The sequence below is a fragment of the Vipera ursinii genome (assembly GCF_947247035.1).
Source record: "Vipera ursinii genome assembly, chromosome: 3".
Taxonomy (NCBI): Eukaryota; Metazoa; Chordata; class Lepidosauria; order Squamata; family Viperidae; genus Vipera; species Vipera ursinii.
Genome location: NC_139516.1, coordinates 63,599,356 through 63,887,713, shown reverse-complemented (window position 1 = coordinate 63,887,713; position 288,358 = coordinate 63,599,356). Strand labels below are relative to the sequence as shown.

General features: G+C 40.6%; 7 protein-coding genes across 11 annotated transcripts in view; 5 read left to right on the top strand and 2 right to left on the bottom strand.

Moving 5' to 3' along the window:
- Nucleotides 1–17,357, top strand: part of DHCR24 (24-dehydrocholesterol reductase) — an 18,288-nt gene extending 931 nt beyond the window's left edge. Inside the window, exons 2-10 of one of the 2 annotated variants that reach the window (XR_014491988.1) lie at nt 8,695–8,850; nt 9,348–9,453; nt 9,662–9,780; nt 9,868–10,131; nt 10,966–11,109; nt 12,076–12,273; nt 15,162–15,340; nt 15,617–15,767; nt 16,020–16,206. Coding sequence is in view for 1 of the 2 variants with exons in the window: in XM_083358476.1 (XP_083214602.1) it covers nt 8,695–8,850; nt 9,348–9,453; nt 9,662–9,780; nt 9,868–10,131; nt 10,966–11,109; nt 12,076–12,273; nt 15,162–15,340; nt 16,020–16,173 (1,320 nt within the window). In the remaining variant the exon portion in view is untranslated. Of the gene's footprint in view, nt 1–8,694; nt 8,851–9,347; nt 9,454–9,661; nt 9,781–9,867; nt 10,132–10,965; nt 11,110–12,075; nt 12,274–15,161; nt 15,341–15,616; nt 15,768–16,019 lie in introns of both variants that reach the window. The other variant, XM_083358476.1, reaches the window with a different exon arrangement.
- Nucleotides 17,358–23,529: 6,172 nt separating this feature from the next.
- On the bottom strand, nt 23,530–47,428 carry CIMAP2 (ciliary microtubule associated protein 2; the record flags this gene model as incomplete). Its single annotated transcript, XM_083360231.1, has 10 exons — nt 23,530–23,801; nt 25,386–25,516; nt 30,364–30,492; nt 30,853–31,017; nt 34,180–34,323; nt 34,700–34,828; nt 39,819–39,941; nt 41,142–41,312; nt 43,251–43,338; nt 47,379–47,428. 10 exons carry the CDS (start codon nt 47,426–47,428, stop codon nt 23,747–23,749), a joined length of 1,185 nt encoding a protein of 394 aa, XP_083216357.1. The 3' UTR covers nt 23,530–23,746.
- A 2,061-nt stretch (nt 47,429–49,489) lies between these two features.
- Nucleotides 49,490–67,069, top strand: TTC22 (tetratricopeptide repeat domain 22). Its single transcript, XM_083357373.1, has 7 exons — nt 49,490–50,097; nt 57,220–57,275; nt 61,518–61,633; nt 63,134–63,252; nt 65,074–65,235; nt 65,929–66,081; nt 66,432–67,069. Exons 1-7 carry the CDS (start codon nt 49,540–49,542, stop codon nt 66,960–66,962), a joined length of 1,695 nt encoding a protein of 564 aa, XP_083213499.1. The 5' UTR covers nt 49,490–49,539; the 3' UTR covers nt 66,963–67,069.
- A 14,313-nt stretch (nt 67,070–81,382) lies between these two features.
- Nucleotides 81,383–86,286, top strand: PARS2 (prolyl-tRNA synthetase 2, mitochondrial). Its single transcript, XM_083359477.1, has 2 exons — nt 81,383–81,438; nt 84,787–86,286. Exons 1-2 carry the CDS (start codon nt 81,419–81,421, stop codon nt 86,240–86,242), a joined length of 1,476 nt encoding a protein of 491 aa, XP_083215603.1. The 5' UTR covers nt 81,383–81,418; the 3' UTR covers nt 86,243–86,286.
- Nucleotides 86,287–89,722: 3,436 nt separating this feature from the next.
- Nucleotides 89,723–97,968, top strand: TTC4 (tetratricopeptide repeat domain 4). Of its 3 annotated transcripts, none has more exons than XM_083357669.1 (10): nt 89,723–89,961; nt 91,110–91,227; nt 91,370–91,396; nt 91,995–92,072; nt 92,577–92,701; nt 92,801–92,887; nt 92,985–93,199; nt 94,769–94,850; nt 95,860–95,942; nt 97,615–97,968. In XM_083357669.1, the coding sequence occupies exons 1-10, from the start codon at nt 89,863–89,865 to the stop codon at nt 97,715–97,717; spliced, it is 1,017 nt and encodes a 338-aa protein (XP_083213795.1). In that variant the 5' UTR covers nt 89,723–89,862; the 3' UTR covers nt 97,718–97,968. The 3 variants fall into 3 exon arrangements, with proteins under 3 accessions (XP_083213795.1, XP_083213793.1, XP_083213794.1); XM_083357667.1 differs by having other exon boundaries at nt 89,727–89,961; nt 91,370–91,531; XM_083357668.1 differs by having other exon boundaries at nt 89,753–89,924; nt 91,370–91,531.
- A 14,525-nt stretch (nt 97,969–112,493) lies between these two features.
- FAM151A (family with sequence similarity 151 member A) lies at nt 112,494–127,439 on the top strand (the record flags this gene model as incomplete). The annotated part of the gene is made up of 7 exons (XM_083360230.1): nt 112,494–112,611; nt 119,644–119,790; nt 122,939–123,091; nt 123,179–123,338; nt 124,173–124,397; nt 124,959–125,098; nt 126,180–127,439. 7 exons carry the CDS (start codon nt 112,494–112,496, stop codon nt 126,257–126,259), a joined length of 1,023 nt encoding a protein of 340 aa, XP_083216356.1. The 3' UTR covers nt 126,260–127,439.
- A 13,821-nt stretch (nt 127,440–141,260) lies between these two features.
- On the bottom strand, nt 141,261–253,069 carry ACOT11 (acyl-CoA thioesterase 11). 2 transcript variants are annotated; one of them, XM_083359635.1, is made up of 16 exons: nt 253,011–253,069; nt 182,794–182,968; nt 177,360–177,429; nt 170,591–170,651; nt 168,359–168,460; nt 163,330–163,465; nt 160,429–160,585; nt 156,394–156,513; nt 155,730–155,874; nt 154,406–154,461; nt 148,285–148,351; nt 147,372–147,455; nt 145,069–145,202; nt 144,328–144,459; nt 143,631–143,757; nt 141,261–142,386 (listed from the first exon to the last, which is right to left on the bottom strand). In XM_083359635.1, exons 2-16 carry the CDS (start codon nt 182,921–182,923, stop codon nt 142,231–142,233), a joined length of 1,677 nt encoding a protein of 558 aa, XP_083215761.1. In that variant the 5' UTR covers nt 182,924–182,968; nt 253,011–253,069; the 3' UTR covers nt 141,261–142,230. The 2 variants fall into 2 exon arrangements, with proteins under 2 accessions (XP_083215761.1, XP_083215760.1); XM_083359634.1 differs by lacking the exon at nt 253,011–253,069 and adding an exon at nt 203,930–204,214.
- Between the last annotated feature and the right edge of the window lie 35,289 nt (nt 253,070–288,358).

The window sequence follows — 288,358 nt, the reverse complement described above, 5'->3', positions numbered from 1 at the left end:
CAACTCCCAGAATTCCTCAGCCAGCAAAGCTGGCTGAGGAATTCTGGGAGTTGAAGTCCACAAGTCATAAAAGGGCCAAGTTTGAAGACCCCTGCCTTTAAGATAGAGAGGGGAAAGACTGCAAGCGTGAGTAACCAGAGTTCCTCTCGCAGTTCCCAATTGCATTGTCTAGCTCAGGGGTCCCCAACCCCGGAACCGGGCCACGGCATGCCAGCAACCGGTCCGCACAAACAAGCAAAGCCCACCCACCCCCAAAAAATCTGTGGGATGCAGGCAGCACACAAAACCACCCACCTTCCGGGTCTGCGGGGAAAACCTCTCTCCACGAAACCTGGTGCCCAAAAGATTGGAGACCTCTGGTCTAACTCATTTGAACTGTTCAGCAAAACCAAAGCTGAGGGGAATTCCCTTCATTCTACCGTTTTCATTTATTTTCATTTTAACTGATCAAAGTTTTTAAAAAACAAACCTGTTAATAAGGAGGATAATCGATCTTTTGTTTGTTTGTTTGTTTGTTGTGCTTTTCTCCATTGGCAGCTCAACCGCAGTTTTACCTATGCAGTGCCTAAGTTGCCATCCTTGAAGCCAGTTCGCTTGTTTGTACTGTGTTATCTAAGCCAAATCTATTTCTTTCTTGACACTGGGTCAGCCTGGTAAATCACACAATGCAACCCTCCCCAGTTAATAACTTTTTTGGGGGGAAATGTAGTAGTTGGTTGAAATTGCAGGGAACAGATGGAATATGTTCACTTGGGGCTGATGTGGAGGATCAAGCAGTCTTTGAGGTTCATGCAACAGATGTCTAGTAAATGATGTCCTTCCAAAAACAACATTCACTTGTGCTTTAGGGCACTCATGAAGTTTCATGTTGCCTATGGCTGCCAGGCTAAGTATATCCATGAGGAAACAGGCAGGTGCTGATGAAATTGATGTACACAGTATTCCCCCTGCTTAGTTATGCCTGTAGTTATTATCTATAATGCCTTGATGAAGATAATAATTTCACATTTGCATTTATAGCAACATTCAGCCGTGCTTTGTCTATTCTGGGATTGGAGGGTTGAATTAGAATTAATTTAGTGTGGCAACTTCTCTTACAAGAGCAGCTGAAGAAACCTTTACCAATGGTCTCTTATGTTGTTTAATGCCTCTTTTTAAAAATTTGGGATGCCAAAGATGATCTAGAACAGACATGTCAAACTTGCGACGTCGCGACGTATCGGAACTTTTTCCCATTGCCGGCAATGGGATGGGCTTGGTTTCTCCGTTTGACACCCCTGATCTAGAATGTTCTGTATGCAGAACACAGACTCTGCCATCTATAGGGACGATGTGTTACTATTAGGCTATAAAATAAGAAAGCTTTTACAAGTTCAAGTCTATTCACAGACTAAAACTGTTATTACAATCTAATATTGAAAATGCCAACAAGTTTTGTTTTAGGGTTTCAGTTCCTTAAAAATTATTCACTGAGATTTATATCAGATATATGCAGGCAGTATAATTATATGCAATAGCTTTACCATGAACAAATATTAAGTAAATTACAAAGAATGACAATTTCCTAAAGCCAGGGGTAGGCAATCTTGGCTCTTTTATGACTCATGGACTTCAACTCCCAGAATTCCTGAGCATAGTTCAACTTCTAGGAGTTGAAGTCCAACCCCAGCCTTAGGCTTAAAAATGCAGTTTGCAGGCTTGCACGAAAGAGCAAATAAGTGTTGACATAATTACTTCAGAGTTGCCTTTCAAGTCATGTGCTGACATTTGGTACATTTTCTGGATTTCTAAAACAAACTCTCTGCATATTGTTGATATTCACCATATAGTGCTTTTGCTATGGTTAGTAAACTAAAACCAGATCAATTATTTTATCTATCAATGAATGAGCAAAGAAAACCAGCAGATTCCTCATACTAATATGACGTCGAGTTTAAAGCAGGGCTTTTCAACCTTTTCACCCATTGTACCACTTTTAAGATAAGGCAATGTCCGAGTACCACCAGTCGCCCAGCAAGGTGTCAAAACATGACCAAAAAAAAAAAAAGGAAAAAAATGATAAAGTACAGGTAGTCCTCGACTTACAACAATTCGCTTAGTGACTGTTCAAAGTTACGACAGCACTGAAATAAGTGACTTATGACCATTTTTCACACTTATAACCATTGCAGCATCCCCAGGGTCATGTGATTTACATTTGGATGCTTGGCAACCGATTCATATTTATGATGGTCTCATTGTTCCAGGGTCATGTGATCACCTTTTGCAACCTGACAAGCAAAGTTAGTGGGGAAACCAGATTCACTGAACCACCATGTTACTAATTTAATCTCCCTCTCTTTCTCTCCCTTTCTCTCTCCCCCTCTCTCTTTCTCCCTCTTTTTCTCTCCCTCCCTTTTTCTCCTCATATCTCTCCCTCTTTCTCTATTTCTCTCTCCATCTCTCTCTTTCTCTCTCTCCCTCCCTTTCTCTCGTCTCTCCCTCTTTTTCTCTCCCTTTTTCTCTCTCCTCTCTCCCTCTTTTTCCCTCTCCTTTCCCTCCCTCTCTCTCTCTCTCCCTCTCTCTCTCCCATTGTCCCTTCCTTTCTTCCTTCCCTCCCTCTTTGTCCTTTCCTCCTTCCCTCCCTCCCTCCCATTGTCATTTCCTTCCTTCCTAATCCGTTTTTACCAAGAAACCTGATGCCCACTTAACTCTTTATGAAGCACCCGAGGAAAGTTGGGGAAGATCTCTCAACGATACTCGGAGGTTGCCAGCTCATTTAATAAGCTTTATTCCAGCAACAGAAACACCTCACATTCGCTCACAGTCGATCCATGCGCGCCAACAATGCTGCTGTGGACTGCGGGGCAGGAAGGCGCCCTTCACACAGGAGGGATGGAAGACACGCCAAAGCACCCTTTCCCCCGCTGCCTTCTGCAGACGCGGCCAGAGTCCCGGGTGGGGGGAGATCCGGGGCTGAGGCGCAACTCACAACCAGTTGCTCTTGGGAGACGGAGGCACAAAGCCGGCCAGACAGGGCTCGGAGCGGTTGACCATCCCGGACCACTGCTGTACTTCCACCTTTCCCAGGGTGGTCCCTGCAGACAGAGCGCAGCGCAGCGCAGCCAAAGCTCGTCCTGGAGCCTCCTGCTGCTGGAAGCCTGCAGTGGCAACATAATGGGGCTTGCAAAAAGCGGGGCGGGCGGCGGCGGTTGCTCACGGCACTGGCCAAGGGCAAGCAGGGCAAGGCCGCTAACTTTTATTTATTTATTTATTTAGATTTCTATACCACCCTATTCCCGAAGGACTCAGGGCAGTTTACAGGGCAGCATAAAATACAATATAAAAGATAATATAAAATAAATTAAATTAATTAAGCCCAACAATTAAAACAATATTTAAAAAGCTAAAACCCCTTCAGTCCAGGCCTGATAGATCAAAAAGCCAGGTTTTCAGGTCCCGGCAAAATGAACGCAGATCGGGGCGGTCCAGAGTTCCACAGGTAAATCATTCCAAAGGGCAGGCGCGCCCACAGAGAACGCTCTTCCCCTGGGAATAACCCGCCGGCATTCCTTAACCGGCGGTATCCTGAGAAGGCCCTCCCTGTGGGAGCGCACGGGACGAAGGGAGCTTGATGCTGGCAGCAGGTGTTCCCTCAGATAACCCGGACCCAAGCCATCAAGGGCTTTATAGGTCATCACCAGCACCTTGAATCTCACCCGAAGGGCAACCGGAAGCCAATGCAGCTCGCGGAGTAGAGGTGTTACATGGGAGTATCGGGAAGCCCCCATCACAACTTGCGCGGCCGCATTCTGCACCAGTTGAAGCCTCCGAGTGGTCCTCAAGGGCAGCCCCATGTAGAGAGCGTTGCAGTAGTCTAAACGGGAGGTCATGAGCGCATGAGTGACTGCGTAGAGCATATCGGTCCAGATAGGGTCGCAACTGGCGCACCAGGTGAACCTGGGCAAAAGCCCCCCTTGTCATGGCTCCTATGTGGTCTTCTAAACTGAGCCGTGAATCCAGGAGGACGCCCAAGTTGTGAGCCCTATCAACAAGGTGTAACACCTCACCCCCCATAGTTAATGATGGACAAAACTGGTTCTCCCGAGATGCCAGTATGCACAGCCACTCAGTCTTGGCAGGATTGAGTCGGAGCCTGTTTCTCTCCATCCAGACCCGAACCGCCTCCAGGTAACGGGAGATCACGTCGAGGGCATCACTGAGTTGGTTCGGGGTGGAAAGAAAAAGTTGGGTATCATCAGCATACTGATGATACCCCACCCCGAAACCACGAATGATCTCACCCAGCGACTTCATATAGATGTTGAACAGGAGGGGAGAGAGGACCGACCCCTGAGGAACTCCACAAACGAGAGGCCTCGGGGTGGACCTCTGCCCTCCCGTCAACACCGACTGCGAACGGCCCAGGAGGTAGGAGGAGAACCACCGTAAAACAGTGCCCCCCACTCCCAACCCCCTGAGATGTCGCAGCAGGATACCATGGTCAATGGTATCAAAAGCCGCTGAGAGATCTAAGAGGACTAGGACAGGAGCAACCCCTGTCCCGAGCCCGCCAGAGATCATTCATCAGCGCGACCAATGCCGTCTCCGTGCTGTACCCGGGCCTGAAACCCGATTGGTACGGGTCCAGATAATCAGTTTCCTCCAGGAACAGAGGAAGCTGATGCGCTACCACACTCTCAACAACCTTCGCCAAAAAGCGGAGGTTGGAGACCGGACGATAGTTATTCAAAATGGCTGGATCCAGGGCAGGCTTCTTGAGAAGGGGTCTCACCACCGCCTCCTTCAAGGCGGCAGAAAGACACCCTCACTCAAAGAGGCAGATATCACTGCCTGGAACCAGCCTCATGTCTCCTCCCGAGCTGAATAAACCAGCCAGGAGGGGCACGGGTCCAATAAACAGGTGGTAGAGCTCAGCCTCCCCATAATCCTGTCCACCTCCTCGGGAGTCACAGGATCAAACTCAGTCCAGATAATACTACTCTCAAGACTGCTCGATTCCTCCCTGTCAGACTCTGCCCAGTCAGAGTCCAAACCGGTCCGAATCTGAGCAATTTTGTCTGCCAGATGCTGGCTGAACTCCTCGGCCCGTCCCTGTAAGGGCTCCTCCCTCACCTCCTGATTAAGGAGGGAACGAGTTACCCTAAACAGGGCGGCCGGGCAATTATCTGCGGACGCGATGAGGGCCGCGAAGTGATTAGACTTCGCCATCCTCATCGCCGCGAGATAAGACCTAATAAAAGATCTTAGTCGCAATCGGTCAGATTCAGATCGGCTGGATCTCCAACAGCTCTCCAGACTCCATCTCCAATGCTTCATCTCCCATAGCTCCACAGAAAACCATGGAGCCCAACGAGATCTGCGCCGGGTCAGGGGTCGCAAGGGTACAACACGGTCAAGTGCCTCGGTGGCAGCCCTCTCCCAAGCCTCCACCAAGGCATCGGCTGGGCTGTGAGTGAGGGAGATAGGTATAGACCCAAGCGCCGTCTGGAACTGTTCTGTATCCATCAGGCACCTGGGGCGGAACCACCTGGTCGGCTCCGCAGCCCAGCAGCGAGCGGTAGCGTATTGGAAGACCAGCCGTAGGAGGCGATGATCGGACCATGACAGGGGGACAATATTTGGCGAGCCCCCTCCCAGATCATCAAACCACTGCCCAGATAGGAAAACCAGGTCGAGAGTGTGACCCCCTCCATGGGTTGGACTCTGAATTATCTGGGTCAGGTCCATGGCCGTCATGGAGGCCATGAACTCCCGAGCTAACTGATCACCCGCCCAGGGATGGTAGGTTGATATCACCCAGAACCATAAGTCTGGGGAATTCAACCACCAGCCCTGAAAGGGTGTCGAGAAGCCCAGGCAGGGCCGTTGCAACACAGCTGGGCGCCAGGTATGTCAGCAACAAGCCGAACTGAACCCCAGAGCCACACCTCAGGAGGAGTGACTCACTCCCACCAATCTGTACAACAGTGGTCTCCCGCGAATATAAGGTCTCCCGTATAACCACCGCCACACCCCCGCCCCTACCCTGAGCCCGTGGCCAGTGTAGCACACAGAAACCTGGAGGGCAAAGATCAGTCAGAGGGACACCTCCCTCTGGGCCCAACCAGGTTTCCGTAATGCATGCCAGATCCGCACGTTCCTCCTCGATCAAATCTCGGACGAGGGGAGCTTTGTTCACCACGGATCTGGCATTGAAATACACCAGTCTAAGCTCAGGGACCCAATCTACCTCACCCCCGGATAAACGGGTAGCAACCGGAGGGTCGGAGCACTCTACCGCTTGAAAACAGCGGGGGCGTGATCCCAGATGTTGGTATGGCCCTCCGTGCAGCCTCCTGCTACCATTCCCAATCGTGGGGATAGGAAACCCCACCCCATATCTGGAAGAACCCGAACCCGCTATCAAGCCCCTGGCTCGGCAATCAACCGGGTGTGTGGGGAGGAATCCGTGCAGCAACCCGGCTACCTGGCCTGCCAGCCGCTCATTGCAGAATGCTCCCCAAAAGCATGACTTGCGAGTTCTGAACATACAAAATCAATTTAGGATGAACAGAACTATTCGGGTTGGGAGGCAGGGAAGAGATTTAAGGTCTAAAATCTGAAAATGGCATTTATTCTGCGATACTGAGTTTGAAGGTCTTTTATCTCTGATCATCTTTTCTGTTAGGAAAAAACACGTTTTGACGAAGGAGGATGGTTTGTTATATTTTTCCCCTTGATGTTTACAGGTGATACATTTGAATTGTGCTTATGTAAACACTCCCAATATATTTTGAAAATATATTGTAATCATGCAGTTAATTTTTTTTTAAAAAAAAATCTTAGATAAATTATAGTGAGTAACATTTCCCCCCCCCCCCGCCCACTCCCTGGAAAAAAAGAGATCTCTCTTAATAACTTGGCCACTACAGTTTTATTGGCTTTGCCTGGAAGGAGAAGAATTAGCAATGCTATATTGCAGATTTTTGTAATAAGAGAGCTTAGTGGGGCTGTGATGTTCAAATGTCATGTGTCTAAACAAGAAAAAAAACCAAGCATAATAAAACAAAGATCATATCATAATCTCTGTTCCTTGGATCTGTATCCTTCTTGAATTCTTTAAATTTGATGGGCGGACTAAGAACTCTGCCGACTTATTCTGCAAGTTCATCTTGAATAATGTGCTGATTTCATTTTATTGTGGGCCCTTCACATCAATGCTATATGCTGGGTCCTGCATATAACATGAAAAAATACCCTTATAATTTGTCTTGTGACATAGGTATGCCAGAGAGGGTGGGGGGATTGTGGCAATGAGCCACAAACATGACTTACCCTGAAATAGTGTGAGAGTAGTCACAGAAGCAGTCAAGAGTGATACATGCCATCCATTGGGGGGGGGTTGAGTTAAAGTGCAATACATGAAACTGTTGTATTGCCTTTGGAAGAGTCTATGGGATTTCTGTTCTTACAAATACATTTTTGTGGAAAGTTAAGCAAAGTGTATAAAAGTGATGGTGAAGACAAGAAGTCAGCAGTGGCCAAGTGGAACATGATAGGAACATCCAGTGCTCCACTTTAAAAAAAACAAAAAAAACCCCTGTCAATTGCATGACATAAAGTGCAACTGGAGAAAGGCAGGCAGGTGGAGGATGCTAAAATGAGCTGGAAATCCACACTGCTATCTTACTGCCCTGCTTTTCTGGGAAATAGGTTTGGGAGACTCGTGTAGCAACTGAAGATGGCATGGTGCTTTCTCTTGCTGTTCCTTCTTTGGACCATCTGAGAAGTACAGTCTGTACTTTCCAAGGTATTTTGACACTGTCCATCTTACATGGATTACTGACTATGTTCATTCCTAAAGAGTTATGATAGTTAGTTTCAGGGGCCATCTGCACGGCAAGTTTAAAAAAAAGGCAAAATTGTGAGGAAGACATTGCAATTAAACTTTTGGTGTGTTAGGCATCTATTAGAGAGCCTGTTGATAGTTCATTAACTAAAGAAGGAAATTATAGCTTATGATATGGTAAAGCTTTAACTTTAACCTTAGGAATATTTACCCAAATATCGTACAGAAACAAAACATTGATTTTTCAATTCTTATTTTTTTCCTCAGATACTCAATATGAGTGAAGCCCATCTATGCAAATGTGCGGTTATTTCTAATAACAAACAATTTATTATTCAGTTTAAGAGTAAGAGTCGCTGTTATTTAAAATGTATGATAATGTATGATAATTTGACAATATTGAAAGTTAATGTGGAACAAATTTATGACATAAGATTCTAGTGCTTTGGAGTCCCTTAGCTCTCATTCTGATCTTATTTTTAACTAATAAACAATGCAGTCCTGTTTAGCTAATAAACAATGCATGTTTAGTTGGCATTCACCAAATATGTTTCTCCTGAAAACTTTATATACTGTAAGGTTGCACTGAAGCTAAGTTTCTTACTTGCAAGCTATTTGCTAACAAATAAAATTGGGAGTAATTTTCTTAATAATACATGAGGTCGATGTCACTTTAATGTTAAGTGGCTGTAGGTCACATTGATTGATAGTGCCACCTCAAAACAGTGCAAAGTTTTAGAATGATTTGGAAGGATGGACAGCTTTGGCACCCCATAAGCTTGATGCCCAAGGCTAATATCTACTTGGCCTTAGCCTCAAGTTGGTCCTGTACAAAGAAGTGACTCTATCTTCTTTTTTCGTAGGTTCGAGAATGGAAAACAGAAGGCCAAAAAACATATATGTGCACAGGCCGTCCTGGCTGGCTTACAATGTCTCTTCGTATTGGGAAGTACAAGAAGACTCTCAAGAACATCACAATCAACTTGATGGATATTTTAGATGTAGACATTGAGCGACAGGTACCTTTGAGATTTTTCCAGATGAAATTGCTTTTAAATTGAGCTCAACAACTAGTCCATGTGGTTGTTGTGGGATTGTCACCACTTCCTTCCAGGATGTTTTTTTCAGCACTGCAATTAATTCCCCCTCTGGACTTCCTGTTGACCTCTGTTATCTAGCTTTATAATAATACTTCTTGAGATGCAACGATGAAACTGTACATGATCCTATTAAGTGTGGTACAATGCTAATTTTCATAAGGGCACTGCTATAGTCAATGGTTTTATTTCTATATCCTTCCTAAATATTCCAAGAATGTTATCTGCCTTTTTAAAATAACAGATATACACTGGATTAACATTTTTCATCAAGCTGACTACTATGATTTCAGGATCCTATTCCTGATCAATCACTTCCAGTTCAGATCCTATTAATGTATTGGTTGTTGTGCAAATGAAGGACCTGTTATGCAGTCTGATGGAATGTTATCTAAGCCATAAAATGTGTTCTGTTGTAGGTTGTCCGGGTGGAACCTTTGGTCTCAATGGGACAATTAACAGCTCACCTGAATCGCATGGGCTGGACTATTCCAGTGGTACCAGAACTTGATGATCTTACAGTAGGTGAGAAGCCTTGGAACATGGAACTCACGACTATCCCTTTTATTAAACTACTCAGTCATAATTTCACATATGAGAATGTTAAGCATAAGAAGTTCCAGGCCAGTATGATTTCCTGTTTTGCTTGTTGTAGGTTCTCTTGTTCTGAAGTACTGTTCTGTAAAGTTTAGCATGTATTTCAGCTCATTCTTGATCATGGTCTCTTGCATAGGTGGTTTGCTCATGGGGACTGGCATTGAATCTTCCTCTCATATCTATGGATTATTTCAGCATATCTGTGTGGCCTGTGAGCTTGTTCTTGCTGATGGCAGCCATGTGAGATGTAGCCCGGTAAGAAATTATATTTCCTTGCCATGATTTAAGAAGTTACAACAGTTCTATTTTGAGTTGCTGCTTAGCATGGTGTGCTTTTTGCAGGAGGAGAACTCTGATCTATTTTATGCAGTGCCTTGGTCTTGTGGCACATTAGGCTTTCTGGTTGCAGCAGAAATAAAAATGATCCCATCTAAAAACTATCTGAAATTACATTATGAACCTGTCAGAGGGCTGAAAAACATCTGCAAGAGATTTGCTGAAGAATCAGAAAAGAAAGAGAATCATTTTGTAGAGGGCATTGTGTATTCTTTGGAAGAGGCTGTCATAATGACTGGGGTTTTGACCGATGAAGCTGAGCAAGAAAAGGTAACCTAACTATTATCCTTGTTAAGTAAAAGGGGGCACAGGAGACAGAATGACAAAACTGTCATATGTTGAAAAAGCAAGTTGTTTCTTCTAAAAACTAGAGAGTCCACTTATACCGTCAGTGTATATTTCTATATTGTAAAGATTATTTCTCCCCCAAGAGCAGTGTTTCTCAAATTTGGCAACGTTAAGATGTGTGGACTTCAGTTCCCAGAATTCCCCAACCACTATGGTTAGCTAAGAAGTCCACACATCCAAGTTTGAAAAACATTGCCCTAAAATTCTTTTTTATTGTTCCATGCAGAATAATAATTCCAAAGACCCCTTAGGGCTGGGGTATTGCTCTATTGTTCTTAAACTGCCTGTGAAATAACTAGATCTAACTTCTCCAGCAAGTCTACATCTATGCTGACAGGGAGACAATAGAAGTGCCTGCCAGAAAAGTTGGAAAAGTCTAAGCTAAACAAATTAAAACGTTCTTAGCTCTCTGCGAATTAAAATTACAATCCCTGCTAAAGACAGTTGAATTACAATATGGGAGGAAAGGCTCAACCAAGGTTGCTTACAAGGAATAGAAGGGTGTCTGGTGTCTGCATTCTTTTGGGCAAGGTACATTTAATGTAACTGTATTGGCATCCATAATAATAATCATTTGTGGAAATTATATACTGCCAATATTAATCCTACAGAAAATGCATTGTATTTTTGGTGCTTTATTTCAATAGTAGTAGAAAGTTGCCTGGTTTTTAAATCAGATCTTCAATTAAACTATAACTTGGTAAGGCTAGATCATTCGGCAAAATTATATTTTTTATTCCTGTTCTTTACATTAAGGTCAATAGAATTGGGGCGTACTACAAGCCATGGTTTTTTAAGCATGTGGAAAATTATTTGAAAGCTAATAGCACAGGAACAGAATATATTCCAGCAAGAGATTATTATCATAGGCATACAAGGAGCATTTTCTGGGAGCTCCAGGTAAGGATCTACTTGTAATTTATTGTACTGTGAATACTTAAGACCAGTCAGCCTATGGATAGCTCCTATTTTAATTGTTAATTCACTCTTTATATCATGCCCATTTGAAGCTTTGAATATCTTTAGTGCCTAATACCCCTCTTTTTCCTCTTCCAAGAGAAAAGGCAAACCTAAATTAGGTGCCATGTGTAACATGTTAGATAGCTGTTTGGTCATTCAAGCCAGTAAATAGTTCACAGCCAAACGGACAACGGGGAAGAATTAGTGTCTGTGATAATGGATTTAATAGTCCTTTTGTAGATAAGGCCTATTATCTTTTCTTAGCATTCTGATTTCATCTAGACCAGGCATGTCAAACTCGTGACATCACATGACGTCGCACGACGTATTGTGACTTTCCCCATTGCTGGCAATGGGGTGGGTGCAGTTTCAGTATGATGCATCTGGCCCGTGGGATGCAGTATGATGCATCAGTTTGACATGCCTGATCTAGACCTATTAATCTAGACCTAATCTGGGGTATCCGTTCCTGAAGATTTTTAAAACAAATGTTGGTATCCTTTTAAAGGGTTGGTCCTTATACCACCCAATTAGCCATTAAAGCTTTTCCTTAAATCTTAATATTCCAATGTAGTATATCTTGACAAATATATAAATCGATAATTGACATTTCTAAGTTTACTCACCAGCATTAGCAGAGTAGCATATAGAAATTAAAAACAGAGGCATAAAACAATAAGCACAAATAGGGGGGAAAAGGGATGGTTTTCCAGATAGAACAAAAAGTGAATTAACAAGGGACTTAACATCTCACCCTGCTCAGTTCCTAAGGAAAGCGCTAGGCCTTCAACCCACATTTAGTCAATAGTGAATTTTTAAAAAATACTGAATAAAGTTGCTGGTATATGTAATTATACTAATTTTAAATCTTCCCTTTTCTTACTATTAGCATTGTTTCCCTTACAGGACATCATCCCATTTGGCAATCATCCAATTTTTCGCTATCTCTTTGGCTGGATGGTTCCTCCTAAAATCTCCCTTTTAAAATTGACTCAAGGCGAAACCATGAGAAAGCTCTATGAGCAGCACCACGTGATACAAGACATGATGATCCCCATGAAGAGCCTTGAACAATGTATTCAAACCTTCCACAGTGTCATTAAAGTAAGACCATCTTTCCTAAATCCAAAACAGATCATTGGAGCAGAAATAAGATTAGTTTCTTATTTAATACGTGAAGAACATTTCTCTAAAACCCAGAAATGTAAAACAAATAAGTAAGTAATGCTTAAGGTAACCCCATGTACCAATGGTAGGATTCAGAAAGGACACAAGGAGCTTCCACAAAACTAATGGAATACTGGACTTCCGGTGGCGACACGATGCCGAAGACAGCCGTTTTCGGGCTGCCCGCTCCGCAGCTGTGTTTTTCCATTGTAAACAGCGCCGATCAGCTGTTTAGATGGATTTGAAGCCCCCTCCTCGGGAGAAGAGGAGGGGGTGAGGCCCCAGGTATGGGTTGAGCTCTCTGGGGCCGCCTGAGCTGAGAGCTTGGGCGGCTGAAGGATGAGCCCCCCCGAAGCCTGGGTTGCTCCGAGCTGCGCAGCGCCTCTGCTCTGGGATTATTGGAGCAGAGCCAGGCGTTAGCAACCACCCCTGCCAAATGGAAATACTTTTGATTATCAAGAAGCAGGCAGAGCGGTACAGGAGGTCAAGGTGAAGTGGACTCTTTATTTTTACTCTCTAGCTCAATGGATTTTATAGCTTCAAAGTGAAAGTGAGTAATAAGTGAAAGTGGGGGAAGATGGCGGCTAAAACTTCTAAAGCTCTTCGGAATGTGGGGTCTTCCCTGGTGCAAGAGACCTCATTGCAAGCTTTGTTTCCTCCTGCATCTCCCCCGGCATTGACGCTTAAGGATTTACAAGACGCTCTTGGAAAGCATGTACAATTGATGTCTGATATGATGGATGAAAAGTTGAAAAAGCTGGAGGAGAAAATGGAGAAATTGGAGAAGAAGATAGAAGAGAAGCTGAGAGCAATGAGGGTGGACATTTTGTCTAAGGTTGAATCCGTAGCTGAATGTGTGCTACAGCTGGATATAAAAGTGGAGGATCTCAGTCAAAAGAACTCTATATTAGAAGCAAAGGTATTAGAAAATGAAAATATAAGGGATAAAATGGACGAAGAATTGAGCCTTGTTCAGTATAATCAGATGCAGTATGCTATTAGAATTAGGGGTTTAAAGGAGAATGGTAAAGAAGATTTAAAGCAGCTGATTTCTGAGGCTCTGGAAGGGGTACTGGGCCAGTCAGCATCTGAAATTAAGGGAAATATGGACAAAGTTTTTCGTGTAAATTCATGGATTGCAAGACAGAAGAAGTTACCCAGAGATGTGGTGGTCTATTTTACAAAGAGAGTAACGAGAGATGAAGTTATTCAAGCTGCTTATGATACTAATTTGGTAGTGGATGAGCAAGAAGTTTTGGTTTTAAAAGAGATCCCTCCGAAGATCCTAAGGAGAAGGAAAGATTTTGCATTTTTGGTACAGGAACTTAAGAAACGTGATATTAAGTTTAGATGGGAGATTCCAGTTGGATTGGTGGCGACGTATGAAGGTAAAAGACATCGTTTGGTTACTGTGGCTCAGGCACGTGATTGTTATAGTAATGTGTTAAAAGCAACCCCCCTATCATTTTTGGAAGCTGCAAAAGGATACGGTGGGGGAAAGCTTCAAGACGTTACAGATAGACAGACAGAGGACAATGGTGTTGGAGGGGATCAAGTCACAGTTTCATCGGTTGCTGCAGGAGGCCAGAAGATGACGCGTGCCGCCCTAAGAAGAGCGAGACGAGAGCAAGAGCAAGATCAGCAGAAAGTTATGGAATCTCCAAAGCGTGCTTACAGTGAAGATGTGAGAGAGGAGCGGTCTAAAGAAGTTTTGGGGGTCATGACAGAGGTGCTCCAAAAGTTTTGGGGCGTTAAGATTGCTGATTAATTTTTAGATTAGAATGTTAATGGAGTAAAATTATTATAGAGGAGAAAGAAGGTTTTTTTCCTTTTTTTCTTTTTGTTAATATTTTACACAATTTAAGATTGCTTGCTAGAAAAGTATATTAGGGTAATGGATTTAAAGTATGTGTTGAACTAAGAATGGGTATGTAAGCTCCTAATTAATAACAAGTTGTCTTAGAGATTGCCTAAATCTTTTTTTATATATATTCTTTGTATTTGAACTTTTATTTGAATTTAAGGATGATTTGGAACTGTGAGACATTTGGTGTGATACATGCAAGAACTATTTTTGATCGTAGTTTAGTTTGGTTGGAGATTATTAAGACTAACAGAGATAGGCGCTTTTGGCGTGTAACTGAGAAATTGTTTGGAAATTAGAGAAAGGTGGGAGAATGTAAATAGCAGGTGAAAGTTTTTTTGTTTTTTTCTTTTCTTTTTTCTTTTTCTTTTTTTTTTGAAATTAATATGAATAAGGACTGGGATTAAGAAAATTTATTTTGAGCAAAGCTTTTTTTCTGTTTTCCTCTTTTTTTTTCTCTACTTTATTTGTAATGTTAATATTGTTTGTATTCATTTTATATGAGCTAGAGAGAGATAGAATTTATAGTTTATTGTTGATAATATAAGGGTGTCTATGTTTGTTTTTTGATTTTATGCCCTGTATTTAGCTCTGGGAAGTCGGGGGGGGGGGAGGGAGTGGGGGGGAGGGATAGGGAGGGTTGGATGGGGGTGGGGGAGGGGGGATTAAAGTTAAAATGTATTGTAAAACTTTTTAAATAAAAAAAACTAATGGAATACTGTAGCAATAGTACTTAGATTTATATGCCTCTTCATTGTGCCTTACAGCCCTCTCTAAGCAGTTTACTGAGTCAGCATAGTGCCCCCAATAATCTGGTCCTCATTTTACCAAACTCAGAAAGATGGAAGGCTTCAACCTTGAGCCGGTGACGATCAAACTCCTGAGAGTGGGCAGAGTTATCCTGCAATACTGCAAGCTAACCATGGCTCCTAGTGCATCTTTTTCCTCTTCTTTTCCCTAGGTTTATCCTCTGTGGCTGTGTCCATTCATCTTGCCTCACAATCCTGGAATGGTTCATCCAAAAGGAGATGAAGAGGAGCTCTATGTAGATGTGGGAGCCTATGGAATGCCCCAGACAAAACACTTTGAAGCCATGGCGTCCACCAGACAATTAGAAAAGTTTGTAAGGAACGTTCACGGGTAAGGATTTAAACACAGGAAAAGAGTTATTTCTAATGGTACAAGAGCTCTCTAGCAATTGGATTCCTAATTACCTATAATTACACCCCATTCTTTTGCTATTCTGTACAGTGAGTAGTTCAATTTTGGCTCTGCAGCACACTTGCTGGGACACCCAACTAAATTGTTTGCTAGAACAAAATCAATTCTGACCATGGGGCTTGCCCTGTTTTGCAAGCAAAGATCATTGTCACCTTCTAATGCAACAACTCTTAAGATCTTTCTCGTTTCCTTTAGTTTTCAGATGTTACATGCAATCTGTGCACAGCAGGTCCAAATGAAGTCAGAGATGCTGAGACAAACTTGTAGATTTACTGGTATATAATAAATATTTAGCATCTATATTTACAGCAGACAAGATAAGTCAGGCACTTCACTATATCATAAGGTAAATTCTCAGGTAAATCAAAGAAGAGCAGCATACAGAGCACAGAAGCAAAAGTGGGGGGGAGGGAAACTCCCCCTTTACACCCAGCAACCAATCATAATGTAGATTGCCTCATGCAGGAGCCCATACTCTCCAGCCAATCAAGTACAACTGTGTTCTGGCCCATTATACAGTTTACTGTTCCAGCTGTTAAATTACATAACAGTCACCTTCTAATGCCACAACTCATAAGATCTTTCTCATTTCCTTTAGTTTCCAGATGTTATATGCAGACTGCTATATGACCCGTGAGGAATTCTGGGAAATGTTTGATGGCTCCCTCTATCACAAACTGAGACAAGAGCTTCAGTGTAACAAGGCTTTTCCTGAAGTATATGATAAAGTCTGCAAAGCTGCAAGACATTAAATCCAACTCGTCCATGAAGCAACTGGGAAAATTGGGGTCTAAATAAAAACTTATCTCTTCTCTTTTCCAAAACCCCCTTGTTTCTACTTCAGACACTCCATTCCAAATGTGAAATATAGAAGAAATACTTCTGCCTTCGTATGAAAAATATAACTGGTAGTATTTGTCTTAAAAAGGTGTATGCTTCTTTATCTTCTTTCTAGGAATTTCCATTTTTGACCACCGTGGTTTAATGATAGCTTAGGTATAGATTGATATATTTAGTAGAAGGAGGAAAAGCAAGTTCTTCAGAACTTTAAAATAGAAGAGTAACCTATTATAGATAAACAAGTGGGAGATGTATGCAAGGTCTGCTGTTACAGATGTACTATAGGCTCTTTCTGAGAGTTGTGCCAAATAAGCCTGCCTTTCTAATGTCACAGTTGCCTATATCAGATAAGTTTCTTTGCCTAGGGTTGAAAAGTCATAATTTGCAATAAAGTCATAATTATAACCTGTCTGAACACTTTGAATACTATGGATTGGAGACTATTTTTTGAATTAGTGCATGTTCTTCACGATTCCCTCTCTTTCTTGTTTTGTTGACATTTTTTCTTTGACAGTTTTCATCAACGTTTTATGTGCTGCAGGAAAAAAAGAGAGATTGTTACAGACATGTCCCCAGGAAGAAGACAATTTAAAAAGTATTTTAACTCTTTGTTTATAAATTACTGCTTTTCTTGCCTTCTCCCTGTGGTCTTCTAGTGATCTGTCTCTTGGATTATGGATGCTGGCTGAACAGTTTTATAATGTATTTCTCCAAAGTGCAAGTTTGTACTTCTGTTTTAATAGTAAAGAGGGCTGTCAGTAATCTGATATAAATAGCAAAGTTTTTATAGTAATTATTGCGTCTACCTATTTTATTCTTATTTTATTCATGAAATTCAATTGAGCCCCAAATTTTTGATGCTAAGCGAGACAGTTGTTAAGTAGCTTTTCCCCATTTTACAACCTTTGTTGGCTACAGTTGTGAATCACTGCACTTGTTAAATTAGTAACATGGTTGTAAAGTGACTTTGCTTCTCAGAAGGTCGCAAAAAGTGATCACATGACCCCGGGACATGGCAACCATCATAAATATGAACTAGTTGCCAAGCATCCAAAGTTTGATCACATGACCCTGGGGATGCTGCAATGGTCATGTGTGTGAAAAATGGTCATAAGTCACTTATTTCAGTGCTGTCGTAACTTTTAAGTCACTAAGCGAATTGTTGTAATTCGAGGACTACCTGTACTTTATCATTTTTTTCCTTTTTTTTTTTTTTTGGTCATGTTTTGACACCTTGCTGGGCGACTGGTGGTACTCGGACATTGCCTTATCCTAAAAGTGGTACAATGGGTGAAAAGGTTGAAACGCCCTGCTTTAAACTCGACGTCATATTAGTATGAGGAATCTGCTGGTTTTCTTTGCTCATTCATTGATAGATAAAATAATTGATCTGGTTTTAGTTTACTAACCATAGCAAAAGCACTATATGGTGAATATCACCAATATGCAGATAATTTGTTTTAGCAATCCAGAAAATGTACCAAATGTCAGCACATGACTTGAAAGGCAACTCTGAAGTAATTATGTCAACACTTATTTGCTCTTTCGTGCAAGCCTGCAAACTGCATTTTTAAGCCTAAGGCAGGGGTAGGCAACCTTGGACTTCAACTCCTAGAAGTTGAACTATGCTCAGGAATTCTGGGAGTTGAAGTCCATGAGTCATAAAAGAGCTGCAACAGTTGTAAGTGTGAAAAACAGTCACATTTTTTCATTGCCTTTGTAACTTTCAATGGTCATTAAATGAATTATTGAAAGTCGAGGACTACCTGTAAATGATGGTGGAGATTTATATGGTAGATGATTAACTATTAATAACATTATATAGAAGAAGTATTCCTCCTCACTCCTCTTTCCATTGTTACTGTTATCATAGGATTTGTCATGGTTTTCTTCTACTGAGATTGTTTAGTGCCTTAAATCACATGAGAAAAACCTGGATTGTTTTAGGCCGCCTTACTTTCAGGAATACGTTAGATGTGAGAAATGGTTTAGAAAACTACTTGGAAGGTGGATCTCTTTAACCTCTTCCTACCTAACACTTAACATTGCTTGTAAAGATAGCGTTGCTGCGAGCTTTCACCTTCAGATAAATACACACTACTGCTATATCAATTTTTATAATTATCTGGATGTTGTTGATAATCGAAACACTTGAAAGAATGCTGCTTGGAATATAATAATAGTATTCTGAGTTTTGTCCCATATTGCGGCCTGGACTTTGGAATACTTCCAACTCTTATTTCGTACTTGAGACAGTTTACACTCAAACTTTTTTGCATATCATTCCTTTGCTTTTTAAGTGGAGTGACAATGGATAAGCTAGAAAAGTATATCCTATGTGAATGTGTTCCTATAGTTTAATATTATAACAAATAGGTCATTGGCTAGCCGTAAGAACAGTTGATTAAACGACTTTAAAGGGTTTTTATTTCAGTTTTGTATATATTTTAATGTCACTATTAACCAAAATTGGATCCAAGGACCAAGATGCACAATTCTAGCAAAGAATTAATTATTTGTAGTTAACACTTTGATGTTATCTATAGTATCTTAACATCTGAACTGTCTATGGAGTTTTAAACAGTTGTTGATATTTAATGGAGAGATTGGTTCAGAGTGAACCAGTAAAAACATTGTAGACCAGAGGTCTCCAAGCCTGGCAACTTTAAGACGTGGACTTCCAACTCCCCGATTCATCAGCTATGCTGGCTGAGGAATTCTGGGAGTTGAAGTCCATAAGTCTTAAAGTTGCCAGGTTTGGAGGCTCCTGTTTTAGACTAGTCCAGAAATAGCTTGTGTCCCTGTTGAAATCTAAGCATCCTTTGAGAGAAAAACTTGCTTATACTTTTCTAGTGCCTTCTCAGGCATCTGAGAACCATTCCCATATGCTGGAACCAGTAAAACATCTGCATAACAACACCAGAGCATCAGGCATAAGTTGAATGCAGAAGCAAATCAGAAATGAGACTGGACTCAATATTTGTGTATAATTTTTGTAATGCATCTCAGGTTGTAAACAGTAAGATGAGTACAATGTACCTTGGTATTCATCATTAATTGGTTCTCGGAGGTGTGATGAGTACTATAAACCCTGAGTATCAAACAAATTTTAAGGAAGAATGTGAGTCACAAGGCAGCTGACACTGACAAGTTCTAGCTTGTGCGTTGAGTATCAAAGGATGAGTACTGGGGGAAAAAATTCACATCTAAAGGTATTGAGTATCAAATTTGAAAGCAGTTGAGTACCAAAGTACCACTGTATTTGCAAGTTTGATTTTTGTTGCAACAATCCTAGCACACTATTCCAATCTTGCAGATAAATATAACGGCATCGGTATACTTTGTTTTGCAGTTGTTAGTGATGTTGTATTGCTGCAGTTGGGCCGAACTTGTTCTTTCTTACAATTACAGCTTTGGTGTGCCTGAATAAAATTGTGCTGACAGCATTTTTCCTTTATTATACATCTAATGCCGGTATTATAAGTCATTTGGTGCAATGGGATTCATAGGTATGTCATAGATCTGCTGTCCTTGCTGCTAGTTAATGTTTAAATTAAAAACAGTTGATTTCTTATCCTTGGTAAAAAAATACCTATTGATTTAAGGTACAATCCTAGACAAAAATATGTAAGATTAGGATTGTCATCACTAATCATTTGTGCTGGTAGAAATACTAATTAGTGGACTTTCTCTGGCTATCACCATTTTACTCCATTATTTTCAAGTTTGGATTCTCAAAAAAATAATAATAATAAATACATTGAGAGTAGGAATGTTCCTAAGTGAGACAGTGGTTAAGTGAACTGACCCATTTTATCACCTTTCTTGCCAGAGTTGGTAAGTGAATCACTATAGTTGCTAAGTTACTATCACAGTTGTTAAGTGAATCTGGCTTTCCCATTGACTGCTCAGAAGCTCAGAAAAATGATAAATATGAATCAGTTGTCAAGTGTCTTAGATCACGTGACCACGGGGATGCTGCAACAGTCAATAAGTGAAAAACAGTTCTAAGTCACTTTTTTCAGTGCTGTTGTAACTTTGCTTATTAAACGAGCTGTTGTAAAGGACCATCTGTATTACTTAATCCTTTAAGTGTCTGTGTTAAATGACAAAGTATCGCTGATACGATTCAGTATTAAGTTCCAGAGCTGTGTTGTTCAATCTTAGCAACTTTAAGATGTGTGGACTTCAGTTCCCAGAATTCTGCAGCTAGCAAGCTCCAGAGAAAAACACGAGAACATAGGAGGGGTACATTCAAAAAGTACAAACGTTTATTGGGGATTAATGTTTCTAGTATAATTGTCTATGCTAATATAAACTCTCCTGAACCACTTTATAGTTATCACCCCTGTGACCATGAAAAACCCAGTTTCGCTTTGACTATTTGACAGTTTTCACCATGACTATTTGAGGAGGGTGTGTGTGCAATAGAATAAAGCAAAGGTACGGCAGCAGTAAAAACAACATGAATGTCTAGAGCACAGGCGTCAAACTCGTCGCGTCAAGTGACCTGTTGCGACATATCGCAAGTTTTTTCACATTGCCGGAACGGGTGGTCACGGCGTCCAGATGATGCAACCAGCCTATGGTCTAGACTAGAGGTTATAAGTGAGGAAACAGCTTGTGGCTGTTACTATTAGAACACAAGCATTTTTATGGCCTTAGATCAGCCAAAATATAACCCTATTCTTGCGGTCCCATCTTCAGCCAAGACATCCTCTCTGTCAGGAGAGGTTTCGATTTGTTTCTGATGTGTGCATTTGAGTATAGCACTGGCATTAGTTCACACCAGTCATTGCACAGATCGCTCAGATGAAGTCCTTGAATCTTTAATCCATGTTTATCATCCTTTGTCTTTTTTTCTCAAATGAGGATCATTCCAGGCAAAAACGAGAGCTAAATTCCATAAAGGTAACTGGGTTTTGGTTTTTTTGCCAATTATTCCTTGAGGCTCTGGGAGAGAACTTCAGCCAAGGTGGCACTCGTCAGCCTTGGAGCAGTGGGCTAATGCCTCCTTAAGTAACACCAGCTGCCTGCAATTAGTGCAGGTTCGCATCCCACCAGGCTCAAGGTTGACTCAGCCTTCCATCCTTCCGAGGTAGGTAAAATGAGGACCCAGATTGTTGGGGGCAATAAGCTGACTTTGTAATAATGCCGCTTGGGGGGGGAACCCTAATAAGCAGGCATATACATAGAATGAAGGCTATTGCTAAGCACATTGATTTGTGCTTTAAATTGTAAGCCGCCCTGAGTCTTCGGAGAAGGGCGGGATATAAATGGGATTTTTAAAAAAATCTGCTCAAACTCCAGTTGTGAACATCCATAGAAGGCTTTTATCTATTTACACATATGATTGAATGATTGATACACCACCGGGTTTCCCCCTGCCTATCGCCCGCCCAAAGCAAAACTGCCTTTGCTGCTCTTCAGCTAGGAGTCAAGCTCACTTTCTTAAACTTAACCGTTCGTAGATGTAGGAGCAAATCTGATCTCGGACTGGACCAGCCCTTGTGTGCCAAAGGAGCTAAGATTGCCTGCCTTCCCCATTTTAAAGTGGAGGTGGAGGAAACTAGCTTCTTTTTATGTAAATACGGTTTAAGTGCTGTTCATGATCACTGTTCAATGGGTATGAACTGATAAAAGTCAAGATACGGTACACCTTGCTATGATCCACCCACTGGGGTAGACATACTGCGTATAACATTAATATGTGCATTATTTTTAAATGGAAAAGTAATATGGGAGTGAAAAACTCCACTGGATGCAGCCCTTGAGTCGATCTTCTTTTCCTCCATAAATCCATTTTAATTTTTGAAAGCTACAGATTATTCTTGTTAGTTGCAAAGTCGTGTCCAACCCATCGCGACCCTATGGACGACGTTCCTCCAGGCCTTCCTGTCCTCTACCATCTTCTGGAGTCCATTTAAGCTCACTCCTACTGCTTCAGTGACTCCATCCAGCCACCTCATTCTCTGTCGTCCCCTTCTTCTCTTGCTCTCAATCTTTCCCAGCATTAGGCTCCAGTGAGTCCTTCCTTCTCATTAGGTGGCCAAAATATTTGAGTTTCAACTTCAGGATCTGGCCTTCTAAAGAGCAGTCAGGGTTGATCTCCTCTAGGAATGACTGGTTTGAATGCCTTGCAGTCCAAGGGACTCGCAGGAGTCTTCTCCAACACCATAGTTCAAAGGCCTCAATTCTTTGGCACTCAGCCTTTCTTATGGTCCAACTTTCACAGCCATACATTGCAACTGGGAACATGGCCTTGACTATATGCACTTTTGTTGGCAGGATGATGTCTCTGCTTTTTAGTATGCTGTCTAAATTTGCCATGGCTTTCCTCCCCAGGAGCAAGCGTCTTAATTTCTTGGCTGCAGTCCCCATCTGCGGTAATCTTGGAGCCCAGGAAAATAAAATCTGTCACTACCTCCATTTGTTCCCCATCTGTTTGCCAGGAATTGAGAGGGCCAGATGCCACAATCTTGGTTTTCTTAATGTTAAGTTTCAAGCCAACGTTTGCACTCTCCTTCTTCACCTGCATCAAGAGGCTCTTTAGTTCCTCCTCACTTTCTGCCATTAGAGTGGTATCTGCATATCTTAGGTTGTTGGTGTTTCTCCCGGCAATCTTAATTCCAACTTTTGATTCATCTAGCCCTGCCTTTCTCATGATGTGCTCTGTGTATAAGTTAAATAGGCAGGGCGGCAGTATACAGCCTTGCCGGACTCCTTTCCCAATTTTGAACCAATCATTGGTTCCGTGTCGAGTTCTCACTGTTGCTTCTTGACCCGCATATAGGTTTCTCAAGAGACAAATAAGATGGTCTGGTACTCCCATCTCTTTAAGAACTTGCCACAATTTGTTGTGATCTACACAATCAAAGGCTTTAGCATAGTCAATGAAGCAGAAATAGATGTTTTTCTGGAACTCCCTAGCTTTCTCCATGATCCAGCGTATGTTGGCAATTTGATCTCTAGTTCCTCTGCCTCTTCGAAAAGATTCTAATAAGACCCTATTGTTATAAATCAAAACATTGGACTGCAGTAGTTTCCTTACTGCATTACAAACTCTCTTCTACCAGAATCCAATTTTTTTAAAAAAAAACTGATACAACTGTGGACTGTGAGAATTAGGATCAGGGAAATTATAGCCCCCCCACCCTTTTAATTCAATAAAGGAAAACATTTTACAAGTGGCTGCTAAATGAATAGCAAGCATTTAAGTTTCTAGCCATTTTAATACAGTATTGACATAATTATGGCAGCAAACTGATTTTAGAAGAGAAACCTACAATTATAAAATTCTAACAAATACCTTGATTTTTTTTTTAAAAAAAAGGTGAAAGTGGGTACCCAAATTTCCAAGAGTGTATTGGATGAGAATAAGAAATTCCTCAGTGCATCTTTAGTTAGCCTGGCCAAACTAAAGCTATGTAGGCATGCAGCTCATACATGATTACTTAAGATTTTTTTCCCAGATGCAACAATTTCTTAGGTTGATTTTGGGTTGCTCCAGCGACCTTTATTAACAGGAGTGATCCTCTCCCTGTGGAAAAAAAAATCCAATAAATTTTTTACATGTTCAATCCTTTATCAAAGCCAAGGTTGAGATTGTATGTTCATCCAGATATCAGTGAATTAGCATCCCTAACAATTGGACATACTGATTAAAGACTGTTGGAAGCTCTAATTAAGGAACAACTGAAAAACCATGGGTTTCTCTTCCTCTGAAGAACTTAGAGCTGAAGGTAAGCATCCCAACAAACTTAATGACCTCTCCTAAGCTACTTAAGGGATTTACAGGTGAACAGAGCTATGAATTTGCTCAATATATAGGATGGCTAGACTTATCACAAAAAGAAGAAAGATTGGATGCAAGGCAACAGTAGAAAGAGAACTGTCACAACCATTCTCTTACATCTGCTTAGTTTTTCATATCTAATTTTTGAATTTTGATGATATAGGGATACTTAAAAACTCATACATTGTTCTTAATAATAGTAATAGAGTTAGAAGGGTCCTTGGAGGTCTTCTATTCCAACCTCCTGCTGAAGCCTATGACATTCTGGGCAAATGGCTGTCCAATCTCACCTTGAAACCCTCCTGTGATGGAGCACCCATACCATTCCACTGATTAATTGTTTCCACTGTCAAAAAATGTCTCCTTAGTTCTAGGTTAGATCTATCTTTAATGATCTTCCAAGTCAGTGTAGATGTCAACATTCAATTTTATCATTTTATCATTGGATGGGTGATTGTCTAAGGAATGGCTAAGAGTTTCCTATCCTGGAGCCATTTTTCATATTATCTTCGTAGAATCTAGCTCTACAGGTAATTCTGGATATGCTGTTTCTCGATTCTCAGCTAAACTTCTCTCTTGCATCCTTAAATTTTACAAGCATTAGGAGTTTACTGATTCATTCATTTAAAAATAGAGAACACAGCAGGATGCATGCAGTTTGCTACCATTTTATCTTTGTCTTCTGCACAACTCTGCCAACACTTAAGTACGTAAACGTACAATGGTGACACAACTGTTTTCTGCTTGTGTATGTGTACATATGCCAGTTTTGCAAATATGCAGAGTAAAGTGTATGAATAAACCTGCAAAAGGTAGTATTGATATAATCACAATTAACATAAAAGATCACATTAAGGTGTTGTGCTCTTTTCTTTACAGAACTATATTGATGACGAACGTGGGGAGAGATACAAAGATGCCGAAAATTGGAACACTGAAATTTCCAATTATGGCATGAATTTTAGAAACTGAGTTGAGTGAATTTAGAAGCAGAGCAAAATAGAGAGGGTAATGGTAATAAACTAAAAATATAATAACATCTTCACTCTAAACATTGTCCTGTTAAACCCTGTTGTTTTCTGTTTCATGAATCCAATTCCATCTGCAGGACAAGATTTTATGAGACCCTATGTACCAATGGGAATCAGGCTAAATATTCCAAACAAATGGATACATTTTATTTTAGAAAGTAAGTGTGAAATTAAACTACATACAGAACAACTAGATAAACAAGGTCAGGCATGCAAATTAAAAATCAAAATTCCAAGCCTGATGGAAGTTGGGGGATTTAAAAAAATGATTTGCCATTCTTAATTATGCTTCACTTACTGTAAACACTTGTCCTTTTCCAAGTTACTAAGATAACGTTGTGTTTCATTCATATAAAGGGAACGGTATCTCAACTTCTTTGGATATTTCTCATGCTTTGTGGTATCATAGCGGCCAACCCCGACAGGATTCTGTATAATAGAGAATTGGGGGTATAGTGAGTGCTTAAATCTTCCTGGTTGCCCACTTCAAAGTAATGCCATGGCAAATTGCTCCCATATTGATGTCAAAAAGCCCACATAGATTTCCCTGTAAAGTTGAAGGAGAAGGAGGAAGAATCCTAGGGGCTAGGTATGGAATTAAGCTATTTGGAGGATTATCTTGGAATGACCACCAAAGAAAGGAGGTGGCTAAGACAGCACTCAACAGCATAAAAGAAAGCTGAGGAAGCAACAAGACAAGATTTGAAAACAATAAAAAATTGTATCCTTCTTACCACACCATGATTTTCACAGGGTCATAAGTACTCCCTTACTCTATGAGGTCCTGAGCAGCTGAGCTCCACCAGAATAAAAATTTGCTTAGGATGAAGGATTTTGTGTCCTTCAGTACAAATTGCCTTTCATCTATTGCAGAGGTACTGCAGAAGTTGTTCACAATCATGTGTCATTCTTGCTATGTCTACAGCCATGCCATGTTGGGAGTGCAATTTGTACTGAATGTTCAGTTGGATGGTCTGTGTTGAAACTGATGACAGCTCTCCAACTGATGTCTGTAGTATGATAATATACCCTCATTTATTCCATTTATGCATTCTATTACCTTGACAATATACTGTATTTATAGATAAAATTACTAAAACCAAATTTGGTGGAACCTCTAACTGAATTCCCATGAATTGGTTACACAAATGGAAGAGGGAAGCAGTAATTCAATAAATAAATGAATACATGCTGTGTCTCAAATGCTCTTGATATCAGTATAAATCTTAACTTTGACCAATCCCTTAAACTTAAACAAAAGATTCTACATCTTATATCCATATCCTTGAAGAATATAGGATTACTGCCTGTTTGTTCTAATTTGTATAATAGAAGCTAGTTGGTTTTTGTGGAAAGAATGTTGGAAGAGACGTACTATTTTATCTGATCAAAATCTATATTTGATGACAATGATGATGGTGAAGATGATGATGTCCAGTCAGTTGAGTTCATCTCTTGGCAATTCGATGTGCCAGGTCTCTCCCCATCTCACAATCTTGCACTATTTCTTTGAGTATGTTCTGTTTTGTGTCAGCTTTGATGGTGTCCAGCCCCCATGTTCTTTGATGGCCTGGTTTTCTTTTACTGCTAAATCTTCCAAATATAATCGCTTTCTCCATTGAATTCACCCACATGACATGGCCAAAGTAAGTGAGACACAGTTTTGTGGTTTTGTCTTCTGGTAATATGTCTGATGTTATGTGCTCCACTACTTGCTTGTTAAGATAGGGCTCGCAACTTGGGTGCCCTCCTAGATTCACAGCTGTCCTTGGATGATCATATAGGAGCTGTGACTAGGGGGGCCTTCGCCCAGGTTCGCCTGGTGCGTCAGTTGTGGCCCTATCTAGACCGGGATGCCTTGCGCACAGTCACTCATGCACTCGTGACCTCCCGTTTGGACTACTGCAATGCTCTCTACATGGGGCTGCCCTTGAGGACTACTCGGAGGCTCCAGCTGGTGCAGAATGCAGCCGCGCGAGGTGGTGGCGGCTTCCCGATACTCCCATGTAACACCTCTACTCCGTGAGCTGCATTGGCTTCCGGTTGCCCTCCGGGTAAGATTCAAGGTGCTGGTTACGACCTATAAAGCCCTAAATGGCATGGGTCCGGGTTACTTACGGGAGCACCTGCTGCTGGCATCAACTTCCCTTTGTCCAGTGCGCTCCCACAGAGAGGGCCTCCTTAGGGTGCCGTCGGTCAAAAAGTGTCGACTGGCGGCCCCCAGGGGGAGGGCGTTCTCTGTGGGCGCGCCAGACCTTTGGAACCGTTTACCGGTGGAGCTCTGGACGGCTCCCAACCTTCGCTCCTTCTGACGTGACCAAGCCGGCCTGGTCTGATGGGTTTAGTGGTATTTTAATGCTTTGTATTAATTTATTGAATTGGGCCGTTGTATTTAATATTTTTTTAATTTTTATATATTTTATTTTATTGTATTGCCCTGTACACGGCCCTGAGTCCTTCGGGAGAAAGGTGGTATAAAAATAAAATTAAATAAATAAATAAATAAATAATCACTTTCGCTATCCAAGAAATATGCAGCGTAAGTCTATATTTACATTGAGAATATTGTATGGACACCTGCTGGCTCTTAAAGAGAACAGGGAGACTAAATGTGTAATTAAACAGAGGCCCCTTATAATCACCATATCTTGGCTTTATGTCAAAGAATGATAGATTTGATTATTCTGTCTCTGGAGAATAGAGCAGTTAAGCTACTATAGATCACCTATAGCAGACATGTCAAACTCGCGACATCACATGACGTTGCACGACGTATTGGAGCTTTTTCCCCATTGCCGGCAATGGGGTGGGTGCGGTTTTGATATGGCAGTTTGACACCCCTGAGCTATAGGCATTTCATCCAAGACCCACTTCACAATTACTTTAACCACATGTGTTTTAAGCACATCTGTTCAACACTGTTTACCCTGAACGCAGCAGTTCTTTAGTTTTTTTCTATCACAACTCAAGTGATAGAACTCAGCTTGTACATATATTATTGCCAGAGTAAGCTTTGCTATTTAGCTATACCTCTGAGGAGAAATCGTGGCACAAATTACATTATTTCCTGTAGCACACCATATATGCAGACAATGCACTAAATCAGAGGAAGCCTGTTGCAGCCGCTTAGCACATCTAGCCTGAATCTTTGTGTAGGCAGGCAGCAACTTTCTTAAGCCTTGTCCGGGGTTTTCATATGGAAACCAGAACTCTATTTTGCCAGCTCCACCTGCCTTGAACCTAAACCGCTGATGAACCCAGATCAGTGGGGAAGTGAGACTTTTTTTAAATGAAGCTTTTCCTAGCTACTTGAGTGCTTCTAACATCACCACAGTAACTCAGATGAATGCAAATGGTAAAAGAAAAAGCATAAACAAATATATCACTAGCATCACCCTTTGGCACACCAGAATTTTAAAAACATTGAACTGAAGGACAAAGCAAATATCACACTCTGAGGCTGCTAAGAAATTGTCTTAAATCCAATACAGAGGAAGGAGCAGTTGAACTACTGGAGACTAATTCTTTGGACTTCAGTTCCCATGAATAACAATTTCAGTATGGCCAATAGCACAACATTAAGGCAACTAAAATTAAAGTTATTCTGAAAGCTATAAAGTTGCCTGTCTCTGATTTAGGCTAAATATTACAAAGGGGTTGAGAGAAATAAATAAAAATTCATATATACTAGGAGAAAAGCAATTTAGTCATCATCTACTCATGTTGCCGTTGCCATAGGCCAGTTCAGTAAATACATACATTCCAATAACTGTGTGTGTGTGTGTTTGTGTATAAGCAAATAAAGAGTGCTTCAATACCATTTACTGTTGGCCTGAAATGCCCTGCAGGTTTTGCTTGAGAGAATGTGGCCTTCTGGGGAAGAGACAATATTCCTCCTGAGGCCTCTAGATGGCTTGGATTACATGATTCCCAGACACCACTGGGCCATGCTGGTAGGGGAGAAAAGCTATACTTCAAAATGTTTAGAAAGGAAGCAGATGGATGGATGGATAAATGATAGATGTGTGTGTGACAGAGAGAAAGCAATATGGTATAGATAGGATAGATAGGATAGATAGGATAGATGATAGATATAGATAGATAGATAGATAGATAGATAGATAGATAGATAGATAGATAGATAGATGATAGATAGACAGATAGATAGACAGATAGATAGACAGATAGACAGACAGATAGACGGACAGAAATGGAAGGCAATGTTCTTCCCTCCCACCCCTATCTCTTACGTATGACCTACAAAGTGAAATTAATGGCACTACGAACAGGCCCCAAGTTATTAGAGCACCTTGGAATGATCTCCTTCATTGAAGAAACTGATCCATATGTGGTTTTATCTCCTAAGAGATAGTGGCAGAACAAGCTTTATTAAAGCGTGGTTTTGAACCCAGTTTCTCTCCCAGGGACATCTGCAGAGAGGGTGGCATCTCAAAAGTCAAGATGATGGTTGTAACCATGTCTTGCAAGCCCCATCTCTTTTGCAATGCACGATAAACCCCGTTGTGACAGTCATCTGTCTTTGTCTTTCTAGTCCCTGCTCCCTTCCCTGCTGACTGGGTCTTACTGGCTGTCTTTTTCAGAAGGCAAATGGACTTCTTTGGGGGGGGGTTCCCTTTGAAAACGTTTCGCTTCTCATCCAAGAAGCTTCTTCTATTCTGAACTGAAAAGCTGAAGAAGCTTCTTGGATGAGAAGCGAAACGTTTTCAAAGGCAAAAAATACCCAAGAAAGGTCAGTTGCCTTTTGGAAAAAGCACCTTTGGGACAACTACAGGTAGTCCTTGACTTATGACCACAACTGAGCCCAAAATCTATGTTGCTAAGTAGGACATTTCTTAAGTGAGTTTTGCCCCATTTGACCACTTTTCTTGCCCCACTTGTAGTGAGCCACCGCATTTGTTAAGTTACTAACATGGTTGTTAAGTGAATCTGGCTTTCCCCATTGACTTTGCTTGTCAGAAGGTCACAAAAGGTGATCACGTGATTCCGGGAACTGCAAACGTCATAAATAGGAGTCAGTTGCCAAGGGTTTTAATTTTGAGCAGATTTACCATGGAGAGGTCCATAAGTGTAAAAAATGGGTCATGTCATTTTTTTCAGTACTGTTGTAACTTTGAACAGTCACTAAATGAACCGTTGTAAGTCGAGGACTACCTGTATGACCTGGATGATTGAGAAGCTCCATAGATACTGGGTGTCCTGGACACAGTATCAAGGCTGCAATGAGAAAAGGAGTTATAATCAAGTTTCTCCCTTACCGTATTTCCAAAACAGAGGCGGTATGCTCTTCGGTCAAATCTTTTTGCACCAATCCAGAACGGTGGTTGATTTTTATATTCTGTTCTCTTAGTGGGCTTTATGTCATAGGAGCCTGGTCCTGTTTGATACTGGGGAAAAAGAAACAGGCAATTATTTTCTGTTATTGACTGATCTTACTATATGTTCATCATCCTGATTAAACACTCATTACAGAAATACATCCCGGAGAAGATTTGCTTGCCAGTCCCCCCTCCCCCCCCCCCATTTTTCTTCTTTGCACAGCTGCCTAGGTAAATATAATTCTGGATGTCCTTTAATGTTTTTTGCTTAGAGAAACTATTTTGATACGTATGTTCTTTAAAATATGTAAAATATGTTCTTTAAAAAAAATAACCAATTGTACTTCATTCTGTTCCTATCTGCTTTGTTAATGTATTGGCAGAAGAAAATCAGTGCCAGCTTATTGCTGAAGAAGCAAAGTCACCTACTTGTTCACATGGAAACATGCCAATTTTGGACCAGAAGATCCGTTCAGTTGGGCAATCAGGATCCCGTGAAAATGTACTAAAAACACCGTGTTTCTTTTTCTCCTTTGTCTCCAGTTCATCCAGGAAGGATTTGATATTGCAACCAGACAACTCAGAGGTTTTTCTCTGCCGTGATTGAATAAGAACAAAATACTGCTTTAGAAGTGGAAAGTGGTAGAATGTACCATATAGATCACCCTAGTTTTACAACCACAATTGGGACCAGAATTTCCATTGCTAAACAAGGAGGTTGCTAAGTGAGTCACTTAGGATCTTATTTGCCATGGTTGTTAAACAAATCACAGTGGTCATTAAATGAATCATACAGTCATTAGATCAGTGGTGGCAAACCTTTTAGAGACCGAGTGCCCAAACTGCAACCCAAAACCTACTTATTTATTGCTGAGTGCCAGGTGGGCGCAGCCCACTGGGTGGGTGTGGCTGTGGTGGTCATGGAAGATTGGGTGGGTGTGGCCAAGGTGGGTGTGGTCACCTCAATGTTGCTCGTGGGGAGGGACACCTGTGGGGGGGTGGGCAGGGTTGGTGGAGCTCCAGGAGGTCTCTGGCAGGTGGGGCAGTAGGCAGGAGACTCATCCTGTGGGGTGAGGTGAGGCAGGGTGGGGGTGCTATTACCATGGGGCAAGGCAAGGGCTGGACCAGCTGCTGCCTGACACCATTGGCCCCCGCACACAGAGGCCAGCGAGCACATGGGGCCCAACGGTGTCCGTCAGTAGGCACAACCTGCTGGTCCCTTGACAGGCACACTCCGGGGCTCCACAGCCCATTGCCAGCAGTTTAAAGAAGCCGCCTCCAAGATGGATGGTCGGCCAACAGCTGAGGAGGTGATGCAGTGGGTCATGCCTGGGAAAAGGAGAGCATACGAGGCCAGGAGGGACGGGATCAGGGGGAGGGAAACCAGCAGTGCCGGGATGCATTCAGCCATGTGGGACCTCGGCAAATTAGCACATGGCTGGTTGCAGAGGGACAGTTGCTACCTCCAGGGCATGGTGCGGGTGCCCACAGAGAGGACTCTGCCGCCTCTGGCACCCATGCCATAGGTTCGCCACCACTACATTAGATGAACCCCACTTAAACTTTTGACTTTCCTTGTTGGAAGCCAGCTGGGAATAGTTATAAGTCGAGAACTACCAGTATATGTGTGCATACATACAGAAACCTGTGAACAATTAATCTAAGACAGAACTGCAGAAAATCAAAGAATTTATTTCAAATGAATGTATCTACTATGGGAAAATATAATAATCTGTAATCTGTAAGAAATCTGAATCCTGTAAGAAAATTCTCACTAGTCACAAATGATGAGGCTTCAATTATCCTGCTTTGGATATATTATGTAAAGACCTAACTCTCTACAGAAGGCTCTAATGCTGGAAAAAATTGAAGAAAAAAAAAGATGACCAGCAACAAGGTGGATGGATTCAGTTATGGTGGCAATGAGGGCACCTGAAGGACCAAATTAGGGATCGATCTCCATGGAGAAAATTTATCTGTGTGGTCATAAGAGTCGATTTCGACTTAATGGCACATAATCAAATACATTAATCTATGATATATAATAGCAGTTTTTGTAGAATCCATGGTTCCCGAGTTCAGATAACCTGTTTATAGGAGCAAAGCTTTTCATATATTTAGAATTATTTCAAATTAAGTTGGAATTAGGCCAATTGAACAAGTGCAAAATCAAGACAATTGACAACGTCTACCAAAGCCCACTGATGTAAACTAAGTATCAGAGATGAAAACACTGCTAGGTGTTTTGTTGTTGTTTTTTTGCTATCTGTTAATTTTCTGCCATCTAATGGCTTCATATAATCTACAGTGCTGTGTATTTTGTTCTCATTCTAGAATGTGAGAAATATTAATAACAGCTGTCCTATTATGGATCTATTTCCACTGCTGTCTACAGGATTTTCCCCATGACTCAGCTAATGTGCTTTACTACCCAGAAAAGGTTTTTTCAATTGCCATTTCTAATTTGTCAGTGGGAGAAGTCCTTGGTGCTCTCTGAGCTTGGTTGTTTTCTTACAAATGTTTCATTTCTCAAACTATTTAGAGTCTGATGAAAATAATGAAACACTGCAAGAAAATAGCCGAGCTCAGAGAGCACCAAGGAACCCTCATTTCAACTCTGAGCTAGAAATATTCTCCTTTATCAGTAATTTATTCTGTTTTGGTTGCAGCCAGAGGATGATATAGTCATTTCCTATGCCAGGAAGCCTGTTCCCCACCAGCTCTTAATATCACCAGCTCTCAGGAAAATGAATAACCTATCATAGAATTACCCCAAGCTCGGAAGCTGACTTGGACCAAATAGCTGAAAGACATGTGTGTGATCTGGTTAACTCCATGAGGAATTCAGCTTTTGCTTGTGCTTCTCTTGAATATGTATTTACTACTGCTCTGGAAGAGTGCTAAGCCTGTGATCGAATCAGTAAGTTTATTACAGTCAAAGACCAGAGACCAGAACAAATTAAACACTGAAGGAATGTCCAGTTAGTTGGGGTTTTTTTAAAGCAGCCTAGCTTGGTGCAAGCATGGTGGTAAGGATTTCACAAGTGGCTTCTTTTTTTGCCGCTTTACCACATTTGTCGGCTGTCGTTCAGGTTTTAGCACCCTGCTAGAGCAGTAATAACCCCATTATTCAACGTGCTGTTGTCTAATCTTTCTTTTTTTGAAAATGATCTTAAATTCAACACTGTCTTCCTGTCAGTGTGACATTTTCACTGAAATATTTAGTTTTCCAAGTCTAAACTTTCTTAAAGAACTGAATCTAGGAGTCACAGAATGCCAATCTAATACAGGATTGCAAAATGTAACGTGACTCTTATTATTTGCTCCTATTATAATATTACAGCATTCATCACCTTTTTTTTTTAGAAAATTCCCAACCAGAAAATTTCTTAATTCTATTATTCCTAAAGTCATAGAACCTGTCGGCTGGGGGAATTCTGACAGTAAAAGTCCACAAGTCTTTAAAGTTGGACAACCCTATCTTAGATTGTTTTTAAGGAAAGTGACTGGGAGAAAGAATTCACTCCTCTGTTGAAGTTGTCTCAGTCAAATGACAGCTTTCCCCAATTTGGGGTCTTCCCAAATGTTTTAACTACAGCTTCGATCATTCATAGCCAATGTGATGAATGGCTATAATGGCTATAATGAATCAAAGCTATAGTTCAAGAAATCTGATGATCATTCAGTTGGGGAAGTCTACATATTACTAACCAAACTATGGAGTACTCTTGCAAGCAAGAAAGGGAGAACACATACATCACCAGCAAAATGTCCAGAAACCATAGGCTTTGATCTGTCACCAGTGAAGGTTTCATAGGGACCTCGAATACTGATCACTCGTTTCAACATCTCATCCACGCCATTTTTGATATTGTAAGTACCAGGTCCCAAACCGCTTCCCTAAAGTCAAAGAGGAGAGAAAGATTCAGGAAGACACACGTGAAAACAGCTGCATAGTGTGGCACATTTAGGCTGGTGAATATTGATCCCTATCTAGCAGTAGTTGTGCTCTATCTGGAGGTCCAGGACTTGATTACATAGCTTCAGAGGATTTATGTTTGTTCCATTCGTGGACTGAAGTGAGATGACTTCAGGGGGATGTAGCCAAAAAAAAAATGTTGCCAGAGCATAGTTGAACCATAGAGAGCTGTAGAAGGGGAAAAGTTCATAGTCCATATCCAACAAGTAAATTGTTGAGCTGTTGTTTCTAGGGGAGCAATGGTGAAAACCCCTGCCAAACACAACAGGGAGGTGGGAAATGAGATGATATACTTGCCGTATGGATGAAAGTGGATTGTTTAGGTGTTTTACTGTCCATTATACCTATGTCAGTCACTGGGGTTTTTTCCCTTTCTTCTAGTTTGACATATGGATTTCCATAGGTACCAGGGCCAGGATAACATTCCTAAGAGTACCAGGAAATATGAGGGAGGGAGGGAGGGAGAGAGAGAGACAGAGACAGAGACAGAGAGGATAATAAATATCGCAAGAAAATAACAAATATCTTATCTGAACAATTCCCTAATTCCAGAATTCAGCTTAGGTGCTAAGGTCACAATTCCTTGCAAACAAGGACAGCTGTATTTGTTTACTGAGTGGTATACACAGATTTTGCCCTATATCCTTCAGGTCTTTTTTATATATATCCAAGGTTGATCATCATTATTTATTTTAATATAACCTAATGGGATGTATATGACATTAGCAGCTATTCTTTAGGTAGATTTCCCCACCACCACCATGCTGACGTCTATGTTAGAATGGTTGAAAGAGATTGATATATTTATTTTGGAGAAAGACTTTTCAAACAAATAAAGGTCAGGCATGCAGAAGCAGAAACAGGCTTGTTTTCTGGTGCTCTCCTGGACAGGACTTGTGGCTGAAAGATTACTGATTTACAAAAGATAATTTTTAACAGTTCAAAGAAACTTCCTAATAAAAATTGCTATTCATGCTGCAAGACAAGAACTCAGGAAATAGTTGTCTGAAATTCTTAATTCAAGGGCTATATGGTATTGCTGGAATTCTCAACAAAGGGTGTGCTAGATATCCACCAAAACTCTTTCTCATTGTATGTCTCTATGGCCTTTCGCACAATATAATAACTCCAAATGTTTCTTGGCTAACCCAGATTTGGGGGTATTACCTGAATTACTACCTCTTTTAGGTCTGTCTATATCCTTTGAACCCTTATGGCAGGGGAATACAAGCCACATTTCATTATATCAATAGCCCCTTTCTTATCGATCAAGCAGAAAGTGATAGCAAAGTTTGGGTTAAATTGCTACTATTGTAATACAACTACAACAACTACTACTTGGCAGAGGTTTTCTACACTGCCAGGTCTTGGAGGTGAATTCTGCGTTAAAGAAGGCTGTTTTTTTTTCTTGCCATTTTATAGCTTCAACAGTTTTTCTCAGAGGACTGTCTGAAAGAGGTTTGATAACTATCCAAGAGTTAAATCAGTTTTATAGTTACTCACCAGGGAAACATAGTTTAACCAAAAATATACCCAGGGCTATTTGATGTTAGGAGCATTCCTCACCAACCCCATTGCTAACTGAGCTGTGGTGTTTACAAAATATATTTATCCTGCTCTTTGTCTTCTTAAACATGCTGTATAAATAGAGACTTTGTCAGAATAGGAAATTTGCTTATTTCTTGGCTATCTGTTTGTTATGTTGCAATGACAAGCACATAAAGCCAAGCAATGGAGAAACTTATTAGCTTCATCCATTGGTGCTTAGATAAGCATCAGTCTGAAGATTATATATTAGATTTTCCTGCATAATAAACAGTTCAAGCCCTTTTAAGTAGAAAAAAGAATGCTAAATACTGATTTCCTTTCAGTAATGTATGCACTTCACATTCTGGGCTCATAAATATAGTATAATAAAATTAATATCACATGCATCAGTTTTGCCGCATTGATGACAGTGATGTGCAGAAGGATGGGATAGAAAGTAAAAGAAAACTCAAGATGGCAGCCATAACCTGAAATCAAAATCTTACCTCTTTTTGTGTGTGTTGCATATGCACCATATCAGGGGCAGCACTGAGATTGTGTGTCCATAGTTGCCATCTTGATTTTTTTGCCCCAGCCCTTGCCTGCAAGACTTTCCTGGTATTAAAGTATTTTTTTGGAATATATTAATGAGGCACAGCTTTCCTTAATTGTGTGCTGGATTATCATATTACAGCTAGTAATGCCAGACAAGGAAAGGCTAACCATAAATAAATATTAAAATCTTCCCTGGAAAACCATTAAAAAGTCAGATAACTATATCCTAGTAAAATGAAAGATAATGGTATTAAAGCAACATGCAAAATACTGCTGTTATACTTATATTAGATATCTGATTATTTTTCTAGAGAGTAGAATGGTAGTAATACAAAACTGATTTTCACCTACTAAGCCACCATGACTCACTCTTGCGTTGCAGTTACCGACCTCAATCAGTTAGTTACCATCAGTTGCCAACATTTCTCTGAGGAAGAAATGTAATTCCATTCCTGAATAAGCAAGTTGTTTACCTGGCATTAGCTTCTAAAAGCATCAAGAATAAAAGATGTATCTTTTCCTTCAAAGTTGTTCTTTCTTTTTCTTCAACACATGCTGAAGGATAGAGATTTGCCCGCAGAGATTTCACAAAAATGGTATGGATTTCAGATTATTTTGACAGAAATGGACAATCCGTAATCCAAATGCCAATCTTAGGTCTCCCTTATCAGGGTTACTTAATCTGAACAAATGAATTAGTCAAGGATCTGGCAAGCTTGTTTTAAACATAAAGCTGGCTGGGGAGCACCAAAGGCATCAGAGTCATGGCTTGATGTCAAGAGGAAAGGAAGACAAATGAAAAATACACACCAGGACATAACTATGTGTCTCATACATTTATGGCGATGTTAAGACACATATGCATAAGAGCAGGTTTTATATCAGGCTATCTTTACACAAGTGTTGCCAGTTTGCATCATTGCAGGATTATGCTGGATTGCATAACACTCTACACTGAAATGTAATTGGCTTATTTCTGGTACAGTATACCATGTAACAACAGCTAGATAATATACAGTACTTATAGACAACAACATGGAGAGTAGACTAAAACTTTTTATATTTTCAAGCCAGAATAACATGCATTATCCAACTGTAAACAAGATGAATAGATAACTACTGAATTAGGTTGGCACCTAAATGAACTCTGCGCTGAAATTATTTCTATGTAGGTGGAGTGGCAAGAAAGTGATTAAAAAATAATCCAAGATCGGACTTCCGGTCCTGCGTGGTAGCGACTGGTTGCAGGCTTGCAGACCCCCGTGGCTAACTTTTGTCCTGCCTGGAGACCTAATGGGTCCAAACCGCCCCAGAGAGGCAGAGAAGAAAGAAAGGTGCCCCGGCGACTCTGGAATGATGGTGGTCGTTCCGTTCATCTTGGGGAAAGCCTTCTAACCTGACAGGAGAAAGGCTGTATTTCACTGATCAGCCCAAGCTACTTGCAACCGGAGTCCAAAAGAACTAACCAGCACTATAGTAAACAGCTTGCTTGAAACTGGGTGAGGAATCTGATATTCCCTTTTCTATCCTACACTTAATTTCTTGGAAAAGATCCCCAAGAAACAAAATACCTCCGTAAGTGAAAGAGGGGGACTTCTGTCCCATCCATATACTAATGGAAATGGCGAATTAAAATTTATATATGGTAGTGAAATAAATTTATAAACCTGAAAGCTAAAATTTAACTTTGGACAAGTTTAAGATTGAATAGTTAAGAATCTCATTTTAAAGACCATTGTTCATATTGAAAACTAAATAGATGTTGATACCTAGTGGTGGATGAAGATTATGACAGCTAAGATTTCCATAGAGAACTTGCCAAACCTGGGAAAAGCTAATCTGTGTTTGTGACCTTCAAAGCTTTAACAATAAAGAACAACTGGGACAAAAAAACAACAACAATCTGGTCTGCAGACAATGAGAGAATTACAAACTTTAGGGGAAAAATATCTTTTTGGAACTCTTTGGATTACAAATATCCATTTAACTGGCCCTCCAAAGCTATTTGCAGATAAGAAGAAAAACTTCAACTTTTGGCCATCATAGATCAGAGGCATGTAGACAGAACACGCCAAGAAAACATAAATACCTCTCAGGAGGAGATATATAGTATACTGCGATTAATTTTCTAGAGCACCTGAAGGCAGGACAACTCATTCCTTAAGATTACAAAATAAATCTGAGGACAAAAAAACAGATTGGATAAAATGGATTGTAGACATGTTGAAAACATCAGAGAGAAAGGAAGTCATAAGAGAAGCAAAAAAGAAGAAAGAGAAAAAGATTTTCAAGAAACATGGAAAGGCAAAAGCCTCACATAAAAGATACTTTACTCGATTTACTTCTTATACCTACAGCAACAGTCATGAATATATGGAAAAACTTTTTGATTCAGCAAAACACATTGATCAAAAGAGATACTGGTCAAAGGAAAAAGATCAAATTCAGCTTCCAATACTCAACATCCATATTCTTACATTACAGTAACGCATCTGAATTCTGCTTCCTCTCTTTCTGTTGTACTGGAGAGTTCTGGCAAACTTTCCCAACGCATGGTCTTCTACGTTGTTGGATGTGGCTGGGTTTATATGGTTCGTACCTAGATGCATTTTAATCAACTATGTTGTGTGAACCCAGCTTGTTTTTGGTTCAGTCTGCAGTGTAAACTCAAAAACTAAGATTAATTGTGTAAAACCTGGTCCAAATGACATGAAGAAATATATCCCGTAAATATAGCCAGTAATCTGATGTTGAGATGTATAGAATCTCACTACTCCACAATGCTGATTTTATAGATGCAAAGTTCCCTTATGGAAATAAAATAATCTTCAACTGGCTTTAAAATAATTTATTTTTAGACCTGTGCCACAGCAAAAACCAATGAAAAAGATACATATTCAACAAATTATAATACCTTATAAACATGAATTTTGGGTTGTTTTGTTCTGTTTGGTTGGTTGATTTTCCTGGAAATTGCTGTTCTTCACTTATGATCCCAGATTCCCCCCCCCCCAATTATAATGAACTATTCTACATCTCATACCATCTCTCCATATTTTAATTAGCAATGTCCAGGACTATTTCTTTCTCAATGATTATGTTTCATAAAGAAACTGTAGTGCTGATTTATCCAACTAAGCATCATTCAAATGTACTGAACTACATACACCTTAATCAGATGGCTGTGCTAAGGGTAATAGAATATATGAATCATTCTATCCTAATAATGATGAGTGATAATTCAACAACCTAGAAGCCAGTCTAACTTTTAGTTTCTTTTTTTAAAATGTTCTTCAAATTATTAGTTCCAGCAAAGATAACAACTAAGTCATACCCTCATGCGGTCTTTAAATCTTACTGCTCCAGTATCACAAATTCCTCTAATACTGTGTGGACGTCTTTCCATGAGCTGCAGAAAATCTGTGTGATTATAAGTCCCAGGTCCCAGTTTTCTTTTCTTGGAGAAAAATAAACATGAGAATATAGTTGAGAAAATGGATGCATATCTCTTGAATTGCCCATTATCAACTGTTAGAAAGACTTGAGGGAGAGAGGACGAGAGAGATACACATATACATATTGCATTTAAATGTATTTTTGAACCCTAGCATTCTTGCACATAACTATTGTTTTCTCATTCCTAATAACAATAGGGAATTTTGGTTAGGGTGAGTGTTGAATCTTGTATCCTCTCCTCTATAATAACATGTTCCTCAATGCCCAAATGATCAACTGAAAAGTGAATGTGTTTGCCAGGGATCTGTGGATTAAAGAAATATTAGATTGTGTTTATGTGTTGTTGGGATTATATCCAACATGCAGAAATTGGAATGCCCACGAAATGAAAGTAAAGAAATATCAAAAACTGTCTCTAGCCAAGGATGCAGATCATGGATAATTTCATATAATGCAGAAGTTTATATAAATTAGAAGATTTTGAGCAAAGGTCTCAAAGATGTTGGAGGAAAGTAATAAAGTTATTCATAACACTTGTATGTCTCTGGGAATAATTGCACAGCATTGTGACAGTTACCTTCTGAGAGTCTTTAACTTAACATTTGCCATTGTTGAGTGGCCCACCTAAGAGAATACTGTTACAAAGAAATGGGATGGATGGACAGATGGATGGAATTCATTGTTTTGAATTCTAGTGTTGCTGTGAGGGACATTGCTGGGTGACAATGTGATAGTCCTAAAAGGGGAAGACTTGATGTAGTTCTAAAAAAAACCAAAACCTTGGAATTAAGTTCTATTAAAATGGATAGCCCCCTTCATGCTTCACCTGTCTGATAAATCAAGCTCTAGAGTTCCAAAGATATTTCTAGTTATATTCAAGTAAATGTACGAGAACCATACTATACTACAAGTCTACCGGGTCTGTTAGTTTTTACTAGCTGATAATAAAGGAATGAATTTTCAAGAATCCTTTTCTGTATCTAGTGGCCAATCGGACATTTGCAGACAGACCGGGTAGACTTAATATCAGTTAGCTGGAGCCTGAAAAATGAAGCATTTATGAGGAATTTACAAACTGGGGCCACAACAAACAATTTTGTTACCTTGCTCACTTTGACATTTTATTGTTTCAATGAATGCATGGATTGAACAAATGCATTCTCAGCATTCAGTGCCATAGACCTGAACAGTATCCACTCACCCGAGCTTTCTCCTGCTGGCATATTTCTTTAAATTTAAAATGTGGCATTTGAGTGAGTCTAGCCGCTTCCTGAGATTTTGCCCAGCTAGAACTTGATGCCCTCTTCTGTAAGGCAGTATTGCTGAAGCTTCCATTGTCAGTCACATAGGTGCCCGGTCCTAATTTTCGACACTAAAGGAAGTATGAAGTTAATATTGTTCTCTCATTCATAGATACAGCTTGAAAAATAGACTAACCGGAACTAGATCAGGTACAAAGTGCTATAAGTCAGCTTTCCACAACTGTGTGCCATCCAGATTTTGTTGACTACTGTTCCCATTAAGCTAGCCAGAATGGCTAGTATTCAAAGGTAATAGAAATCAGAGTTCATAACATCTATAATCGGTCTTGTATTGTCTTTGATACACTATTGCCTGGTTCAAACAAAGTGCTAAATCATGAGGTGGACTGTTCGTTTTTGGCTTAATGTGGTGTATGAATTCATAGCATCTGTTCAAATAAATAAATTACCTTGGGCAGTAAATGCAATAACTATTTATTTACCTATAAACAAGTTACCAAGGATAATAAATTACCCTTGATTTTAGCCAAAAGGTTGAGAAGCAATAGCTATTAAAAACCGTGATGATGTCAAAATGACAACATATGCATTATGATTCATTGCAGTAATGATACGAGTATGTAATTTACACTAGATGGAAATACATAAACGTATATGTATTATCTGTTCCTCCTCTGCAGGCCCCACCTATGTTGACTCTAACCCAGAGTTCCAGAAGGAAGCTAGGATTTTTAACCATAAAGGATACATTTCATATCACACTAAGAATAATGGGCAGAGGGAATAGCCTTGATGAATAGGAGGAAATGCTGAAACCAAAACAATTGTCTGATAAAAGAAATTTTAAGTCCCGATCAAAATTGCAACCAGAGAAATCATCTTAGGCAAGACCTCCATTATAGCTCCCAAAGATTAAAAAAAGGGAGAGGAGAAGCCTATTCAGACTTGCTACTTGTAGTTGTTAGCTGCAAAGTCGTGTCCGACCCATCGCGACCCCACGGACAACGTTCCTCCAGGCCTTCCTGTCCTCTACCATCTTCTGGAGTCCATTTAAGCTCACGCCTACTGCTTCAGACTTTCTACTACAACCTTGTAATAAAAGTATTATAAGTACCTGTATTTCCCTGGAAATAAGACTGGGTCTTATATTAATTTTTGCTCCAAAGGGGGTTATTTTCCAGTTAGGTCTCATTTTGGGGGAAATACGGTACCATATGCATCTGTCTGGCTGACAATCCTTTTTGGGTAGGGCTTATATTACAAACATCCTGAAAAAAAATCATGTTAAGGCTTATTTTCCGGTTGGGTCTTATTTTTGGGGAAAGAGGGTATGCGTTACTTTGGTTTCTAGTCTAGTCTAGTCTTTGAATGGCTGACATTAAGCAAAACCCAAGCATATTATAACCTAACCCAGGGGTAGGCAACCTCGGCACTTTTATGACTCATGGACTCCCAGAATTCCTGAGCCAGCTGAGAGTTGAAGTCCATGAGTCATAAAAGAGCTGAGGTTGCCTACCCCTGACCTAACCAGACATATGTCTCCAGTTGTTAGCTGGTACGTTCATTCTGCCTTCTCTGTGTAATTCTGTAAAACACCAGCCAAGGCATGGCTGCATCCGTTATATTCCAACATAGTGATCATGTTCCTACATTTTTGGAAATTCAAAATGGGGAAAAAAATGTATGCCAATGGAAGAAGCAGAAAGGCAAAATATTGTAGAGAAGACTTTCTGGGCTAGGGATGAAGTCTTTGCGCACAACACTATGCCAGGAAATTTTAAAAAGGACATCAGAATTCATGGCACTTTGGAGAGTAGTGATGCTGATTTTTATAGGTTTCCCACATCTTTTAGCCCAACATTTCTGTGAAACAGAAAGTCCCAAGAAATTATACAGGAAGTGGGTTCAAACTACTGTATATGTTTTAGGTTTCAAAAAGATCTTTTTGATTGTAAAAAAATGTATTTTCTTGTTCAACCTCATAAATAGGAAACTGTGAAAAATAGTTTTACTTTGTGGATGTGAGATACATTAAGAAATATACTCACCAATTCTGAACAGACGCTCTTACAGTATGGGGCCTGGAGGTAAGTACTGGGCTTCTTGCAATTAGGATAAATGGCTGATACGTCAAATCTAACCAAGAAAAAAACACATTCAGAACACACGGTCAGAAGAATAATGAATTAGCTCAGGCAATGACGAGTGAGACGACGGCTTCAGCTCAAAGGTTTATTGACTCAGCCCGGATGGGCAGAAAGGTACAAACAGCCTTTATATAGGCAACTGTCAAACAGATTAACAAATCAGGGACGGGTGTTTTCCCGCCGAGGGGTCATGCCCAATAGTCAGCTGGCAGCTTTTGACGTTTCCCCAGTGATAGTGCATGCGCCTCTGAGCTGGGGAATCCTGTCAGCTGGCTGCCATTTCAGCTGGGCACTCGGGTAAGCCTCGTCGGCATTTTGACAGCTAGCGGCTGTCAGTGGCTGAGGTGTCTGCGCGTGCGCAACTTTGACAGCTCGCGGCTGCTGCCGTTTTGACAGCTCGTGGTTGCTACTGCGCGTGCGCAGCTTTTGACAGCTGTCAGTGCGGCCACGTGGAGCGGCCTTTGACAGCTCGAGGTTGTTACCGCGCGTGCGCGTCTTCTCTATGACAGCTGTCAGTGCGGCCACGTGGAGCGGCCTATGACAGCTGCCATTCTTGTGTGGAATATATTACAAATAACATCCCAAAGATGAAAATATTTTTATTTTGCCTTTAGTAACATTTTAGCAAAAAAAAAAAAATAGCCAGTCACGGTGACAAAATAAAGAAGCAGGATGTAGTAAACTTCTAACTGGTCACTTGAGGTGAGTACAAAAGTTTTGTTATAGGAGGACACTCCAGAATTAGGATGGGATGAAGAACCTGTGTGCTGTTAATCATCCCAACCAGCATTGCCAATGGTTAGTGGTGCAACTTGTTGTCCAGGGGCTTCTGTACCTGACCCAGAACAATTTTAGAAGTCTACTATGTGTAAATTCTAATATTCCTATATGTGGCTGCTCATGAGGTGATTCTGATCTACAGAATTTGAACACTGGGCTTTATCTAATTACCTCTACTTGACAGAATTGAGTCCTCTCTTTTTTCCACATGCTTATTTCAAATCTGCTCTAGAGCAGCAAGAAACCTACACAGCAGATCTGAGAATGTATAGACATGGGGCCGCAGCAAGAAAGAGAGAAAGGAATACCATGACATTGCAGAAGTGGCAATTCTTTCACATTACATCAGATATCATTCCTAGTAATTTAGTAATTTACGTTAAAATCTATATTAAAATCCAAGAGTTCATACAGGAAGTTTCATCAGCATGAAACATGTGAGAAGCAATTGACCATCTGGCTTGTGGTGATGAGCTGTATAGGCAAAGACAAATAACGATATTGAGCTGAGGAAGACCACTTAATTAAGTCTGTAACATATTCTAGGCTGTGTGATTTTGAAAGCCAAGGAATAGGAAAACTATTTTAAATAAACAGCTTGAAAAAATATGACATTTTTTTCCATTTTGAGACACTGTATTTAAGCTGCTTTATCATCTTTCTGGTAAACCTTGAAAATCTAAGACCTAATGGGTGTCCTGTGCCTGATTGCCTAATTGGGAGTTTTGTTTGTTTGTTTTTGCATTTCCCCCCCATTTCTCTCATTTTCTTTCCCTGGAGAGGGGAAAGATTGCTCAAACAACCTATCTCCACAAGCTATCTCTTCCTAAGCAATTGTTCTTGCAACACAGCGCTTCCCTAAAAGGTGCTAACCACAGGTTAACAAGCTCAGCTCTGCAACCTTAATTAATTACAGTATAGTATAGAATAAAGAGAGATGGAAGGGACCTTGGAGGTCTTTTAGTCCAGCCCCCTGCTCAAGAGGGAGAACTTGTACCATTTCAGACAAATGGCTCTCCAGTCTCTTCTTAAAAACTTCCAGTGTTGGAGTATTCACCACTTCTGGAGGCAGGTTGTTCCACTGGTTAGTTATTCTCACTGTCAGGAAATTTCTCCTCAGTTCTAGGCTGGTATTCTCCTTGACTAGTTTCCACCCATTGCTTCTTGTCCTGCCTTCAGGTGCTTTGGAGAATAGGTTGGCTCCCTCTTCTTTGTGGTAACTCCCTAATTAATTAACTGAGCAGCCTTGAGCAAAAGTAAACAGCTTATATACCTTTGGCCTAGTACTTTACAATGACAAGAAAAATAAAGGCAAACAAAGTTGCATGATATTGAAATGTTTCTGATAAAGCAACCTAGTGACCTTGTTATTAGTTATCACTTCTTAGTAGGCCAGTGTGCTAGCTCTATTCCCTTTGAGATATGGTCAATGAATATAACAACTTGGCTTAACTGGGCCACAGGTTTTTATCGGTGTCCTCCCCCTGTCACCACTCAGGATCACATTTATGTGTGGAGGAGGGCATTTATAGGATTGGTAGTGAACGCAGCTCACGTGTGTGGGGTGTAATTTCCACACGTGGAACTCTGTGGGATTTCTCTGAGAAAATAAGAGTAACAATAACAACAAAAGTTCACTCAACAGAGCCAGTGTTCTCTCACTTGTGCTTTGCCTCTCAACCTGAGGTTCCAGGGGTAAAACAAACAGGTTTCATGGCCTTTGGGGAGGCAGCTCGCTTAAAGCCTTAATCACTTTCAGAATGTGGAAATTATACCTGAATGGCCTCTTACGAACCAAGGGCATACTGTGGTTTTCCAAGAGGTGCCAGGGAATGAACAAAGCAAAGAGATGCAGAGAGCACCATTGTTGTAAAATATGGAGCGATTCTGACCAAGCACTGATAAGACTCCATAGTCAGGCTTATGCCTTTGCTGACAAGAGCAATTAAATGTTGATATTTTTCTATTATCATCTCCAATACTTGAAGGGCTATCACAAAGAAGAAGTATTGTCCATAGTGCCCAGAAACTCTAAATGAAAACAGCATGTGATGCAATTATTACTATTTTATAGGATTAACATTATGATGTGTGTGTGTACTATGATGTGTGTGTGTGTATGTGTATACACACACACCCACACACACACACACACACCAATTCGGTCCTGAGCTTTCTTTTGACAATTGGGCCTGCAATACTAGGTGATGTCATCAATCCATCTTGTTTTATATCTCTTTCGTGGAAAATATGAAACAAATTTCAATTTTCAAGCAAATTAACAACAAAAACATTTAATGCATCCTCACATATTCTATTCTATTCTGTTCTATTCTGTTCTGTTCTGTTCTGTCTTGTCCCGTCCCGTCCCGTCCCGTCCCATCCCATCCCATCCCATCCCATCCCATCCCATCCTATCCTATCCTATCCCATTCCATTCCATTCCATTCCATTTCTCTCTTCCACTTTTGGAGAAAACTTGTGAAGAAACCTGTTGGATTGATGCTGCAGATGGTACTGGAGGAAATAGATTATCTGAGCCTGTTTTTGTTGAGCTTCAGATCCAGGTTCACCACAAAAGTGGCGTTAATCCCACTTATTGATTATTTCTGGTAGGACGGGGATAGGGGAATGCAACCTGGCACTAGTGATCTCTTTTCTTGGCCATTGATCACAGTATCCTTCTGACCTATTCCAAAAGCTAGGAAAGGCAAACACACTCTTTCATGTTTCTCTATTCTTCTACAGGTATGGTTCCAGTTAGTAGTGGTAGGGAAGAGTTTTTTGCCACAGTTGTTAAGTGAATCAATGCAGTTGTTAAGTTTTTAACACGGTTGTTAACTGAATCTGGCTTCCCCATTGACTTTGGTTGTCAGAAGGTCACAAAAGATAATCACATGACTCCGGGGCACTGCAACCATCATAAATAAGAGCCAGTTACCTAGCATCTGAATTTTGATCACATGACCATGGGGATGCTGCAACGGTTGTAACTGTGAAAACCAGTCATAAGTCCCTTTTTTCAGTGTCGTGTAACTTTGAATGGTCATTAAATGAATGGCTGTAAATTGAGGACTATCTGTACCAAATAAACAATTTTCTGCCTTGTGTGATAATTGGCAACTTCGCACCAGGGAAGAATAAATTCAACATTTGGCATGTGTGTGTGTGTGTGTGTGTGTGAAGAGACAGCGGGAGAGAGAGATCCACAAATGCACCTGCCCGGAATCCTGCTGAAGTTGTCCTTACCTAGCTTGTTGAGTCCCAAAAGGGGCACCTGTGAAGCCCTTCACTTCCATCTTCCATCTTCTGCTGCCCAGAAGAAAAGAAAAAGAAGGATCCCTCTCCTGATTGGCAGCTGTAAAATAAAAGGGCTCTGGAATTTTGTTGCCATGGCAACACTGGACGCTGGAGCTTCTGTTTCCATGGTCCTAACAGAGGTGTGTCTTCAGGGCAACCGGCTATGTTCACAAAGACTTGTCAGTGCTGTTGGCAGCTATTCCAGCTCAGTCTTGGACTATGCTTTGAAGAGATGGTTAGGTCCTGCCCAGCTGGCCTTTCATGGGAACTGTAAAGTAATAGTAAAGAAAGAGTAGCAGAAAAAATGGCATGGATATATTTAGGGAGGACACATACCACCATTGTTCCTTCTTTGATTTATATCACTCATGCTAATCCCCAGCCTTAGTCCACAACTCTCATAATTCTCAGCTAGTGTAGTTGGCCTTGATGCTAATGAACTGGTAGCTAAATTTTGTTGAGTTCGGAAAACCAGCTGAATGCACACTGCTTCCGGAAGTTCAGTTTAGTCCTCGGAGGCCCGGAGGAGGAGGCCTCCTAGAATGGCCCGCTGGAAGTGTGTGGATGCCACTTCCAGAAGTCCATTTTAGGCCTTGGAGGTCCAGGCCTACATCCAATAATAGAACCATTTGTTCAGGTATTTGAACCCCACCACTGGGCAAAGCTCACTTAGCAACTGTCTCACTTAGCAACAGAAATTTTGGGCTCAGTTGTGGCCATAAATCAAGGATTATCTGTATGATAACAGAGTTATTGTTTTCCCCGCCACTCCTTGCAACACAAATATCAAGGATTCTCCCACACAAAATGCAAAATCAGACAAAAACCTGGGAATTAATCAGTTTGGAAAAAACAATGAGCAAGAAATCATAACCTGCCCTATTGCATTATTCATCTTCAGTTATACACTGCTCAGTCCCAAAGCTGTGCTTTGATCACATAAGCAGTGAAAGTTGGCCCATAAAAAAGGCTGAGCGCCAAAGAATTGAGGCCTTTGAACTATGGTGCTGGAGAAGACTCCTACGAGTCCCTTGGACTGCAAGGTGATCAAACCGGTCAGTCCTAGAGGAGATCAACCCTGACTGCTCTTTAGAAGGCCAGATCCTGAAGCTAAAACTCAAATACTTTGGCCACCTAATGAGAAGGAAGGACTCACTGGAGAAGAGCCCAATGCTGGGAAAGGTTGAGGGCAATAGAAGAAGGGGACAACAGAGAATGAGGTGGCTGGATGGAGTCACTGAAGCAGTAGGCGTGAGCCTAAATGGACTCCAGAAGATGGTAGAGGACAGGAAGGCCTGGAGGAACATTGTCCATGGGGTCGCGATGGGTCGGACACGACTTCGCAACTAACAACAACAAGGCTGGAAAGCAACGCTGAGATCTTTCTCCATATTGTCTACTCATGGATTTCAATTCCCTGAATTCCTCAGCCAGCCATGCATTCTGGGAGTTGAAGTCCATATGTCTTAAAGTTGCCAGGTTTGGAGACCCCTGTTCTGGAACATAGATATAAACAAGTTGGAGATTTCAAGTCACATATGACTTCAGAGTTTCCAGTCCCTTGAATTTTTTTTCTAAATTATGAGCTGAAACACAAAAAAAATTAATTACATTATGTTAATGTTATTATTCATACATTAACAGTTGTATTCATTAATTTGATTTTAAATGTAAATGAAATCAAGTTTAGTTTTTGTCTGGCCTCACACTCTCTGTTTTGAAGTATGCTCCAGGCCAAGCGTGATTCTAGGCTCCAAACTCAATCATAATACATGGAGATCCTAGATAGGTGCTATGCAGAAAGATCTTTGTTTTGCTTTCAGCTGACTGATTCTGAAATGCATAATACATTAGTGTTATAGCTTGTAGCTTGAACTATTAATCTTTTTATATACAGCAAATGGCGAATATGAAGCAGTAAGTTGACTAAGGAAGAAGAGGCATTTAATCTGGCTCCTCCTTTTGCATGCATCATGTGAATCAGCAGTTAAACCAGAAATACTGGTAAAGAAAGAGGAGGAGAATTCAGAAAGGCAAACAAATTTGAAAGACGGAGAAAGGAAATCCTGGAAAAGCTGCTAACTGAAAACTCCTGGACTTCTGAGGGAAAATGGACGAAACCACCGTGGACATTGACACTCTTATTGATGAGATGGACTACATTCCCGGTCACTTTCATCTGGATATGAATTTAAATTTTGAAACTTCTGCACCAATCAGCTTCCAAGGGAGAGACCTGAAGTTGAAACGAGAGAGTCTGCTCTACGAGTTAGAGTTTGAAACTGGCTCACAGCAAAATGCCATTCAAAACCTCCTCGGGGTATTTTCCTTCTACCTGGAGGAAGTGGAGCAAGCCAAGGAGATTTTTCTGCACATCACTCAAGAACAGCCGGAGAATTTAAACGCTTGGGCCAACCTGGCCTACATTTATGACAGGTTGAACCAGGAGCAAAAGGAGGCTGAGTGCACTGAGAAGCTCTCCCACTTAATGGGTTTGGATTCAGAAGACAAACTGCAGGGAAATCACCAGGTCAGAGCAGCCCGTTGCCTGGCTGAACAGGGCTATGCTTATGCCTTTGACATCAGGCTAACAAACGAAGAGGAGAAGGTGGAGAAACTGACTGTAGGTCTCACTCTTTACAGCAAGGCTCTGGCCTATGGAAAGGAGGTAAATAAGTTATCATGCACCTTTGTGTCATTTGCATTTAGTGGGAGATTGGACTTCTATCACATACAGGTAGTCCTTGATTTAAATTTAGTGACTGTTCAGAGTTACAATGGCACTGAAAAAAAAAAGTGAATTACGACCATTTTTCACACTTATAACCGTTGCAGCATCCTCATGGTTTACATGATCAAAATTTGGACACTTGGCAATTCTCTCATATTTGTAACGGTTGCAATGTCCTGGGCTCGCTGTTTGTCACCTTCTAGCATGCAAAGTCAATGGGGAAGCCAGATTCACTTAACAACAGTCTTAATTTAACAACTGCAGTGATTCAATTAGCAAAACTGTGGCAAGAAAGGTTGTGAAATGGGGGAAAGCTCACTTAACAAATGTCTCACTTAGCAACTGAAAATTTGGGCTCAATTGTGGTTGTAAGTCGAGGACAGCCTGTATACTGAACAAAAAGTAGGCGCCAAACACTGGGAGCTAAGAGAAGGAGGAATTTTGCAGGAGACAAAGTGGATTCTTCAGCATTCTGTGTCCCAGATGACACGGTACCAGGAGAAAATTCCTAATAGCCTTCCTCAGTGTAATTTCTCCAAATATGTTGGGCTCCGTGAATATGTCCAGACACCATGAATATTGACCATGCTGGAAGAGACCAACACATGTGAAGGTCACCATGGTGGGGAAAAGGCTAGTCTTGTAAGATGATCTTTCACCAGCATCAAGACAATGCACTTATCTATTGCCCTCATTGGGTAAAAGTGTGAGTTATTAGACCAGGCATTACCTCTACAATTATGCTTACTACACTAAATAAAACATTTAGGAGGCTGAATCAGGCTTTTTCCATTATAAGCTGTACCTTTTCCATTTTTGAGCCAACATATTGTTCAGAACTGTTGTGATCACCAAGCTCCTCATCCTGCACGAAAAAGTGAAAATGGCAGTTGTTGTTGTTAGCTGCGAAGTCGTGTCCGACCCATCGCGACCCTATGGACAACATTCCTCCAGGCCTTCCTGTCCTCTACCATCTTCTGGAGTCCATTTAAGCTCATGCCTACTGCTAGCTGCGAAGTCGTGTCCGACCCATCGCGACCCTATGGACAATGTTCCTCCAGGCCTTCCTGTCCTCTACCATCTTCTGGAGTCCATTTAAGCTCACGCCTACTGCTTCAGTGACTCCATCCAGCCACCTCTGTCGTCCCCTTCTTTTATTGCCCTCGATCTTTCCCAGCATTAGGCTCTTCTCCAGTGAGTCCTTCCTTCTCATTAGGTGGCCAAAGTATTTGAGTTTTAGCTTCAGGATCTGGCCTTCTAAAGAGCAGTCAGGATTGATCTCCTCTAGGACTGACCAGTTTGATCGCCTTGCAGTCCAAGGGACTCGCAGGAGTCTTCTCCAGCACCATAGTTCAAAGGCCTCAATTCTTTGGCACTCAGCCTTTCTTATGGTCCAACTTTCACTGCCATACATTGCAACTGGGAAGACCATAGCCTTGACTATACGCACTTTTGTTGACAGGGTGATGTCTCTGCTTTTTAGTGTGCTGTCTAGATTTGCCATGGCTTTCCTCCCCAGGAGCAAGCGTCTTTTAATTTCTTGGCTACAGTCCCCATCTGCAGTGATCTTGGAGCCCAGGAAAATAAAATCTGTCACTATTTCCATTTCTTCCCCATCTATTTGCCAGGAATTGAGAGGGCCAGATGCCATGATCTTGGTTTTCTTAATGTTAAGTTTCAACCCAAGTTTTGCACTCTCCTTCTTCACCCGTAACAAGAGGCTCTTTAGTTCTTCTTCACTTTCTGCCATTAGAGTGGTATCATCTGCGTATCTTAGGTTGTTGATATTTCTTCCGGCAATCTTAATTCCAACTTTTGATTCATCTAGCCCTGCCTTTCTCATGATGTGCTCTGCATATAAGTTAAATAGGCAGGGCGACAGTATACAGCCTTGCCGGACTCCTTTCCCAATTTTGAACCAATCAGTGGTTCCGTGTCCAGTTCTCACTGTTGCTTCTTGACCCGCATATAGGTTTCTCAAGAGACAAATAAGATGGTCTGGTACTCCCATCTCTTTAAGAACTTGCCACAGTTTGTTATGATCCACACAATCAAAGGCTTTAGCATAGTCAATGAAGCAGAAGTAGATGTTTTTCTGGAACTCCCTAGCTTTCTCCATGATCCAGCGTATGTTGGCAATTTGATCTCTAGTTCCTCTGCCTCTTCGAAATCCTGCCTGTACTTCTGGTAGTTCTCGATCCACATACTGCTGAAGTCTAGCTTGTAGGATTTTAAGCATGACTTTACTGGCATGAGAAATGAGTGCAATGGTGCGATAGTTTGAACATTCTTTGGCACTGCCTTTCTTTGGAATTGGAATGTAAACTGATCTTTTCCAATCCTGTGGCCACTGTTGAGTTTTCCAAATTTGCTGGCAAATTGAGTGTAGCACTTTTACTGCACTGTCTTTTAAGATTTTGAATAGCTCAGCTGGAATACTGTCACCTCCACTAGCTTTGTTGTTGCTCAGCTTTTCTAAGGCCCACTTCACTTCACATTCTAGGATGTCTGGCTCGAGGTCAGTGACCACCTCATTGTGATTATCAGGGACGTTAAGCTCATTCTTGTATAGTTCTTCTGTGTAATTTTGCCACCTCTTCTTAATCTCTTCTGCCTCTGTTAGGTCCCTGCCAGAAAATGGCAGTGCCAATGGATAATAATGTGAAAAGGATTTTTTTGGTGGAATCTTAATTTTGTCTGTTCTTCTGTGTAAGGTATAGAGCAGACATGTCAAACACAAGGCCAGGGGGCCAGATCCGGCCCGCGAAGTGGTTTCATGTGGCCCGCAAAGCCATCCTGGAAACAGTGAGGGAATGCCCCCCCCCACTGCCTTGGCCCTGGCCCAGAGACCCTCCTCCTGCCAGAGACCCTCAGATCTGTCCCACTCCTGCCCAGGCCCCCATAGGCCCCCTTGATGCAAATGATGTAGAGCTGGCCATGGCCACCCAGTAGGCCATACGTACTCCAGCCATGGCCACCCAGTAGGCCACGCCCACCCTGGCCATACCCACCTGGCCCCCCTGAGGGCAACCGCAATGCTGATGCGGCCCTCAATGAAATTGAGTTTGACACCCCTGGTATAGAGCTATCCTGGTGGCTTAGCATATTATGAGAACCTAGCCATTGTGGCTTATAAAGTAGAGGTGACGGCTTGGTGTGTTCTGCACAGTCTGCAATAATTTAATCATGAAGTCATGGTTACATTATTTTGTAGGAAATTGCACAGAACAGTCTATTACCTACTAACGAGTAGAAGTTAGCAAAGAAAGGATACCATGCTTTAGCCGGCTTTTGATCATGAAGGAGTTAAACAGATTAAATAAATAAGTCCTAGCACTCTGTAACTAATTGCTTCATGGTTGGCTGAAGCATTTTAGAGGCACTTTTTTTTAGGACTATAAGAAATATACCCAAATAATCAAGGTAGGAAGGATTTAGGTTAATAGGTTAAAACATTTAAAGTTGAATGTCAAGGACATTTCTGAACAGACCTGGTCCATCCCAAACAGTATTAACTTTCAGTTTTATGATTAGGATCTTCATTATTGTGGTTAATTACACAGCCAGATGTTTAGACTGGGTTTGGCATTTTTATCCACCTGTCAAGTCCTTCCCAAGGACCTGGGATAGGCAGATGTTGTTTCTTATTTTGTTACTATTATTTCCCAGTTTATAGCTCCCAGCCACTACAGGCCACAACACAAGATAGGACGCTAAACTGGGACTATTTGTTTTAGCACAATATTTACACTAAAGGGATGGTCTATGTTTAATTTTATATCATTGTGCAGGATCCAAAGTTCTTAGTCACTGCAAAAAACAGACAGAATGGAATCAAAATGACCTTCATAAATATGTTTTAAAGTGGTTGCCTGATAGACATATAGAGTAAAAATATTGTTCTTTAACCAGGAGCTTTCTGTAATAGGAAAACTATTTTTTTATTTGCTGTATTTGTGATATTTTGAACTATCACCTATATAAAGAATTGTTAGTGAAGTAGGCCCACAATTTATAATCAATTACCAATTATTTATTAAAAATTATGCATATGCATAAACTGGCATAGTATCCAAGAAAATACAGTAATGTTTTCTCAGTGAAGATAGTTCATCTGACTGATTTCATTTAATTTGTTAGCTATATACAGTGCATTCAGAAAGTATTTAGATCCCCTCCACCTGATTCTACAGTGGTTGAAATTCATTTTTTCTCATTAATCTACACTCAGTACCCCATAATGACAAAGTGAAAACAGAATTTTAGAACTGTCTGTAAATTTATTAAAAAGAAAAAAAACTGAAATATCACATTGGCACAAATACTCAGACCCTTCACTCAGTACTTTGTTGAAGCACCTTTGGCAGCAATTACAGCCTGGAGTCTTTCTGTGTATGACGTGACAAGCTTTACACACCTGGATTGGGGGGATTTTCTGCCATTCTTCCTTGCAAATCCTCTCAAGCTCAGTCCGATTGGATGGTGACCATTGGTAGACAGACATTTTCAGGTCCCTCCAGAGATGTTCAATAGGGTTCAAGTCAGGGCTCTGGCTGGGCCACTCTAGGACATTCATAGAGTCATCCCTCAGCCATTCCTGTGTTGCTTTGGCTGTGTGGTTAGGATCATTTTTATGTTGGAAAGTAACCTTCAACCCAGTCTGAGGTCCTGAGCGCGGTGGAACAGATTTTCATTGAGGATATCCCTGTACTTTGCTCCATTCAGCTTTCCTTGACTAGTCTCCCAGTCCATGCTGCTGAAAAACACCCCCACAGCATGATGTCGCCACCACCATGCTTCACGTGTGGGATGATATTGGGCAGGTGATGAGCGATGCCTGGTTTCCTCCAGACATAACATTTAGAATTGAGGCCAAACAGTTCAATCTTGGTTTCATCAGACCAGAGAATCTTGTTGCTCACAGTCTGAGAGTCCTTCAGGTGCTTTTTTGCAAACTCCAAGCGGGCTTTCATATGTTTTGGACTGAGCAGAGGATTCCATCTAGCCACTCTGCCATAAAGCCCAGATCAGTGAAGGGTTAGAGTGACAGTTGTCGTTCTGGATCTCTGTCCCATCTCACACAAAGGATCTCTGGAGTTCAGTCAGAGTGACCATTGGGTTCCTGGTCACCTCTCTTACTAAGGCCCTTCTCCCCCATTTGCTCAGTTTGACCAGTCACCCAGCTCTTGGAAGAGTCCTAGTTGTACCAAACTTCTTCCATTTGAGAATTATGGAGGCCACTGTGATCTTAGGAACTTTCAGTGCAGCAGAAATTTTATTGTAGCCTTCCCCAGTGCCTTGTAATGATCCTGTCTCTGAACTCTGCAGGCAGTTTCTTTGACCTCATGGCTTTTGCTCTGTTACAGTATGCAGTATACAGTACAGGTATAGTATAGGGGGTACCTTGCTCAATAGTAGTAACTGTGAGAGGGATCTCGGAGTCCTAGTGGACAATCACTTCAATATGAGCCAGCAGTGTGCTGCACCTGCCAAAAAAACCAACACAGTGCTAGGCTGCATTAACAGGGGAATAGAATCAAGATCATCTGAAGTATAAATGCCACTTTACAATGCCTTGGTAAGGCCACACTTGGTATACTGCATCCAGTTTTGGTCACCACAATGTAAAAAAGATGTTGAGACTCTAGAAAGAGTACAGAGAAGAGCAACAAAGATGATTATGGGGCTGGAGATTAAAACATATAAGGAATAGCTGCTGGAATTGGGTATGTCTAGTTTAATGAAGAGAAGGACAAGGGGGGACATGATAGCAGTGTTCCAAAATCTCAGGGTCTGCCACAAAGAGGAGGGACTCAAGCTATTCTCCAAAGCGCCCAAAGGCAGGACAAGAAGCAATGGATGGAAACTAATCAAGGAGAGAAGCAACCTAGAACTAAGGAGAACAACAGTTCTGACAGTTAGAACAATTAACCAGTGGAACAACCTGCCTCCAGAAGCTGTGAATGCTCCAACACTGGACGTTTTTAAGAAGAGACTGGACAGCCATTTGTCCGAAATGGTATAGGGTTTCCTGCCTGAGCAGGGGGTTAGACTAGATGACCTCCAAGGTCCCTTCCAACTACTACTACTACTACTACTAATTATTATTATTATTATTATTATTATTATTATTATTGTTGTTGTTGTTGTTGTTGTTGTTGTTGTTGTTGTTATTGTTATTGTCAGTTGCATACAGCATTGAAGCCTTCTATAGAGAGGTGTGTACCTGTCATGTCCAATCAATTTAATTTACCACAGGTCAACTCCAATCAAGGTGTAGAAACATGTGAGCAATGATCAAAAGAAATGGGAGGCATCTGAGCTAAATTTCAAATGTTGCAAAGGGTCTGAACACTTATGCCAATGTGATATTTCAGTTTTTTCATTTTAATAAATTTACAGACAGTTCTAAAAGTCTGTTTTCACTTTGTCATTATGGGGTACTGAGTATAGATTAATGAGGGGAAAAAATGAATTTCAACAACTGTAGAATCAGGCTGCACCATAACAAAATTGACAAAAGTGAAGGGCGTCTGTATGCTTACTGAATGCACTGCATATGCATGAGAATATTCAGGCACAAGAGAGGTCTGATTTTGAATCCCCACGTATGGTATAATCTGTTCAGGTTTTGTTTCTGTTTTTTTTTCCTATTTCTAAATTATGTTTTAATTTTTATTATGTATAGTGCTTTTTTAAAATATTGCTCCTATAATTACATTCAATATATATTATAATACTTTTTTAATGTCAGTCTCCCCTCTCAGTGGATTTGCAGAACAGGATAAATAATTACTACTCAACCATTTTTATAGAGCTGACGAACTGATTAGGCTCTTCATTTATAGGATTCAGTTTATTATCTCAAATGAGGCGGGCTTTACGTTTTGTGTTGCATGGTTTGTGGATTGGAGCAAGAACAGGGCTGGCAACTACAATCTTTGATTTCAGGGAATAATGTCCTATGACTGCTATCCAGGGAATGCAATCACTCAGTCACCAGTGGCTAATCAGACTCTTTTTTTCCCCTCACCTTCCCACTCTTCCTCTCAATTTCAGATACCTTCAGAAGAGAAAAGGAGCTGGTATTTTGCCATGGCCACTCTGCACATCAGGTGAGACACAGGAAGGAGTCCAAAATGAAAAGTCACCATCACTTGATTCCTCAAAGAAAGGATATCAAAATAACAGAAGGAGAACATCTTGGGACAAAGTGGCAGAGATTTCTTGTTCCACTGAAGGCTGGAGCACAAGTCCTCGACTTACAACCATTTTTTTTAGTGACTGTTCAAAGTTACTAAAAAAAAGTTACTTGACTGTTTTTCACACTTAAAACTGTTGCACAGTCCCCAGGGTCATGTGATAAAAATTCGGGTGCTTGGCAACTGGCATGTATTTATGACAGTTGCAGTGTCCCTGGTCGTGTGATCACGTTTTGCAGCCTTCTGACAAGCAAAGGCAATGGGAAAGCCGTATTCACTTTACAACCACAAGTGCAATGATTCACTTAACAACTGTGGCTTAGAAAGGCTGTAAAATGGGGCCAAACTCACTTAACATCTGTCTTACTTAGCAACAGAAAGTTTGGGCTCAGTCGAAGACTACCTGTATTTTGAAATACGATTTTAAAAAAAAATCTTGCTCTTATTCCAACCAGCTCACAACAATGTTTACCCTTATTAATCTGCTGACAAGATCCCAATTAAGGTATCAAGATGATAAGAGAACTATGAACAGGTTTACAGAGCATTTTAAAATAATATAATGTTACAGCTAACTTAATTCATGTCAGTGGTATAGTATTAAATTAAGAGGAAAACATTATACTGTTTTCCTCATGCTGTTTTGCTGATCTAAAATTTACTTGCAAATATTTGCAAATTGCAGCACTGAAGAAATATAGTTCAGGAAAACCTTGGTATTTTTTTTTAAAAAAAACCCTTGCACTCTTCCACCCACACCATAGCACTAACGTGAAGCAGATTGCTCACAGGTTTTATTATTTTTAAAACCAGCAAGAGATATCTGAGCACTGTGAAATGATCAGCATTGTCTCCCACCCAGGCTTTCTGATTCTCACATAAAATAGACTCAAGACTGATCAGTTGATGAATCTGTGCCACGTCTTTCCTTCCTTGCAACTTCTTCTTGGTGACAATTTGGAATGTTTAATCAAAATAATAATAATAATAATAATAATAAATATAATAATAATAATAAATAATAATAATAATAATAATAAATATAATAATAATAATAATAATAATAATAAATATAATAATAATAATAATAATAATAATAATAATAATAATAATAATAATAAGAAGAAGAAGAAGAAGAAGAAGAAGAAGAAGTTGGAAGGGACCTTGGAGGTCATCTAGTCCAACCCCCTGCTCAGGCAGGAAACCCTATACCATTTCAGGCAAATGGCTGTCCAGTCTCTTCTTAAAAACCTCCAGTGTTGGAGCATTCACCACTTCTGGAGGCAGGTTGTTCCACTGGTTAATTGTTCTAACTGTCAGGAAGTTTCTCCTTAGTTCTAGGTTGCTTCTCTCCTTGACTAGTTTCCATCTGTTGCTTCTTGTCCTGCTTCTTGACATGTACAGGTAGTCCTCAACGTACAACCACAATTGAGCCCAAAATTTATGTTGCTGAGACATTTGTCAAGTGAGTTTTGCCCCACTTTACGACTTTTCTTGCCACATTTGTTCAGTGAATCACTGTAGTTGTTAAATTAGTAACACCGTTGTTAAGCAAATCTGGCTTCCCCATTGACTTTGCTTGTCAGGAGGTCACAAAAGGTAATCACATGACCCCAGGACACTGCAACCATCATAAATATGAGTCAGTTGTCAAGTGTCTGAATGTAAATTATATGATCATGGGATGCTGCAAGGGTCGTAAGTGTGAAAAATGGTCATAACTCACTTTTTTTTCCAGTGATGTTGTAACTTTGAACAGTCATTAAGTGAACTGTTGTAAATCAAGGACTACCTGTATCATAGCCCAACTAAAAAAACTGACAGGTAGCTGGCCATGCCGAAATTTTAACACACCCCGTGGATTGTTTGCTTTCTTCCAAATGGGCAAGGCAGAACAAGATTTTCAGTTTTAAAAAGAACAACTTCCTTGAAATGGAAGTTCCCTATACACAAAGGGGATACATTGAGATTTGTCAACTTGCCCGTTGTTGGCAAAATCGAGGAAGCAAGAATGGCGCAAATTTTAGGAAGCTATCTTTAATACCAGTCTGGGGTATATACAAAATGGTGAAAACTGTAACAGGAAATTCTCAACCTTATTTCTTATTTTATTGTTAACATTTATCGAGTCAGTTTTTGAATCCTCGCAACTGCATGAACGAATCTCTGAAGTTTGCTTGGCAAGGTTTTCCAGATGTGCCTTGCCATTGCCTGCTTCCCAAGCCAACTTTGTGCCTAAGGCGCGGGACTAGAACTCATGGTATCCTGGTTTTTTTGCCCGATGCCTTAACCATCACACCAAACTGGCTTCCTTTAACCTCAGTTATAATGAGTTACTTAAGGAAGAGCCTCTTTGAAACACTGTCATCCTATATCTGTCTCCTCTAGACTGAGTTCTTCTCCATTAAGCCCTTTATCTTTCATTTTCCCAGTTGTTTCCAAAACAATTGCTAGCCCCTAGTTAGGATAATGTTAGATCAGCAGGAACTCATCTCCTACTAAAAGTTGTAGGTCATTTACTAAATGAGTATGCTTCATCTAGTAAAGATCTTGCATGGAGCCTTGAGCACAAATGCCCCAGCCTGTATTCTGTTGTGCTCCTGGATCCAATATTACAGCTACTTTCCGACATGGTTCTGATATCTTGAGAATTCACCTTTGACAATTCCCAGAGTTGGTGAGAAATTGGCGTGCATCATACAGTGAATACAACTGGGAAAGCTGCATTATATTGCAGTTATACAAGACTCTGAAAAAGGGATCAGTGCCAAAATAGATGAGCTTAAACATGTCACATCACTTAAAAAGCAAAGGTCAAGATCAGATAATTTTGGAATGGGAACAGGGAGGAAAACAATAATATTGGTGAGGGGGGACTAGCTCTCTTTAGTGGCCCCAGGAATGGAATTTTATACCAGTGGAAAGGAAGGGGCCATTTCAATCATGAGAAAGAGGGAAAATCTTCATAAAAGTTACTCCCCCCCTTCCACCTGGCTAAGGTTTTTTCTTTTAACTGAATATAATTGCAAGTCTTGTATTTAATTTGACATTGAGATAAATATGTTAACACTTCTTGTAGACATACGTAGCTAATGAATAGAGGTAGTCCTTGATTTACAGCCACAACTGAGCCCAAAATTTCTGTGGTTAAGTGAGACATTTGTTAAGTGAGTTTTGCCCCATTTTACGACCTTTCTTTCCAGTTCTTAATAACTGTTGTTAAGTGAATCACTGCAGTTGATAAGTTAGTAACAAGGTTATTAAGTGAATCTGGCTTCCCCGTTGACTTTGCTTGTCAAAAGGTCGCAAGAGGGGATCACACGATCTTGGGACACAGCAACAGTCATAAGTATGAAACAGTTGCCAAGCATCCAAATTTTGATCACATGATCATGGGGGATGCTACAAAGGTGGTAACTGTGAAAAATGGTCATAAATCACTTTTTCAGTGTTGTTGTAACTTTGAATGGTCACTTAATGATCTGTTGTAAGTCGAGGACTACTTGTACACAGATGAAGTATGATATTAACTAAAATATATATGGGTAATTTGAACCCAGCACACTTCCAGTCAATCTCTATGTCCAGATCAGACCACACAACAGGCTTCCATGGCAAGTGATGAGCAATACTGATCTTAAACCAGGGGGTGAAAATAATGATTTGAATGAGGCAAGGTGGTAGTACATTAAGAACTTTGTCTGCAAGGATCCCTTATCTGATTATTTTATACCAACTTATGTCTCTGGAATAATTTGACAACCTCCCGCTATCAAATTTAAAGAATGAATCAAAAGATAACAGAAGTGGCTAATTCACAATGATACAACAAGTTTCCTCTGGACCACATCACCCTCTAGGACAGCGGTCTGCAAGTTTGACAACTTTTAAGACTTGCGGACTTCAGCTCCCAGAATTCCTCAGCCAGAATAGCTGAAGTCCGCAAGTCTTAAAGTTGTCAAGGTTGCAGACCCCTGCTCTAGGAGTATCGCATTTAAAAGTGGATAATGGAAAGAACAGAATTCAAAGAAGTATTTCCAACATTTGATTTTTAAAAAAATAATAATAATTGTATCAGAATTTTTTTTTAAGTGCATTGCCTGCATGCACACATCTGTATGTATGAATGATACTAGTTCCTCTTTTTTACTTCAGACTAGATGGAGTGTGGATGAACAAAGGTGAGGATGAAAAGAAGAGACTGACAGCTTTCAACAGAATTCTGGTTTTGCTTCAACAAGTACTGAAGTCATCTAATCTGCACTACAGAGGTTGGGGAAATGATTCATTAGCCCCCCAAAGGCTATAGCAAGGACCGAGCTGGGTCAGACCATTGGGATACCACTGCCAGAATGCATGTATTTGCTTGCACACACACATACACACCAAAAAAGTCTGTTAGCATCTTTTCCGATTAAGCATCTTTTCCGATTTTCATGATAAGGCATAAGCTTTTGTGCTGCATCTCACTTGATCAGATCCATCGTGTCTCAATTGATGTAGGTTTTTAAATTGGGATAGAGAAGGAAAACAAAGGAAAGAGAGGTTGATGGTTGCCATGGACCAATATGGCTCATTTCCTACAGCAACTCAAATGTACACACAAATATACGTACACAATTCCATTTTCTTATCAACTGATAATTGAGCTGGAAGGGACCTTGGAGGTCTTCTAGTCCAACCCTCTGCTCAAGCATTTCAGACAAGTGATTCTCTAGTCTCTTCTTAAAAACCTCCACTGATGAAGCACCCACAACTTCTGATGGCGAGCAGTTCCACTGGTTAATTGTTCTCACTGTTAGGAAGCTTCTCCTTAATTCATGTGCATTATCACAACGGTTACATCCCCCAGGCTGATTGCAATCAATTCTTCATACTCAGATGCTTTTGCCTCTATAATGTCCTGGAACCAAAAGAGCACTCTGCGCTCTTCTAGCAGTTTTGTTGCTGTACCTCTCACACATGTTAATCGGGGTCTTTTCATTTGGAAAAAACAGTCCAATCATCTGTTGCTTAGAATAATATATGCAGGCATACAGATTAATTTTTTTAAAAAAATGCAGAGCAATATAAACAGAATGATGAATGTGTAAGTACTGTATGTGGGCATTTACTTATTTCAATTATTTACATAATGTGAGCTACAACAAATGTAAGCTGATCTCTACTTTCCATCAGTTCACATGTTCAGAAGCAGTGAAGAAAAGAGGTATGCTCTAATGCAGGGGTGTCAAACTCACAACATCACGTGACGTGTTGTGACGTATCGTGACTTTTTTTCCTTTGTGGGCAATGGGGTGGGTGCAGTTTTGCCATGACGCATCAGGCCCACGGGCTGGCAGTTTGACACCCCTGCTCTATCTTCCAAGATACCTTTTCCATTTCACAGTCTAGCCCAGGGGTGTCAAACTGCTGGCCCGCAGGCCGGATGCATCATCCAGAAGCCACGCCCACCCCATTGCTGGCAATGGCAAAACAGTCCCAATACATCTCATGTCACATGATGTTGTGAGTTTGACATGTCTGGTCTAGCCTATAGGTCTGTGTTGCCCTGACGGTTGCCCATCCAGATATTAACCAGGACTAAACTGGCTTAGCTAGAATGCATCAGAATTTTCTGATGTGGAAAACCCTTTCTATACCTATACCTATACCATCCCAGAGGCTGTCTCCAATTAATAAGTAAAGATTTAAGTTTAATAAGGCACAAACTTCCTCTTTATTTCTGTATGGAATGATCTGCTCTGAAGTATTTCCTACTTTTTCTCTAGCTTTGGCTTGGTGCTATCTTGGGATGCTACTAGAAAGGAAATATTCTTTCTTAACTACTCCCCTGGGCATTGATGAGTGTGGTTATGCTGGAACTGATCCCCTGGATTGCTTTGGAAAGGTAGGCTGATACAATTAATCACTACAAAAAGACAAAGAAGGGAATGGTACCCAGGTGCCCAACATTTTTAATGACAATATTTCAATAGCAATAGCACTTAGACATATATACTGCTTCACATTCTTCTCTAAGTAATGTACAGAGACAGCATATTGCCCCCAACAATCTGGGTCCTCATTTTACCCAAATCGGAAGGATGGAAAGCTGAGTCAACCTTGAGCCTGTAAGGATCAAACTTCTGGCAGTGGGCAGAGTTAGCCTGCGATACTGCATTCTAACTACTGTGCCACCATGGCTTATAATATATTAGTTGCTTCGTTGTTTAATGTTCTTTCTACTGAATAACACATAACAAGCACTGTATCTTCCTTCACCATTTTACTCTCTTTTACAACTGATGGTGAGATTCAAAGTTGATTCCTTCCCTCAACACCGGTGAGGCTTATCCTTCCCTTCTCAATCCTAAATCAAGCACATCCACATCCCTAAACTACATTGCAGGGACAAGGGCAATGCATAGCAAGGAAACTTGTTGATTGATTAATTGGAAGCAGGTGCAAAAAATCCTGGTTGTGTAGGTAATCTACCTGAGCTGGGTACATCCTTCTCTATGCTAGCAACCTCAGCCTCCCAACATTGGATAGTATAAGCACAGCCATTTCCATGAGTGTCTCTAGAATGCTGAATAGGAAGTTCTACTTGATCACAATCCCATTCATGCAGTTTTCTTCAAGGGATGTAAGAGGAACAATACTTCAAATCTTATTTTAGAATATGAAGTTTTGAGCATTGATGTGGGGACAAGTTCAGTCCACACAGAAATGTGGGGGCAACACATACTACCCTCCCCCACTCCTTTTTTAAATATAGGATTGAGTACTTAGAACAAAGAGATGTGCCCAGAAACAATACTTCAGGGCTATAAGGAAAGGATGATTTTATTGGTTTCATCTTCTCCTTTGTATGCAAGCAAGAGAAGCAAAAAGCTTCTTCCAAGAGTCACAGTTACAAAGGAGGAAGAGGAGGGATATTGCTTATCTGCTTCTATTGTACTGTAATGCTAGTTCACTGATATGAGGAATATTCCTAAAGCTTTAAATATTAGCCAAGTGTAAATAATTGAACATGCCATTTTTTGTGTGGTGGCACAGTGGTTAGAACGCAGAATTGCAGGGTAATTCTACTGACTGCCAGGAGTTCGATTCTCACTCATTCGAGGTTGATTCAGACTCCCATCCTTCCGAGGTCAGTAAAATGAGGACCCAGATTGTTGGGGGCAACATGCTATAAACTGCTTAGGTAGGACTGTAAAGCACTGTGAAGTGGTATATAAGTCTAAGTACTATTGTTATTCTATTGCTTTGCTAAATCTTCAGTTCCTTCTAGGGAACTGGCCAAATATTTATTTTCAGCCACAAATTAAAGACGAGGGCATGTCCAAGGTGGGATCTTCTACTTTTAAAATATCTTGGCAGACAGCCTGGGGACTTTACAGTCTTGGACTACAATCCCTCTCACCCCAACCACCTGGCTGATTATTATGGAAGATGGAATCTAATCCAGCATCCAGGTGGGGGTGAAAAGGTGTGAAAATTCAACAACTTTCTTGGATGTTAAGTCAAAATGAGTAACCAGGCTTTTACAGTAACAAGAAGTATTAACATAGTAGAGAAATCCTTTCTTTTGTTCAATTGCCACTTAACACAAGTGGCCAAAGATCTCCAGCTGTTAACCTGTGTCCAAATTGTGAATGTAATTGATCGTAGTTTCCCTGTTCATGGCAACTGATGATTAATGGAGAAAAATGTATTTGCTTTTAAGGCAATAGAGGTTGCTAGAGATAATCCACCTGTTCTCAACCGTCTGTCAAAAATCTTCCATTTCCTTGGCAAGCTAGAGATGGCAATGGCCGTTTGCAACATGGCTCTGGATGTATTGCCTGATCCAGGACTTAACTGGCAGGCATATTGTATGCGTGCTAAGGTAGGTAGCTCACCCTTAAAAAATAACTCACTTAGCAAAACAATTGGGGATACTTTTGTATAGATGATTGAAGTTATCCATGCAGTCCTACCCAGTGAGAGCATTTCCAAAGGATCCAATGCCTTTTTTAAAAACAATAATAATAATAATAATCTTTTATTACATCAAACTAATTGGACATGATTGAACAGAATTTTTTAAAAAGCAGGTAAAAGGATATACATTAGACTGTATACACAACATTATATAACTTTGGCATTAAAAGGAGGTATAGCAGACAATTGGACCAACACATGGAAAGTCTGAAGTTCTCAGAATTCCTCACCTAGAGACCCTTATGTTTTCATCCCAAACTTCCTGCCTTGGTATAGTTGTTTGGTAGTGTACCACCTCTTGTTTTCCAGGGGAATGTTTTCGTTGGCATCTTTTTCCTGAGACCAGTATTTCTCAACAATGGCAAATTTAAGATGTGTGGACTTCAACTCCCAGAATTCCTTATGCTGCTGGAGAATTCTGGGAATTGAAGTCCAATCTTAAGGTTAAGAAGCACTGCTTTAGATAGATCACATCCCTCCATTCCCTTCTAGGAGGCTCAAAAGCAGAGAGAGTCACAATTTCTCTCAGCAGCTCCCAAACGTTTTAGCAGTGATAAAACCAAATCAAGTCAACTGAGCTCTATACATCTATGTTTAGATGCTGATTAAACTGTATTTACGGGATGTGGAACGTGTGAAGATAGGCTTGGCTGAAATGCCAGACCAGAGCAATCTTTTGGGGGCCAAAGTTGATCTTGAAAAAGTCGTCAAAGTCCAACCCTGCGTGAAAACTTACCTTGATCTCGGCCAGGTAAGTGAAATCGTCCACGCTGTCCAGATATTTTCACTGAGTTAACTATTTTAGGGGACTTCCAGATGGAGAACACTAAACTACTTTGGATACTAAACCAAAGGTTTTGGGTAGCTATTCCATTTTTTTTTCTCCTGACAAAAAGAGGCAGAAGGGTTGATGGAAAGAGTGGGGAGATGAACAGAGAGAAATTGTAGTTTTCATTTTGTAGTTTTCATTTTGTAGATTGTAGTTTTCCACATCCTGTGGACTTCTTGATTCTTTAGATTAAAAAAAAAAATGATGCTTTTTAAAAAAATTATGACCTTGGGTTCCCTCCCCCCCCCCCTTTTTTTTGAAAAAAATTCTAGGTATATTACTACCTGGGAGTTGATGCTATGCAGGAGCTTTTCCTTGTGGATGAAAAAGCCCTCAACAAAGCCCTTGTGCTCTTTGCTAAAGCCATGGAATTAGACCTGGGAAATGTCTTGCCTGAACTCCAGGTGCTGAAAGGGAAATGTCTTTGGATTAAAAACGAGACGCTGGAAGCCATGGAGTGCTTCAAGCAGGCCATAGAGCTGGACGATGTGGGTTCCACGCACAGAGAGAGCTTCCGGTGCTTAATGGAACTTCTGCTTACTCTCTTTGCTCAGAAGAGGATCAATATGGAGACGCTAATGAAAGAGGTAGAGCTGTGGGTGAAGAAGGCAGAAGAGAAATATGCAAACCAGCAAGTGCAACAGGAACTTCGACTAGTCTGTCGGCATCACACCAATGAGGTACTTGAACTTTCCAAGGCTATGTTGGCTCAAGGGAAGACCGAACTGGTGAAGCTGCTTTTTGAGACCATGAAATGTGATTTTCATCGACCCAGGCTCAGTGAACGTTCGTTCTCTTTCTGACCTGCGGCTTCAAGTATCTCTTCGTCTGTCTACTACCTAAGCAGTTACGGTGATCTTCAGAAATGGCTGTTCTTTCTCTGTGTGTCTTTTTTTAAAATAATAATAACAATAATAATAATACATTCAAAAATATGGGTTCATTGAATATTGCCCGTATAGAAGTGTTTGTGCATCTTACCTTCATTTGCATTGAAGCAAAATTAGTGTACAAGTTTTTAAAGCTCAGCAAATTCTTACAGGAGTCAGACAAGATGTCAGAGAAAAGAGGGGAAGTAACAAAGAAATTATGAAAAAATAAGTGAAATATTTAACCCAGGGAGTCTGTACTTTACACAGTGCTGATACTGTACAAAGCTTCCACCTTAGGACTGATTTTGAACTGCAGATCTTAGCATATGAAAATTGGTTCTTTAACAATAGCAATTCTTTAACAATTGCTCCGGGCTGAGCAGCGTTTCTGCTCCGTGCTTTTGGGAGCAGAACAAGGCGTTAGCAACCATCCCTGCCAGCAGGAAAGCATTTTGGAGTGTGAGGATGCAGGCAGAGCAATACAGGAGATCAAGGTGAAAGTGGACTTTTGTTCTTTAGCTCAAAGGACTTTGTAGACTCTGAAAGTGAAAGTGTGTAGCAAGTAATAGTGGGGGAAAATGGCAGCTAAATCTTCCAAAGTTCTCAGGAGCGCGGGGGCTTCCCTGGTGCAGCAATCTTCGTTGCAAGCTTTATTGCCCCCTGCACCTGCACCTACTCCTGCACTGACAGTCAAAGATTTGCAAGATGCTTTGGAAAAGCACTCACAGCAAATAGCTGAAATTATAGATGAAAAGCTGGATGAGAAGCTGACAGAAAAGTTAGTTGAAGTTATGGATGAAAAGCTGGATGAGAAGTTAACAGAAATAAGGGCGGACATCTTGCTTGCACTTCAAGGCATGGCTATATGTATTGAACGCTTGGACGAAAGAGTGGAAGATCTTAGTCAAAACAATTTCAGATTAGAAGCAAAAATGTCAGAGACTGAAAATGTGGTGGATAAAATTGACAGCGACTTGACCTTGGTCCAGTACCATGAGATGGAGTTTGCTATCAGGATCAGGGGCTTAAAAGAGAATGCTAAAGAAGATTTGAAGGAAATAGTCTCTGAGGCTTTGGAAGGGGTACTGGGACGGCCAGCAGCTGAAATTGTGGGAGACATAGATAAATTTTTTCGTGTTAATTCGTGGATTGCAAGACAAAGGAAGTTACCTAGAGATGTGGTTGTTTATTTTACAAAGAGAGCAATCAGGAATGAAGTCATCCAAGCTTCTTACAATACTAAGCTTGTAGCCGCTGAGCAAGAAGTCCTGGTTTTAAAAGAGATCCCTCCGAGAATTTTAAGAAGAAGAAAGGACTTTGCTTTTTTAGCACAAGAGCTCAGGAGACGTGATATCAAGTTTAGATGGGAAATACCAGTGGGTATGGTGGTGATGTATGAAGGCACGAGACATTGTCTTATTACAGTGACGCAGGCACATGATTTTTACAGTAATGTCTTAAAAGCAACCCCCTTACCACTTTTGGAATCTACAAAGAATGGCGAGGGAAAGCCTCAAGGTGCTGAAGGAACAATGCAGACAGATGAAAAAACTACAGGAGTGGATCAAATTACAGTTTCATCGGAAGATGCCAGGGACCAGAGGATGACGCGTGCTGCTTTGAGACGAATGAGACGAGAGCAAGAACAGGACCAGCAGAATGTCATGGAACCTCCAAAGCGTACCTATAGCGAAGCTGTGGGAGGGGCACGGCCTAAGAAAGTCAAAGGGATTCTGGAAGACACGCTCCAAAAGCTTCGGGTCGCTAAGGATGGTGACTAAGTTTTTAACTTGGAATGTCAATGGCTTAAATTCACCACAGAAGAGAAAGAAAATCTTTCAATATTTAAAACAATTTAAGACTGATGTTATTTGCTTACAAGAAACACATATTAGGGCTATGGACCAAAAGTACTTATTGAACTATAGACTGGGTACACAATTTATTGCCTCTGCAATGAATAAGAAGAATGGAGTGGTTATTTATGTTAAGAATACTATGACAGCGGAGTTAATAGAAGCAGATAAACAAGGAAGATATGTTATAATAGATTTGCTGATAGAAGGCAAAAAACGCTTTTGGTTGGACTCTACGCTCCTAATCAACAACAAACAGATTTTTATAGTTTATTACACAGCAACATCACTCAGTTGGATTATAAATCTTTTATTTTTATGGGAGACTGGAATGGTGTCTTGGATGTACAAATGGACAAGAGTAGTTCTTTTAGGAGTACTCCAAGTCATGCTAGATTGCCTAAATCCTTTTTTGAGATGAAGGATGATTTGGAGTTGTGAGACATCTGGAGAGAAAGAAATTTACAAGAAAAGGATTATACTTTTTTTTCTGATAGACATCAATCTTTTTCCAGGATTGACTTTATATTAACCACTAATGATTTTTTTCTAGGATTAAGAAGATAAAGATTTGTCCAAGAATTATGTCTGACCATAGTCCAGTATGGTTAGAGATCGATAAGGATAATAGAGATAGGTGCTCCTGGCATCTAAATGAGAACCTGTTTAGAAATCAGGAAAATGTGGAAGAATGTAAAAAACAGATGAAGGTTTTTTTGAAACTAATATGAATAAGGGTACTTCTATGGATATGGTTTGGGATGCTAGTAAGGCTTATATGAGAGGAGTGTTAATATATATGAATAATAAATACAGACATAATTTGGAACTTAGGAGGAAAGAATTAGAGAATGAAATTAGGGAAAAAGAAAAGGCCCTAATTTTGAATCCATCGGATGCGAAGATTAAAGAGGTTATTAACCTATTAAGGGGACAGTTTGATAAGTTGATGGCTGATCAGGTGGCAACTAACTTACGGTTTGCTAGACATAATACTTTTTGTAATGCCAATAAACCAGGTAGATGGTTAGCTTATATGTTAAGGAAGAAGCAAAGGGCTTCTAATATAGACAAAATAGAACATAAGGGTAAGGTTGTGTATCAACAGAACCTTATTACGGAAGCCTTTCTGGACTTTTATTCCAAATTATATGCTAAAGATAAGATTAATGAAGCAGATATTGATGTATATTTGAGGAATGCCAACATCCCGGTTCTTACACAAGAACAAAATGAAGAGATTAATCAACTGATAACAGAAGAAGAAATTCTTTTAGCAATTAAACAATTGAAGGTGGATAAAGCGCCAGGCACGGATGGACTGACTGCGGTGTACTACAAAAACCTACAATTCGAGATGATAAAGCCACTAAGGGAATTGTTTCAGACAATTCAAAGGGGAGGAAGGGTGCCTCCGTCTTGGAGAACTGCCTTTATTTTTTTGATTCCGAAGGAAGATCAGGACGTCACTCAAGTAAGAAATTATAGACCATTATCACTTTTGAATACGGACTACAAGATATTTGCTAAGGTTTTAGCTAACAGATTGATGAGGGTTCTGCAACAGATAATTCATGGGGACCAAACTGGGTTCAGTGGTAGACAAATGAAAAATAATGTGAGGCATATAGTAGACTTGTTGGAATTTTTGGAAAGGAACAACCAGATCCCTGCAGCGCTGATTTTTCTGGCCGCTGAAAAAGCCTTTGATCAACTGGATTGGCAATTCTTGATGAAAGTATTAGATAAAATGAATTTTGTGGATAAATTTTTACAACCAATTAGGGCATTATATCAAAAGCAAACAGCCCGTATAATAGTAAATAACAGTCTGAAGTATGCAATATTGAAAAGGGCACAAGGCAAGGGTGTCCATTATCACCTTTATTATTTGTTTTAACATTGGAGATATCATTGATTAAAATACGGAATTTGGAAAAAATTAACTGCTGCTGACTCAGGAATTGTGGGAGTTGGAGTCCATGAGTCATAAAAGAGCCGAGGTTGCCTACCCCTGGTATAGGGTTTTCTGCCTGGGCAGGGGGTTGGACTAGAAGACCTTCAAGGTTCTTTCTCTTCTCTTCTCTTCTCTTCTCTTCTCTTCTCTTCTCTTCTCTTCTCTTCTCTTCTCTTCTCTTCTATTCTATTCTATTCTATTCTATTCTATTCTATTTTTTTAGCACGTATGCCTCAAACTATCCAAGTGAAATCTTGTTTAGCTTCTGATAGAAATTAACGTCGGCTAGGTATTGCAGCCGCTGAGATGACAGATAACAAAAGTAGCCTAATAAGTTTCAGTCTCTTTCAGCGAGACCATCATAGCATATCAACTGTACAAATGGAAGATACTGTGAAATATTCATGTGTACAATGCTTTCGCCCAGGTTCGCCTGGTGCGCCAGTTGCGGCCCTATCTGGACCGGGATGCCCTGTGCACGGTCACTCATGCGCTCGTGACCTCTCGCCTTGACTACTGTAATGCTCTCTACATGGGGCTTCCCTTGAAGACCACTCGGAGGCTCCAACTGGTACAGAATGCGGCTGCGAGAGTTGTCTTGGGAGTTTCCCGGTACTCCCATGTTACACCTTTGCTCCGCGAGCTGCATTGGTTACCAGTTGTCTTCCGGGTGAGGTTCAAGGTCTTGGTTATGATCTTTAAGTCCCTACATGGCATGGGTCCGGGTTACCTCAGGGACCACCTGCTGCCGGCGTCAACTCCCCTCCGCCCTGTGCGTTCCCACAGAGAGGGCCTCCTCAGGGTGCCTCCGGTCAGGGAATGCCGACTGGCGGCCCCCAGGGGGAGAGCCTTCTCTGTGGGTGCCCCGGCTTTGTGGAACCAACTGCCGGTGGAGCTCCGGATGGCATCTGACCTCCGAACTTTCCGTCGTGGCCTGAAGACCCATTTATTTGAATTAACTGGTCTGGCCTGACGGGGGAGTTGGGTTTTAAATTGTTGTTTTAGAATAGTATTATTGTTTTTAACTGGGCACTGATTTAATCTTTGTTTTAACTTTTGTATTGTATTGTATTGTTATTTATATGCCCTGTGAACCGCCCTGAGTCCCTAGGGAGAAGGGCGGTATACAAATTAAATAAAACGTAAACGTAAACGTAAACAATTTGAATTTAAAGATCACTAAATATTTATGTTATTAAAATCAAGTCCCATTTCCATTCAACGGGTGAGTTGACTCTTTTACTAATTCATTCAACTTCAGTTCCGGATAACTCCCTGAATTACTCATTTGTTAGTTTATAGTAATCTTTTGTCAAAATAGTTCATAATTGGACATTTTACTTATCACTTCTCAGTCTTATTGGCTAGCATTAGAGGACTATTTGCTGACACTTATATGCCCCACCCATGCTAAGTTCTTCTAAATTTCTAGTCTACTGCAGTTTGACTCCTGAATATATTTTATTTATTTATTTATATTTATATTTCATATTTCTGAACTGCCCATCTCCCTCAAAGAGGCACGCAAAAAGTTAACATTTATAAATTAAAAAACTTGTAAACATATCCCAGGAGAATCAAAACTGAGTTAGAAGCCATTATAGCTGCAAATATAATTCAGATATCTGCATATGCAATTTGGGAAAGATTGCAGCTGTGTAGAAATCTTCAGGGTTTTACAGATTAGATCAGGGGTCTTCAAAGTTGGCCCTTTTATGACTTGTGGACTTCAACTCCCAGAATTCCTCAGCAGTGTGCCTGGCTGAAGAATTCTGGGAGTTGAAGTCCACAAGTCATAAAAGGGCGAAGTTTGAAGACCCCTGGATTAGATAGTATAATACTGCATTTGGTTAATTTTATGCAATGGCCCCTTGAAAGCAAAAGAAAATGCAACACAACTTTAGAGTGCATACCACAACTCAGGAAACGGTGCATTCATTCCCTCCCAGCTGTACACGTTCATAATAGCCAGCCAGACTTTCCCCAAATGTGGGGCTCCAAGAGCACCACCTGGAAAGAGAGTTGTCAGTGGGGGTGAGAGGGAAGCAGGGCCCACTCTAAGTAGAAGCAACACAAGAACCACAAACCTTCACAAATCTACAGATCTATATAACGCTGGCATATTCCTTGATTTGCTTTGATAATTGTGCAGCTGGTTACTATCCTATGAATAATAAACCTTGATTTAGATTTTGATTATTAGATTAGTTTAGATTAGACAATGCACCCTCTTTTAGAGACTTAAAAACAGTTACTCTTTATGCTAGAAGGAAGAGAAGGATTAATAAGCTTATAACGACCAGATTTAGCATTCAGCTGGCCATCTCTCTACACCCAAGAAAATTACCTTGCTCAACTTCATGATTTGGTTGGCCTGAAGCAAAAGGCATGTATACTCAGTGACTAACACATTGCCAAAAAAACACCACCCCAAAACCCCACAACCCTAGCCATCTCTTTCTATGGGGGGTGAACTATTACCCCCCGTAGATAGGGCTCGCAACTTGGGAGTCCTCCTAGATTCACGGCTCACCTTGGAAGATCACATAGTGGCTGTGACTAGGGGGGCTTTCGCCCAGGTTCGCCTGGTGCGCCAGTTGCGGCCCTATCTAGGCCGGGATGATTTATGCACGGTCACTCACGCGCTCGTGACCTCTCGTCTAGACTACTGCAACGCTCTCTACATGGGGCTGCCCTTGAGGACCACCCGGAGGCTCCAACTGGTACAGAATGCAGCTGCGAGAGTTGTGTTGGGAGTCTCCCGATACTCCCATGTTACACCTCTGCTCCGTGAGCTGCATTGGTTACCAGTTGTCTTCCGGGTGAGATTCAAGGTACTAGTAATGGTGTTTAAAGCCCTACATGGCAGGGGTCTGGAGTACCTTAGGGAACACCTGCTGCCGGCATCAACTTCCCTTCGCCCTGTGCGTTCCCACAGAGAGGGCCTCCTCAGGGTGCCACCGATCAGAGAATGTCGATTGGTGGCCCCCAGGGGGAGGTCCTTCTCTGTGGGCGCTCCGGAGCTATGGAATCAGCTTCCGGTTGAGCTCCGGATGGCGCCCGATCTTCGCTTCTTTCGCCGCGACCTCAAAACATACTTGTTCGAACAAGCCGGTCTGGCCTGATGGGGGATTGGTGGGGTATTTTATTGGGGTTTTAATATGTATTGATTGTTTTTTAGTGGGCATGTATTTAATCATTTTTTAACTTTTGTAATTCTGTATTTTTATTCTTGCCCTGTTCACCGCCCTGAGTCCTTCGGGAGAAGGGCGGTATAGAAATATTATTAAATTAAATTAAATTAAATTAAATTAATAGAGATAAAGGGGAAGCAAATATCTCAGGCTTCAGTCAGAATATAGGAACAGCAATCATGTTTAAAACTGCCATTATGATAAAAAGTAAAAATGCTTACATGTTCAAAGACATAAAAGTCACATAGATGGGAAGACTTTGACAACGCACGGGGAGGAATATTTCTGGATATTTCTGACTTGATTCTCACCTTTTTTATGGAGACAAATTCGAGCTCTCACTATATCTGGATGATCAGGTCCATATCCAAGAATTCACATAGCTATGTAGTTGAGGGCAGTGCCAAAGATGGTTGGTTGCTGCTCCCTCAGATGGCTACCACATAGAGATTTAAGGGGAAAAAGTTTTTTTTTAAAAAAAGGCAAATGTCCTAGATAGCTAAGTCTCCTATCCACAGGCCAATCTACAAATTATCTTCTTTGGTTACTTTCTATCATTCTGAGAGTACCTGCTAGTATTATTTGATTAATGAACTACAATTAATCTAGAATGTGGATGGAATTGGAAATAAAACTTTAGAATTTAAGATGCTTTTAAAACTTTTAACTGCTGTTTTATTTGACAGTGTAAAATAAAAGTTTTACCGCATAAACCTCCAGCGTGAAAACTACAAGGTCTCTCTCAGAATGTCTAAGTAGCCAATAAATATTTAATTTTTTTGAAAATAATACAGCATGCAAGTTTAAAAAATGCTGGTCCATTTGGAAAAGTTTTAAAACCTTAAAGCCTTTTAGAGTAGGTCAACGTTGAAGCAACCTCTAAGTATAAGAAAAACAAAGAACTAAAATGGAAAATTGTAGTGCTGAGGTAAGTATGTCAGTAAATAAGCAGAAGGGGGTATGGAAATTTGTGAGCTATTATTCCACAGCTAATGTTATGTTTAGGTTAATCTACCATTATCTTGATCTGGATTTTAAAACAAAACAAAATGAAATAATTCAAGAACTAATATGGGAAATTGTAGGTGCTGATGTAAGAAATAAGTACTTTGCACTGTATTGTAAGCGCTGCTGTAAGTATAAGCAAAGGAGCAGAAAAGGGTCTAGAAAGTTGTCAGCTAACCTTCTGCCATTATTTGGAATTTATCATAAATTATCTCAAAAAAAACAAAAAAACCCAAACTTTCATTTCACTTACAGACCCCAGCCGCCATCTGGAAGTTGTCTTGAATGTATATATCGTCGTATTTCTTTCTTTACCTCTTCTGGCAGGGAAATCTTAGCAACATAGCATGCAATTAAAAGACCTGTTTGATGAGAAAGAGCAGGGCTTTTTTTCTCATAGAAAAAAAGAGAAATTGCACACACATGTTGTCTGACATCTCTCTTGCTTGATGTCTGAAATCACCTGTTTTGAATGATCCAAAGATGTTTCTTTGCAGTGTGGTCAGGATTGTCAAGCAAGGTACTGGTGATTTCTAAAAGCTAAAATTGAGGTGATGTTTCTGAACCATCACAACTGCAAAGAAATATGGTGCAGAAACGCTGGAATAAACCTGGTATCCTTGGTGTGCAGGAAGAGGATGTTTAATGTCAGATGTAAGGAAACAAGAACAACACGATTTATTCAGAGTAGTCTCTTTACTGTTGTTTGCCCATAGAAAGAATCTTGCCAGACTAAAGCACAACCTCCATAACTGTCAGATATACCCAGTGAACAGTTAGGGAGGGTCTATTCCTGCATACCAAGGGTTCCAGACTAATTTGCCTCTTAGCTCCTCCTGAAAGACTCTCCTCCCTCCAGCAACTTTGCACCAGATTCCACTACAACAACCCCTAAAATAGTTAAATTCTTATCCATCAAAAAGAATTAAGGTTCACTTGAGCAGATCTGTGGTACCAGACCAGTCATAACAAGGGCACCAACAAGGCTCGGTTAAGGGTAAGCTAGAAATAGGAATGGGCGGAGTTGCAGTTGTGCGCTATCGTACTGTACAGGGAAACTGTAAACTTGTTTCTTTCACGGGGATTATCATTTTCTGGAATCCGCCATGATTTTCCTTCACTGATCATTCTGAATATGTACTTATCTGTTATTCCATTAAAATTCACATTGTAGGAAGTGTCCAAGGTCAAAAAAAATAATAATCTGAAAAAACCAGCCCCTCCCTCCCTTTTTGTAATGAAAACTAGGGAGGGTCACGTCTGAGACACTTTCTCATATGGGAAGAATTGCAATAATTGTAAAAAGAATTTTTCATTCAAAATTAAATGTATTCCTTGGAACCTACCTCCTTTTTAATCATTAACAAGACCCACCAGTAACCCAAACCTGAAAACCATGTTGCAAAAATAATCAGTCCATTACTACTGTAGTAGCTAATGACCAGGCCAAACTAATTAACCATCACAATTAATAACAAACAGGGAAAATCCTTTACATACATTTCCTTCAAAAGTTAATTAAAATATTTTTCCCACCAGAGTTGCATGTGCATCAAGTTAAACATCACCGGAGGCACATATATACTCATGCCCTACACCCCCTCACAAAGATCAGTTTCCCTATTAAAGTACCTGATCTTTTGTACCCCATTTTGTAGCGTCCTTCAAGTTTTGTTTCTATGCTTTCAAATAAACCTACCAGCCTCCTTTCCAACTGTGTGTCCATTATCATTCTTACAGAACCCAGCTTGAAACTGGACACTCAAATTATAGATAGTCCTCGACTTACAACAGTTCGTTTAGTGACCATTCAAAGTTACAACGGCACTGAAAAACGTGACTTATGACCGTTTTTCACATTTACATCTGTTGCAGCATCTCCAAGTTCACATAATCAAAATTCAGATGCCTGGCAACTGGTTCATATTTATGACAGTTCAGGGTCCTGGGATCATGTGACCTTCTGACACACAGAGTTAATGGGAAACCAGATTCACTTAGCAACTGTGGCAAGAAAGCTTGTAAAATGGGGCAAAACTCACTTAACAAATGTCCCACTTAGCAACAGAAATTTTGGCTCAGTTGTGGTTGTAAGCCAAGGACCTACCTGTACATTTCTGTCCCAGGGTCTGATTTCTGTTATCTCACCTTTGCCTTGGTTATGGCATTTTCACTGATACAATCCAGTCGAATTTCCATCTGAACTTATGGCATTACAAAGACTATCTCTTGACAGGGTATTTATTAATCTTATTTTTTTAAGAACAACATTTAAAGATTTCACAATTAAATGGAAAACAAATCCCAGAGCAGGAAAAAACCATTAGAATCTCCATATCATATGTTACATAAATCAATTTTCATGCCTTAGTAGGGGGTTGGACTAGATGACCTCCAAGGTCCCTTCCAACTTCTTCTTCTTCTTCTTCTTCTTCTTCTTCTTCTTCTTCTTCTTCTTCTTCTTCTTATTATTATTATTATTATTATTATTATTGTTATTGTTATTGTTATTATTATTATTATTATTATTATTATTATTATTATTATTATTATTATTATTATTATTATTTACAGAACTTTGAATGCAATTTAGAAAGCCCAAGTCTGAAGCTGAAAGCACCCATGACAAGCTATGTTAAACTCGAGGAGCCAAGCCCAGACCTGCCTTTATGCAGAATTGACTTGGGTGTGCATGTGTAAGGGGATAAGTGATAGAAAGAGTAGCAATCTGTATTTTCACGATACGTGGGCAGACTTAACAGTAGTTTCATCTAGAAAACTGTGAGCAACTAGACTACAAGGGAGATGGGCAGTTAAGAAGTTAGATAAATAAATAAATCCCAAAATGCTAGGAAATTCCTGGAAGTCTGGCACTCAGATAAATTGGCCATCAACAGGCACATACAGATAAAAGCATTTACACACTAGAAACAGTAAAGAAACAATAAAAAGAAACAAATAGAAGAAACAATAGAAAAAAGTTAAAAAGAAGCAATAAAAAAGCTAAAAGGGAAACAAAAAGATCAGAACACCACCTTTCCAGCAATCAACTGCCAGATAAGCAAGGATTAATATCAGGAGAAGATCAGACAAACAACATCCTAATTAAAAAAAACCTACCAAGGAGAAAAAAGCATGTCCACCAATACTGGCAGCACAAGTTACTGTATATAGAGAGTAAACCCCACTCCCTTCTGGCGCTGAAGATGTAGTAATGAAGTGTGTGCAACAAAACAACCAAGTTCCAAAAGCACCACAGACTCCACAGAGTAGCAGTCTCCTAAATTTTTCCTGCACCCCCAGCCATTTCTCTATGTCAGATGTCATGGATTTGCCCTCCACCAGGAAAGATTCCATGAGGATAATTTAAGATTACATATTTAAAGCAGACCATACATCACTCTTTCTCTCACCCAGCTTAGATGTGTATTCATTCCCCTATTTCAACGCACTTGCTTTTGTGACTGCAGGTAAGTTGAGATAATTCAACATATTCTTCTTTAATGTAACTTTTATAACAGTCTTCAGACAGACATCATACACCCTCTTTTACTAAGGGACCCTGGGAGAACAGACAATTTTTATACCCACTTTTAACTTTCAGATTCATAATAGAACCACCTACACAATAGCCAAATTTATTGTTGTATCAACACTTGACATCAAATATTACACAAAAATCTGTTCTCTTTCCTTTTCTTTTAACTGATTGATTTTATTTGGATTTTTCTATTGCTGACCTCTGAGGGTAAATAAAATAATTTAATTAGATGAGCATTTATGTTTTTAGACAAGATTCTCACAACTTGCAGTTATTACTTAAACTACAATTAGCAGGACTAACCATTGCTAAGACAAACACCTTTTACAAAGTACACCGGCTTACTGTTATATCAGAACTCTAATATTCAGTACAACCTTTGATAACTGAAGAATTATTAGAAGCACAGATTTTATTCCACTTACACTGTTTAAACAAAATTGCCTAGAGGAAAACAGCCTAAAACAGAAAAACAAGAAGGAAATATACCAGTCCCATATTACTTAACTTTATGGTATCCTATTGCTGCAGGCTTCTTTAACTTGAAAAAAAAATCTCTAAAATAGTTATCTAACCTTGTTGATCAGGTTGTAAAAAACTGAATATTATGCAAGTAATAGTAAAGCAGGATTTGCAGGAAAATTAATAACCCATAGGATAAATGTCAGTTATCTACGTAATAGTTCAAAATCAGAAAATTTAACTGAGAAAGTCCTTGATAACCAAAATTAGAGATAAAGACTCACTCAAGTTGTGCTTAGCATCTAGTAGCTGTCTAAATATCTCCACATGTTCACATGAAGATGGATGGATAGATATACAGACAATACAGTTTGCCATTGCCTACATCCAAGATGCTTTTTTTCTCTCTCCTTGGTCTAATGTATAGCTCTGAGATCTTCCAGTGGTCTTCCATTCTGCACCAATTGAAGTTTCTGGACACTCTTCAAGGGCAGCCCCATGTAAAGCACATTGCAATAGTCCAATATGGAGGTGACTAGGGCATAAGTGACTGTGAGCAGATCCTCCCAATCCAGCTCAACTGGCACCTAAGACAAAGCTGTGCAAAGGCCCTCCTAGACACAACTGCCACCTATTTGTTGAGCAGGAGTTGTGAATGCAGGAGGACCTCCACATTGCACACCAGATCTGTCTGATCTATCACCCTATCCAGCACCAAAGATGGCATAGTTCAGGGGTCAGCAACCTGAAACAGTGAAAGAGGCACTCGGAACCGGTTCCCTCACAAAAGGAAAAAGTGGGAGCTGCAAAAAATGTGTGCGCATGTGCGTACATGCGCGCATGCACAGAACAGGGTTTGACTGAAGAGTGGAGCCAAGGCGAGATATGCACCTACCCTGCATATTTGAATTGATTGGTTGAACTTTTTTAGTCCCACTTTTTTTTTGGGACTGCACGTGGCAGATGACTGGGAGCTGCAGGAGATGGCTGAAAGAGCCGCATGCGGCTCTGGAGCCACGGGTTGCAGACCTGTGGCATAGTTCTACAACCAATAGGTCCCAAAACCCAAAGCTATTCAGTGTTGCCAGAGTTCAGCTGAAGCCTAGTTTCCCCCATCCAGATCTGCAGACTGCAGATCCCAGGATAAAATATTCATCATCATCTGAGAAAGACAAACAAAACTTTTTTTTAAAGAGAGATTCCTTTTGTTTTTCTCTGTCAGCTCTGCTGTAGCTGGCATAAAATTTCCTGCCACAAGCAGGCATCTACCCAATAGCACAGCCCAACATGGATGTTACCACTTTACATCCTTCATGATGAAAGCAATAGCCAGGCAATAAAGCTAAGTCTATCAAAATAGCACTGCAGCACAGGACTTGTTCAGCATAACTGCTTTAATTCGTACCAGTTTTATTGCAAGATTGAAATAGTAAGAATGTAATGACAGGACCAGTCCTGATCTCTGTTGCCACCTGAAGGGAAGGGACATTGAAAATTTGAACATCATATGGGGAGAGAAGTTCTAAATCAAAATACTGAACGTGATTCCTTTCTCTTCAATCTGTTTTTTTCTTTTTAACTTTATTCAGCTCCAGAAGGAATGGGACAGAGGATACAGGGCGCAAGGAGCCTAGAAATGGATGGACAGTCTTGCAGTTAGACCTGCCCCATTTCTGATGTGATCTGACGGAATATTTTTTTCTTCCCACCAGCTGGAAAAGTAGGGAAGAGGAAAATCAGCAAAGCCAAAATAATCAGCTATTCTCTTTGCCCATTATGCATTATCCACATGTCATCTGGACGGCACCGTTACCCAGCGATCCAGTTCAGTCTCGATATAGGCTAGACTAGAGACTTACTGGCAACGTTAGTAAATTTCACGCTGCAATACTTTTCTGAGGATTCACAGATGAGTGCTAGCCCTTCAATAATTGTTGTTAAAATTAAAGAACATCAGAATTTGCCACCTAACAGGCATGAAAACGAAACACCTTATAACCCTGAAACATGGGCGCGGGTGTAACAGAATGTCGTGCTTATAGCCAGCGCTCTGACCACGCACATCGAGCATTTGTCTCTCAAGTAAAATTAAAAACCTGTCGACAAAATGCTACCAAAAAAATAGTTTTGCACTGACTCCTTGCATGTCACATAACGGAATTTGGGCCAGAAGCATTTGCCTTATCCCTCCAAGAGTTTTAGACGCGGGAGGAAATAACTCTCCCTTGCTAAGCTGCCCAGGCCCGGAAGCGTTCAGAAATAAAAAGGAAACTATGTCTGCGCACGCGCGTAGATGCAGGTCTTGCACAAGAGCTAGAAGGAAGGTCACACTCCGGATTGAATGGCATCGGTGAGTTTTTGCAAGGAGGAAAATGATTCTAGCGATGGCTCCGTAAGTGAACGCAAGAGAGAAGTGGGACGGAGGGTTCTCGGGCTGTTCGTGGCGAGTTTGCTCACGGAACTGTTGTTTTGTAGACACCGAGCCGTAGATCTGCAACTGGGGCAGCGGTGCAGTTTTAAATATGTTGGTTTTCCCTGCCCGTTGCGTGCAGTGCGTCCTATTTCCCAGAATTTCTCCCTTTGGACGCTTGTCGCTGATGGATCTTCACAAAAACGTCAGGAAGCATTTTATTTAACAAAGTACGCATTGGACTAGCCCCCTCTACATGTACTGCGCTCCCATACTTTTCCAGAAAACTGGAAGGCGCCGGCTTGGGAATGGCTGTAATAAAGCAGAGGTAGAAAATTTGCATTATTCCAGCTATAGCTGAACTAAAGTTCTCATTAGCCATCAGCACTGGCCATGCGGGCCATGAGTTACAATTGGTCAACAAGACTGTGCAGTGCTTCATATTCGATGCCCAAAAAAGTGCTTGGAATACATAGGAGCATGAATGTAATACCTGCCTGTGATTCTTTATTTTTATTTATTTATTTATTTATTTTAATTCCATTTATATCCCGCCCTTCTCCGAAGACTCAGGGCGGCTTACAAGCTTAGCAGTAGCCTTCATTCTATGTATATGCCTGCTTATTAGGGCTTTCACCCCCCCCCCCAAGCGGCATTATTACAAAGTCAGCTTAATTGCCCCCAACAATCTGGGTCCTCGTTTGTTTTTTTTAAAATTCCATTTATATCCCGCCCTTCTCCGAAGACTCAGGGCGGCTTACAAGCTTAGCAGTAGCCTTCATTCTATGTATATGCCTGCTTATTAGGGCTTTCACACACACCCCCAAGCGGCATTATTACAAAGTCAGTTTATTGCCCCCAACAATCTGGGTCCTCATTTTACCTACCTCGGAAGGATGGAAGGCTGAGTCAACCTTGAGCCTGGTGGGATGCGAACCTGCACTAATTGCAGGCAAGCTGCCCTGTCTTTTCCCTTGAATCCTGCCACAGCTGTGGGAAGATTGGGTTGTTCTGAGATAAAATGCAACTGCTTTAAAAAGTTACAGACAGGGATTACATCCATGTTGTCATTATTCCAAGCACTTTGGGGGCATTGAATTCCCTGTTCAGCAAATCTGTCTGTGTGTCTATATCTAAATGCCAATCTCACTCTGAAAAGTAACTTTGGATGGTATGGCTGAATGGAAAGCCTTTATTCTCCATTTGCATTTTATACAGATGATTGATTCATTATGTTCCATCAAGTCACTGTTGACCCTTAGTGACTACATAGACTAATGCTTTTCAACTTCAGCAACTTTAACATGTGTAGACATAGTGGATAGGGAATTTTTGGAGTTGAAGTGCACTTATTTTATATTTTCTGAGGTTGAAAGACACTAATGTAGACCTTCTCTAGGATATCTGTCACCAGTTGACTCTTCAGGTCTTCCAAAACTGTACCCATCATCATCATCATAAGTTGGAAGTCATCAAGTCCAACCCCCTGCTCAGGCAGGAAACCCTATACCATTTCAGGCAAATGGCTGTCCAGTCTCTTCTTAAAAACCTCCAGTGTTGGAGCATTCACCACTTCTGGAGGCAGGTTGTTCCACTGGTTAATTGTTCTAACTGTCAGGAAGTTTCTCCTTAGTTCTAGGTTGCTTCTCTCCTTGACTAGTTTCCATCCGTTGCTTCTTGTCCTGCTTTCAGGTGCATCACTGTAATCAAGTCCATCCACGTTGCTACTGGTTGCCCTCATCTTCTCTTTTCTTCTACCTTTTCCACCATTATGGCCTTCCAAATGGAGCTGGGTCTTTGCCCAAAATATGATAATCTTTGCCTTGAGTTAGAATTCTGAATTCTTGTACACAATTATCTCATCATTAATAATGCTTATTTGCTTCCTTTGTTGTCCTATAGGATAACACTGTAAAAAGAATAATGAGTGGTATTATATTTATATTTATATTTATTAGATTTTTATACCGCCCTTCTCCCGAAGGACTCAGGGCAGTGTAAATAACTCATTGTTTCTTTCTGCATCAAAATGATGCAAGATCTAATATTACAAGAAATTTGTGCAATGTAGCAACAATGTCTATACAAAGAGGTAAGGTAATGAAAACTCAGCCAACTTTTAGGTACATTGAATAGAGTAATGTTTAAATAGGAGTTAGGATGTTTAATATTAAATGTATTCTATTTATTTGAGTGCTTACTAAGGAAAGAGGTTTTTTTAGAAGAAATAAAAATAAAGCAATAGTGAAAGAGAAAGGAAAGGAGAAAAGGAACCAATATAGCGACCCAGAAATATACACAATGAATACACACATTTTGTCCAGCTCTAATGAAGGATTGTCGTATTTTATTATGCCCTTCAATGTATAATCAATGTTCTAGTTGCAAGTAAATATCAGTCCATTGAGTAATTTGGGTCATTAATGCTCTTTCCAATGTTGAAGGATACTTGGCAATGAGAAAGACCCACATAATCCATGTCTGTTGTCCAGCCATCAATTTTCATGTAATAGGTATGCAGTTTAAAAAATAGATATCCAAAAATATTCAAACTTTACTCAAAGTCAAATTGATGTATGTAATTTCTCGGCTCCTTTTGAAGTTATTTTTTTCTGCTTACTTCAGCAGCTACAAAGCGGTTGTTTCTTGCATTAGATTTCCTTGTAATTGTTACACAATTTACAACATCAAAATGTGTTTTAAGAGATTTCTGTCTGTGTAGCTCAATTGGAATTCAGGATGGATCCAGTTAAATTGCCAGCTACATTTTTTTAAAGACCAAACTACTATTTAGCTAAATACTGGTAAGCAGAAGTTGTTGTAACAAGTTTATATCATAAATACAAAAGGAAAATTCCACTCCTCTTTGCACACTTTCTCTCTTTCATGTCCCTGAAGCGATTTAGAAAAGAAAAACGTTTTAAGAATTTTTTTTGTTTAGCTAAGAAGTAGGTTAAGGACATACTTGGCTTTCTTTCCATTCTTCCTATTTAGACACCAATTGCTTGGGGATCTGGAGAAAATTAGCATTTATAAATATATTTAAATTTATGTGAGGATTTAAGATGTCTATTTTGTTTATCGTACATGTATTTAGAAGATGAGGGGACGCCTTTTAATGGCTCTTTGAGACAGTCTCTGCAAACAAGCTTTTCAAGTTTTTGTTTTCTAGAAATGCCTTATTTTCATACCGTTTTTCATCCAGAATAGTTCTTATTTATTTGTCAATCAATGCAGTGTGGATTGTTTTATCATACAAGCTACAGCACAGTGTAGCTTATAAGCTTAATTTTGTGAAATTAGTTTTTGTTATTTTCTCTTTTCCTGCAGATTTGGAACTGAAGCTTCCTCTATGAATGTTAAAATGGATCTTAAAATGGATCAGCTTTTTAAAACAGGAAAAATGGCACTGCCTTGTTTGGCAAATTGGGTTCTATGGTGTCAAAGACAGAGTTACAGGTCTTACTGCAATTTTCATAAAAAACAAAAGCTTTTTCCACAAATGAACCTGCGGGATGACACTGAAACATTCCAGGAGAGCAAATCCGGAGAACCAATGTGTAAAAGCCAAACACTGATGTTACAAACTGGGTTGATTTGTCCTGCCAACCCTGGATGCTATTACTATATGCCTTATACTGTCCGAGCGATGGAGAAGCTTATCAAAGTTTTAGACCAAGAAATGCAAGCCATAGGTGGCCAAAAGGTGAACATGCCCACGTTATGCTCAGGAAAGCTCTGGAAAGCCAGTGGAAGATGGGAACTGATGGGCAAAGAGCTTCTACGTGTGACAGACAGGCATAGTCAAGAATATTGTTTAGGGCCTACCCATGAAGAGGCCATCACAGACCTAGTAGCTTCTCAAGGCGTCTTGTCCTACAAACAACTTCCTCTTCTGTTGTATCAGGTGACACGGAAGTTTCGAGATGAGCCGAGACCTCGTTTTGGGTTACTCCGTGGCCGAGAGTTCTACATGAAGGATATGTATAGTTTTGATGTCTCAGAGGAGGCCGCTCTCCAGACCTATTCCCTGGTATGTAAGGCTTACAGCAACATATTCAGCCGGTTGGGGCTTCGGTTTCTGAAAGTCCAAGGAGCAACAGGAAGCATCGGAGGGACATTGTCTCATGAATTCCAGCTACCTTCTGAGGTCGGTGAGGACCGATTGGCGATGTGTACCAACTGTGACTTTTCAGCCAATCTAGAGATAGTAAAGTCAGATGAGATGTGTTGCCCTGTTTGCAAAGGAGGACTAGTTGAGAAGAAAGGGATTGAAGTGGGCCACACATTCTTCCTGGGAACTAAATATTCTTCTGTTTTTAAAACTACTGTCCAAACCGTTGACAATGTGCCCGTTCTAGCTGAAATGGGATGCTATGGGTTGGGTGTCACCCGCATCCTTGCGGCCTCCATTGAGTTGCTTTCAACAGAGAATGCCATTCGTTGGCCAAACCTCATAGCACCCTATCAAGTTTGCCTTATTCCTCCCAAAAGTGGCAGTAAGGCACACAAGACAACAGAACTTATAGAGGATTTACACAGGTGTGTTGCTGAAGCCATACCCCAACTTAAAGAAGAACTTGTGCTGGATGACCGGACTCAGTTCACCATTGGAAAAAGGTTAAAAGATGCTGACAAACGTGGCTACCCTTTTGTGATAATATGTGGGAAGAAGGCTTTGGATGACCCTCCTCTCTTTGAAGTTTGCAACCAAAACACGGGTGAAACCCTATTCCTTACCAAAGAGGCCACAATTGACTTGTTACGTAAAATCCAAATTCTCTGAAAACTAGATTGGGATGGTGGTGATTCTAAAATATTAAAACTTTGTCATATCAAAACATACAATAATTTGGGTATATTGGATTTTTTTGTTGTTGTTTTAATTCCTAGTTTGTAACCCAAGCATTACAGTGAAGCAGAATGATGATGCCTCTCTTTCTGTAGCTCTGTGTCTGTCACCCTTACTAGGCAGGCCAGATAGGAAACATGATCAGATAAGCTATTGTAAGGTTATATGAACAGAGTCCTGCAAGTCTGGGCACTTCTCCCCACATCTCCTTTACAGCCCCAAAATTAAGGGGGGGTCTCTTCTGAGCCTCTTGCCCCACCTACATTCTTACTATAACCTAAGCTGCTTTTTTATTTACTGATCATTTTATATTCCACCTTTATTATTTTTAGAAATAAGGCAGTGAACATATCCAATACACCTTCCTCCTCCTATTTTTCCCAAAACAACAACCCTGTGAGGTGAGAGTGAGTGGCCCAAAGACACCCAGCCAGCTTTCTTGGCCAAGGCAGGATTTGAACTCATGGTCTCCTGCTTTCTAGCTTGGTGCCCTAACCACTAGACCAGTGGTAGGCAACCTTGGCTCTTTTATGACTTGTGGACTTCAATACCCAGAAGTTGAAGTCCACAAGTCATAAAAGAGCCAAGGTTGCTTACTCCTGCGCTAGGCCAAACTGGCTCTCTCTTTGAAGCTAGGTGTACATTTCAGGTACAGAAACAGCAGGCCAACCTACAGAGATTCTTTTACCAGTTTTTTTTTTCTACAATGAGAGTGAACTCCATATAAAAAAGGGCTACCATAGCATTCCTAAGTACTTTTTTTTTTAAAAAAAAGCTACTCCCTTTCTTGAATAAGAGTAGATAACCTGTTTGTGTAGGCTACCACATTTTTATTTTTTATTTTTATTTTAATACCATTTATATCCCGCCCTTCTCCGAAGACTCAGGGCAGCTTACAATTTAAAGCACAAATCAATGTGCTTAGCAATAGCCTTCATTCTATGTATATGCCTGCTTATTAGGGCTTTCACACACACACACACCCCAAGCGGCATTATTACAAAGTCAGCTTATTGCCCCCAACAATCTGGGTCCTCATTTTACCTACCTCGGAAGGATGGAAGGCTGAGTCAACCTTGAGCCTGGTGGGAGGCGAACCCGCACTAATTGCAGGCAGCTGGTGTTACTTAAGGAGGCATTAGCCCACTGCTCCACCAAGGCTGTTCATTGCTTTGAGTTCCATTTTTATTTTGGGAATTTAAACCAGTGTTTCTCACCCTCAGCATCTTTTAAGAAATGTGGACCTCAACACCTTATGATAGTTGGGGAATGTGCACATTTCTTAAGATTGCTGAAGTCGAGAGATACTGATTTACAGGCACAAACCTGTTAAAGGAATGCTAGGCTACTATCTGTGGAGTGCAAGTCCCTAAAAGTCTTTTGTGGTTCAAATTGCATAACTGATCAAACTTTCTATGAGAGCTTTTGCCTTGTATCTTTTGATCATAAGGTTCTGCCCGCTTCAGAATCTATCATAGGCTGACTTCATCAGGCAACGGGCCTTATTTTAAGATATGGTAAATGACTTATGCTATTACTAGTTAAAATAAGGGTGGGGAAGAGCCTCCAAATATCTGGAACTGTCCATTCTTTTCTGTCCACTCTGATTTAGCTTTATTCCACTTTCTCCTCTTTTCTTCCTTCTCATACGACCTATGGACTTCAACCCCCAGAACTGACTAGCTCAGGAATTCTGGGAGTTGAAGTTCACAGGTTGTAAGGTTGCCATAGTTGCCCTACCCCTGTCATATAGAAAGCAGGAACTATTTGATCATTCCATAAATCCAGGCTAGCCATTTCTAGAAAATTAGCCTGGAGGCCAAGAGAAATTAGTCTGAAGTCTCTCTGTGGCACTAAGGCTATCTTTTACTAGAGCATTCCTATTCTAGAATGATGTCGAGATTCTCAGTCGTCCAGGTCATGGTTGTCTCAAAAGTGCATTTTCAAGAGATAACTGGACTTTCTTTGAAAGAAAGTCCAGTTGCCTCTTGAAAAAACATCCTTGTGGCAACCTATTCTAGAACTTGCCCATAAAGTTGCAGTCTTAAATATGCACCCTTCAAAATGCCACCAAACTCATTAGACCTGTTTTCCAAAACATACCCTTAGATGTACTCTGAGAGTAAGTTGCAGAGGCCCTTCAGTGCATTCATACTATATATTAAGTTCAGTTATCTTTGAGGTTGGGTCTTTTTGTGGCTCAGGCTGAGGTGCAAACCTAGACCGTTTCCGTGAGTTGATAATTCAATGTATTCTAGGAATTCAGATAATAAACTTAGTAATAGAGCCGAATGTGCTCTGCATATCCTGTACTTCTGTCTGGATAGGTGTTGCTGGAAAGAGAGAAAAATCTCCTTTGAGTTAAATTCAATGGCTGGTAACTATGGACATACCAGTGGTGTCTTCTGGGACATTGTTTGGCATTGTCATCTGTGATTTTTTAAATTTTAATTTCACCTACAGTCCTGGGGTTTTCTGCTAGTGGCCCATCCTAGGACTAGCCAAAGTGATCCTGCTTAGTTTTATGAAGTTAGCCAAGGTCAAGGCTGCCACCATGCTGTGGAGCAGAGTGAAAGCAGTCAACACTGGAAAAAAATCTCACAGCCTTTGAACAGACTCAGGATTTTAAACTTTCAAGGGTATGAACAGTGAGGCTGGCCAGAGTTGTAATCTACCACTGACTGCCGGCAGTTCTGCAGTTTGATTCTCACTGGCTCAAGGTTGATTCAGTCTTTCATTCTTCCGAGGTGGGTAAAATGAGGACCCAGATTGTTGGGGGCAATAAGCTGACTTTGTAATAATGCCATTTGGGGTGTGTGTGTGAAAGGCCTAATAAGCAGGCATATACATAGAATGAAGGCTACTGCTAAGCTTGTAAGCCGCCCTGAGTCTTCAGAGAAGGGTGGGATATAAATGGAATTAAAATAAAAATAAATAAAAAAAATAAAATGAGGACCCAGATTGTTGGAGGCAATATGCCCACTGTGTAAACTGCTTAGAGAGGATTGTAAAGCACTATGAAATGCTATTGCTAAATGGCAGTCATTGGGCTGATGGACAAATGTGAGCACACTTAAGGGGGGGGGAGCAGTTATAATTGTTTTCTCTAGCCAAGTTTTCTAACTAGAGCAGGGGGTAGGCAACCTCGGCTCTTTTATGACTCATGGACTTCAACTCCCAGAATTCCTGAGCCAGCTGGCTCAGGAATTCTGGGAGTTGAAGTCCATGAGTCATAAAAGAGCCGAGGTTGCCTACCCCTGAACTAGAGCAGGGATGAGCAAGCAGGGCAACTTTACGCCTCATGGACTACAACTCCCAGAATTCCTGAGCCGTCCTTGTACCGTCATCCCCGTACTGAGCCTCGGCACTAAGGATCCCGATAAGGATAATGGGAGTTGTAGTCCAGCGGCCCTGGTCAGCCGCAGACAGAAAAGGCGGGGAGTGAAACCGCGGTCTCGCATGACCATCTTCGCCGCGAGGCCCGCTCGCCTTTCTCGGCTGCGAGAGCCGCCTCCGGAAGGGCGGAGCGGCCGAGCGGGGCGACGCTTTCGCACATGGCGGAAAACGAAGAGGGGGATTGGGATGCCTTCCTCGACAAATTTCAGGGCCCGCAGCGGTACGAGGGGGCCCTCAATCCCACGACATGGGAGCAGGTGCGTCTGCGGAGCGGGGAGGCTCTGCTCTGCTCCGCGGAGGCGCGTTTGGGGTCTGGGTTGGAAGGAGCGGGAGAGGGTGAAGCAAAGCTGCAGGGTTGATCCAGGGACGAGATCGTCTCTCTTTCTTAGAGATTTGTATACAGTTCTTCCTCCAGAGGTCCCGAGGGAGCGTTTTGATTCTTCCGAACAGCCCTGTAAGGTGGGCTGAGAGAGGTGGAAGGGGATGACCCCGGTAAGGGTCACCAGACTGGATGCAGTTCTCCAGCGATTCTTCCTGGTAATGCAGATAATCCTTGACTTGCAACCATTTGTTTAGTGACTTTTCAAAGCTGCAGCTGCGGTTGCAAAAGTTGACTCCTGACTTAAACGAGGGTTGCAGCATCCCTGTGGTCAAGGAATCACAGTTCGGATGCTTGGCAACAGGCATGTATTTCTGAGGGTTGTCAATAAGGAAACCAGATTCGTGTAACAGCTGTGTTACTAACTAAATGGTTCACTTGACAACTGTGGCAAGAAAAGTTGTAACATGGGAGAAAATTCAACTGTCTTTCTTAGCAGTGGAAATGTTGGGCTCAGTTGTGGTCGTAAGTCAAGGACTACCTGTACTGCAAATTGAACCCCTGAACGGCCTGTGCGCTACTGTGCCAGTCAACAGGAAGCCTAGGTGGGGATTTAAATCCCTCTTTCCAAGGGTTACAACCTTTTGCATGCAGTGTCACACTAGACAGATCTGCTTCTTTTGATGGATTACTGATTATCTGCCCTCTAACCGGTGTTGACACTTAACAACTTTTGTTAGTGACAGTTGTTTTAGGAAAGGTTAAATGCTATATTTCTTAACAATAGCTACTAATTTAGAAAGTTGACAGCTGAAAACTTAAGGCTTCTTTAAAAAAATTAAGAGCACAATTAAATTTTCAGGCCAGGTGTAAAGAACGTATCCTCCAAATGTGCTTAATTGAAATTCACAGTATTGGCCCTGCTGACTAAATGAACTGCAACGTCTGGAGGCCCCCAAATTTTCAACATAAGCAGAATTTTCTTTCTTCTATATATTTCAAATATCAGATATATTTTCAAAATCAAAAGTTTTGAATTATTTTCTTCCATGCCTGCTATCTTGAATTACCTGTATGTGTTCATAGGAATTTGATCAGATTCCAATGTTCATGAAGAATCCTCCCTCTGAAATAAATCCAGAGCAAAATCCTGATCTGGCATGCCTTCAGTCTATCATTTTTGATGAAGAACAGAGTTCTGAAGGTACCCTTTTCTACTATGTATAATATTTTAATATTATACATGTTCTAATTTTTCTCTTTGGAACTGTATTGTTGGCTGAAACAATTCATATCAGACGCTTTCTAAAAAGGGTGATGTCTATTGTGTTTACTTTTCTCACCAGAGCAAGCTAAGACTTATAAGAATGAAGGTAATGATTATTTCAAAGAAAAGGATTATAAGAAGTCTGTGATATCTTATACAGAAGGACTGAAAAAGAAATGTAGTGACCTGGAACTGAATACTGTACTTCATACAAACAGAGCGGCAGCCCACTTTTATCTGGGTAATGTGATGCATTCAAAGTTATACCTAGAGTCTGTATTTTTTTTAAAAAAACAAAAGTATCTTTTGTAATGTTAACAGTGAAAATCAAAGCATCGGAAACTGCCCTGTACTACAAAATCAAAGCTACAGTTACAAAAAATATAATTCTCTCAATATTAACATTTGGGAGGACAAGTTACATCATATTTTGCTCTAATCCAGGCATGTCAAACTCACGACGTCACGTGATATCGCGCGACGTCTCGTGACTTTTTCCCCATTGCCGGCAATGGGGTGGGTCCAGTTTTGGGATGACGTGTCTGGCCCGTGGGCCGGCAGTTTCACATGCCTGCTTTAATCCATTCAGCATTCCAATATGGAATCAGTCTTATAGCAGAATGCTTCAATTTTTCCTAATGAAGATCTCATCATGGAGACTTTGCATAGGTGTAACTTTTAAATTCAGGTTATATTTTGTTTAGGCAACTATCGCTCAGCTCTAAATGATGCTGTTGCAGCAAGAAAACTGAAACCCAGCCACCTCAAAGCAATAATAAGGGGTAAGAAACTCCACTCTTGTTTTTATATCCAATTTTCTGTTATGGAATATGTAGGGATATTTATACTGAAGATTTTGTACCCATTATCAGTTTTTAATGAATATTAGCTTCCATGTTAAGGATGTTCTATTTATCAAAATAAAAGACACAAAGCAATACATTCGTGCGTATTGCAAGATGTTATTTTGTGGAGACTTAAAAACATTCCGATATTAATACTGTAGTTTTAAGGGTTGTTTGCATTTTTCATCAGCAAGAGATCAAATAAATAGAAGTAGCTGAAATGATCATCTCTGGTAGGTTAATGATGAAAAATAGTCCCTCTGGCTTGGATAAATTGTTCGGTCTTCAATCATTGAGTCTTTACATCCCATCATTTCTTTTTCTGGTACTTTTCTGCACTTTCGGTATTAAAAACCGCGACCAACATTACTGCATTGGCCTGCTGAAAGTATATTGTTTGCTATGGAATAAAAGTATAAAAAACATGTTGTACTTTTATAGGAGCACTGTGCCATGTGGAACTCAAGCATTTCTCTGAAGCTATGGCATGGTGTGAGGAGGGTCTGAAATTAGATCCACAGGAAAAAAAACTTCTGGAAATAAGAACAAAAGCAGACAGACTTAAGGTTAGAAAGGATTAAAAATAAAAACATGTAGTCCCTCCAAGTTTGGTGAAGCCTTGGCTGCCCTTACGCTATCGCTACATAGCTTTACTTGTCTTGCAGCGTACTGAAGAGCGAGATTTGAGAAAAGCAAAATTTCAGGAGAAGAAGGAACAATGTCAGAAAGAAGCCTTACTTAAAGCTATTAAGGTAGCTGCGAAAAGAAAGCAATACTTGAAATGTGAACTTATCAAGATGTGCTTTAGATCTATGCCTCAAGCTGGATTGTTTTACTTTTCTGATTTAGGACCGAAACATCAAATTATCTCCGGTGCCCTCAGCAGATGAGATGGCCATATCAAAAGACCTCAGGGAGATGTCTTTAGATGGATTCAGCTCTGAAAGCGGCACTGGGGCCAAAGTCTGCCTGGAAGACAGTGGCAGCCTGACCTGGCCAGTCTTCTTCCTGTACCCTGAGCATGGACAAACTGACTTCATTTCTGCTTTTCATGAAGAATCCAGGTTAATGTTTCTCAAAGCACAAAATAACATTTTAAATTGCAGGTCTAGTTTGTATGATTTATTCACAGTATTTTCCAGTCTAACACTTGAGTGGTTTATGCCAAGTGATGTATAGAGCAGTGCTTTTCAACCAGTGGTACGGGTACCACCTGTGGTACATTGGCACCTGGCAGGTGGTACGCGACCATCCTAGAAAAGTGGTAGCAGGGGAGAGGAATGAGCTGAAACAATGGCGGCACCACACAAGCCTGAGCTAGAGACGGCTGGAGCTGCATGGCTGTCAGGGCTCAGCGGAAGCGCCAGGATCAGGGCTTCTTCGGGGCTGTCAGGGCTGAGTGGAAGCTCCAGGATCAGTGCCAGGCTCCAGCTAGAGCTCGACGCTGATCCTGGTGCTTCTGCTGAAATTGGCAACTGATTCATATTTATGACAGTCAGTGTCCCAGGGTCATGTGAAGTGACCAAAGCCTGCTGCAACCACCCAGCAGACGGGGAATAAAAACCAAGCACCCCCTCACCCCACCCCCACTGCCAATCCTCAACAGAAATGCTCACAACAATGAAAACCTTGGGACAGGAGGAAGAGCGCTCTGGAGAGGCAGGCAGGTGTCTTGCTCAGCTGTGGCTTGGGGGGCACTTTTTCCAGTGCCATTGTAACTTTGAAAAGTCACTAAGTGAACTGTTGTAAGTCGAGGACTACCTGTACTTCATTTTTTGGGGGGGTCATCAAGTTTTTGACACCTTGCTAGGCAACTGGTGGTACTCGGATGTTGCCATATCCTAAAAGTGGTACAATGGGTGAAAAGGTTGAAAAGCCCTGGTATAGAGGAATGAGTTTATGCCTGCTGACTTGACCTGCTGTACATGTTGAAGTGGAATCGCAAATGTATCCTGTTCTACGTATTTCACCCACAATACTGTAGAAATAAGAGAGGTTCTGATGAGCAGAGCACCCCTGTCATTTTTGAGGAACTGTGCTGTTTTCTCTTGTTGAAAGAGAAAATGGAATGTTTTCTTGGATCATTTTCAGCCAGACTTTGTTTTGCTTGGTTGTTTTGTCTTTTTACAGTTGCACGTGGAGCAAGATAAAATCATGTCACTTGAGGCAATAGGAAGGGAAAAATTCTAGGGCTGGTTTAGTTTTTACCTTCCATTCTGGGGAATATCAGGGAAGCTCTTTCAATCCTGTAAGTCTCTCTTGTTCTACCCCAAGAATGTTTTTAAGGCCCTTTTCTATCAGATATTACCAAAACAGGAGCTTTTCCACCATACAGCATAAGCTAGCATGGTGAAACCTCATTTCCATGGTGAAGCAAGGGTTCTGCTATTTCTTTGATACATAAGACACTTTTGACTTTAGTAACACAGCCTTAAATCAAAGGCAATGAGATTCTGATCTTTTTTTGAATTAACAGAGTTGGGATATAATACTGAAGATTTTGGTCCCCATTATCAGCTTTTAATGAAACTACCTTGCTTTGAAATAACAAAGCAAAACACTGCTCAAGTTGAACTGGAGAACACTTTGGGTGGCTAAAACACTATTTTCATTTAATTCCTTTTGTGCTTCAGATTTTCTGACCATTTAATTGTCATGTTTGAAGAATCACCTGCCTGGGATACAGAAAGAAAATACGTTCCTAAAAAACTAGAGGTACAAAAGCACTGTCAGTACTTGAACTTCTTTTTTTAAAAAATGATATATTCTAATAATAGCCTTCTTTAAATATTAATTGGGTTAGGATTTTTTTATATTAATTTGCCATGGTGTTAGAATTGTTTCATGTATGTATGTATGTATGTATGTATGTATGTATGTATGTATGTATTTGGATTCCTTGCTTACTATTGTTTGAGCTTTTTGGAGAAGGGATATTTTAAATTCTCGATTTATATTGCATAATAGATCCTAAGGAGCAATTTTTTTAAAAAAGTGATAATATGGTATCTTAATTAAGTTTGCATATCTAGGCCAGTTTCATAATATGATCAGTTATTAAAGCTTAGACAAATCAATATGGTGGATAGAATCTTTCTAAAAGAATTCCTTCTTGCTTGTCATAAATATCTTTTATTTCCAAAAAAAAGATTAAGCTTAGAACGAATAACTTATTTTGAATCTGATGCATTTCATTAGTAAAAGTTCCAGGAAATAAAATGAGTGGGTAGAATTTTCAGCCCTCAGATGCATGATTTTTACAAATTTAAAGGGAGTCTGGACAACTTCATGGAAGAATGAACTATCAAAGACTCTTTTGATGGCTGTGTCTTACCTCCTAACTCATTGGTGGTCTATCTTCAATACCAGCTAATTAGGGACCAACAACAGTGAAAAGGATCTGTTACCCACTATCCCTGTTTCTGAGTTACCTCAAAACATCTCACTGATCACATGTAGCACAATGCTAGACCAGATAGTCCCTTGATCTTGTCCACTAACGTTTTTCTTCAGTTCATTATCTTTAGTAGTTCTCAAATTACTAAAAGCTCCAAACTCCTCACCTGCCTCTAACCAGAACAAAATATTTAAGTCTTCTGTTTCTCATCAGCTAATTAATTGCTTGTTAGTTTTTTTAAGTAAGTTCTGCCTCATCTGTATAATATGTTAATCATTTTGTTCATGTGTTAATTTTTTGGGGGGTTTCTCCTATTACAATGCACAGCTTTATTTTGAGGATGAAGGAAGAGGGGATATATACCAGATAAACCCAGAAACCACATTGTTAGAAGTGCTGCAGCACGAAAGGTGAGATGTTGAACTATGACCTGGGTGTTGGTGTTGTTGCTGCTATTCTTATTTATTTTTTAAAAAATGTATTGGCCACCCAACTCCAATGGGCTCTGGGCAACAAACAAAACTAGAAACAAACATAAAAACAGCTCAAAACGTGTTATTAACCCTGACTCTCAAAAGTGCAAGGTACTGGTATTGAATGAATAGGGTCATGACTTCAAAAAGAAAAATAATCAAAATTTATCCAGGTAAGAGACCTTGCTTACTTTTTTGATTACAGAAAAGACATTACCTCTATTTATTGGTGATTAGAATCTTCTTACGGACTTTTTGCATGAAATTTAAACTGAACTTGTGATTCACGGTTGTGTTGATTAGACAGGATAGGTTATGGAATGAAGAGAGATATCTGATGTAACTTTAAAGAGATAGGTTGAAACACATCTGTACTTGTAACTGTTTTGAAGAGTATCAGAAACCACTCCCTTGTATCCTTTTTATTTCTTTTCTATTTCTCTTTTTTCTTGTCTTCTTTCTATTTTTTTTTTCCCTTGTTTTATATTCATTTGTATTAGTTTTTATTTTAAAACTTTTAATAAAAATTATATACAAAAATATCACCCTACTGTTGAGAAGCATAGGATTATCAACAATACGTTATTTAAAAAAGAAGAAGAAGAAGAAGTGGTACAGAACGTAGCCTGTGTTGTCCACTTAGAGTAGACACTATGTACCAGCTCCAGTTAGCTAATGTATTTAATTGAAGTTTTCCAGACATAGTTTTAATATTTCCGAACATTGTTTTAATGGTTCCGTACCACAGCACTATAATGGCTGGCTGGTCTCCCAACAAGCCTTTAGTTGCAAAACAGTTGCATAAGTTAAAAAAAAAAAGATGGAGAGAATCCTATAGTTTTGCCTATGTATATTTCTGTAGGTAGATCTTGCCACACAAGGAATGGCGAGCAACCCCTTCCTTTCTCAGTTGCATTGTGATGTCTTAACACAACTCTGTAGTGAAGAAATTTAGCTAAAGGGCTGTACATGCAAATGCTTCCCTATGATCTTCATTTTTTACTGAAGATATTTATGCTGTATTTATGGATGACTGACATGCCAATGTGGCTGGCCAGGGGTGATCTCTTCACTCTTTACATCTCTACCTAAATGAAGCTGTTGAGGGCCCCCCCCCAGTTACACTGGACCACAACTCCCATCGTTCTGCCGACTGAGGGTTATAAGATATGCAAACCTATACTTCACCCACTAGATGACTTGTCTATAGAGAATCTCTGTAGGTGAAATAACTCTATATACTGGGATAGCCTATAGGTTTCCTTCAAAAATTGGAGTCCCTTGCTTATATCCTGAACTAGTTTTTCCCATGCTAAATCGCCTCAGAAGTGTTGTAATTAGTGTTGTAATTAAGTGTTGTAATTAACTCAAGCATGTATATTGGATGGAAATTTATGGGAGCTGAAATTCTACGTTATCTGGAGGCCATCTCCTTTTGGAAAAGTTGATCTAACCCATGGGATTGTAGTAGTAGCTACCAATTTTTGGAATTATAGAAACAGTCATGTAAAGCAAACATTTTCAAACACCAATCTAGATTATTCTTAAATATAGTTAAATATAATGGCAGCTAAGACCAGAACATGACTTTCTAAATAATATTTTTCAGGTACTTTGTAAAAGGAGGAACTCCTGCCTTTTTAGTCCTGGTGAATGATGCTCCTTTCTCCAAGAACTATTTATTTGGGAGGACAGTTCATCAGTTAAAGTGAATTGAGATGACCTCAGCAAGAAAGCAAAGATCAGCAGTGACTCTTTCTACCATTTATGCAACATCCTAGATTGGAATGTTTTGGAGTATATATTTTTCTGTAACAATTACGATGAAGAGAAGATACGGATATATCAGGCTACTATACTTTTAACTTTCCCTCTGTATTTGAATAACTAAGCTCCCTTAGTCCTCCCTCTCCTTTCAATAAATAAAAACAGTGAAACAAAATAAATATGGTGTTTAAACACACATGGTGTTTAAAGTGTCAGACTGTTTTGCATGAGAGAAGCAACTTTTAGGATATTAACTAACCTGTTAAAAATTCTCAGTATCCAAATTTCCATGTATAGATTTATGAAACCATTTGGCTTTGGGTGAGCATTTTTCATACTTACGTTCAGTAACAGCTTTTCACCTGTTACTATCTAGCAGATTCATGCTGATCAGCAAATAGTTCAAGAAATAGTTTCTTGGGACAATACATATCAAGGTACAATTTATCCAAGTCTGTCTTTTAAAAAGAAAACAAAAGAATGCAGAGCTGAGGAGTCTACAATTTTACTGGATTTTTGCTCCCCTAAGAATGAATGAATATACTGGGGGAAATACAAGTTTTTTTTAAAAAGATGGAGCATGATAATTTATATGTAGCCTGCCCCTTCTTGTGATTTTAGGTGACTCAGAAATAATAATAAAATTCAAAGGAACAAATTACATTTGTCCAAGAAATGTAAACTGTAAAGGTTAAAGAGTTTTTTTAAATCTCCTACTAAACTGCAAGGAGGAAGATAAGTCTCAGTTCTAATAATAATAATAATAATAATAATAATAATAATAATAATAATAATAATAATAATAATAATAATAATAATAATTTTATTTGTATACCACCCTTCTCCCGAAGGACTCAGGGCGGTGAACAGGGCAAACATATAAAAGTACAAAGATACAAAACTTAAAAAAGAATTAAACAAAATGCCCAAGCTAAAACAATAAGTAAATATATTTAAAACAACAATAAAATCCCAACCCATCCCCCGTCAGGCCAGGCCAGCTTGTTCGAACAAATAAGTCTTCAGATCGTGTCGGAAGGAGCGAAGGTCGGGCGCCATCTGGAGCTCAACCGGCAACCGATTCCATAAATCCGGGGTGCCCACAGAGAAGGATGCTAAACTGATGTTTGTGTGTGTGTATGTGTGGGGGGGGAAATTGTCTCCCTGTAAGCGTGGCTTTTTAACACACACACACACACCTCAACTGCAAGCAGTGCGAGAGAGAAAAATATATTAGAATTTGCATTTTCTAGAAAGCTAAAGGGAAAAACCGGCTGGGGCACTTTTCCTCAGAAAGAATCTAACCTGTAGGTATTGTGCTTTGGTGTACATAAACATTTGCAGAGCCCTTTAGTCTGCCTTCATCCTGGGAAACTCCTTCAGCTGTTCAGAGCCATCCGTAAGAAAGACAAAATATTTTACCTGATATATTCTGTGCAGTGAAGCAACGTTCTCCAGAATTCAAGTGACTGCTGGGGGAAAAACATGTTAATGGCAACATATTCTTTGAGGTACATGTTCTTTAAGAATCTACAAATCCCTTGCTGGGTGCTGAGCTGGAATTAAATTCAAATGAATTGGCTAATGGTGCCTAAGAAGGTTCAAGCACACAACTCCCAAGAGAAGCCCATTCTGAGCCAGCTGTGAACAGCCACTCCAATCTCTTCTCCCCAGTGAATTGATGCAAAGATGGTTACAGCCACTTGCCATATGCCACCATTAAGACAAGTTCAAGTTTTAGTGGTGCCAGGCAACATCTGGAGCGATTAACTTCAATGAAGATTTAACCACTGGTTGCAGTAGGATATGAATTATACTCTTACAATATGAATTGTACTCTTAGAACTTAACAAAATGAGAGGGGTTTTTCTTGCACTTAAATTTACAATAAATGGACAACTATTATATCTCCCCACTACCTCCTACCATCATCCAGTTCTTAGCCTTAAGTTAATTCTTGGACTAGAGAAAAGAGGATTACAGCTATCCATAATTCAAATAGCTACTACCCCATTTTATGTATCACCAACTTCCAACAAGCATCTAATGAACTGTGCAGCCCTTTGGCTTGTGGGGGTATTAATGTAGCACCAGACTCCTTAAAACAGCTGTGCCTTTTCCTGGGATAAGGGAAAATGTGACTTTCATGCAGGGGAATGGATGGGAAACGTGTAGTTCTTGAGATGCCATTGAACTATAATTCCCAGAATACCTCATTCTCACTCATCATGACTGACTGGAGCCCCTGGGAATGTCAATTCAGCAATATCTGGACTGTCATCGATTCTCTATCCCTTCCAAGGCAAATTGATCAAGTGGGATCAAATGCTCTGCTTTGACTTTTAATTTTGGAAATGATAAGCAGAAACCCTATCCCGCCAGGCATGTACAGGAATGAAACAAATATTCCAGAGCCGCACTGCAAACAACAGTAGCTTTTACAGTCTCTACTTCATCCACTTCCAAAAAGTTAAAAAAAAAGAATATTTACACAACACACAAACCCGCAGACAATCCAAACTTACCTTTTCCCTCTCTCTTTCTTTCTCTCTCCCTCTCTCCCTCTCTCTTTCTCTGGGTAAACACGCACATCACATGGTTAGAACTTACGTTTCCATTAAGGTTACCATACCTGGCCTGCAGATATTTGGACAATCATCAGCAAAAAATCATATCACTAATAAGTCTCCTATAACGTGGTTAGAAGATGCATGGATTTTTGCACCCCCAGACTTAGATCCTGTGTCACATGAACCCAGGAAACTGAATTAACAGGATGCTTTAACTATGGGTAAACCATCACACAAACACAGCTTTTTATAGTTTTTCTAATTGAAAATCTCATGTCCTTTCCACATCTGGCAATAATAATTTCAACCTATTGCAAAGGTGGATGATTTTTCAGTGGCCTGGGGCCCCTCAATTTTTCCGAACCCAGACTACAACTTCATGTATCTTCCGTTCAAATTGCTTCATTGGATTTCTGTTAGCTATCCTGATAAGAGTACAATTTATATCCTATTGCAACCAGTGGTTAAATGTTCATTGATGTTAATCACTCCACATGTTGCCTGGTGCCACTAAAACTTGATAGATAGCTCATTGGCTACACAAAGGGGCTTAGGGAGCAAGGTACCCACTACCTACCAGTTGCAGGAAAGAATAAGAGGGTGCAATTACAGCCCTTGCAAAAGGAAATGCTTCTGGTCATCAAAACCTATTGGGAAAATATTTCTACCAAGGATACTGTGATCCTTGGAGGTTTCAAAAGATGCAACATCCTGATCTGAAGAGAACAATTGGAATGCAGGCTGGAAGGCATCTTTCCAAGTTTTAACATCAAATTTCCCCCCCCCTGCACCACCCCCAGGGATATTTTGTCTTTACCCTGGAACATAAAGTAAGCTCTGATGCAATTTCATATCCACTTTCCTGTCAGTCCTGCTCAGGATTGTACTCTGAGAGATGAGCAAGAGAAGATAGACAGAGCCTCCCCAAGGATTTCTCAAATAATAAACACATCCTGTTTGACAATTAGGAGGACATGAACACTGCTGTGGTTTTTTTCTTTTTTTCTGGAAAAGTTAATTCAGAAGGACTGTAGTTCCTGTTCTGATAATAATAAAAAAGTGAAACATTCTAGTTTAATAAAAATGAACAGATAGAAATAAGACCATGCCCAAAACCATTAATCTTTTTTTTTTTACGACAAATGCTCAAAATGGGAATGGAGCCCAGCAGTGCAACCAAATAGGTTTAAAAATAAAGACTTCGGGGGCTGACAAGGAAGAAGTCCAGCTTCACAGCATTTCACCATTACCAGGAAGAAGAAAAAAGGTTGTACAGGTTGTCCTCGACTTACGACCACAATTGAGCCCAAAATGTTTGTTGTTGAGACATTTGTTAAGTGGATTTTGCCCCATTTTATGACCTTCCTTGCCACAATTGTTAAGTGAAACATTGCAGTAGTTAAATCAGTAAGGCAGTTGTTAAGAGAATCTGGCTTTCCCATTGACTTTGCTGGTCAGAAGGTCACAAAAAGTGATCACGTGACCTTGGGACACTGCAACCATCATAAATATGAACCAGTTGCCAAGCCTCTGAATTCTGATCACGTGATCCTGGGGATGCTGCAAAAGTTTCAACTTTGAAAAATGGTCCTAATTCACATTTTTCAGTGCCATTATAACTTTGAACAGTCACTAAATGAACTGTTGTAAGTCAAGGACTACCTGTACAGTACATTTAACATACGTGTATTTTTCAGGGCGTAACTCAAAAACTTACCAACTCAATACTGTACTGTAATTTGGAAAACCCTAAAAACACCAACAGTACAGTTGTAAAATTATAAAATTTAATGTCCAAATAAGGATAAGCTGCACTGTATTCACTAAGTGAGTACATTCAAAGAATATATTCAAGAAATACACATTCGACGCCAAATACTTACATACGTTAATCCAGTGCTTTTCAAACTCGGCAACTTGAAGATGTGTGAGCTTTAACTCTCAGAATCCCCTAACATGTTTGCAGGGGAAGCCTGAGAGTTGAGATCCACACATCTTAAAGTTGCCAAGTTTGAAAATTTATATCATTAGCTGTACAGTAGAAAAACAGAGAAAAACACACTGGGTCCCAATTACCCTGTCCATGCTGGGTGGAAAATGCAAGCTTTTCTCCAATGCATTGAAAAGTTTCTTGCTTGAGGAACAACTCCTATGCTAGCCTGCTTTAACTGATTGAAATAAAATCCTTTGGGATCTCATAAGCATCTCTCTTAAGCAGCCAGATTTCTTTAGAACAGGTACTTTTGGGCCAATGGAACTTACAGAGGCAAATATTAACCCGACTTTGGCCTATGAATTGAATGGGAAGCACACACATACACAAACACACACACACACACACACACACCAATCTACAGGAGAAAAGACCAGATATAAAGGTAAACAGTAACAGTAATACTGTACATAAGAATATTGGGGAGTTAACCTTCAGAAAGGCTACCAATCAAAATGATTATGCAGAGATTCCATCTTGCTCTTCTTCATACATTTGTTTCTGGTTAAAAAAAGATATGCTGCAAAAACTCAAGAGGGTTGCAAATGGATGAAGATACCTGGGCCATCTCTAAAATTCCATGAAAGGTGGAAACCGTGTATAGAAGCATCATTAAACCCATAAATGCTGAGTCTGTGCCCTGGTAAGTAGCTATGCTGTAGTAGTAGCACATTAGTATACTATGGCACACTGGCAAAGATTATATTGCGCAAATCCCCTTCAGCAGTAAATGGAAAGCTATAGGTTAACCATGTTTGGAGGGCTTTGTGGTTTTCTCCAGATCTGGCTGCAAAAATGTGAACAAGATGGCCACAGAGCATTTTTCTGTACAGGTAATCCTTGACTTACAACTATTTCTTTAGTGACCATTCAAAGTTACAGTGGCACTGAAAAAGTGACTTATGACTGTTTTTCACACTTACGACCATTACAGCAACCCCGTGGTCACATGATCAAAATTCAGATGCTTGGCAACTGGCTCATATTGATGGCGATTGCAGTGTCCCGAGGTCATGTGATCACCATTTACCACCTTCTGACAAGCAAAGTCAATGGGGAAGCCAGATTCACTTAAACACCCGGTCTGTGGACCGGTACTGGGCTGCGGAATGCCAGCAACTGGTCTGCACAAACAAGCAAAGTCTCATCCGTGGGATGCAGGCAGCACACAAACCCACACACTCTCCGGTCCATGGAAAAACCTCTCTCCACAGAACTGGTCCCTGGTGCCCAAAAGGTTGGGGACCTGTGACTTAAATAACTGTGTTACTGTGATTCATTTCACAACTGTGGCAATGAAAGACGTAAAATGGGTCAAAACTCAGTTAACCATTGTCCTTCTTAGCAACGGAAATTTTGGGTTTGGCTGTGATCATAAGTGAAGGACTACCTGTATGTTTGCAGCACAGTCATTCATAAGAGGCAGGTCACATGGTAAGGACCCTATCCAATAATGTTAATATTTCTCAGTTACTGGGAATGTTCATGTTTCAAATACGATTTGGAGGAAATGTTCCAACCTTATGTGGGGGGAAAAATCTTTCTTCTATTTGTCAAGGAAGCCCAATTGTTGTTTTTTTCATATGCTTTAATCAGGGGTCTTCAAACTTGGCAACTTTAAGACTTGTGGACTTCAACTCCCAGAATTCCTCAGCCAGCAAAGGGTTTGAAGACCCCTGCTTTAAATCATTGCAACTAGTTCAAGGGCAGGGTTCTTCGGAGAGCACAGAATCTAGAAACCTCTGCCTGGAGAACTTTATCGCAGACCTGTGGTTGTTTGAAGTCATTCTTTTCTGGAAATTAGGAAGAAATTCAACACAAGGTTTAACCTTTTGGCAGAACTCTTTGCTTCAGAGCTTGAGAAGAAAGTGGTTTTTTAAAGGATTTTTTGAAACAACAAAATGCAGTAGAACTGGTAGAGCTTGTCCCAATATGATAGCCAGAAGATGGCAGCATTAGGGAGCCTTTGAATGCTTGACAGTGCTGATGCATGGTACTCTAAGAAAATAAATTTAAACAAACCTGCTCAGGAGCTACCCCTGCAGCCAATCAATCACGGATCAAGCTTTTTTTTTTCCATCCCCATTCCGTTTGATTGGGTGAAATGATGTCATTCCTCACCAGATGCAGATACTGTACACTTCTGGTATAAATTAAGGGACTAGGTGACAGCACAGGAAAAAATGTGTTGCAGTTTGCACCTCCCTCCTTTAGCTTGTGTGCATTAGCAAAACTCACGATTCCTGGAACAACAGCAATATTAGAAGAGCAAAGAAGACTGCGTCAGTCAGGCAGAGAACTAATTATTGGACTGGTAATGGATATTAATATGGTCTCCAACAATAAGCTGCTATTTGTATTTAGACCCTAGTTCTATTGGCATGAAAATAATCAACTCGTTCTTTGTTCAAACGCCCTGCCTGATGATACCTACATTCACAAATTAGCTCTGATAGAGTAGAGCAGACATGTCAAACACAAGTCCCGGGGGCCAGATTTGGCCCACGAAGTGGTTTCATGTGGCCCACAAAGCCATCCTGGAAACAGTGAGGGAACTGCCCCCACTGCCTTGGCCCTGGCCCAGAGACCCTCCTTCTGCCAGAGACCCTCAGATCTGTCCCACTCCTGCCCAGGCCCCCATAGGCACCTTGATGCGAACGATGTAGAGCTGGCCATGCCCACCTAGTAGGCCATACGCACTCTAGCCACGCCCACCCAGTAGGCCACACCCACCCAGTAGGCCATGCCCACCTGGCCCCTTGAGGGCAACTGTAATGCTGATGCGGCCCTCAATGAAATTGAGTTTGACACCCCTGGAGTAGAGGGATGAAATGGAAGCAATGAAATCTATTTCATCTTCTTTGCTGGGAGATCCCATATCTTCCTGAAGGGTTATCAAGTAAAAGCTCTGTTTTTCAGGCTTATTTACTTTATTTTTTTTTTTATAAATAACTCAAGGTAGCGAACATGTTTCTCCAAAAATAAGACCTGGTCTTATTTTATTTATTTTTTTGTCTCCAAAAGAGGCAGTAAGTCTTACTTTCAGGGGATGTCTTATATTCCCCCCCCCAACATTTGCCTCACCTTTCCACAATGGCACTGACAGCCCTGTCCAGCAGGAACCTGCGTGGCCACTGGCCCACTTCTGTGGCTGCTCACAGCTGCTCATGGCAGGAGGCCAAGTAACCCACTGTGCTGTGCCGCCACCATGAGGTCAGGCAGGTGGGAGAGGGGGTGCAGCTGCCCAAAGCGCCCCATAGGCACCGAAACACTTTTCACCCGGATGGAGAAATGACGGAGACTGGAAGCTTCATCTGCTTTAAAATGGGGTGGTTGGAAACGGAACTGCCTCATTTGCAAGCAGACAAAAGTTCCAGTCTCCCTCTGGGTGAAAAGTGTGCGGTGCATCTGGATTGCCTGCCTCCCCCTTGCCCATGTCCTTTGCACTGCGCTGCTCCAAGGGACTGGTGGGCTGCGGCGGCTGCCGGACACTGTTGGGTCCCACAAGCTTGCCACTCTTTTTGCTGGCCATGCCCACCCCCAGGCTTATTTTTGGGGTAGGGCTTATAGTGTTGTTAGCTGCGAAGTCATGTCCGACCCATCGCAACCCCATGGACAATGTTCCTCCAGGCCTTCCTGTCCTCTACCATCTTCTGGATTCCATTTAGGCTCACGCCTACTGCTTCAGTGACTCCATCCAGCCACCTCTTTCTCTGTTGTCCCCTTCTTCTATTGCCCTCAATCTTTCCCAGCATTAGGCTCTTCTCCAGTGAGTCCTTCCTTCTCATTAGGTGGCCAAAGTATTTGAGTTTTAGCTTCAGGATCTGGCCTTCTAAAGAGCAGTCAGGGTTGATCTCCTCTAGGACTGACCGGTTTGATCACCTTGCAGTCCAAGGGACTCGCAGGAGTCTTCTCCAGCACCATAGTTCAAAGGCCTCAATTCTTTGGTGCTCAGCCTTTTTTATGGTCCAACTTTCACTGCCATACATTGCAACTGGGAAGACCATAGCCTTGACTATACGCACTTTTGTTGACAGGGTGATGTCTCTGCTTTTTAATGTGCTGTCTAGATTTGCCATGGCTTTCCTCCCAAGGAGCAAGCGTCTTTTAATTTCTTGGCTACAGTCCCCATCTGCAGTGATCTTGGAGCCCAGAAAAATAAAATCTGTCACTACCTCCATTTCTTCCCCATCTATTTGCCAGGAATTGAGAGGGCCGGATGCCATGATCTTGGTTTTCTTAATGTTAAGTTTCAGCCCAACTTTTGCACTCTCCTTCTTTACCCGCAACAAGAGGCTCTTTAGTTCTTCTTCTTCCATTAGAGTGGTATCATCTGCATATCTTAGGTTGTTGATATTTCTCCCGGCAATCTTAATTCCAACTTTTGATTCATCTAGCCCTGCCTTTCTCATGATGTGCTCTGTGTATAAGTTAAATAGGCAGGGCGGCAGTATACAGCCTTGCTGGACTCCTTTCCCAATTTTGAACCAATCATTGGTTCTGTGTCGAGTTCTCAATGTTGCTTCTTGACCCACATATAGGTTTCTCAAGAGACAAATAAGATGGTCTGGTACTCCCATCTCTTTAAGAACTTGCCACAATTTGTTGTGATCTACACAATCAAAGGCTTTAGCATAGTCAATGAAGCAGAAATAGATGTTTTTCTGGAACTCCCTAGCTTTCTCCATGATCCAGCGTATGTTGGCAATTTGATCTCTAGTTCCTCTGCCTCTTCAAAATCCTGCCTGTACTTCTGGTAGTTCTTGATCCACATACTGATGGAGTCTAGCTTGTAGGATTTTAAGCATAACTTTACTAGCATGTGAAATGAGTGCAATGGTGCGATAGTTTGAACATTCTTTGGCACTGCCTTTCTTTGGAATTGGAATGTAAACTGTTCTTGTCCAATCCTGTGGCCACTGTTGTGTTTTCCAAATTTGCTGGCAAATTGAATGTAGCACTTTTACTGCACTGTCTTTTAAGATTTTGAATAGCTCAGCTGGAATACTGTCACCTCCACTAGCTTTGTTGTTGCTCAGTTTTTCTAGGGCCCACTTCACTTCACATTCTAGGATGTCTGGCTCGAGGTCAGTGACCACCTCATTGTGGTTATCAGGGACGTTAAGCTCATTCTTGTATAATTCTTCTGTATAATTTTGCCACCTCTTCTTAATCTCTTCTGCCTCTGTTAGGTCCCTGCCATTTTGGTCCTTTATCATGCCCATTTTTGCATGAAACTCTCCCTTCATCTCTCCAATTTTCTTGAAGAGTTCTCTGGTCCTCCCTATTCTATTGTTTTCTTCTATTTCTTTGCACTGTTCATTTAAGAAGGCATTCTTATCTCTTCTAGCTATTCTCTGGAATTCTGCATTCAATTGGGCATATCTTTCTTTTTCTCCCTTGCGTTTCGCTTCCCTCCTGTCCTCATCTATTTGCAAAGCTTCCTCAGATAGACATTTTGCTTTCTTGCATTTCTTTTTCTTTGGGATGGTTTTAGTTGCTACCTCTTGTACAATGTTGTGAACCTCCGTACATAGTTCTTCAGGCACTCTGTCTATCAGATCTAATTCCTTAAATCTATTTGTCACCTCTACTGTGTAATCAACAGGGATATGATTTAATTCATACCAGAGTGGCCTAGTGCTTTCCCCTACTTTCTTCAGTTTAAGTCTAAACTTTACAACGAGAAGCTCATGGTCTGAGCCACAGTCAGCTCCTGGTCTTGTTTTTACTGACTGTATAGAGCTCCATCTTTGGCTGCAGAGCACATAGTCAATCTGATTTCTGTGTTGACCATCTGGTGATGTCCGTGTGTAGAGCCGTCTCTTGGGTTGTTGGAAAAGAGTGTTTGCTATGACCATCGTATACTCTTGACAAAATTCTATCAGCCTGTACATTTTGTACTCCAAGTCCAAACTTGCCTGTTATTCCGGTTATCCTTTGGATTCCTACTTTAGCATTCCAATCCCCCACGATGATAAGGACATCATTTTTTGGTGTTAGTTCTATGAGGTACTGTAGGGTTTCATAGAACCGGTCAATTTCATCCTCTTCAGCACTGGTGGTTGGGGCATAGACTTGGACTACTGTGATATGGAATGGTTTGCCTTGGATTCAAACTGAGATCATTCTGTCATTTTGGGGATTGTATCCCAGTATTGTTTTTCCTACTCTTTTATTGACTGTGAAGTCTACTCCATTTCTTCTGAGGGATTCTTGCCCACAGTAGTATACTTGATGGTCATCTGAATTAAATTCACCATTCCTGTCCATTTTAGTTCGCTGATTCCTAAGATGTCGATGTTCAGTCTTGTCATCTCTTGTTTGACCACATCCAGCTTTCCTTGATTCATGGATCTTACATTCCAGGTTTCGATGGAGAAAAAATCTTTACAGCATTGGACTTTCCTTTCACCACCAGCCACATCCACAGCTGAGCATCCTTTCGGCTTTGGCCCAGTCACTTCATTCTTTCTGGCGCTACTAGTACTAGCCCTCTGCTCTTCCCCAGTAGCATATTGGACGCCTTCCGACCTGAGGGGCTCATCTTCCAGCGTCATATCGTTTTGCCTTTTGGTACTGTCCATAGGGTTTGCATGGCAAAGATACTGGAGTGGGTTGCCATTTCCTTCTCCAGTGGATCACGTTTTGTCAGAACTCTCTGCTATGACCTGTCCGTCTTGGGTAGCCCTGCACGGCATAGCTCATAGCTTCATTGAATTACGCAAGCCCCTTCGCCAAGACAAGGCAGTAATCCATGAAGGGGAGGGCTTATATTAGGCCCACCCCAAAAAATCAGACTAGGGCTTATTTTTGGGGTGGGTCTTATTTTCAGGGAAATGTGGTAATATTCCTTCCTCCTCCTATTTTCCCCACAACAACTACACGGGGGGGGGGGGGGTTTGGGCTGAGATAGAGTGGTTGATCCAAAATCACCCAGCCGGCTTTCATGCCTAAGGCAGCACTAAAACTCAAGTCTCCTGGCACTTTAACCAAGACTAGACCAAACTAGCTCCTTCTGAATTGTTTCTCCTAACAAGACCTTCTGAATTTTAAGAGGGGAGCCAGGATTGGCATTTAATAGTCTTTTTCCCTGTTTTTTTTCCTCGTTGTGAGTCATACAGTATTTTTCATGTTACAGGCTTAAGAGAAGGGTTTGCTATGCTATACACTTGCTCTGGAATCCTCTGACTAAAGAAAGGATGATGATGATGATGATGATGATAGCCACATGGAAAAAAAATTATCTTAGGATAAAATTGTGTCCGGAAAAACAGTGCACTGTAAATTGAAAACAAATCTGGCCAACAGAAGTGTGGTCAGATCAATAATGATCTGGAGAACAGTGCAGAAACGTTCAGGAAGTACAAAATAAGAAACCTAATGAGAAATTAGAGATGGGCAAGCTGACCACACCAAGCATGTACTGAATCATATTCCATGGCTCTCTGTTCATTTTGGAGTCCAATTCAAGCGCAGATACCAGCATCTGATGCCTCTTTTATATTTCTACCCAAGTCTTGTGGTCATCAACAAAAACCCAACTTAAATGTTGAAGTGGGCCATGAGTGGGTCTTTTCAGTTCTGACTCAATGGCTGTGCTGTCGTCCAAAATTTGGTTCAGCCTGGCATAGAAGCCAATCAGAGCCAGACACGAGAGATGGACTTTTGCAAAACTTTTATTGAAGCGCTTCAGCAAAAGGGCCCCAGTCCAGTTTCACAAAGCTATTACCTTTTTTGGGAGTTCTATCTTGCTTTGAATGTACATGTCCATTTCTCTACGGAGTTGCACCTCGCCTGAGCTTATATGTCATTTTGCCCCAAAAGAGTTATATCTTGCTTAAGATTTCATCCCTACTTGGCCTTCTGCAGCTTGTGTTCTTGTTGCCAAATCTTGTAACTTCCTATCTATTTCTAAGTACGTGTTGTTACGTTTCCTTCATCTCTAACGGACACATTGCACAGTTGCATTCTTCTAAATTTTTATCCCTTCCTGAAATGGCGGTGTATGGCTTCTTAATGAGTGATCCGTCAATGCAAGGCATATTCATTCTCCAGACCTTTCATATCCTGACCTTGTGCTGCATGGGCTGTTTTAAGTCAGTTTACTGGTTTCAGCTGCTCTTTTATTCACAATTTTGCTATGTTTGGCATTATTTACTTTTGCAGCATAACACCGTGACAACAATTCCTAGACAGCGGCTAACACATTTTGGGGAGGGGACAATAAAATAACTACAGAATCTACTTCACAGAACATATTGCATATCCATAGCAGAGCAAAACCTGTTCCGATCTTCTCGGGATATAACTCTAGTGCTGTGGGTTTAATAATGGACCGTGTCAGTTTTCAGACCAGTTCAAAATAAATATCATAGAATTCAGCGCTCTCTGACTGAAAGAGAAGCAGCCAGGAACTTATGGAAGGGGAAATTGACGAAACTTTGTGATCCTTAAGAGTTGACACCAACTTGATGGCATATCGTCAATGCAGCAGATGAAATTTGTGGAATCCTTCAAGATGCTCCTTTTTTCTTGCAACCCCTCTTTGTGCCTGCAGCCTAATAGCTGGGCTACAGATTTAGCGCTCTTATAATAATGCTAAACCTGATTTCAAAAACGGCTAATAGGTCATAGGCATGGAGCACTTCTGTGCCAGCAAAGTAGCATAACTCATCCTTTATAGGGACATAACCACACACTAGATATTAAGAAAAGGGGTGTTTTCTTCTGCTGGCATGTGATGCTTGGTGGAAGGAATAATTCCAAAGGGACCCATCAGCTGCTTAACTAGTTCCATATTATATTTATAAAGATAGGCACCAGTCACTGGCCTCATTTCTGTGTCAGAATACGGACTAGCAGCAATAAGGGTAGCACAGTTGATGCTGGCATACTTTTCTGCCAACTCATCGACTGGAGGATAGCAATTTAATATTGTCACCTGGCTGTGCCCTAAAACACTTCCTTCTCCATGACGCTCTTGTATGATCGCAATCTGGATCAGCTTGAGCTGGTTGCCATGGTTCTAACTTGACAAAAATGAGAGCAGACTCAGGAGTTAGTCCTGTATATCAATTGTAAGCCCATTTTCACCTTGGGATATGCAAAGCCAGACAGATTCTTAAAGGCTTTATAGAGATTTGCAAGGGTTTGTCTCTAGTCTCCTGTATGTACAGTGGGATAAGTTCAGTCGTTATGAGATCTTCAACCTCTGCATCTCCCAGGATACATATAGCTGTAGATTAATATGTTTTTTAAAAAAAAATCTGGCAAGGATAAGAAAAATGAAGATGTGATCGTATCAGCGTGATTTCTAACCTGCTAATTTAAAACTGGCAAGATTTTCTTTCTGCAAGATGTTTTGAAAAGCTTTCTGAAAAAACTCTCAACCCTAACTTTCACACGCACAGCTCCAGTGCCACAAATATCTGACAGGAAAATCTTGTTTCCATTTGCAGTTGTTCGAAACATGGACTTTAAACTCAAAGCGCTGTTGTGCTGATCGACACGGAATGAAGGAGGGACACAAATTCCATCTATAATAGGCATAATCCGAGAGACTTCTTTGCTGAGTTCTTCATGAGCCACAAAGCAGACAAATTATTTTTGTTTGGAGTTTCCTTACGAGAACCTGTTCTGTGGTTACACCTTCATTTTTAATTCCAGCACGACAGCCTATATAACTATTAGGAAGCACATTCTGCAAGGAACGGAGTATCTGTTAAAAAGGCTTTTGCTTTGTTTTTTGGGTGACAGTACCAGATGATCAGAAGTTTTTCAGCCATGTTATAATTCTTCAAGGAAAAAAATAGAAAAACAGGTTACATAGTAAAGTAGTAGTAAAGTAGTAAATAGTAGGACAGTACAAGAAATTTGTTCAAGAGAAAGCTCTACCATTAGCATCGTTCAAAGAACTAAGAAAAAAGTGTAGATTTTAAAGAAGAGTTTTGATCAAGAAAATACTTGGATGTGTACCCTGTTCAATTTGTTTTGAATCCTGGTTTCATCCGCCAGGGCTTCTGGCTGGAATGAAATTCTTCAGAATTCGTTTCAACTTCCTTTGATCTTCTTGCCTTACACTGGAAAAGAAGGTGTCATTGTTGAAACACAGATGCCGGGAAACTTTTGCACATCAAAAATACGATGATTTCCAGGATGGGCTGTTCTTCTGGAAGAAAAGGAACAGTTGTTGCTTTGATCAGTGCTGGAGCAGTGATTTCTGGGTGCATAGCTCTCTTAGTGTGGCTCGCAGTCAGAAAACAATTTCTGGAAGGTACGAATGCCAAGCCAAACAAAAAGCTTTTGAATTGGGAGCCAGTGTTTTCCGCAAGGGGGCAATTGCAGGGTTAGGGTTTCATATTATTATTATTATTCATATATGGATTATATTGATAATTGACAGCTGTGCTAGAGTTTGGTTTATTTTAAACATAACCTGACTTTTACTTTAATTCTTTAGGTTCTTTACAGTATTACTGTGCACACAGTGTTTTTCGTTATTGCAAATTGCCAGAGTCAATGGTTGATTCAGCGGGTTATAAAAGGCATTTCAAAAAATTACATATTTTTTTTAACATGTCAGCCCTACAAAAACAATGTCAGGGAACCATTCCAAGTTTTTTCCTGACAAAATCTTGGCACATAAGAATCAGTTGTGACAATAAAGAGCAATGAAATACATACGTGTAAAAATTTTTACATTCTTAATTCTGTAACAAATTATATAGAGATATGGATACAGATAAAATAACTGTACAATGTTAACTTTGTGAAGATTTGTTTTCAAAGACTCAGTTGGGGTGTTGGGATTTCCCCCCCCCCCCATTTAATCTCTTAAGTGTTTCATTTATTTTTTCCTAATACTGGTATTAGAGATTTATGCTTTTATTTTGAATCCCACCATTTTTACTAACTGTTGAATTGTTTTAATTTGCATCTTGTTCAGAGCTTGTGTGTCAAGTCTCCTATTTCACAAAACATTTTGGTTAGCAGATGATTCTAAGAAAGGATTCTGTATGCTATGAATGCTTGCCCATTGTGTACTGGACTGAGCTATTGCTATAATGAAAGATAACATTTAACTCTAGATCTGTCATAAAATATTCCTATAAGGTATCGTTTAAAAGTATCTCCCATTGTGTGAAAGGTCTTATTTCAGTTTAACGGTAAAGTCTCATAGAGTCTTTCCTGGAGCTGAATTCATGAAGAAAATAACCTATAACTGTAGAAAGTGTCTGTTGGTAGGATATACAGACAGACTCAGATATCAACCATGGAGAATGATACACAATGAAAGTGATTCCAGATGGAGGGGTCCCCTCAGAAGATACATGAACAATTCCATCTTTTCCTCCTTAAAATATTTTATCTCGAAACCAAAATAAGGGGGGGTGGGGGAAACTGTAGGTAAAGATTGGAGGATTTCACATGAAGGGCATAACCATCTGGATCCAATAACATTTGGCAAATAAAGCAAATTGATTTCATGCAAACATCCTACTAACCTACAATGCTCCAGCTGAGTTCCTTCTTTTCTTTCTCAATCAGTTCAGTTTGCATTGCACTTTGGGCAACAAAGGCCCTGAATCTTTGCAGTCTGAGTACAGAAGAAACTAAACCTAAGTGTTATGAAGCTAACATTAGAATTCAAACATAGGTCCACTTAAGCCAGGTAATATTCCTGTTGTGTATGTAAATAGTTAGCAATAAGCCATAGAAGATATTGCAAACACTGTGCAGCTTTGCAAGGTTTAAAGCGGGAAAAGAAGGTGCAATCATTGGACGCCACAACCAAGGAGCGGGAAAACAGACAGTTTGTATTGGTTACAGTTCAAACGCTTTCTCTATAAAAGGGTTGCAACATTTGACATTTGACAGTTGACTTTGTGTATTCAATAAACTCGTTCAGTGTTAACCACTCTGAGTCCTCGTCAATTCGAACCAAACAACTGGCGACGAAGGTGGGATCGACAGAAGACCAGAGATTAGGAAGAATTGTCGTGAAGGCGGCAAAGTCTGAGCGAGTCACAGTCAACCGAGCGGCCGCGGCAGAATAGGAAAAAAATTCTCCGAATGGCGCAAATCGGGTCATTGAAGGAATTTGACCCTAACTTCCCCGAAGATTGGGAAGAATATATTGGTCAGGTCGAAGGATTCCTGTTAGTGAACGGAATCACCGACGACCGAAAAAAAGCGGCGGCATTTTTGACAATTTGCGGCACACCGGTCTACAGAGTCGCTGTCGGGCTGTGCCAGCCACAACCAGTCTCCAGCGTGCCCTATGCCGACCTCCTTGCAAAACTAAAGGTGCACTTTACTCCCCGAAGGTCCGAACTTTTTTGGCGGCGCATCTTCGAGAAGAGAAATCAGAGACCGGGGGAATCCATACAGAAATTCGTCGCTGCCGTTAGGGAAGCCGCAGTTCGTTGCAAATACGATAATTTAGAAATTAGGATTCGGGACAGAGTTGTGCTAGGCTTACGCGATGAACAATTACAAAACAGAATAATCGCCAAACCTACTGGCGATTTACAGGAAGTGCTCGACGAACTCCTAACGTATGAGTCTACCGGGTATCGCGACCCCCCCCGCAGTAGCATGGCGACAGCACCTGAAATTAACCAAGAGGGCTATGTGGACTGCGGGGAGGTGGATCAGCAGTGGGAGGAAGAGATCGCCGAAGTCTCCAGGCGATTTGGGAAGATGGCACCCAGACAACTTAGAAGCGAAGGGCCCGAACCCGGCCGCCGGCAACAACCCGCAACACCGCAGAGACCACCGACCGGGGCACAACGACCGTGGCGGGACACCGCAACCAGACCGCGCGACAACGACACCCAGAACCGATGCGGCAGCTGTGGCGGCAACCATCCCCGCGCTTCCTGCCGATTCCGCACCGCCAAGTGCAGGGCTTGTGGCAAGACCGGCCACATCCAGGCCATCTGCAGAAACCGCGTCCGGGACTCCCGTCTGAATGAAGTCGATGTGTGGCCAGAGGGTAAGGTAACCCCCAATGCTAGTGGCAAGGAGACCCCTAGATCCCGGGCGAAATTTTCAAACCCAGGGGAGGTGGCCCGAGTCAATCGGAAAAGGCAGGGAAGGGGGCACAATTTTCCGGACGGAAAATTAAAAATCACAGTCCTTCTGCAAGGGGTTCCTTGCAGAATGGAAATCGACTCTGGGGCTTCAGTGTCGATAATTTCCACTGAAACCCTGAAAAAAATTGAACAACTAAGTGGAAAAAGAATTCCACTTAGCCCAACAAATATTCAATTAATGGACTTCCAAAAAAGTCCAATAATCGTAAAGGGAAAGACCAGCCTTAGAGTTAATTTTAAGGGATTTAAGGGGGTCTTAGATGTGGTAGTTACGGAGGGGAATAGGACTAGCTTAATAGGGCTTAATTGGTTTCCTGCCCTGGGAATTTGGATAGGGGGAATAAATTCTGTGATTAAAAATAAGACCCTCGAATCCGTCTGCAAAGAATTTGCAGACGTATTCGATGGATCTCTAGGCAAGTACAAAGGGCCCCCCATTAATTTTAACCTAGACCCCTCAGTAAATCCAATCAGGCTAAAGGCCCGGAGGGTACCTTTTGCCTTAAAAGAAAAAATCGAGGCCGAGCTCGACCGGCTTGTAGGCCTCGGAGTTTTAGAACCCGTTGAGGGCGGTTTATGGGAGACGCCGATCGTCACACCCCTCAAACCCAATGGGGATGTGAGGATCTGCGCCGACTATAAAGCGACCCTCAACATTGGAATGAAAAAGCATGCTTACCCGGTCCCGACGGTGAAGCAGGTCCTCGCCACGATCCAGGACGCCGCCATCTTCGCCAAGCTCGACTTGGCGCATGCGTACTTACAGTTGACTGTTTCCAAAGAGGCTGCAGAGGCGCAAACAATTGTTACCCACAAGGGGGCGTTCCGAGTCCACAGACTGCAATTTGGGATTGCAGCTGCTCCAGGCATCTTCCAAGAAGTGATGGAGAGGACCTTAAAGGGCATACCTGGAGTATGCCCTTACTTTGATGATGTCCTAATAGCTGGAAAAGATGAAGGAATGTTAGTAGAGCGGCTGGAACAGGTACTGGGTAGATTTAGAAAGGCTGGATTAAAATTAAAAAAGGAAAAATGTAGCATAGGGGTTAAATCCACTGATTTTTTGGGGTTCAGGATTGACAAAAGCGGGGTCCACCCTACCCCTGAAAAAATTAAAGCAATAAAAGGGGCTCCTGAACCAAGGAACAAGGCTGAGCTACAGGCCTTCCTAGGCTTGGTAAATTTTTATCACACTTTTGTGCCACATAAGGCTGCCATTGCAGAACCACTGCACAGGCTTTTAGATAAGAAGACCCCTTGGCATTGGCAAGACAAGCACAAAGTGAGTTTCCAGACCTTAAAAGATATCCTTTCCAGTAGCTCAACTGTAACCCACTTTATAGAAAATAGACCAATCTACCTGGCGTGCGATGCTTCGCCTTATGGCGTCGGGGCAGTAATCAGCCATTTAGACACCCAGGGAATGCAAAGACCCATTGCTTACTACTCCCGCACACTAACCAAGGCAGAGCGGAACTATGCTCAAATTGACCGGGAAGCTTTAGCCATAGTGGCAGGAGTTAAAAAGTTCCACGACTACCTGTATGGCAGGAACTTTACAATCCTGACAGACCACAAACCCCTGCTGGGACTGTTTACCACAGATAAACAGACTCCCCAAATTATGTCTCCCAGGATGCTGAGATGGTCCATTTTCCTCTCAGCATATTCATTTTCCCTCCAATACCGACCAGGTAAGGACATGGGTCATGCAGACGCTCTTAGCAGATTGCCCCTTAGCACAACAGAGGAGGACCCTGCCCCAGTGGGACAAGTAATGTCCCTACAAGATATTCCTGATCTGCCCCTAACTGCTAAAGACATAGCGGAGGCAACCAATAAGGACCCCATCTTAAGGAGAGTAATGGCCTGGGTCATGAGCGGTTGGCCCAACGCCAACCCAGACGTAAAATACAGTCCATTTTTCCGAAGGAAGGATGAACTATCAGTTCATATGGGTTGCTTACTTTGGGGAACTCGTGTAGTAATCCCAGGAATCCACAAATCAGCTATTCTATTTGAATTGCATGAAGGACACCCTGGAATAGTAAGGATGAAGGCCTTAGCTAGGAGTCACTTGTGGTGGCCAGGATTGGACCAAGACATTGAGGAATGCGTTGCCAATTGCCATCTGTGCCAACGTTCCAGGCCTGAACAACAACACATCCGCACACATAAATGGGAGTTAGCTAGGAATCCTTGGTCCAGGATTCATATTGACTTCGCTGGACCTTTCCAGGGGTTAACGTTCCTTGTAGTGGTCGACAGCTACTCTAGATGGCTAGAAGTAGTACCGGTCAGTTCAGTAACGGCAGGCAGAACAATACAGGCATTAAGGGGCCTCTTTGCCACTCATGGGTTGCCGGATTTAATAGTGTCTGATAACGGGCCACAATTCACATCTATTGAATTTCAGGATTTCCTCAAGGCCAACTCGATTAAGCATAAGACTTCTGCACCCTTCCACCCCTCCACCAACGGATTGGCTGAAAGGAACGTGAGGACCACGAAGGACGCGCTTAAAAGAATTATTCGAGGTGACTGGCATCAGAGACTAGCTGAGTTCTTGTTGGCCCAACACACAACCCCTTGTTCGGCTACAGGGAAAAGTCCAGCTGAAATGAGGTGGGGAAGAAAAATCTTGACCAAGTTGGACAGACTACACCCCGACCGACTCCAACCAAACATTGAATTTGACATTCCTAACAGAACATTTGAAGTGGGGGACTTGATTTGGGCCAGGAACTACGCCCAAGGGGATAAGTGGATTCCTGGGGTGGTAACTGAAATCTTAGGTCCCTTATCATACATCATTGAGGGGGAAGGGAATAGGGTCTGTAAAAGACACATAGACCAGCTGAGGAAAAGATCTAGTGGGTGTGTGCCAGCTGAGGGGGACCAAAGCTCAGTTAGGGCAAACAGTACAGATAACATTAGGCCTGAAAGTGGTGTAGTGGTGGGGCAAGATGACATATTTCCAGATGCCCATCAACAACAATTCAGTCCAATTGATTGGGAAATACCCCTGCGAAGTAGGCCAGTGACAACTGAATCCCAAACACAACCTAATACACAAGGCAGTACATCTGAAGCCAGTAACCCTGAGCCCAGGTCCAGTAGTAACCAGCATAGTAACCAGCAGCCAAGCAGTCAACCAGGAAAAGGGGCCCCTAGCAGCCAAAGTAACAGATACCCTTCTAGAATACATAGGCCACCAAAATACCTAAAGGACTTTGTAAAGAAATGACACCAACTGGGGGGTAAGGGGTGTTGTGTATGTAAATAGTTAGCAATAAGCCATAGAAGATATTGCAAACACTGTGCAGCTTTGCAAGGTTTAAAGCGGGAAAAGAAGGTGCAATCATTGGACGCCACAACCAAGGAGCGGGAAAACAGACAGTTTGTATTGGTTACAGTTCAAACGCTTTCTCTATAAAAGGGTTGCAACATTTGACATTTGACAGTTGACTTTGTGTATTCAATAAACTCGTTCAGTGTTAACCACTCTGAGTCCTCGTCAATTCGAACCAAACAATTCCCATGGTTAGTCCAGCTTTGTAATTTCTTCATGCATTTGAAAGAAGACTATAAGACTAAATGTAGGCTTGTTTCCAGAAATATATCTTACATGGGAAGAAAAAGTGTATTCTTACCTGACTCAAGAGAATTAAATGTGTTCCTATAACAAAGATAAGAAACTTCAGTTAGTCCTCAACTTACAAGTGAGCCCAAAATTTCTGTTGCTAAGTGAGACAGTTGTTAAGTGAGTTTTGCCCCATCCTATGACCTTTCTTGCCACAGTTATTAAGTGAATCACTGCCGTTGTTAAGTTAGTGACAGTGGTTAAGTGAATCTGACTTTCCCTTTGACTTTACTTGTCAGAAGATCACATGACCCCAGAACACTGCAACTGTCATAAATATGAGTCAATTGCCAAGAGTCCAAATTTTGATCATGGGACCATGGGGATGCTGCAATGGTCATAAGTGTGGAAAATGGTCACTTTTTTCAGCATTGTTGTAACTTTGAATGGTCACTAAACGATAGGTTGCAAATCAAGGACTATCTGCATGTGTTAATAGATCCCAAATATTGATGATACCCCAGAGATGGTAGTATTCCTTAAATCTTCCTCATCTTGGTCTAGAGACATTAGTATGAATTGCACATATTTATTTCTTGTACAATGTCCTGATTGAATCTTTCAGACACAGAAGCAAGGCCATCCTTTTATTCAGGTGGAGATGTATTAGATTATTTGCTTAATCTGAAGAGAATAGACAAAAAAGATGGATTGTTGGTCACCTGGTATCATGCTGCAAATAGTAAGCATGACATGGAAGAGGCCTTAAAAGGTAAGTCCTGTGTTTTCTTTCTAGATTGGACATAGGTAGCAAAGAGCATCGTGATCAAAAGTAAATCCCACTTAACGAAATACATACTCTATGTATGTGTATAAATTTGCAGCCTAGATGTATTAGAGTAAGAATGAAATATCAGTCTTTATATTTTAGGACCAAAAGCATGCTGAACCTTGAATTTCTTTTAAAAACAAGGATCATAACACAATAAAGTCTCAGTGGGTTAGGACGCTGAGCTTGTCGATCAGAAGGTCAGCAGTTTGGCGGGTCGAATCCCGAGTGCTGCGTAACAGAGTGAGCGCCTGTTATTTGTCCCATCTTATGCCTACCTAGCAGTTCGAAAGCACGTAAAAAATGCAAGTAGAAAAATAGGGACCACTATGGTGGGAAGGTAACAGCGTTCCGTGCGCCTTTGGCGTCTAGTCATGCCGGCCACATGACCACGGAGACGTCCTCGGACAAGCGCTGGCTCTTCGGCTTTGAAACGGAGATGAGCACCGGCCCCTAGAGTTGGAAACAACTAGCACGCATGTGTGGGGGAACCTTTACCTTTACCTTTACAGAAAAATAAATCTTGTGACCAGAAAAAAAAAATCCCGTAAATTTTGTTCATTTTTTTTTCATTTTACCTTATAATTGGCCAAGTTTAGTTCATGGGTGTATTGGTTGTTTTCACTGCATTTAAAGTGATTGCTATACCAACAATGCTGCCAGAGTTGAGCAGACAAGATGCTGCAATTAGAAATTCTCTGTTTGCCCCCCAATTTCTATCTCTAGTTTTCTGTCTGTTTCCCAGTCACTCCACTGCATGTTCTTCTCCAAATACAATGATCTTTCCAGTCTTAATTCTACCCACCCAACATTTTCCTAGCAATTCCACTTTTCCCCATAGCCACCTACTCCAGTTCTTGTTTTTGTTTCCTTTATCCTTAACTACATTTTTCCCAGCCACTCCCAATGTAGCATTTCCCTTTGCCTAGCAAGCAACCTGACATTTGGTGTCTCCTCTCTTAATCTGTTCTTTGTTGGGTTCTAATGGAAGTGGTGAGGAGACCCTTATGTACACAGCAACTGGAATATATTCCAGGATGTAGTTAGTGTACTGTAGTGTTTAAGGTGCTAGGAGCTGGAAATCTAGGTTCTAGTCTTCTCTTAGATATACAAAACAGATAGGTGACCTTGAGTGATTTTTTTTTAGCCCTAATCAGTGTTGAGCTCTGTGCCAAGTGCCAAGCCATCAGATAAATAAACCTTATTACATCATTAAGTTTCATTGCAAGAATTGATGAGGACAGTGCAAAAATAAGTACCATAGACCCTCAACCACTGGGTTAAATGCTAAGAAAAACAATCGCAGCAACAACTTATTGTAAATCAAAGGGTAGAGTGAGCTGGCAGTCTTTCTTGTTCCACCCCTCCTTTAAGCAAGCTGTCCAATTTTGTTTCTCTCCTAAAAGTAAAGTGATACGTGGTCCGATTATTTCTGTGTAATAAATTTTTTTTGCAAAATTGTTCCAGGGATGGGAAGAAGAGTAGCAAACGATGTCACTTATACGTAAACATTTCCAACAGTTACAACACTTGTTGTAGAAGAGCACAATTAGGATTGAGAAGATTTTGCCAAACCTGTCTCACTGCTCTGCAGTTAGATTTGTCTTCATCCTTCCTGATTTACAGAGCTGTTGAATGTAGCTGAAACCACCACTTCTATACTGAATCTTTGCTTTTAAATTTATATTAATGAATCAAAATGAAGAAGCCCACACAAATTGTAAAGAGACATTGTACCGAAGCCTCTAAACCTTAGTATGAAAGAATAATAGCAAAATAGCTATAATTGCTTCCAACTGTAGTGGAAATAGATTATAAAAGAACTGAGAGTGCCTCCCTCACCATCAGGTAATCATCACAACTGGGTGAACAGGTTAGTAGCATTAAGTAAACAAGTTGTTGTAAGTGATTCTACTTCCTTCCTGAAAAACAAATACCTGTCAACCCTGCTAAGATTGGATGTTTTTGCATTGACAACAGATGGAAATGTAGTTTTTTTCCCTTTCGCTTTTAGAGTTAGATGATGCTGGGAGGGGGGGATGTGAATGAGAGTTCAGCTAGACATAACAACATTAAAACTTAGCCTGAGAACCAAGGTTATTGAACTCAGAGCTGATAAAGAATTGGCGGGTGGAGAGCTGGAGAGAAAGCCCGCACTTCAAGCTAATTGGGGAATGTGATTTATGACTGTTAATTGGAGGAGGGAATTGTACATTGATACTATGTGCCCAGGGGAGGGGAAATCAGTTTTTGGATTCGATTACGTAAGTGCCGATATTATGCTACTCAAATAAAAGATCCTTTAAGTTAAACAATGCCTCAAAGTTCTTTTGAAGAGTTTCATCTGTCGGAACCATGACAATACCCTTTCTTTTGCCTGTTTAAAAAAAGAATCCAAAACTTTGAAATCTAAGACCATGGCAGCCTTCTGTAACACAAATAAACTTTATTTAATAGGCAAAATGAATGCTTGAAATATTTTGTAAATTTATTTCAATGACAAACCATTTTTTTAACTTTTTGGTCTAATTTTAGTTTTAAAAATAAAGACAGAACATTTCTTTAAATAACCAAGAAGTGAATTATAAATTTTAAATTCAGCTAAACTTTAACACATGAATCACATCATTCTTTATGGTGAGGTACAAATATCTAGCATGTGAAACACTGCCTTTTACATGGATTAGTCTGAAACTTACCACCTTGTCATAGTTATTAGTTGGGGACATGATGGAAGAATGTGGTGAATTATTGGACAAAATAGTAACTTAAGTAAGCACAGAATTATCAGATGTCATCTATGAGAATTTTACTGAGATTTTTCTCCTCCTTTGAAAAAAAAATCTCAGAGCAAATGCTCTTTCAGGGAATCCCATAGAAGTTCTGAGCTGTATGTTAACAAAAATTACAGATGATTTTCTGAATAGCATTACTTTAATCTTTCTTCCCATTCTTTCCCAGCTCCTCAAATCTGAAATAAACCCTTGGTAATTTTTATGCATATGAGTTGCTCCGCTGGGCCTAGGGTGCTTCCATGACAGGCCTCCCACCATTTTCAATGTTCTCTCTTTCTCCTTCTCTCTGAGGACAGCTGATGTCATGGCGCTGGAATCTGATGTCACCCTTGAAGGATACAATACGCCCAATGAGACAGAGAAACCCATTATGGCTCACCCTCCTGACATCTACAGTGACCATACGCTTCAGGATTGGCTGGCAACAGTGCTCAGGTTATCTGATAAAGGTATAATAATTACAAAAGAGACGTCCATTGTAATGAATGGGGAAGAGAAATAAAGCTTTCTCAAGAATTTCTTGTTCTTCCCAATAGTGATCAAGCTGGATTTCAAAAACATCAAGACAGTGGGCCCATCTCTGGATATCTTAGTAAAAATATCTTCTGGGTTGAATATCGACCGACCTGTTTGGCTAAATGCAGATATACTGAAAGGCCCAAATGTTCCTATTGATATTGCAGTTAATGCAAGCCAGTAAGTAAAATGAACTTCTCTTACATTTATGTAAAAGTATATTTTACATACTTATTTCCAAGCCAAGACAAACTATTGGTTCATTGACCTCAATTCTGTCTATAGTAGCCTTTGTCAGTCTAGTGCCTTTTAGAATCTTTAGCTGGAGATAATAAGAGACATAATCCAAATATCTGGCACCATGTTTTTAAAAAAAGGATGGCTAATATAGCTTTGAATGGCAGTAACTTCTTCAGTATATCATTATATAACGGGATTGAAATTAGGATTCCTTATCCCTGAGCTATGACACCTCCTTTCCTGGCACAATATATTAAAGAAAATATTCTTTTATAGAAGGCATTTACTTTTATTGTTGTAGCCCTTAGTTAAGATAAGAAACAGAATATTGTGTTCACAGCTGATGAGTAACAAGATAACAAACCTAATCTATAATGAGGTTGTACTAAAGATCTGAGCAAATTAGCAGATTTGATTAGAAGTTTACATGTGCCAGCATGTACCAGACACTTGGCTGCCACAATCAGAAAGTCACATGAAATTCTCATAAAGCATATGCCAAGTCTGTCTTCCCCAAGTGAAGTTAAGTGTCCCTGCATACTGATAAGACTTTTCTCTAGTGCTTTCTAGATTTTGGCTAGGAAGATGTCAACTCAACTCCACACCTTGCCAAGAGAAAGTCACTTGGAGCCAAACTGAGTCTCTGGGTCTCAATTTCTATTTCAACGGACATATATCAAATTATATCTAGTTCAGTATGGAGATTTGTAATGGCTTTCTTCTTTTAATGTGTATGGAACTGTGACTATATGGTTGTTACTGATTGCTCCTTAGATTCCTGACTCTCATTCAGGAGAAGTTTCCAAACTGCACTCTTTCCCCAGGATGGACAACCCTCTATTTATCTCACTTTCCAAACAAGACCTATACGCAGAGTATGGTGGAAGAAATGCATTCTCTTGTGGGAAACCTGCCTCAGCAAGTCACCTTCCCTGTAAGAGCTGTCATGGTAAAACCAGCCTGGACTCATTTGAGTTGGCTTCTAAGTCAATCAAAAAGGTGAGAGGTTGACAGCACACCCCTATCTTGATGTAGTACTCAAACCAGCTTTCCTCATTCGTATATGTCATGGGTGTCAAACTCAATTGTGTCACATGATGTGTTGCAACATTTTTTGCCTTTGCGGTTCTGGGGTGGGCATGGCCTGCGCGTGATACATCTGGCCCATGGGCTGCCAGTTTGACATCGCTGATGTATGTGCTTTATGAGTAATGAAAGAACGGTTTCAAGAATTCTTAGTCAAGTGATCAGGCTGGCTGAGAGTTTTGGAACTGGTGATTCCATCACATCTGGTTTGATAGGTCTCATTCAGAATTGGTTTCTCCTGGATACTTGGAGAAGAATAAAGAATAAATAAGAATTGGCAGAACAAGTAATTATTGCTTTCTCATCTGCAAGACTGACTGTAGTTTGCTCAACAAATCATGATTAAACCATGAGAGAGAGAGAGAGAAGGAAAAGAGAGAGAGAGAGAGAGAGAGAGAGAGAACTATGTAAATTCTGTCTTTGATATGACAGTGTGAGAATCTCTGTCAAGGCCCAAATATCTTCTATTTCTAGATATAGTTTGACTTTGTGGCAAGGGAAGACTGATCCAGTTACAGTGGAAGATCTCCTGTTTATTCGAAACAACAGCAAACCTGAACAAATCTATTATGACCTTTATGAACCTATTTTGTCTCATTTCAAAAAATTGGCATGTGAGTATAACAATTGCACTTTTTCAAATAACAAGCTTCCATGTTTCCAACAAGATAAGAGCATCTTGTTAAACAGCACAAACTTATTTGCATTTCAGGTAATCAAACAGTATTGCTCATTTTCCTTTTTCCAGTCATTTGATAAAAAAAGGCTTGCAGTAATATATATGTACATATTTATTTATTTATTTATTTTATTGGATTTATATACCGCCCTTTCCTGAAGGACTCAGGGTGGTTTACAGGGTACTTAAAACACTGATACAAAAATTAAAAACAATTAAAAAGAATTAAATTTAACCCCTGGAAAAATATAAAAACCCCAATTAAAAACTCTCAGCCTGGGCCGGGGAGCTTGAAGAGCCAGGTCTTCAGGTCCCGGCGGAATGAACGAAGGTCGGGGGCAGTCCTAAGCTCCGCGGGCAGCTGGTTCCAGAGGGCAGGCGCACCCACAGAGAAGGCCCTCCCCCTGGGTGTTACCTGCCGGCACTCCAGGAATCAAATAAGAGAAGTGTTCCAAAATATTATTTTTTTTAACTTTAAGTAATAAGTGATGAAATCAGAATATTTGGGATGACTTCCATGGGCTAATGCAGACATGTCAAACACAAGGCCCGGGGGCCGGATCCGGCCCACAAAGTAGTTTCATGTGGCCCACAAAGCCATCCTGGAAACAGTGAGGGAACGGCCCCCACTGCCTTGGCCCTGGCCCAGAGACCCTCCTTCTGCCAGAGACCCTCAGATCTGTCCCACTCCTGCCCAGGCCCCCATAGGCATCCTTGATGCGAACGATGTAGAGCTGGCCACGCCCACCTATTAGGCCATACATACTCTAGCCATGCCCACCCAGTAGGCCACGCCCACCCAGGCCATACCCACCCGGCCCCCTGAGGGTAACCGCAATGCTGATGCGGCCCTCAATGAAATTGAGTTTGACACCCCTGGGCTAATGTTTCAATCACAGAACTGTACATCAGAGAAATCATACTTTAACAGGCATGGTTAATTTATTTTGATTTATTTTGGTGTGGTTGGTTTATTTTTCTTTCTTTTCTTTTTCTTTTTTACTATAACCCCAAAGTCTCTCAACCAGAGTCAAGTGCAAAAAGAGGATGGAGAAGCTCAATGAAAAATGTTGGGAAAAAGAACAGAGCCAATTAATGTACTGCCAATTTACAACACAGGGAATATTTGACAATTTAAAGTGGACTTTTCAGATTTGGGAAGATTCGGACTGTGAAGAGAAGTTTATTATATGGATTCAATTAACACATACCTCACAAATGGTACAAATAAATATGAAGCCTTGTGAAATAAAAGAAAACAGAATCACAGAAAGGAATGTGTCACTTTTTGCCTAATTATTCATTCTGGCTCTTGACATTTTCAATAGAGCCAAAAGGCAGGATGACAGAATTGTTGGAGTGAAAGTTTAAAAGGGAAAAAAAAGGAATTTATAAATTAAAGACATTTGCTGATGACTTGACTTGGACAACACCTTAAAAGGGATAGATGTATTAATGAAAAAATCTTGGAATTTGATGCATTGACTAGACTTAAAGTTAATAAAGAAAAAATAAAGAATATAAAGATGGAAGAGCAAAAAGAATTATCTGTAAAAGCTAGATTTTCGAAAAAAGAGAAGTATTTGGCTATTACTATTACTACCATGACTTTATTTCAAAATAATTATCTTAAAGTATGGAATGAAATTAAATAGGATTTATTAATGTGGGGAAAATGACAATTATCGCTGTTGGGAAGAACTTCTGCGGTAAAAATGAACGTGTTAGCTAGAACGTTATTCTTATGTCAAACAATACCTTCTTTTGAGAACTGATGTGCCATTTGAACAGTGCAAAAGACATATCCAGATTTAGAAGGCAGGAGAAAAAAACCCAAAGGTTAAATATAAGTTTCTCCAACATACAAAGGAAAAAGAACTAAATTACCTGATTTTAAATGGTATTTTCCTGCCTGCAGTTTGGTTTGGATGAAGAGGCTGTTAAGAAAAAAAAAGAGACTCTTAGATTTAGAAGATCATGGTCTGAGGTTTGAGTGGTATTATTACTTATGGTATGATAAAGTAAATGTAGTTTTTAAAAAATCATTATATTAGGGATATAATACTAGGAATATGGAATAGATACAAACCTGGGCTATTCCAGAAAATATCTTTGTTGGCCTCAACTCGAGAAGTGTTTTATAGATAAGAAACACCTGGCAAAGATAAATGGTTAACATATAAAGACTTCCTAGTACAGGAGAACAGGGAGCTTAAGTTGGAACCAAGAAAACAATTGACTGCACAAGAATTTAGTTTTCAATGGTTCTTACACGCAAATTAAGAGAAAGATTTAACACAGATAAAAAGACTACCAGTAATATGATGTGAAACAATGGAATTTGAAAATGAATTACCTACAAAGGATGAACATGTGATTGCTAAAATGTATGCACTTTCGTTGAGATTTGAAAAAGAAGAACAGCAAGTTAAAAGAACGTATGTTAAAAATGGGCCAAGAATTTTGGTGATAATATTCAGATGGATGAATGGGATAAAATGTGGTTAAAAGGCCTGAAGTTTACATTGTCTTACAACTTGGAACAACACTTTTAAAAAATGGTACTTTGTAGGTGTATGACATCAGAGAAATTGTCTAACATGCATAGAAGTACATCTAATTATTGTTGGAAATGTGAAAAACATAAGGGACATTTTTATCATACACGATGGACTTGTGAAAAAGCAAAAACTTGATGTCCCAAAGGGGGACATGAGGAAACTGGACTTTCTTGTTTTTCTTTGAAGACATTTTGCTTCTCATCCAAAAAGCTGCTTCAGCTCTGTCTGGATGGTGTCAGAGCTGAAGAAGCTTCTTGGATGAGAAGCGAAACGTCTTCAAGGAAAAACAAGGAAGTCCAATTGCAGAAATGGCTAAATTGATTTATTTTGACTAAGGAGGCAACTAGCACTACTTTTATAAAAATAATTGGAAAAACTTTATGGATTTTTCAGCTGAAGTTGAATAAAAACCTAGTGGTAATTTTGGGATTTATTGATTAAAAAGTATTAAAAAGATTTGTGTTTATAACTGCTGCAAAAAAGATCAGGAGTCACTTCTTTAAATGCCTTTTTCTTTCCTTCTCATTTTCCTTCACTTTTTCTATTACCCTTTCTTTTTTTCTTTTTCTACCTCATCTTTTATGTTTCTGCACTTTTTAAAATCTTTGTAAGATATTCTTTCAAGAAAAATATTTTTGCAGATGATTAGGTATTCATTCTAGAGGAACCTTTAGAGACGATTCCTAAACTGTTGGAAATGATAGAACAATTTGGAGAGATAGCAGGATTAAAGATAAATAGAGAAAAAACTAAAGTGATAGTTAAAATTTTTACAGATAAACAAAAAAAGCAATTATCAGAAAAAATAGAATTGCAAATAGTCAAAAAGGTCAAATATTTGGGAAAATATTTGACAGCAAAATGTTCAATAAAAGAAGATAATTACATTAAATTGTTAAACCAAATAAAGCTTGATTTGGAAAAATGGAAGAATTTTCCAATTTTCAACCAAACATACTATTTTTATTTCAAACGATACCTATAAAACTGGAGAAAAATTCTTTGAAGAATTAAACTCTCTAATTCCAAAATTTATCTGGCAAGGAAAGCAAGCTAGAATTAAACTGAAAATGTTACAAGAAGCCAAGGGAAATGGAGGCTTTGGCTTGCCAGATTGGGTTTTATATTATTAAGCATCAGTGTTAACATGGATAAAAGAATGGATAACTCTTAAAAATAAAAGATTGCTGTATCTGGAGGGACCTGCAACTTGGTTGGCATGCTTTTCTATGGTACGGGAAAAATAAAATACATAAATACTTCCAAAACCACTACATTAGAAATGGATTATTATTAACCTGGGAAAAAATAAAATGTAATTTTTTTAAAAAAGTCCAGGATGGCTTTTAACAATGGAAGCATTTATACATCCAAATCTAGTCAGTCTCAATAAAATATGGACATACAAAGATATTCTGAATTCTGAAGGGAACTTAAAATCCAGGCAAGAGATGGGAAATCAGGGCATCGATTTAATATGGTGGTCACATTTAGAAATGCAAGTCAGATATGATAAAGATATTAAACAGTATGGATTTTACAAAGAACACACTATGTTTGATCAGACATTATTAACTTCTGATGAAAAGTTAATCAAAAAATGTACAATTTCTTATTAAATTTCAAAATGGAAGATGAACAAGTAAAAGAGACAATGATAGTATGGGCAAAGAATTTTGGATATAATATAGACTTAGAAAAAATGTTAGAGAAACACATAGACCAGGAGTTTCAAACTGCTGGCCCGTGGGCCAGATGCGTCAGCCGGAAGCCGCGCCCACTCCATTGCTGGCAATGGCGAAACTGTCCCGATACGTTGTGTGACATCACGTAATGTCGTGAGTTTGACATCTCTGACATAGACTATAAACCTGATTTTTTTTAACTAGGTATAATGCCAGAAAAACTTGATAAGCAAAGTACATGTTTGATTCTACATGTGATAACAATATTTGCACAATATTGGAAGAATGAAGAAAGACTACCAGAAGAAAAAATAATCAAAAAAATATTAGACTGTGTGGAAATGGACAGATTTACTTTAAGGTTGAAAGAAAAAGAAGAAACAGAGTATTTTCAAACTTGGGACCTATTTTATCAATGGTTAGAGAAAAGATTTAGGGATTAGGAATTTAATTTGTATTAGTGAATAAGATACCAGAAAACACGTTTATGTTGAATAATTATTGAACTCTGTTAAAAATAATAATAACAAAACTTAAAAAAAAATTAAAAAGGGGGGGGAAACCTCTCAGGGAATGGGAAGTTGTAGAGATTTGTATTTTAGTTACCAAAGATTAGAAGACCATGCCACACTTTAAACCTGGTTAACAGAATTACACAAAGACCCGATGAAAGGTTGTACACTTTTAAGTAGCAGTTTTGCCATTTGGGTAGTATAGTGCAAATCTATCAGTAGACTGCACTTTATTTTCTGACTACAAGTTTTACATCAGCATCCTGCTGGTTTCCATTTGTTAAGTAGGATAACCCTACATGTAAAGAAGACATAAAGAACTTAAGCAGTGCTGGTGAACGTTTAAACTTTCCATTAAGAGTTCTTATGACTATGAGTAATTTTAGGAGAGTAGATTTGTTCACTCAGTCAACATCAGAACAGAAAGCCCATCTGTCTTTTGTTTAGAAACTCATTCATACCCCTACTGACTCGTAGAAACATCCAGATCTGTTTAAAATTATACAGGATGATGTAATCTGTTAGTTAAGAGCAACAGCCTAAAAACTCCATTTCAAGACATGACTTAGCTATGAGCTTATTATACAGCCATAAGCCAAAGAGTCATAAGATCAGTACTCATTCACAAGGTGGGGAAAATGCCAGCACTATTTCTGAGTCTCCCTAACGTCACCTATGCAAGCACTGCAATGGGTTTTATAAAAAGTGCTAACAGTGCATCTTGGAACTGGGCAGATGATTTTGGCCATGCCGATTCAGAGGTTCCAAGACTATTGAACCGAACTGCGTCAAGACTGAGTCATCCAACTGACTAGAGAGGTGGAAATGAAGTTCAAATTCTAAAACCTCAGAGACCATTTCTTGTTTTTGAGCTCTTGTAATATCAGAGCAAGTGAGCTAATGGCAAGCAAAGGGATTTGGGAGCATTCTGAAAGCTTGGGCATTCTCAAACACGAACTGGATGTTCAGAACCCACTCCTATCCAATTTGCCCTATGTTCAAGAAAATTTTGGAGATTCACAAGAAACCCATCCTGCAAGCAGTTGGGTTTTGTATTCATATATGTAAATATGAGTTGATACAGAAGGCAGCAGACCATCTGAGCTGCTTCACCCAATTGCATTGGTTGCTGGTAGGCTTCGCAGTATAGGGAGAAGTGCTGCTATTAATCTTTACAGTCATATGTGGCATGAGTCCAGGAAACTCTTTGAGGGAGATGGGCAATCAAGAAATGTGAAAAACAAACAAACAAACAAACACACACACACACACACACACACACACACACACTTCCTCTAAACAGACAAACACTATCTTGTTTGTGTAGCTTTGGATGGGATGTCATAGGTCTCCCATCTTTGAAGGTTTAAGAAAATGAAAAGTCAGAAACAGAATAGCCATAGCAATAGCACTTAGAGTTATATACCGCTCCACAGTGCTTTACAGCACTCTCTGAGCAGTTTAAAATGTCAGCATATTGATCCCAATGGCTCCCCATTTTACCGACCTCAGAAGGATGGAAGGCTGAGTCGCTCAGAATTGAACTCCTGACTGTGGGCAGAGTTTGTCTGCAATACTGCATTCTAACCACTATGCCACCTTAAAGGATGGTCCTAGTCCTCTGGAATAATTGTACTCACAAGATGGCCTTGCTTTCTTAGCATTGAGCAGCTTTTATGGCTTGAACTATCTGGAGCATAAAGTTATTTTAAAACTAAGTTTTATACTATGATTTATGTTTCTTAGACAGTAATGTGAGAGACAGAGCTTTGTTGTGATAGAAATGAATAAATAAAAATTTAAAATAATTACTAGATTTTAGTTAAATTTAATAAAAGCCAGCCAATTACCTGCACAAATTATCTATAATAAATTTTTATATCACTTTACAGCTCCAAAGATGTAGAAAAAAACAGAGAAAAGTGTCTGTTCTTGCACACAGCCCTAACAGTGGTAATTTTTCTTGTCTATTACCCAAATCTCAATGACTCTGTGGATGCTCCAGAATAATTAGCCACTTTATTAATTACCCAGTTCATTAATCAAATCACTCCATAAATTAGATGTAAAAATAAAATTCCATTGTTTTGAGGAAGACCATGATTCTTCCCCTTCTCTTCTACACACACAAACACATACACACAGAGTAGGGTTGTAAAACACTATCTCTAAAAGATGCTTTAAAGCACACAGGAGCATGAAGGTAACACCTCTTTGTAACACCTTCATCACATCATTTTTTCATACTTTCCATTAGAGTAACTCCACACCTCCCTGTGGCTGTCAGCAACATGATTCTTCTCACTGTATTTCAAAATGCTTACATATCTTCTTTCTTTACATCCACTTTGCATAAATTATCTTGGAGGATTAATTTACTTTGCAGTAGTTTTTCATACACTGCTTCTATTTCCATTTTAGTTTCTTTCACCTATTTCTTTTTCTTACCTACTCATTTCCCCCCCACAAAACTATCCTGGATTCTTTGGACTATCCGATTATAACTTCTCCCACATTCAGAACTTATTATATTTTTAAACCTTCACTGATTCTTTTACTACTTCATTATACAGTAGATAAGTCATCAATTCTGCCTTTTGATTAATTCCTTCTTCAGGTGCTTATATGAAAAGCGTGTACCTAGGCTTAAGCCATGTTTTAGAAATGGAAATTCAAATAGTGACCATTCACATTCGTCCATCTCCAAATAACTGAACTGTTTCTTCTGTACTTTCTCAACAAGTTCCCCTTCATTCTCCTAACAGAATGATGTTCCCCAGAGCATGTTAATTCAGGACGTTGCATTTTTCCAACGTTCATCCTTAGTTCTTCCATTAGGTTCTCCGTGCAGCAAAACACAACTTTTACCAATCTGTGGATTCCTATTTTAATACACGCTCCTAAGCTCCTAGATGATACAATTTCATACTTCTTACATACATTTAAGTCCTTGCTTTTAAAATTAAACCTTCACTTCTTTACAGGTATTCACTTTATAAGATTAGGCTGGCTTCATTCACATCTATAAGCTTTCTCCTTTCACTTAGTTTCAGACACTAGTACCCTTTTGTCAAGCCATTATTCCTCTTATATTTGAAATTGCAGTCTTCCGTATGCCATGGTCATTATGTTTTTATTTAATCCAGTAAGGCACAAAGCACAAAGCAACCCACTTCCCCCCCCCAACATGCTCATATTATTCTATGCAAGGTAGAATTTCTAACTTGGCAATTACTTGCAAGACAACATACCATTGTCCATTTCCCACTAATTAGGCAGAGCATGCCGTATACAAACACAGACTTGAGATGCACTGATTGATTATAGTAAGTTTTGAATCATTTTAATTTAAAGTCACCTTAGATCCCTTTCTCTGTTCTTGGCTGACTTAGAATTAATTATATAAAGAAAGAAAATTAGGAATAGGTTTAGCCATTTAGCTTCCTGATTTATATGGACACTAATCTTTGGTTTTTATCTCTTCACTGATACTTATTATAACTTAACCTGAATCTAGTCTTCAGTAGTTCTTCTCCACCAATTTATGCTTTCAGACTGAGTCTTTAAAATGCCAATCTGTTTCTTTGAAACTCTGAAGATAAAACCTTGATATATGGAATACATAGCATAGCAAAAAAAAAATGTTGGCAAAGGAGCCAGAATTCACTTTCAGTCCTCATCCATTCTGGCTGGATTCACAAACAGCACTAAACAGTAATTTAGCACAGGGGTCCCCAACCCCCGATCTGTGGCATGCCAGCAACTGGTCCGCACAAACAAGCAAAGCCCCATCCGTGGGATGCAGGCAGCACACAAAACCACACACTCTCCAGTCTGCAGAAAAACCTTTCTCCACAGAACTGGTCCCTGCTGCCCAAAAGGTTGGGGACCTCTGATTTAGCAAATCATAGTGGTAGGATTTGCACATAATGTTGAGCCTTAATACTAAGTAAAAACAACCTACATGGCGACCCTAGTTTAATACTAGAACTAAGTCAATAGGTTATACGAATACCATAGATCCAGCCCAATAGATCTTCCATTGGAATTTATTCTAGTAATAAGTATGTCTTTATCAAAATTATTAGCTAGCTTCATTGATATACCACTGTTAATGGGACCAGAATACAATAATATATGCATGAGTATAAGCCAGGGACGCGGTGGCTCAGTGGGTTAGGACGCTGAGCTTGTCGATCAGAAGGTCAGCAGTTTGGTGGGTCGAATCCTGAGTGCCGCGTAGCAGAGTGAGCGCCTGTTACTCGTCCCAGCTTCTGCCAACCTAGCAGTTCGAAAGCACGTAAAAAATGCAAGTAGAAAAATAGGGACCACTCTGGTGGGAAGGTAACAGCGTTCCGTGCGCCTTTGGCGTCTAGTCATGCCGGCCACATGACCACGGAGACGTCCTCGGACAAGCGCTGGCTCTTCGGCTTTGAAATGGAGATGAGCACTGGCCCCTAGAGTCAGAAACGACTAGCATGCATGTGCGGGGGAACCTTTACCTTTACCTTATAAGCCAGGGATGAAGAAACTGCCAGAGGCTGCTGGGAAAAGGTACAATACTGTGAGTTAAGGTGGGTGAGGAGCAAAGTAGCGAATCTCATAACTAAATATCAAAAATAGTGGTGGTACATTCAGGGCAAGTGCATCTGAGATTCATCTCAGCATGTCTGGCTTAGTTCAGTGCAACACTTGTTTTGCAGCTGTCTTTCGCAACACTCTTTTCAAACTGGGAAAATGTCCTATCTGTACACAAATCACTAGTCTACAAGGACAGATTACTTATCTAGGGTCTGTATCTGTGCTCTTAGGTAGAAATTAGGTGTTCAGCTCAGCCCTTCTACTCTACTGAGCCTCCGCGCTATCAGCCCCCTCTACCGCAAAGATCCTGCAGGAGAAGGGCAGTGTGGACAACCGTGGGATCTGGCAGGGTGCGAGCTGTGAACCATAAACCCAAAGCTTTCGCTGTGTCCCTGCATAACAGATACAGTGCCCTTGCTGACCTTAATAGGGACATTAAGGAAACAGGTCAAGGTAGTTGTAATAATAACTCAAATAAGCAGGGGACCATGGTCCGAGATGAACTTGTTTTTGACAGGGAGAAGTGCGAATCAGGTATTACACATCAGTCATGCAAGAAAAGAAAGGTACCCAAAAAGAGAAGCCACCTTCTGGTTAGTGATTCAATTATAAGGGATGTAAATTTAGGAAAGGATGCAGAGGTTTCAAAAAAGGTCAGGTGTCTTCCAGGGGTGCTACTGCCAGTAGGGAAGTGTATTTTCAAAATAGTCAACAATGCCAGCAATGACTGTGATGTGGATGCCATTGTACATCTTGGCACTAACGATCTGTCCCAAAAGGATGTACTCTGTGTGCAGAATGATTTCCAGAGCTTGAGGCAGGAACTCAGCAGAATAGGCTGTAGGCTCACTTTTTCAGAGGTCTTACCAGTGTATAAAGAGCTAAATGGAAAAGGCCAGCGTATAGCAGAATTTAATATGTGGCTAAAGGAGTGGTGTAAAGGAGGCGGCTATGGTTGTATTACTCACGATGTCTGTAGCTGGTCCAATGAAAAAATGTACAAAAGAGATGGTCTGCATCCATCCAAGAAAGGGACTGAGTTACTTGGCAATAAATTCACATCTTTTCTGGAGGAACATTTAAACTAAACAACAGGGACAGTGAGTTAATTGATACAGAACATCACTGTCCCCGGCAATCTAAGAAAATAGGGGAAGTCAGGTACCACACAAGTTATGTAGCAAGTAAACACAGGGTCAGTCATAAAGGACTCAAGTGTCTATACGCCAATGCAGAGTATGAACAGTAAGCAGGGTGAACTAGAAATTCAGGTAAATGAGGGCGGATATGATATTGTTGCCATTACGGAAACATGGTGGGACGAAACCCACAAATGGAACACACAGCTAGAGGGATTTAAATTATTTAAAAGAAACAGACTAAACAAAAGAGGAGGTGGAGTTGCTCTCTATATAAGAAATAACTTTATCTCCACAGAAGTAGAGAACAACAGTGATGAAAACTGTAAACTTGAATGCATTTGGGTCAATATAAAAGGTGAAAAAAATGACATTGCCGTAGGTGTATACTATAGGCCGCCCAACCAAGCAGAGGAAATAGATGAACTTTTTGCTAGTCAGCTAACTAAGGTATGTAGAAAGCACATCACAATAGTAACGGGGGACTTTAATTACCCTGATATCAACTAGGAGACAAACTCTGCACCAAGTGGAAGATCAAACAGATTCCTGACAAACCTAGCAAACAACTTTCTCTCCCAAAAAGTAGAGAAGGAAACTAGGGGATTAGCCATATTGGATTTAATTCTCACTAACAGAGATGAAATGATAGAAAGTGTCGAAGCCACACGAACCTTGGGGGGAAGTGATCATGCAATATTGGAATTTAAATTCTGGAAGCACATGCAATAGAACACAGCCAAACTAGAGTCTTGGACTTTAAAAGAGCTAATTTCAATAAACTTAGAGAGACCTTGGGAAGAATTCCATGGATGAGAATCCTAAAGGGGAAAACAACTCAAGAAGCTTGGGAAATTTTGAAAAGTGAGATAATAAAGGCCCAGTCTAGCACAATACCAACAAAGAAGAAAAATAACAGCTCTCAAAAGAAACCAGCATGGCTGCATAAAGAGCTCTCTGATAAATTGAAAGATAAAAAGGACAAGTATAAGAAGTGGAAAGAGGGGCACATAACTAAGGCAGAATATCAGCAAATAGCCCTTGCCTGCAAAGATGAAGTGAGGGAAGCTAAGGCTCAAAATGAACTAAGGCTTGCGACCAAAGTAAAAAATAACAAACAAAAGCTTCTTTCAACATATAAAAAACAAGAAAAAAGTTAAGGAAATGATTGGTCCATTAGTGGGGGAAAATGGCAAGAAGGTGACAAGCAACAGGGAGAAACTCGTTTTTTGCTCTGTCTTTACACAAAGGGAAAAAACAGTCCAACCTACCAAAACCAGTGCCATAAAAAACAGAATAGAAATGCAAGTTAAGTTAGGCAAAAAAATGGTAAGTGAGCACCTGTCCAGCCTAGACGAGTTCAAATCACCAGGACCAGATGGATTACACCCCAAAGTTCTCAAGGAACTGGCAGACATGATCTCAGAACCACTGAACTATATTTTTCAAAGATCCTGGAGCACTGGGGAACTACCAGAGGACTGGAAGAAAGCTGATGTAGTTTCCATCTTCAAAAAAGGGAAAAAAATAGATCCAGGAAACTACAGACCTATCAGCCAGACCTCAATACCTGGGAAGATTCTGGAAAAGATAATCAAACAACAATTCAGCGAACACCTTGATGTAAACAAAGTCATCACTAGTCATCACTAGTCAATAGTCATCACTTTGTTTACTTGATGTAAACAAAGTCAACATGGGTTTGTCAAAAACAGATCATGCCAGACAAATCTCATTTCATTCTTTGACCAAGTGACAAAATTAGTGGACCAGAGGAATGCTGTAGATATAATTTAATTGGACTTCAGTAAGGCATTTGATAAAGTAGATCACAACCTACTACTTGATAAGATAGAAAAATGTGGGTTAGATAGCATCACCACCAGATGGATTCATAGCTGGCTAACAGGCCGTACTCAGCGTGTGGTCCTCAACTGGTGCACCAGTTGCGGCCCTATTTGGACCGAGATGCCCTACGCACAGTCACTCATGCACTCGTGACCTCTCGGATAGACTACTGCAATGCTCTCTACATGGGGCTGCCCTTGAATAGCACTCGGAGGCTCCAGCTGGTGCAGAATGCGGCCGTGTGAGTTGTGATGGGGGTCTCCCGATACTCCCATGTAACACCTCTGCTCCGCGAGCTGCAGTGGCTTCCAGTTGTCTTCCAGGTGAGATTCAAGGTGCTGGTGATGACCTATAAAGCCCTAAATGGCATGGGTCCGGATTATTTATGGGAGTACCTTTTGCTAGCGTTAACTTCCCATCGTCCTGTGCGCTCCCACAGAGAGGGCCTCCTCAGGGTGCTGTCGGTCAGGGAATGTCGACTGGCGGCCCCCAGGGTGACAGCATTCTCTGTGGGCGCGCCTGCCTTCTGGAATCAGCTCCCTGTTGAGCTCTGGGTGGCTCCTGACCTTCGCTCTTTCCACCGCGACCTGAAGACTTGGCTATTTGAACTTGCCGGCCTGGACTGAGGGACTGGGATTTTAGATTTTAAATTTTAAATTTCACATTTTAGAACATGTTTTATTGTTTAGGGCTACTTGGTTTAATTTATTTTAATTTTGTATATTATGTGTTGTATATAGTGTTTTAATTTATTTTATTTTATTTATTTAATTTTATTTATATACTGCCCTTCTCCCGAAGGACTCAGGGCGGTGAACAGGGCAAATGTATAAAATACAAAAAATACAAAAGTTAAAAGGAATTAAACATAATGCCCAAGGTAAAAAACAATAAATACAAATATTAAGAACAATAAAATACCCAACCCACCCCCCATCAGGCCAAGCCGGCTTGTTCAAATAAATGCATTTTCAGATCGCGTCGGAAGGAGTGGAGGTCGGGCGCCATCCGGAGCTCAACCGGCAACCGATTCCATAGCTCCGGGGCACCCACAGAGAAGGACCTCCCCCTGAGGGCCACCAATCGACATTCTCTGATCGGTGACACCCTGAGGAGGCCCTCTCTGTGGGAACGCACAGGGTGGAGGGAAGTTGATGCCGGCAGCAGGTGTTCCCTAAGGTACTCCGGACCCATGCCATGTAGGGCCTTGAACACCATTACCAGTACCTTGAATCTCACTCGGAAGACAACTGGGAGCCAATGCAGCTCACGGAGTAGAGGTGTAACATGGGAGTATCGGGAGACTCCCAACACGACTCTCGCGGCTGCATTCTGTACCAGTTGGAGCCTCCGAGTGGTCCTCAAGGGCAGCCCCATGTAGAGAGCGTTGCAGTAGTCCAAACGAGAGGTCACCAGCACATGAGTGACCGTACACAGGGCATCCCGGTCTAGATAGGGCCGCAACTGGCGCACCAAGCGAACCTGGGCGAAGGCCCCCCTAGTCACGGCCACCATGTGATCTTCCAAAGTAAGCCATGAATCTAGGAGGACTCCCAAGTTGCGAGCCCTATCTACGGGGGGTAATAACTCACCCCCCATAGAAAGAGATGGAATATTCTGAATATCCCGGGATGCCGGTATGCACAGCCACTCAGTCTTGTCGGGGTTGAGTTGAAGTCTGTTCCTCCCCATCCAGACCTGAACTGCTTCCAGGCAATGGGACATCACGTCGAGGGCATCACTGGGGTGGTTTGGGGTCGAAATAAAAAGCTGGGTATCATCAGCATACTGATGATACCCAACTCCAAAACCACGAATGATCTTACCCAGCGGTTTCATATAGATGTTGAACAGGAGAGGCGAGAGGACCGACCCCTAAGGAACTCCACAAGCGAGAGGCCTCGGGGTCGACCTCTGCCCCCCTGCCAACACCGACTGCAAACGTCCCAGGAGATAGGAGGAGAACCACTGGAAAACTGTGCCTGTTAGGAGGAGAACCACTGGAAAATTGCCCTGTACACCGCCCCGAGTCCTTCGGGAGAGGGGCAGTATATAAATCCAAATAATAAATAAATAATAAATAAATGGAACTGCATCTACATGGAAGGAAGTGTGTAGTGGGGTGCCCCAGGGCTCTGTTCTGGGCCCAGTGCTCTTCAACATCTTCATCAACGATTTGGATGAGGGGATAGATGGGGAACTCATCAAATTTGCAGACAACACCAAGCTGGCAGGAATAGCCAATACTCCAGAAGATAGGCTTAAAATACAGGAGGATCTGGACAGACTTGAATACTGGGCGCTATCTAACAAAATGAAATTCAATGGTGAAAAAAGTAAGGTTCTACACTTAGACAGGAAAAATCAAATGCACAGGTATAGTATAGGTGGTTCCTTGCTCAATAGTAGTAACTGTGAGAGGGATCTTGGAATCCTGGTAGACAATCACTTCAACATGAGCCAGCAGTGTGCTGCAGTTGCCAAAAAAGCCAACACAGTGCTAGGCTGCATTAACAGAGGGATAGAATCAAGATCACGTGAAGTACTAATACCACTTTACAATGCCTTGGTAAGGCCACACCTGGAATACTGCATCCAGTTTTGGTTACCACGATGTAAAAAAGATGTTGAGACTCTAGAAAGGGTACAGAGTGTCACTGCGTTTTTTTCTGTTTGTCAGCTACATCTCACTCTGTTTTTCTTTCTCACTTTACTTTCTTCTTCTCTCTGTGCTGTCTGGAGAGCATGTAGTCAGTTAGGAGTCTTTGTTTCTTCTGATTAAAGCTTTTTACAGTAGAAATATGCTTCGGGTTTTCTTTATTTTACCTGATGTGCACCATGCATCAAATGAACCACGGTTCATCGCCCTCTGATAGGGAGGTTTTGATTTATCCCCCCTGACACAGAGAAGGGCAACAAAGATGATTGGGGGACTGGAGGCTAAAACATATAGGGAACGGTTGCTGGAATTGGGTATGTGCAGTTTAACGAAGAGAAGGGTGAGGGGTAACATGATAGCAGTGTTCCAATATCTCAGGGGCTGCCACAAAGGAGTCAAGCTATTCTCCAAAGTGCCTGAAGGCAGGACAAGAAGCAACGGATGGAAACTAGTCAAGGAGAAGCAACCTAGAACTAAGGAGAAACTTCCTGACAGTTAGAACAGGTAACCAGTAGAACAACCTGCCTCCAGAAGTGGTGAATGCTCCAACACTGGACGTTTTTAAGAGGAGACTGGACAGCCATTTGCCTGAAATGGTATAGGGTTTCCTGCCTGAGCAGGGGGTTGGACTAGATGACCTCCAAGGTCCCTTCCAACTACTTCTTCTCCTTCTCCTTCTCCTTCTCCTTCTCCTCCTCCTCCTCCTCCTCCTCCTTCTTCTTCTTCTTCTTCTTCTTCTTCTTCTTCTTCTTCTTCTTATTATTATTATTATTATTATTATTATTATTATTATTATTATTATTATTGTTATTGTTATCTTACATTCTTGAGAGGTTGTTGGACTTTGACAGGCTAGAAAGTCAAGATCCATTGTCCTTTTTGATTAATCTGTATTTATTCTAGTGTTTCTTAATCTGGGAACTTTAAGATGTGTGGACTTCAACTCCCAGAATTCCCTAGACAATTATGGTGGCTGAAGAATTCTGGGAGTTGTAGTCCATGCATCTTAAAGTTTCCAAGGTTGAGAAACACTGATTTATACTAAAAAAGAGAATTGAATAATTGCTATATTTTCCAGAACAAAAATAAGAGATAACAAGATTCTTCTTCCTTTCACATAACTTTTATTGTCATTAATTTCAACAACCTTCCACTGCCTTAGAAGCCTTTAAACAATTTGGGAAGCTTGGCATGGCAAAAATTTGTGCAAAACATTAGGGGAAAAGAACCATCTATCAAAACAGATAATGAGGTATTCTGTCATCAAAGAATAAAATTTCTTCCAAAATACCAAAAATAAAACCAGGAGGCATTTTCACACAGGAATAATTTCTTGGTGACAAAATAATCAAACCTTGATAAAACATATCAGCAATTTCCTAACAATCAGGAGAAACTATGCACAAGGAATGTTTAAAATTTTTTGTTTACATGTGACATGATTTCAGTAATTTGCTGTGTTTCTGCAATGTGCTTTGAAGTTTCATACATATTTAATGGTATGATAACCCACCACCATCCCCAATATTATGTTGTAGATTCTCCTGTTAAAAAAATCTTCCTATGACTTTTCACTCTTTCGAATCTTATTCCTTGATTAAAAGGCACTTTAAAATACATTTCACTTTTACAGCTTGCTTAAGCTGAATTTAATACAAAATTGCAATCTGTGCTTTAATTTCTAGTGTCCTAAACAAGGCAAAAATGGTGACAGAAGACCCTCACCAAAAAGTATCACATTTGAAGTTCTACTCTTCATCAGATTTTTCTGACCATCATAAATACAGGACTTCAACAGAAGCCAACACGGAGGCAGGTAAGGACTTGCAAAATCCTGGAAGAATCTTCCTATTTTGCTCACTTATACCCTGATTACTAAAGCTCTGATCATTAAGTTGACCTGGATAGAAAATTTTGATTTAGCTCAGAAGTCACCCTAAATGGGTTTTTCCCCTAAGACTGGCTATATAAATTGAGGTCGGTTTTCTATTCTCCTCTCTTCTTCACATACTCGATGGAGTGATTTCTAATTGTATTTACAACAAAGTTCATCATGGGACAGACGGAAAAATCTTTGTGCAACTAAAGATTCTGAAGCCCAACCGAGACATTGTCTTTGTTCTTCAGGAGGAATTGCTCGCAGTCTTGAAAAGTGCAATAGAAACTTGAAGACAGGCCAGCTACATTCGTTGTGATACAGGAGAGCAAACCAGATGTAGCCTGATGATAGTATGACACCTAGAAACAAACAGAGCTTATCAGCTGATTCTTTGGAACTCCTGGGACCATATAAAGTCTATCAATTTCCTCTTCCAGCATAAGCATCAAATGGAATGCCAGACCACTTATTTTCAGGCTTAAACACAAGAGCATACTTGGCTGTCTCTGTAAACTGCAAATGTACTGAAGTACATGAACTCAAGAGTGAGCCATTATATTGGCAATGTGGTGGTGATCAAGAAAACAACTCATGTAAGCATGTGTGAAACAGGGCTTGTAACCTACTTTAACTATATATCCTAAATGCATAAATTAACTCTTGCAGTTAAGGATTTCATAGTGGGTGTTAAGTCGTAATTAGGCTGAAATGTTTTTAACTGGATATAATATCAACATGAGACCAATCAATAAATCATGGCATGTTTAAGACAATAGCTTCTCCATCTCTTAACAGTGTCACTACAGCTTAGTAATAGTCATTATTGTTGGTCTAAAATATACTGCTCAAAAAAATAAAGGGAACAGAAAATAAGACATCCTACTATTAAATACAGTACATTGTGTTGTTTAAGTGTTCCGTTTATTTTTTTGAGCAGTATATTTGTAAAGCCTCATGTTGCTCATCTGTAACTTGGAATGATATATACCCATACCAAATGAAGGCTGATTTATTGACATTATATATTTTCTACATTAGCTTACAGAGAAAAACATTAGATAACAATGCATGTAGATAACAATCGATCCTAACAATGTCCACATTAAGAATTCATCCCACTAAGAGTGCTCAGAAAGTGTCATGGAATCTGAACAGAATATTTTCCTTACTAAAGAAATATGGAAGGACTACAATGTCTAGCCAATAGACATTGGATAGCAGAAGAATAAAAATAAAAATTGGAAGAGGTAAAACACAGGAATAGAAAGGAAATCCCGAAGTAGTTCATTATATAAGAGAGTTCACTTGGGAGTTGAACTGAAATTCTTACACCAGTTGCAATTCAGAACAAAGACATGAGTCCAGTTGGCCCAGAGCCTCCATCCACTCCTCACCAAAAATTTCACCTCCAGATACCTTACAACCCCCACTATAAATAAGAAAAAGTTATGATTTCCAGTTTGGAGGCTAACACTAACTGTAGTTGGTGTGAATTTGATGCTGTAGAGAGCCAGAATTGGACCAACTGGGACTGTGAAAGGGAGCTCTTTTGCAAGTATGAACAATTTCACAACTGTTGTCTGCTTCTAAGGCAAATGTTTACCTTGGTAAGTTCATCTGTTTCCTGCCAAAAACAGAAGCCAGAACATAAAGTCTCCCCACGGGTATACTCTGGCTGTACAGGGTGTGTTGGCAATGTGACTGATCTGAATGCTAAAACATAGGGATCCCTGAAAAAAAAAAGAAAAGAAAATGTGGTCAGAGCAAGCAAGGACTATCAATGCAACCTTATTCCACTTATCAAGTACTCTGGAACCTGACACTTAAAAAATGGTTTCTAGCAGATATTAAAACTTTAGCTTGGAAGTAGCGTAACTTCTATAGGTACGTGGGCACAAAACTTTTGATTTGGAGAATTCCTGGCAATTCAACTGAATCTCAGAATTGAATCAACTTTTCAAAAAAAATATTTGGCAATGTAGACTAAACTGTTGAGCAGAATAAAATGTGGATGGAATTTTGCACATGAGCGGCAGTCTTTGTTTTCCCACTCCTAAAAAAGTGAAAGGGACCACTCAAACCGCAATGTTCAGGAATCAAATTGCTTCTCCGTTGATTTTTAAAAATTCAAATCAAATTGGAGCTAATTCATAGACTTTGATATGTACAATACTGAAGCCAGATGCCCCCAGATGAATTTGGGACAATACCCCATTACAAATTCTGAAAGCTTTAGCCCAAATTCATTTAAAAGAATGCCATTAAAAACTGGACTTTTGAGGAATGCCTAGCTAACATACCCTGTGCTGCAAGGTTTTCTTTGCGATACCAGGACAACAAAGTCCAAAGGCTTGTTTTCCTCACTGACAGTATGACTAATTACATGATAAATCATGTCATCCTTGTCAACTTGCTGGACAAGTTCACAGCTCCTGCAAAAACAATGCAGACATATGAAATGTACATATTAACTCCAGGTACAATGTTTCTACTTTTTGTTCCTTTGAAGGCTGAAAAATATGGGTGTTTATTAAGCTGTAACCACCACCAGGAAGACAGCAATAATTTTTATTCTTGCCTCCTAATGACTAAAACCTACTAGTTTAACCCCAAAGTGGGGGGGGGAGAAAGTTGCCCATCTCTGTTTTAGAATTACTAGTGCAATAATCATCAACTTAAGACCTGCATTTTTGGACTGGCACAAAGCATTAAGTCAGAAATTAATTAAATGGCCTGTGTTCACACAACATGCCCTTTCACAACAAACCAATATTCCAGCTAAACAAACTTGACATGCTGTATAAATGCAACCAGTAGGTTTGTAATTGGCTTAATTTAGTATGTGGTATGAATACAGCTGGTACGAATCGGATGTAACTTCTGTTAGGATTCTGCCAAATGCAAAAAAAAAAAAAAAACCTAATAGAAATAACTGTAAGGCACTATCTGGGATTATGAGAAAGTCAAGATTTTTGCTGCTATTATAAGAAATGAAGTCATAATCTCTAATTTAAAAAAAAAAGATTTTCCAAAGTACTTACGCACAATGTCTGTCCCACTCGGGTCTGTTTCGTAGATCGGACAGCAACAAGAAGGCTTGCAGCACATTAAATCGTATGGTCATCTCAATTTGGACAGAGAGAAACTTGTCCTCTTCCAGAACGTACATCTTGAACTAAAAACGACCGAGTTCAACATGTTACCACAGAGTGTATTGTGAGTGTGAAAATATGCAATCATTGTTTTATTATCCATGAAATGGATAAAATAAAGTGACAAAAAGAAAAGCATCATCTGAATTCAATGAAGACCAGCATTACTTTTCAAATAATGCCCCCCTTCAAAAAATTCATCTCATCAGTATAAGATGCATTTGAGGAAGAACATTTGAGAATCATTACAATATCCTCAACAGCTACGTATTGTCACGATGATGATTTAAAATACTCAGCCTTAAAGCACTGCTGTCTGACCAGTTGCTGTCAGGGCACCTCCATAATATCACCTCCATCCACCACCATTTGTCCTTTTTTTCTCTGTCACTATTTAAATCGGGATATACACCTATAGGTATTTGAATCATTGCCTGAACACAGTCCTGAAGTGGAATGCAGTTAGAAATGTTAGCAACTACTGCTAGAAATGTGCAGGTGATATTTCTCCACCTTACTGAAAATTAATGATTTGTATTGTCAAAGGGCATCGCTTCTACTCAACATGAATTTGGTTTTTAAAAATAGAAAGAGGATTGGCTGTAGATACCCTGAGGCATCTTACACATGCAAGCACCACTCAGAGCCTTTTAGAGTCAAAGGTGTCCTTGTGTCTCTGGAAAGGAAAGTTCACCTGGGGCCTTTCCTTGCTGGTGATGACCTATAAAGCCCTAAATGGCTTGGGTCCGGGATATTTGAGGGAACACCTGCTGCCGGCATCAACTTCCCATCGTCCAGTGCGCTCCCACAGGGAGGGCCTTCTCAGGGTGCCACTGGTAAAAGACTGCCGGCGGATAACACCCAGGGGGAGGGCCTTCTCAGTGGGTGCGCCTGCCCTCTGGAACCAGCTGCCCGTGGAGCTTAGGACTGCCCCTGACCTTCGGTCATTCCGCCGGGACCTGAAGACCTGGCTCTTTGAGCTTTCCGGTCCAGGCTGAGAGTTTTTAATTGGGGTTTTATATTTTTCAGGGATCAAATTTAATTATTTTTTAACTGTTTTTAACTTTTGTATTGTGTTGACGTTTTTAAATACTTTGTAAACCGCCCTGAGTCCTACGGGAAAAGGGCGGTATATAAATTCAATAAACTTAAACTTGTAGCTGTGCTGATGTGCCATCCACCCAATCTGTCACTTGGCAAAGAAGTGTTATACAGCTAAGATGGGGAACAATCTCAAAGCAGTGGTCAAAGCACTTTAACTAAAAAAAAGTAAAGTTCTTCTATCTCCTCTTCTGCCATTCAGCAATCCCTACTACATGAAGTGGTATCCCCAACAATAAATGGGGATGACGATGATCTTACTGATGAAAATAATCCTACATTCTGATTGATCATTGGGAGAAACGAAAGCAAAGCTAATTGCTATATGTAGTAGTGGGATATGAGAATCAAAAATCAGCCTGAAATACCAAAACAATAAACAGAAAAACTACAATACTAGAATGTTTCATGATGTTACCCAGGGGATTCAGTAATGCTAACATTCTACTACTTTCAACTACTCAAAGATCACAGTATAGCAGTTAATTCAATTTAGCAATCAAAATTTTATTATCTCCCACAATGGTGGTGTCATCTGGGCAATGGCCAACTAGGGTGGGAGGGAGACCAGGAACCCACTGCTTTATAGGTGTTTTGATTTTAATTCCAATCAGGTTTTGCCAAATACAGTCAATAGCAAGAGTGGGCAGAAGTGGTGATCCAAACAATCTAGAGCAGGGCTACCCAACCCCCAGCATGCCAAAAACCGGGCCGTGCAAACAAGCAAAACCCCATCCACGGGATACAGGCAGCATGCGAAACCACGCCCCTTCCGGTCCATGAAAAAAAACTTTCTCCGTGGAACCAGTCCCTGGTGCCCAAAAGGTTGGGGGTCATTGATCTAGAGGGACCAGATTGCTTTTCCTTAAAAGGTGAATAACTTTTCTCAGCCTGATATCTTCAATCCCCAAAATACAATCAAAATGGAGAATTTGGGTGGCTGTAATTTCAAAGACACCTGAAAAACACCCAGTTGGGGAAAGGTGATCCATGATGATATTCTGTGCAGGGGAAGTGCTGCTTGGAGAGGCTTGATAACCTGGACACTTGGTCATAAACTGGGCCACTTGGGCTGGAGATGGGTTAGTTACCTTGTCTCTTTCAGATGCAAGGACCCAGTTGGCTTTAGCTACCAATGTCTTCAGTGCAGTAACGTTGTTATAACTCAGATAAACCTGCATCGGGCATATATTTTAAAAAAATACAATGAATTCCAAGTTTTCTGCTGGCTTTTTTTAAATATATTGAGCAATGCTATAACCTTCTCCAATGTCTTCCCCTCATCAGTGCTTTGACCTGTATGAAATCAGTGGACCATGGGAGTAACTGTGCAGCTTAATGAAAGCACTAAATACCTGTCAAGTGCTCTTAGAAATAAGATATGACTGCATTCTTTGGAACAGCAGCCTGGGAGTTTTGCGGTTCTAAAAATCCCAGAAAGCATCAGTGGAATTTGCCAGTGTTCTAAGTCTCTAAAAGCAAGGTGTAAAACTAAAGTTATCTCTACAATAATAAACCAGTGGGAAATAACTAAACTCTTTACTTCTGAAGGTTTGGTTTTTCAGACAAAGTTGTGCCTGAAGAGATGCTCCACTCAGTTTCATTCTGCATACCGTAATGCCGTTTCTGAGACAGCAGAAAAGACATTGATCTTGGCTGATAAATAACAATATCTATGCCAGATAACTGTTGAATGGAGCTCATTCTTCTGGACTTGAACATTTTATTGTCCGTAGTGCAAGACTTATCTTGAGACCACCTAAACAAACATGCTGTCTCAAGAGTGTTTTGAAGATGTCATCCCATCAGCTCCAAGTCCTATTTACTTCTGCACACACAAGAGGCTAAGCAACAAAATATCCATAAGAAGTTGAAGTTGAGGTTTCAAAGGGAGAAGAAGAGACCTTTGGATCATTGTAGTGTTTGAAAGGAATGGAATAGACACCCCGAGTCTAAAACTTTTTAAAAACAATTGGCAGGTCAGAGAAGCAGATGGAAACTGACCTTGTTACTCTGGTCCCAAGGCACAGATAAAGGTACTTCAGTATATTTACAGGACACAACATATTTTCTGTAGAAAGCAAATGTAACGTATTAATGAGTAGGACAAAACGTATTAAGAACAGTTTCTCTTACACATGGAAAACAGCAAACATGTTTTGAACATCACTTTCCCCAAAACAATATGTAAGAAACGACTTATCTCCTTTAGGGAACATAAGGCAAGTTAAGCAAGCCACACTGGTATACTGGTTAAAGAAACCAAGCTAGAAACTGGGAGACCATGAGTTCTAGTTTCACCTTAGGAACAAAGGTAACTGTGGGCCGGTCACTTTCTCTCAGCCCTAGGAAGGAGGCAACTGCAAACCACTTCTGAAAACCTTGCCAAGAAAACTATCTAGGTCAGACATGTCAAACACAAGGCCCGGGGGCCAGATCCGGCCCGTGAAGTGGTTTCATGTGGCCCGTGAAGCCATCCTGGAAACAGTGAGGGAACGGCCCCCACTGCCTTGGCCCTGGCCCAGAGACCCTCCTCCTGCCAGAGACCCTCAGATCTGTCCCACTCCTGCCCAGGCACCCATAGGCACCCTTGATGTGAACGACGTAGAGCTGGCCATACGCACTCTAGCCATGCCCACCCAGTAGGCCACGCCCACCCAGGCCATACCCACCCGGCCCCCTGAGGGCAACTGCAATGCTGATGTGGCCCTCAATGAAATTGAGTTTGACACCCCTGATCTAGGTAGTCTATAGGAGTCAAGACTGACTCAAAGAAACACAAACACATCCATCCACACACAGAGAGACAAGTTAAGACTTGTGGCAAAAGTTAAGACAAGTTAAGACCATGGCAAAAGACACCCACTTTTACCCTAACACAGAGCTCCAATGCAAAAGGGAAATATTGTATAATTAAATATACTCCTTCACTGTGATGGAATGTACACGGTCTATAAAGTTTTGGTAGATTCTTCAAAGCAGTTAGATATAGGCAGAGACCTAGGCAGAACCACGGATCACTCTGGTTTGGCCTTACTCTAGCCTACTGCCATAAATTCTACTGCTTTTTCTCATGAATTATCAAAAGAGCCACACTTGCACGAGGAATTATAGATTCCGTCATCTCTCCCCAGTCTATTGCATATTTTGGCACTAAGGATACATCACTCTTAGAATCCTGCCCAAGAAGCAATCTTGCAGTTTATACACTGGTTTCCAAAGAAAGCTGACACCAGTTTAAAGACACTCAACTCTGTCAGCTGGGAAAGCACTCCTGGAGATTTTCCAGCCTTCTGAGCAACTGTGCTCATAGATACATGCAAATATATGCATCAGCCAGAGGCCAGGTGCCAGACAAATCTGAGGCCAGGAGAAAAAGTTAAATTAGTAAACGATGACTATTGATTAAATACAGCGGCACCCATTTGTAGAATTCATGTCCACCTGTGTACACGTACACAAACTATTAGCTAACAGACAAAGGCGTAAGTACAAACATATTCATGGAGAGAAAGAGAAACTGGAAATCTAGGCTCAGAAAGCATAAACGCAGGAATGCTTATTTGATAGAAAGTTCCCTGGTATTTAATTACTCTTATGCTTAGTTAAGAATACACAGGCTGCTTCTATGCTGCAAATGGATCTATTTACCTCAGTTTACTTTATGTGCATTTGGGGAGGTGGGGTGCCAAACTGGCAAGAGATCTTTAGCATATCAAGCTGTGTTTTCTTTTTGTTTGCAGAAAGAAAATAAATAAATGCCTTTATACAGGTAGGCCTTGACTTACAACCACCATTGAGCCCAAAAGTTCTGTTGCTAAGTGAGACGTTTGTTCAATGGGTTTTGCCCCATTTCACAACTTTTCTTGACACATTCCTTAAGTGAACCACGGCGGTTGTTAAGTTACTAACGCGGTTGTTAAGTGAATCCGGCTTCCCCCATTGACTTTGCGTGTCAAAAGGACACAAAAGCGGATCACATGACATTGGGGCACAGCAATGGTCATAAGTAGGAACCCGTTACCAAGCGTCTGAATTTTGATCACACGATCACGGGGAGGCCGCAAAGATGGTAACGGTGAAAAACGGTCCTAAGTCCCTTTTTTTCAGCGCCATTGTAACTCTGAGCGGTCACTAAATGAACTGTTGTAAATTGAGGACTACCTGTATTGGGCTGCAAGCAAAAGGATGCTTGCTCTGCAACAAGTCCCACTTCTAGATGCTTAGAAGCCCTCTCAGCAGGTATGCTTGTCCTAGCAAACTTTTGAGGATCCTGGTTTTCTACAATCTTCACTACAGTAACTCTACTCCAAAGGTAAATTCTCTCTTGGAAACTCACACTTTCTGTGCATGGAGGATGGCAAGAGAAATGCAAAAGCTAAACTGCAAAGACAGCAGCTCCCGTCTTTCTTTTAGTCACTGACTGCACCTCACAATTTCCAATCTTCTTCCAAATATCCTCCTCTATTGCCAAATTCTCAGCAAATATAAGATAAGCCCCCCTCCCCCAAACACTTACAGATTTGAATGAAATGTTTCATTTTCCTTTCAGATAAATAAAAGTCTTCGCTTGGGGTTACCTCCAGGAAAGGTTTATGGCATACAAACGCTAATGAAAGTCCATTTTTGGAATTAGACGCAAAAGGAAACAGGCTGCCTGCTGTGTTGACTCAGTGCAAGGGCCCAGCAAAAACCTTGGACTCCAGGAACACAAAGTCACAACAGGCTCCTGTGAACTGCTCAACCATCAAGCCTTTACAATCTCATTCTCAGGGTCTTAGATAAAGAAGTGTGGATAAGGAGAAATCTGGCAGATAACAGGTATCTTATCACCTTCAAAAAGAGCAATGGTAAATAACCAAGTTCAACTTTGCAAAGCACATCAACTAGAATAGATACTTTTTAAACTAAAGATGTTAAGAAGACAGGAAGAGACAGGACAAAGTCCATAGGCAAGCTAAACAAAAAGATTGAGGTATGTGTGTAAGCTGCATGCATCCCTCCAGAGACACTGGTTCTTAAGAAATAATTATATATTACTTTCTGTTCCAATAGAGAAAGTGTTATTTATGAATAAGAAGATCTCAAAGTTATAGAAAATGCCTAGGTGTATGTGTTCCATAGCAGGTAGAGATATGGGTGACACAGTTCAGGCATTGATACACTACCACTCACACAGCAAACACACATTGTGTCGGTCACAAGGGCTATATATTTCATTTTTAAAGCACTATTGTCCTCTTTCCCACATTGTGACTATAGGAGAAAGACTAGGAGAGCCTTCTTAAAGATCATATATCTATGTCCATTTACTGAATGCTTCTTAAGGCTTCTTATGGTGATTTACTTTATCAGGGAAACCGCTTTGGGGAAATGAAGTTTACACACTTGAAAGTTGCCATGGTTGAGAAACCCTGCTCTAGAGTATGGTAGTTTGCCTCTGGAAAATGGGTTTTTGGGACTAGTCATTGAAGCCATAGAGTTGGCCAGTGTCCCCAAGGCTGTGATGTAACAGTGAAGACACTGAACTTAGGAGACCCAAGTTCTAGGTCACCCTCCATTATGGAAGCCCACCGAGTGACTTTGGGCCAGTCACCCTTTCTGTCCAGAATATTACGTGGATTATTTTTTTTCCTTGTGGAAGGAAAGGCGAGGAGGAAAACCTACGCATGTCCATTTATACTCCTGAAAGAAAGCAGAATTTACCTCCATAAACAATAAATAAATCTCAGGAGAACGCCCATGATATTATCACATGATTCCGTCTGTAAACCTTAGCAACTTCCAAAGACAGCAGATCCTCTGACTTCCTACATTTAAATTTTGCCTATCTAGACCTCTTGACTCCTCCTAACAAATACTGATTTCGGTCCAAGTGAAATATTAACAGCCTCCTTCCTTATCCAGACACTCCAGATATTCAGGCAAACAATTAAGATAAAGGAGGCTTTAGATTATTTTTTACGGTTCATCCTGCAGCAGTTTCCCCGGTAGGCTGAATACCTGGAATTCACAAGCTGGCGAGAGTGACAGGGACAAATAATTAAGCCAGAGAGATGTCAAAAGAGAGAGAATTCTCAAGCTGAGGAAGGCTGTGAACCCTTGACTTAGAGCATCCTGTTTAATATAGCAGTGCCTGTTACGTTCTCCCTGTGTAGATGTTCTCTAGCTCTTCCTAGCCGGCCTTTTCTCACTGCTCACACGAAGATGTCACTAATCAGGTATTAATGCCTCAAGAACAGTGGCCTCCAGGATAATGCAGGCCGTCTCCATCCATGTTCCCGTATAAATTATATATGAGAGATAACAAACAGAAAGGCTATAAATACACACTGAAAGCCTTGTGACATAACAAGAGGCAAATGGGAGGGGGCTGTAAGGTAACCATAAAGCAGAACTGGAAGCAGGCAGCAGTAAACAGCTTGGGAAGAGGAATCCGTTTCCTAAGTAATGTTGCAGCAGAATAAAAATCTAAAAGAGGGAGATGAGCAAAGAGGAGGAAAACATTGATCATCCGTGTTCTTTCTATCAGAATAATATAGGTTAGAGAAATTCCAATACATATATACTAAAATCTTTGCCCGCAATTCTCTTCCTGCTTTCCTGGTTGAGTGAGGTTTTTTCTTTTTTTCTACTGGAACATAGTGTAACTAATGCTCAATGTAGCTTCTTAGGTGTTTTACATATAAACATGTTTACGTGTCTGTTTAAAGAAAACATGTGTCTGGACCTTATTCCTGATAAAAAATATATTTGCACGGACACAAACTGTGATCACAAAAATGCCGGAGCAGCACAAAATCTGAAGCCTGCTTTGAGATGGGCAACAGAACTGGCCCCTTCCAAGGAAGTAAGGAAATCCTCAGTTTAGCAGATTATTGCAGGATAAGTGGTATGTTAAATCTAACAGTTTGCTTTTCCTGCTCACCATTCAAACGTTTGAAGCCACAGTAGCAGCAGGGAAGCCAACCCACCAACAAGTGGAAAAAGCCATATGCTAAGAAGACAGAGCTCTATTGCACAGAAGAAATAATACTAATACATAAAAAGTAAAGGTAATGGCTCCCCCACACATGCGTGCTAGTCGTTTCCGACTCTAGGGGCCGGTGCTCATCTCCGTTTCAAAGCCGAAGAGCCAGCGCTTGTCTGAGGACATCTCCGTGGTCATGTGGCCGGCGTGACTAGATGCCAAAGGCGCATGGAACGTTGTTACCTTCCCACCATAGTGGTCCCTATTTTTCTACTTGCATTTTTACGTGCTTTCGAACTGCTAGGTTGGCAGAAGCTGGGACGAGTAACAGGCGCTCACTCTGTTACACGGCAGTTGGGATTCGACCCGCCAAACTGCTGACCATCTGATCAACAAGCTCAGCGTCCTAACCCACTGAGCCACCGCGTCCCTAATACATACAAGAAAGCAAAACCTGTCTGGACTATTTTGGAAATAACAAACAAACACTGACTGCAGGCAGCATCCAAATGAAACATCCAACCAATGCACCCAAAGTCCACTAAATCGAAGTGTAAGCAGAAAAGCAAAAATCTCTTGTCTCCTGTGGAATACTCACAGAGCGAGGCTGCTACTCATTAAAGCAGCCCCAATTAGTTTCAGGAGTATGAGTGAGCCTGTAAAACAAAAAACTCCTGCCCTTGTTTTAAAGAATCCACTCAGATGACCCTTAAAGCAGCAACCCCTTTTTGTCAGGCTCCGCCGAAGTCTGAAAAAACAACAACACACAGTCTCCTTGAATGAAGAGCAGCCAGGTCCCGTTTGTACTAGGTCTCAAGCACTTCTTCCAAATCATTTGCACAGCTCTAACATTCAGCCTCCACTTCCCTGGATGAAGGTGTGTGTGTGTGTGTGTGTGTGTGTGTCTGTGTGTGTCTGTGTGTGTGTGTTACCCCACTGGCAAGTCTGAGTATGAAACCTATAGATAGGAAGATTTAGTTCTGCATAAACCATTTTGTCCTCCTAAATATGGTCATGATTCTATCCTACGAATGTGCAACAGGAAGAAAAAAAAAACCCATGCATGGAGTGATTAAAATTCTACACTCTCCCTTTCACTTAACAGCCTGTAGGGAAGGCAGAGTGCTTGAAAGAGTAAGAAAACGTTTCACCAACCTGTCTAGTCTAATTTTTTGCCTCGCGCTAGCTTCTTTAAACCGTCTTTCTCCATCCTGTTAAAGGGAAACAAAACAAACGGAATTACATTATGCACACTGCCTCTTCAGATCCCCCTTTTGCCTCTGTAATCAAGTCCCTCCACCTTACCGCTGGTTGTCTCTTCTTCCCTTTTCTCCTCTTTCACCTTTCCCAGCATTATGGATTTTGCAAGGAAGCTGGAACTATGCACAGTACGCCCTCTCACTTGACTCTTCGGTTTAATTAAAGCCTGACTATGTTCTTGTCTATTCAAAACCACAGCAAACAGTCAGGTGAGAGAATCTAGAGGGGCTTTGCGGATTTAAACCAAATTTAAAAACCATGATCAGTCCAGGCCCGCTTGTTGGCACGTCTTCAGGTCACGGCGGAAGGATTGAAGGTCAGGGGCCATCTGCAGCTCCGGAGGCAGTTCATTCCAGAGGGTTAGCATGCCCACAGAGAAGGCTCTCCCCCTGGGGGTCGCCAGCCGGCATTGCCTGGCCGACGGCACCCTGAGGAGGCCGACTCTGTGGGAGCGAATCGGGCAATGGGAGGTTGACAGTGGCAGCAGGTGGTCTCGCAAGTACCCCGGGCCTAAGCCATGTAGGGCTTTAAAGGTAATTACCAGCACCTTGAATCAAACCCAGAGTTATGTACAGGTAGTTCCAGACTTTTGACTACAATTCAGCCCAAAATTTCTTTCGCTAGGTGAGACATTTATTATGTGAGTTTTGCCCGACTTTACAACTTTAATTGCCACAGTTGTTAAGTGAAACACTGTGATTGTTAATTTAGTAACATGGTTGTTAAGTGAATCCGGCTTTCCCATCGACTCACTTGGCAGAAGGTTGCAAAAGTGATCACATGACCCCAGGATACTGCAACCATCATAAATATGATTCAGTTGCCAAACATCTGAATTGACCATGGGAATGCTAAAATGGTCTTAAGTGTGAAAAATGCTCATAAGTCACAATTTTTTCAGTGCTGTTATAATTTTGAACAGTCACTAAATGAACTGCTGTACGTTGAGGACTACCTGTGTTGAATAGTTTTCCTTTCTATCACATTAAAAGTCACAGTTCAATGACATCTTTTATTTTAAGAGAGTTCTGGGGCTCCACCCAAAACCTGGGGTACAGAATGTGAGGTTTCAAATGTGCATTCCTACTTTAAGCCACAACTTTCCTTTTTCTCCAGGTGCATCATGTTTTTTAAGGTGGTTCCCAAACCTTCAGTCATATACCATTCTGGGCTACCAGTGTAATGTCAAAGCCGTGCAACGTCATTTTCATTTCCTTACCCCTGGTTCTGGCTTCAGCAATGGAAGTGTACGTGGCTGACCATCTTTATTCAAGACTACAAAAATCATGAAAGCACTATTTATATGTCTTCGGCTGACTTCCATTTCATGTCGATAGGCCTCGACACACACCCCAACCTCCATGCTGTAATCAAGAACATTTTAAAATGTTGAGCAAACAAGTAAATGAATGCGCAAATCTGCTGAGATCACACTGGGTACGATATTATGACCAGTTGGAATGAATTCTAGCCCATTGTGATTAACTGTTTCTTTGAATTAATTGCAAAACACTTTCTAAAGAAGACACGGTATTATTATACCTTTTATGTGCTTATTTATGTGCTTCTCTTATTATTTATTTTAATGAAGTCAAGTCAGCAAATTTTAGAAGTTATCCATTAATGAAATAAAATGGCTTGTGGCTTTCCAGATATTGGCAAACTACAACGTTCTATATTGGGAGCTAATAAGAGAAAGTGGGCAGGGGGGGGAAATAAATGCCCCATTTCTTACAATCCTCTTTCAATCTTCCTCTTCATTGTTTTTTCATTCATTAGAGTAGATCGTGAAGTGGCTTAATTTATACAACTCCGTAAAATTTCTACTGACTTCCGGACCAAATCCACTTAGCTCTAGATAGAAGGATGGCAGGAAGACATACCTGTACTTAAATGCATTGTTAACAATGGCCTTGAACAGAAGGCGGTCCCCAATTTGAGATGGTCCCCTGAAATGGAACATTTCAATGGTCTTCAGGGTGGGATAGGCATTGCACAATCGGCTAGAAGAACAGAGAAAAACGGAAATCTAGTTTGATCACATAAAAAATACCATCCGTTACCTGTAATGCATGTGCCGCTGAACAAACTATCTAAATACAGTACTGTTTGGCAATCAGCAACAGATCAAATAGAAGTTATGAAATAACCCAAGTTCACTGTTCTACTACAAGTGTCAAACTATGCCCGAGCTGGATTTCCACTGGCCTGTTGACAGTGGAAAGGCTATTTGCCAGTTCAAGAGGACCTCCGGGTGCCCCAGCAATAAGAGAACATGGGTAAGCAGCAAAGGACAGACTGAATTTTCCCTTTTCCTTCTTTTCCACATAATGACCATACAAATTCCCAGAATTAATGGAGACACAGTGCCACCTAAAGGAAAACAGCTAGCTCGTCACTAATAAAAAATGAAAGACAATCTGGCAGCTTCAGAGCTTCAGGAAAAAAGGGAATAAAGAAGAATGCATGCTAAGAGGTAAGTAAGTCAGTGTGGAAGGGAGTGAATTTCTATAGTAGCTGGGCTGTGGTAGCTTCTATTTTCATTCACAAGAAGGACAAAATTTAGCTTTAGAAGTAGAAAAATCAGCATCTCTTGAGGGGGGGATGTTTCTTGCTATCCCAGTAAAATTCCAATGTATCTCTAGTTAGCAGGATCACACGTAAAAATATCTCTGCCTTGATCTGATAATAACTAAGGGAAATCTAATAGCCAAATCACAAAGGTGCATCAACATTATCCTTGGGAATTAACCTCTTGCCTTCATTGGCTTCAAAGAAATTGCAGAAATAGAAAAGAGCAGAACTGCAATTCCAGGTGCATGGTTAAGCGCCCAACAAAAGGATGGGAGGTGAAAACCAAACAAATACATTCAAGTTACACTATGGATTACTAGAGCATACTACTATTGTTACCTCCACAGTTAAATTAAATCAGGTGTAGGAAAATGCTGAACAATTCCGTCAGATCCACTGCCAGTAAACCTAAGGTAACTTTCAAATGTGACCTTAAATGTGGATTTATTTGAACGGTATAAGGAATTACATCTGCAAACCTTAGAAAGGAGTTAACACGTTTAAACTATGGATATCCAAAACATAAGAGTAGGTAGACAAATCAGTATAGCAGCTCATGCAACTGGACCATATCGTCCACTTTTCAAACTTGCACGGAGGCTGGTTTTGCCTTGCCTCCTACCTTTTTTCCAATGACTGGACAGTGAATTCCCTTCATGATTGCAGTTTTTATTGTTCAAATTACAGACAAATAAGCAGTTCCTCCCAATTCTTGTTTTTATCCAACTAGGAAAAAGAATCCCTATTACTACTGAAGCAAAAATAGAAGATGTATAGGATCAGGAAACCCAGTAACAACAACAACAACAACAACAACAACAACAATAATAATAATAATAATAATAATAATAATAATAATAAAACAACTGGCCAATCAAGAATTGATTTAGGTCCAATACTTTCCCCCCATTTTCATGCCTCCTAACAAATCTAGAAATTGAGAAAAATTATTCTGATACTACCTATTGATTTTAGAAAATCTTTACCATATTAAGTCAGGGTCCAAAAATACCATTTAATATCTCAACAATCAAGACTGTGGAAAGAATATCTCCAAGCAAAAGATATGTGTCACAGCCCTGATATCTGTCCCCAGATTTCTATCATGGCTTGTGGGCTGCTCTGGGATCAGAATAACCTAATCTCATCCAGATTATAGTTCCATCTGCCTTCTTAAACCCTGTGCAGATTCTCTCATTTCTGTTTACACATTCACTCAACTTGGTAGTCAGCAGGACATCAAACCTAGCAAACTGATACTATGCTTCCACAAAAATAAGACCCGGTCTTTTATTTATATATATAAATAAAACGGATTTTATTTATATATATAAATAAAACGTGTGTGTGTGTGTGTGTGTGTGTGTGTGTGTGTGTGTGTGTGTGTGTATGAGGGACGCAGTGGCTCAGTGGGTTAGGATGCTGAGCTTGTCGATCAGAGGGTTGGCAGTTTGGGGGGTCAGAGTGAGCGCCTGTTACTCGTCCCAGCTTCTGCCAACCTAGCAGTTCGAAAGCATGTAAAAAAAAAATGCAAGTAGAAAAATAGGGACCACTACGGTGGGAAGGTAACAGCGTTCCGTGCACCTTTGGCATCTAGTCATGCCGGCCACATGACCACAGAGACGTCCTCGGACAAGCGCTGGCTCTTCGGCTTTGAAACGGGGATGAGCACCGGCCCCTAGAGTTGGAAACGACTAGCACACAAGTGCGGGGAAACCTTTACCTTTACCTTTATATATACAGCGCGCACATAAGACGTGGCAAGAGCATGGGGGCCAAAGGAGTCCGTTGCACTCTGGAGCTGCACAGCCTGAGCAGCGCTTCTGAGTTGATAGTTGTGCAAGCAGCAGTCGGAGGCAGACTCACAGGGGGAGGCAGGCGATCCCAAAGCGACGTGCCTGTCTCCCCTTGTGCCTCTACCTCCGACTGCTGCTGGTGCCACTGCATGTCGGGATCGCCTGCCTATCCCCCTGCTCCTCTGCTTGGAGGGCCAGCCTGGTGATCTGGTGAGCCCTAGGTCTCACCTGTGCTGTGTGGGGTGCAGCTACTGTCAGACACTGTCAGCCCCCGCGTGCCTGTTGCCTCCTGTGCTGACCAAGGCCCCCCCCCCCCCGGGCTGATGACAATCTTAACTGGGGCTTTATTTTGGGCTTATATTAGGAACATGCTAAAAAAAATCAGGCTAGGGCTTATTTTCTGGTTGGGTCTTATTTTGGGGAAAACACAGTACAGATCCTTTATTATGTTTCCACATTGCTGTCATTGAGATAACTGCTATCAAACTTCAGTGGACTTCGATATGCAGTGTTTGTATCTAGGGTAAAAGGAACATTATGAACGTTAAAGGCAAAAACATTTAATTCCTATAGTTGCTCCCAATTTTCATAAAGCGGGAAGGAAGCCAGTAGTTGAGTAACCTCAGTATTGTTCTACGCCAGAAGAACCTAATACTCTCTTTTTGCTGAAAACATTAGTGACTCCAGTTGCCCCTCTCTGCTTTATACTAGAAAAACCTAGAGTGCATGTAGACGAGCATATTCTTGCAATTTTCCTACGGAAAGGTTTATTAATCTGAAAACAATGGCCACAACAATCTCTAGTACACTGCTGAGTTTTGCAGATAGTCTTCGCTTAACAACCAGTTGCTTAACGACTGTCCGGAGTTACATGGACCAAAAAAGGGTACTTACAACCCAGATTCAAACTTCTGATCATCCAAGCCACCTCACATTCACATGATCACATTTTGGGTACTTGATAGCCAGCCTACATTTGCAGCTGTTTGCACTGTACATGTCACTATGAATTTGCCTTTTCTAGCCAGAAAATCTCAAAAACTTCTGTTTTCTGGCAAAAAACCCTACCACTATTAACAATGGGTTCGCTTAAAGGCCATGGGATTTGTTTAACAACTGTGGTGTTCCATTTTATGACTGCTGTGTTTGCTTAATGACCGTAGCAAAAAAATAATGTAAAAGGGAGGTTGGTCATATGATGACCTGCTTAACAACCGGCATGTCTTATAATTCTAACTTCATGATAAATTATGGTTTCAAGTTGAAGATTACCTCTATATGTATTTGAGTTCCTCATATTAAAAATAACAAGTTCCAGAAAGCAATGTGTTCCATACTTCATGAATAATAATTCTGAAAATGTGCCATGTGAAAATGTCTTTATTACCAGCGTATGATGGAATGGGAACCCTCCAGTGAAAAAGAGCAGGCCTCACCGTAGATTCATCTTTTTAAATATATCTCAGTCCTAATTACTATAAAGCCAGAGTTAAGATTTTCAGCAATCACTATCATTCCATTTTCCCCTCAGCAGATGCAAGCACCCACCTTGCCGCTATTGTGGCCACGTTTTCCATCCACGCCATGATCTGCCCACCAAACGTGTTTCCCTGATGGTTGGCATGTGGGGGTAAAATGAGTTCCACGCTTTCCACTCTGGTCTTTTCAGCAGGTATGGTCACACTGCATTCTCTGTTCTCAGGATCTATTAGGGGAAAAAGATATCTTCCATCAGAGGTGTATCTGCACAGGAACAACCTTCTCAGGGTTAAACTACCAGGTAGGCACTTGAAATAACGTCCAGGTCTCTTCCTTCACCCTCCACCTCCATTTTGTGTAAGCTTTACCTGGCGGAGAGGAAGAAAAAAACTTCTATCGACCTGTTGTCATACATAGCAAGCGGTCAGTGGTATCTAAAGCTGCAGGATCCAATCTGGCTGGAGAGAAATTCCTTGAAGATGGGCTCAGCACAAGTCCGAAAGCTCGGACGACTAAACATTTGGTCCCGGTGACCGACCCACATTGGATCCTGCAGCATTACCCTGGGACACGTTTATTCCCCTTCATTCGTGAGTATCTAAAGCATCCAACTGAAGAGGTTGTGTACTTTCTACTCACTTAAGGATTCACTGAGCCATACAGTTGGACTAGTGATACCTACACTTTTGCACGTGACTGTATTTAAGCATATCTTCCTATTCCCAGGTTTAAGTTACAATCTGGATTCAACTTGTGGTGGAATTCCGAGGCTGCATGTTGCGTCAAGCTGCACATCCCTGAACTAAATGAAGCAAGCAAGAAGCAAGAAACTACCCACAATTTAAAAGGGAGCTATGACTATTGCTTCTTCTATACCAGGGGTAGGCAACCTTGGCTCTTTTATGACTCATGGACTTCAACTCCCAGAATTCAACTCCCAGCTGGCTCAGGAATTCTGGGAGTTGAAGTCCATGAGTCATAAAAGAGCCAAGGTTGCCTACCCCTGTTCTATACCATGCTTTTCAAGCAGCCTCTCTCTTGCATGTCAATAGCTACATCAATTTCTCTTTTGGGCAGTGGATGGGCTAGAAATCATGTCTGCTCCTTATTGATGTTTAGTGCTTTATGATTATACTCGGTCCATTAATTCCACCCCTTGCAACACAACAGGTGGAATTAATGGAACCAACAACCTCTTCTACTGAAGGGCTTCCTGAATTAAAGTTACTGGCAATGAAGATCAGCTCTGCAGCTCAGCTGATCCAAGGTACCTAGCAGGGCTTGTTGGCATCATTGCTCACTTTCCTGAAATAGCTTGTCAGCATCAGTGAACGGATTCCAGGCCAGAGAGGAACATCCCGTCCATTATAAGTGTGACCCTTTCTGGATTCAATAACTATAGGCCAGAGGTAGTTTTTTTAATAGCACTTTCCACTATGACAACCACATGGATGAGCTGTATGGAATCCTCAACTACCATGTTTACTAGGAGATGCCACCAGAAATACTCTTCCTTGATTGTAAACAAGAAGCGGCAAGGTCAAAGGATTATCTCTGCACTGCAGTTCAACCGTTTTCTTCTTTCTAGCAACCAACGTGCAATCATAGCTTCATGTAATTACTACCATAGGAAAACTCGGTGCACATCACGCACATATCAGAGTTTGAAAAAACAGGTGGCAGGGAGCTCCACTGACCTAACGAGCATGCATTTGGTAAAAATGCGTGTTTGGAAATGAAGTAGCTGCCCTTTCTTATAAACCCAAAGTGTCAAACGTCAAATGATGTTTCTTTATTTATTTAAGAAAAAAAAACCTGCCCCCAACTCATTCTCAGTGACTTCTTAAAAATCCCAATACAAAAACAGTAACCCACCACCCTTCTGATGAGAGCCATCAAATAAGCCAGTCGACAGGCTTCATATAACGCTGGGGTTCCCAGGACCCTTGGCTGAACTATACCTTCAGGACCTTGCAAAAGAGTGTCAAAATGAGGGGCAATTTTATCTCCGCAGGGGTGATGCTCCACGGGGAGGGAGCCACTATAGAGAAGGCCCTTCTTAGTCCTGTCAGATGGACCGCTTTAGGAGAGGGGACCTGTAGGATTCCCTGCCTTCCTGCTCTGGTGAAGCAGGTAAACCTGACAGGGAAAAGATGGTCCTTCAAATAACCTGGTCCCAAGCCACATGGTTTTGAAGGTGACAACCAGCACTTTGAATTGGACTTGGAGGCAAATGAGCAGTCAATGCAGCTCCTGCAGGAGAGGTGACGCACGTGCAAATTTAAGCTTGCCCAAAAACATGCAGACCACCCATTTTGAACCGATGAAAGCTTCTGGATAACTTTTCAAGGGCATCTAACAGCTATGCTGTTTTCAAAGGATGAGTGCCTTTGAGTCATTATTGGCTCCTGACAATCGCCTGGACTAATTCCTGCAATTTTCTTGGCAAGATTTTCAGAAGTGGCTTGCCACTGTCTGCTTCCTAGGGCTGAGAGAGAGAGAGAGAGAGATTGACTGGTCCAAAGTCACCCAGCCCAAGGCAGGACTAGAACTCTCGGTCTCCCAGTTTCTAGCCAATGCCTTGACCACTACACCAAACTGGCTGAATATAATGACCACCCGTACAAACAAGGAAGACTAGTTTAATATACTGAAATGAACTTGCATAAACACTGAATTCCCCATGCATCTTTGGGTGCTCCCAATGATCAGTGCATGCCATGTTTTCCAAATGTCCAACAAGGGTAAGCTCATCTTTCTGCATTTCGAATTGTTGAGTTCTATTTCCTGAACCAGAGCACACCTTGCCAATTCAAATATTGACCAGACTGACTCCCCACATAGGGATTTATTCATGAAGTGTTTTAAAAATGATAAGAGATAATGTAAAATGAAGTAAAACGAAACAAAGCCAAGCTAACCCATGCCGTGCAGCCAAAGCCCTAGAAAGAATGCTAGAATATACTCTACCAGCCTGCACAGGGCTCTTAGTAAGCAGATCTTTTATTGTATCCGTGTGCACCAGTCGCATACGGCGACGTTCGGCGGCAATGCTGTATTCAATTTTCTCCTCTTCTGTTTGAGGAGCCAGGGGTTTCAACTTTATCTAAGAGAAAGGGAAGAGAATACATTAACATTCCTCTTACTCTAGACCAGGGGTGTCAAACTTGCAACGTCACGTGACATATAGCAACGTATCGCGACTTTTTCTCCATTGTCGGCAATGGGGTGGGCGTGGTTTCAGCATGGCGCATTGGGCCTGCGGGCCGGCAGTTTGACACCCCTGCTCTAGACCATTTGCTTGTCTTAAGTATCACAGCCCAAATCTAACTCACACTCATGTAGGCAAATTTGAGCTGTGATACTTAAGACAGATTAGTTCAGCTTAGAACTTTCAAGCTTACACACACAGCCTCTCAATGTACTTCCAACATTCTTTGGTTGTTCCCCTGTATAGGTTCTGTACTTTGATTTCTCCCCACCTGCAAAAGCTTAATAAGGAGGTTGGGCTAGAAGACCTCCAAGGTCCCTTCCAGCTCTGTTATTCCTGTTTTTCTGTTAAGATTCAGGGAATTTTAGAACTGGGCAGTGATCAGTGATCTGGATTTAAAATGGAAGAGGTGACTTGGAGCATGCATGGATATGTATCTAACACTGGCCAGCAGTATCTACTTAAATCAATTGTGTCATTGTCTGGGATCAGACAGCTCCCACTGTATGAGCCCAGAAAAAAGCTACAGCTGACAGGTATTGTCTGAGCATTCACAATTGTTCCAAATGGAGATATTCAGCCTAGAAATAAGGAGAAATTTCCTGACTGTGAGAACAACTAATCAGCAGAATGACTTGCCTTCAGAAATTGTAGGTGCTCCAACAGTGGAGGTTTTTAAGAAGAGACTGGACAGCCTTTTGTCTGGGGTGCAATAGGGCCGTGGTGGCGAACCTATGGCACGTTTGCCACAGGTGGTAAGCAGAGTCCTCTCTGTGGGCACCCATGCCGTTGCCCCACTCTTAGGCCTTCAGCTGGGTTTTATAAAACCTTTTTGCTTTAGGCCGCCGCCGCCGTGTGCATACACACAAAAAAAGGTTCAATCAAGCAATCAATTTCAACTTCTCGTGGGGGAAAAAAAAGATCTCGCAAAGTTGGAACTGATTGATTGAACTTTTTAGTCCCACCCAGTCTGCCATTACCATCACGGCCACACCCACCCAATGGGCCATGACCAACCAGCACCCAATGATACATAAGTGGGTTTTGGGTTGCAGTTTGGGCACTCGGGTCTCTAAAAGGTTTGCCATCACTGCTATAGGGACTCCTGCTTGGGCAGGAAGTTTCACTAGAAGACCTGCAAGGTCCCTTCCAACTCTGTAATTCTCTATTCTATAAACCCCTTTTCTATTTTTGAATCGGGATCAGTGCATAATCCTAATAAATATTCTATTCTGTTGAATGGAGTAGAAGATTGGAAATAATTTTCAAGAATCACTTTTGTGAGATGAAGGGGTTTCTTAGCGGGTAAATACCTGGAAAAATTAAATCCTCTTCCTGTACAATTGCTTTTTGTTACAAAAAAGGACAGGCCTTATCCTGAGCACAATATTACAAACTTGCTGCTAACATAATATGTAGTTTGGCTTTGGTATGCCCAGATATGTTACTTAATGCAACTTCAAAAAGACTTATTGATTTGGCTGCATATGAAAGTACACATTAATAATGATGGGATGACAGAAACACATCCAAGCAATTTGTGGACAGAAAAATCTGCCCCTGTAGAAGAGATATGGCTTACTTAAATCTTGAGAGGTCCACTTTGTATGGCTCCCCATGGTCTGCCAGTGTGTTTTAAATTCACAAATCAAGTTTATAACAGTGATGATGCTTGAATTATAAAAAGGTCCTGGTTACAGAAACTATATATATAAGGCACCGTTTGTAAGTTATGCTAGGTGAAGTAAACTGAAGTATCTTTAGAATTAGGCCCACTTTATGATCACCTCATGGTATATCCATGTAGTTCCCTTGGTCAAATTTAAGAAAGTAAACTGCCACTTCCTTCTGCAATTCTTTCTGCTTCCAAGTGTAACCTTTGTGTGTAGTATTTCTAACGATCTTCTTCCAACTTTTAACTAGATTTATCCTCTCAAGATCAATTAAGGTACTTCCATCTAGCTGGGCAAAGATTTGGGTTCGGCTTGATTCCAGATGTTCATATAGCTTTGACTCAAAATTTGTAAATAGATAGCCATTGCTTTCTTTGGGATTTTTTTTTCAACTTCCTGGTCTAATCTGTAACTCTAAGGTTTGCTGATGGCCTCCACTGAAATAATAAACAGATCTAACTCAGCTTAGGGGTTTTTTTTTCCAGGATCCAAGACCTTCTTTATCTTGTAAATATCTTTCTGGAAACAAGGTGCCCAGAATCTTATGCTGTACTCCAGGTATAGTCTTACCAATGCCAAGTAGAAAGGAACAACTTCATATTTCTTTGATACTGTAATGCAGTGGTCTTCAAACTTGGCCTTTTTATGACTTGTGGACTGCAACTCCCAGAATTCCTCAGTCAGGATGCCTGGCTGAAGAATTCTGGGAGTTGAAGTCCACAAGTCATAAAAGGGCCAGGTTTGAAGACCCCTGCTCTAATGCATTTGATTCTCTACTTCACCCAGAATAATAATAATAATAATAATAATAATAATAATAATAATGATGATGATGATATGATGATGATGATGATGATCATGATCATGATGATGATGTTGATGTTGTTGTTGGAAGGGACCTTGGTGGTCATCTAGTCCAACCCCCTGCTCAGGCAGGAAACCCTGCCTATACCATTTCAGACAAATGGCTGTCCAGTCTCTTCTTAAAAACTTCCAGTGTTGGAACATTCACCGCTTCTGGAGGCAGGTTGTTCCACTGGTTAATTGTTCTAACTGTCAGGAAGTATCTCCTTAGTTCTAGGTTGCTTCTCTCGTTGATTAGTTTCCATCTGTTGCTTCTTGTCCTGCCTTCAGGTGCTTTGGAGAATAGCTTGAGTCCCTCTTCTTTGTGGCAGCCCCTATTATGTTAGCCCTTCTAGTAGCTGTCTCACAGTGCTTGTTCAATTTTCAATGACCACACCCAAATCCTTCTCAGATGCAATGTTCCCAAACCATGGATCCTCCTTCTTGCATGTGAATCCTACATTTTCTCTCCCTAAATATAACATCTTAATGGACAAACTGATCCTCTCAGTCTTCCAACCTATCCAGATTACACTTCAATCTTTTTTTGTCTTGGGCATTGGCCAATACTTCCAATTTTATAACATTCACAAATTTCCTAAGTACTGATAAAGGAGAATATTTGTAGCTCAGGGTTGAAATGAGCAGTTGTTGGTGCTCTCTGAGCTTGGTTGTTTTCTTGCAGACCTTTCATTAGCCAAACTAGGTAACATTATCAATGCTAAATTGCTGGTGCTAGTACTGATGAAGTTACCTAGTTTGGGCAATGAAACATCTGCAAGAAAACCACCAAGCTCAAAGAGCACCCAGCACCACTAAAATTTCGTAAGTTGTCTATCAGTCCTATCATTCAGAACAAAAATGTTGAATAATGCTGGCCCCAAGACAGACAGACCCCAGTGAAACTCTACTTGTCATTGCTCTCCAAGCTGATGTAGAGCAGGGGTCTTCAAAGTTGGCCCTTTTATGACTTGTGGACTTCAACTCCCAGAATTCCTCAGCCAGGCACGCTGGCTGAGGAATTCTGGGAGTTGAAGTCCACAAGTCATAAAAGAGACAAGTTTGAAGACCCCTGATGTAGAGTCATTCGTGCTGACTGTTTAGTTTGGCTCCAAGAGGGATTTTGCTTTGTTTTTACTTACTACAAAATGGGGGGGGGGGAATCAAAAGGAAAAAAGAAGCAATGCAACAACAGCAAATATATGTGCGCGCGCACACACAAACACACAGTCCTCACTTAGCTATACACTACACAGGAAAGAATTTCAAGATGTTATTTGTATATAGCTGTACTATTTTCAGTGTAACCTTATACATACTTATTTTCAAACAATTTTCATCATAGCCAGACTTCCTGCTTCATAAAGATGCAAGGAGTTGCAATCTTGGCATAGTTTACAAGTAATGTGCAATCAACTTTCATTTGATATCGCCCCATCAATCAAATTACACTGCCAATATGTTTCACTCTGCAGCAACCTATACATTCTGAAAATAAATGAGCAACAGCATCCTATTTCAGTATTGCAGAACTTTTTTCAGATATGTATAAACTAACAAAGCATCAAGCTCACCTCAGCTGATCTCAAAAAAGTCTGCAGGATTAATACTGATTAATAAATGGATGGGAGGCCACAGAGAGATATACTCGGCTGGAAAATGAAAAGGCATCTTGGGTCAAGTCAGGGGCAAAGCATTCTGGTATACAGCCAAGAGAACTGTAGGTCTGGGTCCACGGAGTCACTATAATCGAATCATAACTTGATTCGAGGATGTGTTTAATTTTTTTTTAACTTGATGAGCTTATAAACCACAGAGGAGTTAAAATATCTTGATGCTCCCTGCATTACCCAGCAGTGAATAAATCAGGGTTTTAAGAAGGCCCTGAAGACCTGGTTCTTCACTCAGGAACAGAGCCAGAAAGTCTGATGATTTTTTCCTGTCTGTTTGAGTTGTGCTCTCTGGTGCAATGTTTTGTGTTATCAGATTTTATCACTTTACCATTTTCCTTTGTCGATATTGTTAATTGTTTTAAACCTTGACAGCAACCCAGAGAAGTGGGCAGTTGTATGAACTGAGTGAATGAATAAATAAAATGAAAACAGATACTGTGAAACTCTGCCGAAAGAATAAAAACTAAGGTTATTTCTTGTAAATAAATGTTAAGGATCACAATGTAATCAACTTCTCCGTACTCGCTTCCAAAGAAGAGAGAGAGGAAGAGAAAGAAAGCGGTGAGAGAAATTAAGTACTTCTTTGGTTCCACGCCTACCTTAGCAGTTGGCTTGCCTTGAGCGACAAACGTTGCATATGCCTTGCACACACTCCATTGCTCACCTTTGCAGAGATCCTCACAGTTGACTTGCACCCCAACCTGAAAACCATTGCCAGGAGAAAAGGTGAAAACCCTCTGTGAGACAGGCTGATTCTTAAAAAGAAAAAGGCCCTGTATCTATTACCAATCAATCAATTAGGAAAGTATTACCGTTCCCTTCCTCCAAGGACTACTTTGTATCACCTGAAGGGATTGCACTGCTCACTATCTTTGTTTTGTTCCAGTGTTTAATCCAGTTTGGGCAATTCATACTTCTGAATATTTAGAAGACAACAGGCAGTGCAATAATTGTGTTCTATCTACTACCATTTTCTACGCCAATGAATTACCAAAATTCATTCCCTGAGGCAGCAAAACAAAACAAAACCTGACATCCCTTGGATCCAGCTGTTTCTTTTGCCTACAACGGAAGCCAAATTGCAAATAAAAGGAGTGGAAATGCCCCCCTTGAGCCTGCAGAGACACTTGTGTATTATTACAAAAAAGCAATCAAAATTAGAAGGAAAAACTAACATTAGGAGAGGGTTATGCGAGTTCTGTACATGGCGTAGCACAATCCTCGTCATTCAGGGAAGTGTTCTTCTGCTGCTTTACACATTTTCAATGAACATTCTCAAAGTTCTAGCCCGTACAGAGGATAACATCATGACTCAAAGACTGTATTCCATGGAGGACACTGAGCTTTTACAGAGAACATGAACGCATGTAAGAAGAAACATGCTGGCAGTTTTTCCAGCATGATTTTTCCACCGTGATTAGTGCATTAATAGTGTATACCTGACTGGCAGGGAATTGGGTAAGATGCTTATTGTGGTCATAAGTCAAGGACCACCTGTGTAAGCTGAAATCTCCTTCCAGTCTCCCGTGTTGAATGAGACTAAGAAAAGGCCCTGGAGGTTGAGCCAACATGTTCAGCCTTATGGCTCTTTGTGTTTGGGTGTCCTGTTCAACTTGAAAAGCACAAAGAGAAACAACTTCCTGCCAAAGTATGGACACTGTCCCTAAGAGCCTCAGATCTTCTCCCAGTCCATCTGAGCAAACAGGTTCTTGGTATTTGCTATGTTAGCGATTCTTAAATATTCCACAAAATAGTAACCTAGCGATTTTGTTGTTAAATTGCAGAACTTACAGAAGCAAATCCAAAAGCCCAAGTAGATGAGTTAGATACAGTTTTGATTAAATACAATGCTGCTGCGTGAATCTCAAGAACTGGCTGTGGAGTGAGAAATGCACAAACTGTATTTCAACTACATTGACGTTACACACCAAGCAAAACAATCTGGTCTGCTTTCTGGCAAAACCCTTTTTCCCCTGACAGGATCCTCGATATGGAATATATACACTTGTACCACTCTTTACAACTCTAAAGTTACCCATGAACCAGCTGGATACAGTGGAGTCTTAACTTTTTCTACAAATTTGTCCCAATGTTCTATTTCCTTCCCAACAAACATTTCCATGATCCTCTAAAATCAAATTGGCAATAGGATGATTATATTATTTTAGTTATTCCGCCCTTATTTGCCATTTTATTTACAACCGTTCTGAGGTGTACAAATCTGGATTTCTTTTTCATTCTCCCGTTTGTTAGTAGTGCTAGTTGTTAATGTTGTTAATGCTAGCATCTGGTTTCACATGGAGTTGGTTTTACAAGTGTTCTTATAGACTAACAAGTGTCTTAATCTTTTTGTCTTATATTGGGGAAGAGTAATTAATCAAATCAAATCAAGTCAATGACATGCAAGCAAACAAAGCTCATCCTTTGGACTGCAATGAGTTTCACTCTGAACCAAAGTATGGCTCAATCATCTGATAGAAGTGTCCTAGGAACAAGTGGAATTCAAATGTACTTTCATAAGAAAATGTAGACATAGTGTAGCCAGTATCTCATTTCTGCAAAAGAGAAACAAAAAGGCACTGAACACCAGCAGCTTAGTGCCATCACATCGATGAGTACCTTGGGGTTGCAAAAATGAGAGAGCACTTTCAGTTATCTATGTTTGGCTTGAAGTTGCAACCTCTGTATAATCAACTCTAAGTGGACAATTCAGAAGTATGTAGGGAAGAGTTTAGACAGTTTTGGGGGCAAAAGATGCAAACTATATCTGAAGCACAGCTTCCAAAAGTCAAAGCAAACAGTCACCCAAGACAGTGTCGAAGCATACATACCTCCATGCTAGAATTAAATGCTCGGTTCACTTTAGCTTTGATGTTGACAACCTGCCCTACGCTAGGAATGGGGGAGAAAAAAATGAAAAGTAAGATAAAATTCTCCAAAATTCCATTGATAGAAAACATATTGTAGTTCTAATATGAAATTGATCCAAGTGGGAGATACTATTTTACAAACATGTTGACAAGCTTCATTGTTAAAAAAAAGGCTGTGAATCTGAACACTTCTGTCTAAAACCCACACACTTAAATTAATTCTTGCAGACATCTAGACAGCAGGATTAAGATACTGTTCTGGACAAATATTATTTTATTTTTCCTTTCTCCCAAATGGAAGACTTTGGCAGCCAAGAGTTCCAAGGGCTTTTGGGTTCATTGGTTAGGATATAGAGATAAGATTTCACGTCACTAAATATACACTTACCGTATTTTCCGGTGTATAAGACGACTGGGCGTATAAGACGACCCCCTACAGTTCCTGTTAAATTATAGGGTTTGGGCTATACTCGCCGTATAAGACTACCCCTCTTCCAACGCACACCAAATAAAAATTAAAAAACATCAGATTTGATTTTAATATGGTAATTTTAATTCAAATGCTTATGACATGCAGGTGCTTAGTAGGAAAACTGTCACTTATAAACATAAGGCTGTTTGTCATCAAACATGTAAACATAAAACAGTGCAAGTGGATTAAACTATAATAATAATAATAATAATAATAATAATAATAATAATAATAATAATAATAAGAAGAAGAAGAAGAAGTAGTAGTAGTAGTAGTAGTAGTAGTAGTAGTAGTAGTTGTTGGAGGGGACCTTGGAGTTCATCTAGTCCAACCCCCTGCTAAGGCAGGAAACCCTATACCATTTCAGACAAATGGCTATCCAGTATCTTCTTAAAAACTTCCAGTGTTGGAGCATTCACCACTTCTGGAGGCAGGTTGTTCCACTGGTTAATTGTTCTAACTGTCAGGAAGTTTCTCCTTAGTTCTAGGTTGCTTCTCTCCTTGATTAGCTTCCATCCATTACTTCTTGTCCTGCTTTCAGGTGCTTTGGAGAATAGCTTGACTCCCTATTCTTTGTGGCAGCCCCTGATTCCAGCAACCATTCCCTATTTTCCTAATTCACTTTTTGACTTTTCCTAATTCACTCTAAGCTTTCCCTGCGCAGAGCCTTAAGTAACACAAGCTGCCTGCAATTAGTGCAAGTTCGCATCCCACCAGGCTCAAGGTTGACTCAGCTTTCCATCCTTCCAAGGTAGGTAAAATGAGGACCCAGATTGTTGGGGGCAATAAGCTGACTTTGTAATAATGCTGCTGGGGGGGGTGGGTGAAAGCCCTAATAAACAGGCATATACATAGAATGAAGGCTATTGCTAAGCACATTGATTTGTGCTTTAAATTGTAAGCCACCCTGAGTCTTCGGAGAAGGGCAGGATATAAATGGGATTTTAAAAAAAAAAGACCAAATGGGAGATCCGTTCCAGGTTTTCCAGCCAGCCCGCCTAGTTGCTGAGTCAAATGTGTCCTTAGAGCTAAGCCGCTGCTCTGGCTGCTGCCTTCCCCACCTGCCTTTCAAGTTGGGATATACTACAGCTGCTCTTCAACTTTAGAAGACGCCCAGAACCAAGCCTGTAAAAAATCACAGACTGCAGCTTCTTCTCCAATTGGTCCCGCTTTCCCTGCGCAGACTAAATGGGAGATCCGCTCCAGGTTTTCCAGCCAGCCGTCCCTAAATTTTCAGCACCCGGCGTATAAGACGACCCCTGACTTTTGAGAAGATTTTCATGGGTTAAAAAGTAGTCTTATACGCCGGAAACTACGGTAGCCATGTCTGATACTCAGTAAATAATAATAATAATTTAATTTTTATACCGCCCTTGTCCCGAAGGACTCATGATACAGAACATGCAGTCCCTTGGCTGTGTTCCTAGACCACGGGTTGGCAACCCCTTCTCCTGCGGCTCCCAGCCATTTGCAGAGAGAGAGACAGAGAAAGAGAGACAGAGAGAGACAGAGAAAGAGAGAGGTACTTGTGCTTCCCTTCTCTCTCTCTCTCTCTCTCTCTCTCTCTCTCTCTCTCTCTCTTGTGTGTGTGTGTGTGTGTGTGTGTGTAAAACTCATGCTGTTCTCCGAGAAGCTGACAAGCTTATTGGGCGGGGCTCCTGCCTTTGCTGCATCTCCACAGGAAGCAGCAGAAAGCAGGGCAGGAGAGCCAGCCCAATAAGAATGTGTGTCAGCTTGTCCAGAACAGTGTGAAGCCAGCTTGCCAGGTGAGCAGAAGTTCGGACAGAGGCAGAGAGAGGGAGGGATGGAGGAAGAGAGATAGGGAGGGAGGAAGGGAGGGAGGGAGGGAGGAAAAGAGAGGGAGGGGGAGAGAGAGAGAAAGAAAGGGAGGGAGGGAGGAAGAGAGAGGGAGGGGGAGAGAGAGAGAGAGAGAGAGGGAGGAAGGGGGGGGAGAGAGAGAACTCATGCACAGCAGCCTCTTTCTTTTTAATTAAACTCTTCAATCAAGTCCCCCTCCTTGCGTGCGTGTGCAGGTTTTGCGGCTCCCAGTGTTTTTTTTCCTCTGGGAAATGGGTCCAAGTGACTCCAAGTCCTAGACTCACAGATGTTCAGGTTTCATTCAACTCTCCTAACCAGTATTGGCTTTCCTTCAACTTTCAGTTGCCTAGTGTAGATTCAAATGGTGAAGACATCAGCACCTTCATGAAAAGGATTCTTCAAATGATATTTCATTCCAACACATTTTGTTACATGAGTTAAGGTGTTAAATGGGAATCGATGAGACCACAAAGATTCACTGGGTGACTTTGGGTCAATCATGCTTGAACCACCCACCACCCTGTACAATGATGGAATGAAGGGTAATAGGAGGAGGGCATGCTACCTTGAGCTACATTAAAAGATGGGATATAAATCGAGCCAATAAATACTAAAAATAAACCCTGAGTAAATCCATAACGTTCACTAAACTCACCACAACAATTAATACCGGAGAGTAAAGACTGCAAGCTATTTCTTGTTCCCTAATCATTGAAGAACATATAAAACCCATCTTGGCATGTTCTCAAGTGAAGATTAAGTACAGGCAATCCTCGACTTACAACCATTCATTCAGTGAGCATTTGAAAATACAAAAGCAAATGGGAAAAAAAAGACTTATGACAGATTTTCACATTTACAACTGTTGCAGCATCCCCATGGTCATGTAATCAAAATTTGGATGCTTGGCAAACTGACATGTATTGATGACGGTTGCAACGTCATGGGGTCATGCAATGCCATTTGTAACCTTCCCAGATAGCTTCCAACCAGCAAAGTCAGCAGCACAAGTCACTTAACAACTGCCTCACTTAGCAATGGAAATGTTGGGCTCAAAGATGATTGTAAGTTGAGGACTACCTGTACCGCTTTAAGGAGGAGGAAACATAAATGGAGCATATATGGAAGATACAAAAATGTTTTAGATAATAAAGCCGAACAGACGGTGAACTACTAATGAAACCAAAAGGACTATTCAAAACACTTAATGTATTATTTGATCCATAGGGCAGAATGAAAATTGAATTAATGGGATGTAGAGCAATGCACTATTATCGGTACTGGCCCTCACTGTGTAAGAGCTGTTTCAGGTTTTGCAGAACATCTTCCACTTTAATCGTAAATTCTTTAAAAACAGGATACACACTGAAAACAATCAACAATGAAGTATGATTTGTTGATTTAAAAAGACTAAACAAAAGTGAAGTGATCTAGATTATAATTCCCCTAGTAAGCGACTTTTTTCTGTGCTGATTGGGGTGTCTGAGAAACTTAGTCCAAAATGGCAGCCGAACAGCACCTCACCTATCCAGATTCTACCCAGAGTAAACTCAACAATTTGTTATTTCTTATGGCTTAATTTGCTGTGCAACCAAGCCAACTGTAGTTTGTATAAAGAAGCATGGTTAGCATGGGATGTTAATGCATTTATAGTTCACGTAAGTAGAACTTACTCCCAGAAAAATGCACACCCCCCAAAAAACCCCAATCATTATCTTTCCTCCTATGCTCCTTCTTAGGAAAATTATGATACATGCACACTTTTTAAAATATTTCTATAAAATACATCAAATTCAGAGTTAAGAGAAACTATTTATAGATTGTTTTTCAGAGGCCTAAGCAGTAGGACATAATAACTGAGTTATGTGTCCATCAATTGACATCAGGGAATGCACTGATATCACAAACAGGTAGAAAATGTAATACTCCATAATTGCACTTCAGCTCAGCAACGAACTTTGCATGATTCGATCATTAAAAAACATTCCAAAGAAGCTTGACTCTTCTCTAGAGTTTAGGTAAAAATGAACAACCATTGTAGGCCAACTGAGTCATCTTTTTGATGTTTTAGTTATACCCTAGAAAAAGGAAACCACTTTCATTTTAGAGCATCAGAAGGAAGAAGGAAGTCAAACACATCTATAAAATGAGCTCTTCATTTGGCGATTGCATGATTTCTAGGAGCTAAAAAAATAGGTGAATAAACAACCCCTAACTTTTCAACACTCGACTTAATGGAGCTTGTTCATTAGAGTCATAAGTCCAGATGGACATAAAATTGGTTATTCACTTGATCGACCCAATTTATGACCTTTTTTGTGATGGTTCGCTATGAGTTGGTTTTGCCAAAAACTGAAAATAAATGTTGGTTTTCGGAAAACCATCATAAAATGTGGTTACATGATTGTAAGATGCTTCAAACAGCCATAAATGTGGGCTAGTTCTGAGAGCCCAACATGTGGTCACATGAAGCACCTGGCCAATGGAATTGGATCATAAGTACTACCAGGAGGTCAATTCTAACCTCAAATGGTCACTAATTGACCATGAATTTCACAGACACCTACGTGCCCACAATTAGTCAGTTTCTTTTGGAGTCTAGACTCAAGGAACATCGACAAGGTGCAGAAAATGAGTAAGGACATTTAGCTATGCCAGAGCAGTAGTGGGTTAGGAGACCAGCAGCCTATTCTACTGTATAAATGTGTACTGCAAAGGTTCATACCAAACTTCATTCTTTCCATATGAGTACCAAGGAGAATCTATAAGCATCTGTCTGACATAAAAGTGGGAGGAGAAGAGAAAACCAAAAGTGTGAAAAAGAAGTCACATATCACAATTAAAAGATGCTCTCCATAAAACAGTTTCATTGGGATCCAAGGGATGTTAAAATTTCATCAAGGAATAACAGAATTCCATCCATAGTTCTGAGAACATTATTGGGGCTATGATCTGAAGGTTCCACACATCAGGTAATTTTACTGAGTGACCCCCTATCATCCATTATCCAGTGTCTCTTCCTTTAAAATTCTGCCCAACAATTAACTTTGTTGGTGTTTTACTTTCTTCTGCCGTACCTTGTTTTATTTTAGTGCCAGATCATGAATCAATAAGAATGCATTGATGGGAAGGAACTACATATTTTAAACTTGGAATAGTTTTTCCCCCAATTTACGCTATTCAAAAAAATATTTTCAAATATTTGATGCTTTTAATATTCATTTTCTGCTATGCAAACAGGGATTCGTGTGCACTATGCTTTACGGCTATCTATTTTTGGATGTTAAAGAGAGCTGCGGCATAGGGTAACAAATAAAAGGAAAGGAAAAGAAAGTATCAATTAAAAGAAATAATCCATTCCTACAAGAGTATTATGTTAGGCTGCTCTTAAAGATGTATTAGATTATTTCTGTAGGGGGGAAAAAGATGAGGAAGATATTTAAAATATGCAGAGAAAATGGTAGGAATGCCCATTTCAATTTTGCTTATGTTCAGCCATATATCTATTCAAATATCTCTACATCTTTTCATTGTTCACTGGTAAAGAACTGACTTTACAAATAGTCCTTGACTTACAACAATACATTTAATAACTGTTCAAAGTTACAACGGCACTGAAAAATGTAACTTATGATTGTTGCTGATACAAGCCCTGGGTTTTTCAAAAACACCAGTAAACACCAGCTTCCTCTGTACACCGCCCCGAGTCCCTCGGGAGAAGGGCGGTTTATAAAAACTAATAAATAAATAAATAAATAATTCCATGCTAGATAACTAAACAGCCTGACCCAAGAAGAAATAGCTTCCTATGTCTCCTTTATGCTGGAATAAATACAATTGCTTAATTGAAGGAAAAACATACTCTTGTTAAAATGCATAATTACTCTCAGTATCACCAAAACACACCGGAACTCCATATACGTGTGTTGTTTCCTTCTCAATGAGAAAAATACTAAAGCTGTATCCTCTGTTCCAAAATCATCCTTTTCTAGATATATGGTGCACGACAGCAAAGACAGCATGTTTTCAATGGCTGAAAACATTTTTCTGGAGAAATAACTTAAAACCTTTCCAAAATGGATTCCTGCAGTTCAAACAACCCTGTGGTTCTCCTGTTCTTGGGAGAAGCCTAAGATGGGAGATGCCTTTCAACATTAAGAAAAGCCAAAGACTATCATTGTTTGCACAGTATTCTCAGTTAAGAACATAAAATGCCCCCACAGTTGAAATCTTGTCCCACCCTCCTGCTTAACTAATAGCTCACGTGCCCATTTTTTCTTAATGTTATTCATTGGCTCCATGACTGAGAATTGGCAAAGTTATTCAGACTATGAAAAGCTAATTAATGTGATACAGATTTCTTCTAGTTTTGCAAAGCACTAGGAAACATCTATTCAAAAGCCAGTTGAACAGCAAACGGCAAGGAAGTGAAGCGGTTACCTAATTGTGTGCTCAAAATAGATATCATCCACTGAAGCTGTGACGCAGGGACAGCCTGCATGCCTCTCAGCTGAAAAGATAAACAAACCACATTAGTTATGTACATCATTGCACCAAAAAGAACCCTTTTTTCTTCACTGTAATTAGGCTTAGAATGGGGAAAAAAAATCTTAGCTGCTAGAGCACAATCTACCCCATGGTATACATTGTAAGAACTATGGGATCCAATACACAAGGCTTCTCCAGAAAAGAGGATTTATGGGACCAGGAAAAATTCCAGGCACATGAATACTTTGTTGCCCAGAAAGCTTACTGATGAAAGGCCACTGAATCTGAAAAGAGGGTTCAGCTTTTTTGCAATGCCAACTCCAGAAAATACATTGCTAGCTTTCCAACACTTCCTTTACTAAAAAGTTGCCCACCTCTTCTAAAACAGCGGTTATTTCTACAGTTTTATGGGCAGTTCTAACTTGCAAGCCCTAATTTCATTTCACGGGCAGTTGTCTAAGAATTGTACAGGAAACTGTATGAGAACAGCCTCTATCAACAGATGTGTTAGATCACATTTAAGGAGAGAACAGTCAAAAGCTATATAACTATTTTAACTGCCATGTTAAGGTTTAACTGAGGGACAATTTTAGTTAACGATGCTTATTTTACTTGGTGGGAGTAAAGAGGAGCTTCCCCATATACAACATACCCTGCTCTTCAGAAGATTGTTACATATGGCATAACAGTAGGAACCTAGCGTCACTACTTCTTTCTGACATAATCATTCACCTGACAAGATTCAGGAGCCAGGCCAAAGATGCAAACTTGCTTTTATTCTTTGTTGTAATCCAAATGCCAGTTGATAAGTTTCAGAATTCTTGTTGTTAAAAAGATTTTAGTGGCAAGTAAATGGCTTGAGATTTGTATCTTTGGTTATAGTCCATAGGCAGCTAATCGTATCAGCTGGATCAATCAATTCTAACCCTTTGGCGACAGGAGGTCTGCCCAGGCTCTGATTTAGAGATGGAAATTGGCGAAAGTATTTGGGTTATAGAAAACTGCAATTAATGGGAAAATGTAACAGAAAGCCTATTCCGACCAGATTTAATTTGAAAAAGGAAGTAATTAATAGCAACAACGATGAAAATGTTGGTTTAGATGAAATTGAAAGCAGAGAACATTCTCTCAGGATGCTTGGAGGCTTATAGTCTCAGTTATATACACTATTTGTGTGTGTTTAATCACTGCTTAGAGAAGGCCCCAAAATCAACATGATTAAATAATAATATGAAAGAAACTCAAGAGTCCAAAGCTGCTCAAATGTTTTCTTCCCAGAGGTTTCTCTGGATCCTTATCCTATACAACTTTCTTCTATTACATCATAGAAGACTGGTAATAACTATAAGGAAAGAAGGGGGGAAGGGGGGGCTTAAAAATAACTAGTAGGGCTTAACAGTTCCATTGTTGCCACTGACTATACTAATGTGCTGTAATAAAACATAAGATGATTTTATTTCATTGTTCATTTATTTCTCCCACCATTATTATTTTTTATAAATAACTCAAGGTTTGAACATTTCCAACATATCTTATTTATCCTATTTTTTCCTACAACAGCCTTGTGAGGTGGGTTGGGCTGAGGGAGAATGACTAGGCCCAAAGTCACCCAGCCAGCTTTTTCAACTCCCTAAATATTTGAACAATTTATATTTTAATAAATACACAGTAGCCTTTCAAAAGCTAGATTAAATATGTTGCCATCAAATACTGTATGATAGATTAAAAAAAAGATGCAATTTCTCAATGATTTTTGTCCCTGTAATGGTATTGATCCTGAAACAATAAAATACAATTATTTTACTGTATTGTGAATTTTACTAGAAAATATATCTGAACTATTGTTCTGGATAGAACATCCAAGTAATCGTATCAAAAATTGAAATAGATGTACTATTATATGATAATTTCATATAATTCCTTTAAAAATTGTGTGAAATTGATTAACTACCAATATTTTATTTATCTCCTTTTAAAAGGAACCTCTTTACAAGTTTTCAAATCCAGACAGCAATGAAGAAATTAAGTTATTCTTAACTTCTACCTCAGACACTCTGATAAAAAGTGTTTTTCTAAAATAATGTTACCATTTTTAAATATATAAACAAAAAGCTCTCGCTGAGGAACAAATTAGTATGGCTTTCTGGCCAGGGAATTTCTAAAACTGATATCAAATTGCCTAGCATGAAAATTATGAGAAATGAAGTATTTGCAGAAGGCTTTTTAACTGAAAAACCTTTGCAACCACTTTTATTCATCTCATTCTTAAGTGAACAGAAGTGAGACAGCTAAATAAATAGAAGGTATTTCAAATAGCTCTGTCTAAGCTGTTTGAACAGGCAAAACAAATGGCAATTATGATTTCCAACATATAGGAGTAACACACTGTACCTTGAAGAGTGATATAATAATCAAACAAAAAGCTAAGATCTTGTCATGGTCACTCACTGAATGAAAACCTTGGAGCAGATAGCAAAAGAAATAAAATGAGGGCTGACAGAGACCCAAGTTAAGTCTATCCTCAGATATGAACACTTGTTGGGTGACATTTAAGTACCGGTAGCCATTCTTTCTCCTCTCAGCAAATCTCCCAGGGCTGATGTTGGGGGAAACAACTAGATCAGGGGTGTCAAACTGCCGGCCCACGGGCCGGATGCTTCATGAAGAAACCGCGCCCAGCCCATTGCCGGCAATGGCAAAAAAGCTCCGATATGTCGCGTGACGTCACATGATGTCGTGAGTTTGACATGTCTGAACTAGATAGACAATATGAAGAATATTTTTGACATTTAAATTTGATATACCTTAATACTTTTCATTAACCAGTGGTGCATTGCATTTAAAAGATGTCTCACTAAAGTGTCAGTAGATTTTTTTTCATTGAGCAGGAGAAATGATTAAAAAATGACATTTATAATGATGATGCAGATAAAATAAATACATTTCTATTCAGGAAATCAAATGTCAGTAAATTCAGGGCAAAGAAAAGTTTTCAGCCAATCTCAATGTATACATGGTTGTATTTTGACAATAAAGGTTATGATCACTAGTTTAGGGCACTTTTTAAAAAAGTAATAAACAGCTTCAAGAAAGAAAAGTCTACTGCCCATCATTACCATGAACAGCTAAAGGAAGCCTCTCTTGTTAAAAACAATTTGCCTAGATATCAGGAAAGCCAAGTGTTGTAGCCTTCATATCCCTAGCTGCAAGGATGTCTCCAACCAATCTATGGTTAAAAAAATAGGGTAAATCCTATTATTTTCTTACAGATTAATCTGAAAGGGATCTTATGGCTAGACAAACTTGGTATGCAGCTTAAGTTGTGACATGATAATATTCAAACATTCGCAACCATAGGATTATTTAAAAAGTTGAACTGGACTAGCAGAACTTGAATTCATTGTTGTCAATCTCTGAATTAACTGCCTTAGAAATGAAGAAGCAGGAAACTTTTATGAAGCTAAAAGAGTCAACCAGAGGACCTTTGCAGGAAACCTGTGATCTTCCAGAGTTCATTCAATTATAGCTTTCCATAATTTCTGGGTATGCTGGTTAGTGGGAGTAGCTTAAAAGCAAAGGGTCCGCAAAAGCAAGTACTTGCATGCTACAATCAGTGACCACGTTTCTTCAGTTGTTTCTGTGCAGCCCACTAGATCTGGCAGGGGAGCATACTCTGGTTTCTGTCTATTAAGCAGTGTCACTTGGCAGGACCCAGGAAGTGGGCCTTCTCCGTTGAAGCGCTCACCCTTTTAAACAACATGCACCCTGAGCTTTGTTTAACCCCAGTTCTGCTACCATTTCGTAAGTTCTTGAAGACTGGATGTTTCTCCAGATATGGAGCCTGAACTTTGGGTGAGCCTGTCGTTGTGGTTTTCTTTGGTATGAGGTAGTGAGGTGGCTGAGCTGATTGGCTTGAGGCGTCACTGTGTTATTATTTGGTTTTTACTTCTGTTCCCCATCCAGAGTTACGATGGCAAAATGGGTGGCTATATAAAATTAAGAAAATAAATGTTCCCTCCAAGTATTTTGGACCACAAGCCCTTTCAGACCCTTCCAGTAAAGTCCAAGGATTATAGATAATGTTCCAATAATATTTGAAGGAAACCAGATTCCTATTTCTCCACCCACAAGGCTGTTTTCTGCTTCTAACCTGGTGACGGTCAGCAAGAAATTAACGGGAGGTCAAAGAACAGAGGTAGATGGGCCATATTCTTTACCCACTTCTTCCAAATCTTGTTATAGTTCCTATATTTATCGATCACCGCCCGTGGTCTAACTAGACCTTTCAATGTTAAACCCTAAGCTTGCTTTCAGAATAACAAAATAACAAAGTTGGAAGGGACCTTAGAGGTCTTCCAGTCCAACCCCCTGCTCATGCAGGAGACCCTACACCATGTCAGACGAATGGTTGTCCAACTCATTCCACTGATTAATTATTCTGTCAGGAAATTTCTCCTTACTTCTAGGTTGGTTCTCTCCTAGATTAGTTTCCATTCATTGCTTCTTGTCCTGCCCTCTGATGCTTTGGAGAATAGGTTGACCCCCTCTTCTCTGTGACAGCCCCTCAAATATAGGTAATCCTCGACTTACAACAATCAGTTTAGTGACTGTTGAAAGTTGCAAGGGCACTGAAAAAAGGGACTTGTGACCAGTTTTCACTTAGGAGCACTGCAGCATTCCTATGGCCATGTGATCAAAACTCAGATACTTGGCAACTGACTCATATTTATGACATTTGCAGTGTCCCGGGGCCATGTGACCACCTTCTGTAACCTTCTGACAAGCAAAAACCAGTGGGGAAGCCAGATGCGCTTAACAACCGTGTCGCTAACTTGACAACTGCAGTGATTCACTTAAGAAGTGTGGCAAGAAAGGTCGTAAAATGGGGGCAAAATTCACTTTGAACAAATGTCTCCTTTAGCAACACACCAAGGTTGGGCTCAGTTGTGGCCGTTAAGTCGAGAACTACCTGGTCTAGGGCGGCTGCTATCATATCACCCCCTAGTGCTTCTTCAAACGTGAACTCTTCCAATGCCCGAGTTATGATTTCTCCAATCCGGACTCGGGTGTCCCGACGATCGGGCACGCCCGTCCCTTGCAAAGCACGCCCGGAAAAGACCCACTCTGGCCGGCCGATGGACCACCACCACCCCGGCAGCACGAATCCCAAGTCAAGCCTGATCGGCAACGGCTCCCGCTTCCAAGAGGCTCCCCTGGCCTAATTCCCCCGGTCCACCTTAAGAGCCACGCGCGGCCGCGCCAGCCCACCCGCAGGCTCACACCCACCCCCCTCCCCGTTTTGGTTCAGCCCAGGGCGGGTTGCCAAGAAACGCGTCCCCGCCCCTCCGTCTGCCAGAGGCCGGGAGAGCAAATAGCGCGGCTTTACCCGAAAGACAGGCGGCCGTGTCGATCCACTTCAGCAGCTGCCCGATGCTGAGCTCCTGGCGGTAGTTGGTGTGGCAGGGCTGCACCATCTGACTCATTTGGACCTCGGTGGCGTTCCGGTAGCGCTCCATGGCGCGCTGCGGACGGTCCTCCTCCTGGGGAAGCGCCGAGTTCGCCTGAAGGGAGGGCGGCGCGAGGGAGGGGGGAGCAAGGCAGAGCCGGTTCGGGAGAAAAGAGAACAAAAGCGAGTCACTCCTGAGGAAAGATCAACCGCAACGCCAGACCGCTGGAAAAAAAAAACCCGCCCGCTCGCTCGCTCCCTCATTCGCGGATTCCCGGCGATCTCCGGATCCAAGGCGAGCCGCGAATAAAAGCGAGGCGGCGCGCTACACACACACACACACACACACCCCGCCTTGGCGAAGACCGGCTGCTCTTTCTCCTCGGATGAATCCCCTAGTCCAGGGGTAGGCAACCTCGGCTCTTTTATGACTCGTGGACTTCAACTCCCAGCTGGCTCAGGAATTCTGGGAGTTGAAGTCCACGAGTCATAAAAGAGCCGAGGTTGCCTACCCCTGCCCTAGTCGAACGAAAGTTTCAAGACTTCGGGACTTGCCTTCTCCCCAGTCTGGCCTTGGGACAATCATTCGGCCAAGCCCAGGAGAAGGGAGCCGGCAATTCTGGAAGTTTCTTTCTTTATTTTTATTTTAATTCCATTTATATCCCGCCCTTCTCCGAAGACTCAGGGCGGCTTACAAGCTTTAGCAGTAGCCTTCATTCTATGTATATGCCTGCTTATTAGGGCTTTCACACACACACACCCCAAGCGGCATTATTACAAAGTCAGCTTAATATGAGCCTTGGTGGAGCAGTGGGCTAATGCCTCCTACACCAGCTGCCTGCAATTTAGTGCAGGTTCGAGTCCCACCAGGCTCAAGGTTGACTCAGCCTTCCATCCTTCCGAGGTAGGTAAAATGAGGACCCAGATTGTTGGGGGGCAATTAAGCTGACTTTGTAATAATGCCGCTTGGGGTGTGTGTGAAAGCCCTAATAAGCAGGCATATACATAGAATGAAGGCTACTGCTAAGCTTGCTGACTCTTCGGAGAAGGGCGGGATATAAATGGAATTAAAATAAAAAATAAAATAAAAAAATAATTGCCCCCAACAATCTAGATCCTCATTTTACCTACCTCGGAAGGATGAAAGGCTGAGTCAACCTTGAGCCTGGTGGGATGCGAACCTGCACTAATTGCAGGCAGCTTGTGTTACTTAAGGAGGCATCAGCCCACTGCTCCACCAAAGCTCTTGGCTCACCAAGTTACATTCCGATCCCAAGAAATCGTCCACCATTAGGAGTGTGGGGGGACCCCCCCCTCCGCCCCCGCTTTATTTTTTTTCCATGGGGAAAACCCTCTCTCCTTTTTGGAGTTAATTAAAGACGGCAGGTAAAATTACCCGAAGGAAAGGTCTGCAGCCCTTTTGCATAAATGGCAAAAAAAAACACACACACACAAAACCCCACTCGCCCCGTACTGGATCCCCTGCCTGCCGGAGAGTGAATTTGCCGAGCTCAGCTTTCGCGGAAGTTGGGCTGGCTGCGTGCAAAGAACAGGGGGAAAAAGTGAGCAACCGAGGCTTTGCCATCCAAGGTTTTCCTCCCAGCCTCAAGAATTCCTCCGCGGAAGAGAAACCCTGGTGCGATACTAGCCAAGCGATTGATCCCGGGTTAATCCCGAGAGTTTTAGGAAGGCTACTCCTTATGCCCCTCCCACGACGAAACCCATTATTTTGATTATACAGTACTGGAAAAGTACGTCCACTTTTTCTAAGGTGGACTCTGGTGCTCTCCGAGCTTGGTTTTTTTTTTTTAATTTTTACAGACGTTTAGTTAGCCCAGGGGTCTTCAAACTTGGCCCTTTTATGACTTGTGGACTTCGACTCCCAGAATTCCTCAGCCAGCGTGCCTAGCTGAGGAATTCTGGGAGTTGAAGTCCACAAGTCATAAAAGGGCCAAGTTTGAAGACCCCTGAACTGTTAGCCAATTACATATGATCATTGCTGCGTGTTGATTACCTAGTTAGGTAATGAAATGTCTGCAAGAAAACCGTGATGCTCAAAGAGCACAAAGGACTCCACAGTTCAACCCTGAGCTACAAATGTTCTCTTCTACAGGTAGTCCTCGATTTACAACAGTTCAGTTAGTGACGGTTCAAAGTTACAGTGGCCCTGGGAAAAGTGACTTACTTATGACCATGTTTCACACACTTACGACCACTGCAGCATCCCCATAGTCACGTTATCAAAATTTGTACGCTGGGCAACTAGTTCATATTTATTGACCTTTGCTGCGTCCCAGTGTTACGGGATCACCTTTTGCAACCTTCTGATAAGCAAAATCAATGGGGAAGCCAGCTTCATTTAACAACCGGGTTACTAACTTAACTGCAGTGATTCGCTTAACATCTGTGGCAAGAAAAGTCATAAAATGGGGGCAAAATCCACCCAAATGTCTCCCTTAGCAACATAAATTTTGGGCTCAATTGTGATCGTATTGCTTTCTTTTCAAGTGCCTGCATTTTTATGCTGGGCGCTGACAAAGTTTTGTTAGATCCTAACAACGCCATCTAAGCAATACTGCATTGTTAAAAATGATCATACTCTCTTCCCCAAGAAATATATGTTGGTGGTGTTTGACTGATTCATACCATATCTAATGTTTCTTCATGGTCATAAGACCAATGTGGAAAACATGATGGATGAGAATGGGAAATTCTTCCTCCTCACTTTTTATTGGTTAATGATGTTTGATACAGACCATACAGTTTCAGGAGTATGAACAGTTCTCTCCCAGAAGACAGGTTTAGCAATAGCACAACAATATTAAGAGCTTTTCTCACACTCCAGGGCACAACACATTTTCTATTTTGTGTCACAGAAGTGTGCAACCTGTGGCCAACAGCCTTGAGAGTAAATTTCCAGAGTTGTTAACTGGTTGTAATGTAACAGGAATGGGCCAAATTAAGTACCTGACAATCCCTCAGGACACTTATCTTATATCTTTATCTTTATAGTAGTAGCAAGAGCGTACAAAACATAGGGTTATAAAGATATTCCCTGACCTTACATTCTCCAATACATTGCAAGGAATAAGTTGAAGAATACACATAATAAAGTAACAATCATGTCTTAAATGTATTTAATCTGGGGATATACAATTTTCTGATTTTACTATTCCAATCCATATTTTCAGGGTTTTTATAGGTCCCCAAAGTTTCATAAGCCCTGGGGCCTGCATATGTTGTGCCTGATGGCTAACACAGGCACGAGTAAAAGAGGGAAATGGCAAAGAGTATGGAAACCAATTTTTAAAATATGCAAAATATGCCTTCAAAACCTCTTTACAAAATGTGCCTCCATGTCCTAAAAGTGAAGTGAAGGAGCTGCAGTGCTTTGCTGTAAAACGAGTCCCCAAGCCCAGGTCCGTGGACCGGTACAGGTCCGCGGCATGACAGCAACCGGTTTGCACAAACAAGCAAAGCCCCATCCACAGGATGCAGGCAGGCACACAAAACCACACACTCTCCGGTCCATGGAAAAACCTCTCTACATGGATCTGGTCGCCGGTGCCCAACAGGTTGAGGACCTCTGCTCTAAAATACCTGCACAGTCTGGGGGGGTCTTAATAACCTGGAGAGGTTTCAGTTCTTGCAACAGCCAAATAAGGCCTAACAGTAACACAAGGTGACTTGATAAAGAAAGCTATGTTGCCTCCCTGGCGTAAATTGCATAGTTGGAATTAAACGTAGATTTCATTGGGGATAATTCTACATTTACGATTACTTAAATTTATACCTAAATTAAAAACTGATAGTCCTCAGCATACAACAGTAGAATAGTCTGTCCTTCACCAGTGGTTTGCTATAGGCGCAATTTTGCCCCAAACTGGAAGGGTTGGTTTTCATCAAAACCATTGTAAACTAACCCTGATCCTAACCCTAACCCTTGGTTGGAAAATGCAACACCTCCTTTTTCATAAAGGGCTCACAATCACATGGTCAAATTAGCTGTGACCATAGTTTGGCACTTCCAGAAAAAAACCTGAAGTTACAGGTCAAGCTATTCTGGCTTCTAATATCTATAGGTAGTTCTCGACTTACAAGAGTTCATTTAGTGACCATTCAACATTACAATGGCACTGAAAAAAGTGACCTACAACGGTTTTTCACACTTATGATTCATTTAACAATTTAACAAAGGTCATAAAATGGGGCAAAATTCACTTAACAATCGTCTCGCTTAGCAGCAGACATTTTGGTCTCAACTGTGGTCGTAAGTCAAGGACTACCTGTGTACTGACCAGGTACAGTAAGCACAAGCACTCCGATTCCCAAACTGGGCCAGATTAGTGTAGAGAATACTGTAAGAACACCAAGCAGCTAACAGATTGGTCTAGGTTGGAATCAGACCTAACGACATGGCTGGGATACCTGTTGTGTAATCCTGTTCAAGGGAGCAATAACAGTCTACAAGAATTGTGCTATCTAAAAGAAGAGATGTCACCTTTGCTCTAACTATTTCAAACTGAGATAGCTTTGAAACAGTCCCATTGTTTCTCAGAAAATTTGTTGACCAGGTGCGATATGACTAGAGTGCTTTTAGTACAGTTGTGAAAATGACTTAATTTGTTAAAAAAGGGGGGAAGTGAGAAAACTAAAGGGGCTTCATACACTACTCTTTGTTGCATTTGGATTCCTATAGTTCAGAAGCAACAAAGGTAGAGAAAAGAAGTATTTTCATGATTAAGGTGGCTTAATAAGTTACTTTTTCTCACTACCAGAGTTTGAAAAAAGGGTGTGTCTTTTGGCACAAACACTGGTTTCTGATATATATTAACAAATTAGGTGTGCCTATTAGACACCTTTGGCGTCTAGTCATGCCGGCCACATGACCACAGAGACGTCCTGGGACAAGCGCTGGCTCTTCGGCTTTGAAACGGAGATGAGCACCGGCCCCTAGAGTTGGAAACAACTAGCACGCATGTGCGGGGGAACCTTTACCTTTTTATTAGACTAAGCCAGGGGTCTTCAAACTTAGCCCTTTTATGACTTGTGGACTTCAACTCCCAGAATTCCTCAGCCAGGCATGCTGGCTGAGGAATTCTGGGAGTTGAAGTCCACAAGTCATAAAATGGCCAAGTTTGAAGACCCCTGGACTAAGCCCATAACATAGCTTATTTCATTTGGGCATAGCATATTGTATTAACTCATTAATCAGGAAACTAATTCAACATAAATGAATCCAACCAACTGCCCCCATTAAATGTTCCAGAATAACAATTTAAAATACTTGTTGCAGTATTCTGTGTATTCATTTGATACAATGAACAATACTAGGCTTTCTAAAAAAAATTAAAAGTAGATTTTAAAAAACAAACTTGGGTCCCATGCCCCTTAAACAAAAATAATCCCATTGAAACAGACAAGGTTTCATATAGGTTAGAACATGAAAAGCAAGCAATTATTTGCTTAGTTGAAAACACAAAAGCTGGGATTTGCAGAGAGGTTTCGGTCCTCAACAACCACTGATATTCAGTGACCCTCATAAGCCATAGACACACAAAAAAGGGCTGTTCTGGCTTAAGTGTAATTCCAAGGCATGGCCTAACTCATAGCATTTTCTATATGACCTTGATTTTTAGACGTATTCTACAAAATGTGAATGAGCGCCATCAAATTAGGACCAGAAATATGCTGTTTTAGAAATACCCTTATTTTTCACTTTGGTTTTGCCTATCTGAATAAAATGCTGGATCTGAAATAAATGCTCCTTTAATATTTCTTTTCTAGACATCACATGAAGGTGAGCTTTTAAAGATGGCTAATGGTTTTTGAAAGAACTATTACAGTTTATTGGGAGTTGAGGTACACTAACAATAAAATCTTTAGTCAATTCTAAGCCTAGGTTTAGAGGACTCATCATCTCCAACTCTAGTTTTAAATATTTGAATAAATAATCTGGATATCTACCTATTGATGATCATAATGGTGGCGTATAAATTTAATAAATAATAATAAACGGTTATTATAAATCATGCATTATTTCTGTGTTGCTACTGAAGTGCCTTGAGGAGTCCCTCTGATTGAAAAAAATGCAATGGGTCCAAGACATCTGAGATGATACCTTAAAAATGTTTATTAAAACTATATGCAAAACTCCTTTCAGAGATAACGAGCAAAGGAGTAGGAATGACTCATTTACTGTTCAGAATAGATCAGACTGCTTGTCTAAAATCTTATTTCTTCTCTCCTTCTGTATAAATCACCATACCCTTTGAACAACTAATAAGAAATTATTTTTTTAAAGGACAATTTCCTCCCCAAAATTAAGACAAACTCTTGTCAGAAATAAGGCTCCATAAAATCAACAGGATTCAGTCTTATAAAACTGCAGCCACAATGGTTTAAAATTTGGCCACTAATCTCTTAGCAAACAGCCCTGTGAAAATGATGTCACTTAACCACAGAGGATATGAGCTGTCATTTAAAATATTTTGGGTTCAAACACCATGGAAATGTCTACTTCCCAAGACGGTAATGAGTTACGTTACAATACAAAAACTTCACCTCCTCCTAGGCCAGTTATTAACCCATAGAGAAATTAACAGCTTACCTATTTTCACCTTTTATTCCATGATATCACATCCATGAGATGCTTAATCTTAAAAATCACACTATTCTGGCGCACTGAAATCGTCACAAGTGTTCTACCCTCTGACAACCAGGAGGAGCCTTTAGAAGAACATCAAGAGAGTGTCAAGGATTTTCTGTCTTCTTTGAAAGGACATCTATCCTCCCGCTCTCTTTAACAACCCACAAAGGTCCCGTGCCGTCAACTGCAGCATCAGGAGTGAAGCACTGTAAACCTGCTGCCTGGGGTTTTGCCACACAGATTCCCATAAGAGCAGTGAATCAGAGCAAGTTTCTGCTGTGCTCAGTTCAAATGAAAGGCGTAGCTAAGCGTCCCTGCAATCACAAATTGTGATCATCAAAGGCATTGTTGTTTCTACAATGAAAAACCTGGGAGAGCCTTTTAAAATACAAGAGAGATCAGGAACAATGCTGAAATCTGAAGCCCATCGTTCTGCTTCCAAATGATTCAGAATCAGACATTTTCCTCAACTTGCTTTCCTCAGGCTGTGCTTTTTGAAAAGGGACAGAGAATGCCAGAGGCAAAAAATGTTAGCAACACATTGAAAGAAAGAGAGTCCGTGTTTATTTTCTGATCAGGCTCTCCTGAGTCCAAATGTCTCCTGGTTTCTTGCTAAATTCAATTTACCTCTGGAAAAACAGGAGTCTTTCAACCAGTGAGCAGGTAGTCCTTGACTTATGACCGTAATTGAGCCAGGAATTATGGTCATGGCAGTCATTAAATGGGTCACCTCACGAGCATGCCCAAATTTACAGTATGTCATTTTTTTGCAGTGGTGTTAAGCCGAACATGACAGTCATTAAACAAACCCATTATAGCCAATGGGATTTTTTTTTTGCTGGAAACCAGAAATAAATACTATTTTCTGGCAGAAAAAAAATAATGGCAGAAATCACATGATCACTGGAGAGTGCAAACAGCCATGAATGTGAGCCAGTTGCCAAGCATCCAAAATGCAATCATTTGTCCATGGGAATTGGGGGGTGAGATTGACTGTCAGAATTTCAAAATTGGGTCTTAACTTAAGTAGCTCTGGGCAGGTCCATCGTAACTTCAAATGATGGCTAAGTAACTGGTCATAAGTAACAAAGCAACTAAGCAAGATGGCAAAGGTAGAGATAGGGGAGAAACTTGAGAAATTGTCTGGAAAGCAATGCTATCCCAACTTAGATAGTCAACCACCACCCAACACTATTGTAGGAAACACAATTGGAGACAACAACAAAATGCAATTATAAAGTCAACTGTAATGGCATTCCACAAACAGCAGCATGTATGTCTTTCATTCTGCTACAGATCCAATCCAACAGTTGTGGATGACAGAGTAATCATAGCACTTAGCACTTAGACTTATATCCTGCTTCGTATGGCTTTAAAGCATATTGCCTCAAGCAATCTGGATCCTCAATTTACCGACCTCGGAAGGATGGAAGGCTGAGTCAACCTTGGGCCCCAGGTCGAACTCCAGGCTATGGGCAGAGTTAGACTGCAATACTGCATTCTAACCACTGCGCCACTTGCATTCTTCATCTACTTTTTTCTAAGATTTTGGCAGTCCACAGCCTCCTGCGTTCTAGCCTGGTGCCTTAACTATTAGGCTATTTTTTATCTAACATCCATCTCCCTGCTCCCTATTTAACCTCTGACCATTATGCTGTGATCAGTTTCATGCTGATCCTCTTTCTGCATCTCAGCAATACCAGGATACAGCATGTGTATTGAAATGATTCATTTGTAAGGATTTCCTAGATCAAAGATGGGCAGCATAAGTGCCCAGAGGCATCAATGTAATATGATATCTGCAAAAGACCTTCCATAGAGAATTTAATATAGATGTTTTAAAAAGTTGTAGATTTCAGGAAACCTTGTATGAAAAGAGGCCTTCAAACTGAGATCACATGGAAGCTTGGCAATCTCATGTAGGACAGCTATAAGACACCTGCAAGACACCTCAGGATCTCATGAGATCCAGCAACCTTGCAGAATCTCCGCCATTTTTAAAAAGTCTCTCTTAAGATTTTACGGGCCGAAAAAGCCACTGAGCACTTTAAGCACTTTAGCCAAGAATCCTCGATGAGTTTTGCCTAAATGGCAAAGCCTGCACATCCAAAGAGGCAACCTCAATGACTTTTTAAATTACTTCCTTGAAATGTTGTTATTATTTTTATTCTTACTGATTAATCTTCAATTTGATTCACAGTCTGGGACGGGTAAAAACTGAAGAGTTCAAGTCCTAACCATGGACCTAAGAGCTGTTATGGTAACATCTGACTATATGGGCAGTTCCGAGTAAAGTGGTGTGTGTTTTTTTTTTGCAAAGTCAGAATATTCAGGTCTAATAGGTTCAAAATTTCAATGTATTTAAGCAACCCTTTGGGTATTGCTCCAAGGGCTCCTATTACTATTGGTGCAACCATTGATTTCTTCTTACACAATCACTTTATTGATGTATGTTCAACTACATTAAGGAAGAACACATACAGATAAACTACTAATGGATAAAATGTTCATTATGGACCAGAATTTTATCAAAGTTCAGCCAATATCTTTTCTTGGACAGGGTCGTAGGAAGAGATATTTTTTGAGAGTCAGACTTACCAGATGACACGATTACATCTGAACCTTGGGGTTCCCTGTGCTGATATTCTGGAGTCAAAATACCAAAGAAGTAGGTAATTCCATATTGCAGTTACCAAAATGATTCCTAAAAATTCATTTTGGGGTCCGTGTAGGGAAGGGTATTTGAGTGACAAATAGATAGACTGGTTTGACAGGTCTTACGCAGCCCCTGGAAACCAGTTCCAAAAGAGAAATGCCCACCTACCAATAAAAAAAAACGAAAGAGAGACACAATGCTAATTTTCCTATCCAGGAATGAATTCTAACAGAGGTTTTGATCAGTGCTTGGAAGAGAGGCTTTTGTTTACTTGCCCTTCAGGAAAGGAAAGCTAATAATACTAATAAATGACTATTCAATGCACGAACAATGAGGCAGAGGAAAAGTGACAAGCTGTTAACTAGACAAGCTGTATAATTAAGGTGAAGCTGGTGGTGGAGGCTGATTTCCCCCCCCCCCTTTCAGAAAAGAAGAGATTTGAGCTACAGGAAAATGTCTCTCTTCTAACAATGAGGCTATAAAATGAAGAACATTTACTGTAATGAAGACAAACTTGACATCACCTTTGTTGTCATATTGAATTGCCCGTCTCAATGTATTCAACTACATAAAAAAGGAATTAAGGGACAGGTTCTAATTGCTTCAGCCTCCTACAAGAGATTTCTTTTTCTTCAGTTCTAACTGTGATTATGTCGGACAAGATCTCTGCCATTAATCAGTTATCTTCTCTTGAAGTTAACAAATCCTTCTTGGAGAATGGTTCTGGAGTTAACATGGGGCCGGAGGGGACAGGGGCGGGGGAGGGGGGTGATTAGAAGGGATGCTAAACCTATTGAAATTTGGTCTAGCCGAGCAGGAGTCAATCAGCTTTTTTCTTTCCATTTCCACCCCCCCCCCAAAAAAAAAGTCACTTCATGTATGTCTCTGCAGAGAAGACATTAACAACCAGCCTACAGAATGCTGGAGAAGAAACTGCAGGGGAGAACTTGGTCCTAGTACTAGGAATCAGATATCTGAATGGATCTTTTTTTCCATCACTTGGTTTCAATCACAGGACAACAGACTCCCCATGTGCCGGAATGCAATTTAATATTCATGGTGCAGGGTTCATAAGGAGTCGCAGCACGTCTGTGTCACCAGACAGGCCGGATATTTATGTATGGTCCTCTAAGTCATGAGGAGGAATGGGCTTCTGTGCTCATGGCTACTTTCAATTCTTCCCTGCTTAGGGGAGAGACACCATGCAGATGCTGGCATTTGGAGAGAAGAAAATGAAAGAAAATAAATGAGAATATGAAGAGCAATGCTGGGAAAAAAACAACTCACACTATCCAAAAATCCCAGAGGTCCAATCCAGACACACAGCTTGAAGAAAAGGGTAAAGGACTATAATGATATATGAAAAATAGACGGATGTGCACATTACTGTTACCTGTGAATATCAGATTACAGCAAGCACCTATATGTTGTGGCTCCTAATATAGTCATTGTGCCACAATTTGTGTAAATAGGATAAGTCTACATCAGGAAACAGGGATGCAATTTATCTTTAAATGTCTTTGGATGACCTTGAAACAATCACATTGCTTTGGCTAAATTACCTTTGTAGTAGAATTATTGGTGAGGTTAAAGTTGGAGAGAGCCAGTTTGGTGTAATGGTAAAGGCATCAGTTAGGAGACCATGAACTCTAGTCCTGTGTTAGGCACAAAATAAGATGAATGACTTTGGGCCACTCCCACAGCCCTAAGAAGAAAGCAATAAAAAAACCGTTTCTGAAAATTTTACCAAGAAAACTGCAGGGACTTGTCCAGGCAACCGCCAGGAGTCTATAAATAAATAAAAGTCTAGCAGATTGGTGCTGCAAAAATCAAGGAGCAAGGCCTAGCTAAGAGGGTTGATCCATGGTTCGAAGAATGCAAATAAAGGTCCTTTTGATTCAAAGCAGATGTTCCTTGCAGCGAAAACAGGAGATGGTGACCAGATATGTAGACTATAAGGAATGTACGTAATGATACAATAAAAAGGACTAGGATACAACAGCTCTAGAAGCCTTGATAATGCTGGTAGATTACACCTTCTGAAGGAGAACATCCCAGTCTGGTCCCTGTAGGGCAGACATGTCAAACACAAGGCCCGGGGGCCGGATCCGGCCCACGAAGTGGTTTCATGTGGCCCGCGAAGCCATCCTGGAAACAGTGAGGGAACGCCCCCCACTGCCTTGGCCCTGGCCCAGAGACCCTCCTTCTGCCAGAGACCCTCAGATCTGTCCCACTCCTGCCCAGGCCCCCATAGGCACCCTTGATGCGTAGGCCATACGCACTCTAGCCACGCCCACCCAGTAGGCCACGCCCACCCTGGCCATACCCACCCGGCCCCTTGAGGGCAACCGAAATGCTGATGCGGCCCTCAATGAAATTCAGTTTGACACCCTTGCTGTAGGGAATCCTGGGATCGTTCTCTCAGATTGCACCAAGGCTTAGCTAAGTTAGATGACTGTAGGGTGTATATGGCTGTGAAGTGAATGGTTGCTTCCCAATAAAGGAGAATATTTGTAGCTCAGAGTTGAAATGAGGGGTCCTTGGTGCTCTCTGAACTTGGTTATTTGCTTGCAGACATTTCATTACCCAAACTAGGTAACATCATCAGTGATAGCAGTTTGGGTAATAAACCGTCTGCAAGGAAACATCCAAGCTCAGAGAGCACCATGGTTGCCTTCATTAGGATAATTAAGGTAATTGATGACAGACTGAAAGAACTGAAGCAACCGGCAGGATAACCCAAGGTACCTGGGACAGAACATCTGGGGAACGGGTGGAACGCATAAACACACACTCAAAATTGAGTATAGAAAGCTGGACCATCAAAAATTAAGGCACATCTGCTTGCAAAAACTAATGTTAAGTTAATGATAGGCGTTATCCTCCCACCCCTACATCTCCATCACAGGAGAAACCTCCTGCCTCTTTTTGAGAAGATTCTGAGAGAAGGCTTTACAATGCTGAGAGAAAGGAAAACAGGACTCACAGCTGCCAAAGGCTTTTCCCTTTTTTCTCCTTTCCTAGCTGCTGGCTGGCAAATTTTGGCACAGATTGCAAAATAAAACAGCAGTTGTGCTTCAAGGAACATGCATAAGTAATTGCACAAAACCCAGCATTTCCATTTTGCCGACTTGTTGAACAGTCTGCTTTGTGTGTGAGCAGCTTGCTGACAGAATAGTCTAAGCATTTTTTGGGGGGGGGTGTCTATTCCTGTGAGCAGGCACATACCACATACAGATGCTCAGATCAAGCTAGATCCATTTTACTTTTGAAACCTTTCTTAATGCAGGTTTCATTCAATCCTTCTCCCTGGTATCTCTCATTAAAGCTTTTGAAGGTTTGCCTTCCCTCAGCACAGAATAAATACAGTATGCAGTTACACAGTGCTTCTTTATGCAAAATTTTCTTTTTGGGACAAAAAGGGAACCACATTCCTAACTTTACAACACCTTCCAAAAAGGATTTGTTTGCATATCATTGTCACACTTTTAGCATGAAAGAGAGAGTAGAAATAGCATACAGTGCAGGTAATCCTTGAATTGCAACCACAATTGAGCCCCAAATTTTTGTGGCTAAGTGAGACGGTTGTTACATGAGGTTTGCCCCCATTTTACAACCTTTCTTACCACAGTTGTTAACAGAATCACTGCAGTTGTTAAAATCATGCAGTCGTTAAGAAAATCTGTCTTCCTCCATTGCCTTTACTTGTCAGAAGGTCGCAAAAGGCATTCACATGACTCCGGACACTGCAATTGTCATAAATATGAGCCAGTTGCCAACTGTCTGAATGGGGACGCTGCAATGGTCATGTGAAAACCAATCATAAGTCACTTTTTTCAGTGCCATGTCTTTGAACAGTCACTAAACAAATGGTTGTAAATCAAGGACTCCTTGAATTATCATTATGATAATATGAATAATATTCAGTTTTCAGGTAGCACATCCCAGATTCATTATTCTCTGATCCTTAGAATTATACCAGCATTGCCTGGTTCACATGTGGAATGTCGAAGCACAACACAATGGGCAGTGCCATAAAAGTGAGCTTACTATTTTTGTTCTCCCAAGTGATTCTTACTAATAGTGCATGAAAGATCAATTTAATAGAGCAGCAGCCCATCCAGAAGTGGGCCACACAAGTACCAGGTGAGCACACGAGGCTTGTTTGACTGGATCTATTCTCACATTACATGCACCCCCTTTAAGTGCAGTTAAGGATGTTGTAGGAACCTGGCCAATGGTAAATACCTACAAAAATCCCTGGTAAATGAAAACTGGAACTAAGGAGTTCATTAAAACGGATTATTTTAGCTGTGATGAATGTGAAATGAGCTTTAAATCCAAACAGCTCCTAAAGAAAAAAGCATCCAGTGGCCAATTTCATTGCTGAAACTGGTTTTGCCACATCTCTCAGATTTGCCCAGGCCATAGGTTTAAACAATCTATGTTTCGTTTGATTTAATTAGAAAACGGAAAGTATTGCTAACTTAATTAAATAGCCTCAAAAGAATTAATGGTATTGGGATATTACACCATTGCTTTGGCCAATTAAAATAAGGCAGTGAAATGAATTGGCTTAATTGGTCAACAATCCTCCTTAATAGCTACAGTGGCTCTTCAGAGGAGGGCAGTAGGCCATCCAAGTTTACAGATGGGGTCCAAAATGCTAAAATGTGACAAAACATGGCTTAATGCATTAACAATTAATATGAAGGCCTAGAATAGTAAATGAGATAAAATAAAACCTGCCATTAAAAACAACAGTGTGGAACTAATTACATTACCTGCTCTGCTAATGTAACAAAATATATCTACATTATCTCCAAAAGTAATGAAAAGGTAGGTCTTCCTGTACAAACGATCATTATTCTGGGAAAGAAACCAAAAAGGTCCAGTGAAACACTATCTTATGATTTCCACGGCTCCATAACCAGAAGAAACGAATAAATAGTGCAAAACTATGTTGCTTAAATAATGCTGGTGCTTTAAGTACCAAAACTGCAAGAGAGGACACCTCCATTATTAATTTATATTCTGGAAACAAAGTTGAAGAATATTTTCCAAGAAACTGATCATTGAAACTAACTGTCCGTCCTCATTAAAACCTTCAATCTCAGCCAGCTGTCAAAGTGTTGAAAGCTGATGCAGCCTTTAGGGACACCATGGCAACAAGATCCATTACCTAGGCGATAGCGCTCTTATTCTAGCAACCCTTGAGTGACCTAGTTCTAGCCCTCCCCACTAAAAATGTTTGCATAATAGTTTGCACATAAGCCTAGTCCAAGCAGACATATTAGTTTTTTGTTGTGATTAGAGAGGTAATCCAATCCCAAATCCCTTACAAAGAGGAACAAAATATTTTTTTAAAAAAAGTTGTTTAAATTTTTCATGTCAACTTGAGGGGAATTTTTTGATCCTCCTTGCTATCTATTTTGTTACTATGTACACGTCTGATGAGCAGGCAACAACTTAAAGTTCTTTAAAACAAGCTTCCTATTGGGGCTCTCCAAATTTCTTAGCAAATTTGTCTCATCTTCTACTTTCTTCCCAAATTGGCAGGTCAAGCTGATTATACCAGCTACTCTACTCCCCAATAAACAGAAATCATCCTTTACAAGATGTAACCGAGTTTTACCGATCGTACTAAGCTATGGATGATTTCACTGCAACTGTTGAATAAGCCACAAGGGGCTGGGTTTATACAACAAACTAAGTCAAAAATCAAATAATTTATTATTTATTGTGATGCGTGACTCTTTTTTAGCATCATCTCTGAATGCGTGGAGCAAATTTGTCTCAACTGGTACCTGTTGGGACTGCTATTTCTAGAATTATCAGAGTGCGTGTATTTTGGAATTCAGAGAAGAGGAGGCAAATTACTGCTTCCAAGAAAACATAATGAATGGATGCATCCATGTACCACACATTCAGCAACCATTTGAAGTTACAATGGTGCTGGAAAAGGAGATTTAGGACTGGTTCTTGAAGTTGCAGTTGTCACAGCATCCCCATGGTCACTTAATGGCAATTTGGGTGCTTGGCAACTGATTACACATTTACGACCGTCACAGCGTCCCCCCAGTCTCATAATCACCATTTGCTACATTTACAGTTGGTTTCCAATAAGCAAAGTAAATGGGGAATGCAGAGGAAGTCACAAGTTGCAGTCGTGTGATGTCACACTTAATCACCACCGGTGATTCATGTAGTGGCAATGTGGAAGACCATTGTAGTTTGAGGAGTTTAGTGACATATTCTGATTTCTCCTTCATAGTAAAAAAACAGCATGGATGGCTCAGGAATTCTGGGAGTTGAAGTCCACAAGTTATAAAAGAGCCAAGGTTGCCTACCCCTGCTCTAGAGTCAATGAGTTTAGAACTAACCTGCTTGTTTTTTTACTCTTCTTTGCCGAATAAAGCCAAGGGGAGGGAATTTCACATTGCTTCAAACTTAGGAAGTCTCAGACTTTCGCTTCCATTCCAGAGTCAGGTGCTATCCAGTCAATGTCAAGTCTTGTCTCATGACCACAGAAGCAGGACCATGAAGTCTTGGTGCCAGGTTTTAATAAAAACCCTTGTATTGGCCTTTAAACTGGGAGCTCCTGCACAAAACCTAGGCAGTGAGTACTGTGGAAACTTGCCAGCCTTGGAATATCTCTGATGTCATTTTTAAGGAACTCCAGATAGCTTGTAAGAGGTTTGGGTATCATCTTGCTTGGTATGTATGCTTTTTATGTTAACAATAAAGCTTAATTTCCCTTTTATTCACTGGTGTGCTTATTGTTTCTGGATCTAAAAGAACCAATTGTCTGGGCACCTGACACTTGGCAAAACAATCCACTAACAACTGCAGCCAGAACTGTCCCTCAAGGTTGAGCACGGTCACATGATGTTTTATTTTACAACACTTTATATTTACATGAAGTTACTCTTTATAGAGTTTCCCGTTCAAATTGCAGTTGGTAAGTGAGGACTACCTATAATCACCAGGAACTGAGCTGGATTTGAGGGAATCTTTACTTTGACCATTAACTCTGGAGAAAAGGGTGGCTGCCAGACTGGGCCAAACAAGAAATGAACAAAAATATCCTATAACTCTATTCATCCAGGTTCTCCATCTCAAGTGGCAGTCATTTTCAGACTCTTTAGGAAACTCGTTAGCAGCACAGGCCATCTAAAACATTCCAGATGGCAGACACTAATTCATTTCCCACTCTCTAAAATATATGGATCCTCTACTCGAGAGAGGAGTCTGGCAATCTGTTTTGGAGAACAAATTCCATCAGTCATAGCTACTATCACAAATAGTAAAGACTGTGAGAACAGTAGCCCCCACAAAACTAGAAGGGGCTGGTTTAGCTACCTTAATCGAAAACACACAGGGGACCATCATTGTCTTTCCACAGAGTTGTAGAATGACATCTTGTCAAAGTTATGTATAAAATATTAAAATGGCAACTATATTGGAGTAAAGTAGCTCCCCCTTTCTCCTTCTCTTCCTCCTCCTCCTCCTCCTCCACTAATACTACTACCACCACCAAAGTCAATACTTGAGAAAAGTTATAAAGGCTGACATAAGGGACCAAAGCTTTCACAAACTGCCACACATATTTCGTCCTATTTTAACAGCGTGTGTCTAACCAAGTTATCTTGAAGGTCACATCTCCTTGAGATATTACTTTAGGATATTAAGCAACCTTCCCGTATGGCTCCGTAAATACTTCTGGTTATAAAGTGCTTTTCCAAATAGCTGTAAAAGATCAAGCCACTGTGGGATGCATCAGGAACAAGGCTAGATCTGTTCGGGGGGGGGGGGAAGTTCTAGACTTCCAATCTCTTTTGCTTGAGATCACTGAATGTTGCATCCATTCTCTTGAAAAAGGAGAATGCAGCAATCTCAAAAAAGGGGATACTGCCGAAAAAAATCAGTTCACTAGCATTTGCACTTTAAATGGAAAGAACCTGTATATTAAGTAGGTCAAGTCTTGGGACAAGAAGGTTGATCACTGAATGTACATACCAAGCTAATCCACATAAACACTGAGATGGGAAACTTTAACCGCACATTGGTTGGGAGATAAACTCAGCTAAGCATGATCCTACCAGGAAATTCCAGATTCGTCTTGCTGACAAACTTGTTTTTCAGACGATGGAGGAATGAACACGGACGACATAATTGAGGAAGCAGAAGTAGGAAGCACACTGAGTGAAAGTGACTTTGTGACACTGAAGTTTTGGAGTTTACACCAACAATGTAGTAGTTAGTCAAACCCATATCTTTAGACTTCAAAAACGTGGGTTTTAATGAACCTAGAACAATGATAAGATCCTGGAGAGGAATCCTAGCAGAACTGCAAATTATTCCAATGAAGAGGAAATAATGGAGAGCCGCAAAAGGAACCAAAGTAGCTATGCAAAAAGATGTGAGAATAAGAAACGGATGCAAACAGGAGGTGGATAGTTGAGAGAGGATGCAGAAGGTTATTGGATAGATGACTCCAGATTATAGGCCAATTGACCTGAATCATCTCTTGAGACTGGCCCAGAGGTATGATTTCCATCACCCTTTCTGACAGAACAAAAATGGAAAAAAAGGGAGGTTTAAAATAGCTTAAGCAACACTATTTGCCACCACCTGGGAGACTTTTCCTTTTCCACCTTGTATCTTAACCTAGATTCTTCTATGCTTCTTCTAATATATTCCCAATTTATACTTACTGGGAATATTTAAAAAGAGAAAAATGAGCAGCAATTGTGATATTCTCATGGGGGATTATTGGTGTATAATTAAGCAATATCCATAGTAACAAGTAAATCTGCATTAGCCTGACCTACTTTAAAAAAAATCCATCAGCTTTTAGGACCATGACATACAAACTGATCGAGTCTCCCCAATTCTTCATAAGAAGGGCAGAGTGTAAAAATATTAGGAGGCATCAAAACACAAGATCTTAAGGACCCACTGATACACAAATTACAGATTTGGTAGCTTTGTATTCACCTTTACAGAGATAAAATGTTGACCTATGATGAAAGGAAATCCCACAAGAGAGGTACAGAAGCAAAAGGATAAAGAAAGATTGTTGAATACATATTATGTCAGATGACCAGAAAAGATGTGATGTACAAATATATACTGGAAACCTGCAACAGTTTGCAGTTTTCTACATTTGTTGTTTCATAGGTAAGATCACTGCACATTCAAAAGTTTGAACTACTCTGCTAAAAATGTAATTACCAACAAACTTTCCAATAAATCTATCAAAACTCATCAGCACATCCTAGATGCATATCTCCATTTTACTTCATCCTTTTTCTTCCTCTTCCCCACAGATCAGAATGCTCTTAATAACCTAGGAAGCACAGGGCAATAATGTTCTTGAGAAACTAAACATGAAAGTCATTCTGCTAAAAACGGTTCAGAATCCCAATTGTGTAAATGAGGACTAGCATGATGCAGAGACAGGAGTTTCCTTGTCATAATGTTTACAGAGTTTGGGCAATGACAGGATACAGGCTAGAGTTCATTGTCTGGCTGAAGTCTGAGGAACATCTCTGCTTCCATTAAGCTCCTGCATTTCTCCAGGAGGAACTAATGAAAGGTCTTAGTTGCCCAGAAACTAACTTGGACAAATTGTTGTGCTGTCATTCATTTCCCCACCATACTATGGCAGGGATAATTAAAATATCCTGTTTTTTTTAATTCTGTATTTCTATTTACTGCTTTATTTTTTTGTGTTTTATTCATAAAATCAATGGGAAAGTGCACCTCTTCCTTTTGGTGTTTTTGCACCAAATACAGTGGCACTATCTTTGAAGACAGCAAAAAAACAAAGAGGCCTGAGACTTGACGTCTGTCCCCCTCTGGTGTGTGTAAATGGCATCACAGTCACCCCTTAAGCACCTACAAGATTGAAGAAAAACATTTTTGCATGTTATTTAGCATTTATTTTAAAACTATGGTACATTCCATCTGCACAAACCCAGAACAGAAAAGAACGCCGCAATATAACTTATATGTACTGGGAAGCTGCTAATGCAGTATGCAAGAGTGAGACTTTTGTTTATCCATTAAAAAAAGTCTTGCAAATACTCTGAATTTGGTCTCAATTGTGTGAAAAAGTTCAGCAACTCAGAGAGCTAACAGTCTAACCTGGATATCCCCTATTTCCCCTGTATTAAAAAAAATATCCCATCAATGTGGTATATCAAGTTGGAATTGAAATTAGTATAGATAAAAGGTAAAGGTTCCCCCGCACATGCGTGCTAGTCGTTTCCAACTCTAGGGGCCGGTGCTCATCTCCGTTTCAAAGCTGAAGAGCCAGCGCTTGTCCGAGGACATCTCCGTGGTCATGTGGCCGGCATGACTAGACGCCAAAGGCGCACGGAACGCTGTTACCTTCCCACCGTAGTGGTCCCTATTTTTCTACTTGCATTTTTACGTGCTTTCAAACTGCTAGGTTGGCAGAAGCTGGGACGAGTAACAGGAGCTCACTCTGTTACGCAGCACTCGGGATTCGACCTGCCAAACTGCCAACCTTCTGATCGACAAGCTCAGCGTCCTAACCCACTGAGCCACCTTAGTTAACAACAGCAATTGGTACTTGAATTTTGTTGTTAAATAATGTGGTTGTAAAAACACAACATCACATGCTTGTGCCGCTTAGCAACGGCAGTTCCAGCACTTCTGGTTTAGTATCATTAACCAAATCCTGTGCTGTCGTTAAGCACAAGGTCACACGGTCGCCATTTGTGATCTCCTGCCAACTTCCCCATGGACTTTGCTTATGGGAAGCCAGCAGTGAAGGTCAGGATTAGCAATCACACGAGTGCAGGACACTGGAAAGTTGCAATTGTGAGCCAACCACACAACTATGGGGATGCTTTAACGGTCAAAACTATAAAGATCGATCATAGATAGCACTCGCTCAGGGCTGTCAGAAATTTGAACAGTTGCTGAACAGACATTAAGCAAGGACCACCTGTACATAGAATATATGACAAATGAGAGAATGAAAATGGAACACGCATAGCACTTACAAAACATCAAATTCTTCTCTGAATAAGAGGGGTGAGGTGGGGGTTTGAAAACTGGCCATGCTGTTCCCAGCCACGCTTAAAGCACACTTATTGCAAGTAATCCATTTATCTTCTTTGAACAGAAGCCATTCATATTTTGTTATTATTCACGATCACACATCTGCATATCTTATGGCAGGTACCTAAACAATGCACTTTGAATGTCAAGTACTATACTTTTGTGATTATCAAGAAATAAGAAGCAAATCAGGACTTTAAAGATCATGTCTCAGATCCCCCCCTATCAATCAGCTGCAAAGGAGGAAGGGCCCTGAAAAATGTATGTGTGGGGGTGTGTGTCTGTGTATTTCTCTTGTGGGACAGTCAAAAGAATTGGACACTGTTGCAGTACTCCAAGAGAACAAACATTCTGCCAAGTTTTTCCCCCGACTGGATCAAAGTTGAAGCTATGCCAACAAACGAGAACAAAAACACCTTTCAAATTCAAGTTGGCAGTTTTGGTTTACACAGAAACTAAACTCCCTTCTAAAAAGAAAAGCAGCACCACACACCAAAAATAAATCTGTTTTATGTCCTGTCCAAAGAATCTATCAGGAAATAATTATTTAGCTCCACTACATAATACATTCTTCTAGCATCACGATGATAAATTCATCAAAATCTAGCAGAACTGTTGCTTCATACCCTCATTTTCTATTGCTCTCCCCCGTTCCCAGCCACCCCGGGGCTCACCTTCAGCAGAGGAATACCGTATTGCAAAGAGGTTTTCTCACATAAGGGAGACGCGCTTGCAGTGAAAGATCAAGCCAAGCAATGGCTTTTGCCCAAGAAGGAACGGCAAACCATCTGCTTCAGTACTTTGGAAATACTCAGCCTCCAATTCACTCTTTCTGGCTTTCCCCTCAGCCCTGCACAGGCTTCCCTGGACCTTTCCGGCTTCCAAATAGAACTACAACGAATCTGCTTTTTTGGATCTCTAGGGAGCGATATACCCGACTTCCCCTTTTGAAAAGAAAACAAAAAAGTTCATTGAAGCGTTTTTAAGGTGGAACTTCCTGTACAAACTCACGAGCAATTGGACAGAACCCCTTTTTTTTACTAGGACTTCTTTCCTTCTTAGGAAAGAGACGTTTCTTTGCAGTTTTCAGAGATTTGGACCATTCGTGGTTAGTAAGAAGATCCCACACCTCTGCCCTGTTTACGTATTGGTCCGGATTTTTAATCTTAATTTTTGTTAACTTTTCATGTTTGAATTTGTAATGTTTTCACTATTCTAATAGTGCTATGGTATAGTTTTATGATGTTGTAAGCCTCTCAATAATGCTATGAGTGGCAGATGAATTTAATAAAGAAACCGTGAATTCTGGTTTTTATACTGCACTTTTTAAACTCGTAGGCAGAAAATAAAATGGAAAACCTCGAGTTTGGGAATTCCTGGGCATATTTATTTATTATTTATTTGTTTGTTTATTTATTGATTGATTGATTGATTGGATTTATATACCGCCCCTCTCCCGAAGGACTGGGGCGGTGTACAGGGCAATTAAAACACAATATACAGCACATAATATATTTTATTTATTAAAATAAATTAAACCAAATAGCCCAAGCAATAAAACACGTTCTAAATTTTAAAATTTGGAATTTAAAATCCAAAACCCCAATCCCTTGCTGTTTCATTTTTTATCCTTTTGGCCCTTATTTATGTCCCACCAAGTTATTGTCGACTCTTAATGATCTCATAATTAGTTTCCATGATTTGGCTCTTAGTAAATTTCCCAAACTTGGGATCAATCTTGTAAAGCTTGTACAGAGGAAGAGGGATTTAATTATGGTCGGACAAATTAGATCACCTGCTTCCTTTTTTTCCAACACCTGGTATCCAGGAAGTGGTTTAGAGTAAAAGGCAGTGAAGAGGAAGATTTCTTTTCATTTTGACTGGGGAGAATGGAAGAAAACACTTAACACGCATCTTGTTCCTGATAGACTGGTATAGCACCTGCAATCACCGGGGAGGGGGGGGGAATCTATCATTGTACATAGGGCAGTTCATTTGTTTGCACTTGGTCCTTTTGATGCAAATTGTAAGACAACTAAGGCATGCAGGGTAAAAGACCCTGCAAATGGCCAGGGCTTGCTCCAAGCGCATGCAGTAAATGAGCAACAAAGGAGGGAACAGAGGCAGCAGCTGCTGCACTTGCAGAATGATTGTGAGTTCATGACTGCTGAGCTACATGAACAAGGGTTCACTTGTCTCTACTTTGTGGATCCATTGTGCAGCGTATTTTCTACACTGATTGGCAGAGGTTCTCTAGGGTAGCCAACAGGCTGGAGAAGGGGGTGGGTAAAGCTGTCAACCGATCAATGGTGTGCATAGTTGGTCTTGCAAAAAAAAAAGGAAAAGGAAAAGGAAAAAAAAGGCAGAATCGGTGACGGCAGGAGAGAATTGGGTTCATCGTGCAATGTAGACAAGTCAGCATTGTCTACAAAGAAATAAAGAGTTGTGAGATGAAGAACTAATTTCATAGACTTTAGTGATGCTTGTGAATACAGAAGAGGGTGCCCATAATTACATTTCAAGCCAGGTAGCGCAAAGCAATTACAAAGTAATCTGGCAATATCTAGCTGACTTTGGCTGATCTCCAACAACCTCTGCAAGGTTGGACATGATTAATACTTGATTTGAAGACCATCAGAAATAACAATATTTTAGGTTAAAGTAGGAGATTGGGACAATGTTGGGGAAGCAAACAATGGAAAGCTGCCCCCATGTCTGTTAGCAAGAAAACAACATGGATGTTTAACAAAAGTCAAGCATGACTTCAAGACGATTGCATCTTTATGACTGAATTGACTTGCCTCAAAGTGAGCTCAAGTTAAAGTACAGCAGGTGAACTGTATCTCAGCAAGTGTTTACTGCCAATCCCCACTTTGAAGAAACTAAAAGCTATTTGCCATGTCTTCCTAACCATGCACAAACATGCTCCAGTAACTAATTTTTTTTCTGCCAAGAATTCACAACATGCCTTCATGCTATTCCCAATCCATGCCAAGGCAGCTTGTTCATAGTTCTTTTAAAGTATGCTTTCCCTTCTTCCAACACTTTTGGCTGTAGTTATAACCTGGTTTCAGTGATGATAAGGGTGCTGAGGCAGTTATCAGAGAATCCACTCAACTCCTATATCAAGTTGCTGTGGTCCTGCTATTCCCCCAATCTCTGAGCATTGCTGTCTCCAGTCATTTTTGCTTGGACTGCAGAAAAGGCTGGAGGATCTGGCTTCCTCAGAGTCATCTGCTGATAAAATGCCAGACCAGTATTTTCATAGCCCTGGTCAGGTCTAATGCAGGGCTCTTATGAAACACAGATTTAGTACTCTTTTGAAGGAGCACTCAGATAGTTTTTTTTAAAACATTGTAGTTAGTTCTGCATTGCAGAGAGGGTCAGTTCAAACCATGAAGCCAGCCAGGTTCTGACAGCAGTGTATTGTTAATTCTGGCACTGCTGAACAGATTGTAAGTTTTCCACTGCTGTTGCTGATAAAGGATTTCAAGTGGCTATACTATTTTAATGCTACAACAGCCAAAACAGAGTACGGTAAGCGCTATTGGCCATGAAGTCAAACTGGATTCCTTGATTACTCATGCCAGCGCTGCATTCCCTTGCGTATTACTGTTACTTCTTCTTTCTGTTGAGTGATGCAATAGTATTTTCAATTTCATGACTGTAATTATAATGCAAACAAAAAGTAAACTAAATGTTCCTCAGTGCATCAAAAGTTTTCTTTTAATAGCACAGCAAGAATATAGATATGTTTTCCACTGCACAGAAATACAACAAACACACATTTCGTTTAGCTTTATGGATAGGAGAGTATTTCACAATAAGTCTTGCTAGTGAATAAGCCATCCTGTGAATATGTGCTTTTCTTCTGCTTTCTATTTTAAATTCATTGTCACTAACTTGCATCAGTGTCTGGATTTTTTAATGGAAGATTTGCAGGCTTCAATTTAAAAACAATAGCCCAATGGATGAGAATCTAAGATTAGCTTTCAGCCACTCTTATGCATGAAAAATTGAGTATCGTTACATTAAGTACAAACACGTTTTCTTGAAAATTAGAAGCAAGATTAAAATACTTTTTAAAAGTATGTTCAACCCTTGCAATGGACTCTGCATAGACATGGCCAGTTTACCCTCCCTGAACAATCTTGAAATGGAGAAGTCACATTTTAGTTCAAGCCAGATGTAAGATGCTGGGAGGCAATAATTCCTGGATAACATTTTAAAGCCCACAGGTTCATTTGCCTTTGAAATCTGGGTACTTCTGAGGAATTTTATTACAGCATATTTCAGTTACAGAAAAGGTTAAAAGGGGATTGAATAAAGCAATCACACCTTTTTGTCATGATTCATGAGAGAGTAAGGTCTCAGCTTCTAAAGCTTTGTGTTTATTATCCATATGCCTACATTTCTTTAGAGCTGTACTTTTCTATACTTGGATGTTTGCTCTCAACCCTGGAGACTTCCTTCTGGGTGTTGCCTGACTGCACATATTTGGCATGAGTTTCAAGAGCGAGAGTAAATAGAGAGTTACATAACCAGAAATCTGGATCCAAAAGACAATTCTGACCAGATTAGAACAATCTGCAAAGAATTACATTAGTTCCTGTTCTTAACAAAAGCTAAGTAAAAAAAATTTTTTTTTACAAAGACGACAAATATTAACCGATTGCAGGAGTTCATTTTGTTGTACTTGTAATAACAATATCCAAGGCAGTTGGGTTCTTCATGTAGCGGAGAAGAACTCAGAAAAGTATATGCTGTTATATGATTTCAGTTGACCTAATAAGGTTATTGTTCTTAAATGCATTTAGGAGCTTTTTTCACACATAGCTAATTTTATTCTCTTTTCTTTTCTATAATTTAAAGCAAACTTCTTCAACCTGGATGACTTCTGGGTGTGGAGTTCAACTTTCAATATTCTCCACCACGACTGAGAATCACAATTCTGAAAGTCCAGACAAGAGGTTTAACAAACTGGAGCAGATTGATATGGAAGGTAGTAAATTGCACGATTGAACAACTGTGGCTAAAGAAGATTTTATATCACTGGAAGCTGGAATTTTATTCTCTAGAAATACATTATCTCTAATTAATAAATGACCTAATTTGGTTGCTGCATTTTTTAACCTAGTCATTTCCAAAGTTATTTCCAGCTTTGCTCCCATAACAACTTAAATTTTCTTTCTGGCTTAATTTTCTCTCTCATCTATTCTTTCCAATCTAATTTCCAGCAGCAGCCATAAGAACCACGGAAATGCATAGGGAGATTTGTTTCGGGAGTGTTTTTCTCCACTGGCTCCATCCACATCAAGCCCATTTTCAAACCGGCACTTTTTTTTTTTGCCAAATTCTCCCCACCCCCTCCGACTACCGTTATGCACTCGCGTTCCAAGGTTCTGTTGGGTTGGAAAAAATAAAAAAGGAAAAATGTAACTCTCATCCCTGGTCAGTATGAGATACCTTCCTTGCACAAAAGGATCACCTACAGCAGAGGCTTCCAAACTTAACAACTTTAAGGTGCTGGCTGTGGAATTCTGGGAGTTGAAGTCCATAAGTCTTAAAGTTGCCAAGTTTACAGACCCCTGACCTACAGGGCTGCAGCATTGCTGGGGTGGTAGTCAGCATGGCAGATGAAAAAGGTACCCAAGTGAAAATGGAGAAAGGAGAAATACCACTCCACCTTGGTGCCTCTCCATTAATCCTTAATCAGAAGCATAGGGAAGGAAGAGCCATTTCTCATTTCCTGGGATTATGAGGTGCATTACACAAATCTACTATATAACATTTGCGCCAGGAGATAGGATAGGGGGGGAAATGTTAATTACATCACAATTGCTTTTCTGCTAGATTGGCTATCTCAGAGTACAGTATAGCTTGAAAGCAGGAAAGAGCTTTCAACAAGATGTAATGTAATCAAGGTGGGTTACAAGTGGCAGCTATCTTCCCAAGAATAGGTGTATGCATAAGAGAAAAATTCTTGCGACATAGTGAACAGGGTTTTTCTTTGCAGGAGAAAAGGCATGAGGAGAGAGAACAAGCTGACAGGACATCTTGGGAAAGAAGAATGGATCCTCAATCCAAGAAAATTCCACTATCCAAGAAAAAAAGGAAAATTAAAAATTGAATTCATAATCATGGATAATCCTTTGAAAAACTGGCTGAGATGATTTGCTGTTATTGGCTTAATACCAAAACCTAACTACAGTGGCATACAAAATCCTGCTTTATTTGTTTATAGAAAGAAATTTATATTCATATAAATTATCTACCATTATCTATCAAGCTATTTTATAAAAAGATAGCTTGGTAAATGATAGTGAGATAGAATCCACTACTGGCACCAAAGTACCCTAACCCTAACCCTACACTGAAGAATATATACAGCATGTACTTATGCTGAACTGATAAAGTCAAGAAATTACCCTCTGAAATTGAAACTAATGATAGGCTAAAATCATACGACTAGATGGTATTTGTCCAAGAGAAGTTCTAAAGGAATTTAAATGTAAAGTTGCTAGCAAAATCATTGTTATGTATGCAGGAATCTGCATAGCAACAGCCATCAGGGGGCGTTGGCCTGGACAGTTTCGGTGGGAAACCTAGGGCCAACCCCATTGGCTGTTAGCTTACCTGGCCAGGTATATAAGGAGGCCAGGTAGCCCTCATTCCTCAGTTCACTTCCCCTTCCAATAAAGAGCTGAACTCACACACCGGCTGGCGTCTCTCTTGCGTCAGACACACTACACAATAGTGGCGACGAAGGTGGGATTGCTGCCGACCAAGAGCTGAAGTCACTGGGGAAACGCTCCGCGAGCTGAAGGGAAAGGCATTTTCCCTTCTTCCCCCCACGACCGCCAGCCGAACCGGCAACGCCAAGCGCCACATCCACGACCAACTGCCGCCATGGCTAGAGCCGGACAACCCCGCGAATTTGAGACCCACCACCCCGAAACCTGGACCCGTTACCTGGCTCACGTTGAACTGTACATGCGGTTCAATCAGATATCGGAGGACGGTGCAAAGGCGGCCGCCCTGCTCTGCCTTCGGGGACCAGCGCTGCTGGAAGTCGCCGCGAACCTGTTCCCCCAGGAGGCCATCAACACCGTCGTGTACCGAGACCTCGTGGCCAGGCTCAACACACATTTCAGGCCCCGGCGCTCCAAGGTGGCCGCACGGTCACAATTCGAGAAAAGGGACCAGCGCCCCGACGAGACCGGCGCCGACTTCCTCGCCGCCCTACGGGAAGCTGCCGTCGCTTGCAGGTTCACAAATTTGGAGGAGCGACTACGGGACCGGCTGATTTGCGGCCTACGCGACAGGCGGTTGCAGGAGCGCCTGTTCGAAAGAGAGGAGGTCTCTCTCCAGGAAGCCGAGGACGCCATCCTAGCCCACGAAGCGGCCTGCGGGGCCGTCCAAGCCTGCCAGGGAACCTGGCCCGGCAACCAGGCAACCAGCGTCCACCGGCAAGGGGCCACAGAGGAGGACGACCTGAGCATCGACCTCCTCCAGCGGAAGTCAACCCCCGACCAGCAAGCCAGACGCCCAGACAGGCCCAGGCCTCCCAGCAACACTGCCGTTCCCCAGAGGTGCGCAGGGTGTGGTGGGAACCACATGCACAGCCTCTGCAAGTTCCAGTCCACCACGTGCCGGGCCTGCAAGAAAACAGGCCACATAGCCGCCGTCTGCCGTAGCCGCCGCCCCCGAGAGGAGATCCACGAGCTGCAGCCGGAGGAACCGCCGTTCGAAGGTACTGGGGACCCCACCAAAACAAAAATTGGCTATGTCGAGAGCCGGCTGGCCATTAACCACACGGGTAGCCGCCGGCTGCTCAAACCCAAAATTAGATTAACAATCCGTTTGCAAGGTGTCCCTTGCAGCATGGAGCTTGACTCCGGATCAGCGGTCTCGATTATTTCGGACGAGACCCTTAACTACATAATTAGCCGGAGCAAGCAACGGATTAAATTACGGCCTACTAAATTAACCCTGACCGATTTTCAGAATTCGCCGGTCAAGGTGAAGGGGAAGGCCACCATTTCAGTGGGGTTTAAGGGTCGCGAGGGGCACCTGGACGTTGTAGTGTTAGAGGGCCACAGAGCCAGCCTGGTCGGGCTGGACTGGTTTGAGGCCCTGGGAATCTCAGTATCCGGGATCCATCGGATCCAGGGGGACTCCGTTGAGGCCATTTGCCGGGAGTTCGCCGACGTCTTCGACGGGTCATTAGGCAAGTACACCGGGGCCCCCATATCGTTCAAGCTTAACTCGAACGTCTCCCCCGTTAGGGTCCGGCCGCGGCGAGTCCCGTTTGCGCTCAAACACAAAATCGAGCGCGAACTAGACAAGTTGGTGGCCCAGGGAATCTTAGAGCCTGTAGATGGAGGGGAGTGGGAAACCCCCATCGTGACCCCCCTCAAATCCAACGGGGAAATAAGGATCTGCGCCGACTATAAGTGCTTGGTGAACCGTGCCCTAAACCCGCACGCTTACCCGGGTCCCGCGGTCAGCCATGTTCTCGCTTCCCTCCAAGGCGGCACCATTTTTGCAAGGCTCGATCTTGCACAGGCGTACCAGCAACTCACGGTCACTAGGGAAACAGCTGACATCCAAACCATAGTAACCCATAGGGGGGCGTTCCGGGTGAACAGGCTGCAGTTTGGAGTCAGCGTTGCTCCCGGAATTTTCCAGGAGGTTATGGAAAAGACACTCAAGGGCATTCCAGGAGTCTGCCCCTATTTTGATGACATCCTGATCGCAGGAGCATCAGCAGAGGAACTGGCAGGGAGGCTTAGGGAAGTGCTGGCAAGGCTGCGCACAGCTGGCCTCAAACTCAAAAAGGAAAAATGCAGCATAGGCGTTCCTTCCACAGAATTTTTGGGGTTCAGAGTAGACGCCAGGGGAATCCACCCCACAGAATCCAAGGTGAGGGCCATCAAACTAGCACCCACACCCAAGAACAAAGCAGAGCTTCAGGCATTCCTGGGTCTGCTGAATTTCTACCATACATTCCTCCCACACAAGGCAGCCATCGCTGAACCGCTCCACAGGCTGCTAGACAAACAGGCAACATGGGCCTGGACGGCCACCCATGATCAGAGCTTCAAGGCCCTGAAGGCATTGCTGTCGGACAAGTCCACAGTAACCCATTTCATCGAGTCCAAGCCCATTTGTATCGCCTGCGATGCATCCCCTTATGGTGTGGGCGCTGTCCTAAGCCACCTTGAGCCCAACGGGGCACAAGTCCCCATAGCATACTATTCTAGGACACTGTCTGGAGCAGAAAGAAACTACGCCCAAATAGACAAAGAAGCCCTGGCAATCGTGGCAGGAATCAAGAAATTCCACGATTACTTATATGGCAGGGAGTTCACTGTCTTCACGGACCACAAACCACTCCTGGGCCTGTTCACCACAGACAGGCAAACCCCCCAGATTCTGTCCCCCAGGATGCTCCGGTGGTCCATCTTCCTTGCAGCATACAATTGCAAGCTGGTACACAAGCCAGGGAAGGAGATGGGCCATGCAGACGGTCTAAGTAGGCTCCCCCTAGACACACACGACCCAGACCCAGCACCAGCCACACAGATCCTAGCCCTGCAGGAACTACCCGAGTGCCCAGTTCTTGCCAAGGACATTGCCAGCCACACAGCCACAGACAACATCATGGGCAGGGTGCACTCATGGGTTTGCACAGGGTGGCAGGACAAATCCCCGGGACCAGAGTTTCAGGCCTATTTCATTAGACGCGATGAAATCTCCACACACAAAGGGTGCCTCCTTTGGGGTAGCAGGGTCATCATTCCACCCGCACTACGCGCCAGGGTATTGGACTCCTTACACGAAGGGCACCCGGGGGTGGTCAGGATGAAGGCATTGGCTAGGAGCTACCTCTGGTGGCCCGGGTTGGATAAGGAGGTTGAGGATCGGGTCAAGGCCTGTTATACATGCCAGAGATCCAGGCCAGAAGTGCCACATGCACCAGTACACCGGTGGGAGGCCACACACATGCCATGGTCCCGCATTCACATTGACTATGCGGGGCCATTCCAGGGTCAACTATTTTTAGTAGTGGTGGACAGTCACTCCAAGTGGTTAGAGGTAGTCCCTGTCCCCAACATGACCTCGGGGAGGACAATCCAGGTGCTCAGAGCTCTCTTTGCCACACATGGCCTCCCCGACGTAATTGTGTCTGATAATGGGCCTCAGTTTACTGCTGCTGATTTCCAGGCGTTCTTGAAGGCGAACTGGATTAGGCACGCCACCTCTGCGCCTTTCCATCCATCTACCAACGGGCAGGCCGAACGGATGGTAAGGACGACCAAAGACGCACTCCGGCGCATCATCAGCGGGGACTGGCACCACAGACTGGCCAAATTTTTACTAGCCCAACACACAACACCATGCGTGGCTACCGGCAAGAGCCCAGCAGAACTGCGATGGGGACGGCGCCTCATCACCAAGCTGGACCGCCTACACCCAGACCGGGTAGCAGCCGAAACCGGTAGGGCAACATCACCATCATCACCATCACCACCAGCATCACTACCATCACCATTGCCATCATCACCCACACACAGGGTCCTCAACCTGGGGGACCTGGTCTGGGCAAGGAACTATGGGGCTGGACATCCTTGGGTTCCGGGGACAGTGGTCGGGAAAACAGGACCCCTTTCGTACATTGTAGGGGTGGAAGGGGATGGACGCATAAGGCGACACATCGATCAGCTCAGAGGAAGAGTCCCTGAGCACGTCACACACGCCCCTGAGCGCGTCACATACGTCCCTGAACTCAACGCACACGATCAACAGGAGGACCACACTCCAGGAGGGGTCAACCCAGCTGAGGACGTCACAGGGCAGGGACCAGAGGAGGAGGACTTCCTGATGCCGGCTCCTTGCAGCCCTGCACAAAGGCCTCAGGAACCCACGGTCCAAGCCCAGGGGCTAAGCACACCCAGACGATCCACCCGTCCACACAGGACACCAGCCTACCTGTCAGACTATGTGTGCAAGTGACCCTCACACAAGGACACCACTGTTTTTTTATATATATACTCATAGTTATAGTAGTTGCATGTTGTTGTTGTTATGTGGGTCTTCTCTAAGGGGGGAGGGGTGTTATGTATGCAGGAATCTGCATAGCAAAAGCCATCAGGGGGCGTTGGCCTGGACAGTTTCGGCGGGAAACCTAGGGCCAACCCCATTGGCTGTTAGCTTACCTGGCCAGGTATATAAGGAGGCCAGGTAGCCCTCATTCCTCAGTTCACTTCCCCTTCCAATAAAGAGCTGAACTCACACACCGGCTGGCGTCTCTCTTGCATCGGACCCACTACACAATAATCATTGTGTAAGATATTCCTAAAATTGCCTCTCCATTATTTAATTAAATCATAACCAATGCAATATCTGTTTCTAAAAAACTATGTATAAAATTAGAGGCTAGTTAATGAAACCTTAAGAAGAATGAGTCTTGAAGCATTAAAGCAGCCATGTCCTTTTGGAGGACTCACGCAGCTGCTTTGAAGGGAGGGGCTGGTTGTCTGCAATGCTTGTGCATCCCCAGATAACACTAGGTGAAGTAAAACAACTCTGCAGACATACTGACACCCAACAACAGCTATAGCATATGACGGAGGAAAAACACTTCATTTACCGCCATAATTTCCAAACTTCTTTTTCAAAAATTAAAAATTACAGTAGATAGGTTATGGACTTCAAAACACAAGAGTAAGTGTTCATTTCCTGAAAAATTAACTACTCTGGATTCTCCCTTTTCCTTAATGTAGTAGTTAGATTATTTTAACCTAATTATATTACACTAAAGAGAAATATTACCTCCTTGGGATTTTTTTAAAAAAAACTAGCTATTCTTTTACTGTAGCATGTAATTTTAAGATTCAGATTTAAAGGTTCATCAACAATCAGAGCACTTAACCCAATTAGAATTTCAGCATGGCTATATTGCCCAGAAAAAGAGGGAGAACTACACTCTTTTCATTGTTGTGTAATTAATATTGAACAGAAAACCTGTTAAGCAAACACTGGCTTTGCCACTGAAGATGAAGCACTTGAAGCAACTACATCAGAGTGTTTATGGCATGTCATCCATCTGGCTCAGATTCTATCTGGAATACATATCCAGCACACCTCTCCAGAGATGGCATTTTCCAGAAGATTTTATAGTGTTGTTTTTCTTCAACAACACCCCCCAACTTCTGCAGGCTTGTTTACAGTATATATGTTTTTACGGCTGAGGAAAGAAAACAAACTCTATAATCATACAAGGCAATCAACCCTCATTATTTACTCTAATGATTTTACAGTAGTTTTACACTAGTCCCTGAGAAATGTTAGTCCTCCCAAAGAGAACAGGTTGCTTGTAACCATTTGTTAATTGCAGGTATGAATGTCAATTAATTCACTTAGCTAATTATCCCCTCTATCAGCATCATGGCCCAAAGAACTGTAAAAAGACAGGCATATGGTAATAGATTTAGAAGAGAATACAGCTTGTTGTTGTGTATTCATTCAGCAACTTAGAGGAAGACTGGAAGAAACCCATTAACAACATGGAACTCATCATGACACAATTGATTTTAGCACTTTGCTCTTTAGAAGTCAGAATGTATGGAACAGTAAATCTCATGTATACTAAGGTGATTGACTGAAGTTTGGCGAAAGGCAGACTGTCTCTGTACAATGATGTACAAACTACAGATTGGCAGTTCCAAATACCATTTAATCATTGCTTTTCTGCTATTAGCAAGACTGAGAACAGCAAATATTTTTTTCTTTGCATTTGGAACACAGCATTTTGTGTGCATAGGGATTCTGCCATTTCTGTCCACATTAACAAGCATCATGACTGGTAAAAAGTTACACATCTTAGACTGCTAATTATAAGTTTTACCAGCTTTTTGAAAAATAAGTTTAAGCATATGCTTAATGCAATAATGCAAAACAATATCTATATATACACACAGAGAGAGAGAGAGAGAGAGAAAGAATGGAAATGGCACATCCATGTTGTTTTCTTGGCAACAAGATAGAAAAGCAACATTCTCTTGTAGATCCCACATTGTATTAATATAATGAAAACAACGAAGTTGTCTCTGGAGTTGTTTTCATTTTAATAAGCACTCTTTCCCCAAGCACGTATTAGTTATCATTTGACTACTTGTGGCACATAAGTTTATCTGGCTAGTTCATACTTAAATAAACTGGGGGGAAGAGATCCTTCCCTTCATCAACATATATACATGCACCTAACTTGAACTACAAATTCCTTACTGATACGAATTGAGGGCTGTCAACATTTATGTACTTATTGGCAAGAATGCATATTAGGATTATTATTTCAGACCTGGGCTACACCATCAACAGAAGCAGAATAGCAAGAGCACTTACATACTGCCCCGTAGTGCTTTGCAGCACTCTGGGCAGTTTGCAATGTCAGCCTATTGCCCCCAACAATCTGGGTCCTCATTTTACTGACCTCAGAAGGATGGAAGAATGAGTCAACCTTGAGCCCTGTCAGGATCAAACTCCAGGCTGTTGTCAGAGTTTGCCTGCATTCTAACCACTATGCCACCAGCAAAAAGCATTGATGAGAGAGCTGATTATTTAAAACTGTCTCACATCCAGGGCTTTTTTTCTCATAGAACGCTCAGAACGGAGTTCCGGCACCTTTTTTGGATGGAACCTTGTAGGGTAGGCAAGGCAGGTTGTATGATGTGTGAGTTCCGGCACCTTTTTCTTTTACAAAAAAAAAAAACACTGCTCACATCAATCTGTACAACATACCAACTGACTACAATTTCTCCAAAATCAGAGTGAGTGGAAAATGTTCTAGCTTTGGTAGCTTTCCACTATGTAGCACAACCTCAAAAGCCTGATGCAAAATTTGAAGTAGTTTCAACCATTTCCTCATTTTGAAACTCCAATACCTCACTCAGTCTCTACTTATTCTGTACAATATATATGTAGATTCAATTATATAATTACTATTATTTATCTCAAGAAAGAACTGTTTTATCGTTTAGGGCTATTTCTCCATTAGTCATTTATGGTGTTTTCTAGTGCAGAGGTGTCCAACCTTGATAAAGCTTAAGACTACCAGACTTCAACTCCCAGAATTCCCCAGCCAACATTCCCCAGATATATGGGTAACCCCTGCCTTGCTGTCCTTTAAGAACATAGCTTTCCCCCCCAGGCTTTGAGTTGTGGTGCTTTTCTATCTGATTTGGACTCTGCTGGGAAAGAGTTTGATTGCTGTTCTTCTGAATGACACTATCTGAATGACACTATCTGTGGGATTTTATTGTTGCTTCTATTGTTTTGTACACATTCAGTTAATCAGAATTGTTTTGAGTTGGGTAGTCTGGAAATGTTATGAACAAATGAAAACATAGATATTAAAGCTCAAAAGGCTGGCTATCTAAGGACACACTATGAGCTCAAGATTTGAATTCCGTGTTACATTATTAGCATAAAATCATTTCATACATTTATAAGAGAGGTTGCAAGACGGGTTTGTGCAGGCTCTTCGAAGCTGGACATAAACTTTAATCTTCTTTTACAGATGAAGAGGAACTGAAGCATCACAATTGATCCCAGAATGCAAGAAGTCTAATTTATAGAAGGAGGGACGCCCAAACTCTAGCGTTGCTCTATAGAGAGCATTCTATAACCTGGAATTCTTGTACTTCCATCTGCAAAGTGGATAATAAAAGCTGTCTTGCATACATCTCCAGTGGAAAAGGCTCATTATGAAATGGGAAGGAGGCACTAGCTGGCACATTAGCTTAATACATCACAACCTCATGGATTCTTTTGCATTAGCCAGCATAGCTTGTGGGAGAGCTTGAGTTTCTGGCAGAGAGATGGAAATCCTAACCACAGTATTAAACCTTTGTGGCTTTGCTACCAAGCCATCTTCCTTCCTCTTTACCATTCCCAGCTACAACTGTCCTATTTCATATCACTTTCTTCTGAAATCCTTCAAAAGGCAGGCCAACAGACTATGATTGGAAAAAAACCCCGGCTTTCTTCCTGTTAGGCAGATTTGGAACTATCATGATATGAAAGTATATTTTGACAGCAGTAAGTGCAAGATTGGAAGTTATGGAGAGACCTGGTCCATAGAATCACCAAGAGCCGGACACCACCGAATAGATATCACCATCATCATCATCATCATTGATATTGTCATAATTTCACTGGGCCACATCACTCTCACCTATGTGTAAGCTTAATAGTCCAGAGGATACAAAAAAACATAGGGAATGCACATACATAACCAAATAACAAAATAACTGAATATTTAAAAGGAGAGAGAAAATTTAAGGTTGATGATAGACATATCGCCCAAACCCAGATTACAGGCTTCCCTACATACTGTGCTCTCTTCTCTTCCCCCAAATGATCAAAGACAATCTATTACAGTGAATGTCCTTAGAACTTCCCTTCTGCTTCTTTGCAAGTCTGGCTTTGTAGTGCTTCATAAAAAGAGTTCTCCTTCTCATGCCATAAGGCTACCAACACAGACAGGAAATAGCTACATCTACTGGGCTCTTTGCAAGAACTTCTTGGAACTCAGAAGTCAGTGTTAGAAACCCTCACATTGCAAATGGAAGGACACCCATCCCCTGCAATCTGGCTTTATCATTTGGAGTTACTTGGCTTTTCTACTCTTTTTTTTAAGTATCAGTTACATACATGGAGATTCTATAGAGCTCAAAAACGTCCACCATCTTTTGCATTTTTTATAGAAATTGTCCAACTTTAAGTTCTGGATCTGTTGTCCCTTCTATATAAGCATAACTTTCTTTTTTTCATTTCTGTTATATAACTCATAGATTGTACACAATGGCCCTGAATTGTCATGAGTCAAATCAGATCTGTTTTCTATAGGTAACAGGAAAACCAACAAAAATGTACACAAACAGAAGAATATACTTTACATTGTCTCAAAAACTGGCTCATTGTAGTGCATATTATACATTGTATAATATTGTTAAAGGTGTTCACAGCAGCCACGTTCAAAGGTTAATTTAATTATGAACAGTAATGTTCAACGTTTCTGACTTTCACAAAACAATGAATCCAGATTAGTTTAAGTATGAATTCCTAGCAAGCTGGAATTATAAACCAAGAACCAGCCATGATTAGTTCTTGGGCAAACTAGCTTCCAATTCAAACCATAGTTGAAACAAAACAAGGACAGTCATACAAGTTTGCTTAGTCAGACCTGCTGACAGATGTAAAAAAAATAATTAACAAGTGTATTCAACCAACATGCCACTTATTCATAAATTAGAAACTGAGACCACAGAATTTCTGAATCATTATTTAAAACCATTACAACATCACCTGGAATTTCACCACATGTGTTCAACGTTTTTCCCCCCAAAAAATACTGAATGACTAACATATTCAGGATGAATTGCAGGAACCAGCTTTCAAATAAGATGGATGATACAATTTTCAGGTAGCAAAGACTGTTCTGCATGACATATACATTCAGTAAACATCACCAGCTTACAGGGACATGCTATCTGCGTTTTGAGAAAACACGTGCACTTAGAAAGAAGAGATGAACAATATATACTGGTGTATACCAATGTCTCTCAGTCTCAACAACTCTAAGATATGTGAACTTCAACTCCCTATATTCCCCAGTCAGCATGTTGAAGTCAACACACCTTAAAATTGCTGAGCTGAGAAACACTGGTATTATACTGAATATTTGTACACAGGTAGCTTAGGTAAATATTACAAAACAATAGCCTGCTGAAAATTCAGTTGCAGTTTTATATATACATATATATACATATATGTATGTATGTACGTATATATGTATGTATGTGTATATGTATATGTATATGTATATATTCATGTGTATGTGTATGTGTATATATAGGTCTTGGCGTATTTGGGTCTTTTCCCGTGTAGGATTGAGGGTGTCTTGGTGACGTTTCGACAAGGTCCCACTTGTCATCTTCAGGCTGGTGTCTTCGGTTTCGTGCTTGTGCGAGCGAAGCCGAAGACACCAGCCTGAAGATGACGAGTGGGACCTCGTCAAAACGTCGCCAAGACACCCTCAATCCTACACGGGAAAAGACCCGAATATGCCAAGACCTACATACCTATACCAGTGAAAATCTACGAAAACACACACACACACACAAGCTACTTTGTTCACAACTGGGGGTGTGAGACGATATTCCAGAGGGTGCAAAAACCTGGGTTTTCAAAATTATAGTGTATATGCATAATTCGTTGCCGTTGTTTCAAACTTTTGTAAGGGGTGAAAGAATATATCAGAAGCATTGTAGGGGTGCGGGATATAGGAAAGGTTGAGAGCCGTTGCTCTAGCACAAATTCAATTTGATATGTTGGAAGGGGATGTAATGAAGTAAAGATCTTTAAAATCTTATAATTACCACACTATTTTAGAAATGCAATGTTCTCCCTGTGGGTAAACAGCAGGGGTGTTTCTCCTACCAATAACACCATTATTCAGTATATGCTAAATCAATCATATGATTGATCTGGAATATCCTCAGTTTGCAGCACAACCCATGTTTACAGGACCAAGAAGCGGGAAAAGACAATTTATACAATCAATGCTTCTTTACCAATACAAACACTAATGCTTTATTATTTTTCTATTTTCTACCGATTTCTAAACATGACTAGCTTTCTGCTTTTAAGCGTGGTTCTGCAGCAATTTAGCTTGTGCTCCTAGTGTCTCAATAATACCTCTCTCATATTTCCTCCTGGGAAAGAAGAGACCTACCCAGTAAGTAGAGATGAAAAATTAATTTATTTGCACGCATATATATATATACATATGAGGTATATACTGTATCACAGAGGTCCCCAACCGTTTGGGCACCAGGAACTGATTCCATGGAGAGAGGTTTTTCCATGTAACAGAGGCTGTGTGGTTTTGTGTGCTGCCTGCGTCCCGCAGATGGGGCTTTGCTTGTTTGTGCGGACTGGTGGCTGGCATGCCACGGACCGGTACTGGTCCACAGACTGGGGGTTGGGGACCCCTGCTGTATCATATAACCCCCACCAGCCCTCTCAAATGCAGGTAGTCCTCAACTTACAACAGTTCATTAAGTGACCGTTTGAAGTTACAACGGCACTGACAAAAGTGACTTATGACTGTTTTTCACACTTTTGTGACCACTGCAGCATTCCCGTGGTCACGTGATCAACATTCAGATGCTTGGCTCATATTTACAACGGTTGTAATGTCCCCAGGGTCATGTAATCCCTATTTGTAAACTTCTGACAAGCAAAGACAATGGGGGAGCCACATTCCCTGAACAACCACGTTACTAACTTAACAGCTGCAGTGATTCACTTAGCAACTGTGGCAAGAAAGATCATAAAAAGTGGGACAACGTTCACTTAACCAAAGTCTTGCTTAGCAACAGAAAATTTGGGCTCCATTTTGGTCGTAAGTCAAGGACTACCTGTAACTTATAGCATCTTAAAGACTACTAAACATTTCGCCAGGTACACAATTATCCAAGTAAAACTACATTTAACACAGGAAAAGAAGTAACACAGTAATTAAAAAGCAGCTCTCCCTGTTTAAATTCACTGTTCCAGGGGAAATATTGATCACTTGCCCAACCTAGTAAGGAAAACAGATGAAAGTGCAAGTAAAGAAGTTCAGAAAGCTTAAACTTGTGCATGTACTTCTGCCCTCTTCTGGAAACCACTGAATACTGTAGTGAACTAACTTCTAGCACCATGTGCACAAACCTTCCCACTAAGCTGCACTTGCCTTTTATCCCACCACAGTGATACCTGTCTCAATTGCACAATACATGTCCCAACCAGTTCACTGATGCTGTTTCTCTCATCCAAATTTTCCTTCTGAATGCCTTTATTTCTGAAAATCCTTGTAGACTAATATTCTTGTGACTGCAATTTCTTTTATGTTTCCAGGGTACACTAACTCGAAATACTGGAAGGTGGTTTTTTTTTGCACCTGTCCCCCCCACTGTGTCCATTTATACACACACACAAACACACACACTCCTCCTCTGCATTCAGGCACGATTTCCATGATTGATTCTTCTGCCAACTTCCATGCTATTTTTTTTAACTGCATACCTACACAACTGAGCCACAGTGAATAACCTACACAATCATCCAACTGTGAATAACTATCCATCTCAATGGGTTCCTCTGGAGCCTGAACTAACAACATAAAGCCACCTGCGTAGCTGTGGAGGTGCCTTAGTAAAAAAAATTTTAAAAAGTGAAAACAATTGGAAATGACAGCATTGACTCCTGCGATTACAATCCTAGAGGTGGCTTGTGGTATAATACTCACATAATAGTCTGCATAATCCTTCTTATTCTATCTTATTGCAAACAACTAAAAGTGTACACATTGTTGGATAGCTCTAGGTTGAGTAACACATTGCTTTAACTAAAAAGTGCTTACTGAGCAACCATTAAATCTGGAGAAATAATATCAGCCTAATCATACTATGGAATCCAGCACATTGTGTCAGTGTTTATTCCACTGTTACCATCAAGTAGTAAAATCATCTTTGAATCCACTTCATTATAAATAGCAGAGTTTAACTAGAACAGGGCAGACAAAATTTGAGGAGTCATGATCAATTAAAAACAAACTAGCAACACAGAAGTTTACCAACTCAGCCAAATGCAATATAACCACTAGAAAGACCTTTGTGCTTAGCATTTGCTCATACTATCAGTGCTGGAATTGTGACACACACTTCTCACCCTAAATTTTCTTCCAGCCCACTAAGGAGCAGTGTTTTTATTGTTGCTCTTAAAAGTTAGGAGTCACTCAAGGCCCCATTTATCCAGGGGACCTTGATCTGCCTTCATCCTGCAAAAAGAGTTCGATCTACTTTTTGCCATACTGGAACAGATGATTCCAATTAAAATAGTTTATTTCAGTTTACAGATGCTAGAAATGCAGAGGTTTTTTTAAAAAATCATTACAGAAAACATACCTTTTCAATTTAAGTCTAAAATGACAGTTTAAACTCAAGTTTTAACTTTTAAAACAAAATAATTCTGCCTTATACATTATATTTGTAGGCACATCTGCGAAATTCTCAAGCTAGATCTTGATTATGCTAAAATGCCTGTATGGCAGAGTGCATTTTCAAAGTGGGCATGATGCAATGTTCTTGGACTGAGAATCACCACCTCTCCTTTATTTCAAAATGTCTGCTCCTTATTTATATCTATTTATATATTTATAACACTGTACATACAAATGAAAATAACAAGTACCCATTCTGTACAGGTAGTTCTCAACTTATGACCTCAGTTGAGCCTAAAATTTCTGTTGGAAAGAAGTTGCTGAGTTTTGCCCCATTTTACGACCTTTCTCGCCACAATTGTTACGTGATGACGGCAGTTGTAAAGTTAGTAACACGGTTAAGTGAATCTGGCTTCCCCATTGACTTTGCTTGTCAGTAGGTCGCAAAAGGCAATGACCCAAGGATACTGCAATGGTCATAAATACTACATGCCAGTTGCCAAGCCTCCAAGTTTTGATCATGTGACTATAGGGATGTTGCAATGGTCATGTGAAAAGCAGTTTTGAGTCCCTTTTTTTTAGTGCCGTTGCAACTTTGAACGGTCACTAAATGAATGGCTGTAGGTTAAGGATTGTATGGGTTTACGTGTAGACACTAAAGGTGCCAGAAACTAGGAGACATTGGATTCTAATCCCGTCTTAGGCACAAAGCCAGATTGGTGAGTTTGGGCCAGTCACTTTCTTTCAGTCCTATGGCTGTGCATACCGGCATCTCGGGTCAACCAGACTATTCCATCTCTAACGATGGGGGGGTGAGGTGTTACCCCCCGTTGATAGGGCTCGCAACTTGGGCGTCCTCCTGGATTCACAGCTCACTTTTGAAGACCATATAGGAGCCGTGACCAGGGGGGCTTTTGCCCAGGTTCGCCTGGTGCGCCAGTTGCGACCCTACCTGGACCAAGATGCCCTACGCACAGTCACTCATGCGCTTGTGACCTCCCGTTTAGACTACTGCAACGCTCTCTACATGGGGCTGCCCTTGAGGACCACCTGGAGGCTTCAGCTGGTGCAGAATGCAGCCGCGCGAGTCGTGATGGGGGTCTCCCGATACTCCCGTGTAACACCTCTTCTCTGCGAGCTGCATTGGCTTCCAGTTGCCCTTCGGGTGAAATTCAAGGTGCTGGTGATGACCTATAAAGCCCTAAATGGCGAGGGTCCGGGATATTTGAGGGAACACCTGCTGCCAGCATCAAGTTCCCTTTGTCCAGTGCGCTCCCACAGGGAGGGTCTCCTCAGGGTGCCGCCGGTTAAAGACTGCCGGCGGGTAACACCCAGGGGTAAGGCCTTCTCAGTGGGTGCGCCTGCCCTGTGGAACCAGCTGCCTGCGGAGCTTAGGACTGCCCCCAACCTCCGTTCATTCCGCCGGGACCTGAAGACCTGGCTCTTCGAGCTCTCTGGCCCAGGCTGAGAATTTTTTAATTTTAATTTTAATTGGGTTTTAATTTTCTCAGGGTTCTATTTAATCTTTTTTAATTTGTTTTAACGTTTGTATTGACTTTCTTTTAAATGCCCTGTAAACCGCCCTGAGTCCTTCAGGAAAGGGCGGTATATAAATCTAAATAAATAAATAAATAAATAAATAAATAAATAAATAAATAAATAAATAAATAAATAAATAAAAAAGGGAACGGCAAACCGCTTCTGAAAATATTGCCAAGAAAACTGCCAAGAGGTTGCCAGAAGTCAAAACTTATTAGAAGGCACAAAAAAAAAACAGGCTATCCTATAGGTTGCTTCAGTTCAGAGAGATTCTGTGGTCTATGGAAGAGTTCCTCTTCCAATAAGATAATGACAAGATTTAAAGGTTTCAAAATGTGTTTGTATTCCAATGTAGGGATGCAAAGCATCCTACAGGAATTCAGTGGCAATGGGCTCACCACTCCTGACAATTCTACGATCTCTTTACAAGTCATACGTTTATTTATTTATTTAAGAAAATTGGTATGGCTGCCCACTCACTCTCAGGGACTCTGGACAGCTTACAAATTTTTTTTAAAAAAACCCCAATAAACAGACGACATTGCTGGGAAATGCCCAGGTACGCCTAATACCTTACCTTGCAGATCACTAGAACTCTTTGAAGCCCCCCCGCTCAGTCCAGTCTACAGATAATCCTCAACATACGTCCACAATTGAGCCCAAAATGTATAGTGAGAAATTTGCTGTGTTTTGCCCCATTTTACTACTTTACTTGCCACATTTGTTAAGTGAATTACTACAGTTGTTAAATTAGTAACACAGTTGTTACTAAGTGAATCTTTTTCCCCATTTACTTTGCTTGTCAGAACAAGGGGATCACATGACCCTGGGACACTGCAACTGTCATAAATGTGAATCAGTTTTAAGCATCTGAATGTAAATTATGACCATGGGGATGCTGCAACGATCGTAAGTGTGAAAAATGGTCATAAGTCACTTTCTTCAGTGTGGTAACTTTAAACAATCATTAAATGAACTGTAGTCGAAGACTACCTGTATTTCACAGAGGTATCGTTGTGGGGATTTTAAAAAAGGGCAGCCTTCGGATACCACGCTGAGCATTGTAAAAGAAAAAAGACAAGAACAATTTTTCACTGGCACCACAGACTTTGAAAAGGTTTCAAAGCCAACAGTTCCAACAGAAGAGACACAAATGTAAAACACAAGGCATCCTTCATCTCCATTCAACTTGAACATTGGAAATCCTGGCTCAAGTTGAGTCATAAGCCAACATAACTAAAGAGCCAGTTAGATAACACTAATACAATGTATGAAGACATCAGGTCCTGCAGTCACTAGGAGAGTCGGGAAGGGGCCAGAATTCATCAGGAGAGTCACTGCTACTACATATGCAAGTTAGGAGGACAGTCATGGACATAACTGGGAAACAATCTGGATTCCACCAAGAACATAATCCTACATCAGATGAAGTCCCAGGACTCTCTTATCCTAAAGTCTTACTAAATATTTCTTACGGAGCCAATAGGTTGAAGCAGCAAAGTAAGGAGAGTTTCAGAATTTAGAGAGTTTTGATGTATTCTGGAAAGCGCTGAAGGAAGTGATGTGGTTAATTGTGCGATCTGCAATTCTCTAGGCCAGCAGGGGCCACTCTGGCAGCTCCAGAACAATGCTAATGATTATTATTACCAGAGGCCTCAAGTAGTTCCTAGCATACTCCCACATGGATGAGAGAGAGGGCTGCTTTATAGGGGAATCAGATGCCGATTTCAGGGGAGCATGCTAATCCTGCCTCTCTGATGAAACAGGGGTGAATCCCTCACTGCTAGGCCCCGTGATGTTCAAGGGTGCAAGCTCAGAGTTGGGCAAACGTGGCCTTTGGAGTTATCAACTTCGATGCAACAGCAGCGCTTCCTCCTGGCATTGCACAAAGTCTCCCAGAAACTGGGATACCTTCAGGGATACCTCCCAGAAACTGGGATACCTTCTCTTCACTATTCCCAAAGTCTTTTGCTGCCTGCCATCATCATCATCATCATCATCATCATCATCATCATCGCTGAGGTTGCATGGTGAAATGACTTGAGGTAGGATCAGTGGTGCGATCCACACCGTTTCTGCAAGACAAAGAAAGCTTCCTGGAGAGAATAAAGACCTGCTTCAATGGAGGCGTCTAGCGCCCCACCACCACCACCCCCGGCCCCCCCCCGCCGCCTTCTCGTCCCCCAGTCTCCAGGGCTCCATAAACCGGCTGAGGGAAGGACGGCGGCTGCTCATAAAGTCAAATTAGCCGCGGCCCCACATGGACTTGAAAAGGGGGCTCCCGGGGACATCGCGGCAAGGATCAGTTTGTGCTCTTGACCTTCCCCCTCCGCCATCCCCAGACCCCCCCCCCACTCCCCCAGCCTTTCCCGCTCCCCGCAAATTAGGAAATGAAATGTATTTTCTTTGGGGGCGAACCCGCGGGTCACGGGTGCAGGGCGGCGGGCAAGTCTCTAGGGGGCAGTGTTCCTCCGATGTTTTTTTATATATATATATTTTTAATTTTTTTTACGGCGAGACCATTTCACACAGAATACCGTATTCTTGGTTCTCAGAAATATTCTCGGCTGCTGCTGCTACCGCCGCCGCCGCCACCCCGCCTTTCATCCCCAGCTTTGCATCCTCTTTCCTCCCTCCCAAGTGCCAAATGTCAGCCTCAGGAGGAATTAGCCATTGCAAACCCCCCCACCCCACCCCCCCAGGGAGAAGAAGAGAGCCGCTGTTACAAAGCAGAAAACGCCAGGGTTTTTTCCACCGTCCAGCCCGTCCTCCTCTTCCCAGGCGCTGCGGCGAAGAAAATCGGTGGCAACAAGAGAGGGGGTCATGCCCACATTCCGTCTCGTTCGTTTTTGGTTTTTTTTATGGGATGTGAGTGAGGTGGTGTGTGTCTACGTGTGTGTGTGTTTATGTGGCTCTCTCACCTGGTCTGCAAGTTAAAAGACGCAAGGGGAAAAAAAAATACAGCAAGGCACAAAGCCACACACCTCTCACAGTAGCCCCGTTTTCTCTTCTGCATTAAAAAAAAAGAAAAGAAAAATTAAGAATCTCGGCACCAAATCTGCAGGAAGTCTTTTCTCTTAAGATTTCTCAGTCCCTCCTCTAGCCTTAATATTTAGCTCCGGGGGGAAAGATACCCATAGCAAGCGGCGGAGCGCGTTGGATGCGCGCGCGTAACTCAACCTCTCCAGATGAATGAATGCTTCTTCCCCCACGGAGGCGGCTGTGCAACTCAACGTTTGCAGCAGATCAAGGGGAGGGGGGGCGGAGAGGCTGGATACGTTTTGCGGTACATTTCCCTCTTGCAAGCACGGGGGTGGGGTGGGGGGGAAGAAGAGAAGTACAGCCAACGACACCCCCCCCCCAATCTCTTTTAATGACTCACACCCTGGACGTTTATCTCTTTACTCTCCTACCATCCGGTAGGAGATATAGGAATATAGCCAGCCGTACCAACAGGCTGAAAAATAGCTTTTATCCGTGGGCTGTTAGGCTTTTAAATGGGACATAATCTTATGCAGAATTGACTTGGGAGGCCGGTGTGTGGTGTATGTAGTTGGTTCACATAGTGCGGTGGGATGGAGGGTTTGTTGTCACTGTGTGTTGGGGGGAGAGAGAGCACAGGGGGAGGCTCAGCTAATCTCAATGTACACATGTTGTACTTTGACAATAAAGGTTTATTATATTATTATTGACACACGAGAAAGTGAAAAATAAAAGGTTACACCGAAAAGGGGCTTTGCTTGTAAGCACTGAGGCGGGGCGGGGCGGTGGGGGGGTGAACTTTACAAAAGAGGAAGCAAACTATATTCACGGAGCCCTTTAATTAAAGCCATCTCTGCATTGGGAGTGGGGGGGGGAAGTGTTCTCTTCCCCCCCTCCCTCCCTCCCTCCCTCCAACCAGCACGGTATGAAATCATCGTTAAGGAGCGTGCGGGGAGAGAAAGAGAGAGAGAGAGTCCAGGTTTTTGAGACGCTTAGTATAAAATTCTGCAGGCGCCGGAATAAGTTTTGATACTATGGTTACTTGATCTGACCAAAACACGCAGCAAAGACCACCCCGACAACAACAATAGATCAAGCGCAGCAAAGGAAATTCCTTCCGGGATGGACAGAGCGGAGGGAGGAGAGCTGCCTGGCTGGAACGCTGAGACGCTCGTCTCGGCCAATCAGCAGACGGCAGCCAGCAGTTTCAAAATGCCCCTGCTTTTACACCACCGCCACCCCCCCCCCGTTTCCCCTCCCTTTTCTCTGCTCCACACAAGAATTGCTGAGACGTTTCTCTACACACGTCTCTGTAACCCTGCGTGTGCTGCAGCAGGCGTAGCAGCCGCAGTCGCCGGAGTTGCGGCTTCCCCCCCTCTCTCCAGAAAAGCGCAGCGCCTGCATTCAAGTTTGAAGCAGACTTTCGTCTCTTCGGGCCCACCCAGCCTTCCCCCCCCTTTTTTTTTCTCCTGTGAAAGCGGGGTGGGGGGGGGTGGGAAGAAGAAACGTCCTGGCCCCCACATTGTTATTGTAATTTTTAATTGGGCATTTGTTTCATTCCTTTTAATTTTTGTATTGTTATTTATATATGCCCTGTTAATCGCCCTGAGCCCTTCGGGAGAAGGGCGGTATACAAATTTAATTAATAATAATAATAATAATAATAATAATAATAATAATAATAATAATAATAATAATAATAATAATAATAATAATACCTGCGTCTCTCCCGAGCTAACTTTCCCTCCTGACTGACGCCAAGGGTTAATTCTGCCAGAAAGTATGGGCTATTCCTATATTGTGAAGGTTAGCCGAGGAAGTATAATTTGGATTTTTTTTTTAAAAAAAGGCTAAAAGCTCAAGGCTCCCCCCAAAAAACCCGAGGCAACAGAAATAAGGAGTAATAAAAGAGGTTTTGCGTCCTGCCCGATCTTCAGAGATTACATGACTAGACAATTTTCTTAAACGTGCGAGAGTTCATTGCATTTAGAGGCAAATTTATGTGTGGCATGGGGGGAAAAAAAACCCAACTGGTTCAACAATTAATTGAAAAATACAAGTATAAGGAGAGGGGGGAAAAAAACCCAGCCAGAAGATATCTGGTGGAGCCTAACCATGCTTGTTCCTGGGAATATATTCACTGGTGCGGCTTTTATAAAATCGGCGACTTAAGTTGTCGTGATATATTGCCTGCCTCTCAAAGATACGAAGAACACAATAGCTCTGCACTTCAGTTGTTAAGTCAAGAGTTTGTTATTTTTAAAAGAAAGCTTCCAATTTCCTCTTTATGAATAACAAAACTATTAATTATGCATATGTAGGAGCTGCAAGCAGATTGCTGCTTCCCCCCTCTTATAACTACTTGGTGGTTGGTGGTTGTGTGTGTGTTTTTTTTTTAAAAAAAAGGGGGGGGCAAAAGAGGCCATAGCATTTGCTGCACGCTGCCAAAAACTTCAAAGACCTTTCATTTTCTAAAGAGAAGGGAAACGGTAAAAACATTTATAGGATCTTTCACCAAGGCTGCAGCAAAAGAGAGTTTTAAGACAGAGCTAGAGGGGCATAGGAAAGAGAAAAGATATTAGGGGCTGCCTTGTGGTTACCATTAAATAACTGTGTTCCCACCCCCATCCCAGGTTCATAAAATCATCCCTGCAGCTGCTCTGGTAAACAGGAAACTACCAGTAGCTGGAGTGGGTAGCGTTGCTGAGGCTTGCTTTCCTCCTTACTGACCCCTTAAACAAATAATGCAGAACATACACATTAAGATTCTGATCGCTGTGAAGAGTCAGAGTCTAATGAAATAAATAAATAAGAAATCGTAAGAGCCATTTCGTTTCTCATTGTTTGCACATTCCTTCAAAAAGGAAGTAAAAATGGGAATTGGCAGGGAGCAGGGATTTCAAAACTAGTAAATTGGGAAAAGTCTGGCCTAGGCAGTAGCACTGCTCAGATTTCAGAAGTCCTCCAGCTTTTCTCAACCTAGATGTTCTTCCAGTGTGTGGATTTCCATTCATAGATGCTTCAGCAAGAGTCTGTGATGGCTAGCAAATTCTGAAGGGGAAAGCCCATCCAGAATATATGTCTCACTTAGGTGGCAGAAGGCTATCCGACCCACACAACTGATCACCCTGTAGCACGTCAAGAGGGGAATACGGTTTGGAAAACAGAACTGTTCATTCAGAAGTACGCTAGGGACATAAATGTGTAGCCACCCTTGAAATGCTTCCAGGAGGAGGAGTTTTGATCTCACCCATCAAAAAGACACGTTTCTTGTTCAAGCAGGCAAAGGATTGCAGATCTATAAATAAGGCATGGAAGTTGCCTTGCCTGGAAGAACCAGCTGTCTTCTTCTCATAAACGCTTCTCACATCCAAACAATCTACAAATCAGATGGAAGCATCCAGGCACTTGCAAATTGGGGGTGCTAAGAAAGAGGGAGAAATTCACAAGTTTGAGGAAACCCCAGTTGGATCAACTACATTTTAGAAAAGGAAAGAAAAACGACTATCTTAAGAACTAAGGTCAATAGTTATGGGAAAATGTCATCAAGAAGTGGTGGAATATAGACTGAGAAAAGGAAAGGAAAACCCTATAGAAGACATGTCTTTACCTCATCCAGTCAGAAAATAAAAATGCAATTCCATTTACTGGTACAAGCCCTACTTATTGGGTGTTAAACTACTCTGCCACAATTGCAATATGACAGTGGAATAGCTTAGAGGCCTAAAGCATTCCATTTGGCAAATAGCTGCATGTCAGTGCATTTGCTACTACTTATCCTGTGCAAAAAAAGTGAGAAGCATTCAAATAAGACACATCCTAAATTATCTGTATATCTGCACTTTCACTCCCTTTAGGGATACCAGTATCCAAAAAAACAAACAAACCCAACCCCAGCCTGAAACAGGCTGAGCTGTTGGGCCTGCACTTACAATATTAAGTGGCGTCAAGATCCTCGACAGATATCTGCATTAGTAATTATGCCCTATGAGGTTGAAAAATTGCTAGAGTTGTTCCAGATAAGTCTTACAAAGCCAGTTTTACCACTTGGTTTGCAATTGTGAGTCAACTGGGATGCAGATCTCTATTACCAGCTTTGCTCTCACCATTAAGAATGCACACTGACTAGCTAAGAAGCCCTCATTGGACATACTAGATCTGGGCTCCATAACTCATAAGTTCAGTGACCACTAAATGGAAGTAAAGGATGCCACCTAGTGAGCATTGGGATTTTTGCAGACCTATGGTTGTCAGGCATGAAGGATCACTACCATAGGTTAAGTTGCAGTCAAGTTATGTATTGTTCTAGCTGATACACAAGAATCTGGTCAATTAAAATTCAGTACTAAATTGGCACCAGATAAGTGTCAATAGAATTCATGAATGGTTGGACTTAAGACTATTTGAGGGAATGTAACAATTCTAAGCTGATGACACTCTTAACTCCATCTCCCTAGCTTTACCTGCTGTTCTACATCAGTGCTCTCAAAGGATTCATTTCTGACTCTGCATATGACTGAGATCGGGAAGGGGGGACTTACAGCTCAATTTTCCAAATTACCAAATTGTTTGTTTTCCGTTTTTACCCAACAAGTTTGATATGAGACCTTCTTATTTACAATATTTTAAATTTTTTTTCCATAGAGAAATACTGCCAGAAACTTATAAAGAATAAATGGTTTGAAAATAACCATATAATTCACATAAAAATCCAACACAAAGTATTATCTGGTCTGCTGATGGACTCACGCAAAGCTGTAAAACATGATTTAAAATGTAATTGTCTTAAGTTTATGCAACACTCTGAAAGACCAGTAGATACCATTTTATGGTTTAATGTGAGGTGTGTGTTTGCCTGTAACTTGCCTAGCCACTCACAATACTTCAACAACAGCAACAAACTCTAAATTTCTCTCTTTCTCTCCCTCCCTCCCTCCCTCCCTCCCTCCCTCCAGGGCCCAAGATTACTCAGCTGGTTTTATGCCTAAAGCAGGACTAGAACTCAGGGTCTCTGGTTACTATTGGCATGTTTACTCACTGCACGTAAAACTTGACAGTTTCCTGGTTTTTAGTATAGTGCGTAACCACTCATCTCACTTACTGAAGCCCTAAATTTCATTATGCATCTGCATTAATAGCTCCTATCACGATATGAAAGGGAGTGATATCCCACAATAAGACACATTTACAGTCACAGGTAATTTGGCCTTGATCCGACCTGATGTTTGGTTGGCCCTTGATTATTTTTTTCCAGCATTTTTTTAAAATGGGTATTCTTCCAGGGTTCTGTGTTCTGCCTTGGGATGCTCATTAAACAAATTGCTACGCAGCCCATGAGCCACAGACCTTTTCTAATAATGTTCTCAGGATGTCAACTTGACAAGCCAGTTGACTAATCTCTGAACATAGCAACTAAAATAGCAACCACATGCACGAGACAAGTATGTTCAACGAGACACACTACAGGGAGTGGTCCATATGGTTTAAGAGACTTTATTGTTTGCAGGCATCTGCTTGCTTAACTCCTGCTCTGTATGAACTCCCAGCCAGCAGTGATTTGCTGAAAACTCTCAATCAGAAGAGTCACAGAAGAGACCATTTTAAGTGCTGTATGCCTTGTTCATCCTTCCTCCATCAAAGTGTTTGGCTAGCACTTCCAACCCAATTATTTGGGAATCTTAGAGTCACACAGTAGCCGTCCCCCTCCAGAAGGCAGATTTTATTCCAGGCCTGCTAACTTCATCCTTATCAATTCAACATCTAAATGTCCTTCCAGAACGTCAAGCAAATAGGCCACAAGAGCAGGTTTTTATAGGCCCGCCAGCAACAACCTGTAAACTCGGTTCAAGGGTTGTGATGTGTTGCTTTCTCGCAGGGTTTTGTCTCTCTTTCTGAAAAATGGGAGGGTCTCAAAAGACACAGAGCCCAGGACAACAACCTTTGCTGACTTTCAGCAAAGATGTTATTGTATTGTGATCGCTTTGTGTGTGTGCTGCTGAAGGAGAGCTCAGTGCCAAATTGGCACTCTGACAAAAATAATAATAATAAAAAAAGACCCTAACTGCCTGCTATCTTGCAAGTGGCAAACACAGCCAGTAGTCCCACAAGGAAACGTGCAGGATTTTATTTGGAAAGTGCTTTTGAAAGCGTTTGCTGTATCAGCTTTACAAAGCGATCGTCACCTCCTAATGGTGAATGGCTTTCTTTCCATATTACCAATAGGACTGTATGTAGGGAGAATACTCCTAGTTCTGGATATTTTATCCTGGATTGCTTCTTACCATTCATCTAGTCCTCTTGGGAGCAGTTCCCCAGAGCGATAAATCACACATCCCTACCAACCCATCCCCACCAGCTTGCCTGCATGTCTTTCCCAGACAAAGATCCAGGTTGCTTAAATAAAGAGCAGCCCCTGGTAGTGCGGTAGAGCATTTGCAGGCATTAAGGAAATCAGGTAAAGATTTCAGTCTCTCCAGACACTGTCTGGAACAACTCCTTTGCAAGACTTCATTTAAATGCAATCGGCACTCAGTATTTCCCTCTGCCGCTGAGGTGTAGAAGTCTCCCAGAGAACAGGGGTTGCAGACATTGTAAATGGTCCAAGTAAATCCTTAGGCAAAAACAATGGAAACACCGGTAGATGACAGACAAGCATGTGCATTTTTAGCCTGATGGATTTTTTACATGATGTATGTTTTGAGGGAGAAGACAAGATGCTAGCATTTTAAAATATTGTATACTGAGGTGCAGTAGGCTCAGCTCTGTGATAGGCATTAGCATAAAAACAGATATGTGAGCTTAACAAAGATGATAAGACCTCAGTTCCAGCAGCCAGCTTCCAGAAGTAGGGTCTAAATATAAAAATATAACAATGAGGATCATAGTGTGAGTGCAGCTTTGGCCAATTGGGAATGAAAGATGCAGGATTGCACCCTCTGGCTTCCCAATATGTTTGAATCCTGGTCTTTACTAAAAATTAAGCTTTATTTCTCTTATAAAATGAGAACATTTTAATTGATTCAACTAGGTCCAAATTAATTCTTACAGCCTTTCTTGGGCCCTAAACCTAGCATCCTGAAACTGAACCTTTTCGATATGTTGATTCTTAAATGGGTAGTCCTTGATTTGTTTAGTGACTATTCAAAGTTACAATGGCACTGAAAAAAGCGACTTAGGACTGTTTTTCACACTTACGATGGTTGCAGCATCCCCAGTCATGTGATCAAAATCCAGATGCTTTGCAACTGGCATATACAGTATTTATGACAGTTGCAGTGTCCCTGGGTCATATGATCCCCTTATGGGACCTTCTGACAAGCAAGTTTTCAATGGGGAAGCCAGATTCACTTAACAACCATATTACTAATTTAACAATTGCAGTGATGTGCTTAACAACTGTGGCAAGAAAGGTTGTAAAATGGGGCAAACTCACATAACAGCTGTCTTGCTTAGCAGCAGAAATTTTGGGCTCAATTGTGGTCGAAAGCTGAGAACTACCTATATATCATATGGTGTTTGTCTTGGTGGGAATTATAGAAATGAAAACTCAACACCTGGGGATCCCAAATTGGACAAGGCTACCCTATTTTTTTGCATTTAAAAGTTGTTACTTAAAGACAGATTGCACTCTGCTTTGATCTATTCTACGCAGAGGTCCATTTTGTTAAATCTAGGGAAGAACATCATTTCTAGCATCACTGTTCAGTGGTTCTTACCCAAAGAAACAACAACTACGTATAGAATGAGAACAAATGGAATGGAACAAAAATGCTCAGCAACTCCTGCTTGCCTTTAATTACTTAAACATTTAGATGCTGCAACATGGTAAATAAGGACGAGTGTTAGGAATCACTAAAGAAATGGTAGAAGACAGGCAGAAAAGATGCTGTGTTCATGGATGAAAAATAAATTTGCCAATATCATAATGCCCTTAACAAAGATAGATTTGGGGTACTTTTAAGTATATTGCGTAGAACTAGAAAACGGTAAATATTTTTTTTTAATCCCATTTATATCCCGCCCTTCTCCGAAGACTCAGGGCGGCTTACAATTTAAGCACAAACCAATGTGCTTAGCAATAAAATAAAAATGATCATGGTTTGATCCAATGTAATAAGATAAGGTTCTGTCATATGGAGATTTTAAGTTAGGGAATGATGAAAAATACAGGGGAAGATAATCAAGACTTATAAAAATATGTAATATAATGTATAGGGTTGATACAGGAAATATTTTTACACTTTTGTAGAGGTAGTCCTCGACTTACGACAGTTCATTTAATGACCATTCGAAGTTACATCCCTGAAAAAAGCAACTTATCACCATTTTTCATACAATCATTACAGCATCCTCATAGTCATGTGATCAAAATTCGGATGCTTGGCAATTGATTTATACTTACGACAGTTGCAGTGTCCTGGGGTCATGTGATCACCTTTTGCAACATTCTGACAAAGTTAATGGAAAAGCCACTAAACAATCGTGTCACTAACTTAACAACTGCAGTGATTCACTTAACAACTATTGCTAAGCACAATGATTTGTGCTTCTTAGATTGTAAACCGTCCTGAGTCTTCGGAGAAGGGCGGGATATAAATGGGATTTAAAAAAAAAACCAAAACTGTGGCTGTAAAATGGGGCCAAACTCACTTAGCAACATAAATTTTGGGCTCAAAACTACCAGTATGATATTACATCAACCTTCCCTTGGCCTGCTGTAGCCAACTTCAGGGAAGGCATTAAAAGGAAGTATGAGAAGGAAGCAGTGAATGTTCAGAAGAAGAACTCCTAAATTAAAGTCCTGAATCATCCTATCATGGCACCCTCCAATTGTATTAGATTGCACATTGCACTAGGGCAGGGGTCGGCAACCTCGGCTCTTTTATGACTCGTGGACTTCAACTCCCAGAATTCCTGAGCCAGCTATGCTGGCTCAGGAATTCTGGGAGTTGAAGTCCACGAGTCATAAAAGAGCCGAGGTTGCCGACCCCGGCACTAGGGTCATTGCTTCAACTAACTTGGATTTGATTGATCTGACTAGATTCCATCAAGTAGATGTTGACTTTTAGTGCCCATGTAAACAGATTTTTGTCCTTGATAATCTGTCCCTAATCTAGTCCTTGAGGTCTTCCATCAGTGTACTCATTGCCACTGTAACAGAGTCCATCTACCTTGCTGCTGACCCTCCTCTGTTTTCTTCTATCTTTTGCTGCACCAAAGCCTTCTCCCAAGGAAGTAAGCCTTTGCATAATGTCTCCAGTTAGGATGTATCTGAGCTGAAATCCAATATATCTGGTAAACCGCCAATTGTGGAATGCTGCTAGATCTCTAGATCTCCAGTGAATCTGATTGGCAGAAGGATTACAACACACAAACAAAAGAAAACACTATTCTCCACAGTTGGTGCATAACTAATCCATAGTCTCTCCCACCAGAAGATGTGGTGAAGGCCATTTGCTTAGATATCTTCATAAGAGGATTAACCAAATTGATAGAGGATAAGGTTTATCAGTAGCCACAAGTAATGCTGGGTATATGGAAGCTTCCCATTGATAGAAAATGTAGCCCTAAATACTATTAGTAGGAGAGCCATGAGAGAGGCAGCTGTTAACCTCTTCTGCTTGCAATGTTTCCCAGGATTATCAGCAGGTTTGTTTAACTAGCTGTCAAATCCAGCAGCCTCTTCCTATGACCTTAAGACAAAGCTAAGGAGAAATTCAAAACGATACTGCCATGAGTCTAGACTAGCTTAACCAGAAACACAAGGCTAGTCAGCTTTTTTTTAAAAAAAACTAATCTTCCCTTAGGGTTTAAAATAACTGCAGGCTTAGACATAGTTTTTTTTGGGCTATTCATCCAAGTTGTATGCAATGCTTTTTCATACTGTGTAAAGAATTAATCTCCTCATTTACATGACTATCTCAGTCTTCTCTGTGGCAAGATTCAGACCACACCATGTATTCACTGAAATCTGCTTTACTCATTCCTTGAGATGTGTTAATGTCGGTTAAAGGCTTTTAGTTTGCTAATTCTCGGTCTCCTGCATGTTTAACTCTATCAAGCTTGCTTATATTCAGATGTTTTTGTATTGCTTTCTGTTCTAAATGCAATATTCAGACACTTCCCCCACCTTTTGCACATGAAATTTCTGAACTAACTGCAGCTCCTAGTGACATGCAATCCGCTGAATTCTCAGGGATCCAAAAATATCACTATGAACAGTGGCCAGAATAAGAGCCTCATGTTTGCGAAAGACAGGTAAATAATGAGCCATCTTCCAAGAGCAGATGTGAAAAGGGGCTGGTTTCGATATTCCTCTGTCAGATATTACCTGACACTTGTAACTCCTATCGTTGTTGCTTTGAGTCTACAATCTCTATTGTGAGAATGGCTTTGAATTCCAACTTCCTGACTGAAACATCTGCCGAATGTTTGGATTTTTGTTCCTATCTTCCCTGGGGATGAATTCTGGAAACTAAAACTTTCATTTTATTTTGAATTGTTTTGCCTTGTCTTATTATCCAATTATGGATCTAGATTTGTTTCCCTCTCTGGATAAACATAGCTAAAATTATTATTATTATTTGCCTAAATTGCAGGTAACAGCTTTGACTGTTTGGCTTGCAAGCTTAAAAGGTAAGGCGAGAGGAAGGAAACTTGACCCTACTAGTTTTCACCTAGTTGGAAATAATGATTTCCCAATATATGTGAACTGAGCCATTTGAAGCTTCATAAATTATATTTAAAATGTATACTCTGTAGTTGCAAGTCAATCAGATGTAAGTATGAGAAAGGCACAGATGACCTTCACTGCTGATGCATAGATAAAGATTTAAAATTTCTTTAGGTGTCCTAAGCCTATAGGCAGTGCTTTTTTTGTAAAAGAAAAAGGTGCCGGAACTCACACATGTCATACAACCCACCTTGCCTACCTACCCTACAAGGTTCCATCCAAAAAAGGTGCCGGAACTCCGTTCTGAGCGTTCTATGAGAAAAAAAGCCCTGCCTATAGGAAAAAAGAAAGGCACACCCACCAAAACTGGTTACTGAAAAATTAGACTTGTCTAATGTATTTGATAGTATTCCTATTCTCTTGCCATCAATTACAGGGAGTTCTCCTTTCACAACTACTCATTCAAGTCCATTCAAAGTTATGACCGCATTGAATGAGGCTTAAGACTGGTTCTCATAGTCATATCATTTACCATGGTCACGTGATCACGATCACAATGGTGACAGCATCTTGGACTCACATGATCACCATTTGCGATCTTCATCACCGGCTTCTGATGAGCAAAGTCAGTGGAGAAATTACTGGTCCCAATTACCATTGTTAAGCAAGGACTGTCAGTGTCTCATGCTTCATAGTTTCATTTTGCAGTCACTGCAAATTGTTGGGGCTGTTTATTTTGCTGTTCTTCAGTAGTTGATATAGAAAGTGGCACACTCACTCCATAGTAGTGATCTATGGCACCACTTTATAGACCAGTGGTGGCGAACCTATGACACGCGTGCCAGAGGCGGCACTCAGAGCCCTCTCTGTGGGCATGCGTGCCATTGCCCCAGTCCCGCCTCCCCCCATGCCCCCCCACCAGTAGCACCCTCTGGAGGAAAGTTGCCCCCGAGCACATGTGGAGCAGCATAGCCAACAACATGGCAGCCAGGCAGCAGGGACAAGACTCCACCCTCACGCCCCGTCATGTGCAGTTGTTGTGGGGTGCGGGTGGAGGGCATGGCCACCAGGGCACTGCTGGGCCGCCTGGGCGATCTGCGGCAGGCCGCTGAGGTGGTGAGTGGCCCTGCGGGTGGGCGGGGTGGGGACGGAGTGGGGGCAGGGGGGGTGGGGGGGCAGAGCAGGGGCGGAGTAGGTACTGGCTGGGGGGGTGGGGGCAGTTTTTGGGCACTCGGTCTCTAAAAGGTTCACCGTCACTGTTATAGACCATCATACGGTCCTTTATGGGAGACATTTTGCCTGATGATAGATGTGGCCTGAATTGATAAAAAAAATCCCCCAAAAGTCAAAGAGCCATGACTAAGATTTGTTGTATTGAACTAAGAACCAAACTGGAGGCTGCAAAGGAGTACCGGTAAAACATTCCAATTGAACAGAACTTTTCATCCTTCAAACTAACTGCCCCTCTGATTCTTCATTTGACACCTTCTGTAATATGGTCTTGAACTGGTTTAGCAATTACTACCATCAGCAGGGTTAGGGACTAGTGTACAATTTCCCTCTGTGTTTTTTTCAAACCACAATTTCTACAACTATGTTTTTTTGTTTTTTTTTTGAGAGAGAGAGAAGATGTAACAGTTAATGTAGTGCTAAACCAGCCTGTGTTTGTTAGAGATACCTTGTTGATAACCAAAGGCTAAAAATTCATGGACAGCAGCTAATAGTCAACAGTGAGATTAGAGCAGTGCTGTTAGATTCATGTACTGTTATTATCGTAAGAGGAAAAATGCTGGCAACCGATCACAGAAGTGTGGGAATATTTAATACAGCCTAGTATTAAGATAATGACAAACACTGGCAATTCTTCCTTTCCATAACAATGTAATGTAATTAGGAACACACTCTGGAAACTATTTGGAGATATCATACATTATTCTATGGTGAGGGCACTATAGCATGCTTAATCTATTAATATTATTACTTATATATTGTATTAAAACTCTTAATTTTATTTTAGTAACACTTATTAATATCAATGCCATTTAATAATAAAATATTTTTATTTTATTAATAGTATTCTACTAATCTACCAAACTAGTGGGAATAGCTAATATTTGTGAAGATAAACTCAAGATTCAGAAGGATCTTGACTTGAACGCTGGGCTGTATTCAAGAAAATGCCTATATTTAGGCAAGAAAAAACAAATGCACACCTATACAATAGGTGGTACCTAGCTCAACAATAGTAACTGTAAGAGTCATTTAGGTGTCCTAGCAGACAACCACTGAGGCATGAGCCAGCAGTGTGCTGCAGCTGCCAAAAAAGCCAATGCAGTCCTAGGCTACACCAACGGAGGGATAGTATCAATATCATATGAAGCAATGGTGTTGCTCTTTTTTTTATTGAAAAGTTTTAACATACAATTTATCTTTAACAGTCCCCCCTCCCCCTCCCTTCGCCCTCCCCCCTACCTCTCCCCCCTCCCCCCCTCCCCCCCCGACTTCCCAGAGCTAAATACAAGGTATATATAAAAAAACAATCATAAACAACCATATACTAACAACCATAAACTCTAAAATCCATCACTCTCTAGCTTATATAGGGTAGAACAAACCTTAGTAATATTAAATATATATAGAGAAACTAAAATAGAAAAAGAAAAAAAGAAAGAAGACTTATTCAATGGTGTTGCTCTTTATTGCACTAGTCAGATCACACTTAAAATACTGCATTCATTTTCTGATCCCCATGATATAAAAAAAAAGATACTAAGACCCTAGAAAGAGAAGAGCAACAAAGATGGTAAGGGGTCTGGTGGCCAAACCGTACAATGAACGGTTAAAGGTACTAAATACATGTAGCCTAACAAAGAGAAGGACTAGAGATGACATGATAGCAGTCTTCCAATACTTGAGGGCTCTCACAGAGAAGAAAGGTTGACCTATTCTCCAAAGTATATGAGGGCTGGGCAAGGGGTAATGGGTAGAAGATTATTAAAGAGATACAATTTAAAACTAAGGAGGAACTTCCTGTCAGTGAGAACAAATAATCAGTGGAACAACTTGCCTCCAGAAGTTGTGGGTGTTTCATCACTGGAGGTTTTCAAGAAGAGATTGGACAGCCATTTGTCCAGAATGGTATAGCATCTCCTGCTCAAGCATGGGGTTGTAGCAGGAGACCTCCAAGGACCCTTCCAACCTTATTGTTTTATGTTCCGTGTTCTCAGGCAAATAATAGTACTTTATATTAATGTTCTGTTTATATATTCATAGGTAAATTGTGGGCGGGAAATAAGATCTTTTGTATTAATTTGATGGCAAGCAAGCAACAAGATTTGTGAAGAGTAGGGGTCTTCAAACTTGGCCCTTTTATGACTTGTGGACTTCAGCTCCCAGAATTCCTCAGCCAGTGTTGAGTCATAAAAGGGCCAAGTTTGAAGACCCCTGGTGTAGAGCATAAATGGCAACCTAGCTCATTGTAGACCTGTGATATATGAGGCCTGATCCACACATCCTGTTCACACATATTGAAACATATATATAATAACAACCCATTGCACTCTACAGGGTCATTAAGCTTTCAAATAGCCTCCACTGATATCAATGGAAGTTATTTTAGAGTCCCACATATATTAGAGAAATATTGGGTCAAAGAAGAGAGGAGCTGGAGGTTGAATGTGGAAGCCCCATAAGTTTGATTCAACCAGCAGGGAGGAAATTCCCATGCCTTCATTTGCTGCAAGTGGTTTTGCAGTGAATAAACTCTTAGCTCAGACATGTCAAACTCGCGACGTCACGTGACGTGCAACGTATCGGGACGGTTTTGCCATTGCCGGCAATGGGGTGGGCGCGGCTTCCGTATGACCCGTCTGGCCTGCAGACTGGCAGTTTGACACCCCTGTCTTAGCGGATATGGCAGCATTAAAAATATGGATGAACTGTAAATGCTGACAATATTAATCTGCTCTTCTTGGGAACTTTAATTTATTCTTTCAAAGACCGATTTCTTTTCAGACAATCAGACTGGACAACTTTGAGAACCCTAAGAAACTTGGGTAGACACCAAAGAACTGGTGTCCAGCTGTAACATTTAACATGACTGTTATCCATCTGTAATATTTAACATAACAGAAGCAGTTAACTGTTAAATACACAATTGGAGAGTAATCATAAAGATATGACTAAATTATACGTAAATTTAAAGACAATGAAACAAAATAAAGCTGTTTTTGTCCTGGCCTAACCTCTTCTTGGGGGGGGAGGTGTTGAAAGGCCAAGTGAACAGCCTAGCCTTGAAGTAACAATTACTGTGTAAACCAAGGCTTTTAAAAAAAAGTTAAAAGGGGAACTGCTCTGAATGTTCGCTATCTCTGAATCTAGCATTATGTCCTGTAAACTAGTGTCCTAAGGATACAAGTCAAAGAGATGTCTATCAGACATCAAGAAATTGTTTCATTTTTAACAAGGAGGGACCACTCCCGGGAGACAGGAATGTGGTTACAACATCTGCTCTGTGCTGTGTGGAAAGTGCCCAATGATTTTAGGTAAATAGCATAAAGCAGAATCAATGGCACCTTATTAAAAATAAACATGGCTCTTGGGGAATAGACAACTGGATTGAATAAATAGAGAAAATGAATTGTATACTGTACTATATTAATGTTAAGTCATATGATTTGCATGCTGTAGTTTAGCTTCCTTATTACCTTTTACACAGGAATTGTAGTACTTCCATTCAGTATATATAGACCATGCTTTGTAATAATCCTTGTATCGGGATTATCATTTAGTTCAAAGGTGGGCTACTGAGACCCCAGCTTAAGAGTGGTGCCCAGGTTTCATTTTGTGGTTCCAGAATGTCTTCTGAATATTGCCCAGATTTTTCTATTCTAAGGCAAGGAAAGGCAGAAAACCTGTAATATTAATCTTAAAAATAGGGCTAACCTTTTCTAAAAAAACAAAAACCCTTCAAAAAAAACCAACAACAGAGTAAACAGAAAACCCCAGTCCTATTCATGTACCAGACAAAGCATCATCCACTTTCCATTGTTATCCTGCTTATTGAAAATAATATGGGCTGATCCCAGAAGCACTGTCTGACCAGGACTTCTCAGAAGTGTACTCTAGATTGGGAAACTGAAAAAAATATATCCTGGAAGAGGACAATGACAAACCATTGCTGTACTCTTGCCAATAAAATGACATGGGAGTGCTTATGTACCACCAGAATGGGAGCTCAGCTGAAGGAAGTCATTCTCCATTAGTCATCAAGAAGTCAACAGATCACGGTTCCTCATCCTTGGCACCATGAAGATGTATCCACTTCAACTCTCAGAATTCTCCCACCAGCACGTTCTCCCACCCCTACGTTCTCTACCTAACAATTTTGTTATTGTACAGGTAAAATGGATGTTATTTATATGTGTAGTGTTGATAGAAGATAATATTTGTAATTCAGGGTTGAATTGTGGGGCTTTGGTGCTCTTTGAAGCTGGTGGTTTTCTTGCAGACATTTCATTATCAAACTATATAATGTCATCAGTGCACTGTATACCACGTAGTGTTTTGAGCTACTGGAGGAAAGAGGGAATATAAATCTAACAAATACATAACTCTGGGATTGAGGAGTGTTGAGTGAGTGCTGGGTTACTTCTCCCTTTTATAACTCCTTTCCCATCAAACGCTGGAGGAAAGACTGGGAAGAACTGCAGACTCTTGAACCAACCTAGCAAAACTATGAGAAACTTAATAGATCATACAGCTTTGTTATGTTGCTACCCTTAGCAGTGTTTTTCAAGCTTGACAACTTTAAGGTATGTGGACTTGTCAGCCATTCTGGGCAAACCAGCAAACCCAACTAGATGAGTGAAATGTAGTAGGCTACATCAACAGAGGGGCAGAGCGGTGGCTCAGCAGTTAAGACACTGGGCTTATTGACTGGAAAGCTTGCAGCCCAGGTTTGAGACCTAAGCACCAAGCGAAGGGGTGAGCTCCCGTCCTCTCCCCAGCTCCTGCCAACCTAGCAGTTCAAAAGTATGCAAATGCCCTCGGCAAGGACTAGCAGAGTAAAATCCGTGGGGAGGCCTACATTTACATCAACAGAATCTTGCTAATGGGAAAGTACAAATCTTCCCACAGTCACTTTTAACTGGTTGATCCATTAGGGCAGGTCCTTTCTAAGGTTCATTCGCTGATTGTTAAACCACTGGGGGCTCCTGCCTCTTTTGTCAAATTGTTTCATAGGCACGATCTATTCCCCACTTTTCCCAAAGTTATTCCCACATTCCATTACTGGACTTCAACTCCCAGAATTCTCGGAGGGGAATTGTTGGCTGAGAGATGAACTCTACACATCTTAGAGTTGGCAAGGTTGAGAAACACTACCTTAAGAGTTTGTGCATTAGAGAGTTTTGAAGTGTCAAAATCTGAAACAAGTCAGGTCACAAATATCCTGCAACACCAAAAATAAAAGCCAATCAATAATCAGGGAAGCTAAATATAGATTGAAGCCAAATAGTCATTTTTCAATATATTTCTGATTAATACTCTATTTCTTATTTGCTTCCCTTTTGATAGACAAAATGAAAGCTGGTAGACAGGGGGAGGCTGAAACTCCCCCCACCCCATTTTTAAAATACTGTACTACCTAAATTTGTTCTGTCTCTATTTTTCAACTTTGCTACCATTTTAAAGTTATTGCCGTGGGCTGCTAAAAAAGGTGGCAGTTTGGAGATGAGGAATACATTTTACTGAACTCAAACTTGTATGCTCCAGAAGAGATCCCTTTTTTTGGACAAATAGAAGCCCTACATGTGAATTAATTCCAGGAACCATAAAGGCAATTAATCTAGCAAATTACCACCAGGTAATTCCTGGCTCAGCAATTCAGGGACTTGAAGTCCACTGGTTGTAAAGGGGCCATAGTTGCTTAGCCCTGCCCTTGTTCCTAGTTGCTAAGAGTTTTTGGCCATGCAACTTTAACACTAGAGTGATGTCAGCATTAGCAATGTACAAGTACACAAGTCACCTGGTTGTATTTCTCTTTGATGTCAAATAACAGCAGGATCATCCTTACCTTTGGGACAAATGAGGCAATAGCACCAGTCAGCAGACCCTGGGAGTGATGGTTTCTTTGTTTTTTGCAAAAGAATAAAATAGTCTGGGCTTCTTAAATTAACCTATGATTCAGTTGAAGTCAAGAATTTTTTTTTCACATGGCGTTGAAGTAAAATCCAACTGCCAACCCATCCAAAGTGAGAAATAGTAATATTTCCCTTTGGATAATGAGATGGGCAGAGTATAAATTTAATTAATTATCATTTACATTATTTTTATTTATATTAAATTAATTTTAAGTAATAATTATTTAAACATATTGTTCTTCACTTCATGCAATAGAATAACTTGAACCATCTCTTAGTAGCAAAATAAAGATGATTTTAAGTTATATAGTATCATTTGGGAATATTGTGGGAACTGCAAGGACCTTAGGTGGAATAGGAAGACTATCAGGGACTTTTTTGGATTTTCTAATCTAGCCTACAACCCTGTGACTCCTTTTCTTTTGTTTTTTTTTATATATGTAATTTCACTGAGTTTTTGAAAAGTAGAAATGACAGCAGTTGGGAAGAAGCTTATTAATTCTACTCCATACTATATATATATATATATATATATATATATATATATATATAGTATGAAGAACGAAGCTGAAGCCACCAGCCTGAGGATGACGGATGAGATTTCGTCGAAATGTTGCCCTGATATCTCCAATTCTATGTGGGGGGAAAACCCGAATGACCAAAGATCTACATACAAACACCCGCGAAAACCTCAGAAAACATATATATATATATATATATATCATAGAAAGAGTGCAGAGAAGAGCAACAAAGATGATAAGAGGTCAGGAGGCTAAATTGTATGATCAATGGCTAAGGGAACTAGGTTTGTTTAGCCTAATGAATAAAAAATTCAGGGGAGGCATAATAGCAGTCTTCCAATAGTTGGGCTGCCACTGGGAAAAAAGGATCTAGTTATTCTCCATAGGACTTGGGGTCAAGACAAAAAGCAATAGGAACAGCAATAGTAGTTAGGCTTATATACCGCTTCACAGTGTTTTACAGCCCTCTCTAAGTGGTTTACAGAGTCAGTATCTCTGGGTCCTCATTTGACTGACCTCAGAAGGATGGAAGGCTGAGTCAGCCTTGAGCCGGTCAGGATCGAACTCCTGGAGAGAGCAGTGAGTTAGCCTGCAGTACTGCATTCTAACCACTGCGCCGCCACAGCTCTATAGATGGAAATTTGTCAGAGCAGTTCCAACCTGGAAATAAGGAGGCATTTCCTTGCCAGCGAGAACAATTAACCAATGGGACAGCTTGCCTCCTGGAGTTGTGACTGCTTGTCATTGGAATTTTTCAAGAAAAAATACTATTTGTCTGGAATGATATAAGGATTCCTGTCTTGGGCAGGGGTTTGACCAAAACAAGGGTCCGCAACCCCTGGGCCGTGGAATGAAACCGGGCTGCAACCTGCCAGGAAGTGGGCCACGCAAGTGAATGAAGCCCCATCCAAGCAAGCATGGGATCCAGGCAGTGTGTGAAACCATGCCTCTCTCCCAGTTCATGGAAAAACTGCTCTCCACAAACCGGTCGTTGGCACCCAAAGGTTTGGGGGCACTGGACTAGAAGACCTCCAGACAGTGGTGGGATTCAAATATGTGAACAATCGGTTCTCTGTGTGGATGCCACTTCAGGAAGTCCATTCTGGGCATGGGCAACAAGAAATTAGCTACCGGTTCTGCTGAAGTGGTGCGAAGTGACTGAATCCCACCACTGCCTCCAGGGTCTTTTCCAGCCTTACAATTCTATGAAAAAAGACTAAATAATGCAAGCTAAAAAGGAAAAAAAAAGAACATACAAAAACAAAGCTTATCTATTTTTTACAATACAAAAATAGCAATACAATAATTAAGCAAATCATTACAATATAATTTTAAATAACTAATTAAACCTAGTTAATTAGACATATTTTCCTATCTTGTCTCTAAAGCCCTGCTGGTTCTACTAACCGGTTATGACCTTGTTTAGTTTTTGTCAGGGTCACTCAGTGCACAAGTATTGTAGAATACTTGTGCTAATTTAATGTGAGCCACTTAGTTTAGAGCGCTATATGAACCTTATCTCACATTTGTGAGACATACGTGGTTGCCTATGGTACAGCCAGCAAATTGTGGCATATTCAGTAAATCATTTCCAGTTCCAGTCTCTGAATTTCAACTGATCAAGGCTTATTTGGATTGCCCACTGAAGTTCTAACCTGCTTTTGGCTGATGACAAGATCCCATTCGAAAACTGTATAATCTGTACATTGATTTAAGCAGACTATCCACTTGCATCTACCATGGGACTGAAGCCTCAGCCAGAGTCTTGAAATCACACAGGCGAGAAAGTAGTATACAGTTATGGGTCAGTAAGCTTCCCAAGACTCTAATTTGTAAAGGTTGTTTGAGTTTGACATCATAATTCCAGTTCCTGCAGGCCCCTCACTGCTTCTCTCTTAGGCACATTTCCTGCCCTTCAAAGCATTTGTTTCTGCTGTGAAGTTTGCTTTAAGTGTGATAAGCACCAAACGGACGGCTCTGGGGCCTGCCATCCTCTACCAAAAAAAAAAAAAAAAACAGGCAGCAGTGGATCATAGGTAGCCATGTCCATATGTATGTGGTAGGAAATAAAATCTCAACCTCTTGTGCCCTCATAATTTCCACGGAAATCTAGAGTTTCACTTCTGTATTCTAAAATATCCAAATCAGAAAAACAACAATGGAAAATAAATAGTTTTGGTCTGTTAGTTGCATAGGTCTTGAGAAGTTTGAAATATTTGATCTTCATACTGAAGGCTCTTCGGAGGACACTTAAGTATTGTATTTTCAGCAATCGAAAGGAATTTCACATGTCACACTGAATCTTTCCATTGTTTTTGACACTTTCACTGTCTACCTACCATGTCTCATCCTTCCCAAGACCGAACCTTCTGCTCTGTGATAAAAAAGTAAAGTCGGCAAAATTACTATCTGAGTCTTTCTAATACATTCCTCATTCTTCTTGCATAAACAAGGGATTTCTTTTCATGGCACAAGACATAGGAGGTTTAGACACAACATTAGAATATAGTAATTTGTCAATTGGCTTTGTTTTAACCTGAGGCAAGATCAGGCCAGATGATCCTGTGTGGTCTAGGCTTAAGCTGATGTTTAAAAATTGAACCTCAATGATTTGAATGCCTATAAAATTGAAATCTTTGCATCAAAGAAGAGGAAATAAATCTGGAAACATTAATTGTTGTATATTGTGCACTGATGATGTTACTAGTTTGGGTAATGAAACATTTGCAAGAAAACAACCAAGCTCAGAGAGCACAAAGGACCCCTCATCTCAACCCTGAGTTATAAATATTCTCCTTTATTGCTGTATATTACTTTTATCATTTTTGGGTTTTTTTTGATAAGCTATTTTTCTATTTTCTTTTTATTCTCTATTTTTTTATTATGCTTGGTTTTACTTTTAAAAATTAGCTTTATTTAGTTTCTTCCAAGCAGATCATTTTTTTCTTAATAGTTTAGTGCCTATGTTTATGTTACTAAAGATTATTAATGTTACTATTTAAAAAATTAAAACAGCAGGGAAAAAAACCTCTCACTTTCATTGCTCCCTGGCCCAAGAGAGCAATAAAACATACTAATTTTTTATCCCAAATAAAAGAAAATATCGTACTTGAAATGGAGAAGGCGGGAGACAGGGGAAATATTGACACCAATTATTCTTAAAGTAGAGAATAATTAGCTCAAGCAAGTGTCTATATCAATATTTTAGGGTTGCTTTTTTTAAAAAAAACATGTATAATATATCACAAGCTTGATGGGCTACCCATCCCCTGATATTTTGTGATTGGGTGCTATACTTTTCATAAATCTTTCCAGCATTTAAAGCCCACAGAAAGAACATTGAATAAGCAGCCTAACCAAGAGGAAGAGTATATTACCTTTAATCTTATGCACCTATTTGGGGGTTATTTTTTTTTTAAAGCAGAAAATTGTAACAGTGGAGATCAGTTATTTGTTTCTCAATTTCATTGGTGTGTGATTTTGGGAAACACCTCAGGGCTACAAAAGTAGGGTTGGGAGCTACAATTTCAAAGATGAAATTGCTTACAGAACCTTGAGAGATGGTAAAAAAAAATGTTGCGTCCCAGGCTGAAATAGGCAAATTGAGAGAAAGGAAAAAACAAGAAAACCATAAGCAGCAGAAGGTACATCTAGTCCTAGGAAAATAAAACACTTTCAGTTTAGTCATAGGTTAAGTGGAATATTAATAATATATTCAGTTTTAGGGTATTAATTTTTTAAAAAGGCAAAAGTCTTTTTTTTATACATAGCCATATTTAAGGAGTATTTTGTCCCCTGAAACAGCTAATTGAGGATATTTCAAAATATAATTTTAGTACAGCAAGTACCGACATCAAAAGAGGGACACTTAGGTTAAGTCTTTACATTTTACATCGAAGGTTGGATAACATTTCAAATTGCTTCCAGTTACTTGCTTGATATTTGTGCCAGCTTCAAAACTGGAAGGAAAGTAACACTAAACATGGAAATAAGGCGATTATAACCCGTATCGCTTGTTCAAGCAGCCTTTGACTCAATGGTAGTTTTTCTAAGGAGCAAATCTATCTTTCTGTACATAAGGAAAAGAGCTTCCTGAACAAATTATATTCAAGGAGGAGGAGTCTAACCCAGAAAAGACAAGCTAGGTATCAGAGTGGAACTGGAGTAAGTCATGAGGATGCAGAGACAACTCTTTTGAAAAGTAAATTAAATTCAGATCCCAACTGAGAGTCACAAATGTGCTGGTGCCCAGGCAATGAGAAAATACAGATAATTTACATTAAGAATATTGAATGAACATAATAGAAATAGAAAGATTACAGGTAGTCCTCGACTTACAACCATTCATTTGGTGACTGTTCAAAGTTACAACAACATGGAAACAAGTGACTTATAGCTGTTTTTCACATGATCATTGTAGTTTCCCATGGTCACATGATCAAAATTCAGACACTTGGCAACTGGCATGGATTTATGATGGTTGCAATGTCCTGCGGTCATACAATCAACTTTTGTAACCTTCTGTCAAGCAAAGGCAATGGGGAAGCTTGATTTATTTAACAGCTGTGTTACTACCTTAAAAACGGCAGAGATTCACTCAACAAGTGTGGCAAGAAAGGTCATAAAATGGAGCAAAACCCACTTAGCAGCCGTCTTGCTTAGCAATACAAATTTTGGGCTCAGTTGTGGTCGTAAGTTGAGGACTACTTATATGTTCAGCATAGAGCAGGAAAAAAGAAAAAAAACGAGATCTTGAACAGAATTAAATCAAATTAAGTAAAAATTGATTGACTGGATAATAATGGTGTCATATTGTGGAGACCGAATAGGAACTGCAGCAGTACAGAACGCATGTTCTATGAAAGTCTTACAGGAAGTGACCTGATGGAGGCCCATCCAAGTGGTCATTCTTGGAGGTGGAAACGCTTTAGGATTCAGCTGTTTTCCCCCCCACTCAGGTGCTCATTTGACCAAGGTACAATCCTGCACAGCAGGTAGCTGGTTTGCAGCCTATGGGCCTTTTCCCATATCCATGGTTCTCCAAAAGCATATTATTTGAATTTAATCAGTGAAGGATACGTAGAAGGTATTGCACTACAATCTGCCACTAGTAGCAGATGAGAGGCAACTAGTTTTAGGAGAGCCACTGGGGTGGGGTATGGAAGATTGAGTGGGTAAGAACATATTTGTACATCTGCTTTAAGGCCTTACAGTTAAAGGCTGTGGTTTTCTCTTGCAACAGAAAATAAATTATGATTATGAACAGAGTTGCTTACTTCAGAAACTTACAGAAGCTGAGTACACACATCATGATATTTCTTGGTTTGTTCACTCATGTTTTGTTAAATAAGTCACTCTTGACCAAATAATACTAAGCTGAAAATAATATCTACATTGAATAAATAAACAAAAATATAAACAAGGTTTGCAAGTCACAATGGCTAAGTTCACAAATGCAAAATCCAAGTTCCCTGTTACTATTCCGGTCTTTAAGATAATGGAGTAGCAATAATTACGTATTTTTCCTAGGCTACTAGAAGTAGGAGGCAGTCTTTATCACCCCAAGCCAGAGGTTCTTACGGCAATGAACATGTTTCTACTTGTTGTAAGAAACTAGTGCCAGTCCCCAAAATCTTTACATACTAATTAAGCCGAAACAGGAAGAAGAGTGACTCCACTATTACATCTAGCTTGCCTCTCAGGTGTAAAAGAATTCTATTCCTGCTTCTCTTTCCATCAAATGCCGATTATATTTCAGTTTACAGACTACAGATAATCTTCGAGTTATGACCAAAATCGAGCCCAACATTTCTGTTGCTAAGTGAGACATTTGTTAAGTGAATTTTGCTCCATTTTATGACCTTTCTTGCCACAGTTGTTAAGTTAATCACTGCAGTTGTTAAGTTAGTGACACTGTTGTTAAATAAATATGGTTTCTGCCTTGACTTTGCTTGTCAGAGGTTTGCAAAAGGGAATCACATGACCCTGGAACTTTGCAACTGTCATAATTATGAGTCAGTTGCCAAGAATATGACATTTGATCACGACCACAGGGATGCTACAATGGTCATAAGTGTGAAAAATGGTCATAAGTCACTTCTTTCAGTGCCATTGTGACTTTGAATGGTCACTAAATGAACTGTTGTAAGTCAAGAACTACCAGTATCCCACTCTCTTCCTATATTTGGCAGGCTGCACGTTGCTTTCCCTCCTTTTCTTTCAAGTTATGGCTTTATCTCTGCTAGAGCTGAAACTGTATATTTTGTCACAAAATTACATAGTTTTCTGACCTACTACTACTAGTAGTAGTAGTTACTACTAGTAGTAGTAGTAGTTAGAAGCAACATCCAATCTACCAGGAAGGAGTTCTTTCTGTGCCAAAAAGAAAATTATCAGATGGAGACACACAGAGTTTTAGTGATATGATAATCATGAGACAGCTTAGTAACATGACTCACAATGCCCCTGGACAAATTCAACTTTTACTCCCTTCTCTCTACCTCTTTCCCACTATTATGCAGCAAAAAAAGGGGGGGAGGGAATCAAAATGGCCAAAATTAAACCTTTCTATACTTTCTGAAGAAAACCAAAATCTGTGGTGAAATCAAATTATATATACAATCTAGAATTGTTAAATGTTCTTATTTGCTTATATAAAATTGTTACCTTCCTGGCTAAGAACTAAAATGTACTAAAAGAACCACCACCGCCACCAGTTGAAGAAAACTTGTACAACGGCCATTTCCAGGCCAAGGTTGTGATGACAACACAAATTGGAATTGTACTGTACAATTGTGTACAATCATTGGATGATTTCAGCTGATACCTTGTTTTTCAACTTACCCAAATGCTGGATTGCTGAGTCTTTGCACCTTTTTTGCCCCAAAACCATCTATATTTTCTGTTCGAGTTCATATTCTGTGACATTTTTGTCTCTTTTCTCTCAGTGATTATCTGCAGAAAACAAGATAGGGAAATTAGCGCTATTTGGCCGTTGCCTAATTTAAGGCTCTGTTGTCCCAAGTGGTTCTTCTCTTATGGCCAACTGTTTCAGTATTACAAACACCACAAGGCCTATCTGGCTAGTTATGTTAGTCAGAATCAAGGAATACATAATGCAGTTGCTAAGCAACATAAGCTTCACTCCCTAACCTATCTAACAGAAGGCAGTAGTCCTAGAGCCAGTAAACAAAGCTGCAACTCTTCTGTCTCCCCCACCTTTTTCCCCTGGAAAATGGTATAGAGGTAGTGCTTTATTTACAATTCATTTAGTGATCGTTTTTCACACATACGACCATTGCACCATCCCCATGATCATGTGATTGAAATTCAGATGCCTGCAACTGGTTCATATTTTATGGTGGTTGCAGCATCCCGGGGTCATGTGACCCCCTTTTGTGACCTTCTGACAAGCACAGTCCATGAGGGAAGCCAGATTCACTTAACAACCGCGTTACTAACTGCAGTAATTCACTTCACAACAACGGCAAGAAAAGACATAAAATAGGGCAAAATTCACTTCACAACTGTCTTGCTTGTGGTTCAATTGTGGTCGTAAGTCGAGGACCACCTGTACTCATTTTCTCCAAAAACTCTGTTTATGCATGATCTGTTGATAGGCATCAAAGCTTTCAAGTTGTGTCCACCAACCACACATACTAGATCCAAACTTCCTAGAGTACCTTAGAAGATGTATCTGTCAAGGATTATACTTGATAGATAGATCAAGATACAGTTTTGTAGGTAGTATGATATATTCATACTAGCTACAAAATTGTGGCTATCTGGCAGGCTCTTAATTATAATTCTCCAGCCTTACCTAGATTAGGCAGAAGTTTGTTCATTTTCACTCCTCCCAAAACTATATTAGAATTTTATTATTCTAATAATTGTCTTGGGGTTTGTAAGAGAGTTATATTGGACCTAGATAATGAGGCTGAGAGAATGGTGGCTTAAACCAGGATTTCCAAGGATATTCCTAACTTAAGACAGGAAGGCTTTAATCTAGGAACACCCTGGCTTACACTGTATTAGCCAGAACACTGTTTTCCTGAATCACCTTTGAAACACCAGAGACTAATAGTTAGAAGAAAGGCATAAGGCCTATGCTAATGTGGAGAGCAGTGTGATAGAGTAAAAACACTCCTTTTCCAAACTAGGGAACTCTTAACTCAAGCCCTTTTTCTTTCCTGAGCTTTAGTGCTCCATACAAAGAACACAGCCATTTGCCACTTTTTGTTTAAATACCAGTGCATATGAAAATGCTACCACAAGTTCAGCAGGAGATCTCTGAAAGCAGTTGCCATAACTGGTTTCTATATCTCACTTATCTACGCTGCTCATAACAGGGTTTTCTATGCCTGCCATTAAACTAGGTGTACACCGAAACAATTCCAAGAACACATTCCACCAATTTGCCATAAGCAAAATGAAAACAAAATAAGAAAAAGTGCTATTAACTAGAGGGAACATATAATTAAGCACTGATCCAGAGACATAATGTGAAAACTTTCCTAAAGAATATAGGGTGGGGAGATAAAATCAAAAGCAGCGGCAGCAGCAACAACAACAACTGTACTTGCCTAGGAATCCATCTTGAATATAGAATATTGTTAGGTTAATATTTTAAATCTGCTGGTTTTGTTTATCCATGAACCACTTCAAGTGTAGAAACATTTCTGAATCATATGCAAGGTGGCCAACTTATGTCTCCCTCATTACAGTGGATAATGCAGAGCATAAATGGTGGCATTATAAAGTGAGTGCTTGCTATAACAGTTTCATTGGTGTAACAAACATTCAAGGCTGGGAATGATGTTCAAGCATTGTTTGCAGGCCACAAAAGTGAGGATTTAATTTAAAGGAACAGGAGAACACTTAAGAGTCCTGTATTCTGTCTTGCTACAGAATAGAAAAATATTAACTAAATTCTGAAGACCATCGATGGATCCTAAAAGTCTCTGAAAAATGGATTATTATAACTAAGTGGGAGGAGACTGTAATGACTTTTTCACATTCCACCTGTTGCCATGAAATGATCGTATGGTCTTGGTTTCACCAACTGCTATCCTCCATATACCTCTACAGGTACATTTTCCTTAAACATTACTCATTACTAATCATAATATAATCTCATTTATAATTAAGAGCAATAGGCTAAAATCTCCAAGACTTTGATCTAATCTCCTTTTTTAGGCTAAGAGATTATTTTGTTGGACCAGGTCTGTATAGGACTATTGCACAGGGTGAAATAGAAACATGAGTGCAAGAGAGACCACACCCTTGTTGTGCAAACAGATATTTATCCAATAATATTTATTTGGATGTCCTAGGCCTTTTGCTCCAGAATAGCAAACAAAGCTCATTCACCTTTACCTTTTTTGCAATAGTTACAAGGAGTGCACTATTCCAGTCAGAATGAGTTCCCTCTGGATTGATGGCATGACTTTTCTCAATTGAATTTATTTTGTTGCTACTGTCACATTTTTTTGCAGTTCTTATCAAAGTTTTATTGTGAAAGTTTATCGTATTCAATCTAAAAAAACCCATAAGTATGCTCGGAGAGGGTACATTTCTTGCTTTCTCATCTAGTCCAGGCAAAGTTGAAACAGCTTCAGCAAATAAATAAAACAGCCTATATATTATCACTGTCTTATCTTCTTGAGCACTCCACATGTAAAGGTTTTCTATTGGGGCAAGAATACAAGAGGGACAACTTTATCATATAAAGCCCCCAAACTTCACTAAGCATTGTGATCTATGGCAGGAAATAACCTACCACACTTGCATTAAAATAATAGTTATTTTTTTAAAAGCCAGGTTGTAGAAAAGCTGACTGTGCAGTAAACCTCTATGGCATCTGGTTAGGTAAGATATTTGATAGATTGGAATTGAATCATTCAGAATAGAATTTCCCTTTGCCTGAGTTGAAATTCAGTATAACGATGACCAGATTAATGCTCCCAAAATATACAGATTAGGAAATACACAAGCAAGTACATAGGCCAAAAATGGTGCTTCAACCCCCCCTGTGAAATTCAGAAATTTTCCTTCTCAAGATGGGAACAGCAACTATCTGAAATTTGTAGGACATGAAAGAAGCACGAGCTGTTTATCCTGGGCACATTAGATAAGCATCATGAACATTACAAGTTATTAGATCATTGTTAGTTTTGATATCTTCTCCACAAGTTTTGGCCTGACACAAAACAAGTTGGCCATAAAAGTCAGTAGCTCAGTTTCCATCAAGATTTAACTATTGGATGAGGCTCAATAGATTCCCAAGGAGGCTTTGGCCCAACTTAAGATGTTGGACTAAAATACACATCAGTGTCCTGTCACATGATCAAGAGCAATTTCACAAGGGCTCTTTGAAATGCTTCGGCATGTTCTTAGTTTCCATATTTGGCAATTGGACAGATTTATTTTTGGCTTAGATGCTGTGTATCAAAAAATGGCAGGGCAAATATTTTGACTATTCAAAAATTGTCGCAACTCTTTCCTATATATACAATAGCCCTGGTCTTCCACATCTGGATTAGGAAGAAAGATATATTTTTAGCTTCAGCATCTCCCCGGTTTCTCTGTTCTTCCAGAAATGTGCTGCTGTATAGCCTTGGATAGATTGGGAGCAAGGAAGGGAAAGCAAAAGAAGGAAAATGGAAGGAAGAGGAAGAGATTAAATGAAGTGACTGTGAGGGAGGGTTAGCAAGTGACTACAAAAACAATAGTATTATATGTTCAAGCAATATCAAAAGTGTCCATCTTAACAAAAGGCAGTATTGAAATGTCCATGGGTTCCCTAGTTGTACCTTCTGGGTCCCAACATGTCTTCATTTTAGAGTTCAGTCTTGTCTCAAAGAACAATATGCAAAGGGACCTTTCAGTGATGGGTGAAGTTAGCAAGGAGGGGTGATGAGTAGTCTCAAGGCCAAACAATGATAGATAGATAGATAGATAGATAGATAGATAGATAGATAGATAGATAGATAGATAGATAGGATAGATAGGATATATATATATATATATATATATATATATATATATATATATATATATATATATATATATATATATATATATAGAGAGAGAGAGAGAGAGAGAGAGAGAGAGAGAGAGAGAGAGAGAGAGAGAGGCAAGTCCTTTGCTGTTGTGCAAGCTGATCTTCAGAGCTAATGTTACTTGCATTTGCAGGAAAGGATCTTCTCTACTCCGAGTCCTTGACTTCCCACAATACACCAAGTTCAGAGAGAAAGAATTATGGCAATGGCTGTGGGCAATCTCTGACATTTCCTCCATGGCTGAGTTGAAGTGGTCTCTAACCACCCTTGAGTCAGCAGAAAACCATACCAGCATGAAATTTGCTGCACCCACTGCTAATCTCTATCCTGTCTCTATTGCCTGGGGTTGGTGCGGGAGTTCATTTATTTATTCAATTTATACTCTACTTGATGGCAACCAGCAACATTTATAAGAGGGGGGAAAAAACCTGAAAGGTTTAAGTCAAACTTTACAATAGTAAAATTAATACCTGTATGGGCTAAGGTTCTGGGCTAGGAACTGGGAGACTATGAGTTCTAGACCTCCCTTAGGAATGAAAGATAGGGTGACTGGACCGGTCGGTCTCTGTCAGCACAACCTATTTTACATGGTTGCTGCTGTGGTGAAAATAAGATACTGGAGCAGGATGTACATTGTTCAGTTGTGTAAGGAGGTGGGATATACCGTACAGCAGGGGTCTTCAGACTTGGCCCTTTTATGACTTGTGGACTTCAACTCCCAGAATACCTCAGCCAGTGTTTCTGGGCCAAGTTTGAAGACCCCTGCTGTACAGGTAATTCTTACATCCACAATGAAGCCCAAAATTTCTATTACTAAGTCAGAAATTTGTTAAGTGAGTTTTGCCCCCATTTTATGACTTTTCTTGACATATTTGTTAAGTGAATCATTGCAGTTGTTAAATTAGTAACACGGTTGTTAAGTGAATCTGGTTTCCCCATTGACGTTGCTTGTCATAAGGTCGCAAAAGAGGATCATATGACCCCCGGACACTGCAACTGTCACAAATGTCAGCCAGTCCTCAAGCATCTGAATGTAAATCATATGACCATGGGGATGCTACAACGGTCATCTGTGTGAAAAATGGTCATAAGTCACTTTTTTTCAGTGCCGTTGCAACTTCAAATGGTCACTAAGCAAACTGTTGTAAGTCAAGGACTACCTGTAATTGTATTAACACCATTATTAAATACATAGCTACGAATTAAAATAAATAAATAAATAAATAAATAAATAATGGAGCCATTATTTAACTAAGCTTCAAAAGAGCCAGTCTGTGGCTAAAATTCATACTGATGGATCTCACAGTAACTTGCCTAATACTAGTCAATCCGCAACTCAATGTGCCTGTAGACTTAATTTGAAAAAAAAATAGATGCAATGTGGCTGTCCATCATTGTCTGTCTGTCCATCGGTGGCATATAATACATTCTGAGAAGTCAACATTTGATTTTGCGGTTTTTAGGAACCAACTCACCTACATTGCCTTCCAGTTTTAAAATAACAGATTCCTTAAGCAAAGAAAAACCCATAGCCATCAACATTTCTTTTCTCAGCTTCTAACATTGCTGATGTTCAGTACTGATACAGCATTTAGGCCGTTCTCTGTCAATATTATCTGATATTCTAACTTTCTAGGTGGTGTGAAAGTGATGCTTCCTTAAAGTCAAGAGCAATTCCTAGTAATTTCATGACATGGCTATTACTTTTCTTGGCAAAAATACTGAATGCCCATTGCTATTTTCATGGTTATTTGTTTTAACCTTTCCAGTCTATCCTACAGTCATGAGATTAACTAGTAGTTTTCCATTCAAGTGCTTACAAAATCTGATTTCTGTTTTTTTTTATCACAGAGTTGGCTAGGTTTTGCTACCTAACTGGGCAGAGTCCTTCTAGGTGTTAAAAAAAAAAGATTGAGCAAAAATTCAGAATTTTGAGCAAGGAGCTCAGGAAGAGCTTTTCTACCCTAAAAAAAGGAAGCTAATCTGAATATTTTTTTTAAAGGAATGACTGTGTCAAAGATAGCTAAGGATAAAAAGGCTGTAGTTTGGCATTATAATAGCCATGTCTTTGTAAAGTATTCCAAGAAAGCTGGTTTTCATTTTACTTTTGGTTATTGCATAAGCTTTTGCATTGCACTCCCATTCACCCACAGAGTATATTTTTGCCCAATCTTTTAACCTCAAAAAGTGCAGTTAAGGAAGGCAGGGCTACTTAACTGCATGTATCAATTTCATCTGTGTAATAAGAAACATACTGAAGTGCGTAGTAGACAAAGGCAGAGCTTCTGACCATACATTTTACAATCAGAGTAATCTTTTCATTACCTGGGATGATGGTATTTTACAGGTTTGATTCTTAAGCATGGGGTGGGGGGAGATTTCTGAAGCAGCCCTTTTTCCCCTCATCTAGACTGTAACATATAAGGAGAGCCAGTTTGGTGTAGTGCAGTGGTTCTCAACCTGTGGTCCACAGACCCCGGTGTGTGTGTGTGTGTGTGTGTGTGTGTGCAATGTTGTCACAGGGAGTCTTGTGAAGGCTTGACAAAATGTTATGATTTAAATCTTAAGTCTTGGGGGTCCGTGGCCATGGTCTGTGGCCACAAAAGGTTATTTAAAGGGTATCAGTGGGGAAGAAAAGGTTGGGAACCACTGCTGCAGTGGAGAAGCATCAGGCTAAAAACTGGGGTACTGTGAGTTCTAGTTCCACTTTAGGCACAAAGCCAGCTGTGTGACTTTGGGCCAGTCATTTTTGCTCAGATTTAGGAAGGAGGCGGCGGCAAACCACTTCTAAAAAACTTGCCATGAAAACAGCAGGGACTTGGTCCAAGCAGTTCTCTGAGAATCAGACAAGACTGAATGGAAGAAAAAGAATTGAGCTCCAGCAGAGAAGGGAACAGAGCAAAGATTTTGCCAGTTCCACTAAACTATATACTAAGCTTTAAGTAGTTTCTTTACTTAAGAACATTAGTTTAGAAAATGAAAAAAAAAAAAGAATGAAAGCTGCCAAAGAGCCTCTGAAAAGCTGCAAGTCACATACCCAGAAAGTATCCGGAGCAAAACAATGGGTTAAATATCTAACTCTCATAATGCAATTTTTGCAAGCCTTAAGTACTGTACATTTTATTATTATTATTATTTTTAATTCCATTTATATCCCGCCCTTCTCCGAAAACTCAGGGTGGCTTACAAGCTTAGCAGTAGCCTTCATTCTATGTATATGCCTGCTTATTAGGGCTTTCACACACCCCCCCAGCGGCATTATTACAAAGTCAGCTTAATTGCCCCCAACAATCTGGGTCCTCATTTTACCTACCTCGGAAGGATGGAAGGCTGAGTCAACCTTGAGCCTGGTGGGATGCGAACCTGCACTAATTGCAGGCAGCTGGTGTTACTTAAGGAGGCATTAGCCCACTGCTCCACCAAGGCTCTTGTTGGCATTGCATTATTATCCTGTGAAACCAGCCTGGAGAAGCAATTAGCTACTCATTTTGAAAGACCTTTCCCCATTCTCTTGATGGGAGTCCACTTATTCAAACAAAACTCTCTGAGGAAGAGGGTCAGTAAGCAAACAATTGTCCTTTTTTGTTACCGATTCTGTAACCTTTAGTTTTAATTTCAAAGAGCCATGCAGAATTCTAACAGGTGGAGAATTTTTTCTAAAGCAGAGCTTCCTATTTTGCATGTCTACACAACAAGCAGGCAGAACTAGCACAATTTAAAAACCAGTTTAAAAAAAAACAAGCTGCAAGCTGCTGTCTTCATCACTGTGCAACAAGGTATTTATTGGGGACTACTGGCAGGAGAGTTGTTGCCACCACAAGAAATTACTAATATGCACACCATTTCTGAAGAAACAAATTCAATGTAAACCATATCTGGCTCAAATTACAGATAACAAACTTCAGAAGGCCTTTACCTGATTGAGACTGAAGATCTCACCATTAAGCAGTTTTGCAGAATACATACCAGAAATTCACCTATGACAAAAGTCTTTATCCCTGCAAAGATGCGTTATATCACAGAGTCATAGTCTGCTGTACTGTCACCCAGACACCTGCAGTGAGTTATTATCACCTCTTAGCTCATTTCCAGATTGGATAGAAGGATTATATCCTCTTTTGGAAGATAAGGAGCCGGAGATAATTCTTGAGATTGTAAAGGTTACATTTGTGGCCTGTAGAATTTGTGCATTGTTGACAGCTAAGTAGGCAATACGCGACTACAACTTTTTTTTTATCATGCCTTTTATTATGCCACTTTGTACTTTGTATCACAAACTTTTTTTAAAATAACATCTGAATCATTGACCTGTAATAAAGTTTGAATTGACTTGTAAAATCAATGTTCTTATTATTCAGTATAGAATACTTTAAAAGTACTTGGTTTATCCTTAGCAGTTAGATCTCTCTCTCTCTCCCACTTGAAAAAGAAATGGGAAAAGATTTTTCCATATTTGTTTGAATTTGAAACAAAAAGCTTTCAATATTACAGAATTTCTTAAAGATCTGCCATGGCTTTTTCTGAAGGGAAAAAAAAGGTTTGCTTAACCAGTTAACTTAACCAGTTAACTTTAATATAGGAAATGGCAAAATTGGAAAAAAAATTCTTAGTAATGGTTGCTCAATTATGGAACTCTTGCTGTTGATATTGACTTTACCATATCAATGCAGGACCTTAAGCAGGCCTTCAATGTTTCCATGAAAGAATTGATAGCTGTCCATTCTTAAGCTCTTTGCTCTATCAGCTATATTTACACACACCATTTTCTGATGTGTTGCTTTCTGGTGGCTTACCCAACAATACGGCTTAAGATTTGCAACAAGCAAACCTCAAGCCAACATTTGAAAGTAGACATTGATCATTTCTACCTGCCTACCTTGTGGCATCTTTTGGAAGAATATTCCTATGCCAGGGGTAGGCAACCTTGGCTCTTTTATGACTTGTGGACTTCAGCTCCCAGAATTCCTGAGCCATCTGTGCTGTCTCAGGAATTCTGGGAGTTGAAGTCCACGGGTCATAAAAGAGCCAAGGTTGCCTACCTCTGTCCTATGCCTATAGAACAGGAGCCTCTAGACTTGGCAACTGTAAGACTTGTGGACTTCAACTCCCAGAATTCCTCAGCCAGTTCGGAGACTTCTGCTAGAGAGCAAGGATAGGAGACATTGGAAGTCCACCCCCAACCGTTCCAGCAGGAAGGGTAAAAGTAATGTAGGAGTTATGGTTCATCATCCCTTTGAGGGCAAATTGTTCCCACTCCTATGAAAGAACCTGCCAGATTTCTTCTATGTTTAAATGTGAAATGCAAAATATCCAAACTACTGAAGAAAAAAGAAATCCACTCCCACCCCCAAAGCTGCCTTTTCTTGTAGAACAATTCTCTAAACTCAGGTTGTTCAAACCCCACAATTTTATCAGTTAGGTAATTTCTTTTAAAGACACAGGAAAAATAAGATAGGTAAAAACTTGAGTATGCTTCTTTCTTGGTACAGCGTTCTTAAAGACACAAAGGTTTATACCTTATTTTGTAAATCTTATATTGGCCCACTTATCATAATGCCTCAATATGGATTTTGTTTAAACTATGAGTGGGATTTCTTCATGCCAGATCAGCAAGTTCTTCAACAAACAGTACAAGAAAATCGGGACCAAAGACAGGGAGAAACAAGTCTGTAATCCCCATTTTCAATGGCAAATTGTAGCATACATTATTCTGGATGGTATGAGCCACTTTAGGTATTGAACATTGTAATAGGATAAAAAATACAAAAGATTCCTTCTTGCACAAGAAATAATAGTCATGATTATAAAATAGTAATGTTTGAAAAAAAAGATTCTTATGATGGAAAAGGGAAAAAAAAGTATATGTAAGGAAGACAAAGGGCACAAAGGCAGGCAAAGACAGTTTGGGTAAAAATTGCTTTAAATGAGGTAGTCTTTCTTCCCTGTCCATAAGTACTCATTTGGATTGTGGAGATTCCCAATGTGTTAATACCACTTTACAATGCCTTGATAAAGCCACACTTGGAATACTGCATCCAGTTTTGGTCACCAGGATGTAAAAAAAATGTTGAGACTCTAGAAAGAGTACATAGAAGAGCAACAAAGATGACTGGAGGCTAAAACATACAAGCAACAGTTGCTGGAATTGGGTATGTCTAGTCTAATGGAGAGAAGGACGAGGGGGGACATGACAGCAGTGTTCCAATATCCAATATCTCAGGGGCTGCCACAAAGAAGAGGGAGTCAAGCTATTCTCCAAAGCAACTGAAGGCAGGACAAGAAGCAACAGATGGAAACTAATCAAGGAGAGAAGCAACCTAGAATTAAGGAGAAACTTCCTGAGAGTGAGAACAATTAATCAGTGGAACAACCTGCCTCCAGAAGCTGTGAATGCTCCAACACTGGAAGTCTTTAAGAAGAGATTGGGTAGCCATTTGTCTGAAATGGTACGTGATGCATTGACTCAGGTATTGCGCTAGAATTCAGTGGTAGGCAACCGTGGCTCTTTTATGTCTTGTGGACTTCAACTCCTAGAATTCTGGGAGTTGACGTCCATGAGTCATAAGAGCCAAGGTTGCCTACCCCTGGGCTACATGCAGAAAGATTCAGATTCTCGGCTTTTCTCAGCCACAGAAATTCACTACTTTATGGGATTGCGAATGTGACAAAACCTAGGAGGGTGTGTAAAATATACCACCTTAAAATCTAGGTTATAAACAAACAGGGATACCTACAGTATGTATGAATTAAAAATGAAGAGTGTGTTTATTTGTGGGTGCACACTAGTGTTGGAAAGCAGTGCTCGCTTGAACGATTGCATCAAAACACTTTCATTTCAATTAAAAACATTATTAAATTTCAAAGTCATATACAAAACCGTGATTCCTTCCTTACTGGCACATGCCGAAGCATTTTCTAAATATAGTCTCACAGAATATTTAAGCAAAAACAAGTCAAGCAAGCTGATAGGAGAGGAACACTCGGGGCGGGGGGGGGGAACTTGAGGAAATACTGACACTTTTACAAAATCACTACTGTAGATGGAATACTGCTTGAAGGAGACAAGGCTGACTGAATTCAATAATGTCTGACGAATTGTACTTCAGAGTATTAGTCATTCCTTAAATATCTTAAAAGACAATGTACTTAAAATACAAATGCATAGGAAAACAGACTTGCATATTACTTTATCAAACACAGACATATCTCAGTTAAAAATAGACAAGGTAGAATCTTGGCATCCATTTTTTTTTTGGTCTCTTTCTCCAGTGTTTCCTTTTCATTTTGATCGACTCTTAAAATCTACACTGCTAAACCTTCAAAGATATACACAGATGTTTAAATACATTCCTTAATGCAAGCCTTTAGTTCCAACTGGATTACTTCCAGGAATAACTTTTTTTGAACCCCCACACCACAAATGCTTTATAGCCATACTTCTAAATGGCCCAAAACTGCCTCTCCTAGATGTCAAATGGCAAAATTTAAATATTTTAATGACATTATTCCATATAAAAAATGGCTACTAGACCTCCCATGGAAAGAAATGGCATGCATTTATAAAGCATTGCTAAAAGGCACTGTGGAATTGGTAAACCAAGGAAAGGCTGAGCAGGGGTGGGGGTGGATAGACTTAATTCTTTAAATGTTGTTTAATCCATTAGCCATAGCCATTGGTGTAGGAAGGTGAACAACATTCCCACCACGATAGTGTCTCTTTTTCAAACTCTGCAGCATGAAAAGATTTAATTTTGACCCACTTTCTTAAAATACTTCAGTACATGAATAAATATTACTTACATTACTTTTTGAAACTCTGACACAAAAAGCTGATGGCTTTAGTTTCTATAGCAATGCATCCACTATCTTAGTGACTTGAACATTGTTGAAATCTACAGTTAAGTTGGTAATAAGGTCATCTATAGATATCCTTAACCCCAGTTCCTTCAAGGAAATGAACAAAACAAATCCAGGGAACTAGTACAAGCACAGCCTTGTTCTCAATGCTTAGAAGTAAGCTCTTCTAGGTCTAGATTGACTTTAGTAGATTCTCTGTAAACTACGGTAATTGATAATTAGATGGGAAAAATCTGTTTGCAATAATATCAAGGTGATATATATTAAGGAGATTATTGTTACCTTTTCTACAACCTGACACCTTCAATATTATCATAGAAACAGAACCTTTCCCCAAACTCAGGCTATTAAATTCAGGGGGGGAAAATACTTGGTTTGTTGACTTTTGCATAATGTGACATAGGCTTTAATGTAAAATAAGCTAACTTTAAATGTTCCTCTCATTCAACTTTAAGATGCTCTCATATTGTTCATTCTCATTTGGGTCAGAAGCATCCCTAGAGATGACTGCTATTGTGAAAGAGGAATGCGGGCATTATAAATGTTCTTTCCTTTGCAGCACTACAGTTGTCAGATATGAATGCTATTGCTAAAACTGATCCTCAGTAAGAAGGTATAGGATTGTGAAATACTTTTTTAAGGCTTGAGCTGCCCAGCTATTTAAGGTGGACACTCGGTTTTCTATTTTTATTGAGGAATTGTTCTAAATTTGATTATTAAATACAGTTTTTTAATGTTTCTTAATTGTGTCTGTAACAGAGTGAGCGCCTGTTACTCGTCCCAGCTTCTGCCAACCTAGCAGTTCGAAAGCATGTAAAAATGCAAGTAGAAAAATAGGGACCACAACGGTGGGAAGGTAACAGCCTTCCGTGCGCCTTTGGCGTCTAGTCATGCTGGCCACATGACCACGGAGACATCCTCGGACAAGCTCTTCGGCTTTGAAATGGAGATGAGCACTGGCCCCTAGAGTCGGAAACGACTAGCACACATGTGTGGGGGAACCTTTACCTTTACCTTTAATTGTGTCTGTGGAGCTTTCCTGAATAAAAACGTACTTTAAAAGGTTGGGCATAGGACAACCTCATGTAAAAAATTACAATAAAATAAATGCTATGTTTTTGCTAATCAGTTGTCCAGAAAAAGGAATTTCAGCAGGTGTAGCTTGTTTTGGGAAGCTGTGGTTGCTGCATATTCCCCTTGCACACAAATTAAAATTGATAGAGGCTTGTCCTTTTTAACGTCTGGATATATCATTCTGAGTATGTAAAGAACAAGGACTAAATGGAATGACTAAACTTAATTTCCTTTATGATTTAATATTTTCAGAAATTTATGATGAATCTTTGAACCAAAAGCTTACTTAGTAGTATTTCAGTACTTATTGAAATATTTCCATATAATATCAAAGAAAACCTTGTGTCAAGCTCTGAGGGAACTTACATTTCTCTGAAGGCAGAACAGTCAATAGAAATGACCAATAAAAACAGATGAAAACCCACAAAATGCATACCTGTTTTCTCCCATATTTCATTATTCCTATAAAGCCACAGCAATGTTTCATCAGATTGGAAATTTCATCTATTATTTGTAAAACAAGGCACCTTTTCTTTGGTACTTTTCTAACTCATTTTGTTCAGCACCTCTGCCTCTAACATCCCAGAGCTTCTGGCTATTGTTCAACACTGTCTGAAACCTTAACTCAAGTTTCTGTGGATATTAGGAAATTTCTATCTTTTTTTGATTGTTGTTCATTGTTGTTCAGAAGACAAGATGTCTGGCTCAAATGAACCATTGTTGATATGTCTTACAGTCTTTACAGATAATAATAATAAAGTTGGAAAGGACCTTGGAGGTCATCTAGTCCAACCCCCTGCTCAGGCAGGAAACCCTATACCATTTCGGACAACTGGCTGTCTAGTCTCTTCTTAAAAACTTCCAGTGTTGGAGCATTCACAGCTTCTGGAGGCAGGTTGTTCCACTGATTAACTCTTCTAACTGTCAGGAAATTTCTACTTAGTACTAGGTTGCTTCTCTTTGGTTAGTTTCCATCCCTTGCTTCTTGTCCTGCCTTCAGGTGCTTTTGGAGAATAATAGCTTGATTCCCTCTTCTGGAAGCCCCTGAGTTATTGGAACACTGCTATCATGTCACCCCTAGTCCTTCTCTTCATTAAACTAGACATACCCAATTCCAGCAACCGTTCCTTATATGTTTTAGCCTCCAATCCCCTAATCAATGCCTAAGATGCCTCAGATGCCTGTTGATCCTTAATAGAGGTTTCATGATTATCCACTTGTTCCTTGATCACCGAAACATGGATTTAGACCTTGTTGATCTGAGACTTACCTACCATCCCGTGTTCTGCCACAAATCATAGGCCTTCTATGCAAATTGAAAACTAGCAGGCCAAGTTTCTACTCCTTTGTAACACTGTATGTTAATAAATAAAATAAATACATTCAGGCTGGCAACGGGATACACAGAAATGGGGGCTTATGCCCAGTACTGCAAAACTACTGAAGCTAGGCTTGTAATGGTAGGAAGGTGTTCTCAGACCTGGCTCAGACATTGCACCCAGTCAAAGAAGGTTTGCTTGGTTTTTGGCTTGCCTATGATAGAAAGTCAGCCATTATGGCATATTCAATAAAGGTGATAGGTCATATTTATTGTCATATTTCTTCTTTGTCATATTTTGTGACCGAATCATGATTAATTGAAATCAAATTGTTGTGAATGGCTCCATACTAAATTTGAATGCAACCCATAATTGATTAGAATCAGAATAGAGCTGGAAGGGCCCTTAGAGGTCTTCTGGTCCATTCCCCTGCTCAAGCAGGAGAACCTATACCATGTCAGACAAGTGGCTGTCCAGTCTCTTCTTAAAAATCTCAAATGATGAAGCACTCACAACGTCTGAAGGCAAACTGTTCCACTGGTTAATTGCCCTCACTGTTAGGACGTTTCTCCTTAATTCCAGGTTAGTTCTCTCCTAGATTAGTTTCCATCCATTGTTTTTTGCCTTGCCTTCCAGTGCTTTGACCCCCTCCTCCTTGTGGCAGCCTCTCAAATACTGGAATATTGCTATCATGTCACTCCTAGTTCTTCTCTTCTCCAGACTGGCCAATGGAGCAGTTTTGAACCAGCCAGTGCATGCCAACTTCCATTTGATTCATGTTGTTAGGAACAGTGGGATATGAGTGCAGAATAAATACCCAATACCACTCCCAAAAGCTTGTATACCACATTATCAATCAGACTGTCAGTTCAGTGATTATATCTGCTCCAAGAGAATGAAATTAGGGAACTGACCTTGGGACTTCAGTTTGCCTGGACTTACTTTAATGCTTGCTGTCATATCATGCAAACCCTAAACCAGGCAAATCACATTATGGTTTAGCACAATGGATGGCCCAGCCACTGTTTCTCCTACAGACTCCCAAATAACATGGGGAAAGATGCTTAGCCTTGAAGTAACAATCATTCTACACATAAACCTATCATTCATGCCTTTGGTCATTCTGGCACATCATGGCTCCTGTCTCATTTCAGACAGTCATTATATAGTATGAGATAACTTAGTGTCCCTGAAGTCTTTTGTCTGCTGGGGACCAGAGTTAATATGTTGATCAGCTCTGATTGGTATTCCTATAAAGTAAGGCAAATGTGGGAAAGTTAAAACATTGGTGCCATGTCCACAAATAATTACAACCCAGTTAATTGGAATTTGGCTTGTGTAAGTAGAATTCCTGAAAATGAGACAAAAGAAATTGTGCTGCAAGCTTTGTAGAGATTTTAAGATAGACTTTCTTTACCTCATGTTGTTTGAGGGAAGGAAAAAGCCCTTTCGAAAAAAGTGCGTATGTGTATGTATACCCCAAGTTTCCATTGCTAAGCAAGGCAGCTGTTAACTGTGTTTTGCTCCATTTTACGACCTTTCTTGCCACTGTTGTTAAGTGAATTACTGCAGTTGTTAAGTCAATAACACAGTTAAGTGACTCTGGCCTCCATTGACTTTGTTTGTCAGAAAGTCACAAAAGGTGATGACAAGAGCCCAGGACACTGCAACCATCATAAATATGAGCCACTGGCCAAGCGTCTGAATTTTGATCATGTGACCATGGGGATGCTGCAATGGTTGTAAGTGAAAAATGGTCATAAGTAACTTTTTTCAGTGCTGTTGCAACTTCTAGTAGTCACTAAATGAACTGTTGTAAGTTGAAAACTACCGGTATAACATTGCAAGTGAGGAACTGCTCAAAATTTGCAGATCTATAAGAGCATTTCTTTAAGTGAACAAAATAGCAAGTTAGATAGCCCCCAAACAGTTACCCTCAGCATTAAGTTATGGTTAGAAAAGGTGATAACACAGGTTGTTTAGTGACCATTCAAGTTTCAATGGCACTGAATAAAGTGACCCATTTTTTTCACTTATGATCTTTGCAGCACCCCCATGGTCAGCTGATCACCTGATGGGGATCGTGTGACCACGGGGATGCAGCAGTGATCAGAGCCTTGGTGGAGCAGTGGGCTAATGCCTCCTTAAGTAACACCAGCTGCCTGCAATTAGTGCAGGTTCGCATCCCACCAGGCTCAAGCTTGACTCAGCCTTCCATCCTTCCGAGGTAGGTAAAATGAGGACCCAGATTGTTGGGGGCAATAAGCTGACTTTGTAATAATGCTGCTTGGGGGGGGGTTTAAAGCCCTAATAAGCAGGCATATACATAGAATGAAGGCTACTGCTAAGCTTGTAAGCTGCCCTGAGTCTTCGGAGAAGGGCGGGATATAAATGGAATTAAAAAAAAAAAATGAGTGAAAAAATGGGTTCTAAGTCACTTTTTTCAGTGCCATTGTAACTTTGAATGGTCACTAAACAAATGGTTGTAAGTCAAGAACTACTTGCATTGATCCAAAGTACACCTGAATATAACACTTGGGCACTGAAAAACCAGATGATCCCAGCTGACGACAACACTACTGACTAATGTAATTCAAATGGTTACCCTCCCTCAAGACTGCCATGTACACCCTCAACTTTCTTTCCTTTCCCTTTTTTAAGCTTTGTATTTTCTGTTAGTTCAACTTCTCTTTAATGAAATTTAAAATCTAATTGGACAAAAAGATATCCATGCATTGGTATCTGGAAAGGGAATTCCTGTTTGGTGGCAATTGTACTTGGGCTGCTTCCCACCCAGCAGCTTGGATTGTGCATGGGTCGTATCAAGAGACTCATAATTATATTCATGAAAGCTTTTCTTTACTCCTCTCCACTCCATAGGCATTCTGAGGTGTCTGTTATTGTTTGATCAATATTGGCACTGTGCAGGGGCCTCTGTGAGATGTCAAAATGGTAGGCGTGACCAGGTGATCAAAACTTCTTCCCTTTTTAATGTGCACTGCATGCATCACATACAAATAAAAATGACAGGGGTTTTAGTCACCAAGTTGCACCCACCATTTTGATGTTATTGCTCTTGGCCATGGAGGTCTGCAGGAGAAGCAGATGGTAACCCATGTGTGATGTTATAAACCAAGGGTCTCCCAATTTGGCAACTTTGAGACTTGTGGACTTCAACACCCAGAATTCCCCAGCCAGCATGCCATGACCTATGTACTTGCATCAGACATCCTGACACAAAAATGTAATTGTCACATTTGTATGACGGTGCATCCTTTGTCATTCTGGCACATTGTCATTCAAGTTTGAGGAGACAGTACCAGACTGTTTGTAAACTTATATTTCAAATACTTCATGGGGGAAAAACATCCCAGTTTGTTTAAAGATGGACAGTAATTCCATCTTTCAGCTCTCAGTTACTTTATTGGACCTTATTCATCTGATCCAAATATAGCTACTTATGTTCAGTGGTTATTTATTTATTTATTTATTTATTTATTTATTTATTTATTTATTTATTTATTCGGTTTATATACCGCCCTACTCCCAAAGGACTCAGGGCAGTTTACAAGGCAAAATTTAAAAACAATACAATATAAAATTAAAATTAAATTAAATTAAGTCTAGCCGCAAAAAATTAAAATCACAATTTAAAAACATTAAACCCCTCAGTCCAGACCAGATAGCTCAAAGAGCCAGGTTTTTAGGTCCCGGCGAAATGAACGAAGGTCGGGGGCAGTCCGGAGTTCCGTTGGCAGTTGATTCCATAGGGCAGGCGCGCCCACAGAGAACGCCCTCCCCCTGGGGATCGCCCGTCGGCAATCCTTGACCGGCAGTACCCTGAGGAGGCCCTCCCTGTGGGAGCGCACAGGACGATGGAAAATTGACGCTGGCAGCAGGTGCTCCCTTAGATAATCCGGGCCCATGCCATTTAGGGCTTTATAGGTCATCACCAGCACCTTGAATCTCACCCGGAGGGCAAGTGGAAGCCAATGCAGCTCGCGGAGGAGAGGTGTTACATGGGAGTATCGGGAGACTCCCATCACAACTTGCGCGGCTGGATTCTGCACCAGCTGAAGCCTCCAAGTGGTCCTCAGGGGCAGCCCCATGTAGAGAGCATTGCAGTAGTCTAGCCGGGAGGTCACGAGCGCATGGGTGATGATACTGCCATATTATTGCTGTGAGAACTGCATTGATTACAGACTTTTTCCCAAATTCCAATTCAAGGTGTTGGTTCAGAACTTGATATCTATTGTCCAAAGCCTGATATTTAAAAGGACCCTTTTTCCAAATAGATTCTTCATGTATCTTAAACATTTAAGGTTACCTCTCATAAATGTTTCAGTAGTGAACTATTAAATTATTTCACATATTCAAATTATCATGTAAATTCTAACTCAGCCTAATTTGGAACTGTCTCCTTTAAAAAGAACAAAAACAAAAAATCCCTGGGGCATTTTCTCTTAGTCTACTTTGTTCTCTCTGTAGATCTTTGAAGCCTTTCCATATAATTTCTTATCATTTGGGTGTGAAAGCTCTGCTGTTTATCTTTGAAATACAGGTAGTCCTCGACTTATAAGAGTTCGTTTAGTGACTGGCACTGGAAGAACTGACTTATGACCATTTTTCACTTACAACCATTGCAGCATCACCATGGTCAGGTGATCGAAATTCAGACGCTTGGAAACCGACTCATATTTATGACATTTGCAGTGTCCCAGGGTCATGTGATTGTCTTTTGCTTCCTTCTGACAGGCAAAGTCAATGGGGAAGCCAGATTCCCTTAACAACTGTGGCAAGAAAGGTCGTAAAAGGGAACAAAATTCACTTAACAAATGTTAAGGGACAGATATTTTGGGCTCATTTGTGGTCGTAACTCAAGGACTAGTTGTATTGTTGTAAACTTTTATTATAGATTTCTGGGAATTCTTTGAAACAAAAAAAATAGTCACATCTTCACTTTCTTTCTGACTTCTAACAAATTTGCTAGAGGAATCTTTGACGAAAAAATTACAGCTCTTTGACAAAAAAATTTTACAGTGGTAAAATTTCAGATAATGTAATAAAAACATCACTTTTAAGGAAAGCGGAATTTATCCATTCCTAGTAAATGTCAAGAATTTCTTGGTGAGTTCTTCCTAACTTGAAATGGAACTAAATGCATTTTAACTAGGGATATTGATCATACTTATTTCCTATAAGATCATGAGATTCTGGAACAGATTTTAATTTACCTAAACCTAAATACACAATATGAACCTGCTTATTTCTAACACTGGACTTCCATGGAGTTTTGTTTGCTATCTGTTGGTTGGACATCCAGAATGTTGAGAATCTATAGTAAATAGATCTTTTTTTCTGTTTATATAAAATAAAAACTTTACAAGGATTGAAGGGGGATCATGGAGCTTGGTGACTGACAAATCTGCCATCAAATTAATATAACTCTGCAATCAGGCTGTCACAGTGTTTTGGTATGTACATGTGTGCAGAAATCATGAGGCTGTAAGACTGTAGCTTTATCATTTGTTATAATCCATTGCCATCCAGTCTCTCCTCTGAAGCATTTGTCTCTAGGGGTACTTTGTGAGCTCAGCTGACTGACTGCCCTATTTTCATCAGCTGACTATTTGTATTAGTGCATTGATTTATTTATTTGATGGAACTGACAAATGATTATATTCCTCTTACTTCTGTTTCAAACCCTTTAAGTCAATTATACTGCAATTAGAAAAGGGCAAAAGATTCTTAGGAAATCTGGTAAGGATTTGCCCTACTGTAGGTTATTCAAACTGCAAATTTCATGACATTTTGATGGAAAAGAAACAAAATTAAGAGAAAGAGGGACATAATCAAGGGTATTTTTAAGAATCAAAGGGCTGGAGCCAACCTAATCTCATCAGGAATGCTATTTCAGAGAAGGGAGGAGTAAAAGGGCAGGCCTGCCTTGTTTACCCCATAGATAAAAGTCACCAGCATTAGGGATCCAAAGTACTCTTCCCTTCCAACTCATATTGGACCTGCAAAGATTTATCTAATGTTTCTTCTGTTAAGATATTTAATTTAGTATCTGGAACAGTGAAGTGTACAGTGGGGCAGAACACACATTTATAGTTGATTGGTTGGAGAATGCGATCTCCTGCACGAGGCAATCTAAGCTACGATTGGTTGCTGTGGGTGTAAAGTGGGAGTCCCCCCCCCGTCTTTTTCTTCCGTGTGCTCTGTATGGTTTGATTTACCTCATGATGTCCCTGACCATCTTGTATGCTGTAAATAACAGATGTTAAGTATATTTATTTATATAAAACTGCAAGTTTATGTCAGTGTCTCTGACTTCATTTGGACACCTACTGCACAATTCCCTGACATCCTTCCTGAACTCAAGGTAGCGTACATAGGTATCTCTATTTTTGACACCTCAGCAGCAAATCTGTGCATTTTCATGGATAAAAATAGGTTCAGTGATGTCAGGCAACTGGAACCTTATCTTGTTTAATGTGTGTGTGATGCACATTAAAAAGGGATGCCGTTTTTGATGTCATGGATACATCTTACCCCACCCATTGGATGCCCATGGTGGACTTGAACCTGGATCTTCCCAGTTGTTCACAGGTATCTTAATGAATTGTTCAAAAATACCTGAACTTATTTCTATGATAGCTAACATGATGATTCATCTCTTCGTAATATTCTAAGCCTTACTATGTTATTAAAAAAAATGCAGTGACATGTATTTTCCCACACTAAACTGTCGAAGAAGAAATTTCTGTTCTTCTAAACTTTGATTTGATTCTAAGCACTGAAATCTCCAGAATGACCTGCACCAGCTCTCACCATTTTTTGAGCTCCTGATTTGGGTCCCCAAATCAGATGATCTCTGCAAAATACACAAGTTCAGCCTTAGGTTATAGTCCAAATACACTTTACATGGAAGAAACTTCCATTCACTGAGAGTGATACTTATTCTGAATGTCTCAGCTGGAGAGGGATCAAAAAAATCAAAATAGCTCAGGCTATTCTCTCTCTCTCTCTCTCTCTCTCTCTCTCTCTCTCTCTCTCTCACACACACACACACACACACACACACACATACACACAAACACACGGACTCACCATGTGTAAAACTAAGCTCCTGGGGCAGATAGAGGTGGATCGTGGTATGAATCAACCAGGATCCTTATATGCTAATTAAGTTGTTGATTGGCAATTATTAATATGTTAAACAGAGGTTAAACATTTCCTTTGGTATATTTCTGTAGATCAGTCTTCCTCAATACAGTGTCTTTAGATGTGCTGGGATTGCAAACCACTGAAATTCTCAACCAACAAGGCTAACAAAAGATTGCTGCAGATTTGCAGATAAGAATTATTGGGATAAGGAAGATGTAAACTGTGCTAGGTATGTTCTCAGAATATACCCTGTCAAGGTCAGTGTGAGAAAATGGCACTTTTTTGGACTAACATGTAATTATAATGTCAGATGAAATAACTCCAACTGAGTCAGTCATTTGATGCAAACACCATAACCCATAAGGAGACACATTCTGGGTTTTGCCAAATAACTTAAAGCAACAGGAAAATGAAAACCTTGTGTAAATGTTGTTTTCTGTAAGATGTTTCAAAGTCATACTGGAACGAGGGGAGTTATAAAAGCTTGTATCACTATCTTTTTATTACTGTATTGCCAAGATTTGCATGGATCACCTCAAAATGGCTACAAGGACTCACTAAAGATGGGGTGATATTCACCAGTATTGGAGGAAAGGAATTGGAGCATGGAAAATGTTAGTGTGGGGAGGAAGCATGGACTTTTCCTTCAAAACAAAACAGCAGATCAAATGAACAGAGACCGCATACCATTAATAGCTACAAAATATTTTTACAAAAGGGTTCTGAACAGAGAGCTCTCTCTTTCCCCACAACACAGAAATCAACAGGAAAGCAGCTTTATAAGGAAACAGCATGGAAGCATCATCATAGAAAAGAATTCAGTGTACTAGAGAAAGACTTCTCAGAAAAATCCATCCTTCACAATCGACATCAGACTATTGGCTCCAAAGAAAGAACACAACCAGACACCCCATTCTTACAAAAAGGGAAGAATCAAACAAAAACTATTATAGTGTAGAAAGAAATCACTACAGAAGAAAATGACAAATGAAGTGCCCGACAGAATTTCTCAATTTAGTAAAAATGAAGAATTCACAATCAGGACAGGATAAGCAACAGAGATAACAACTTCTACTTTTAAAATTCCCCTTCATGGATTACTGCCTTGTCGTGGCGAAGGGGCTTGCGTAATTCAATGAAGCTATGAGCTATGCCGTGCAGGGCTACCCAAGACGGACAGGTCATAGTCGAGAGTTCTGACAAAACGTGATCCACTGGAGAAGGAAATGGCAACCCACTCCAGTATCTTTGCCATGAAAACCCTATGGACAGTACCAAAAGGCAAAACGATATGACGCTGGAAGATGAGCCCCTCAGGTCGGAAGGCGTCCAATATGCTACTGGGGAAGAGCAGAGGGCTAGTACTAGTAGCGCCAGAAAGAATGAAGCGACTGGGCCAAAGCCGAAAGGACGCTCAGCTGTGGATGTGTCTGGTGGTGAAAGGAAAGTCCGATGCTGTAAAGATTTTTTCTCCATAGGAACCTGGAATGTAAGATCCATGAATCAAGGAAAGCTGGACGTGGTCAAACAAGAGATGACAAGACTGAACATCGACATCTTAGGTATCAGCGAACTAAAATGGACAGGAATGGGTGAATTTAATTCAGATGATCATCAGGTATACTACTGCGGACAAGAATCCCTCAGAAGAAATGGAGTAGCCTTCATAGTCAATAAAAGAGTAGGAAAAGCAATACTGGGATACAATCCTCAAAATGACAGAATGATCTCAGTTCGAATCCAAGGCAAACCATTCAATATCACAGTAGTCCAAGTCTATGCCCCAACCACCAGTGCTGAAGAGGATGAAATTGACCGGTTCTACGAAGCCCTACAGCACCTTATAGAACTAACACCAAAAAATGATGTCCTTATCATCATGGGGGATTGGAATGCTAAAGTAGGAAGCCAAAAGATAACTGGAATAACAGGCAAGTTTGGCCTTGGAGTACAAAATGAAGCAGGGCACAGGCTGATAGAATTTTGTCAAGAGAATACGATGGTCATAGCAAACACTCTTTTCCAACAACCCAAGAGACGGCTCTACACATGGACATCACCAGACGGTCAACACAGAAATCAGATTGACTATATGCTTTGCAGCCAAAGATGGAGAAGCTCTATACAGTCAGTAAAAACAAGACCAGGAGCTGACTGTGGCTCAGACCATGAGCTTCTCCTTGCAAAGTTTAGGCTCAAACTGAAGAAAGTAGGGAAAAGCACTAGGCCACTCAGGTATGAATTAAATCATATCCCTGTTGAATATACAGTAGAGGTGACAAATAGATTTAAGGAATTAGATCTGATAGACAGAGTGCCTGAAGAACTATGGACAGAGGTTCGTGATATTGTACAACAGGTAGCAACCAAAACCATCCCAAAGAAAAAGAAATGCAAGAAAGCAAAATGGCTGTCTGAGGAAGCTTTGCAAATAGCTGAGGAAAGGAGGGAAGCGAAAGGCAAGGGAGAAAAACATAGATATGCCCAATTGAATGCAGAATTCCAGAGAATAGCTAGAAGAGATAAGAATGCCTTCTTAAATGAACAGTGCAAAGAAATAGAAGAAAACAATAGAATAGGGAGGACCAGAGATCTTTTCAAGAAAATTGGAGAGATGAAGGGAACGTTTAATGCAAAAATGGGCATGATAAAGGACCAAAATGGCAGGGACCTAACAGAGGCAGAAGAGATTAAGAAGAGGTGGCAAAATTACACAGAAGAACTATACAAGAATGAGCTTAACGTCCCTGATAATCACAATGAGGTGGTCACTGACCTCGAGCCAGACATCCTAGAATGTGAAGTGAAGTGGGCCTTAGGAAAGCTGAGCAACAACAAAGCTAGTGGAGGTGACAGTATTCCAGCTGAGCTATTCAAAATCTTAAAAGACAGTGCAGTAAAAGTGCTACACTCAATTTGCCAGCAAATTTGGAAAACTCAACAGTGGCCACAGGATTGGAAAAGATCAGTTTACATTCCAATTCCAAAGAAAGGCAGTGCCAAAGAATGTTCAAACTATCGCACCATTGCACTCATTTCTCATGCTAGTAAAGTCATGCTTAAAATCCTACAAGCTAGACTTCAGCAGTATGTGGATCGAGAACTACCAGAAGTACAGGCAGGATTTCGAAGAGGCAGAGGAACTAGAGATCAAATTGCCAACATACGCTGGATCATGGAGAAAGCTAGGGAGTTCCAGAAAAACATCTACTTCTGCTTCATTGACTATGCTAAAGCCTTTGATTGTGTGGATCATAACAAACTGTGGCAAGTTCTTAAAGAGATGGGAGTACCAGACCATCTTATTTGTCTCTTGAGAAACCTATATGCGGGTCAAGAAGCAACAGTGAGAACTGGACACGGAACCACTGATTGGTTCAAAATTGGGAAAGGAGTCCGGCAAGGCTGTATACTGTCGCCCTGCCTATTTAACTTATATGCAGAGCACATCATGAGAAAGGCAGGGCTAGATGAATCAAAAGTTGGAATTAAGATTGCCGGAAGAAATATCAACAACCTAAGATACGCAGATGATACCACTCTAATGGCAGAAAGTGAAGAAGAACTAAAGAGTCTCTTGTTGCGAGTGAAGAAGGAGAGTGCAAAAGTTGGGTTGAAACTAAACATTAAGAAAACCAAGATCATGGCATCTGGCCCTCTCAATTCCTGGCAAATAGATGGAGAAGAAATGGAAGTAGTGACAGATTTTATTTTCCTGGGCTCCAAGATCACTGCAGATGGGGACTGTAGCCAAGAAATTAAAAGACGCTTGCTCCTGGGGAGAAAAGCCATGGCAAATCTAGACAGCACACTAAAAAGCAGAGACATCACCCTGTCAACAAAAGTGCGTATAGTCAAGGCTATGGTCTTCCCAGTTGCAATGTATGGCAGTGAAAGTTGGACCATAAGAAAGGCTGAGCGCCAAAGAATTGAGGCCTTTGAACTGTGGTGCTGGAGAAGACTCCTGCGAGTCCCTTGGACTGCAAGGCGATCAAACCGGTCAGTCCTAGAGGAGATCAATCCTGACTGCTCTTTAGAAGGCCAGATCCTGAAGCTAAAACTCAAATACTTTGGCCACCTAATGAGAAGGAAGGACTCACTGGAGAAGAGCCTAATGCTGGGAAAGATCGAGGGCAATAGAAGAAGGGGACGACAGAGAATGAGGTGGCTGGATGGAGTCACTGAAGCAGTAGGCATGAGCTTAAATGGACTCCAGAAGATGGTAGAGGACAGGAAGGCCTGGAGGAACGTTGTCCATAGGGTCGCGATGGGTCGGACACGACTTCGCAGCTAACAACAACAACAACAACTTTTAAAATTGGACTTATTTATTTTAGACACTTTTGGGGGTTCCAAATGCACAGTGAATAATTTCTCAAAGAACAAAATGTTCCACGACAACATGTAAATGAAAAACAGACATTAAATGTTGGACTGCATCTACAAGATTCAGTGTTCATAACCAGACGGGCAATTACCGTATATGAAGAAATAGCCAGGATCAGATGATTTATAAACTGAAAAATACAAAATTGCCTCAAAGTCACTTTACTAAAGGAAACCTGTCCACCCCAAAACTCCTATATAAAAGAGTTAAATATTCTGAAGATACCGTACCTACTTTTTAAAAAGTGTCTCTTCCATTTATTTAACTGAACTTTTTGGTCCTGGTTCCACTGATGTCTTTTACCTCAATAAACTATTATTATAAAAAGATGACAGAATTGAATGATATTGATATTTATTTATGTAATATGTGGCCTAATAAATGTCATGTACTTTTAAATGGATAAGTTGCTTTTAAAATGTGAAAATTTATTTTGATTTTAAAATGAAATTAATGCAGCAGAAAATGCTGTTTCATGAATACCTCGGTGAATCTTTAATTAGGACTGGTTGCAATCCCCCACTTGATGGAGGTACAACTCAGGAATGGTGACTCACACAATTTATGCTTGTCCTACAGCTGCAAATTGGGGCTAAAATCCACAGGATTGTTAAAATGAAATGTATAGTGCATTCAGAAAGTATTCAGACCCTCTTCACTTTTGTCAATTTTGTTATGTTGCAGCCTGATTCAACAGTTGTTAAAATTCATTTTTTTCTCATTAATCTACACTCAGTACCCCATAATGACAAAGTGAAAACAGAATTTTAGAACTGTCTGTAAATTTATTAAAAAGAAAAAAATCTGAAATATCACATTGGCACAAATACTCAGACCCTTCGCTCAGTACTTTGGTAAAGTACCTTTGGCAGCAATTACAGCATCGAATCTTTTTTATATGACATGACAAGCTTTGCACACTTGGATTAGGGGATTTTCTGCCATTTTTCCTTGCAAATCCTCTTGAGCTCAGTCAGGTTGAATGGTGACTGTTGGTGAACAGCCATTTTCAGGTTCTTCCAGAGATGTTCAATAGGGTTCAAGTCAGGGCTCTGGCTGGGCCACTCTAGGACATTCATAGAGTCATCCCTATGCCATTCCTGTGTTCTCTTGGCTGTGTGCTTAGGATCGTTGTCATGTTGGAAAATGAATCTTCGGCCCAGTCTGAGGTTCTGAGTGTTGTGGAACAGGTTTTCATTGAGGATATCCCTGTACTTTGCTCCATTCAGCTTTGCCTTAGCCCTGACCAGTCTCCCAGTCCATGCTACTGAAAAACAGCCCCACAGCATGATGCTGCCACCACCATGCTTCACTTGTGGGATGATATTGGGCAGGTGATGAGCAGTGCCTGGTTTCCTCCAGACATAACATTTAGTTCAATCTTGGTTTCAGCAGACCAGAGAATCTTCTTCCTCACAGTCCGAGAGTCCTTCAGATGGTTTTTTGCAAACTCCAAGTGGGTTTTCGTGGGTTTTGCACTGCGCAGAGGCTTCCAACATTTCTAAAATTCAGTTTTCACTTTGTTATTGTGCGGTACTAAGTGTAGTTTAATGGGGGGGGAAAAGAATTTCAACAACTGTAGAATCAGGCTGTAGCATAAAAAATATTGACATAAGGGACTTCCGGGTGGCAAGGCTCCGTTGCCGGCAGCCATTTAGGCTGTCAGCCCCGTCGCTCTGTAGAACCGCCAAAAACAGCGCTGATCAGCTGTTTTGGTGGCTTGGAAGCCCCCTCCTCCAGAGAAGAGGAGGGGGTGAGCGCCCAGGCAGGGGTAGAGCTCTCCTGGACCGCCAGAGTTGAAACTCTGGTGGTTGAAGGATTGAGCCCCCCCGAAGCCTGAGTTTGCTCCGGACCTCGGGACACCTCTGCTCCAGGGCTTTGGAGCAGAGCATGACGCAGCAACCATCCCTGCCAGCGAGAGTGAACTTTGGATTACTTGGATGCAGGCAGAGCTGTACAGGAGACTCATGTTAAAGCAAGTATATGATCTTTAACTCAGTGGATTTTGTGGAGACTTTTTAAAAGTGAAAGTGCGCAACAGAGTTGTGTGGGCGAAAATGGCTGTCAAATCAGTAAACATTACCAGAAGCATGGGGACTTCTCCGGTGCAGCAATCTTTGTTACAGACTTTAATGCCCCCCCACCTGCACCTGCACCAGCTTTAACAGTAAAAGATTTGCAGGATGTTTTGCAAGAGGCTTTGAAAAAGCAATCCCAACAATTAGCTGAACTTATGGAGGAGAAGCTTACAGAAATGAGAGCAGACATTTTACTGGCATTTCAAGGCATGGCTGTTTGTATAGAACGTTTGGACAAGAGAGTGGAAGATCTCAGCCAAAATAATATCAGATTAGATGCTAAAATGACAGAGGCTGAAACTGTGATAGATAAGATTGATGACGATTTAACCCTGGTGCAGTACCGAGAGATGGAGTTCGCCGTGAGAATTAGAGGTTTAAAAGAGGATTCTAAGGAAAATTTGAAAAAAGTAGTTTCAGAGGCCCTGGAGGGTGTTTTGGGGCGTCCAGCAGAAGATATTATGGTGGATATAGATAAAATATTTCGTGTTAATTCATGGATTGCAAGACAAAGGAAATTACCCAGAGATGTGGTGGTTTATTTTACAAAGAGAGCAATTAGAAATGAGGTTATTCAAGCTTTTTACAATAGTAAATTCGCAATTGCTGAGCAAGAAGTTTTAATTTTAAAAGAGATCCCTCCAAGAATTTTAAGGAGAAGGAAGGAGTTTGCCTTCCTGGCAGAAGAATTAAGAAGACGGGTTATTCAGTTCAGATGGGAGATTCCAGTGGGTATGGTGGTGATGTATGCAGGCACGAGACATCGTCTTCTTACAGTGTTACAGGCACGTGATTTTTATGCTAATATTTTAAAGGCAGTCCCTATACCACTTTTGGAATCTAAAAAGAAGAATGGTGAAGGAGAGCGTCAATCACAAAGTGAGAGCACACAAGGTGCTGAAGGAGTTATACAGCTGAAAGATGGAGAATTCCAGAAAGTTACAGGAGTGGATCAAATTACAGCATCATCGGAGGAGGTTAGAGACCAAAGAATGACACGTGCTGCTGCTAGACGAATGAGACAAGAGCAAGAACACCAGAGAGTTATGATGGCACCTCAAAAACCTACTTACAGTGAAGCAGTGGGAGGAGTGCGACGTAAGAGAGTGCAGGTGATTTTGGAAGATGCGCTCCAAAAGCTTCAAGTCGCAAAAGATGGCAACAAAGCTTCTAACCTGGAATGTTAATGGTTTAAATTCACCACATAAGAGAAAGAAAGTATTTCAATATTTAAAGCAATTTAAAAACGATGTTATTTGTTTACAAGAAACACATATTAGAGCGTCGGATCAAAAGTATTTGGTAAACTTGAGGTTGGGCACACAGTTTATTGCTTCTGCGACCGATAAGAAAAATGGAGTGGTTATTTATGTCAAGAATACTTTGACAGTGACTTTAATTGAAGCAGATAGACAAGGAAGATATGTTATGATTGAACTGTTAATAGAAGGCAAGAAAACCCTTTTGGTTGGACTGTACGCTCCTAATCAACAAGGAGATTTTTACAGTTTATTACACAGCAAGATTACTCAGTGGGATTATAAATCTTGTATTTTTATGGGAGATTGGAATAGAGTCTTGGATGTACAAATGGACAAGGGGGGTCTTTTTAAAAGCATCCCAAGTCATGCTAAACTGCCTAAATCTTTTTTTGAGATGAAGAATGACCTGGAATTGAGAGATGTCTGGAGAGAAAGGAATTTGCAAGAAAAAGACTTTACTTTTTTTTCTGACAGGCATCAATCTTTTTCTAGGATTGATTTTGTATTAATTACCAATGATTTTTTTTCTAGGATTAAGAAGATCAAGATTTGTCCAAGAACTATATCTGATCATAGTCCAGTATGGTTAGAGATAGAAAAAGGTAATAGGGATAGACGGTCTTGGCGTTTAAATGAAAACTTGTTTAGATACTAGGAAAATGTGGAAGAATGTAAAAAGCAAATGAAGGAATTTTTTAAAATTAATATGCAGAAAGGAACTTCTATTGAGATGGTTTGGGACGCAGGTAAAGCTTATATGAGAGGTGTATTGATATATCTGAACAATAAACATAGATGTAAATTGGAACTTAGGAGGAAAGAATTAGAGGATGAAATTAAGGAAAAAGAAAAGGCTTTATTTCTGAATCCATCTGATGGGAAGATCAAAGAGGTAATTACTTTATTAAGGGGTCAGTTTGATAAGTTAATGGCAGATCAAGTGGCAACTAATTTACGGTATGCAAGACATAACACTTTTTGTAATGCTAATAAGCCAGGTAGATGGTTAGCTTACTTGTTAAGGAAGAAGTAAAAGGCTTCTAATATAGATAGAATAGAACATAAGGGTAAAGTAGTGTATCAGCAGAGTCTTATCAAAAAGACTTTTGTTGACTTTTATTCTAAGCTGTATGCTAGAGACAAGATTAGAGATGAAGATATAGATGTTTATTTGGCAAAAGCTAATATTCCTGTTCTTACGCAAGAACAAAAGGAAGGGATGAATCAATTGATAACTGATGAAGAAATTTTTTTAGCAATCAAACAGTTAAAAGTGGGTAAAGCGCTGGGTACTGATGGATTGACTGCTGTGTATTATAAAAAATTACAGTTAGAAATGGTGAAACCTTTAAGGGAATTGTTCAAGACAATTCAAATGGGAGGAGGGGTGCCTCCATCCTGGAAGACTGCTTTTATTTCTTTGATTCCGAAGGAAGACCAGGATGCCACCCAAGCAAAAAATTATAGGCCAATATCACTTTTGAATACTGATTATAAGATATTTGCAAAAATCTTAGCTAATAGATTAATGAGGGTAATACAAGTGATACATGGTGATCAAACTGGATTTATAAGTGGTAGACAAATGAAGAATAATGTGAGACATATTGTAGATTTATTGGAATTTTTGGAAAGAAATAATCAGATCCCCGCAGTGCTGATCTTTCTGGATGCTGAAAAAGCCTTTGATCAATTGGATTGGCAATTTCTGATGAAAGTATTAAAGAAAATGGAATTTGGGGATAAATTTTTACAACCAATTAGGGCAATATATCAAAAGCAAATAGCCCGTATAATAGTTAACAATAGTTTGACTGAACCATGTAATATTGAAAAGGGCACAAGACAGGGGTGCCCGTTGTCACCTTTATTATTTGTTTTAACATTGGAAATATTACTGATTAAAATACGTGATTCGGAAAAAGTTAGGGGAGTTCAAATAAGAGATCAGGACTATAGATTGAGGGCGTTTGCAGATGATCTGGTTGTTACAGTAACCCAGCCGGACTATTCAGTTGTAGAATTGATGGAGATAATAATGCTATATGGGAAAGTTTCTGGATTTAAGATTAATGTACAAAAAACTAAAATATTGTCTAAAAATATGACAGTATCACAAAAGGCTGTTTTAGAAGAATTAACGGGATTTGAAATAGTTAAAAGGATTAAATATTTGGGGATATATCTGTCAGCCTCAAATGTGAAAATATATAAAAATAATTATGAAATGTTATGGGGAAAAATACAGAAAGAATTAGATAGTTGGAAAAAATTACAATTATCTTTATTGGGAAGAATTGCGGCAGTGAAAATGAATGTTTTGCCAAAAATTTTATTTTTATTTCAAATGATACCTATACTTAAAAAGAATTTAAATTTGGAGGAATGGCAAAAAGGAATTAATAAATTTGTTTGGGCAGGGGAAAAACCACGAGTTAAATTTAAGATAATGCAAGATACGCGTAAAAGAGGTGGTCTCAAAATGCCGAATTTTAAATTATATTATGAGGCTGCTGCTTTGTCAGCGATAAGTGACTGGTTTAATTTAACACAAGGGAGATTATTAAATCTTGAGGGTCATGATTTGTTATTTGGTTGGCATGCATATTTATTGTATGATAAGAAGGTGGATAATGTGTTTAAGATACATATTTTAAGGTATGCTCTGTTGCGAGTTTGGAAAAAGTACAGACATAAGTTAAACTACAAGATACCCATTTGGGCAATACTTAAACACGCAATAGAAAATATAAATGTGAGATTTAAACATGATGAGACTACATATAAGGAAATCTTAAGTTTAGAAAGGAATGTATGGCAATTAAAGCCATATAATATTTTAAAAGAAGAAAAGATTGTACAAACTTGGTTTCAGTATGGGCAATTACAAGCTAGATGGAAAGAGGACCAGAAAACTGGTTTTTCGATGACTGATGAAAACTTGGTAAAGCAAATTAGAGATCAAGGTCAAGCACATATAAAAAGGATATATAATACATTGATAGAAATTGATTCAGAGACGGAACTTGTTAAAGATTGTATGATAAAGTGGGCTCAGAATTTTCAAGAAGTCATAACAATGGATACTTGGGAAAAGATTTGGGTTAGAAATGTTAAATTCACACAGGCCCAAAATTTAAGAGAAATTTTTTATAAAATGTTTTATAGATGGCATTTAGATCCTAAAAAATTAGCAAGTATGTATCCGAACTGCCAGCCTAAATGTTGGAGGTGTGGTTGTGAGGATGCAACGTATTTTCATATATGGTGGACTTGTAAAAAGGTTAAAGCTTTTTGGATTAAAATTTGGTGGAATATGCAAAAGATATTTAGGAAAAGGATAAAGTTTTCTCCGCAATTGTTTTTATTGGGTATTATTACAGATACTACTGTTATAGATATTAAGTTGATGTTGAATTTAATTATGGCAGCGAGACTTTTAGTAGCGCAATATTGGAAGAAGGAAGAGTGGACTTTAAAAGTTTCTAACTTGGCGGAAATGGCGAAGATTTCAGCGTATTTGAAAGACCAATCGCAACAGAGATACATTGTGGAATGGAGGAGATGGATTGATTATATCCAGAATAAATATGGGACTAAAAAGTTTCATTTAGCATTTGAATAAGTAGTGGATCTATATGATGTATAATTAGTTTGTAGTTATTTTATTATTATTCGGACGATGGAGAGTTAAAGTGCGATAGAATTTAATGTTTTATTGTTGTTAGCATATTTTAGATTATGTTTATTTGTATTTTTATACCCTGTATTCAGCTCTGGGAAGTCGGGGAGGGGGAGGGGAGGAGGGTTTTTTTTCTTTGTATTCAAAATGTATTTTAAAACTTTTCAATAAAAAAATGACAAAAGTGAAGGGGGTCTGAATACTTTCTGAATGCACTATATATTTTTTTCTGGACTATATATTTTTTTCTGGAGTCTTTTATTAATTCTGGATGCTTTGTACATTGATGGTGGTGAGATGAATATTATACATCATTAGGAGAACAAATCTATAGAGGTAATTCTCAACTTATAACCACAATTGACCCCAAAATTTCTGTTGCTAAGCAAGACAGTTGTTACCTGAGTTTTGCCCCATTATACAACCTTTCTTGCCACAGTTGTTAAGTGAATCACTGCAGTTGTTAAGTTAGTAACAGTATAACAATTCACTTAATTGAATCTGGCTTCCCCATTGACTTTTGTTGTCAGAAAATCACAAAATATGATCATATGATCCTGCTACACTGCAATAAATACATGCCGGTTGCCAACATCCAAAATCTGATCACATGACCACAGGAATGTGAAAAAATAGTCATAAGTCACTTTCCGTGCCATTGCAACTTCAAATAGTCACTAAACAGATGATTGTAAGTCAAGGACTACCTGTATTAGATTTGCTGATGTAATATTTGTCAACACTTGAAATGTTATTTTTACATAGGGGCAAGAAAACACTTTTGAGCAATTTGTAAATGTTGCAGATGCGGATTACTTTGTTAATGATATAGTGCTCCAGACCAATTTTTTTGGCTTTTTCCTCTTTGAAATGTTAATATTGCATTACATTGTTGTCACAGTTTTATATATAGATTTTGTTTTGTTGGTTTTCTTGATAGCAATAGCACTTAGATTTTTACACCGCTTCATAGTGCTTTATAGACCTCTGTATGCGATTTATGGAATCAGCATGTTGCCCCCAACAGTCTGGGTCCCCATTTTACCAACCTCAAATGGATGGAAGGCTGAATCAAGCTTGAGCCAATCAGGATCAAAGTACTGGCAGTCGGCAGAATTAGCCTGCAATTCTAATCACTGCACCACCACTGACTCATCTCAGCCCCATATTTATTTATTTTGCTATCCATACTACACTCTATGCCTTCTTTGGACATACAACCTCTGATTTCAGCTGTCAACGTTATCATCACCAACGTCACTTTTTTTAAAAAGACATAATATTACTTCAAACTTGCTAACTTGCATATACACTACACAGCATGCTACCTGTGCAATAAATAGAATTTTAAAAGCCAATCTCCCCAATAATATTTTACACAGCAATGCCATGTCTGGCATTCAACGGCTGCACTTCAAAGACACTGTATTTGCATTATGTTCCAGATGCATTTGCTTAGGTCTTATTTTTTTAAAAAATGCAATTTTTCCTGAAATCATTTTGGCAAGATCTTACTCTCTACTTTTGTGCTGCAGGATTTTGGAAACTGCACAGTGGGGGGGGGGGAGACACTTTTTCAGTCATATATTGTTTATTGGGAGAAGCACTTTACTGATGGTTGACCTGTCCCCTGGTCTGGAGGTGTTTGCACTCTCGCCTTGATGCTATTCAAAAACATCAAAGTACATACAGGAGTTTCTAGAAACTTTATTACTACCCTTGTGTTACTTACTACCTCACAAGTGTCAGAAGTGAGATGACCTCACTCCCAAATGAACACCCACCAAAACAAACAAAAGTCACTGGAAACCTACTTTTGAGAATGTTAAGGGTGCAAACTGAGTACAAATCTTTTTCTTTCTCAACCAAAAGCTCAGTTACAGACTCCCCCCCACACACACACACTTACAATGACCAAACACCTGTTCTCATGGAAACTGTAACCCAAAAGGCAATAGCTGTGATCAAGAGTTCTTGCTAGGTTCAATCTCTGCTGTTTCCATAGAAATGAATGACAGAATGGCAACGACAAGGAAAGGAGAAAGTACAATACAATGCAAGGTTTTACAAAGTTTGCCCTCTGGAGAACTGGATGAAAACCTAACGAGCTGTAAGCAGAAAAGGGACCCTCAAGTGGCTTTTACAATACATCTGAGACTTTTAACTTGCTCCCAGCTAAATTTATTTTTTTTATAAAAAAAACAAAACAAAAGAACATCGCTGTCCAATATATGTATGACCCCCTACCCTATCCTTGTTTAAATGGTCCATAAAAACATGACTTTTCCATCAGGCCATATTC

Excerpts from the sequence above, each read along its gene's own strand:
- TTC22 (XM_083357373.1), top strand. The coding sequence starts at position 49,540 with ATGGACGAAACCACCGTGGACATTGACACTCTTATTGATGAGATGGAC. Across the intron at positions 50,098-57,219 it reads CTCTGGCCTATGGAAAGGAG|ATACCTTCAGAAGAGAAAAG; the intron begins GTAAATAAGTTA and ends TCTCAATTTCAG. Across the intron at positions 66,082-66,431 it reads CTTACCTTGATCTCGGCCAG|GTATATTACTACCTGGGAGT; the intron begins GTAAGTGAAATC and ends AAAAAATTCTAG.
- PARS2 (XM_083359477.1), top strand. The coding sequence starts at position 81,419 with ATGATTCTAGCGATGGCTCC. Across the intron at positions 81,439-84,786 it reads ATGATTCTAGCGATGGCTCC|ATTTGGAACTGAAGCTTCCT; the intron begins GTAAGTGAACGC and ends CTTTTCCTGCAG.
- TTC4 (XM_083357667.1), top strand. The coding sequence starts at position 89,863 with ATGGCGGAAAACGAAGAGGGGGATTGGGATGCCTTCCTCGACAAATTT. Across the intron at positions 89,962-91,109 it reads ATCCCACGACATGGGAGCAG|GAATTTGATCAGATTCCAAT; the intron begins GTGCGTCTGCGG and ends ATGTGTTCATAG. Across the intron at positions 92,073-92,576 it reads CCTCAAAGCAATAATAAGGG|GAGCACTGTGCCATGTGGAA; the intron begins GTAAGAAACTCC and ends GTACTTTTATAG.
- ACOT11 (XM_083359635.1), bottom strand. The coding sequence starts at position 182,923 with ATGGAGCGCTACCGGAACGCCACCGAGGTCCAAATGAGTCAGATGGTG. Across the intron at positions 144,460-145,068 it reads GAGTGGGACAGACATTGTGC|GAGCTGTGAACTTGTCCAGC; the intron begins GTAAGTACTTTG and ends TTGTTTTTGCAG. Across the intron at positions 142,387-143,630 it reads AAACAGATGAACTTACCAAG|GTGTCATACTATCATCAGGC; the intron begins GTAAACATTTGC and ends GTTTGTTTCTAG.